Below are 258,588 nucleotides of genomic sequence, written 5' to 3'. Positions count from 1 at the left end.
TACCATCAATAAATTGTTTAAATTACTAGTTTTGTAGTTTTAAATTATGCATAAAATATAAATTTATAAATCATATAATATATAATATCCAATTGACATAAAATTTGATATGTGTATTAATTGAATTCATAAAATTTGATCATAAAATTTGAGTAGTGGTACACTCATGGTTGCTCTAAGGGCTTATAAGCCATGAGTGGGGCGCATCTCCAACCGATGTGGGACAAAGGTGTCAAGCCAAAATGGCTACAAGGCAAAGCCCTTGGCCTGAGGTGAAAATCCTGGACTTCCATACTCGGGGACGAGAAACAAAACCTTGCGGGCTTGGCTCCCCAAAGAGGACAATAAGCTTGCGGAGGAAAAATCCCCCACAATATTCATTCCCCAATTCTGGAAAATGTCGATGTTTTAATCTCAAGAAATATTCATTCCCCAATTCCAGAAAATGCCGATATCCCAAATCCGGAAAATAACCATATCTCTCAAACACAATTTCAAAAAGTTGATAGTTGATTAAGAAACAATGATTTTTTGGGTATTTGTTTTGGTTGATAATTTATTAATACTATATGGATGTGTATTTGAAAAATTTTTTCTTTGCTTATCTCCGACCCCTCTAGTTTGAAATCCTGGGTCCATCCCTGGTCATGAGTGACCTATATAATACTCATCACTATACCTTTTCATTAAAATATTTCCAACAACATATAATTTGGCCACTATAGTTTAGAAGACCAGTTCCTATTTGGCAAAGTGGGTGCTTAAGACCTCTCTTTGTAATTTAACTTCAAAACTTAGATCAAGAGTTCTAGATAGTGCATCCTTGTACTTAGGACCAAGACCTTGTAACTTTTGAAGTTAAATTACAAAGTGAGGTGTTAAGCACCCACTATGCCAATGATTCAATGAAGAATGTAATTTCAAATTCAATGAATCAAGGAAGCATGTATTATTTATAAAGGTTTTATTTTTTTTCCATAATTAAATAAGTAATGACTCTATTATGAATCCATGATTTAGGGGGAAATGTGTTTTCAAGTGGGCTTTCCATTTTAAGGGACACGATCACAAACTTACCCATTCACGTGGGTTTGGCCTGATTAGAACCAATTGGCAGGCCAAGATCACGAGGCTATGTAAATGATTAAGAGGAGTCTTGATTGTAACATGACGAATTGTTTTGGAATATAACACAAGTGTGGCAAACACTTTCCTCATGTCATGACATATTAATGGTAAAACCCCTCTCATAATCCATTTCTTCCAAATCCTTATTTATAGGAGCCAATTTTCAACTTTCATAGAATTTGGCTTCCCCTCAAAAGAGTTAGATTTCTATAAAGCCCTTTAGTAACAAAATAGGCCAAGTTATCAAACACTCACTTAAAAAACCATTAAACATATAACCATATTAATTTTAAACTTACTTATAAACAAATAAATCCTAACCATATTTATAATCATACCAATATCTACAATTATTTATTCAATTTTTTTTTCAACTCTTCCCATCCTAATGTTTACTATGTTATATGAAAAGGTTAATGTGAGCACTAAATACTGCTTAAGTGATAGTATTTGGGCCCTCAATTAATTTCTACGTGGGCTATATCATGATCCTACTAATAGGGCTCTAAACTTAGCCTGGTGTGTCTTCTCCAAGCCTTAATCCAAGACCCTCTTCCTGATTTCCCTCAGTTCGCCAGTGTTTCCCTGTGTTTCTCTCCTTGTATCTCACTTCACCGAAATTTTCCAACCCCCATGCCCTTACCATCTTCCTCCTTTTATAGGTTCTTGTGAGTGGGAGGATCATCATTATTTTCCCACTTCACACACATTCCTATGTTCATCAAAATCCCAAGGGGATCCTCACGACTTTAGAGGATTCTCTTGGAACTTATTCCAAACATCGGACAATGTTCGAGAGTGGTTCCCCAATGACACTATCAGACCCTGACCACCATCCACTGGGTGCGTGTTGCACCTCGACTGTCTCGTTACCGACCAATTAAGAGTCTCACGAGTCATCTTCCCCTCGATCACCATCGTGATCTCGGGGTTAGGCCTTTCATGACAAGGCCCAAGTCCGACTCTCTCCTAGTGTACCAAGCCCAATTCGTTTGGTGGGCCTCGGGCTTCAGGTTGGACTTTAACCAAAGGGACAAACATGGCCGCTCGGGCCCAACTCACCCACAGTTAATAAGTGAGATAATACCAATATTTTATATAATAGCCCTAAACACAATTATAGACGTATAAATCTTAGATATATTTATCTAAAAAATTGAACATATGTATAAACATATATAAACAATGAAAATTATTTTGGGTTAAGTTGAACAAACAAATTCTAGATTTGAAATAGAGCTCCCCCCAACACCCCCTCAGTAGACCTTCTTTCAATTACTATCTAAAACAAAACTCTAAAGAAATATGTAACTATTGAAACAAAATCTCTAAAAAAATCATTAAACTTATGCTCCGAAATCAACAGCAATTATAATGATGTCAAATCTACTCATGGACTAAAACCATTAAACTAATCTAAGTGTGTTTTTCTTACCACCCAAGCCATACTTGGTTGAACAACACTAAAAAATAGTTCGATAATTATAAATGTGATGATAAAATGTAAAAGACTAGGAATGATTGAATCAGTTTTTTAATAATACTAAAAATATTTAATATGTTTGTAAAAAAATATAAAGTTACATAAATTAGAAACAAAACACTATAGAAAAGTCCTAATTAACCTAATGTGGAATATATAAATTACAACGGAAACTTTTGAACCTATTCAAAATAAAAATGAGCTATAACCCTCAATTCAAAAGAAACAAAACCTCTTAAATTCCTCTACTTTCCTAAAAAGTCAAGGCTAAACATAATTTAAATAAGTAATTGAGTTGAAACGTTTATGGACTAAACTAACTAAATGACAACAACAAATTAAAAATACCTTTACCTATTCTTGCAAGATATGTCATATATCAAACACTTGCTTAAAAAAACCATTAGACATATAACCATGTTAATCATAAACATACTTATAAACAAATAAATCATAATTGTATTTATAAATAAACATATAAGCAACAATAATTATTTAATTCATCTAATGTTTACTATGTTATATGAAAAGGTTAATTGGTTATATAATATCAATATCAACTCAATATTATATATATATCTACACACACACACAGAATACCTCATTTAGGGGAAAAAAAAACATATAAATAAAATAAATTATATCTTAAATAAGAAAATGTTTTTAAAACACTCATCTTGAAACCTTTCATTTAGAAAATCAATTAATACGGATTGTTTCAAGTTCTTTGAGAATCCCTTGTCATACCTCCAAACCTTTATTTATTATTTTTTTGGAAAGTGATTGATGGAGTATAAAGTGAAACACAAACAAGTTATTCATAAGATTTTTATTATTTAACTCAAAACTTGTAACATATGACTAACAACAACAACATACATTATTTTTGGGTTGAGCTACACTTTGAAATAATATGGGACTGATGTAGTTATTCGAGTGGGCTGAACATCACCTCAAAACTATAAGTTTCTTATTTGTTCCCAAAGTTGTACTAATTATCTGCAAACCAATAACAACAACTATGCCATCCCCTTTAAACATTTGTATATGACATCTAAGCTAATCCATATCATGTGTTACACAATTCATAGTATGGAATTAAAGATGAAAAAAACGAATTTTCGATTTGAAATAAAACTATCTTTTCCCCTTTCAATGACTATCTAGATCAAAATCCTAAATATAAATATATATATATATATATATATATATATATACACCGAGAACAAAATTTGAAACAACTTTTATTTTAAACCTCTAATAAAACCATAAATTTAAAGTTCGAGATCAACATCTATAATAATGATGCCAAAAAGGTAGTGCTAAACATAATTCTAGCAAATAATTGAGTTACAATTTCACTAAAGGATTAAAAAGGATCATAGAGTTGAATTTTGGGGTCATTTATTTATTAATTTTTATCGCCTCTGTGTCTGAAGTTGTTAAGATAACTAGTATGGATTTTTTAGTGCTAAAGGGATGGTCACAAAGACAATCGAATTTCAATAGAATATGTAAATCTTCAACTAGGTCGTTGATTTGCTTCCTCCAACTTAGAATTTCACTATTAGTATGAGCATGACCCATGTGATAGAGGCCCCTGATACAACTGCTTTAAACCATAATTTGTTGTTAATGATTTTATCAGTAAAATACATGAAAACACTCCAAATATTAATTAAAAATATATAGAACACCAGTAAGCTATCAACTTACTTCAATTTTTGTTGCTTCTTTGATATTTGGTGCTAAGAAGATGGAAATGAATCTTGGGAACCACGCTAGAAACGGTAATAATAGGGTTTTTGAAGCATTTTCATATAGGGCACCTTCCGGCTGCATGAGAAAGGAGGTGCTTAAGTCGATGTAGCCAGTAAAAAGAATAGGTATTAAATGTGTGAATTTGAAGAAACAATTGAATTAAATAATTATTGTTGCTAATATGTTTATAAATATGGTTGAGATTCATTTCTTTATAAGGACTAGATATAGGCATGTGCGTTGCACAGTTTTATTTTTATTTTTATTTTTGTTGTTGTTGTTGTGTTGCATGAGAACTCTTTCAAGTAGAAGTAAGAAATTGTGAATAACTAAAACAATTAAAAATAAACAAATAGACATTAATAGTGAAACAATAATAATATTTAACTCTATTATTTGAGTGAATAAGGTTGTGTAAAAATCCATAGAACTCTCCTTATACATAATATAATAACATTATGTTTCAATATCTTGGAATAGTTTTGGTATGCAAATTTTGTGGACCCCATGGGTCTGGTTTTCTAGCTGTAGCTTGGTTAGGCCATGAAAAAATGTTTTATGGTTCTTTGGTGTTGGTGGAGCATGTCAAGGTAATAGTTTGTAGAAGGACGGTACAGCTCACCAAAAAAAAAAAAAAAAGTATAGGAAGTTATCTTTGAAAGGGATACAAAAATTATGATTAACAAATAAATCTTTTAATTATATTTATAAACATATCAACCATAATAATTATTTAATTCAAATGTTTCTTCAAATTCACCCATTCTAGTGTTTATTATGTTATATGAAAAAGGTTAAACGATTAGATAATACCAGTACAAACTTAGTATAAGAAGGTAACGATTGAATGAGATGAAAGGTAAAACAAAGTGAAAGTTGAAAAAAAAAGAAAAAAAAGAAAAAAAAAAGATTTATTGATTTAAGGGTTTTGGTTCTTACCTTTTGGGTTTAGTATCAAACTCTAACTAAACCCCAATGGAGCAAAAATAGTCTACCATGACCTTTGTAGCATTTCAAACAATTTTCAATGGCATTCGAGTCAGTAAAATCCACAAGTATGAGTTTTCTATGTGATGTTTACATGTTAAGACACATGACTTTGATGATGGAATCTTGAGAATAGAGACAGTCTTAATAAGAATGTGTCTCTCTTATTTTCTGAATGCACACTTAAACATAAATTTAGGTGTCTTTTATAGATCTGGGATTTTGTGCTCTCTTATATTTGTGCACACCAAAAAACCCTGTTGCAATGGGCTAGCCACATGGGCGCTTACGAGTCTAAATGATAACATCATCAAGAGCTTCGCAAAATTAATTGCGAAGCATTTGTTATTAATAAGTACACATATAGCTTCAGGGGCAAAGGGAGGGGGGCTAGGGGGCCATGGCGCCCCTCTACTTTTCAAAAGTCCTCAATCCCTCTTGTAGTTTTGGTAAAAAAAATAATTGTGTACATAATTTTGAATAATGGCCTCCTATATTTTTTTTTTCTAAAAATATCTAATGCATTTATATAGTTGACCAATTCATTTTTTTTCTCTCAAATTACTTTTATATCATACATAGCTCATTAAATTAAAGTGTAATTAATGTATACGGTACATAATTTAATTATATTATTTTTATTAAATTGACTTGTACATTTTTTGACACGTTAAAACTTACTTTTGTTGTTGCACTAATAATTTGAAGTAGAATTTAATCTTTTATGCCTAACCCTAAAAGCAAGAAGAAAAAAAATTCTACTTCAAATCCAATGTAGGGGTGAAAAGGAGGATATTGTGGCAAAATCAGGAATCTTTTAGGACCATTGTTGGTAAAATCTCCATGGACACTTGCTGATGGTTTCAATGTTGTGAGGGGTCCCAGGGAGAGGTTTGGAGGTAAAATGGTCTGGATTTGAAGTAGAATTTTTTTTTTCTTGTTTTTGCAATATCTTACTAGTTTTAAGTCTGATTTGGATTCATAAGCAGTCATTATGAAGGGAATTCAATTGACTATCTATCACTGGGCTAAAAAATATTTATCTCAATCAGCCGATTTTTTGGTCAAAAAAGAACATTTGGTCATTTTGACTCTTGATCCCTAATATTGTTTATTCCGACACTTTTTTTTTTTTGAAAAATTTTAATTCGACACTTAAGTTAATTTTTGACATTCTCTTGATCCCAAAAGTGGAGAACATGATTTTTATAAATTTTGAACTAGAATTTGGATTCTTGCGAACCCTCAGGTCCGGTGGCCTTGCCTGGCCTTTGGGCCAATCTTGGCCAATTGGGCTTGTGGCAATTTGTTGGGCCCAAATATATTAAGTTTATTTTGCTGTACTTATTTAACCGTTAACATCATGGCCCGTAGATGTAGGGAAAGAAAAAATTGTCATCAACAATAGTTATTATAGGGTTGAAAGAACACGAATGAATGGGAGTTATGTAAGAGAGAGTGAGCATTGTAAAAGTACTAATCTCAAATTAGTATAGTGGATTCAATCTATCTTTTCATGTAGAAATGTTTGTGTGTGTGTGTTTGTTAATCTATATGAATTTAATTTAATTTTGTAAAATAATAAGAAGCTACAATCATGCACACACATCACCCTCAAGTGTTACACACAAGTCACGCAGAAGATCCTTTCTTAGTCTAGTGTGTTGAAAACAAAGAACAGGGACATGAAACGCAGTAGTTTACGAGCTCATTAAAGCCAGACTCCAAAACGACAGCGTTTGATTTAAGTAAAGAACTAATGAGTTTTATACATGCGGCACCGTTTTGTAGTTGCTTTGCTGATTTTATTGATGCGGCGCCGTATCACTTAAGTTCTTCAACCCCCTGCTTAACGGTTCCCTGGTAACTAATTTTTCCATGTGTCTGTATTTCATTGGTAGTTAGTCCAACAAACTTTCCCGGTTATTTCAGATTTAGTTTAGTTAGTTTCTTTCTTTCTTCTTTGTAGATTGTATATATTAGTCTGGACTATTGTATTTATTTCTTAATTCTGAGATTTTTTTTCTTCATATCAATTAGTGACAACGGACATTCCCTTGTTGAGACGCTGACAGTTTGGTATTTCGCTTTGGATTTCCATTCATGGCATTATTTTTGAAATCCTCTTCACGTCTCATAACCTTCTTGACTGACTATATAATTTTCAAACTTCCTGCAATGATGTTATGTAAGATCCTTTCATTTAGGGCTTTCGGAATTTGCTCGGTTCCTTAGCCCTTAGCCACAATTGGGAGCAAGTAAAGCAAGATGACTCAATAAGTTTAGTGGCATACTAATCCATTATCATGTTCCTCTGCATTAAGTTTGCATACTCATGCTTTTTACGTTTATCTACAACATTAGGGATGATGCTGTCATAGAATACTTTCTTGAACATTTCTCATGTGATGCCCTCGATTGTGTGGATTTAATTATAAAAATGTGTTGTGTAATGTATTGAGTCCCACATTGTGCATTTGTCGAACAAAACTATATAAGCAATTTCGAGAAACCCTAATTATAACTTATCCAGTTAGTTTTGAGTATAATGCAGATTTAGCTAATACTTTTCTCGAGCTATGAGAAATAGTATCATAGCTTTCTTGATTAATGCTTTATGACTTAGGGCAATACATCACAATGCAAGTTCTAATGAGAATGTCAAGATTTTAAGTCGTGTGGATTGTAGTACCCAATGTTGTATGGACTTGACCGTATGAATGTGTATTGTGTAAACTACTTATTTTATAACCTATATTTAATCTCATCTAGAGACAAAATGGTCACTACCCCAAGGGCAAAATCATAATTTGAACCATTAGATATTAGATTACTTTTCACAAAATGAATCTAGAGAATTTAACAATTAAAATGACATGTCATAGGCCTCAATCCGACTATTCAATCACATGATATCGCAACATCAAATTTCGATTGCTAGTATACATTTGTATGATTAAGGCTGAATTATATATAATTATTAGCAATTAGTTTTAATTGGACCATCAAAATATTAATTTGAAATTAATTTCATGTCAAAATACTTTTGGATAAGGCTAGAAATAATTATGTGGATATATAGACAAAAAAAAATTTCTTATTTAAATATTAATAATCCTAAATGGTTGTTAATTAAAATAATGATTTGGAATTAATTAATTTTAAAAGTAATCATTTTTTTTGCTGGAAATTAACCAAATCCTGAAGATTTTAATGTGCAAAAATATGGAATCTAATCCATTAGCCATTAGAAGTTCAAAACTCTGGATCCAAGTGCCAATCCCATAATGAAATTTTATGCAAAAACCTTAAATCCCTTTTATATTTGAATTTAAAACTTGACAGCTATGAACCCGCACTGCTCAAGAGGCTCCACCCTCTTCTAAAGCCTTCTTTTCCCCTATAAATAGAGGGAGACAACCCCATTTAAGGCACCCATCTGGCCATCCCCTAGCATCTTAGAGGATATAGAAGCTATTTTTCATACTTTTTACAGCCAAGATTCTGAGTGTGTAAACAACCTTTTTTGCTTTCTCTCTAAGACCCTATAATAGTTCCTATAGAGTTCTAGAGGAAGCAACAAAGTTAGGCATACATGATCATCTTCCTATTTAATTATATGCAGGTAATTTCTTTCATAATTTTGTTGTAATGTTATAATGCTTGTGTGTGATTATGATGCTTATATTTTTATGATATTTAAGTTGTTGTAATTGCTATGGTGTTTGTGTTTTCATGTTCAAATTGCTTTGCCATGCTAATTAGGATCTAAATAGGAAACTTACACATTCTCTTTATAATCTTATGCTAGATCTCTGTTCTAAGGTAAAATCATATGAAACTTTGCTCGTTTTTTGCATTTTCTTTATTTTTTGTGATGTTAGATCTTAATTTATTAATAATTTCATATGAAATCACGTTTGTTCTTGCATGTTCTTTATTTGCCAAATGCTCATACATTGTTCATGCTTAATCCTAGTCACATGTAAAAATTTATTTTTCCTCTCAACATTTTTTTTATACTAAACTTAAAATTTTGTTTATTCTTACCATGTTTCAATCAATTTGTTATGTTGAATACAAAAGGTATATCAAAAATCTAGTCAAATTTGTTTTTCCTTTAACTCCCTCAAAATAAATTCGTGTTTTGTGCTGTTCATACTTCATATGTTCTTTTCAAAATCCAAATTTTATTTTTCAAATTTCAGAATTCATATTTCCATGTTCCAAATTCATATTTCAATTCATCCAAAATGATGGTATGATATGCTTTATGATTTTACATATTTGTCTGGTGGGACATGTGTTGGTGTGGGTGTGTTTTTGAAACACTTTTGTACGCTTTTAGACCCCTTAAAATACAATCAGATTAACCTAGTTAATTAGCAAAGTGATTACTTAGTCAAATTATTCAAATCTAGGTTAACACAAATATATCATATCATTGTAAAGTGCGGAAAATAAATAACACAATGATATGATAACCTAGGAAAACCAAACCGGTAAAAAATCTGGGAAGGATTTAACCTAGCTATCCTCAAGGTAAAATAGATTCACTATGAAAGAATTGAAGTTTACACAATAGCGACTTAGACCACTAACATCTTATTGCTACCTCAAGTAGGAAATTTACTATCACGACCACGTGACAGCTCCAAGTTCACAGATTACTTCTTTCTTGGATTCACAGCAACCATAAGTACTCCTACTTGTGTTTTCTTTAAGCTCTTTATGTAGCAACTGAAACGATCACTAAGCTCTCAACATCAATCTTGAGATTGGAAACTCTAAGTATGTATAAAGGTAAACACCTCTAGATCTCACTAGAGATTCACACACACAGCATAAACAACAACATTAAAATGTGGCTAGGGTTTTTCCTTTTATACTTAAAGCAAAACATAAAACCCTACACGTCAAACGGGCTTGGGTTGAGTTAGAAAATTTTGTAGAAAAACAATCTGTACGAGCTTCGATCGATCGAGTCTAATTCTCGATGAATCGAGCCAGGTAGATTTACACAATAAATCCTGTAGTACACTCAATTCCAACTTTACACATAAACATACTTTAAGCAAGTCTAAAACAAGACTAAACGTTTTAATCATGGTTTACCAACATTGCAAAATGAAGTTCTAATACATTTAAACCTAAAGTTTTAGAACCCAACAAACTCCCCCTTTAGCAATCCGTGACAAAACACAAAATAAAGAAAATGCTCAAAGTTTACAAAAACAGCCCATTACAATAACATTGTCAAACAAAAACAAATTCAACCTAACTACTATCTATCAGTTGCAAGTGTAGACAGCAGCACGACTGAATCAACCTGTATATTCCTGTAACACTTAACAAACACATAAACACATGTGTACGACACCGAGGTCCCAAGACCTAAATGGGCCCTGGGCTCCGGCCCAATGGCATGGCCCCATCACTTTAAATTCTGCTTGAAACTACCTTCACAAACTACGAGTTTTGAGCCTCGACCCCTAACCGATGCTCGGCATAAATTTCCCGAACAATCAATGAAACCTTGTCCAGACGTACCATAGGATGCTCGGTAGTTCAGGAAACATCACTATCGAGTGTATTAACTTGAGTTGGAACCAAGTTCCAAAGCCATAATCGCTGCATTCCACTCTCACCTAAACATCCACTTATAACAGATAATATTGGACCTTCAAATGCACTAACAATGGCAGTAATCATGATCTTCCCACTAACTCAGAGCTATAAATAGGAGAAGCTGGGGAAGAAATGGGGGTTCAGAAAAAAGGGAGGAAAAATAGTCATTCAAGAAGGGAGAGAGGATATTACTTTAAGTCTCTATGCCGAGAACGACCCAAAGTAAGAAATCCTAAAGCCCACTTTTAAATAAGTTGTGAGCCCAAGTGAGGTTAAGCCCAACAGTCTCATTTCTGGCGCGCACAATTGGCGCCCACCGTGGGGCTCTCCTACGAAGCTGTGGTTCGACTGAGACTCAAGTAAGGGAAATGTCCGAGGGGCGTTCGGGAGGGCGCGCCCAGAGCGATTCGATAGGATCTTCTCGGGGTTCCACATGGCGGGAAAGAAGATAGAAAGGGCGTGAGGGTAGGGAGCGTCTGCAAGGAGAAGAAGAATCTGGCCTAGGAGAAGGATCGGACCAGACCCACCGAACGATGTCGGGTGCCTCGGGACACGAGGAGCATGATGAGAGGGACCGAGAGTTGGAGCGGTTGCGCAGACTGGTAATGGATTTAGAGTTGGAAGCAAGGGGTCGACGCCAGGAAAGGGACTGAAACCACCGGCAAAGGAGAGATGATAGCATGGGAAATCGAGGCGAAGAGGGCTCTAGCCAATCTAGTACCCAACGATTCCAAAACCAATCACCCTCTCGAGAATCACGCCGGCGCAGGAATCAGTCACACTCCCGAGAGACACGTCATCGCCGGAACCGTTCACGTTCGCATGAATACGACGACCGAGGATCGGATTCACCAGTGGAACGGCGACCCCACAATGCTGCCATGGACGCCATGAGCCGAGCCTTACGAAGGGCTACCTGGTCACCATTCTCCGATGAAATTGAACGGGCCCCTATGCCGAGTCGATTTACACGACCACCATTCAATTCTTACGACGGGAAGACGGATCCTGTGGAGTATGTCAGTCATTATATCCACATGATGTCCTTGCATGCATACAATGATGCGTTGATGTGTAAGGTATTCCCCTCTAGTCTCGGCTCCATGGCCCTGAGATGGTTCAATGGGTTAGGAAAAGGTTCCATTCGCAGCTTCGCCGAGCTGATCCAAGAGTTCGGCAGTAGATTCGTGACATGCAGCCGAGTGCCGCAGCCGGTGGATGTGCTACTTTCCATAAAGATGAGGGTTGGTGAAACCCTTTGGAGTTACGCTAGTCGGTACTGGGAACTATACAACGAGATCGGGGGGGGGGGGGGAAATGAGAAGATAGCGGCAAGCACCTTCAGGATGGGGCTCCTAGAGGTTTCTGAACTACGGGAGTCGCTGACGAAAAGGCCTCCCGAGGATATGAGGCAACTTATGAGGCGCATTGAGCAGTATAAGCGCCTGGAAGATGATCGGCTGCAGAATAAGGGGAAGGCCCCGTTACTCGGCAGATCTGATGGGGCATTATTCCGGTAAGACTGAAAAAAGATTTCAGGATGCAGGAACCAGAGGTGCAAATTGAAGGAGTTATTGTGGTATTTAAAGAGCCTGTGCACAAAATTCTAGATCGGATTAAGAACAAATCGTTCTTTAGGTGGCCGAACAAGATGGGGGGTGACCCATCTCAGAGGAATCAAAACTTGTATTGCACATACCACAGGGATAAAGGGCACACCACCGAGCAGTGTCGGGTACTAAAAGATTATCTCGCGTAGCTAGTAAAAGTAGGGTATCTGAAAGAGTTCGTAGTGGACTCCGTAGACCGAGATGCCGGCCAGGGTGTTCAGCAGAAAAGGAATCCCCTCCTACCCCTGCTGGGAGTGATCGAAGTCATCCACGCTGCCCCGAGAGATGCGGCCGCAATTAAGGGAGTACTGACAGTGGCCTGAGCGGAGGAAGAATCACCCGAGAAAAGGATGAAAGTTGGTCGGCTGACAATCTCTTTTGACGAGGAAGACTTGGAGGAGACGATCCAACCTCATGATGATGCGTTGGTAGTAACAGCTTGGATAAGCGGGTTCTTGGTGAAAAGAGTGATGATAGATCAGGGATGCGGAGCTGACGTAGTGTACCCGGATTTGTTCGAAGGGCTTGGATTAAAGAGCCAGGACTTGGTGAAATATGATACACCACTGGTCTCGTTTGACGGAAGAGTCGTGATCCCTGAAGGTTAGATTTCTCTCTCGGTGGACATGGAAGGCAAGGAAGTAATGATGACCTTCATAGTAGTCCGATCATTCTCACCGTACACTGCAATCTTGGGAAGGCCGTGGATTCACGCAATGAAGGCTGTTCCGTCCACCCTACACGTGAAAGTTAAATTTCCCACCAAGTATGGAGTCGCCGTGGTACGAGGGAACCAACGAGTGGCTAGGCAATGTCTTGTCGCCGCGGTTAAATGGAAGGGTGAACAGATTGGACAAGCAGAGGCCACCGAAAAAGAAACTTTATAGCAATTACAGAAGCCCCGAAGGGGAACAGGGGCAGACGGTGTCGAGGAGGTTTTGAAGGTTAGAATCTTTCCAAACACTGACAGGTATTTCCAGATAGGCACGAGCATGAATGACCGAGAAAAGGTAGAGATGTTGTTATTCCTTTTGCAGAATGTGGATGTTTTTGCTTGGAATCTGTATGAAGTGCCCGGCGTAGATCCCGAGTTCATTGTCCACAAGCTTAACGTGGACCCATCATTCCCCCCGAAAAAACAAAAACTGAGAAGAGCATCGAAGGAGCATGTTGATGTAGTAAACTTGGAAGTCCAGAGGCTGAAGGAGTCAGGAGTGATAAGAGAAGTATTCTTCCCGAAATGGTTAGCAAATATGGTGGTAGTAAAGAAAAAGAACGGTAAATGGAGAGTTTGTGTGGATTTCACAGACTTAAATCGGGCATGTCCTAAAGATCCGTTCCCAATGCCCAAGATTGATCAATTAGTAGATGCCACGTATGGATACCCGAAGATGAGCTTCTTGGATGCTTTCCAGGGGTATCACCAGATCGCCTTGGCGCCCGAGGACCGAGAAAAGACAGCATTTATCTCCCTAAGTGCAAACTATCACTATGAAGTCATGCCGTTTGGGTTGAAGACGTCGGAGCCACGTACTAGCGGATGATGACGAGGATGTTCTGAGAGAAAATTGGGTGCACAGTAGAAGTATACATTGATGACATGGTGGTAAAGAGTAGAAAGGAGTCGCAACATACAGAAGACCTCCGGGGAGTATTCGAGATACTTCGGCAGCATAAGTTACGCCTGAACGCCGAGAAGTGTACTTTCGGTGTGGGGGCTGGCAAGTTTTTAGGTTATCTGATTTCTACTCGGGGGATAGAGGCCAACCCCGACCAGATAGAGGCCGTGAATCGTCTCAGACCGCCGAGCAATCCCAAGGAAGTACAAGTGCTAACCGGGATGTTAGCCGCCCTAAACCGATTCATCTCCAAATTCGCTGATCGCTGCAGACCATTTTATCAACTTCTAAAGAAGTGGAAGGGGTTTCAATGGGACGAGGAATGTGACAAGGCTTTTCGAGATCTGAAGGAATACTTGGCAAAAGCGCCCATGTTAACGACCCCGGAGTCTGGAGAGGATTTGTTTATATACCTCTCGGTGTCCAACCACGCCGTGAGTACTGTGTTGCTAAGAGACTGAGGAGTGCAGCAGCTAGTGTATTACATAAGCAAAACCTTAGTAGATGCCGAGACGAGATACTTGCCCCTGGAGAAGTTAGTGTTGGCATTGGTGCACGCCACGAGGAAGTTGCCGCATTACTTTCAGGCTCATATTGTGTTCGTCCTCACCGAGTATCCCCTGCAGTCATTGTTAAAAATATCAGACTTCACGGGTCGAATAGCCAAGTGGGGAACTCGGTTGGGTTCCTTCGACATAAGGTACCGGCCGCGGAGCTCGGTGAAGGGACAGGTTCTTGCTGATTTCATTGCGGAATTTACCCCTAAGAACGACGGGAAGATAATCTGCAATGCAGAAAGTCGTCCGTGGAAGGTGTTTGTAGACGGCGCTTCGAATGCTATGGGGGCCGAAGCCGATGTTGTCATAACCACCCCGGAGGGCATACGACTAGAACACTCCTTCAGATTAAGATTCAAAGCCTCAAACAACGAAGCCGAATACGAGGCCTTTCTAGCCGGATTGAGGGCCGTATTGCATCTGGGCGCGAAGGATGTGGAGATTTATTCAGACTCTCGGCTGGTTGTTTATCAAATCCTAGAAAGCTTTGAAGCTCGGGACTCTCGGATAAAAGCCTATCTGAGTACAGCTAAGCAAATCATTAACAAGTTTGGGACAGTGAAGGTGGCCCAAGTAGGTCGGGCACAAAACAAACACGTCGACTCGCTGGCCACGTTGGCCTCGTCTACTACCGAGGATATTCCTCAGCTCGTCAAAATAAAACTTATAAGGGAGCCAAGTATTGATATGAAAAATGATTATAACCCGGCCAGGGTTGAGGTGGCCATGGTGTCAGTGGCCAATTCGTGCTGGATGAACCCGATCATAGATTTCTTAGCCGAGGATAAAGTTCCGGACGATGAAAAGGAGGCTAAAAAGATTCGTCGAGTGGCTCCCCGGTATTGGCTGTCGGCAGATCGCAAATTGTACTGGAGGTCTTTCGCAAGCCCTTACCTTTTATGCCTACATCCCGAGAAAGTAAACGAACTTCTGATTGAGTTGCATGACGGAGTGTGTGGTGGCCATGTTGGGGGGTGGTCTTTAGCACACAAGGCGATGACCCAGGGGTTTTGGTGGCCACAGATGCAGAAGGATGCCGCGGAATATGTCTGGAGGTGTGAACAATGCCAAAAACACGCCCCTCTGATCCACCAGCCAGCAGGTCGTCTAAACCCCGTCAGCAGCCCATGGCCGTCTGTATAATGGGGGCTGGACATCCTCGGCCCTTTTTCCTGAGCAATTGGTAATCGTCGGTTTGTATTGGTGGTAGTTGATTATTTCACGAAGTGGGCAGAAGCCGAGGCCTTGGCCAATATCCGGGATATCGATGTGAAAAAGTTTGTATGGAAAAATATAGTCACAAGGTTTGGGGTGCCAGACTCACTGATATCAGACTATGGGCTACAGTTTGATAGCAAAGGTTTCCGGGCCTTCTGCAGCAATCTCGGCATTAAGAACAAGTATTCTACTCCGGCATACCCTCAAAGCAACGGCCAAGCTGAGGCAATGAACATGACGATTTTGAACGGGTTGAAAAGAAGGCTGGACGGGGCAAAGGGGAGGTGGGTTGAAGAGCTACCTAACGTTTTATGGGCTTACCGTACAACTCCCAGAAGATCCACGGGTAAGAACCCTTTCTCTTTGACGTATGGGGCAGAGGCCGTGATACCGACCGAAGTGAGCCTGTGCAGTGCACGGGTCGCAAGATTTGACCCCATCCAGAACGCCGATTTAATGATGAAGCGCTTGGACTGGTTAGAAGAATGCCGAGAGGCAGCAACCATACGGCTCGCGGAGTATCAGCAGAGACTTGCCCAAAGATACAACCAAGATATAAAGGGTAGGGAATTCAGTGCCAGGGAATTGGTGCTAAGAAAGGTCATGGGAAACATGCGGGACGTAGCTGTAGGGAAGCTTGCTCAAACGTGGGAAGGACCGTAAGAGTTACTGCCATCGCAGGCGCGGGGGCTTACTACCTAGAAGACCTTGACGAGAGGCTGCTCCCCCGGCCATGGAATGTCCACAACCTAAAGAAGTTTTATCCGTGACCATCCATACACTGAAATGTAAGTCGAAACCTTGTACTTTGCTAAAATCAAGTTAATGACGAAGTTACTTGTCTAAGCTGTTTTCGATTCCGTTATTGCACTTTAAGAAAATTACATGCTTTGTAAAAAAAAAGAAAAGAAAAAAAAAAACCTAAGGACAGAAGCCTCATCCTCGGTTCGATCAAAATCGCTGAGCAGGTGGAAACCTTATCGTTACAAAAAAAAAAAAAAAAAAATAAGGACAGAAGCCTCATCCTCGGTTCGGTCAAAATCGCCGAGCAGGTGGAAACCTTATCATTACAAAAAAAAAACTAAGGATAGAAGCCTCATCCTTGGTTCGATTAAAATCATCGAGTAGGTGGAAACCTTATCATTACAAAAAAAAAAAAAAAAAAAAAAAAAAAAAAAAAAAAAAAAAAAAAAACTAAGGAAAAAAACCTCATCCTCGGTTCGATCAAAATCGCCGAGCAGGTGGAAACCTTATCGTTACAAAAAAAAAAACTAAGGACAGAAGCCTCATCCTCGATTCGATCAAAATCGCCGAGCAGGTGGAAACCTTATCATTACCAAAAAAAAAAAAAAACTAAGAACAGAAGCCTCATCCTCGGTTCGATCAAAATCGCCGAGCAGGCGGAAACCTTAACACCCTTACAAATACTAAGGACTGCAATTTCATTCACAGATCATCCAAAATCGCCGAACAGGGGAAAACTGTGCACCAAGTTTTGAGGTGTCATGCCACTTACAGTCGGGGAAACTAACACCCGTTGTATGAATGCGATATATTGGGGCATGATTTAACCCACCGTGCAGGTAGCTCTTGGCCCAACTTGCTACAGAATAAATAATCACAAAAATAGATAAAGAAAGACGGCATAGAGGGTCAAAGTGAAGTGTTCGCAGACATAATCCAAGCAAACACACAATGAACAGAACGTCATCCAAAAAGTTAAAGGCAGAATTGAAAGTAGAATTAATGTCTCATCGCCAAAACTCGGAAACCGTTTACGGGTCACCCCCGCGAAACAAGGAAATTGTTCAGTCACCACAACCCGGTGACATAGGCAAATAAACCAATAAAAAAAAATGCAGTAAAAAGAAGTAAAAGAATAAAAAGAGCTGGACGGCAAGTAACTTAGTCAAGTGGAAGGCCTAGTCGGATCTGTTGCTTCAGGCTGCCGCTGGTCGGTCACGGGAAAATGCAGGTCCTCACTGAGCAGGTCCTGTACAGTCGGGATGCTGGTGGCTTCCATCTCATCTGGCTCTGCATGAGCATTAATCTGTTCCACCAACTCCCTCATGCTTGCTGTCTCTTCCTCTTCAACGGGCACTGTCGGCGCTTGCACGGCAGTATCGGGGCTCGGAAAGGGAATCTGGCCAGGGTCTCTCAGAGGGGAATCCTTGGGAACACCCAAAGCTTGCAGGGCGGCAAACCACCCAGCCTCAAAACCTAGCCTTCGAGCTTGGACCACCACCGGTTTTGCAGATTTCTCGGCATCCGCAAACCCTTCGTTATATCATTTTTGCTCACAGGCCTCCAAAGCTGCCCTCAGGTTGGTGAGTTCCTCGATTTGGGAGGTGTTTAGGCTAATTGCTTCAACTAGCTTGATGTCTGTTTCGTTCTGTTTAGCCAAGAGCTCCAAGCACCTCTTCTCTGCCAACGCTTTATTCTTCTCCACTGCAGCAGCCTTCTTCTTGGCAGAATCAGCTGCCTTCAATTTTTCCTTCACCGTTTTGGCAGCTGACTCCCGTGCCCCCCTCTCACGATTAACCTCCTCGGCAAGATCCTTTGCACGGCCAGTCAGGATATGAGCCAATTGAGCAGCCTGACAAACACAGAAATTAGTACAGAAATGAAAAGAAAGGAATGGTAAGTAATAGACAAATAAAGAGTTACCGTAATAGTATGCCACTCTAACCGGTGCCTCACGGACTCCTCTGACCCATCCTCAAAAGCATGCACGTCATCGGGAAGAAGAAGACCCTCGGCCAGGGTTTGAGCAATGCGACCCCCTCACCTTTCTCCCACATCCGCACACAGGCGATTGAAGGCAAAGGGCTTGTCGTCCAGTAAAAACTTAGGCTTCCACGCTGGTGCGGCTTGGGAGGAGGATGCAACGCCCGGCCCGACCTGGGTTTGCGGCTCGTGAATGACAATACCTCCTGTTGGCCAGGGAGGAGTCTGGATGGCTACGTCTCCCGGACCCGTAGGCGGTTGATCGGTAACCCTTTGCCTTTTCTAGGCTCGTCCAGCTTGAGAAGGGGGTGGAGGGGGAGGCACTTGGCTTCGACTCTGAGAAGATGGGGGCTGGGTGGCCTGCCATGCGCCGGGCACGAAACGATCGATGGTCATGACCCTCCTAGTCACCATGTCTTCGTCGAGACGAGTATCGGTAGCCGACAAGTTGGTTGCTTCAAGCGCAAGATGCTCGGCCTCCACAACAGGGTTCTCAGGTTCAACGGGGTTCTCGGGCTGAGCGGGCTCTTGAATAAGGGCTTCTTCTTGAATAGGCTCGTGAGCTAACTCTCGAAGACGCCGAGACACGCGCTCCGCAGACTCGTCCCGCAAAGGCGCTAGCTCGTCCGAGCTGGTGTAGCGCTTTTCGAACTCCCTTGCCTCTCCGATCGTAAGCTTCGGCGGCAGAAAATTCGAGTACCGAACGTCGATGTAGGACAAAAGTGGACTGTCAACTAACAGTGCCTGTTTAAAGGACTGCCAGGTGGAATAAATGGGCTCTACTCTGAGGATCAGGTGCGAGGCTTGGAGCTGTCTGTCCCAGTGCACGAATACCTCAAAACGAAGGATAAAATTTAAGTCTTTGACGTGGACTGTTCTAATGTCCAGAACGAACACTTTGCCGTCTGCAAAAGAATGAAATGCTATATCAACAGCCAGTAATGAAAAGCTACTTCAGTAAAGAGAAAATAAAAGAGGGGGGGGGGGGAACGGTTAAGTCAGAGATTGGTACGAACCCACTTCATGCCGTGAAAGAGGGCATGGGACCTCCCCGGAAAACCAGTTGCTGCGCACCCGGACAAACTCCCCGGCCGAGTTCCTATTCGAATCAGGTAGGCATGATATCAGTTGTACCCGATTATCTCTAGTTTTTAGGTAATAGTTGGAAGCTTTGTTCCCACAGAGACTATACATGTGGTTAATGTCATGGTAATCTAACTGTAAATCAAAGGTGTGGTTCAACCTACTAACGCAGCTAACTACCCGGTAAAAGTTGGGGGGAAGTTGGTCGGGACATAGCCCGTAGTACCTAAGTGTGTTAATCAAAAAAGGATCCACAGGGAACCTGACCCCACTCTCTAGAATTGCCATTAAAGGAAAAAAAGCTATACCACGCCCTCGGTGGAGAGCAATTTCGCTCTCGTGGCAGTAAGCCACTTCCACGTCATGGGGAACATTAAACTTCTGCCTAAAGGTGGCCAAAGCCGTCGGGGCCTCCAGGAGATAAGAGTAACCCATTTTTGAAACTTAATACTGTGAAAGGGAACTCGTAGAAAGAAGTTGAAAGAATAGGAAAGGGAAGAGAACTTACTTTGGGTTCTAAGGGAGAAAGGAACTCTAGGCTGGTGAGTAAGCGCACAAAGAAGTGATCGGCAGAGAGTATGCTCAAGAAATCAGAGGTGAAAAAGTAAAAGAATGTTCTAAAGAGAGCTATTTATAGGAGCAGAAGAGGGCATGGGAACGTTTAATCAGTAATAAATGGGCACGATTCACAAAAGACCCTACGAATGCCAAAGATAACTGACACGTGCGTCGCTTCGATTCACGAACCGTCAGGCAATAATGACAACTAAATCTGGCTCCCCGAAATAGCGCATCTTTTGAGAAGAGCATTAATGAGAAGCCATAACCGCATGAGTCCCTGGCCGTAGGGCTTTCAAAACCAAAAGGCTTGGTTGGTTCCTTGATTCTTCCCGGCAGCCGGGTATGAATCAAGGGGGGGCTAATGTACGGCACCGAGGTCCCAAGACCCAAATGGGCCCTGGGCTTCGACCCAATGGCATGACCCCATCACTTTAAATTCTGCTTGAAACTACCTTCACGAACTACGAGTTTTGAGCCTCGACCCCTAACCGATGCTCGACATAAATTTCCCGAACAATCAATGAAACCTTGTCCGGACGTACCATAGGATGCTCGACAGTTTAGGAAACATCACTACCGAGCGTATTAACCTGAGTTGGAACCAAGTTCCAAAGCCATAATCGCTGCATTCCACTCTCACCTAAACATTCACTTACAACAGATAATATTGGATCTTCAATTACACTAACAATGGCAGTAATCATGATCTCCCCACTAACTCAGAGCTATAAATAGGAGAAGTTGGGGAAGAAATGGGGACTTAGAAAAAAGGGAGGAAAAACAGTTATTCAGGAAGGGAGAGAGGATATTACTTTGAGTCTCTGTGCCGAGAACGACCCAAAGTAGGAAATCCTAAAGCCCAATTTATAAATAAGTTGTGAGCCCAAGTGAGATTAAGCCCAACAGTCTCATTTCCGACATGCACAACATGTGGAAAATACAAGTAAAAATAAATAAATTCTTGATTTCATATAATCATATACTACAAGACATATATCATGAATAACCTCATAAATATAAATCAATAATCAATGTAGCACAATGTGAAACAAGAAACAAATATAAATACATCATAGTATCTCCCCCTATCATATACAACTCAAATAAAACAGAAATACATCATGAGCCAAAAAATATAAATACAAGATGAAGCACCTAGATACAATCTAAAGCTCCAAAACAACAAAAATCTCCCCCTATCAACAAAATCTCCTATCCAAATGTACTCCCCCTTTTTGTGAAGAATTGCCAAAGGACAATCACTCATCATCAAAAGGAGGTGGTGAAGGTGACCGTCTAAAGCTCGCCAAATCTACTCTCAAGGCCAGAAGCTTGGAAAGCATGTCCACCAAAAGCTGACCATGAACCACCTGAATGGTCATGATAGTGTCCAACGTACAACGAATGCTAGAAACATTCGAAGTAGAAGGTGGAGGATCAACAACAACAATTGGATCAACGAACGCATCAGCAGCCAGATCACCTGAAGAAGAAGAAGCAAGAGGAGGAGGAGGAGGAGAAGGTGCACCAGAGGAAGACTCAACTCTAGGGCGTTTAGAGCTAGCTTACATCTGAGTAGCCCTCTACCTAAGAAAGGTGGCACCTATAGGAGTTATGATATGAACAGGCTCAGATGCCGGAAACTCCTCTAAACCTAAATGTAACAGAATCCAATGAATAAAAACGAGGAAAAATAGACCATGAGCAGTAGAACTACTCCTATGAACCTCAACCAAAGAACGAATGAAAAGATGAGGAAAACTCATAGAAGTGTCTGTGACAAGAGTGTACAAAAATGCACATCTCTCTAAAGAAATAGTATGCAAATGAGAGATGAGCCAGATCGAATGGCAAGAAATCTGAAAAAAGAGATAATGAATCTCGGTCAACTCGTGAGAGGTGATCTGAGGATTAGAACCGCACTGGATAGAAGTTCCAGTAAGATATGACATGATTTTATCAAGGGGAGGAGACTCATCGTAAGGATATACGGGATGTTGGACCTTAGACACCCTAAGAGTAGAGGCCACTACCATAGGAGTAATGGTGTACTCTTCACTCCATATCCAACTCTTCACATACTAAGTGTTGGAATCATTGGAGTGGACAGAGAGGTATGAGTAGAACTTTCTGATCAAGGTTGTCGGAGGAGGATGATCAACATCCAATAAAGGCAACTAGGCCCTATGCTCAAAGTTTCTCCAAATTTCCGGGTCAAGCTCATCTAAAACTACCTTCCGCTTAGCCCACACATTCCTAAGAATGTTCAACTTCTCATACGTCTCTTGGTTTTTCTCACCATGATGCTAAAGAGCAAAAAGGACAGACAGAAAAGAGACAAAACACAAAAACACAAGAGAAAGAAAAAAACAAGGGCAGACTACATCAGACACAGTTAGAGCAAAAAAAATATAGAAAATAACAATCTATATGATGCATGAACAGAATTAATGTATGATGCATGCTCTAATGCATTGAGAATAGTCCAATAACACTTTAGAAACACAAAATTGGCTTGAACATAGAGATTATACCAAAACCCTCAAATTTTGAAAACCCACTTTCAAAAATCACAACAAATTGACCAATTGATCATTACACAAGTTAGATAACAGAATATAATGACCAAATCAATCAATCAAACAAGCCAATTTAATCAATTAATGCTCAATTGAAAAAAAGCTCCAATTCGGGTAGTTTCAAGCCCTAGAAAATTCAAATTTTCCCAATTCAACAAATTGATCAAATTAAACCACAAAGATCAGTTTAATAACATCCTATAACAAAAACCCAATGATCAATTTTGAAAGAATTGATTAAAAACACCAAAAACCCCAATTTTCCAAGGGTTCGAAATTCTCCCCAAAATGCATGAAACATGAAAATAAATGAAAACGAAAGGGTAAAAGGGTCTTACTGGCTTTAGATGACAAAAACCCTTGAAATATTTTGAGGGAAAACGAAAAAAATCGTGCTTTGAATCTTGACCGATCAAAGAGAGAGAGAAAGAACTTTTGAAAAAGTTTGAATAGTGATAAAACATGTGAAAACTTATGATTTTTAAAAAAATTCTCTGACGATTTTCGATTGATTGAAAAACAGATTCAATTGATCAAAAATTACATTCGATTGATCCAGAACCAATCGAGCCAGGCAAATTCAAAACAGATTTTTAATCACAATTTTGATCGATCGAGAAACAGGTTTGATCGATCGAAATTTTTGAAAAAACAAATTTTTGAAAAAAATGAGCATTTTAATTCAGAAACTCCTCAAAGCACAATATAATATGAATAAAATGCTTGAGTATGAGGTGAAATGTTTTTCAAAAACACTTGTATTGAACCCAAATCTCCCAAAAATAAGATTTTCAATCAATATTTCCTTAAATCTCAAACTTCAAATACATTTTACATTAAAATTAAGAAATTTTCAATGTTGGATGGCCACAACAAAATCACACACAATAACATGTACAAAGTTTAGCAAAGAGTAACTTGTGTAGTGTGTATAATTAGCAAAAACTTGAGATACATGTGAGGTGATATGTGAATAGTAAGCAATCACAATTTCTACAAAATTCATCACATAAATTTGAAAAAGACTATCACCTAAAGAGTTACATCATATAACTCCCACATCTCGTAGAAAACAAGTTTACAATCATGTAAGTTTCTTGATTTGCCTCATAATGTACACACCAATTTTATTTGATCAGAAACTTATTAAAATAGTCAAGATAAGGTACATAACAATTTTATTTGATTGAATTAATCATAGTCCAATAATGTACATACCAATTTTAGCCATTAAATCGAGGTTATACCTTATGTTCTTTTTGTGCATGTGACACACTTTCTCGAGTACAAAATCTTATGATATGCACTAAGGTGTTCATGATTGGCTAGTAAACAGTGGTGAGATTGTGATTTATGCATTTCTCAATAAGTTCAAGTCCAACAATTAATAGCATGTGATAAAAAGATCAAGATCAAGTGATCAAAAACTATAAACATCTTCCCACACAACATGCACTACAAAGCTCAAACTAGTAAAGTGCAATAAATAAGCTCATCCAAGCTAAACAAGGTACATAGACAAGTTATGTAAAAATAATATGGCCAACCTTGATTACAAATCCAAGAAAAATAATGCAAAACAAATTTTGCTTCCCTTTTCCTCTTTTTTTATTTATTTTTTATTTATTTTATTTATTTTTTATTTATTTTTTATTTATTTTTTATTTTTTAAGTTTTGAAAAGAAATAACAAAAACAACCTAGAATGAAATGCATGAATGTTATGCAATGCAAATCCTAGAAAAAAACAAAGAAGGCAAAAACATAAAAAAGGAATGGTCACAAAGAAAAGAACGATGAAGCATAAGGACCATGTCAGAAAGACTCAATTAGATCGAACCTTTTGCATCCAAAAATTTTTAGATGCAACTCTTGCATTGGAGTTATTATTCACATTAAAATACTAAGCAACTCCAAAATTGAAATAAAGGTTTTAAACCTTTACCAATTCACCAATGAGTACTATAGGATCTTGTGCTTGAGGCACAGGTACTTTTAGCTTATTTGCTCACTTAGCAGCTTGCAACTTGAAATAATTTGGACGAATGTGCCCAGACTTTCCACAAAATTGATAAACCTATGCAGGTCTATCATGCATCTTGTCCTTAAAAGGGTTAGAAGTCTTAGGTTTAGACTCTTGAAGATCAACCTTAATCTTCCTAGAAAGTGTAACTTCTACAGGTTTGACAACCTCACTCACGGGGGGATCAGAAGAAAAAACAAAATTTGTGGAATGAGTTTCAGACACAGAGATGCTTTCTACAAAACCTAAACCAATTTTGTCTGAGGGAGACTTTTGAACACTCAGCATGTGATCAAGTTTGAAACTAACAGATGTATTTGTCTGTTCTCTAGAAACAGATAATTCGAATTCCAAATTCTTAACTTTATCAAGCAAAAGTATGTTCTCAGTCTTTACATTACTTAACAATTCATTAGCATCAAACAGTTTCAAAAGCAAAATTTTCTTGTCAAGTTCAAGAGATGCAATTTTCTTTAAGCCTAAATCAATACTCATAGCATCCTTTGTAGCAACTTTGCAAAGTTTATTGTAGGCTTTTTGCAAATCTGCATCCTCAAAGAGTTCCCTATCAGAAGGAATCTCCTCAACAGCAACACTTTCATTAACTTCAGTTAGAAGTCTTAGGTTTAGACTCTTGAAGATCAACCCTAATCTTCCTAGGAGGAGTAACTTCTACAGGTTTGACAATCTCACTCACGGGGGGATCAGAAGAAGAAACAAAATTTGTGAACTGAGCTTCAGGCACAGAGATACTTTCTACAAAACCTAAACCAGTTTTGTCTGAGGGAGACTTTTGAACACTTAGCATGTGATCAAGTTTAAAACTAGCAGACCTATTTGTTTGTTCTCTAGCAACAGATAATTCGAGTTCCAAATTCTTAACTTTATCAAGCAAAAACATGTTCTCAGTCTTCACATTATTTAACAATTCATTAGCATCAAACAGTTTCAAAAGCAAAATTTTCTTGTCAAGTTCAAGAGATGCAATTTTCTTTAAGCCTAAATCAACACTCATAGCATCCTTTGTAGCAACTTTGCAAAATTTATTGTAGGCTTTTTGCAAATCTGCATCCTCAGAAAGTTCCCCATCAAAAGGAATCTCTTCAACAGCAACACTTTCATTAACTTCAGTAGTAACTGTGAAAGTAATGAAGTTTCCATCCTCATCACTATTAGACTCATTGTTAGAAACTTCATCATCACTAAGGGTTACAACCATAGCCTTACCCTTAGACCTCAAGAATGTAAGACATTCTGATTTCACATGACCATACCTTTGACATCCAAAACATTGTTGACCCATAGAATTATTAGGGGTTTGACCTACTTTCTCTTTAGATTTTTTAGTATTATTCACCTTAGTGAGATCATTCCTCCTAAAATTTCTAGGTTCAGTATTGTTTTTACCTCTTACCTTTCTGTTATTGTACCTAAGAAAATTTCTAAAGTTCTTGGTAAGGTTAGCAATCTCTGTAGTAGAGAGCTCATCATCAAATTCATTCACATCAACATCATCAACAGACTTAATAGCCCTTAATTTGGATTTGCTTGTCTTAGGTAGGTCCAACTCATAGGACTGAAGAGATCCTACAAGTTCATCAACAGGGATGGAGTCCACATCCTTGCTTTCAGTGACGGTAGTTACTTTGGGTCTAAAGTCCTCAGTCAAGGATTTAAGAATCTTCCTAACAATTTTAGGTTGATCATAGATTTCACTCAGATTATAAGCAGAGTTACCAATATCATTCAATTTAGCATAGAATTCATCAAAACATTCATTGTTAGACATTCTAATACTTTTAAATCTAGAAGTTAGCTGCTGCAGTTTGTTAATTTTAACTGCCTTTCTGCCTTCATATACAGTTTGGAGAATATTCCAAGCAGTATGAGTAATCTTAACATTAGAGATTTTCTTGAATTCCTCCATAGAAACAGCATTAAAAATAGCATTCATGGCTTTGCTATTAAAAGCCGCTGCTTCTTTCTAAGAAGTTTGCTACTCACTAACTAGAGTAATGGGCTTCTCCCATCCATATTCAACGGAGTTTCAAATTCTCTCATCAATAGATTTCAAGAATATTTTCATCCTTACTTTCCAGCAAGTATAGTTATTCCCATAAAAGTGAGGTGGGATCACAAGAGAGTGATTGTGTTTCATGACAGTAGGGATCAAGGATCAACTCTTAGATCAAATGATCTAAATGCTAGAGCTACCCTGCTCTGATACCACTTGTACGTTTTTAGACTCCTTAAAACACAATCAGATTAACCTAGTTAATTAGTCAAGTGATTACTTAGTCAAATTATTCAAATCTGGGTTAACACAAATATATCATAGCATTGTAAAGTGCAGAAAATAAATAACACAACGATATGTTAACCCAGGAAAACCAAACTGATAAAAAACCTGAGGAGGATTTAACCTAGCTATCATTAAGGTAAAACAGATTCACTATGAAAGAATTGAAGTTTACATAATAGCGACTTAGACCACTAACATTCTATTGTTACCTCGAGTAGGAAACTTATTACCACGACCACGTGATAGCTCCGAGTCCACAGACTACTTCTTTCTTAGATTTACAGTAACCACAAGTACTCCCACTTGTGTTTTCTTTAAGCTCTTTATGCAGCAACTGAAACGATCACCAAGGTCTCAACATCAATCTTGAGATTGGAAACTCTAAGTATGTATGAAGGCAAACACATCTAGATCTCACAAGAGATTCATACACACAGCATAAACAACAACATTAAAACGTGGCTAGGGTTTTTCCTTTTATACTTAAGGCAAAACATAAAACCCTACACATCAAATAGGCTTGGGCAGAGTTGGAAAATTCTACAGAAAAACAATCTGCACGAGCTTCAATCGATCAAGTCTAATTCTCGATCGATCGAGCCAGGCAGATTTACACAGTAAATCTTATAGTACACTCGATTCTAACTTTACACATAAACATACTTTGAGTAAGTTTAAAACAAGACTAAACGTTTTGATCATAGTTTGCCAACATTACAAAATGAAGTTCTAATATATTTAAATCTAAAAGTCTTAGAACCCAACAACTTTTATTATTTTTTATTTTCTAGCCATTGGGAATTTATGTTGGGTAATAAAGGATAAAATAGTTGTTGGGCAATTATGAGAAAAATAGTCGTTTAACAATAATGGGTAATCTCGCCTTTGGGCTTTTATGAGTTTTAGCGGTGGTGCTATGGTTACTCCACAAGTATAAGTGCTTGTAGGGTGTGAGGGGCAAGGGTCGGGGTTTAAGTCTCCAGGAGGGAGCTTTACACATATATACCCTTAGATTATACTAGAGTAGAAATTCTATCTTATATTAAAAAAAAAAAGAAAAAAAAGAACTCTATGATATTATTGTCATGAATGGCTTATATAATTCTCATCGCTATACCATTTCCTATAAGTCATTTTTTACTCTATATTTCCATATACACAATTTCTATTCTCTTTCTATCCCATATATTTTTTTCTACAATTTTAACTGTTTTAAGGAAAAGCAATATTAGAAGGTTGTTCATGAACCTTCATGAGTGGAAGTGTGTCCATCAGAAAGGTTAACGCTATATTCTAATCTTCGTGGCTTGTTTGGTCAAGAAATTCAATCGCACCAAGTTTCACTCTGAGTGGCACAAATCAACATTTAAGGATATTGTTTTTGCGGCGTGATTCTATAGCATTGTGAGATTGTTCTAAACTTATTTTTATTTTATGTTCCAGCAAATTGTTAGAGTTATTATCTATTGTATAAAAACTTTTTTATTCACTAAAATATTCCCAATATCATGTAATTTGGCCACCTTGATCTAGAAGACCAGTTCCTATTTGACAAAATGGGTGCTTAACACGTTCTCACTTTGTAATTTTACTTCAAAAATTAGATCAATAGATAGTGCATACATGTAATTTTTACATTTAATAGAATGTAACTAGGATTAAAAAAAAAAAAAAAAAAAAAAAAAAAAAAAAAAAAAAACAGTGTACTAATTATCAAGGCTTTATAATTTTTTCAATAAGTTTACTAACCATAGTTAGTGTATAATTAGTTTAGGATTTAGCCTCTTATATATACATATGTTATGTAATTGTAACATAGGATTTGTACTACACTTTCATATATTAAAGATGGTTTTCTCTGTATACGTTGGTCATAAGGCTAAACCACACAACCCTCGTACACATGTTATTGTATTGCTTTATTTTATATTTTTTTTCTTTTGCATCTATTTTAACATATTTAATATGGTATGTAGGGATAAGGGCCCAAAATCACATATTAGGCCTTGGGCTTTGTCCGAGGACGTTGAATAATTTGAAGAGGGACAAATAGTTATGAGGGGTTCCAATTTAAAGTCTCATGAGTAAGGAACGAATGGAAGGTGGTTCGAGGAAGAACTCTTCATCGGATATGATGAATACAGCTCAAGTATGTATTCCAGCAATTAGAGTGACCCTCCAAGAAGCTCTAGTGATAGGGACGTGCCTCATGAACATACGAGAAAGAAGAAAATCCAAAAATATCTAAGGGAAAGCTGCTACCACCGCATTAAATGCACTGCAGCTACTTTTCTGCCCATATTTATGTGGAGAAGACCTCTAAACAGTGCTGCCTTGGCTACCACATCTCACAGAAAGCCAAAGAGGGTGTCTGATGGGATAGGTACTCAAATAAGGGCTCAGATGACCAACAAGTGTAGGATCAAAATGGTCCGAAGGGAGCTACATAATGTAAGAGACCCTCCATGAGGAAGGGATCAGAAATTCATTAGAGAGTACTGTAGCAATCAAAATTATATTTGTAACCAGTTTAATTGATTTATATGGAGATAGACCTCTTCAGACAATGAATTCATTCAGCTCTATGTTCTTTGTTCTTACTTGATCATCTTCTGAAACCATCCTAACCGTTGCAAATCCATTAGGGCCTAGTTCTTCGACCCACTCTCTACAAATTTATTATATTGGGCTCACTGGGCCAAGATCCCATACATCTTGAGCTTGGATTGCAAAACGTGTCCCTACATGGTATATCAATGCAAATATTTAAGATAGATTAGTAAATGAATTCATTCATTTTTTAAGTTAAGAACCCCACAACTTCACTAATCTCTAGAAATACACTATCTAGGATTTTGAAAATTTAGGAATTTGGCATTTTGGGATGTTCTATGCCAGTTGAGTATCTTCTACTTTTTTGATCTTGCACTCTTTCTTATCAAAGATCTCCCTTTGTCAAGACCAAAACTTACCAACCATCATCTCTCATTGCATTCAACCGTTTGACGATTTTTTTTTAATTGAAAACACTCATAATTTTTGAGTTTGTTTCTACTCGACTTTAAAAAAAATTGAAAATGTATATTAAAGAAACTTATTTTCTAAATTTTCTAACAAAAATATGAATATGTATGTTAAAGAAACTATAGCAAGAAGTTTCAATTACTCATTAATTTTATTTGTTTTTTATTTTTATATCTAATATTCTTTAGCCATTCATATTACATGAAAATGCTAAAATATTTATAATGTAAAAATTTACTATTTATATAAAAAAAAAAAATTAAATCTGTCAAAGTTATTTTTATATGGAATTTGTATAATATGTTTTTAGTGTTTAATTATTTTCTGTAATAAGATGTTATTGTCTTTTTAAAGCTCTTTTTAAATATTTTTGAATTACATGGCTTAAACAAAAACTGTATTCCTATGCAATCCATACATAATCTTACCATGATTATTTATTATTTGGTAAAATTTAAAATTCTAGTTATTATTCTTGTGGGGACCGGCCCAGAATAATAGGTTGGCTGGGCCCTGGGCCCGTCCGAGGACCAGTCCGTCCGAGGAGACATCGTGGCCTAGAATCCTTATTTAGGCCCACTGGGCAAAGAGAACATGTCCGAGGAGTAATTCCTCCTCGGACATTCCAAAATCCGGGTCAAAGGTGCGTCCCAGCTACTGTAGTCCTCCCTCAAAGTACGTAAAAAGAAAGGAAACCCAAAATATCTCATCAAATGCTGCCACCACCACATTAAATGCACCACAACTACTCTCCTGGCCGCATTAATGAAGAGAAGACCCCTGAATAGTGCTACCTTGACCACTGCAACTCACAAAGAACTGATAAGGGTGTCTGATGGGACAGGTGCTCAAGTAGGGGTTTGGATGATCAATAAGTGTAAAGCCCAGATGATAGGAGAGGGCCTATATAATATGTAAAAGTCCCCCAAGGGGGGGGGGGGGGGGACGAAGAAAGACGGAGAAAAAGGGAGAAAAGAACACTGTATAGAAATTTTATTGGCATGAATCTGTGCCCATTAATCAAGTTGGAGACCTGATCATTTGAGAAGGATCTCTCTTCACCGTTATCTCCTTTTGTTCTTGTTCCTGTATCCCCTGAGCCCATGCAACAAACCGTTTAGGCTAACTGAAACCAAGTTCTTTAGCCCATACTCTACAAAAAATTCATTGTGTGGGACTTTTTGGGGCCAAGACTTGACCAATAAGGGTCGAGTCAACTAAAATCGTGTCCCTACAATTGACGCCGTCTGTGGGAAAGAACTAAAGTGTCAGTAAGCACAACGGTTGAGCATGGCAGGACTAGGTCCACACCAGGAGAATCCCCATCAGGCTAACCCTCAACAGACAGAACCCATTGAGTCTCAGCGACAAAATGATCCTGCCAACCCAGGCAACAGAAGGAATCATGAGGGGAGCGTACATACTACCCAGACGAGCCAAAGTCACACTCAAATAGGTAGTCACGTATCCCAAAGGTGAAACAATCATCAGGCCATGCAGCGAGAGATAGATGACCTGAAAAGAAAGTTGCGACGTGCGCAGCGAAAGCGATCTCCCTTCAGCTCAGACGCATCCTCTAACGAGGAGGACGTGAGTTATTGACGGAGGTCGAGAACACCCCCAAGTGAGAACTTTTCTTACAAGAAGGAGTCTCACCCTGTGCGAAGGTATGAGAGCCCGTCCAGTAAGGGTTTGGGAAATGATGCTATGAACAAGGCATTAGATCAGATCTCCAGATCACCTTTCGCGCACAGAATCGAAGGGGCTAAATTACCTCGACGCTTTAATCAACCAACATTTGCCATCTACAACGGCTGAGTAGACCCGGTGGAGCACGTAAGCCAGTTTAACCAAAGAATGGCCATCCACTCCTAAAATGAGGCTCTGATGTGCAAATTCTTCCCGTCGAGCTTGGGGCCAATGACGATGAGATGGTTCAACAGCCTAGAGACAAATTCCATAGGCTCCTACAAGCAGCTCACTCAGGCTTTTTGTTCTCGCTTTATTACGAATAGCAGGGTCCCTCGACCCCTAAGTTCGTTATTGTCTTTATCCATGCGCGAAGGAGAGACCCTAAAGGCGTACTCGGATAGATATTGGGAGATGTATAACGAGCTAGATGAGAACCACGATAACGTCGCTATCAGCACGTTCAAAAGCGGTCTCCCCACCGAGCATGGCTTAAGAAAATCTCTCACTGGTAAACTCGTTACCAACATTCATCAGTTAATGGATAGGATTGACAAGTACAAAAGGGTGGAAGAAGATCAGCTACAAGGAAAGGGAAAGGAGAAGATCGTTCCCCCCAAAGGAAATGATTTCAGGTCGGAACGATATAACCATAACCAGCCGAGGAGAGATTTTTCGAGACAGGCTGGACAAAATAACATGCAAACGGTTAATGCCGTGTTCAGAGAGCCAGTACAACAAGTTTTAGAGAAAGTCAAGAACGAACCCTTCTTCAGATGGCCGGGAAAAATGGCTGAGGACCTTTCGAAACGTAACCAGAACCTATATTGGCACTATCATCGGAACCATGGACATACCACTGAGGATTGCAGGAATCTATGGAATCACCTAGATCAGTTGGTCCAAGAAGGAAAGTTACGTCACCTTTTACACCCCTCAAGCGGTCATCCGGGCCAGGCAATGCAAGAGCCTCGAAAAGATGTATCCTTAAGACCCCCCACAGGAACGATCTATGTCATCCTCGCCACTCTAGGGAGAACCGGGTCACTTCCTTCCAGGGTGCTGTCTGTGGCTCGGCTCTCTGCCGAGGACAGGGAAAGAGGATTTAAGAGGTCTTAAAAGGGAGGCTCTTTGATATTAGGATTCTTGGACGAGGATAAGAAGGGAACTATCCAACCTCACGATGATGCCTTAGTAGTTACGCTGAGAATCGGAGGCTTCGATGTGAGAAGGGTGCTGGTAGACCCGGATAGCGTAGTAGAGGTAATGTACCCTGATCTATACAAGGGGCTGAACCTGAGGCCAGATTTGACGGCTTATGACTCTCCCCTTATCAGCTTCGAAGGGAAGACTGTTACGCCAAAAGGGCAGATCAGACTACCCATACAAACTGGGTCAGTGGTGGTGGAGGTGAACTTTATCGTGGTCGATGCCTACTCGCCCTACACAGCGATAGTAGCCAGGCCATGGATCCATGCCCTAGAAGCTGTATCTTCCACGCTTCACCAAAAGGTAAAATACCCGTCCAGAGGCCAAATAGAAGAGATTCGTGGAGATCAGGCCATGGCCAAGCAGTGTATGGTGGCCGCCATCTCACGTCGGTCTAATGCCGAGTCCTCGGCCTCTAAGAACTTATAGCAACCAGCCGCCTCGGTAGGGCAAGTTAATGAGCCAACCGAGGAGATAAGGTGTGAAAGTTTAAAAAAGTTTATCGTTGACAATGACCCGGAGAGATTTTTCTAGGTCGGCTCCGAGTTGCCTCCTTAAGAAAAAGAGGAACTGGTCGAGTTTCTGAGAAGAAATGTCGATGTGTTTGCATGGGACGCATACGATGCCCCGGGGGTTGACCCTAGCCTTATTTGTCACCACTTGAATGTTAACCCATCTTCCATTCCAAAGAAGCAACCATCCCGACGTCCCTCAAGGGAACATGCCAGTGCCGTTAGAGACGAAGTGACAAAACTGAAAAAGGCAGGGGCTATCAAAGAAGTCTTTTATCCCGAATGGCTGACAAATACGATGGTTGTAAGAAAGAAAACGGGGAAGTGGCGAGTCTGCGTAGACTTCACAGATTTGAACAAGGCATGCCCGAAAGACCCGTTCCCGTTACCCTGAATAGTCCGACTGGTAGATGCGACTGTAGGCCACCCTAGAATGAGCTTCCTGGATGCCTTCCAGGGCTATCATCAGATACCTCTGGCATTAGAGGATCAAGAGAAAACGGCGTTCATGACACCCGTCGGAAACTACCACTATAAGGTGATGCCTTTCGGACTAAAGAACGCAGGGTCAACGTACCAAAGGATGATGACCAGAATGTTTGAACCACAACTAGGCAAAGTTATTGAAGTCTACATAGACGACATGGTGGTGAAAAGCAAGGTGGTGTCCGAGCACGTGAAAGACCTAGAGATCATTTTTGGCATCTTAAGGGAGCACAAGTTGCGGCTCAATGCTTCCAAGTGTTCATTTGGGGTCGGATCTAGGAAATTCCTAGGCTATATGGTAACCCACAGAGGGATAGCAGTAAGCCCAGATCAAATCAAAGCGATCAAGAGCCTACAGGCTCTTTGGAATCCGAAAGAAGTGCAGAAACTCACTGGCATGGTTGCGGCATTGAACCGGTTCATATCACGATCTGCAGACCGATGCCGACCTTTCTACCTATTAATGAATAAGTGGAAAGGGTTTGAGTGGTTGGAGGATTGTGTCCTAGCCTTCCAGTAACTCAAAGAATACTTGTCGCGACCACCCATTATGTCTAGCCCTGAGGCAGACGAGGTACTGTTTGCATACATAGCGGTAGCCTCTCATGCTGTAAGCCTGGTACTGTTACGGGATGATAATGGAGTTCAGCGACCAGTGTATTACGTTAGTAAATCGTTACATAAGGCTAAAGTGCGTTACTTACCACTGGAGAAGGCAATTCTAGCAGTGGTGCATGCCATGCGAAAACTCCCCCATTACTTTCAGGCACACACGGTCATCGTTCTAACCCAACTTTTGCTTCGATCGGTGCTTCGAAGCACCGACTACACAGGAAGGATCGCTATGTGGAGTGCACTTTTGGGGGCCTTTGATATCAAATATATGCCCAGGTCCTCTGTCAAGGGTCAAGTCCTCGCGGACTTAGTCGCAAAATTCGCTGAGCCCTCTGTAGAAACAATAACCGAGAAGGAAGACATGGATGGAAAATCGGTTGGCACAATCTCAACACGGGAGACCTTGCGTTGGAAAGTCTACGTGGATGGAGCAGCCAACCAAAGAAGATCTGGAATTGGGCTAGTTCTAATATCGCCTGAAGGGGCGGAAGGGCAATGGAAGCGTTCTCGGACTCCAAATTGGTCGTTGGCCAAGTGATGGGTGAGTTAGAAGCTAGAGATGCTAGAATGCAAGAGTATCTCGGACGAGTCAAACGCCTGCAGTCGGACTTTGAATCCTTCAATCTGACACATGTTTCCAGAAGTGGGGAACACACATGAAGATTTGCTGGCCATTCTTACCACGTCCTCGGCGCATGGTCTGCCGCGAATGATCCTTGTTGAGGATCTAGTCCAAGCGAGTTCAATTAGAAGAGACCCAGCTCAGGTCCATCAGGTTAGAAAGAGTCCCAGCTGGATGGATCCTATAATGAACTTCCTCAAATATGATACGTTACTAGAGGGAAAACAAGAGGCCGAGAAGATACGAAGGAATGCTCCTTGGTTTTGGTTGTTGGAAGACCACAAGCTATACCGGCGTTCCTATTCTGGGCCGTACCTATTGTACATACACCCAGAGGGGTCCAAGTCCTTGCTTGAAGAGCTACATGAGGGAATTTGTGAGAGTCACACAGGAGGAAGATCGCTAGCGCACAGGGCACTCACCCAGGGATACTGGTGGCCAAATATGTAGAGAAATGCCCAAGAATATACGAAGAAGTGTGATCAATGCCAGAGATTCGCCCTAAATATCCACCAACCTGGAGGAATCCTTAACCCCCTCTCCAGCCCTTGGCCGTTTGCTCAATGGGGTCTTGATATTGTCGGTCCTTTCCCTAAAGCAGCAGGGAATAAGCGATACATAATAGTCGGCACCGACTATTTCATCAAGTGGGTAGAGGCTGAACCTTTGGCCAACATCAGGGACGTGGATGCCAAGAAATTCATTTGGAAAAACATTATTACACGCTTCGGAACTCCTCACACCCTCATCTCGGACAACGGTCTTCAATTTGATAGTAAGAATTTTAGGGAATACTGCAACGAGTTTGGCATCACCAACCGATATTCCACTCCTGCCTATCTCCAAAGAAATGGGCAAGCTGAGGCCGTGAACAAAGTCATACTAAGCGGTCTGAAAAAGAGGTTGGATGATGCAAAGGGGAGATGGGTGGAAGAGCTTCCGCATGTTTTATGGACCTATCGAATGACACCGCGATGGTCAACAGGCGAAACTCCCTTTTTCAATGACTTATGGGGCCGAAGCTGTACTCCCAATCGAGAACAGCTTCCCCACATTGAGGTCTAGCACTTTTACCCCAGAAAACAATGACGAGTTACTGGAGAGAAGTCTAGACTTAGCTGAGGAAAAAAGGGAAAAAACGATGATCCATATGGCCTATTATCATCAGAAGCTAAAACGGGGATATGACGCCAATGTAAAGCTGCGACCTCTAAGTCTAGGCGACCTCGTAATGAGGAAAATTCTCGGCAGCGCTAAGAACCCTTCCTGGGGCAAGCTGGGACCCAACTGGGAGGGACCGTATTGCATCACATCTGTGGCCGGAATAGGTGCCTATTACCTAGAAGACTTAGATGAAAAAACTGTACCTCGCCCATGGAATGTAAATAATCTAAGAAGATATTATTACTAATGAAAACAGCTCTACCTATGTTTCGTTCCATGATCATCGCATTGGTCCATTTCCATCTATCCAAGTTTTAAACAGAACCTAAGTCCTGCATGGCTCCTCGGACCACAGGCTTAGGGGAAATTAATAACTTATGGCGTCTATCCAAGTTTTAAATAGAACCTAAGTCCTGCATGGCTCCTCGGACCACAGGCTTAGGGAAAATTAATAATTTATGGCATCTATCCAAGTTTTAAACAGAACCTAAGTCCTGCGTGGCTCCTCGGACCACAGGCTTAGGGGAAATTAATATCTTGAGACATCTATTCAAGTTTTAAACAGAACCTAAGTCCTGCATGGCTCCTCGGACCACAGACTTAGGGGAAATTAATAACTTAGAACTCTTGTGCAATTTCAAGGTACGTGCGTAGTTCAGCATAATTACAACTATCATTCTAAATTCGCCGCACGGAATTCCCTTTTTCTTATTTGTTTATATTGTTGCAAACGTTGAATGGAGGAACAGTATTAGTAAACATCAGAGAATAAAAAAAAAAGAAAAAAAAGAACATTCTATATTAATAAGCCGGGGACAATACAAAGAGAGGTCTTTACAAAAGAACAAAAATAAGACAACTCTTGTTCAAAAAAAAAAAAGTACAGGAATTAAAAACCTAGAAGCTAAGCCTCAGCAATAGGATTCTCTTTCTGCTCTGGCTGAGGAGCAAGAACCTCGGAAATGGACTCCTTGGCAGGATCTTTGGCTTTATCAAGCAGGGGGATGGCGTCAGGAATGGCCATGGCCTGCTCAGAAGCTTCAGGAGCACCGTCAGGAATCTCCCGGATCTTAGGGGGGAAGAAGACCTTTTCAGGCAACCTCAATGCCGAGTCTGTAGGGACCCCTGCAGCATCAAGGGCATGAGCCCATGAGATGCTATAGTAGTCCCTGCATACCTCTAGAATCTCCTCAGAGAGCCTGGCTTCAGCCTCCTCAGCCCCAAGCTGATAAGAGGCCTTTTTTTCAGCCTCGGCTGCTTCCCGAGGTAGTTGAACCTCTTCTTTAGCCAGCCGGACCTGCTCCTCGGCTTTTTGTAGCGCGGCCTTGAGATCCAGCACTGTTTGTTTTTCAGTGGCAAGGCTGGTCTCGGTCACGTACAATTTTTGGCGCTGGTCCTCTGCTTGGGTTTCAGCGTTCTTCAAGCTGGCCTCAGCACTCCGGCGTTTTTTCTCCGCCTCTTTGAACTTCTCCGCATGTTCAAGGTTCTCTTGCTTGAGGGACCCCGCGGTTTTCTCCACCTCTGTCTGAGATTGGGCCTCAGCTTCAACTAAGCTGCGGTTGCTGAGGCAGAACTCCTCAGCCACAAATACCTGCTGAGTGATCTGCCAACAAAACAAAATTGTCTTAGAATGCAACAATGTCTAATGATTTAACAAAAGGGTAGAAGAGTTACTTACCATTGTAAGGTCCCTCTTAAGGGATAGAAAGAGCTCGGGCTGAGAGAACCACCTGTAGGCCTCCATATCCCGAGGGAGGAGTACTGGTTGCTCCAAAACCTCAGCTATGTACCCTGCTCGGCCCCTATTGTATTCTCGAACTGAGGCAGTGTAAGGGATAGCAACCCCATCAATCTCCAACTTCGGGCTCCAAGTGCGTGGTTGAACACGCACTTCAGCTCGGTTCTCCTCCTCTCGGCTTTCTACGGAGGAAGCCCTTTTATTCTTTTGCCCCCAGGTGGTTTTTTGCTGCTTGCCCTGGCGGGGCACCACCTCGCCTTCCTCAGGGATTTCAGCCGGCCTTTTCTTTTTTAGGTCTGGGTTAACCTTGAGGCCGAGGTCAGAAGGAACCTGAGGAGCGACTGGAGGAAGGTCCTGGGTCTACGACTGAGCAGGCACCTTCGAAGATTGACCTTTTCCTCGGGAGGACATCAATTCTCGTAAGGTTTTTCCTTTGCCGGCCATATTGTCTACCTCCTCGTCTGAAGAGTCGTCCAAGCAGGCTATGATAACTGGAGCGCCGACTATGGAGTTTCGATCCTGCTCTCCTTCAGGGTCTGAAAGCTCAATCAAAAGGGCTTTATGAACCTCCTCTTCAAAATAGAACTCGTCTATCTCCTCCTCAAGAGAAAGTCGAGATGATTCGGTCTCTCCTTCAACTAGCACAGCAACTTCAAGGTTGTCTGGCGGAGGCAATTGCACGGCTGGTGGAGGATTCCGAACGCCAGGTAACACGAATGGTTTGAGATCTTGTCGGGCCAAAAACTTGGGCTTGGATACGTCAATCCTAGCCAATTGTGGACTACCAGCTCTTATCGCGTGGCTAATGGCTTGGAAAGAGCGGGTTAGTGGTCGGTAGCCCAAAGCCAAATGAGCCGCGCGTAGCTGCCCGTCCTCGGTAACGTAGATTTCTGACCTTAGAAGATAGTTCAAGGCCTAAACATTCACGTGGCTCAGCTTGGGAGCAACTAGAGCTCTATCTGCAAAATAGCCGAGAAGGAAATTAGAGTTAAGCTATAATATTTTTGATGCTTAAAGAAAAAAAGAGAATGAACCCGAAAAGCTAAGCCCCCTCCCTAAAGGATTGGCCCTAAAGGCGCCGCACTTGGAATTCCTGCCCCAGTTGGACAATGAAAACCATCGCTCCACTCTCCTGAGGCAATGAGGAAATCATCCTTCATAGTCTTATTGGATATGGGGAGGCAGGAGATTAGCGTAACCACCTCGGACCGAGATTTAAGGTAATACCCTCCCTTTTCGACGTAGTGGCACTCGTACAGGTGAACCACATCATGCCAGGTCAGGCCTAGACCCATCCGCTCGCTCAAGACATCTATATAGCCTAATACCGTGAACATGTTTGGAGCGCACTGATGCGGTGCCAACCTATGGTGGAACAAGTAGTCTTGGGTTATCCTGCGCATGGGGAGTGTCATTCCTCCTTCTATAAAGGCAATCATAGGAATGACAACTTCACCCACGTCTCTATCTGTCAATACTCCTTCTGGGGGACAATATCGTAAAACCACCCCCTGCGGGATGTGGTATTTTGCCCTAAAAGCCTCCATGGCAGCTAGAGTGTCTACTAGGTCCTTGAATCTACCCATCTAAGTTGAACTGAAGGGACATGAATAAAAACCGAGGAGAAAAGTGAAATCCGAGGAGAAATTCGAAGCAGCAAAACGAACGGAACTTACGAGTATCTTCACAAACGACTAATAAGATGCTTGAAAATCTCTTCTAGGAAGGACGCTTCGCAGAAACGGTTATGGAAATTTGAAGAACGGAAGTGTTCGTAGATCTCTGGGCGCTGGAGTTCTCTGGAGTTCTCTGGACTTCTGATATGCAGATAAAAAAGAAAAAATGAGCCTCTCTAATGCTTTATATAGCAAGAGGGAGAAAGAGAAAATCACTCTCGCTCAAGAATTCAAGGAAAAATGCTTGCCGTCAGATCTACGCCTCGCCGTTGGATAAAGGAGACATAAAACTACCTGGAGTAAATGGCCGCGCCTCGTAAATTGTAGCGCGTCAAAAGTGACTGCCCACACGCGCGAACCAAGATCTCATTAATTCCATCCTTTGTAATGTCAAAACCCTGCTTTTCTCCTCGGAAGGAGATCAAAAACCGGAGTTTTGAGGGGCTATTATGGGGACCGACCCAGAATAATAGGTTGGCTGGGCCCTGGGCCCGTCCAAGGACCAGTCCGTCTGAGGAGACATCGTGGTTCAGAATCCTTATTTAGGCCCACTGGGCAAAGAGAACATATCCAAGGAGTAATTCCTCCTCGAACATTCCAAATTCCGGGTCAAAGGTGCGTCCCAGCTACTGTAGTCCTCCCTCCAAGTACGTAAAAAGAAAGGAAACCCAAAATATCTCATCAAATGCTGCCACCACCACATTAAATGCACCACAACTACTCTTCTGGCCGCATTAATGAAGAGAAGACCCCTGAACAGTGCTACCTTGGCCATTGCAACTCACAAAGAACTGATAAAGATGTCTGATGGAACAGGTGCTCAAGTAGGGGTTTGGATGATCAACAAGTGTAAAGCCCAGATGATAGGAGAGGGCCTATATAATATGTAAAAGTCCCCCAAGGGGGGGGGGGGGGGGACGAAGAAAGACGGAGAAAAAGGGAGGAGAGAACACTATATAGAAATTTTATTGGCATGAATCTGTGCCTATTAATCAAGTTGGAGACCTGATCATTTGAGAAGGATCTCTCTTCACCGCTATCTCCTTTTGTTCTTGTTCCTGTATCCCCTGAGCCCATGCAACAAACTGTTTAAGCTAACTGAAACTAAGTTCTTTAGCCCATACTCTACAAAAAATTCATTGTGTGGGACTTTTTGGGACCAAGACTTGACTAACAAGGATTGAGTCAACTAAAATCGTGTCTCTACAATTTTATTGACTTTATTTCTTATTTTATATATGGATAAAATTTAGCTATAAAATTGGTTATAGTCTAAGGCTACAACTTTACTCAATATCTTTTTATTAGAGATGAATTTTTAAAAATCCACCATTTGATTGCATCTTCTTCTTATATCCTCATGTTTGCAAAATTTCTAGAAAATTAAAGATTAATAGCTATGTCATCAATAAAATATATTTAAATTGCAAGTTTGTAATTTAAAATTATGCAAAAAATATAAGCTTATAGATCATATAGTAAATAACATTTGTGAAAGTTCAAAAAACGTGTACAAAAACACTTTTGAACGTTTAGACCCCCAAAAATTAACTTAACCAACACAAGCAATATGTTAAACAACAAGTGTGCGGAAACTTAACATATACTATAATATGAAATTGATTAAACAACTATCTAAGCCACAACAAAATAAACCACAGCAGATAATGTAAAGGCAGAGATAGAGAGGAAGGAAGATGCAAACACAGCGATAACACCAGATATGTTATCGAAGAGGAAACCGAAGACCTCGGCGAAAAACCTCTCCGCCGCCCTCCAAGCGGTAATCAATCCACTAGAAAATACAGTTGGGATACAAGGACAGCAATAGACCCTCCAAGCCTAATCTACCCAATGCACCTAAGCCCTCCAAGCTTCTTGCTCCAACGAGGTTGCGCCGAACCTTTTTCTTTTCTAGCTTTCCGGATTCCGCTACTACACCGTAGCATCAACCAATGAATATTGGCTCCTTCCTAACTGCTTCCCAGAACTCCAAACGACTGTCTCACAGAGATGATAATGGTGAGAACCAGGTTTGGTATAAAGGCCTCTCAAGGATTTGACAATGGAGAGGAAGAGAGTGAGGGATTTTGATGAGACTCTAAGGTAGAGATTGTGGGTAAAACAATCTGGTTTTTCTTTAGGGTTTCTCTCTCAAAATTCTCTCTGGAAGCTCTCTTTCAATCGTGGGTTAAAAGGGTATTTATACTGAAGAGGAGTGGAATGCGAAACGTCAGGTTTTTCCAAAACAGGGGTGGCTCGCGGCTTGACCTCGCGGCTTGACTAAGTCGCGAGTTCCAGTCGCGAGTTAACCGTATGGCCAGTTGTCCTGTTTTGTCCTGTAGTGCTCCAGCTAGCATGACTGTTCATCTTCCAGCATGCTTGGCACGTGTGCAGATTCTGGCGGGTTGAAGCCGCGAGTCCAGTCGCGAGTCCCAGCCGCGACTCTCTGTTTTCTTGCACACTCTTGAGCAATCTTCACACTATCTCACTCACTACCCTTACAACAATCCCACCTAAATACAGGGTTACTAAATGCTGAATTACAAGCAAATTTGGCACGGAATAAAGCCAATTAGATGGTTGAATAAATTCAACCTTACAATTTGATTGACACAAAATTTGACATATGTATTAAGAGCATAAAGAACATGTAATTCAACGGTTAGATTTTCAAAATATGTAGTAATATTTATTTTATTGAGTAAAGTTGTAACTTAAGGTTTCAACCAATTTTGTAACTAAACTTTGTCATTTATACATTTATGTATTATTTCAAGTCTTTGTTCTTTTTTGTTTTTATTAGAAATAAGATCAAAATTAAAAAGAATATGTTTAAACTTTTTTTTAAATTTTTTTTAATTTTTGCAACAAACAAAAATACAGGTAAATCCGATTTGTGAAAGATCGAATATAAGTGTTATTAAAGCCCATTTAGGCTTAACTTGTTTTTGCTCTAAACCCCACTGGATCAAACCTAAACTTGGTTGATCCAAACCATTTACCAAGATTAAGTCTATCCATTTATTGCAGATGGGGTGGCCCCATCATTAATGTACCCTTTATATAGGTTACCCACTCGTCTAATAACTACTATGTGAACATCGTCAAAATTGTTTGGAAGCTTTGATTTCAACAAGTGGAAAAGTAATGACACAAGTTAGAGGTAGATGCTTGGAAAGAAAATCTCCCAATCCCATCCAAAATATTACTCCACTTTAATGGGAAATTATTTTGAACGCATCCTTATCCAAGTGAGGACAATGACCATTCATAAAAACAATAATCAGTAGTCACATATATAGTGTATGCATAAGAAATGGGCAATGGGATGACTGATTAAAGGCTAGTCTAGCCTTTGGTGGCCAGAGAAGAGAACAGCTATGATGAAAATAGTTTTCTTGGTGTTATTTGAGTGAAAAGATCTATGCATATAGAATGCAATGGACGAAAAAAAAAAGACACAATAATTTTACAATATTCCCAAATTAACATGCCACATAATTTAAATTAGAAATTATTGTAACTTTTTGTTATATCTATTGTATTACTCATATTGAAGTGAGAATCAACAACAAAAACAAACATTTCAAAAGATGAATACCATAATAAAATATGCGATAAAAGTTGAGGATTAAGCATGTGTTTAGGATCAATTTAGATTTTCAAAATACGTAGTTATGTTAATTTTTTTAATGGAAGATATAGCCTTAGGTTACAACCAAATTTGTAGCTAAATTTTGTTCCAGTTTATTTAGCTTTTTGCTATTTTTTTTTTACTTAATGTGTGCTAAAGTATGTTTGTATTTTGAAAAAAATTTATAAAAAGTGAAGAAAAATTTTTTTTTTTTTTTAATGGAAGTTATAGTCTTAGGCAATAACCAAGTTTGTAGCTAAATTTTTTTCCAGTTTATTTAACTCTTTGCTATTTTGTTTACTGAATGTGTGCTAAAGTATGTTTGTATTTTGAAAAAAAAGTTATAAAAAGTGAAGAAAAAGTGAGTTTTAAAAATTTGCACATTTTTTTTTATAGAGTATCAACTTATGACGTTTGTTTCTAATGAATCTGCTCTTTATCATCAGACCAAGACATTAATCGGTTTTGGTGTAGGCGGGGATTGATCCCCATATCTCTTATTCAACTATTAGATACTTTACCAATTGATCAAATTGGAACCCACTAAATATTTGTACATAAAATCTAAAAACTAGCTGAAAAGCTAGACCAAAACAGGCAATAAATGTATAATTAAACTTTAATTTTATTCTGATTCATCATTTTTAAATGTAATGTAAAGAGTTCTACTATTATAATAAAAAATCTCACATTATGTTTTCAACAAGTTGAGATGTTAATTTACCGAATGTTAATAAAATATAATAAAATTATACCCCAAACTCACAACCATTCAAAATAAGATTATTGTAAAGATATTGTGAGATTTTGTTGTGTTCATGAAATTTATCTAATAAAAAAACCTAGCTATTTATTTATTATATTATTGATCTAACATTAATCACATTTATTGATATTTTGATTTAGGCTCTGATCATTTCGTATTTAACAATATCCATACACTTTCACATTTGTGTTCATGACGGGTGATGTTTATTATACACACCCTAATATATATACTCAAGTTTACACACACTCATAAAATGCACTAAAATTGTAACTCACGATTTCAATGGATATTAGAGATGTGTATAATCTTGTGTGTGACAAAATGTGTGTAATAGTATTTATATTACCTAATATACAACTATCATGTGAAACATTTCACATCAAGAAACGGGATGGCCAGGGCTGTCCAAGCAAACCGACAAACCGACCCACCGCAGCCCAATTTGACGCCTCCGGCGGTTGGTGCCAGTTTTAAGCCTTTGAAATTGACTCCGACGAGTTGAGTGGCGGTTTCCTCTTCTAAAACCTAAGCCCACCCGACCCGACCAAGAAACCCATCAAACTAAGGTTGAATCCACCCAAATCTGGCAATGATAAGGCCTCCTCCGCTTAGATCTGGCCAAATTTGGCACAGATCTACTAAGATCCAGCCATGTTTGGTATAGATCCACTAAGATTCGGCCACGTTTGGCACAAATTTGGCTAGATTCAACCACGTCGATATCTTCTCAGCTCAAATTCGGTGATATCATTCTCTTCTCTGCTCAGTTTAGACAAAGTCTTGCTCTCCTCTACTTAGATCGCCACCACCACCACTTCTTAATCGGTTTCACCCAAATCAACCGATCGTCTACCTAAGCTCAATCCAACTCGACCTGTATTAATTGGTAGTCAGTTGTAGGTCCTGTCATCTTCCACTCAACTTGAGCTCGTTGGTTTCGGGTTGAGTTCAAAACTGACCCAAATCAACTTATGTATAGCCCTACGAGAAACAACTAGTATTTTTTAGTAAATAATAATATTTATTAGAACACACACAAAAAATAATAATAATAGTATTTTAAACTGAGTTTATAATAGAAAAAAAAAATTGATATTTAATAAAAAGATAATATCACGTACGCTTAGCACATACATTATTTTTCCCATGATAGATCTATGAATCTGTGACCGCACACCACATGTTGAGATAGATAGAAAAAGGCATCAGCCCATTGGAAAAGTATTGAGGCTTCTTCTTGGAACTAGTAGAGAGTACAAGTTATTATGCATAGTCCGTGATTGTGGATGTGGTCCAGGTTCTTGTCTCCTACAAAAGTCTCCAAGATTGTGGGTCCAGGTTCTTTGTCCCATTGAAAGTCTTTTTTTTTATTTTTTTTAGTCCCCTTGAAAAGTCTTGGCTCCTACCACACGAGTTTCTCATCCTTTCATTTTGTCTCGTGCTGGTCTTGACGCATTCAAATGTCTCATCTCTGAACCATGCCCCATTATTGTGGTCACGGTTTGGTTTTTTCTTGCAGAAAAGTCTCTGAATATATAAATAGATAGATAATTAGGTGCCTGTTTGGTTCAGTTTTGTAGTCCAAAAGGCACGTTAGCTAACTCAAAAAGTAAAATGGTGTGTTTGGTATTATATATATATATATATATATATATATTGGTAATTTACATATTAGCCGACACTTCTATAATTGCTAGTCAAATTTTCAAGTTTTTCAGAATTAAAGGTTCATACTGACTTCGTTATAGGAACCATAGCAAATATTAAACATAGAAGAAATTACTGTACATATTTGAATCATTTACTTAATTGTTGTTTTATAATTTATTTAATTAAAAATGTTAGCAAATAAATGTAGATGTCTTTTTTTTTCTTTTTCTTTTTCTTTTTTTTTTCTTTTTTTCACTAAAGGTCAATTAATTGTCCCCCAATCTTAATTTCAACTCATTTAGAGAAAAATCTTTGGTAATCTACTGTTACTGAAAAAGCAAAAGGAATTTTTTTTTTTGACTTCATATATATTATTTTATTTTTTCCATAACAATAAGTCAATTATCACACCATATCGTAGTTATTCACTATAGAAAGACACAATAATAATTACAAAGCTTAAGAACTACTGTTTTTAGTGCCTGAGGAGACATCTTCACTTGTGATACTAATAGTAACAGAATCAAGACTATGGTAACTTAATCCAGTATTGATCGTACTTAACTCAGTTCCACTATTCGACTCCAACACCTGTCCATGGTAAAAATTGTTGTACCAAGGAGCTCCATTAGCAGTGGCAACACAGAATGATACCACTTCTGAATTAGTATCTTTGGTCGCTTCTGCTTGCTCTTGGAGCTCTAATGCAAACTCTAGCTTTTCCATCACATCATTCATTGTGGGCCGTTGGATACCATGATCACATATACAACTTTCTGCAAGTTCCACGTACACCTTTAAACACTCTGGCACTATCTCGTTCGTCAGATACGGATCAATGATCTTGCTTATGGTCCCTCTATCAATGCATTTCTGAGCCCAACTAGCCAAATTTCTCTGCTCTTCTTGGAGTTTTGGATTTAGTGCCTTCCGGGCACACAACACTTCAAACATCACTACACCAAATGAGTACACATCGGATTTCTCTGTCAATTGCTGGCATCTTGCACAATCTGGATCCAAATACCCCCATGTCCCTTTTACTAGGGTACTAACAGCAGTGTTATCCAAACCCATTTTGGACAATCCAAAATCTGACACCTTGGATACCCATTTCTCGTCCAATAGAATATTTGTTGTTTTTACGTCACGGTGGATAATAGGATGCTTTGTACATGTGTGGAGGTGGTGCAAACGACGTGCTGCTCCAATGCATATTTGGAGCCTTTGTTTCCAAGTGAGGGGGTCGTTAGGTGTGTCATAGAGGTGGTGGCGTAGGGTACCATTTGTCATGTACTCATAAACAAGTATCATCTCACCCTCATCATCACAATATCCAATGAGAGACACAAGGTGCACATGACGAAGTTGAGAAAGCATTTTGATCTCTGTCATAAACTCAAGAGCACCTTGTCGAGACTCTTGTTTCATGCGCTTGATTGCCACCATCATATTACCTGGAGGATGAAATATTGTTTTATTGTGTTTTTAAAAACCCAATAAATGTGACAATAAATATGATTGATGGATTTTAATAACCTATAAGGACATATGGGTTTGTAAGTTTTATTTAATAAAACTTGCACTAACCCTAGCTAACACCACTCGGTCCACTCTTATATTATTGTGTGTAAACAAAAATATTTACGACTTATGTCTAATTTCTATATTATTTTGGAAACCATAAGATGCAAAGACTTGTCCTAAAATAGTATCAATAATCTTAATTATATGCAGTTAGAAATCCCGGTGTTACTGCAATTAGGAAAAGTTCAGGAAAAAACTAAAAATAAAAAGATAATCATGGTATTATACATTACCTTGCTCAATCATACCCTTATAAACATTTCCAAAGCCACCTACACCGATAATTAGATCTTCATTGAAGTTGTTGGTTGCTGTTTTGATTTCATCTAGTCTGAAGTAGTGGCATTGTTCTCCAGGCAGTGATGAAGCTGTTCTCCTTGAGAACTCTCTTCTGTAGGGGTCAGGCCTAGACCACCACCACCACTTTGCTAATGGATGGTAAGAACCATAGTGCTTGGTCTTCTTCAGTTTACAGAGAACCATGCAACAAACTAGAGTGAGCACGACTAAAAAGCCCAAAACACTTCCAATGGCAATGAATATTGTTGTATTCTTTGACTTGGACTCGTTGGATGCCCCAGAAGGTTGTTGATCAAGCAATGTGAAAGTTCAAAAACGTGTACAAAAACACTTTTGAACGTTTAGACCCCCAAAAACCAATTTAATCAACACACGCAATATGTTAAACAACTAGTGTGCGGAAACTTAACATATGCTATAACATGGAATTGATTAAACAACTATCTAAGCCACAACAAAATAAACCACAGCAGATTAATGTAAAGGCAGAGATAGAGAGGAAGGAAGATGCAAACACAGCGATAACACCAGATATGTTATCGAAGAGGAAACCGAAGACCTCGGCGAAAAACCTCTCCGCCGCCCTCCAAGCGGTAATCAATCCACTAGAAAATACAGTTGGGATACAAGGACAGCAATAGACCCTCCAAGCCTAATCTACCCAATGCACCTAAGCCCTCCAAGCTTCTTGCTCCAACGAGGTTGCGCCGAACCTTTTTCTTTTCTAGCTTTCCGGATTCCGCTACTTCACCGTAGCATCAACCAATAAAGATTGGCTCCTTCCTAACTGCTTCCCAGAACTCCAAACGACTGTCTCACAAAGATGATAATGGTGAGAACCAGGTTTGGTATAATGGCCTCTCAAGGATTTGACAATGGAGAGGAAGAGAGTGAGGGATTTTGATGAGACTCTAAGGTAGAGATTGTGGGTAAAACAATCTGGTTTTTCTTTAGGGTTTCTCTCTCAAAATTCTCTCTGGAAGCTCTCTTTCAATCGTGGGTTAAAAGGGTATTTATACTGAAGAGGAGTGGAATGCGAAACGTCAGGTTTTTCCAAAACAGGGGTGGCTCGCGGCTTGACCTCGCGGCTTGACTAAGTCGCGAGTTCCAGTCGCGAGTTAACCGTATGGCCAGTTGTCCTGTTTTGTCCTGTAGTGCTCCAGCTAGCATGACTGTTCATCTTCCAGCATGCTTGGCACGTGTGCAGATTCTGGCGGGTTGAAGCCGCGAGTCCAGTCGCGAGTCCCAGCCGCGACACTCTGTTTTCTTGCACACTCTTGAGCAATCTTCACACTATCTCACTCACTACCCTTACAACAATCCCACCTAAATACAGGGTTACTAAATGCTGAATTACAAGCAAATTTGGCACGGAATAAAGCCAATTAGATGGTTGAATAAATTCAACCTTACAATCTCCCCCTTTGGCTATTCCGTGACAAAACCCTAAAACAGACTCTAGACTTAACATGTGAGTTGGGAACAGTTGATCAAAACTCACTCACACCTAATTCTAGAAGCTGTGAAGCACTTGAATCATATGAACATAAACTCCTGAAACACAACAATACACCATGATCATTGTAAGCAGAAAATTATAAATGCATATGAAACAGGCAAAGAGAGATCAAGCATAAGATGGAGTTAATGAACAAACCATGGCTTGATCAACCAAGTGAACACCACAAAGTAGTGATCACAGTGTTCATTCACACTTGGAATGAACACAAAGACATACAAGTTAACAAGCACAAGGCAAGACACTTGTATGCTCAACACTCAACCAATGCATAGCACACATGGCATATGCATCTAGGAACAATCCTACAAGGGCACAAGAGTGACAGTACATAAACCACAATGTTGAACATTTAGATTTAAAATACTGATTTCACATAGCATAAAGGCTGCACTTAAGCATGGTACAAACCACAAGGCCTACAAACTATGCATAAAACATAAACCCTCAAAGCTTACAAAAGCATATGGGTACAAACTAACAAATACCTGAATAACATCATCAAACATATATAAAAGTTTATCCAAGAGTATATGAAAAGAGTTAGAAACAGTTATACACCAAAACCCAGTGTATTAAAAAACATAAAAAACCATAAAAACACTAATTACTCCCCCTCAACAAATAACTCCCCCTCAAGAGCTGCTTTTCTGCTTCAATTATTAATGAACTTTCTCCCCCTTTTTGACATGGAATGGCCAAAGGGTCACTGGTCATGCTGAGTTGTGAAGCTGTCAAGTGTAGCAGCCAAGACATCAATCTGGTCTTGCATGGCTCTCATTCTGTCAGAATGCTCAGTCTGGACTGCCCTGATCCCATCAAGCCTTTCCAGAATGATCTGGAAAGCATCTGGAGGTGCATCTGCAGAAGTTGAAGCTCTGGACCTCTTGCCACTCCTCCTTGGTGTTGAGGTGGATGCATGCCCTGCTGCCTCTACATCAGTCTCCATTGGGACTTCCTCTCCTTCATCACCTTCATCTTCTTCTCCTGGAAGCCTAACACTGATCCTTTTGCAGGTAAGTTTGTTGATTGCAGAGGGTGTGGACATGTGACTGATGTCTTGAGGAATTTGAACACCCTTCCTTCGAAATATCCTCATTAGGAGACTGGGAAAGATCAGTTTTGGTCTAGATGTTGTTCTTGTCTCATCCACAATGATGTCAAAGATGTGGGAACTTATATCTATGAAGTTCTTCTCTTTGAGATCCATCAGAAAAATTGCTCTAGCACAATTGATTGTGGTCAACTTCCTAATAGGATAAAGGTTAAACATCATGATTATGGTTAGAACCCTCATGTCCACTGGAAAGGCAGTGGTATTCAAACACTTCCCTTCTCTCTGCCCACCTATTCTCTGTTGAACTGTTTCAATAGAGACACTCCTATCCTTGAAATTGACAAACTCCTCATCATCCAAACCCTCAAGCCCTAGTACATCATCTATGACATGTGCATCCAAGATGAATTCTTTCCCTCTAACCCAGCAATTTAACTCATTCTCCTTTATCACAGCATTTGAATAAAATTCTCTAATCAGAGGTTCACACACCAAAGGGAAATCACTTAAAAGTTTGTCCCATCCTCTTCCTTCAAAACAACTGGGAATAAAAGTTTGCCTTAAATCATCCAAATCCACAAATCTCTCTTGAATGATTCCTGCATTCAAGAAGTTATCCTTGTATCTCTCAAAATGATGAACTGACCTAAACAATCTAGGATCCATCTTAAGTCTTTTGTCAGCCTTCTTCGCAGTAGATTTCTTCTTCTGAGGTGAAGGAGCCATCTGTGAACAATCAGAAAAGGCCACAACAACATATAACAATATATGCGCATAACTAGTCAGTACCATGTAGTTAACAGAGAGAGATATCAATCAAACAAGTGAACTTCAAACACTTAAACAGCAAGTAATTTAGTTCAAACATATGGATAAACCAAGCCTAGGATAGGAAACACATGAACAACATGGTGAAGCTATCCAGAAGGCAGATGAAGGACATTGAGGCAGATTTAAGAAAAAAAATGATATTACAAACAAACAATATATTGAACCTAACAGAGTCTTCCCACAGATTATCAAACTAAGACATGCGCATCTTGCAAAGGAAAAACTCACAACCTCAACAGAACCAATAGTAACATCTCAACAGCTCAAAGTTCAGATTGAAATGAAAGGAATACTTAGCTAAGCATAAGAGCAATATGACAATGACTATCATTAACACAACCTATAACAACAGAATCCACAAGCTAAGCAAGAACAAAGAGCAGAGACCGAACCACAAACCCATTTCAAAAACACAATCAAATGCGAAAAATCAAGGGTAAAAGCACAAAATCAAGTAGAAAAGAGTGAAAAACAGAAAACCCATACCTGGAACTCGACGATTTTGGGCTGTAAGGATGCAACACAAGAGATTGGAAAAGGGAGCACGGAGTGTTTGGGAGGGAGAGTGTTTAGAGAGAAGATGAACAGTCAAAAAAATTCGAGGGAAAAACTGAAAAAGTTTAAAAACTGCTCCTGTTTCTGCAAAACACGCGATTTTCGCGACTGGTTCAAGTCGCCACACAGTCGCCAGCTCAAGCCGCCAAAGCACTCAAGAGGAAAATTTTGAAAAATTTTTTCTAAGTGTTTTTCGCGACTGGAAGGTCTACCCGCGAGTGAGTCGCGAGCTGAGCCGCGAAAATCTCTGAGTGAATCTCGCGACTGGACCTTCCACTCGCGAACAAGTCGCCAAAACTGACCAGCGAAGATGCGACTGAGGCTCGCGACTTGACACACCCGCGACTGAGCCGCCAAAACAGGGCAAAACTGTATTTTTGAAATTTTTCAGATTTTTCAGCAAAACACTTTCCAAAAACACCTAAAACACTCAAAAATCTTTTTGTGCTTGAATTAACAAAGATTGAGCATGTGAAAACACATTTTATCAAGTACAATCACACAAATGAATACGGCATTTATCAAACATAAACTTGTGTGTTGTGTGTGGATATCAACAATGAAATAGTCCTTTGTCTAATGTGAAGCTTCAATGATCAATTCAACCAAGGCATACACAATTAGCACTAGATCATGTGACCAATCTCAATTATAGAAATATGAATATATGACTTCCCACACAACTTGATAACATAACTTGGAGCCTTTCATTTTACTCCACTTTCAGCCATAACATTTGATCTTTTGAGGCAATCATCTCTCATTGTGAGAGGGATATATAACATTTTTCTTTGAAGAATAGGCCTTTGGCCCTTTTTGAAAGAAATTTCACTTTTAATATAAAGTCGCTTACCCTTTTTCCTAGTCAAATACTAGAATGTGCGACAGGCTTTTGCAGCTCAATATCTCTTTTCATTTGGAGATTTACATTTAGTGAGCTCTTTTTAGCAAAAAAAAAAAAAAAGGTGGGAAGAGATATAGACACAAGTCTATGCAAGTTTCAAGATCAACATAACCATTCACTAATCATTCATGACAAGTTTGAAGATCTATTTACAACAATCACATAGATTTCAAGATTTTTCCCAAAGTGATATGAGTGCATGAAAACAAGCAATGCTCGAGAATGCACAAAGCCATTAGCACAAAGGTACACGGCAAAACGAGTTTTAAGACAAAACTCAACAAAGTCAATCAAGCTTTTTGATTTTCAAATGTTTATGTAATTTTTGGATTTTTGACTCAAGAAACAAAAAGATTGATAAAACACATTTAACACAATTAAGAGATATTCACAAGAAGACAGACAAGCAAACGAAATCAAAACCAACAAGCATACCAAACAAACATAGTCACAAAGCATAGGAAATATTAATGCATGGACATGTTGTAATGCTTATGCATGAGTACCCCTTTTCACCCATACGACACTTGCGTTTGGGGTGATTTCCTTAGAGGATTGGGTACGGGAGTTAGGGCTTTCAAACCTTCGTGAGAAGCTTTCCAAGCAGTTGGTGAATGCACCAATCATCTTCATCACGTCCATCATTCCGGGATCTCCATTTTGCTCTCTAGGTTAATCCCCTGCCCAAGTTCTCCTATCAGTTCTTGGTCCTCCTGACCTTTGAGGAGTAGCACTGTTCATTGCCCTCAGCTTTTGGCAATTTGGTCGAGTGTGCCCTTGAAGTCCGCAATAATGGCACACATACATTCCTCTAGGACCTCTTTGTGGTCGTGGACGTGACTTGGCACGAGACTCGGACCTGCCCATAGACTGATTCCGATGATTCAGCATCCGTTGGTCCACCACATTCTTCTTTTTCTCCACCTCGAGGTTCACACTCGTAGAGTCAGCTACAACTGGATCTTTGGACTTCACAAACTTCACTTCTTTGGTGACATTTCCAGTTGAGCTACTTCCTCCGGTATATCCCAGTCCGGATTTGTCTGAGAAGCTCTTTTGAGATGATATAACATCATCAAGCTTCTTGGTGGTGACCCTCTCTATTTTTGCATTTGCTTGAACAACCTCATTCTCAAGGAATCTCACTTTAGTGTAGGCTTCGGACAGCTCACCATTAAGGGTTTCAATCTCGCATTTGGCCTCCCTATACCGGATTAGGAGACTTTTGTAGTCCTCCTCAGCCTTCTTCATCTTTCTCACAGCAGCCTTGGCCACCCTTGTGTATTCGCCAGATTTCTCCAACAGTGAATTGTAATTTTCTTGAAGAGTAGCTGTGCTTTCTTCTTCTTCAGCTTCTGATTCTTCAACAATTCCTAGTGAGTCATCCTCACTATGTTCTCCAAGGTCTTGAACAAGCAAATTCAATTCATCCGAAGACTCAACATGAGCAATAGTCATGAAAGCTGAGTAGTTCCCTTCTCCATCACAGCTCTCCTCAGATTCTGAGTCGGACGAATCTGAATCACTCAAAGTCGTGGCGTACACCTTGCCTTTTGATTTCAAATAGTTAGGACATTCCCTCTTGAAGTGTCCATGCCCGTTGCATTCAAAACAAGTAACACCTTGTGTGGATTGGGATTCTTTTCCATCTTTCCTCTTGAAATCCCTCTTCTCCCTTCCAGAATTTTGGAAATTTCTCTTATCATCAAATTTTCCATTGTTTTTGAATTTCAAAAACTTCTTGAAATTTTTAACAAGATAGGCTACATCCTTGTCAACCATATCTTCTCCCGAAGAGCCTTGATCTTCCACCTTCTCATTAACAGTCTTTAGAGCAATGGATTTACCCTTCCGTTGATTTGGCAGCGACATTTCATAGGTTTGTAGAGAACCAACCAGCTCCTGAACCTTGATGTCGTCAAGATCCTTGCTCTCTTCAATGGCTGTCACTTTGGCACGGAAGCTTTCCGGCAATGATCGAAGGATCTTCCTTACAATCTTAGAATCCTCCATCTTCTCCCCCAAGTTAAACTTGCTGACAACCACTTCATTTAACTTCCCATAGAACGAGTCGAAAGACTCATCCTCACTCATCTTGAGCTCCTCAAACCGAGTGGTCAGCATTTGTAACTTGGTATCTTTCACCTTCTTCGTGCCTTCATAAGTTGTTTCCAGAATCTCCCATGCATCTTTGGCAATAATAATGTGAGAAATCCTGTGAAATTCATCTGGAGACACACCACAGAAAATAGCATTTAGTGCTTTACTGTTAGCATTAGATGCAGTAAGTGCTGCCTTATCCCATGTGGATTTGGCTGCTTCAGGTTTGGTCCAACCCATCTCAACAGCATCCCACACGGATTCATCAATAGAGCATAAAAAGGCTCTCATACGAACCTTCCAAAATGCATAGTTACTTCCATCAAAATATGGAGGTGCATTAAGGGATTGAGACCTATCCATCTCAAAAGAAAGGGAGTCAAGGATCACACAATGGTAATAAAACCAAACAGATGTGTACCCGCTCTGATACCAAATGAAAGTTCAAAAACGTGTACAAAAACACTTTTGAACGTTTAGACCCCCAAAAACCAATTTAATCAACACACGCAATATGTTAAACAACTAGTGTGCGGAAACTTAACATATGCTATAACATGGAATTGATTAAACAACTATCTAAGCCACAACAAAATAAACCACAGCAGATTAATGTAAAGGCAGAGATAGAGAGGAAGGAAGATGCAAACACAGCGATAACACCAGATATGTTATCGAAGAGGAAACCGAAGACCTCGGCGAAAAACCTCTCCGCCGCCCTCCAAGCGGTAATCAATCCACTAGAAAATACAGTTGGGATACAAGGACAGCAATAGACCCTCCAAGCCTAATCTACCCAATGCACCTAAGCCCTCCAAGCTTCTTGCTCCAACGAGGTTGCGCCGAACCTTTTTCTTTTCTAGCTTTCCGGATTCCGCTACTTCACCGTAGCATCAACCAATAAAGATTGGCTCCTTCCTAACTGCTTCCCAGAACTCCAAACGACTGTCTCACAAAGATGATAATGGTGAGAACCAGGTTTGGTATAATGGCCTCTCAAGGATTTGACAATGGAGAGGAAGAGAGTGAGGGATTTTGATGAGACTCTAAGGTAGAGATTGTGGGCAAAACAATCTGGTTTTTCTTTAGGGTTTCTCTCTCAAAATTCTCTCTGGAAGCTCTCTTTCAATCGTGGGTTAAAAGGGTATTTATACTGAAGAGGAGTGGAATGCGAAACGTCAGGTTTTTCCAAAACAGGGGTGGCTCGCGGCTTGACCTCGCGGCTTGACTAAGTCGCGAGTTCCAGTCGCGAGTTAACCGTATGGCCAGTTGTCCTGTTTTGTCCTGTAGTGCTCCAGCTAGCATGACTGTTCATCTTCCAGCATGCTTGGCACGTGTGCAGATTCTGGCGGGTTGAAGCCGCGAGTCCAGTCGCGAGTCCCAGCCGCGACACTCTGTTTTCTTGCACACTCTTGAGCAATCTTCACACTATCTCACTCACTACCCTTACAACAATCCCACCTAAATACAGGGTTACTAAATGCTGAATTACAAGCAAATTTGGCACGGAATAAAGCCAATTAGATGGTTGAATAAATTCAACCTTACACAATGGAGCTGCAATATTGGCTCCGGCAAGATTGTTGTCTGAGTCACTCAATTTGAATACTTCCACGCCGTTTAAAATGGCATCGATCAAATCAGCATCTAATCTAGAGTGTAGATCAATGGAAAGCAGATGTGTGTCATTACCCTTGTTTTTTATCATCACCACGAAGTCCTTGTAGTAAGGCGTATCGTTGTCGTCAGTCCACAATAGTACATCTGCTCTTTCTTCAGCCAGCTGATAGTCTATATAGATATAGAATTCCCTTGTCCCACTGGCATGTATCTCAGACTCTATTTCGCAGAAATGGAGCCTCACCAGATAATTGAATCCTGTATCAACAGGTAAGCCCCATGTCAAATTAGACTGCTTGTTCTTAGTTCTGTCTGGACCCATTGATATTGCAGACTGATAGACCGCATCAGGTGCAGTGTAATTTGGTATTTTTGTGTATTTTGGCTTCAAAGATGGATCGCGAGGCACAAAGCCTCCAGACAACAAATAATCTCCCTCTGACCATTTTCTGAACATGCCTGTGTCGTCCTTTGCTTGTATCGCGCTTCCACCCACGTTTAATCGATAAACCATTTCGAGAGCCATGCTGTAGTCTATGTAGATCGGATTAGGTTGGCCGACATAAACTGGGACGAATTCTTCACCTTTAATGACATCTTGTGGCTTGTAGTATAGGTCCATAGGCATGGAGACAATCTCAATTCCGTTGATGAAAGCATGGTAATTCATAGAAGTACTTGTAAAAGGGATGAAGGTTAAGTTCAATTTTTGATTCTCATCAACATTGATGCAGAACTCTTTATAAATATCCTTTCGGTCCAATGAATCAGTATAAATGGAAGCACTGAAGTTTCTAAGTAAGGTGAAGGAACCTGCTTTAACAGTGAAAAAGTCCTTAGAACTTTCAAAACCTGAGTAAACAGCGGAGTAGAAGTACAACCTGACGAATTTCGGTCCAGGAGTGACCGGAAACACGTATGTGAATTGCCTATAAGATAAACGGGCAGCCATGTAGGGGACAGTCTCGACGGAGACTTGGTGTTGGGCTTCAGAGGCTTTAGATTTGTGATCAGGTTCTTCTGTTGGAGCGAACTTGGAGCCTTTGTCTCCGATCCAGTCACGGTCATCATTCCCCTTCAAGCTGCCAGGGGAGCCACAGTTAACGACAATATTTTCAACAGGCTTGTAAAGAGGTGTAGAAGTAGCAATTGTTAAATAAGAAAGAAGGAAGAATAAGCAGCAGAGGAATAAGATAGGTGTGAGCATAGGGTGGCTTCATGAGTGCAAGAGGTCAGTGACTGTAACAAAGCAATTTGAGAAAAATTATTGAACTAGAGCAACAATGAGTGGGAGTGAGTGAAGACTGCCAAGTTGCTTTATGCTTGTGATGAGATCCATGTGAATATCAATACATAATAATATAACTATATTCAATCCTAACTACTATCCATCAGTTGCAAGTGTAGACAGTAGTTCAATTGAATCAACCTGTATATTTCCTAAAACACTAAACAAAATGCATAACCGCATGTGTGGAAAATACAAGTAAACAAAATAAATTCTTGAGTTCAACCAACTCAAAATAAAGACATATATCAATGAATAACTCATAAATATAAATCAATAAGCAGTTGAAACAAGAAACATATAAAGCAATAAAAGTATCTCCCCCTAACATGAATAGCCCAACAAAAAAATATGGCAAGAGCTAAAAAAGGTAAAATACACTGTGAAGCACCTAGATACAATCTAAACTCCACAAGCTCCAACCAACAAAAAAGCTCTCCCCCTGAAAACAAAAACTCTACAAGTGCTCAAAATGTAAATGTACTCCCCCTTTTTATGACGGAATGCCAAAGGGCAATAAAAATCCATCATCAAAAGGAGGTGGCGATGAGGAACGTTGAAACTGTGCCAACTCTGCACTCAAAGCACGGATCTCATCGAGCACGTCCACCAAAATCTGTCCATGAGCCACCTGAATGGTCAAGACATGATCCAACATACGTCGAATGTCTGAATCATCCGAAGTAGTCGGTGGAGGAACATCAGCATCAGCAGCAGCAGCACTAGACGCCTCAGCAGCATCAGTACCTGTAGAAGAGGGAGGAGGGGGAACAGCACCAGATGACGAACCTCTAGGACGCGTAGGACCAACTCTCAAGTGAGCAGCCCTCTGCCTAAGGAATGTGGCAACTATGGGAGCAACAACATGAACGGGCTCACCGGCAGGGGCAGGAAAATCAGCTAGACCAAGAAACAACAAAATCCTATGAATGAAAATAGGATGAATAAGAGCATGCACTACAACAGAACTCCTATGAACTTCGTTCAAAGAACGAAGAAACAGATGTGGAAAGCTGATAGACGCACCAGACATAAAAGCGTACAAAAGCACACATCGCTCAAGAGGGATGGTGTGGAGATGAGAAATAGGCCACAAAGAATGACACGCTATCCTAAAGAAGAGATAGGCAGTCTCAGTAAGCTCAGCATACGTGATTCGAGGATCAAAACCCCACTAGATAGAAGACCCAGTGATGTATGACATAACGTCATCTAAGGGTGGAGACTCCTCATAGGGATAGACAGGCGTGCTACGTCTGTCGGGTTGGTTCAGCCGTCATCTTTGTCTGACGGTTCGTAAACTGAGGCGACATGCGTGTGGCAAGTATGATAAGGATTCGTAGGGTTTCCCGCCCCTCAATTATTATAGGTCATTTATTTCCCCTTTTGACCTCTATAAATAGCCATTTCTAAGTCTTTTCTTCAGTTTTGCATTCTCTGTTTTCCAAGCTTTCACTCTGCCGAGCATACACTCTGTGCATTTGTCTTCTAGCCCAAAACATCCTTCTTCTTTAGAGCCTTCAGTAAGTCCCTTTTCCCTTTCCTTCTATTTATTTTATTTCTTTCTGTTCTATCGTAATCTTAGTTCTAGGAATCTTACCTTAGAAAATGGGCTATTCTCATCTCCTTTCCTCAGAAGCCCCCTTGGCTACCTTTAGGGCTGCCTATAACGTCATTGAGGATGTTGATATTGCCTACTGTCACGAGGGTGATATCGACATCCAAAGGCGTCATGGTATAAATACAGTTTTCTTTCCTTTAATGGCAATTATTGAGGGTGGGATTAGGTTCCCCGTTACCCCTTCGTCATAGGTACACTTAGGTTTTATGGTCTGTGTCCCGACCAATTCCCCCCTAACATTTACCGAGTGGTGAGTTGCGTTAGTAGGCTAAACCAATTGTTCAACTTGCACCTGGACTACCATGACATTAATTACATGTATAGATTGTGCGGCAATATCGATTCGAACTACTACTTGAAAGCCAGAGATATGAGGGTAAGACTTATTTCATGCCTGCCCGACTCGAATGGGAACTTAGCTGGAGAGTTTGTATGGGTGAGCAGCAACTGGTTTGCCAAGGAGCTCCCCTGCGCGTTCTCACCACATGATGTTGGTCGGTCCCGTACATATTTTCTTAATTTGATTTTATAAATCTATCAATTTTGAGTTGATCAGGCAATTACTAATCAATTCTTGTACTGTTTTCGTGTAGAGAGTAAAAGGTTCAAGAAGGATCTCAGAGTAGTGCACGTTTGGGACCTAAATTTTGTGCTTAGGTCAGAAATTTTTGTACATTGGGACGGACAACTCCGAGCATCTCATTTAATCCTCGGCGTTGATCCCGTGTACTCTACTTGGCAAGCGTTCAGCCAGGCTTTACTGGTTGACAGTCCCCTCCTTTCATACATCGACGTACGACATGCAAATTTCTTTCCCTTGAGGCTCACAGTAGGCGAAGCCCGTGATCTTGGTCCGCAGTACACATGTTTGGATGAACTTGCACCCATACGTGACGAGTCAGTTGAACGCGTGTCTCATTCCCGCCGTGAACAGGCACACGTTTCTGTGCAACTTGAAGCCCTCGTTCAACCCGAGGCCCCTATCGAACCCAAGGAACCCGTCAAACCTGAAGCACCCGTTCAGGAAGTCGAGGAAGAAGCAGCCGAACATATTGGCTCTGATACCGAATCCGATCGAGGTGAAGACATAGTGACGCGAAGGACAATGACAGTTAACCATTTTATGCTCGGTGCCTGGTCATCCGTGTAGCAATAGCCACCTCAAGGCCATGGTCAAACTTCCCCTCCTCCCCCTCCTCCTTCCGGATGAACCTGAAAGAGGCAAGGCACTACCAAGTAAACCCCCATCGGCTCGGTTGAAGCGCCCTCCGGGACTTCACCCCGGCCATCAGGATGCATCGTAATCTAGGAGCCACCGACTCAAATCGAGACAAATGTGGCATCCACCTCCCGAGCGGCGTCGGAGTGGCAACCCACATTTCAGCTGGACGACAAGCCCTTTTCTGCGACCGCGAGTGTGCCTGTGTGGGATAAAGGTAAAGGAGGCCGTGTCGCGCAAAGTTTAGTGCACAGCCTTCTTTTACCCAAGGATGTGAATGCTTTTGAAGAGGGCACAGATGAGTCCATGGGAAGGAGGTTGCAATGGCATACTATTGCAGTAATCTCTTGTTTTTCAATTTACCATTAACTTCTACGCGCATTCTTTTTGTTTTCGTACTTATCATTGTTGCATCATCAGGCCACTCAATTAGCTCATATACTTGACGGGCGGCTGAAGGATCTGGCTGAAGGATCTGGCCGAAGATGCCGGTCAGGAGAAGGCCCATAAAGATGAGGTCGTAGTGACTGCGAAAGATAAAGAGAAGGCTGCTGCAACCACGGAGAAGAAGGCTGCCGCGTCCGAGAAAGCCAGGGTGGTGGTAGAAAAAAGATCAATAGAGCTGGAGGTTAAGTTGGGGGTGGCCGAACAAAAACTAGCGGAGGCGGCGAGTTTGAATACTGCATGGGAAGGGGAGTTGGCTGACTTGAAAGTAGCTCTGGAGGCCTGTGAGAACACATAGTATAATGAGGGATATGCTGACGTTGAGAACTCTACTGAGCCTATCATCCTAGAAGCCCAGAAGCTTGGTTTCGAGGAGGGTTGGTTAGTTGCCTTACAGGCCTTGAAGGTCCCTGAGGACTCCCCTTTAAGGAATCCTGGTCAGATCCCTTTCCCGAGCACTGATGAAGAGGAGACGGCGAGCATGAGGGAGCTAGTGGAGGAAATTGACTCCCACGTGGAGCTGGTTGATGTGGAAGTCTTTAGTAACCCCCATGTTGGCGACTAGCCCGGTGAAGACCTCTAGTTTCAGTCCTTCATGACGAATCAGCAGCCACTCGAGACCGCCACCCAGACACAACCTGCAGACCCTTCAGCATAATCCTTGAACCAGACTATTTCTGCTTACCTTTATTTTCTCGTTATTTAAGTAATTTTTTTTCTTCGGTAAATTTTCCTATGTCACCGGGTTGTGATGATTGAACAATTATTTTTGTTGGGTTAAGTTTTCTGTAGTCACTGGGTTTTGGTGATGAGACATTAATTTAATTTTAACGTGTTGGCTATATTTGATTAAAGCTTAATTCCTTTGGTATATTCTTCTACTTTTCCTGAATGTGTATATGTTTATTATCTAAATGCTCAGGAAAGATGATTTTCGGGCATGCATGATGCTCGGGATGGGTCTGGAGAGGGGAATAAATTATTTCCTCGGCAATGGAAACCCTATTTAACACGCGTCACTATTCCTACCTTTTAGGGAAGAGTATAGGGCATGGACAATTGAGATGTTGGTCCCCGTTTCTAGATAGTTTTCAACCTTTAGGAAACATTCCTATGGGGTTCTCACCTGCTCGGTTGTTAGAATCGAACTGAGAAACAGACTTCTGTCCTAACTTTTTGTAAGGTTTCCACCTGCCCTATGGCAATGATCTAACCAAAAAGCAGGTTTTTATCCTTAGTTTTTAGTAAGGTTTCTACCTGCTCGATGACAATGGTCGAACCAAAAAGCAGGCTTCTGTCCGTAGTTTTTAGTAAGGTTTCCACTTGCTCGGTGATAATGGTCAAACCGAGAAGCAGGCTTCTGTCCTTAGTTTTTAGTAAGGTTTTCACCTGCTCGGTGACAATGGTCGAACCGAGAAGCAGGCTTCTATCCTTAGTTTTTAGTTAGGTTTCCACTTGTTCGGTGACAATGGTCTAACCGAGAAGCAGGCTTTTGTCCTTAGTTTCGAACAAATGGCCTAAGTCTTCTTAGCTTTCCTATTTTTGCTGGCTGGGGTTGATGGATTAACGGTAATGGAATTGAATGCACCTGTATGGATAAACATCACTTCATATTAGTTAAAGTATATGTAAAAGTTTACACTAACTCTACACTCCTGTGTACAACTGATTAGTGATAAAACTTCTTTAAATTATGGATGTTCCATGGCCAGGGAAGTGGCTTCTCATCTAGTTCCTCCAAGTAGTACGCACCCACGCCCGCGATAGCAGTAACTCTATAAGGCCCTTCCCAAGTAGGGGCCAGTTTCCCAACATTCGTATCTTGCATGTGCCCTACCGCTTTCGGTAGCACTAAGTCCGCAGCACCAAATACCCTCATCTTGACATCCCGGTTATAACGCTGAGCAAGCTCCTGCTAATACTCAACGAGCCTTATGGTTGGCGCTTCCCGGTATTCCTCCAACAGATCCAAATGCTCCACCATCATTCCTTCATTTTGGATGGGATTAAATCCTTTGACTCATGCACTGCATAGATTTACTTCGGCCAGTATCACAGCTTCTGCCCCGTACATTAAAGAAAATGGAGTTTCTCTTGTAGATCTCTTGGGCGTTGTTCGATATGCCCATAACACACTGGGCAGTTCCTTGGCCCACTTATCCTTCGCACTGTCCAACCTCTTCTTCAACCCATTCACAATTGTCTTGTTAATGGCTTCGGCTTGTCCATTGCTTTGAGGATATACCGGGGTAGAGTATCTGTTCTTGATGCCGAGATCACTGCAAAACTCGTGGAAGACCCTGCTGTCAAATTGCAACCCATTGTCGGTTATAAGGGAGTCCGGCACCCCAAATCTAGTGACTATATTCTTCCACATGAACATCTTAACATCCATGTCCCGAATGTTGGCTTCTCGTCTAGTTCTGGTTAATACTTGCACCTCCTTTGGATTGCTCGGTGACTTAAGATGCTTCATGGCTTCAATCTGGTTGGGATTGACTTCGATTCCCTGGCAAATGATCAAATACCCTAAAAACTTACCAACTCCTACCCTAAAAGTTCACTTCTCTGCATTAAGGCGCAACTTATGTTGCCAAAGTACTTCAAACACCCCCTGAAGATCCTCAATGTGTTGTACTTCTTGCTTGCTTTTTACCATCATGTCATCAATGTACACTTCAACTGTATGCCCAATTTTGTCCTAAAACATACTCGTCATCATCCACTGCTACGTTGCCCTGACATTCTTTAATCCGAAAGGCATCATGATGTCGTGGTAGTTGGCATCAGGAGAGATGAATGCCATCTTCTCCTAGTCCTCGACAGCTAGGGCGATTTGATGATAGCCCTGAAAGGCGTCTAAGAAACTCATCCTCAGGTGCCCGTAGGTAGCATCCACCAATTGATCGATCTTGGGCATAGGAACGGGTCCTTTGGGCATGCTCAATTCAAATCCATGATGTAAGGTTGAATTTATTCAACCATCTAATTGGCTTTATTCCGTGCCAAATTTGCTTGTAATTCAGCATTTAGTAACCCTGTATTTAGGTGGGATTGTTGTAAGGGTAGTGAGTGAGATAGTGTGAAGATTGCTCAAGAGTGTGCAAGAAAACAGAGTGTCGCGGCTGGGACTCGCGGCTGGACTCGCGGCTTCAACCCGCCAGAATCTGCACACGTGCCAAGCATGCTGGAAGGTGAACAGTCATGCTAGCTGGAGCACTACAGGACAAAACAGGACAACTGGCCATACGGTTATCTCGCGACTGGAACTCGCGACTTAGTCAAGCCGCGAGGTCAAGCCGCGAGCCACCCCTGTTTTGGAAAAACCTGACGTTTCGCATTCCACTCTTCTTCAGTATAAATACCCTTTTAACCCACGATTGAAAGAGAGCTTCCAGAGAGAATTTTGAGAGAGAAACCCTAAAGAAAAACCAGATTGTTTTACCCACAATCTCTACCTTAGAGTCTCATCAAAATCCCTCACTCTCTTCCTCTCCATTGTCAAAACCTTGAGAGGCATTATACCAAACCTGGTTCTCACCATTATCATCTCTGTGAGACAGTCGTTTGGAGTTCTGGGAAGCAGTTAGGAAGGAGCCAATCTTCATTGGTTGATGCTACGGTGTAGTAGCGGAATCCGGAAAGCTAGAAAAGAAAAAGGTTCGGCGCAACCTCGTTGGAGCAAGAAGCTTGGAGGGCTTAGGTGCACTGGGTAGATTAGGCTTGGAGGGTCTATTGCTGTCCTTGTATCCCAACTGTATTTTCTAGTGGATTGATTACCGCTTGGAGGGCGGCGGAGAGGTTTTTCGCCGAGGTCTTCGGTTTCCTCTTCGATAACACATCGGGTGTTATCTCTGTGTTTGCTTCTTCCTTCCTCTCTATCTCTGCCTTTACATTATCTGCTGTGGTTTATTTTGTTATGGCTTAGATAGTTGTTTAACCAATTTCATATTATAGCATATGTTAAGTTTCCGCACACTTGTTGTTTGACATATTGCTTGTGTTGGTTAAGTTGGTTTTTGGGGGTCTAAACGTTCAAAAGTGTTTTTGTACACATTTTTGAACTTTCACATGAAATCTACACAAACCCTCCATTTGCCATTCTTTTTCCTGACTACCACGGTATTCGCCAGCCACTCCAGGAAGAAGACTTCCTTTATCACCCTGGACTCCTTTAACCTATTAACCTCCATTTTAACTGCCTCGACGTGCTCCTTGGCTTCTGTTTCTTGGGAGGAAACGACGGGTCTACATTAAGCCTGTGGACTATGAATTCGAGATCCAACCTGGGCACCTCATACGGATTCCAGGCAAAGACATCTATATTTTGAATGAGAAACAACAACACCCCTACCCTCTCCTCATCTGCCATACTTGTCCCTATTTGAAAATATATGTCAACATCCGGTAATATTTTAACCCTAATCAGTTCCTCGGCACCAACAACCCCCCTTTCTCCTCGAGGCTCCTGTAATTACTATAAAGTCACTTCCCTGGTGGTTTCCTCCTGGTCGGCCCATTCATTCTTCTAATTAATTGCCGTGACTAGGCACTGTCTAGCCACTTGTTGGCTTCCTTTCACCACAGCAACACCCCGTTCGGTGTAGAACTTAACCTTAACACGCAGGGTTGATGGAACGGCCCCCATTGCATGAATCCACAGACTTCCCAAAATCGATGTATAAGGAGAAAAAAAGGCTACCAATATAAACGTTACAACTACCTCCTTACATTCCATATTCACGGGGAGGGAAATTTGCCCCTGGGGAATCACTACCCTGCCATCAAACTTGACCAGAGGCGTATCATACTTTAAGAGGTCCTCCTTTTTCAACCCAAGCCCCTTGAACAGGTCGGGGTACATCACGTCAGCTTCGCTCCCCTGATCTATCATCACCCTCTTTACTAGGAATCCACTTATTCGAGCCGTCACCACCAACACATCATCATGTGGCTGGATCGTTCCCTCTAGGTCATCATCGTCGAAAGTAAGGGGTTCCCAAGCAAATTTCATTTTCTTTTCTTGGGGTTGCTCATCCGAGTAATTTTTTACAGGTTCAATAGTCAATACCCCCTTTCTTGTCACCGTCGTACTCCTCGGCGCGGCATGGATGACTTCAATCACTCCCAGTGGGGGTGGGAGAGGAATTCCTCCTTGCTAGGCTCCCTTCTCGGTACCCTGGTTCTCGGAATCCACCACGAACTCCTTCAAATACCCTGCTTTCACCAACTGCCCTAGATGATCTTTCCACACCCGGCACTACTCGATGGTATGACCCTTATCTCTGTGATAGGTACAATACAAGTTCTGGTTCCTCCGGGATGGGTCTCCCCCCATCTTGTTCGACCATCTGAAGTAGGGCTCGTTCTTAATCTGGTCTACGATCTTGTGCACTGGCTCCTTGAATGCCACGTTCACCTCCCCCATTTGTACTTCCGGCTCTTGCATTCTCAAATCCTTTCGGGGTCTTGGTGGAAAAGCACCCTGCCAAGGACAATTTACCAACAGAGCCTTGCCTTTGCTCTGTAGCTGATCATCCTCGAGGTGTTTATACTCTTCAATGCACCTCATGAGTTGCCTCATATCCTTGGGAGCCTTTTCGTCAATGACTCCCGTAGTTCAAAATCCTCGGGCAGCCCCATTCTAAAAGTGTTTGCTACAATCTTCTCGTTACCCCTTCCAATCTCATTGTAAAGCTCCCAATACCGACTGTAATAACTGCGAAGTGTTTCATCGACCCTCATCTTCATAGATAGTAACACGTCCACCGGCTGTCGCACCCGGTTGCACGTTACAAACCGGGCACCGAATTCCTGAATCAGCTCGGCAAAGTTGTGAATGGAACCTTTTCGCAACCCATTAAACCATCTTAATGTCGTGGGCTCGAAGCTTAAGGGAAATGCCTTGCACATCAGCGCGTTGTTGCGTGTGTGTAGAGACATCATATGGATATAATGATTGACATGCTCTATCGGGTCCGTTTTCCCATTGTAGGAGTTAAATGGTGGCCGAGTGAATCTGCTCAGCATTGGGGCCCGTTAAATTTCATCCAAGAATGGCGACCGAGCGGTTTTGCGTAAGGCGCTGCTCATAGCATAGCGGTATTGTGGGACTGTCGCTCTTCTGGGAAGTCTGAACCCCAGTCGGTATACTCGCGTGAGCGTGAACGGTCCCTGTGTCTACGTGACTCTTAGGAATGGGAATGGTCTTTGTGTTGACGAGACTCTCGTGAACGTGAATGGTCCTGACGTCAACGGGAACTGGATTGATTGGACCCCGCCCCATATCAATTTCCCCCACTATCAACTCTCGTTTCTCGGTCATCTCGGTCCCTTCTTTGGTGCCTACCTCTCACCTCCAACTCCAAATCTCAAACCAGTCTGTGTAGCCACTCTAACTCCTCATCTCTTTCGTAGAATTGCCCGTGCCTCGAAGCACCTGATATTGTTCGGTGAGTTTGGTGTGACCCTTCTCCAAGGCTGGACCGTTCTTCCTCTGGTTCACGATCCCTATCTTCACATCTCTTGTGCCTTTGTTCCCGCCAGGTGGATCCCTGAGAAGACCCCACAGAACCACCTTCAGCGTTGCCTCTCGAAGGTTTTTTAGACATTTTCCCGAGTATGGGTCTCAGTCGAACCACAACTTTGTAGGAGATTCCCACAGACGGCGCCAATTGTGCGCGCCAAAAACGAAGTTAATAGGTTGGTTCTCAATTGGGCTAACAATCTATTTGAGATATGGGCTTTGGATTTCCTACTTTGGGTAGTTTCTAGCACAGAGACCCAACACAGTAACCTCCCTTAAGAATTCCTCTTCTCTCACTACAACGTCTTTTCTATTGCTCACTCTACTCCCTGTTTCTTCTCTCAACCATCCAACCCCTTTTCATCCTCAGCTTCTAATATTTATAGCCTAATAATTAGTGGAGAGACTATGATTACCTCCAACGTTAGTGCAATAGGAGGTCCAATGTCGTTAATTGTAAGTGGGTGTTTAGGTGGGAGTGGGGTGTAGTGAGAATGGCTTTGGAAATGGTTCCCACTTCAGTAGATATGCTCGGCAGAGATATTCAGCAAGGCACTTCTCGGTATACAAGAGATGGTGTCCTCGAGTGCCTTTCTACTTGCTCGGGAGGTTTGCCGAGCAATGCCTAGGTGGAGGAAGAGGGTGCGTGCTAATTGAAATTATCCACTCCTCAGGCTTTCGGGCAATGTGAGGCCTGGGGTAGTGACTTTTGTGGGCTCGGGCTGGGGCCTTAGGAAGAAAGAGTTTGATGCCATGGGCCACACTGTTGAGTCAGGATCCAAGGCCCAGCTGGGCCTGGGTATCACAGTGCTGTACATTTACATATTCACAATTTCTATTCTCTTTCTGTCCCATATATTTTTTCTACAATTTTAATTTTTTTAAGGAAAAGCAATATTAGAAGTTCAATCCCTCACCCACCCAACCCCAAATTATTTTGTTATAAATTTTGGGCAATGAGTCAAGCTAAAGGGTCGGGCTAATGGGCTGGGCTAACGGGCCGGCCCATCGGGCGCCCATGGGTAAAGAAACCAACCCATAGCCTGTTTCATTGGGCTACTGGGGTGCCCACGGGCTTCAATATTACCGGGCCGGGCTGCCCATTAGCCTGGTGGGCTAGCGGGCTACTGGGCCAGCCCATGGGTCATGGGCTATTTGATGACCGTTACCAACATCATGTAATTTGGCCACCTTAATCTAGAAGACCAGTTCCTATTTTCCAAAGTGGGTTCTTAACACGTTCTCACTTTGTAATTTAACTTCAAAACTTAGATCAATTGTTACATTTAATAGAATGCAATAACTAGGATAAATTTTTTTAAAAAGAAAACTATGTGCTTTTCATAAATTGTAGTTACGACCAAGGCTTTATAATTTTTTCAATAAACCTACTAACCATAGTTAGTGTATAATTAGTTTAGGATTTAGCCTCTTATATATACACATGTTATGTAATTGTAACATAGGATTTGTACTACACTCTCATATATTAAAGATGTAACCATTAAGGGTTTTTTCTCTGTGTACGTTGGCTGTAAGGCTGAACCACACAACCCTCATATACATGTTATTGTATTGCTCTATTTTATACTTTAGCTTTTGCATCTATTTTAACATATTTAATATGGTATATCAATGCAAATATTTAGGATAGAGTAGTAAATGAATTTATTCATTTTTTAAGTTAAGAACCCCACAACTTCACTAATCTCTAAAAATAAACTATCTAGGATTTTGAAAATTTAGGAATTTGGCATTTTGGGATGTTCTATGCCAGTTAAGTGTCTTCTACTTTTTGATCTTCCACTATTTCTTATCAAAGATCTCTCTTTGTCAAGACCAAAACTTACCAACCATCATCTCACATTGCATTCAACCGTTTGAGTCGTTTGTAGATTTTTTTTTAATTGAAAACACTCATAATTTTTGAGTTTGTTTCTACTCGAATTTAAAAAAAAAAAAAAATTGAAAATGTATATTAAAGAAAATAATTTTCTAAATTTTCTAACAAAAATATGAATATGTATGTTAAAGTAACTATAGCAAGAAGTTTCAATCACTCATTAATTTTATTTTTATTTTATTTTTATATCTAATATTTTTTACCCATTCATACTACAGGAAAATGCTAAAATATTTATAATGTAAAATTTTACTATTTATTAAAAAAAAAAAAATTGTCATAGTTATTTTTATATGGAATTTGTATAATATGTTTTTAGTGTTTAATTATTTTCCGTAATATGATGTTATTGTCTTGTTAAAACTCTTTTTAAATCTTTTTGAATTACATGGCTTAAACAAAAACTGTCCTATGCAATCCATACATAATCTTACCATGATTATTTATTATTTGGTAAAATTTAAAATTCTAGTTATTACTCAACTAACTTTATTTCTTATTTTATATATGGATAAAGTTTAGTTACAAATTGGTTGTAGTCTAAGACTACAACCTTACTAAATATCTTCTTTATTAGAGATGAATTTTGAAAAATCTACCATTGGATTACATCTTCTTCTAATACCCTTCATACTTGCAAAATTTCTATGTTAGGACATATGTGTTTCACTTGTTAGGAACATATGTCACTATTTTATGTAATTGGCTTATCCTTTGACAAAACGCACTTTACTTGTATTTGGGTAGATTTAGGATGTGTTTAAATTCTTCAAGAAACCATGTTTCAAGATAAAGTGTTGAAGCCTTCAAGTCTGTCCAAGAAAACAAGCTGAAAGTGCAAATTCATTAAAGCTCGAAAGCTGCATCTATGGAGCTTAAGAAAGCTGTTCAAGCCCCGTGTGCTTGACACCTGCTCGACACCTACTATCTATTGAGGTTTAAGAATTTCATAATTCTGATCTAATTTTCTTGGGATTTGTGAATATGTCTTTGGGCTTTCTTTTCTCCTAACCCTGGACATATAAAAGGATTGTTTTAAGGGCCGTCAAACAGTTCACAAGTTGCACAAGCATTGAGCAAACTTCGTTCAATCAAATTGTGACCGGAGATGAAGTTCTTGCCCTAGTTCATCTCTTTCTCTTGAAGAAGTTGCTGTGTATGTGCACCGTAGGGTTTTGTGACCAAGCATCTTCTTGATCTTCATCGTGTGGATGAACTTAAGAACTTTGCAACCAACAATCTTCTTAGTTGGTGATTGAAGTCACGTATTGGGCTCCGCGCAATTGGTTAGTCACGTACTTTGGAGTCGTGCATCAGAAAGGGGAACTGTCACTACAGACCAAGTCTAATTGGGTATTGGGGTAAGGGTTCAACTATAGGTTGGTAAGGTACTTGGGATTCCTTTACTTGTAACCGCTTGTTGTGATAATAGTGGAGTTTCGGGAGTGGTGACCTGAAAATCACCTGGTGGGGTTTTTGCCGTTAGGTTTTCCTTATTCGTAAACAAATCACCGTGTTAATTATTTTCCGCTGCATAATTAGTTTATTGGTGATTTGTTTGTGCTACCACACGTTTGCATGATAAATTGATTAATTAATAACTTGGCTAATTAATTAATTAATTTCTATCACAAGGGGTCATTCAGTTTGTGGCCTATCAAGTGGTATCAGAACAGGCACACTCTGATTAGGATTTAATCTTTACTGTGTTGATCCATTGACCCCTGTTTGTCATGGATAGAGGACAGTCATTAATCATACCTCCTTTATTTGATAACACTAACTATGCATACTGGAAAGTACGCATGAGAGCTTTCTTGTAGTCTTTAGATGAGAAAGTGTGGCAAGCTGTGGAGATAGGCTGGACTAAGCCTACAGAAACGCCAGCCGATTGGGATGATGCCAAGATTAAGGCAGCAAACTTCAACAGCAGAGTATTGAATGCGTTGTTCAGTGTAGTCACCAATGAGGAGTTCAAGAAGATATCCTCAACTGAAATTGCCAAGGAGGCTTGGACCATCCTCCAAACAACTTATGAGGGTACAAAGGCTATCAAAGATTCAAAACTTTAGAGGCTCACTACAAGCTTTGAAGAGATAAAAATGGAGGAGGATGAGTCATTCGATGAGTTCTATGCCAAGCTAAAGGACATAGTGAACTCAGCCTTCAATCTTGGGGAAACCATTCCTGAACCCAAGATTGTAAGGAAGTTGCTTAGATCTCTACCCGAGAGATTCCATGCCAAGATCACGGCAATAGAGGAATTAAAGGATATTGATAAGATTCCTTTGATTGAGCTGGTTGGAAACTTGCAGACCTACGAGTTAGGATTGACAAGGATTGGCAAGACGGGTAAAGGCAAGAGCATGGCACTGAAGGCCAAGAGCAGTGAGACAGATGAGTCTTCTGATGATGAAGATTCCAAGATGAAGTCCTACATCACCAGACAGTTTAAGAAGTATATGAAGAACGCAAATGGAAAGGGTTTCGACAAGGACCGCAGGCAATCCAGTTCTTCTCAATTTAAAGGCCAAGACAAAGGGAAGAAAGATGCAAAGGAAGGTGGTTAGTACACTGTTCCTGCAGGACCTAAGTGCTTTGGGTGTCAAGGCTTCGGTCACATGAAACATGAGTGTCCTACATATCTTAAGAGCATTAGGAAGAGCAAGGCACTTGCTGTTACCTTGAGTGACACCGAGCCTAAGGATGATTCCGACAATGAGGATGGCAGAATCTTAAATGCCTTCACAGCCACTGTTAATCCTATTGATGGGATTGTCGAAGTTGTGGTTGAAGAAGAGGAATTGGTGGAATCTAAGTTTGAAAAGATGGATGATCAAGATGACATTCTTACAGCCTATGAAAAACTGTACAAGCTTTTTGAGAAGCATGAGAAACTGTATAGGCTAACCACCAAGAGGCTCGGTGATGTGGAACTTGACCGTGAGGAGCTTTCCATAAAGTTTGATGAGGCTAATCAGAATATTGGAGTACTGAGGTTTGAAAACAATTTCTTGGCTGAGAAGACCAAGAAGCTTGAAGCAGAGCTGTTTCAAGTCAAAGCTCAATTGGAAAGGACTTCAAGCGTAAAGCTTGATGAGATGCTCAGCATTTAGAAATCTGCTTCAGATCGAACAAGCTTAGGGTATGGTCTTTCTTCCTCTAATATTGCTTCTTCTAGTACTACTGTTTTTGTTCCTCCTGCTAATAATGTTAAAATTGAGAACAATGAGATTAAAACTGAATTAGCTAGTGAGAACATAGACAAGGGTAAATCTATCTTAGGAGCACTCCTTAAGCTTGAGAAGAAAGATGTTAAAAACCCTAGGGCTAAGAAGGCTAACTCTTAAAAGCCTAACTCTTAAAAGCCTAAACAAAAGAAGCAGTATCTCTGTCATCATTGTGGAGCTGCCGGTCATACTCGACCAAATTGCTACAAGTGGCTTACCACTCAACAAAGCAACGGCATGATAGCATCTGGGAACTAGAATAAGCTTAAATCCTCTCTTGCTCCCCTTGGAGATCTTCTCAAAGCCCTCATGTTCTTCTCAAACTTGAACGGTTTTAATTCTTCCCCTTCACCGTCGATTCAAGGGTATAATCAAAGGAAAGGTTCTTCCAGGGTGTGGAAGGAAAAAGACTCCAAGTGATTCTATCACTTTTCTCTTTTACTCTCTCTCTTCTTGTTTTTGTGTGTGCATTGCTAATGTGTTTTGCTTTTAAGTTTTGAGTCAGTCTAGTTTTTATGCTTTGGTTGTTTAACATGTTTTTATTTGGTTATTTTTCAGTTATTTTTCAGTTTTGCTGTGTTTTTTTTTTCATATAAAAATAAAAAAAAAAAATTTTTTTTTTTTGAAAATCAGAAAAATGCAAAAACAATGTGTGTTATGTGTACATTGGTACTTGTGTACTTTGGATGGCCATTGAAACTAAGTCTTCTAAACTTTGTATCATTTGTACCTTAGATGAGAATCTCAATGCACAACTAAGCAAGTGAGTTTTGTGGCTCTTGTTAGTAATGAGTAAGATTAAGTTATCTCTTGTACTTAACACTCGTATCACTCTTTTTGACGGGAAATACTAAAAAATCCTAAGAGAAAGGCATTAATAACCATCTCACCACTGTTGCCCGCCAATCATAATATGACACCTGTATGCTTCGGTATAGCAAAAGTGCAGTGTCAATGACATTTGTGTGCTTCGACATAGCAAAATTGGAATGTCAAAAGCTTAACATAATTGGGTATTTCTTTTCTATCCCTTATATGCTCATGCATGATTTGCTTAAAAAGAAAAATATGCAAAGAAAATAAAAAGCAAAAAGATAAAAAATGCTTTAAAAATGATTGCAAGTGTGTATTCTAGGAGATGTGGGAGTTATAGGATGTACCTCGAAGGTGATAGTCTCCATCAAGCAGTTATGTTTGTGTGTGAGTTAAAGTGATTTTCTCATATCTCAAATCGTCATAAGATGTATACACTTATGCAATCTTGCGATGTTTTTCACACACAAAACATGCAATATTCTTTACTACTCTTGATACATGTGCAGGTACAATGTGATTTGACCATCACAAGGTTTTACATGTATTAATGTATGCTCACTAAGCTGTCTTGACTTGTTTTTGAAATATAAAATTGGTTAGACTTGTTTAGTGTGTGTGTGTGTGTGTGTGTGTTTTTGAAGATCCATGTGCTTAAAATTTTTTATTAAGAGATGATTTTGAGAGCTTAATATGTTGATTGGATCTTTGGTTTAGTTGCATGTTGGATTGCATTCATGTCTGTGTTTTCCACATCTCTAAAAACTACTTTTAAAAAGCTAGCTCGACACCTCCTCAATACCTCCTCGATACTTGTTGTCTGTCGAGCTTCTTCAGCTTTTTCTTATCGTAATCCTGACAGTTTCTCTATACCTGGTGGATCGATCGAGAATGTTTCTGCATCCTCGATAGCATCTCAACACCTGGTGGATTGATTGAGAATGTTTCTACCTCCTCAATAGCATCTCGACACCTGGTGGATCGATCGAGCTTCTGTTCTTGTATCTGATGATTTGTTCCTCGACACCTCCTCGATACCTGTATCTGTCAAAGAACATTTTTCTCGATACCTTCCTCGACAGATGTCTCGACACCTCTCGACACCTTCATCTATCGAGATTTATTGATGCACTATTTAATCTCCCTGTGCGATTCAAACCTCATTTTGTTCAATCTCTCTCTCTCGATACTTCTCTGTTTTCTCTCCCAAACTATCTCATCTCACTCCAATCTTTGTTCCTCAAGGTTTCTTCAAGCTTTTTCAAGATTTTCTTCACTTGGTAAGCTTCTAATCCTTTCATATTCATGCATTTCATGTTTTGAAACCTAGGTTTTGGGGTTTTTGAAAACTTTGGGGTTTTTCAAAATTGATGAGTTATTATTGAAATTTTGGGATGGGTTTTCACTTAAATGAGTTTAAAACCTCATACATTGCATCACATTAGCATTATAATAGTATTGTCATACATTTAAATGTGTGTTATCTGTTTGTGTGCTGATAGGGTTGGATTGGGCTAAACCTATGATGAAATTTCTTTTGCATGTCACTTGTTCATGCATTTCCCATGCATACGTACTCTCTTTTCAATATACTTGTTATATTTGAAATTGCTTGGGACTTTTTTTATTGTCTTTTTTTTTTTCCCTCTCTTTCTGTTTACGATTAGTCGTGTCTATGGCACCTCAGCGTAAATCTACTCCAGCTCGGAACCCTCTTCGTTCCGACGCTTCTTCATCCTCTGATCGTATTCTGTCTCATATTTGGTTCCGTGATGGTGAAGCCTTCAAGGCGTTCTCGGAGAACTTTTCTAGACGAGGCATTCATTCGGAACGCCAAGTCATTCTGTCAGGCTTTGCCGACACCGACCTTCCCACTGTCATTCAAAGTCAGGGATGGGAGTCACTGTGTGACGTCCCAATCACCTGTCCTCTTGTGCTTATCCAGGAGTTTTACTCCAACATGCACGGGATTGATCGTTCAATACCTTTTTTCTTCACTTGCATTTGAGGTACGCGCATTCCTATCACACCGTAACTTGTTACGGATGTGCTTCGGGTCCCTAGGATAGTGTTTCCTGACTATCCTAGTTGTGAGCGTTTGAGGACTGTGTCCAGGGATGAGCTCATGTCTGCTTTCTGTGAGTGCCCTTTTGTTTGGGGTGAGCGCCAGTTTACACCATGTAGACCTTTTGCTAAAAGTCCTAGATTCATGAACATGGTGATGACCTTTGTTTTGCATCCACTCTCTCACTATAATTCCATTACAGAGCCTCGTACTTGATTTTTGCTATCTCTTCTTGAGCATCTTACTATAGACTTCCCTTCTCATTTCATTCTTTCTATTATAGATATTCATCTAGATTCGGCGTCTCGTGATAAGCTCATCTTTCCTTTCGCTATCACGAGGATCTTACGCCACTTTTTTGTTCCTTTTCCCTCTTCTGACCATTTCACCATCATGTGTGCCATAGATTATGCTACCGTTAAACGTAATGAGGCCCAGTTTTGGTCGAGGCAATCGGATTCAGCAGCTCCTCCCTCCCATTCAGCTCCATCCCGTTCTACTCCATCCACATCCGCTCCTTCCTTTTCTTCGGTCGATGTGACTTTAGGAGACATCATGGCGCAGCTGCAGCGCATGGATGCTCGCCTAGATACACTCTCTACGGAGTTGTATCAAGTGAACGTTCATGTAGGTCGTATTGCATGGCGACAGGCGTCCATAGGTGGTTTTGCTTCTGAGGCTTCTCCTCCACCACCTCCTCCCGTGACTTTTGATTCTGAGGATGAGGATGATGATGATGGTGATGACGATGATGCTGATGGAGATGCTAGCTCTACTGATGAGATGTCTACTTGACACTCTTACCCTTTGTCACTCGTGACAAAAATGGAGAGTAGTTTTGGATACAAAAGTAGTCATTCTTAGGGGGAGAGTTAGTATAGGACCATTTTGTTAGGGGGAGTGTTGATATGTTTTGAGGGATGTAGTGAGGATAGTATGTATCTTTTCTTTTCTTTCTTTTTAGATACATTATTCTTGTACATGAGATCTTGTGACCATTTATAGACATACATTGTACTTTACTCCTATTATATTGATGTATGTTTTTCTTTCACCTACCCCTTCATGTGTTGTTTCTTTTCTCCCTTTATACAGATGCTTCTTATTACTTGTATGCAATCTATTATTTCTATTTCTCACAAAGATGCCGTGATGAGTTTTGTTTAAAGTGTTTCAGAAATACAGGTTGTCAAAGTCTACTTGCCACAAACTCTCTTCTTGCAAAGTTTTTCAAGAGTTTGTGTTAGGATAGATTTTATTGTATTCAACAAGTGAATATGAGTTGAGTGATTTATGACTTCTCTCATATGTTCATTTGTTTGTTGTGGTTTTGTCATGGATTGCCAAAGGGGGAGATTGTTAGGACATATGTGTTTCACTTGTTAGGAACATATATCACTATTTTATGTAATTGGCTTATCCTTTGACAAAACGCACTTTACTTGTATTTGGGCAGATTTAGGATGTGTTTAAATACTTCAAGAAACCATGTTTCAAGATCAAGTGTTGAAGCCTTCAAGTCTGTCCAAGAAAACAAGCTGATAGTGCAAATTCATTAAAGCTCAACAGCTGCATCTATCGAGCTTAAGAAAGCTATTCAAGCCCCGTGTGCTCGACAGCTGCTCAACACCTACTATCTGTCGAGATTTAAGAATTTCAGAATTCTGATATGATTTTCTTGGGATTTGTGAATATGTCTTTGGGCTTTCTTTTCTCCTAACCCTAGACATATAAAAGGATTGTTTTAAGGGCTGTCAAACAGTTCACAAGTTGCACAAGCATTAAGCAAACTTTGTTCAAGCAAATTGTGACCGGAGACGAAGTTCTTGCCCTAGTTCATCTCTTTCTCTTGAAGAAGTTGCTGTGTATGTGCACCGTAGGGTTTTGTGACCAAGCATCTTCTTGATCTTCATCGTGTGGATGAACTGAAGAACTTTGCAACCAACAATCTTCTTAGTTGGTGATTGAAGTCGCGTACTGGGATTCGCGCAATTGGTTAGTCATGTACTTTGGAGTCGTGCATCAAAAAGGGGAACTGTCACTACAGAATAAGTCCAATTGGGTATTGGGATAAGGGTTCAACTGTAGGTTGGTAAGGTACTTGGAATTCCTTTAACCACTTGTTGTGATAATAGTGGAGTTTCGAGAGTGGTGACCTGAAAATCACCCGGTGGGGTTTTTGCCGTTATGTTTTTCCCATTCGTAAACAAATCACCGTGTTATTTGTTTTCCGTGCATAATTAGTTTATTGGTGATTTGTTTGTACTACTACGCGTTTGCATGATAAATTGATTAATTAATAACTTGGCTAATTAATTAATTAATTTCTATCACAAGGGGTCATTCAGTTTGTGGCCTATCATTCTAGAAAATTAAAGATCAATAGCTATGTTATCAATAAAATGTTTAAATTGCAAGTTTTTGTAGTTTAAATTATGCGTAAAATATAAGTTTATAGATCATATGGTAAATAACACCTAATTGATACAAAATTTGACATATGTATTAAGAGCATAAACAACATGCAATTCAACGATTAGATTTTCAGAATATATAGTAATATTTATTTTATTGAGTAAGGTTGTAGCCTAAGGTTACAACTAATTTTATAGCTAAAATTTTGTCCTTTATATATTTATGTATTATTTCAAGTCTTTGTTCTCTTATTTTTATTAAAAGAAGATAAAAATTAAAAAAGAACATGTTTAAACTTTTTTTTTTAAATTTTAATTTTTGCAACAAACAAAACTATAGGTAAATCCAATTCGTGAAAGATCGAATATAAGTGTTATTAAAGCCCATTTAGGCTTAACTCATTTCTGCTCTAAACCCCACTGGATCAAACCTGAACCTAGTTTATCCAAACCATTTACCAGGTTTAAGTCTATCCATTGATTGTAGATAGGGCGGCCCCATCATTAATGCACCCTTTATACAGGTTACCCACCCGTCTAATAACTACTATGTGAACATCATCAAAATCGTTTGGAAGCTTTGATTTCAACAAGTGGGAAAGTAATGACACAAATTAGAGGTAGATGCTCGGAAAGAAAATCTCCCAATCCCATCCATAATATTACCCCACTTTAATGGGAAATTATTTTGAACCCATCCTCATCTCTTTTTTGTTTTTAAGCTCTGAAAGCCACTCCTGCCAAGTGAGGACAATGACCATTCATAAAAACAATAATCAATAATCACATATATAGTGTATGCGTAAGAAATGGGCCATGGGATGACTGATTAAAGACTAGTCTAGCCTTTGGTGGCCAGAGAAGAGAACAGCTATGATGAAAATAGTTTTCTTGGTGTTATTTGAGTGAAAAGATCTATGCATTTAGAATGCAATGGATGAAAAAAAACAAAAACCAAAAAAAAAAAAAAAAAAAAAACAAAAACAAAAACAAACAAACAAAACAAAACAAAACAGAAAAACAAAAAAACAAAAAAACAAAAAACAAAAAAACAAAAAACAAAAAAACAAAAACAAAAGTTACGATAATTTTACAATATTCCCAAATTAACATGCCACATAATTTAAATTAGAAATTATTGTAACTTTTTGTTATATCTATTGTATTACTCATATCAAAGTGAGAATCAACAACAAAAATGAAACATTTCAAAAGATGAATGCCACATTAAAATATGCAAAAAAGTTGAGGATTAAGTGTGCATTTGAGAACAGTTTAGATTTTCAAAATATGTAGTTATGTTAAATTTTTTAATGAAAGTTATAATCTTAGGTTACAACAAAGTTTATAGCTAAATTTTGTTCTAGTTTATTTAGCTTTTTGCTATTTTGTTTACTGAATGCATTCCAAAGTATGTTTGTATTTTGAAAAAAAGTTATAAAAAGTGAAGAAAAATTAATTTTTGTAAGGTTGAATTCACTCAATCATGCGTTGGCTTTATTTCGTGCCAAATTTGCTTGTAATTCAACAATTAGATACCCTATATTTAGGTGAGATCATGTAAGGTTTGTGTGTAAGAGAGTGTGACAAATTCGAGAGTGTGACAAATTCAAGTGTGTGTGCAATCAAGAGCATTACTCGCGAGTGACTCGTAACTGATGACTCGCCAAAGTGCCACACATGTGAAGCATGTAGGAAGTTGAAGAGTCATGACAGCTAGAGAACTACAAGACAAAAGTACAATCTGGACTTTTTAGTTATCTGGCGACTGGAACTCATGACTCATCCCAGTCGCGGGTCACTCGCCAGAACCCCCTGTTTTGTAGAAAAGTGACTTTTCACATTCTATCTCATACCCTACTATAAATACTCTTATACCCATGAAATGTAGAGAGATTCTAAAGAGAATTTTGAGAGATAAACCCTAGAGAAAAACAAGATTGACTCATCTATAATCTTAGACATTTGATTCTCCAAATTCATTACTCTCATCCTCTCCATTGTCATACTTTTGAGAGGATACTTAGCCAAATCCTTACCTAGCCATATCCATATCAGTGAGAATGTTATTTAGTGCTTGGGAAGCAGTTCAAAGAGGACCAATTCATTTTGGTTGATGCAATGGGCTTATTGCAGGATTCGGAAAACTAGAAAAGACACGGTTAGGCTTAACCTTGTCGGAGCAAGAAGCTTGGAGGACTTAGGTGCATCGGGTAGATTAGGCTTGGAGAGTCTATTGCTATTCATGTATCCCAACTTATTTTCTAGTGGATCATTTTACCGCTTAGAGGGTGTCAGAGAGTCTTTTTGCCAAGTTCTTCGGTTTCCTCTTTGATAACACTTGCCAGTGTTATCTTTGTGTTTGCATCTCTCTTCCTCACTCTTTTCCTTTTTAATTGTTGTTGTGGTTGTGATTAATTATGGTTTAGAGTGTTTTACCAATTTGGGTATCGCTTGTACTTATCATTCCGCACATATATTGTTTGAGTATAAGCTTGTGTTGGTAATTTTGAATTTGGGGGTCTAAACATTCACTTGTATTTTACACACCAAGTGAACTTTCAATTTTTTTAATAGAAGTTATATCCTTAGGCTACAACCAAGTTTGTAGCTAATTTTGTTCCAGTTTATTTAGCTTTTTGCTATTTTGTTTACTGAATGTGTGCCAAAGTATGTTTGTATTTTGAAAAAGAAGTTATAAAAAGTGAAGAAAAAGTGAGTTTTAAAAATTTGTACTTATATATATATATATATAGTTTCAACCTATGACGTCTGTTTCTAATGAATCTGCTTTTTATTATCAGACCAAGACATTAATCGGTTTTGGTGTAGGTGGGGATTGATCCCTATATCTCTTATTAAACCGTTAGAGACTTTACCAATTGATCAAATTGAAACCCACTAAATATTTGTACATAAATTTTAAAAAGTAGCTAAAAAGCTAGACCAAAATAGGCAATAATGTATAATTAAACCTAAATATTATTCTGATTCATCATTTTAAAACGTAATGTAAAGAGTTCTACTATTATAATAAAAAATCTCACAGTATGTTTTCAACAAGTTGAGATGTTAATTTACCGTATGTTAAAATATAATAAAATTATACCCCAAACTCGCAACAGTTCAAAATATGATTATTGTAAAGTGAGATTTTGTTGTGTTTATGAAATTTCTCTAATTAAAAAAAAAAAAAAAAAACTAGCTATTTATTTATTATATTATTGATTTGACATCAATCACATTTATAGATATTTTGATTTAGGCTCTGATCATTTCGTATTTAAAAATCTCCATACTCTTTCACATTTGTGTTCATGATGGGTGATGTTTATTATACACACCCTAATATACTTAAGTTTACACACACTCATAAAATGCACTAAAATTGTAACTCACGATTTCAATGGATATTAGAGGTGTGTATAATCATGTGTGTGACAAAATGTGTGTAATAGTATTTATACTACCTAATATACAAGTGTCATGTGAAAATTTCAAATTAAGAAATGAGAAGGCCAGGGCTATCCAAGCAAACCGGCAAACCAACCAAACCGACCCGCCATAGCCCAATCCAACGCCTCCGGTGGTCAGTGTTGGTCTCAACCCTTTGAAATCGACTCCAATGAGTTGTGTGGCGGTTTCCTCTTCTAATACCCAAGCTCACCCGACCCGACCTAGAAACCCATCAAACTAGGTTGAATCCACCCAGATCCGGCAAAGATAAGGCCTCCTCTGCTTAGATCCGGCCACATTTGACCCTCTTCCACTAAGATCCGGCCAAATTTGGCATAGATCCACTAAGATCCAGCCATGTTTAGTACAATTCCACTGAGATTTGGCCACATTTGGCACAAATTTTTCCAAATTCGACCATGTCAATCTCTTCTCAGCTCAGATCCAGTAATATTGTGCTCTTCTCTACTCATTCAGACAAAGTCGTGCTCTCCTCTGCTTAAATCGCCGCCACCACCACTTCTTACTCAGTTTCGCTCAAATCATCCAATTGTCTACCTAAGCCCAATCCAACTTGACCCATGTTAATTGGTAGTCAGTTGTAGGTCCTGTCATCTTCCACTCGACTTGAGCTCGTTGGTTTCAGGTTGAGTTCAAAACTGACCTGAATCGACTCATGTACAGCCCTATAAGAAACAAATAGTTGATACATAATAGAGAGATAATATCTCATGCGCCTAGGGCATACACTATTTTTCCCTTAATAGTTTAATGAATCTGTGACCGCACACCACATGTCAAGATGGATACAAAAAGGCTACGGCCCATTGGAAAAGTATTGAGAGCTTCTTCTTGGAACTAGTAGAGAGTACAAGTTATCATGCGTAGTCCATGATTGTGGATGTGGTCCAGGTTCTTGTCTCCTACAAAAGTCTCCAAGATTGTGGGTCCAAGTTCTTTGTCCCATTGAAAGTCTTTTTTTCTTTTTAGTCCCATTGAAAAGTCTTGGCTCTTGCCACTCATATGTTTCTCATCCTTTCATTTTTGTCTCACAATGGTCTTGATGCATTCAAATGTCTCATCTATGAACCATGCCCCATTATTGTGGTCACGGTTTGGTTTCTTCTTGCAGAAAAGTCTCTAAATATATAAATAGATAGATAATTATGTGCCTCTTTGGTTCAGTTTTGCAGCGCAAAAAGCACGTTAGCTAACTTAAAAAGTAAAACGGTGTGTTTGGTATTATATATATATATCTATATATATATATATATATATATATATATATATATATATATATTTATATATATATATATTAGTAATTTACATATTAAAAGACACTTTATAAGTGCTAGTCAAATTCTCAAGTTTTTCAGAATTAAAGATTCATACTACCTTCGTTATAGGAACCATAACAAATATTGAACATCCAAGAAATTACTATACATATTTGAATCATTTACTTAACTGTTGTTTTATAATTTATTTAATTAAAAATTTTAGTAAATTGATGTAGATGTCTTTTTTTTTTTTCTTTTTTCTTTTTTCTTTTTTTACTAAAGCCACAAGTCAATTAATTTTCCCCTAATCTTAATTTAAACTCATTTAGAGGAAAATCTTTGGTAATCTACGGTTACAAAAAATGTAAAAGGAAATTTTTTTTTTTGACTTCATATTATTTTATTTTTTCTAGAACAATAAGTTAATAATCACACCATATCGTAGTTATTCACTATAGAAAGACACAAAAATAATTACAAAACTTAAGAACTACTGTTTTTAGTGCCCGAGGAGACATCTTCACTTGTGATACTAATAGTAACAGAATCAAGACTAGGGTAACTTAATCCAGTATTGATCGTACTTAACTCAGTTCCACTATTCGACTCCAACACCTGTCCATGGTAAAAATTGTTGCACCAAGGAGCTCCATTGGCAGTGGCAACACGGAATGATACCACTTCTGAATCAGTATCTTTGATCGCTTCTGCTTGCTCTTGGAGCTCTAATGCAAACTCTAGCTTTTCCATCACATCATTCATTGTGGGCCGTTGGATTCCATGATCACATATACAACTTTCTGCAAGTTCCACATATACCTTTAAACATTTTGGCACTATCTTATTCGTCAGATACTTATCAATGATGTTGCTTATGGTCCCTTTATCAATGCATTTTTTAGCCCAACTAGCCAAATTTCGCTGCTCTTCTTCGAGTTTTGGATTCAGTGCCTTCCGGGCACACAACACTTCAAACATCACTACACCAAATGAGTATACATCGGATTTCTCAGTCAATTGCTGGCGTCTTGCATAATCTGGATCCAAATACCCCCATGTCCCTTTTACTAGAGTACTAACAGCAGTGTTATCCAAACCCATTTTGGACAATCCGAAATCCGACACCTTCGATACCCATTTCTCGTCCAGTAGAATATTTGTTGTCTTAACATCACGGTGGATAATAGGATGCTTTGTACATGTGTGGAGGTAGTGCAAACCACGTGCTGCTCCTATGCATATTAGGAGCCTTTGTTTCCAAGTGAGGGGATCATTACCTGTGTCATAGAGGTGGTGGCGTAGGGTACCATTTGTCATGTACTCATAAACAAGTATCATCTCACCCTCATCATCACAATATCCAATGAGAGACACGAGGTGCACATGACGAAGTTGAGAAAGCATTTTGATCTCTGTCATAAACTCAAGAGCACCTTGTCGAGACTCTTGTTTCATGCGCTTGATTGCCACCATCATATTACCTGGAGGAAGAAATAGTGTTTTATCATGTTTTTTAAAACCCAATAAATATAACAATGAATGTGATTGATGGATTTCAATAACCTATAAAGACATTGAATTTGTAAGTTATATTTAATAAAACTTGCACTAACCCTAGCTAACACCACTCTTTTATTATTATGTGTAAACAAAAATATTTACGACTTATGTCTAGTTTCTATAATATTTTGGAAATTATAAGATGCAAAGACTTGTCCTAAAATAGTTATAGTATCACTAATCTTAATTATATGCAGTTAGAAATCCCGGTATTACTGCAATTAGGAAAAATTCAGGAAAAAACTAAAAATAAAAAGATAATCATGGTATTATACATTACCTTGCTCAATCAGACCCTTATAAACATTTCCAAAGCCACCTACACCGATAATTAGATCTTCATTGAAGTTGTTGGTTGCTGTTTTGATTTCATCTAGTCTGAAGTAGCGGCATAGTTCTCCAGGCAGTGATGAAGCTGTTCTCCTTGAGAAGTCTCTTTTGTAGGAATCTGGCCTAGACCACCGCCACCACTTTGCTAGTGGATGGTAAGAACCATAGTGCTTGGTCTTCTTCAGTATACAGAGAACCATGCAACAAACTAGAGTGAGCACGACCAATAAGCCCAAAACACTTCCAATGGCAATGAATGTTGTTGTCTTCTTTGACTTGGACTCGTTGGCTGCCCCAGCAGATTGTTGTTGATCAAGCAATGGAGCAGCAATGGCAAGATTGTTGTCTGAGTCACTCAATTTGAATACTTCCACGCCGTTTAAAATGGCATCGATCAAATCAGCATCTAATCTAGATTGTAGATCAATGGAAAGCAGATGTGTGTCATTACCCTTGTTTTTTATCATCACCACGTAGTCCTTGTAGTAAGGCGTATCGTTGTCGTCAGTCCACAATAGTACATCTGCTCTTTCTTCAGCCAGCTGATAGTCTATATAGATATAGAATTCCCTTATCCCAGTGGCATGTATCTCAGACTCTATTTCGCAGAAATGGAGCCTCACTAGATAATTGAATCCTGTATCAACAGGTAAGCCCCATGTCAAATTAGACTGCTTGTTCTTGGTTCTGTCTGGACCCATCGATATTGCAGACTGATAGACCGCATCAGGTGCAGTGTAATTTGGTATTTTTGTGTATTTTGGCTTCAAAGATGGATCGCGAGGCACAAAGCCTCCAGACAACAAATAATCTCTATCCTCTGACCATTTTCTGAACATGCCTGTGTCTTCCTTTGCTTGTATCGCACTTCCACCCACGTTTAATCGATAAACCATTTCGAGAGCCATGCTGTAGTCTATGTAGATCGGATTAGGTTGGCCGACATAAACTGGGACGAATTCTTCACCTTTAATGACATCTTGTGGCTTGTAGTACAGGTCCATAGGCATGGAGACTATCTCAATTCCATTGATGAAAGCATGGTAATTCATAGAAGTACTTGTAAAAGGGATGAAGGTTAAGTTCAATTTTTTATTCTCATCAACATTGATGCAGAACTCTTTATAAATATCCTTTCGGTCCAATGAATGAGTATAAATGGAAGCACTGAAGTTTCTAAGTAAGGTGAACGAACCTGCTTTGACAGTGAAAAAGTCCTTAGAACTTTCAAAACCTGAGTAAACAGCGGAGTAGAAGTACAACCGGACGAATTTCGGGCCAGGAGTGACCGGAAACACGTATGTGAATTGCCAATAAGATAAACGGGCAGTCATGTAGGGGACAATCCCGACGGAGACTTGGCTTTGGGCTACAGAGGTATTAGATTTGTAATTAGGCTCTTCTGTGGGAGCGAACTTGGAACCTTTGTCTCCGATCCAGTAACGATCATCATCCCCCTTCAAGCTGCCAGGGTAGCCACAGTTAACGACAATATTTTCAACAGGATTGTAAAGAGGTGTTGAAGTAGCAATTGTTAAATAAGAAAGAAGGAAGAATAAGCAGCAGAGGAATAAGATAGGTGTGAGCATAGGGTGGCTCTTCATGAGTGCAAGAGGTCAGTGACTGTAACAAAGCAATTTGAGAAAAATTATTGAACTAGAGCAACAACGAGTGGAAGTGAGTGAAGACTGCCAAGTTGCTTTATGCTTGTGATGAGATCCATGTGAATATCAATACATATTAATAATACAACTATATTTGTCCTTGCTCGGGTCTAAGTAGGGGACCCATGGTTGCTTTTGGACTCGGTCAAATTCTAGAGAGAGTTTCTACTTCTTCAAGTGTTTCTGCGAAATGCCCAAACTCTAGCCACCCCTAAACTTGGATAAATATTTGCAGAAAGAATATATATATATCTATGTGTGTGTTTGTGTTTCATTAAACTGATTATTAATAATATTTACAGTAATCAAAATATATAGAATCAAGTGGAGTGAGATTAATTAAAGTTGAAAGAATTATTTTCTTGAGCTTTCGCCTTCCCATTGTGATATTGAATGAATCCGAACTTAAAAGGGATGCATTGTAAACCCTTTATAGTTTACACTTTCCAATACTGCCATGTCATCAAATTTTTACAAAATTCTTTCTCAATATCTCTATGTTTCAGAAAATCAACTCCGATCAAATTAAAACATAAATACCACTGCCTCCAACCATGCAAAGACGCCAGCGGAGATGATGCCATGAATTCCAAGAAAACAGATCAGAATTTCTGTTTCTTTCTTAAACCTCGATAGATAGGAGGTGTCGAGGGGAAAGAAATTTGCTCGATCGATCGACCTAGCTATCGAGAGGTGTTGAGATTGCGATAAGAAGCAACTGAAGAGCTCGACAGATAAGCCAGGTGTCGAGAGGTGTCGAGCAGCTATCGAGTTTTAAAATTCAGCACTTTCTCACTTGATTCTTAGATAGACTTGCATGGCTTTAACACTTGAACTTGAAACAAGATTTCTTGAAGTATTAAACACATCCTAGATCTATCCAAATACAAGTAAAGTGTGTTTTGTCAAAAAATTAGCCAATTACATAAAATAGGGACATGTTCCTAACAAGTGAAACACATATGTCCTAACATTAATAATACTAAAAACTATTTAATATGTTTGTAAAAAATATATAGTTACGTAAATTAGAAACAAAACACTATAGAAATGTCCTAATTAACCTAATGCGGAATACATAAATTACAACCGAAACTTTTAAACATATTCAAAATAAAAATGAGCTATAACCCTCAATTCGAAAGAAACAAAACCTCTTGAATTCCTCTACTTTCCTAAAAAATCAAGGCTAAACATAATTTAAATAAGTAATTGAGTTGTAACGTTTATGGACTAGACTAACTAAATGACGACAACAAATTAAAAATACCTTCACCTATTCCTGCAAGATAGGTCATATATCAAACACTTGCTTGAAAAAACCATTAGACATATAACCATGTTAATCATAAACATACTTATAAACAAATAAATCATAACTGTATTTATAAATAAACATATATGCAACAATAATGATTTAATTCAAACGTTTCTTCAACTTAACCGATACTAATAATCATCTAATGTTTATTATGTTATATGAAAAGGTTAATTGGTTAGATAATATCAATATCAACTCAATATTATATATATATATATATATATACACACACAAAATACCTTATTTAGAAAAAAAAAACATATAAATAAAATAAATTACATCTTAAATAAGAAAATGTTTTTAAAACACTCATCTTGAAACCTTTCATTCAGAAATCAATTAATATGGATTGTTTCAAGTTCTTTGAGAATCCCTTGTCATACCTCCAAACTTTTATTTATTATTTTTTTGGAAAGTGATTTGATGGAGTATAAAGTGAAACACAAACAAGTTATTCATAAGATTTTTATTATTTAACTCAAAACTTGTAAAATATGACTAACAACAACAACATACACTATTTTTGGGCTAAGCTACACTTTGAAATAATATGGGTCTGATGTAGTTATTCGAGTGGGCTGAACATCACCTCAAAACTATAAGTTTCTTATTTGTTCCCAAAGTTGTACTAATTATCTACAAACCAATAACAACCATGCCATCCCCTTTAAACATTTGTATATGACATCTAAGCTAAGCCATATCATGTGTTACACAATTCATAGTATGGAATTAAAGATGAAAAAATGAATTTTTGATTTGAAATAAAACTATCTTTTCCCCTTTCAGTGGCTATCTAGATCAAAATTCTAAACAGATATATATATATAAAACTATACCGAGAACAAAATTTGAAACAACTTTTATTTTAAACCTCTAAATAAAACCATAAATTTATAGTTCGAGATCAACGTCTATAATAATGATGCCAAAAAGGTAGTGCTAAACATAATTCTAGGAAATAATTGAGTTACAATTTCACTGAAGGATTAAAGAGGATCATAGAGTTGAATTTTGGGGTCATTTATTTATTAATTTTTATCGCCTCTGTGTCTAAAGTTGTTGTTAAGATAACTGGTATGGATTTTTTAGTGCTGAAAGGATGGTCACAAAGATAATCGAATTTCAATAGAATATGTAAATCTTCAACTTAGTTGTTGATTTGCTTCCTCCAACTTAGAATTTCACTATTAGTATGAGCATGACCCACGTGATAGAGGCCCTCGATACAGTTTTTTTAAACCATAATTTTGTTGTTAATGATTTTATCAGTAAAATACATGAAAAAAGTCCAAATAGTAATTAACAATATATAGAACACCGGTAAGCTATCAACTTACTTCAATTTTTGTCACTTCTCTGATATTTGGTGCTAAGAAGATGGAAATGAATCTTGGGAACCATGCTAGAAACAATAATAATAGGGTTTTTGAAGCATTTTCATATAGGGCACCTTCCGGTTGCATGAGAAAGGAGGTGCCTAAGTTGATGTAGCCAGTAAAAAGAGTAGGTGCAAAATGTGTGAATTTGAAGAAACAATTGAATTAAATAATTATTGTTGGGGATATGTTTATAAATATGGTTGAGATTCATTTGTTTATAAGTACTAGATATAGGCATGTGCATTGCACAGTTTTATTTATTTTTTATTTATTTTTGTTGTTGTTGTGTTGCATGAGAACTCTTTCAAGTAGAAGTAAGAAATTGTGAATAACTAAAAAAATTAAAAATGAATAAATAGACATTAATAGTGAAACAATAATAATATTTAACTCTATTATTTGAGTGAATGAGGTTTTGGTAAAAATCCATAGAACTCTTTTTATACATAATATAATAACATTATGTTTCAATATCTTGGAATAGTTTTGGTATGCAAATTTTGTGGACCTCATGGGTCTGGTTTCTAGCTGTAGCTTGGTAGGGCCATGAAAAAATGTTCTATGGTTTTTTGGTGTTGGTGGAGCATGTCAAGGTAATAGTTTGTAGAAGGATGGTGCAGCTCACCAAAAAAAAAAAGTATAGGAAGTTATCTGTGAAAGGGGTACAAAAATTATGATTAACAAATGAATCTTTTAATTATACTTATAAACATATCAACCATAATAATTATTTAATTCAAATGTTTCTTCAAATTCACCCATTCTAGTGTTTATATGTTATATGTAAAAGGTTAAACGATTAGATAATACCAATACAAACTTAGTATAAGAAGGTAACGATTGAATGAGATGAAAGGTAAAACAAAGTGAAAGTTCAAAAAACAAAAGAAAAAAAGAAAAAAAAAGAAAAAAAAAAGAAAAAAAGAAAAAAGAAAAAAGAAAAAGGAAAGGATGTTGATGACGTGGTGCATGAAGGAAAAACATACAAACATGTTCTCATGTTATAGATTCAAGGGTTTTGGTTCTTACCTTTTTGGGTTTAGTATCAAACTCTAACTAAAGCCCGATGGAGCGAAAACAGTCTACCATGACTCTTTCCATGACCTTTGTAGCATTTCAAAAAAATTTCAATGGCATTTGAGTCAGTAAAATCCACAAGTATGGGTATTCTATGTGATGTTTACATGTTAAGACACATGACTTTGAGAATGGAATCTTGAGACTAGGGATAGCCTTAATGAGAATGTGTCTCTCTTATTTTCTGAATGCACACTTAAACATAAATTTAGGTGTCTTTAATAGATTAGGGATTTTGTTCTCTTATATTTGTGCACACCAAAAAACCCTATTGCAATGGGCTAGCCACATGGGCGCCTAGGTGTCTAAATGACAACATCATCAAGAGCTTTGCAAAATTAATTGCGAAGCATTCGTTATTATATATAGTACACATATAGCTTCAGAGGCAAAGGGAGGGGGGCTAGGGGGCCACGGCTCCCCTCTACTTTTCAAAAATCCTCAATCCCTCTTGTAGTTTTGGTAATAAAAAAAAAAAAAATTGTGTACATAATTTTGAATAATGTTCCCCTATATTTTTTTCTAAAAACATCTAATGCATTTATATAGTTGACCAATTCATTTTTTGTTCTCTCAAGTTACTTTTATATCATACATACCTCATTAAATTAAAGTGTAATTAATGTATACCATACATAATTTAATTATATTATTTTTATTAAATTGACTTGTAAATTTTTAGACACGTCAAAACTTACTTTTGTTTTTTTGTTTTTTTTTTTTTACAAATATGAAAAGACTTAATTGATATAAATATTTTTTTTTTGTAAAAAAAATATATCATATGTTAAATCAAAATTACAAACATTTTTCATGTGCAAGCAATAACCATCATAGACTTTACCAGTTTGAGCTAACTGGAACCCACCATCCTCCTTATTATTGTAACTATTGAATTATAATTTAGGATAATAATTCTTTCTATTTGTTTTTAAAAATCGATAAATATCATTATGCCCAACACATTAACCTCCCTTAAGAATTCCTTTTCTCTCACTACAACCTCTTTTCTATTGCTCCCTCTACTCCTCGTTTCTTCTCTCAACCATCCAACCCCTTTTCATCCTCAGCTTCTCATATTTATATAATTAGTGGAGAGATTATGATTACCTCCAACGTTAGTGCAATAGGAGGTCCAATGTCATTAATTGTAAGTGGGTGTTTAGGTGGGAGTGGGGTGTGGTGAGAGTGGCTTTGGAAATGGTTCCCACTTCAGTAGATATGCTCGGCAGAGATATTCAGCAAGGCACTGCCCGACATACAAGAGATGGTGTCCTCGAGTGCCTTTCTACTTGCTTAAGATGTGGTTTGCCGAGCAATGCCCAGGCGGTGGAAGAAGGTGCGTGCTAATTGAAATTATCCACTCCTTAGGCTTTCGAGCAATGTGAGGCCTAGGGTAGTGACTTTTGTGGGCTCGGGCTGGGGCCTTAGGAAGAAAGAGGTTGATGCCATGGGCCACACTGTTGAGTCAGGATCCAAGGCCCAGTTGGGCCTAGGTATCATAGTGCCGTACATTAGCCCCCCTTGATTCGTGTCCGGCTCTCGGGAACGAATCAAGGAACCCAAGAGGCAATAGCCATCCGAGAAGCTCATCGGGTGGATATTGGGCGGTTGAAAAACTCATTAATGTGCCCTCAAAAGGCGCGCTACGTTTGTCGGGTTGGTTCAGCCGTCATCTTTGTCTGACGGTTCGTAAACTGAGGCGACATGCGTGTGGCAGGTATGATAAGGATTCGTAGGGTTTCCCGCCCCTCAATTATTATAGGTCATTTATTTCCCCTTTTGACCTCTATAAATAGCCATTTCTAAGTCTTTTCTTCAGTTTTGCATTCTCTGTTTTCCAAGCTTTCACTCTGCCGAGCATACACTCTGTGCATTTGTCTTCTAGCCCAAAACATCCTTCTTCTTTAGAGCCTTCAGTAAGTCCCTTTTCCCTTTCCTTCTATTTGTTTTATTTCTTTCTGTTCTATCGTAATCTTAGTTCTAGGAATCTTACCTTAGAAAATGGGCTATTCTCATCTCCTTTCCTTAGAAGCCTCCTTGGCTACCTTTACAACTGCCTATAATGTCGTTGAGGATGTTGATATTGCCTACTATCACGAGGGTGATATCGACATCCAAAGGCGTCATGGTATAAATACAATTTTCTTTCCTTTAATGGCAATTATTGAGGGTGGGATTAGGTTCCCCGTTACCCCTTCGTCATAGGTACACTTAGGTTTTATGGTCTGTGTCCCGACCAATTCCCCCCTAACTTTTACCGAGTGGTGAGTTGCGTCAGTAGGCTAAACCAATTGTTCAACTTGCACCTGGACTACCATGACATTAATTACATGTATAGATTGTGCGGCAATATCGATTCGAACTACTACTTGAAAACCAAAGACATGAGGGTAAGACTTATTTCATGCCTGCCCAACTCGAATGGGAACTTAGCTGGAGAGTTTGTATGGGTGAGCGGCAACTGGTTTGCCGAGGAGCTCCCCTGCGCGTTCTCACCACATGATGTTGGTCGGTCCCGTACATATTTTCTTAATTTGATTTTATAAATCTATCAATTTTGAGTTGATCAGGAAATTACTAATCAATTCTTATACTGTTTCCGTGTAGAGAGCAAAAGGTTCAAGAAGGATCTCAGAGTAGTGCACGTTTGGGACCTAAATTTTGTGCTTAGGTCAGAAATTTTTGTACATTGGGACGGACAACTCCGAGCATCTCATTTAATCATCGGCGTTGATCCCATGTACTCTACTTGGCAAGCGTTCAGCCAGGCTTTACTGGTTGACAGCCCCCTCCTTTTATACATCGACGTACGACATGCAAATTTCTTTCCCCCGAGGCTCACAGTAGGCGAAGCTCGTGATCTTGGTCCGCAGTACACATGTTCGGATGAACTTGCACCCATACGTGACGAGTTAGCTGAACGCGTGTCTCAATGCCACCGTGAACAGGCACACGTGTCTGTGCAACCTGAAGCCCTCGTTCAACCTGAGGCCCTTATCGAACCCAAGGAACCCGTCGAACCTGAAGCACCCGTTCAGGAAGCCGAGGAAGAAGCAGCTGAACATATTGGCTCTGATACCGAATTTGATCGAGGTGAAGACATAGTGACGCGAAAGACAATGACAGTTAACCATTTTATGCCCAGCGCCTGGTCATCCGTGTAGCAATAACCACCTCAAGGCTGTGGTCAAACTTCCCCTCCTCCTCCTCCTCCTTCCGGATGAACCTGAAAGAGGCAACGCACTACTAAGTAAACCCCCATCGGCTCGGTTGAAGCACCTTCCGGGACTTCACCCCGGCCATCAGGATGCATCGTAATCTAGGAGCCACCGACTCAAATCGAGACAAATGTGGCATCCACCTCCCGAGCGACGTCGGAGTGGCAACCTACATTTCAGCTGGACGACAAGCCCCTTTCTGCGACCGCGAGTGTGCCTGTGTAGGATAAAGGTGAAAGAGGCCGTGTCGTGCAAAGTTTAGTGCATGGCCTCCTTTTACCCAAGGATGTGAATGCTTTTGAAGAGGGCACAGATGAGTCCATGGGAAGGAGGTTGCAATGGCATACTATTGCAGTAATCTCTTGTTTTTCAATTTACCATTAACTTCTACGCACATTCTTTTTGTTTTCGTACTTATCATTGTTGCATCATCAGGCCACTCAATTAGCTCATATACTTGACGGGCGGCTGAAGGATCTGGCCGAAGATGCCGGTTAGGAGAAGGCCCATAAAGATGAGGTCGTAGTGACTGCGAAAGATAAAGAGAAGGCTGCTGCAACCACGGAGAAGAAGGCTGCCGCGTCCGAGAAAGCCAGGGTGATGGCAGAAAAAAGATGGGGGTGGCCGAACAAAAACTAGCGGAGGCGGTGAGTTTGAATACTGCACGGGAAGGGGAGTTGGCTGACTTGAAAGTAGCTCTGGAGGCCTGTGAGAACACATAGTATAATGAGGGATATGCTGACGTTGAGAACTCTGCCGAGCCTATCATCCTAGAAGCCCAGAAGCTTGGTTTCGAGGAGGGTTGGTTAGTTGCCTTACAGGCCTTGGAGATCCCTGAGGACTCCCCTTTAAGGAATCCTGGTCAGATCCCCTTCCCGAGCACTACCCAAGCCGTGCAGAATCCCCCCGGGTAAACTGATGAAGAGGAGACGGCGAGCATGAGGGAGCTAGTGGAGCAAATTGACTCCCACGTGGAGCTGGTTGATGTGGAAGCGACTAGCCCGGTGAAGACCTCCAGCTTCAATCCTCCATGACGAATCAGCAGCCACTTGAGACCGCCACCCAGACACAACCTGCAGACCCTTCAGCATAATCCTTGAACCAGACTATTTCTGCTTACCTTTATTTTCTCATTATTTAAGTAATTTTTTTTCTTCTGTAAATTTTCCTATGTCACCGGGTTGTGGTGATTGAACAATTATTTTTGCTGGGTTAAGTTTTCTGTAGTCACTGGGTTTTGGTGATAAGACATTAATTTAATTTTAACGTGTTGGCTATATTTGATTAAAGCTTAATTCCTTTGGTATATTCTTCTACTTTTCCTAAATGTGTATATGTTTATTATCTAAATGCTCAGGAAAGATGATTTCCGGGCATGCATGATGCTCGGGATGGGTCTGGAGAGGGGACTAAATTATTTCCTCGGCAATGGAAACCCTATTTAACACGCGTCACTATTCCTACCTTTTAGGGAAGAGTATAGGGCATGGACAATTGAGATGTTGGTCCCCGTTTCTAGATAGTTTTCAACCCTTAGGAAACATTCCTATGGGGTTCTCACCTGCTCGGTTGTTAGAATCGAACTGAGAAACAGACTTCTGTCCTAACTTTTTGTAAGGTTTCCACCTGCCCTGTGGCAATGATCTAACCAAAAAGCAGGTTTCTATCCTTAGTTTTTAGTAAGGTTTCTACCTGCTCGATGACAATGGTCGAACCGAAAAGCAGGCTTCTGTCCGTAGTTTTTAGTAAGGTTTCCACTTGCTCGGTGATAATGGTCAAACCGAGAAGCAGGTTTCTGTCCTTAGTTTTTAGTAAGGTTTTCACCTGCTCGGTGACAATGGTCGAATCGAGAAGTAGGCTTCTGTCCTTAGTTTTTAGTTAGGTTTCCACTTGTTCGGTGACAATGGTCTAACCGAGAAGCAAGCTTCTGTCCTTAGTTTCGAACAAATGGCCTAAGTCTTCTAAGCTTTCCTATTTTTGCTGGCTGGGGTTGATGGATTAACAGTAATGGAATTGAATGCACCTGTATGGATAAGCATCACTTCATATTAGTTAAAGTATATGTACAAGTTTACACTAACTCTACACTCCTGTGTACAACTGATTAGTGATAAAACTTCTTTAAATTATGGATGTTCCATGGCCGGGGAAGTGGCTTCTCATCTAGTTCCTCCAAGTAGTACGCACCCACGCCCGCGATAGCAGTAACTCTATAAGGCCTTCCCAAGTACGGGCCAGTTTCCCAACATTTGTATCTTGCATGTGCCCTACCGCTTTCGGTAGCACTAAGTCCCCAGCACCAAATACCCTCATCTTGACATCCCGGTTATAACGCCGAGCAAGCTCCTGCTAATACTCGACGAGCCTTATGGTTGCCACTTCCCGGTATTCCTCCAATAGATCCAAACGCTCCACCATCATTCCTTCATTTTGGATGGGATTAAATCCTTTGACTCATGCACTGCATAGATTTACTTCGGCCAGTATCACAGCTTCTGCCCCGTACATTAAAGAAAATGGAGTTTCTCCTGTAGATCTCTTGGGCGTTGTTCGATATGCCCATAACACACTGGGCAGTTCCTTGGCCCACTTATCCTTCGCACCGTCCAACCTCTTCTTCAACCCATTCACAATTGTCTTGTTAATGGCTTCGGCTTGTCCATTGCTTTGAGGATATGCCAGGGTAGAGTACGTGTTCTTGATGCTGAGATCACTGCAAAACTCGCGGAAGACCCTGCTGTCAAACTGCAACCCATTGTCGGTTATAAGGGAGTCCGGCACCCCAAATCTAGTGACTATATTCTTCCACATGAACTTCTTAACATCCACGTCCCGAATGTTGGCTTCTCGTCTAGTTCCGGTTAATACTTGCACCTCCTTTGGATTGCTCGGTGACTTAAGATGCTTCATGGCTTCAATCTGGTCGGGATTGACTTCGATTCCCTAGCAAGTGATCAAATACCCTAAAAACTTACCAACTCCTACCCCAAAAGCGCACTTCTCTGCATTAAGGTGCAACTTATGTTGCCAAAGTACTTCAAACACCCCCTGAAGATCCTCAATGTGTTGTACTTCTTGCTTGCTTTTTACTATCATGTCATCAATGTACACTTCAACTGTATGCCCAATTTTGTCCCAAAACATACTCGTCATCATCCACTGATACGTTGCCCCGGCATTCTTTAATCCGAAAGGCATCATGATGTAGTGGTAGTTGGCATCAGGAGAGATGAATGCCATCTTCTCCTAGTCCTCAGCAGCTAGGGCGATTTGATGATAGCCCTGAAAGGCATCTAAGAAACTCATCCTCAGGTGCCCGTAGGTAGCATCCACCAATTGATCGATCTTGGGCATAGGGAACGGGTCCTTTGGGCATGCTCAATTCAAATCCATGAAATCTACACAAACCCTCCATTTGCCATTCTTTTTCCTGACTACCACGGTATTCGCCAGCCACTCCGGGAAGAAGACTTCCTTTATCACCCCGGACTCCTTTAACCTATTAACCTCCACTTTAACTGCCTCGACGTGCTCCTTGGCTTCTGTTTCTTGGGAGGAAATGACGGGTCTACATTAAGCCTGTGGACTATGAATTCGAGATCCAACCTGGGCACCTCATACGGATTCCAGGCAAAGACATCTATATTTTGAATGAGAAACAACAACACCCCTACCCTTTCCTCATCTGCCATACTTGTCCCTATTTGAAAATATCTGTCAACATCCGGTAATATTTTAACCCTAATCAATTCCTCGGCACCAACAACCCCCCTTTCTCCTCGATACTCCTGTAATTACTATAAAGTCACTTCCCTGGTGGTTTCCTCCTGGTCGGCCCATCTATTCTTCCGATTAATTGCCGCGACTAGGCACTGTCTAGCCACTTGCTGGCTTCCTCTCACCACAGCAACACCCCGTTCGGTGTAGAACTTAACCTTAACATGCAGGGTTGATGGAACGGCCCCCATTGCATGAATCCACGGCCTTCCTAAAATCGATGTATAAGGAGAAAAAAAGGCTGCCAATATAAACGTTACAACTACCTCCTTACCTTCCATATTCACGGGGAGGGAAATTTGCCCCTGGGGAATCACTACCCTGCCATCAAACTTGACCAGAGGCGTATCATACTTTAAGAGGTCCTCCTTTTTCAACCCAAGCCCCTTGAACAGGTCGGGTACATCACGTTAGCTCCGCTCCCCTGATCTATCATCACCCTCTTTACTAGGAATCCACTTATTCGAGCCGTCACCACCAACACATCATCATGTGGCTGGATCGTTCCCTCTAGGTCATCATCGTCGAAAGTAAGGGGTTCCCGAGCAAATTTCATTTTCTTTTCTTGGGGTTGCTCATCCGAGTAATTTTCTATAGGTTCAATAGTCAATACCCCCTTTCTTGTCACCGTCGTACTCCTCGGCGCGGCATGGACGACTTCAATCACTCCCAGTGGGGGTGGGAGGGGAATTCCTCCTTGCTGGGCTCCCTGCTCGGTACCCTGGTTCCCGGAATCCACCACGAACTCCTTCAAATACCCTGCTTTCACCAACTGCCCTAGATAATCTTTCAACATCCGGCACTACTCGATGGTATGACCCTTATCTCTGTGGTAGGTACAGTACAAGTTCTGGTTCCTCCGGGATGGGTCTCCCCCCATCTTGTTCGGCCATCTGAAGTAGGGCTCGTTGTTAATCTGGTCTACGATCTTGTGCACTGGCTCCTTGAATGCCACATTCACCTCCCCCATTTGTACTTCCGGCTTTTGCATTCTCAAATCCTTTCGGGGTCTTGGTGGAAAAGCACCCTGCCAAGGACAATTTACCAAAAGAGCCTTGCCTTTGCTCTGTAGCTGATCATCCTCGAGGTGTTTATACTCTTCAACGCACCTCATGAGTTGCCTCATATCCTTGGGAGCCTCTTCGTCAATGACTCCCGTAGTTCGAAATCCTCAGGCAGCCCCATTCTAAAAGTGTTTGCTACAATCTTCTCGTTATCCCTTCCAATCTCATTGTAAAGCTCCCAATACCGACTGTCATAACTGCGAAGGGTTTCATCGACCCTCATCTTCATAGATAGTAGTACGTCCACCGGCTGTCGCACCCGGTTGCACGTTACAAATCGGGCACCGAATTCCTGAATCAGCTCGGCAAAGTTTTGAATGGAACCTTTTCGCAACCTATTAAACCATCTTAATGCCGTGGGCTCGAGGCTTGAGGGAAATTCCTTGCACATCAGCGCGTTGTTGCGTGTGTGTAGAGACATCATACGGATATAATGATTGACATGCTCTACCGGGTCAGTTTTCCCATTGTAGGAGTTAAATGATGGCCGCGTGAATTTGTTCAGCATTGGGGCCCGTTAAATTTCATCCAAGAACGGCGACCGAGCGGCTTTGCGTAAGGCGCTGCTCATAGCATAGCGGCATTGTGGGACTGTCGCTCTTCTGGGAAGTCTGAACCTCGGTCGGTATACTCGCGTGAGCGTGAACGGTCCCTGTGTCTACTCGACTCTTAGGAATGGGAATGGTCTTTGTGTTGACGAGACTCTCGTGAACATGAATGGTCCTGACGTCAACGGGAACTGGATTGATTGGACCCCGCCCCATATCGATTTCCCCCACTATTAACTCTCCTTTCTCGGTCATCTCGGTCCCTTCTTTGGTGCCTACCTCTCACCTCCAACTCCAAATCTCAAACCAGTCTGCGTAGCCACTCTAACTCCTCATCTCTTTCGTCGAATTGCCCGTGCCTCGAAGCACCTGATATTGTTCGGTGAGTTTGGTGTGACCCTTCTCCAAGGCTGGACCGTTCTTCCTCTGGTTCACGATCCCTATCTTCACATCTCTTGTGCATTTGTTCCCGCCAGGTGGATCCCTGAGAAGACCCCACAGAACCACCTTCAGCGTTGCCTCTCGAAGGTTTTTTAGACATTTTCCCGAGTATGGGTCTTAGTCGAACCACAGCTTTGTAAGAGATTCCCACAGACGATGCCAATTGTGCGCGCCAAAAACGAGGTTAATAGGTCCTCAATTGGGCTAACAATCTATTTGAGATATGGGCTTTGGATTTCCTACTTTGGGTAGTTTCTAGCACAGAGACCCAACACAGTAACCTCCCTTAAGAATTCCTCTTCTCTCACTACAACCTCTTTTCTATTGCTCACTCTACTCCCTGTTTCTTCTCTCAACCATCCAACCCCTTTTCATCCTCAGCTTCTAATATTTATAGCCTAATAATTAGTGGAGAGACTATGATTACCTCCAACGTTAGTGCAATAGGAGGTCCAATGTCGTTAATTGTAAGTGGGTGTTTAGGTGGGAGTGGGGTGTAGTGAGAATGGCTTTGGAAATGGTTCCCACTTTAGTAGATATGCTCGGCAGAGATATTCAGCAAGGCACTTCTCGGTATACAAGAGATGGTGTCCCCGAGTGCCTTTCTACTTGCTCGGGAGGTTTACCGAGCAATGCCTAGGTGGAGGAAGAGGGTGCGTGCTAATTGAAATTATCCACTCCTCAGGCTTTCGGGCAATGTGAGGCCTGGGGTAGTGACTTTTGTGGGCTCGGGCTGGGGCCTTAGGAAGAAAGAGTTTGATGCCATGGGCCACACTGTTGAGTCAGGATCCAAGGCCCAGCTGGGCCTGGGTATCACAGTGCTGTACATTTACATATTCACAATTTCTATTCTCTTTCTGTCCCATATATTTTTTCTACAATTTTAATTTTTTTAAGGAAAAGCAATATTAGAAGGTTGTTCATGAACCTTCATGAGTGGAAGTGCATCCATCACGAAGGTTAACGCTATAGTCTAATCCTTGTGGGTTGTTTGGTTAGGAAAATCAGTCGCACCAAGTTTCACTCTGAGTGGCACGAATCAACATTTAAGGACAATACTTTCGTAGGGTGATTCTATAGCATTGTGAGATTGTTCTAAACTTTTTTTTTTTTTTTTTTTTTTTTTTATGTTCTTGCAAATTGTTAGAGTTATTATCTATTTTATAAAAACTTATTTATTCACTAAAATATTCCCAACATCTAGGCCTCGTCAATGGGCTGGGCCCGTTTTTACTTGGCCCATGGGTCTAATGGGCTGGGCTTAACGGGCTGTTGACTAGTCAATGGGCTGGGTCGGGCTGGGTCGGGCTGGGTTGGATGGAAAAACCCTAGCCCATGGCCCTACCCATGGGCAATGCACATTTGGGCTTTAGCGAGCTAGGCTAGTAAGGTGGGTTTAATGGGTTACCCATGGGCATTTTAACAAGTCATCAATGGGGTTATAAAAATTTAACCAAAAAAATTATAATTATATATTATTACAAACTATCAAATTGAACAATTAAATCTTCTAAAAAGATTCTATTAAAAAATACTAAGACATACCTCTTAAAAAGGTACTAAAATAAGATTAATTAACTTATATTGATAAGAATAAATAAGTACATTGAATTAAATATCAACTCTTAAAGGAAATATTTGAAGAATAAAATATCAATTCTTAAAGGAAATATATGAAGAATCAAATATCAACTCATTAAGGAAAGAATTTCTTCCAACCAACGGTAAGCTTTTTTTTTTTTTTTTTTTTTTTTCCTTAAAAGGAATTTCTTCTATAATTGTAACTTGTAAGGAAAGAATTGGAATTTATCAAAGGAAAGAATGACTTTCTTTCCAAAGGCACAGAGGTAGGGCAACAATCGTCTTAGTAACTTTGTTTTAAAAATCAAAGCTACTAGACTAATACCAAAATATATATTTATTATGCATATTGTATCACAATCATTCCAAGTATTTAGTGGTTAGGTGTGTGGTCTTAAAGTTTTTATAATGTCTAAAGTTCAATCCCTCACCCACCCAACCCCAAATTATTTTGTTATAAATTTTGGGCAATGAGTCAAGCTAAAGGGTCGGGCTAATGGGCTGGGCTAACGGGCCGGCCCATCGGGCGCCCATGGGTAAAGAAACCAACCCATAGCCTATTTCATTGGGCTACTGGGGTGCCCACGGGCTTCAATATTACCGGGCCGAGCTGCCCATTAGCCTGGTGGGCTAGCGGGCTACTGGGCCAGCCCATGGGTCATGGGCTATTTGATGACCGTTACCAACATCATGTAATTTGGCCACCTTAATCTAGAAGACCAGTTCCTATTTGCCAAAGTGGGTTCTTAACACGTTCTCACTTTGTAATTTAACTTCAAAACTTAGATCAATTGTTACATTTAATAGAATGCAATAACTAGGATAAATTTTTTTAAAAAGAAAACTATGTGCTTTTCATAAATTGTAGTTACGACCAAGGCTTTATAATTTTTTCAATAAACCTACTAACCATAGTTAGTGTATAATTAGTTTAGGATTTAGCCTCTTATATATACACATGTTATGTAATTGTAACATAGGATTTGTACTACACTCTCATATATTAAAGATGTAACCATTAAGGGTTTTTTCTCTGTGTACGTTGGCTGTAAGGCTGAACCACACAACCCTCATATACATGTTATTATATTGCTCTATTTTATACTTTAGCTTCTGCATCTATTTTAACATATTTAATATGGTATATCAATGCAAATATTTAGGATAGAGTAGTAAATGAATTTATTCATTTTTTAAGTTAAGAACCCCACAACTTCACTAATCTCTAAAAATAAACTATCTAGGATTTTGAAAATTTAGGAATTTGGCATTTTGGGATGTTCTATGCCAGTTAAGTGTCTTCTACTTTTTGATCTTCCACTATTTCTTATCAAAGATCTCTCTTTGTCAAGACCAAAACTTACCAACCATCATCTCTCATTGCATTCAACCGTTTGAGTCGTTTGTAGATTTTTTTTTAATTGAAAACACTCATAATTTTTGAGTTTGTTTCTACTCGAATTTAAAAAAAAAAATTTGAAAATGTATATTAAAGAAAATAATTTTCTAAATTTTGTAACAAAAATATGAATATGTATGTTAAAGTAACTATAGCAAGAAGTTTCAATCACTCATTAATTTTATTTTTATTTTATTTTTATATCTAATATTTTTTACCCATTCATATTACAGGAAAATGCTAAAATATTTATAATGTAAAATTTTACTATTTATTAAAAAAAATAAAATTGTCATAGTTATTTTTATATGGAATTTGTATAATATGTTTTTAGTGTTTAATTATTTTCTGTAATATGATGTTATTGTCTTGTTAAAACTCTTTTTAAATCTTTTTGAATTACATGGCTTAAACAAAAACTGTCCTATGCAATCCATACATAATCTTACCATGATTATTTATTATTTGGTAAAATTTAAAATTCTAGTTATTACTCAACTAACTTTATTTCTTATTTTATATATGGATAAAGTTTAGTTACAAATTGGTTGTAGTCTAAGACTACAACCTTACTAAATATCTTCTTTATTAGAGATGAATTTTGAAAAATCTACCATTAGATTACATCTTCTTCTAATATCCTTCATACTTGCAAAATTTCTATGTTAGGACATATGTGTTTCACTTGTTAGGAATATATGTCACTATTTTATGTAATTGGTTTATCCTTTGACAAAACGCACTTTACTTGTATTTGGGTAGATTTAGGATGTGTTTAAATACTTCAAGAAACCATGTTTCAAGATCAAGTGTTGAAGCCTTCAAGTTTGTCCAAGAAAACAAGCTGATAGTGCAAATTCATTAAAGCTCGAAAGCTGCATCTATGGAGCTTAAGAAAGCTGTTCAAGCCTCGTGTGCTTGACACCTGCTCGACACCTACTATCTATTGAGATTTAAGAATTTCAGAATTCTGATCTAATTTTCTTGGGATCTGTGAATATGTCTTTGGGCTTTCTTTTCTCCTAACCCTGGACATATAAAAGGATTGTTTTAAGGGTCGTCAAACAGTTCACAAGTTGCACAAGCATTGAGCAAACTTTGTTCAAGCAAATTGTGACTGGAGACGAAGTTTTTGCCCTAGTTCAACTCTTTCTCTTGAAGAAGTTACTGTGTATGTGCACCGTAGGGTTTTGTGACCAAGCATCTTCTTGATCTTCATCGTGTGGATGAACTTAAGAACTTTGCAACCAACAATCTTCTTAGTTGGTGATTGAAGTCACGTACTGGGATCCGCGCAATTGGTTAGTCACGTACTTTGGAGTCGTGCATCAGAAAGGGGAACTGTCACTACAGACCAAGTCTAATTGGGTATTGGGGTAAGGGTTCAACTGTAAGTTGGTAAGGTACTTGGAATTCCTTTACTTGTAACCGCTTGTTGTGATAATAGTGGAGTTTTGGGAGTGGTGACCTGAAAATCACCTGGTGGGGTTTTTGCCGTTAGGTTTTCCTTATTCGTAAACAAATCACTGTGTTATTTATTTTCCGCTGCATAATTAGTTTATTGGTGATTTGTTTGTGCTACCACACGTTTGCATGATAAATTGATTAATTAATAACTTGGCTAATTAATTAATTAATTTCTATCACAAGGGGTCATTCAGTTTGTGGCCTATCAACTGGTATCAGAATAGACACACTCTGATTAGGGTTTAATCTTTACTGTGTTGATCCATTGACCCCTGTTTGTCATGGATAGAGGACAGTCATTAATCATACCTCCTTTATTTAATGACACTAACTATGCATACTGGAAAGTACACATGAGAGCTTTTTTGTAGTCTTTAGATGAGAAAGTGTGACAAGCTATGGAGATAGGCTGGACTAAGCCTACAGAAGCGCCAGCCGATTGGGATGATGCCAAGATTAAGGCAGCAAACTTCAACAGCAGAGTATTGAATGCGTTGTTCAGTGTAGTCACCAATGAGGAGTTCAAGAAGATATCCTCAACTGAAATTGCCAAGGAGGCTTGGACCATCCTCCAGACAACCTATGAGGGTACAAAGGCTGTCAAAGATTCAAAACTTCAGAGGCTCACTACAAGCTTTGAAGAGATAAAAATGGAGGAGGATGAGTCATTCGATGAGTTCTATGCCAAGCTAAAGGACATAGTGAACTCAGCCTTCAATCTTGGGGAAACCATTCCTGAACCCAAGATTGTAAGGAAGTTGCTTAGATCTCTACCCGAGAGATTCCATGCCAAGATCACGGCAATAGAGGAATTAAAGGATATTGATAAGATTCCTTTGATTGAGCTGGTCGGAAACTTGCAGACCTACGAGTTAGGATTGACAAGGATTGGCAAGACGGGTAAAGGCAAGAACATGGCACTGAAGGCCAAGAGCAGTGAGACAGATGAGTCTTCTGATGATGAAGATTCCAAGATGAAGTCCTACATCACCAGACAGTTTAAGAAGTATATGAAGAACGCAAATGGAAAGGGTTTCGACAAGGACCGCAGGCAATCCAGTTCTTCTCAATTTAAAGGCCAAGACAAAGGGAAGAAAGATGCTAAGGAATCTTAAATGCCTTCACAGCCACTGTTAATCCTACTGATGGGATTGTCGAAGATGTGGTTGAAGAAGAGGAATTGGTGGAATCTAAGTTTGAAAAGATGGATGATCAAGATGACATTCTTACAGCCTATGAAAAACTATACAAGCTTTTTGAGAAGCATGAGAAACTGTATAGGCTAACCACCAAGAGGCTCGGTGATGTGGAACTTGACCGTGAGGAGCTTTCCATAAAGTTTGATGAGGCTAATCAGACTATTGGAGTACTGAGGTTTGAAAACAATTTCTTGGCTGAGAAGACCAAGAAGCTTGAAGCAGAGCTGTTTCAAGTCAAAGCTCAATTGGAAAGGACTTCAAGCGTAAAGCTTGATGAGATGCTCAGCATTTAGAAATCTGCTTCAGATTGAACAAGCTTAGGGTATGGTCTTTCTTCCTCTAATATTGCTTCTTCTAGTACTACTGTTTTTGTTCCTCCTGCTAATAATGTTAAAATTGAGAACAATGAGATTAAAACTGAATTAGCTAGTGAGAACATAGACAAGGGTAAATCTATCTTAGGAGCACTCCTTAAGCTTGAGAAGAAAGATGTTAAAAACCCTAGGGCTAAGAAGGCTAACTCTTAAAAGCCTAAACAAAAGAAGTAGCATCTCTGTCATCATTGTGGAGCTGTCGGTCATACTCGACCAAATTACTACAAGTGGCTTACCACTCAACAAAGCAATGGCATGATAGCATCTGGGAACCAGAATAAGCTTAAATCCTCTCTTGCTCCCCTTGGAGATCTACTGAAAGCCCTCATGTTCTTCTCAAACTTGAACGGTTTTAATTCTTCCCCTTTACCGTCGATTCAAGGGTATAATCAAAGGAAAGGTTCTTCCAGGGTGTGGAAGGAAAAGGACTCCAAGTGATTCTATCACTTTTCTCTTTTACTCTCTCTCTTCTTGTTTTTGTGTGTGCATTGCTAATGTGTTTTGCTTTTAAGTTTTGAGTTTGTCTAGTTTTTATGCTTTGGTTGTTTAACATGTTTTTATTTGGTTATTTTTCAGTTTTACTTTGTTTTTCTTTTTCATATAAAATAAATAAATTTTTTTTTTTGAAAAATCAGAAAAATGCAAAAACAGTGTGTGTTATGTGTACATTGGTACTTGTGTACTTTGGATGGCCATTGAAACAAATTCTTCTAAAATTTGTATCATTTGTACCTTAGATGAGCATCTCAATGCACAACTAAGCAAGTGAGTTTTGTGGCTCTTGTTAGTAATGAGTAAGATTAAGTTATCTCTTGTACTTAACACTCGTATCACTCTTTTTGACGGGAAATACTAAAAAATCCTAAGAGAAAGGCATTAATAACCATCTCACCACTATTGCCCGCCAATCATAATATGACACCTGTATGCTTCGGCATAGCAAAAGTGCAGTGTCAATGACATTTGTGTGCTTCGACATAGCAAAATTGGAATGTCAAAAGCTTAACATAATTGGGTATTTCTTTTCTATCCCTTATATGCCCATGCATGATTTGCTTAAAAAGAAAAATATGCAAAGAAAATAAAAAGCAAAAAGATCAAAAATGCTTTAAAAATGATTGCAAGCGTGTATTCTAGGAAATGTGGAAGTTATAGGATGTACCTCGAAGGTGATAGTCTCCATCAAGTAGTTATGTTTGTGTGTGAGTTAAAGTGATTTTCTCATATCTCAAATCGTCATAAGATGTATACACTTATGCAATCTTGCGATGTTTTTCACACACAAAACATGCAATATTCTTTGCTACTCTTGATACATGTGCAGGTACAATGTGATTTGGCCATCACAAGGTTTTACATGTATTAATGTATGCTCACTAAACTGTCTTGACTTGTTTTTGAAATATAAAATTGGTTAGACTTGTTTAGTGTGTGTGTGTGTGTTTTTGAATATCCATGTGCTTAAAATTTTTTATTAAGAGATGATTTTGAGAGCTTAATATGTTGATTGGATCTTTGGTTTAGTTGCATGTTGGATTGCATTCATGTCTGTGTTTTCCACATCTCGAAAAACTGCTTTTAAAAAGCTAGCTCGACACCTCCTCAATACCTCTTCGATACTTGTTGTCTGTCGAGCTTCTTCAGCCTTTTCTTATCGTAATCCTGACAGCTTCTCTATATCTGGTGGATCGATCAAGAATGTTTCTGCATCCTCGATAGCATTTGACACCTGGTGGATTGATCGAGAATGTTTCTACCTCCTCAATAGCATCTCGACACCTGGTGGATCGATCGAGCTTCTGTTCTTGTATCTGATGATTTGTTCCTCGACACCTCCTCGATACCTGTATCTGTCAAAGAACAATTTTCTCGATACCCTCCTCGACAGATGTCTCGACACCTCTCGACACCTTCATCTATCGAGATTTATTGATGCACTATTTAATCTCCCTGTGCGATTCGAACCTCATTTTGTTCAATCTCTCTCTCGATACTTCTCTGTTTTCTCTCCCAAACTATCTCATCTCACTCCAATCTTTGTTCCTCAAGGTTTCTTCAAGCTTTTTCAAGATTTTCTTCACTTGGTAAGCTTCTAATCCTTTCATATTCATGCATTTCATGTTTTGAAACCTAGGTTTTGGGGTTTTTGAAAAATTTTGGGGTTTTTCAAAATTGATGAGTTATTATTGAAATTTTGGGATAGGTTTTCACTTAAATGAGTTTAAAACCTCATACATTGCATCACATTAGCATTATAATAGTATTGTCATGCATTTAAATGTGTGCTACCTGTTTGTGTGCTGATAGGGTTGGATTGGGCTAAACCTATGATGAAATTTCTTTTGCATGTCACATGTTCATGCATTTCCCATGCATACGTACTCACTTTTCAATATACTTGTTATATTTGAAATTGCTTGGGACTATTCTGATTGTCTTTTTTTTTCCCTCTCTTTTTGTTTACGATTAGTCGTGTCTATGGCACCTCAGCGTAAATCTACTCCAGCTCGGAACCCTCTTCGTTCCGGCGCTTCTTCATCCTCTGATCCTATTCTGTCTCATATTCAGTTCCGTGATGATGAAGCCTTCAAGGCGTTCTCGGAGAACTTTTCTAGACGAGGCATTCATTCGGAACGCCAAGTCATTCTGTCGGGCTTTGCCGACACCGACCTTCCCACTGTCATTCACAGTCAGGGATGGGAGTCACTGTGTGACGTCCCAGTCACCTGTCCTCTCGTGCTTATCCAGGAGTTTTACTCCAACATGCACGGGATTGATCGTTCAGTACCTTTTTTCTTCACTTGCATTCGAGGTACGCGCATTCCTATCACACCATAACTTGTTACGGATGTGCTTCAGGTCCCTAGGATAGTGTTTCCTGACTATCCTAGTTGTGAGCGTTTGAGGACTGTGTCCAGGGATGAGCTCATGTCTGCTTTCTGTGAGTGCCCTTTTGTTTGGGGTGAGCGCCAGTTTACACCATGTAGACCTTTTGCTAAAGGTCCTAGATTCATGACCTTGGTGATGACCTTTGTTTTGCATCCACTCTCTCACTACAACTCCATTACAGAGCCTCGTGCTTGATTTTTGCTATCTCTTCTTGAGCATCTTACTATAGACTTCCCTTCTCATTTTATTCTTTCTATTATAGATATTCAACTAGATTCGGCGTCCCGTGATAAGCTCATCTTTCCTTCCGCTATCACAAGGATCTTACGCCACTTTTCTGTTCCTTTTCCCTCTTCTGACCATTTCACCATCATGTGTGCCATAAATTATGCTACCGTTAAACGTAATGAGGCCCAGTTTCGGTCGAGGCAATCGGATTCAGCAGCTCCTCCCTCCCATTCAGCTCCATCCCGTTCTACTCCATCCACATCCGCTCCTTCCTCTTCTTCGGGCGATGTGACTTTAGGAGACATCATGGCGCAGCTGCAGCGCATGGATGCTCGCCTAGATACACTCTCTACGGAGTTGTATCAGGTGAACGTTCATGTAGGTCGTATTGCATGGCGACAGGCGTCCATAGGTGGTTTTGCTTCTGAGGCTTCTCCTTCACCACCTCCTCCCGTGACTTTTGATTCTGAGAATGAGGATGATGATGATGGTGATGACGATGATGCTGATGGAGATGCTAGCTCTACTGATGAGATGTCTACTTGACACTTTTACCCTTTGTCACTCGTGACAAAAATGGGGAGTAGTTTTGGATACAAGAGTAGTCATTCTTAGGGGGAGAGTTAGTATAGGACCATTTTGTTAGGGGGAGTGTTGATATGTTTTGAGGGATGTAGTGAGGATAGTATGTATCTTTTCTTTTCTTTCTTTTTAGATACATTATTCTTGTACATGAGATCTTGTGACCATTTATAGACATACATTGTACTTTACTCCTATTTATATTGATGTATGTTTTTCTTTCACCTACCCCTTCATGTGTTGTTTCTTTTCTCCCTTTATACAGATGCTTCTTATTACTTGTATGCAATCAATTATTTCTGTTTCACACAAAGATGCTGTGATGAGTTTTGTTTAAAGTGTTTCAGAAATACAGGTTGTCAAAGTCTACTTGCCATAAACTCTCTTCTTGCAAAGTTTTTCAAGAGTTTGTGTTAGGATAGATTTTATTGTATTCAACAAGTGAATATGAGTTGAGTGATTTATGACTTCTCTCATATGTTCATTTGTTTGTTGTGGTTTTGTCATGGATTGCCAAAGGGGGAGATTGTTAGGACATATGTGTTTCACTTGTTAGGAACATATATCACTATTTTATGTAATTGGCTTATCCTTTGACAAAACGCACTTTACTTGTATTTGGGTAGATTTAGGATGTGTTTAAATACTTCAAGAAACCATGTTTCAAGATCAAGTGTTGAAGCCTTCAAGTCTGTCCAAGAAAACAAGCTGATAGTGCAAATTCATTAAAGCTCGACAGCTGCATCTATCGAGCTTAAGAAAGCTATTCAAGCCCCGTGTGCTTGACAGCTGCTCGACACCTACTATCTGTCGAGGTTTAAGAATTTCAGAATTCTGATATGATTTTCTTGGGATCTGTGAATATGTCTTTGGGCTTTCTTTTCTCCTAACCCTAGACATATAAAAGGATTGTTTTAAGGGCTGTCAAACAGTTCACAAGTTGCACAAGCATTAAGAAAACTTTGTTCAAACAAATTGTGACCGGAGACAAAGTTCTTGCCCTAGTTCATCTCTTTCTCTTGAAGAAGTTGTTGTGTATGTGCACCGTAGGGTTTTGTGACCAAGCATCTTCTTGATCTTCATCATGTGGATGAACTGAAGAACTTTACAACCAACAATCTTCTTAGTTGGTGATTGAAGTCGCGTACTGGGATCCGCGCAATTGATTAGTCACGTACTTTGGAGTCGTGCATCAAAAAGGGGAACTGTCACTACAGAATAAGTCCAATTGGGTATTGGGATAAGGGTTCAACTGTAGGTTGGTAAGGTACTTGGGATTCCTTTACTTGTAACCACTTGTTGTGATAATAGTGGAGTTTCGAGAGTGGTGACCTGAAAATCACCCGGTGGGGTTTTTGCCGTTATGTTTTTCCCATTCGTAAACAAATCACCGTGTTATTTGTTTTCCGTGCATAATTAGTTTATTGGTGATTTGTTTGTACTACTACGCGTTTGCATGATAAATTGATTAATTAATAACTTGGCTAATTAATTAATTAATTTCTATCATAAGGGGTCATTCAATTTGTGGCCTATCATTCTAGAAAATTAAAGATCAATAGCTATGTTATCAATAAAATGTTTAAATTGCAAGTTTTTGTAGTTTAAAATTATGCATAAAATATAAGTTTATAGATCATATGATAAATAACACCTAATTGATACAAAATTTGACATATGTATTAAGAGCATAAACAACATGCAATTCAACGATTAGATTTTCAAAATATATAGTAATATTTATTTTATTGAGTAAGGTTGTAGCCTAAGGTTACAACTAATTTTATAGCTAAAATTTTGTCCTTTATATATTTATGTATTATTTCAAGTCTTTGTTCTCTTATTTTTATTAAAAAGAAGATAAAAATTAAAAAAGAACATGTTTAAACTTTTTTAAAAAAATTTTTAATTTTTGCAACAAACAAAACTATAGGTAAATCCAATTCGTGAAAGATCGAATATAAGTGTTATTAAAGCCCATTTAGGCTTAACTCATTTCTGCTCTAAACCCCACTGGATCAAACCTGAACCTAGTTTATCCAAACCATTTACCAGGTTTAAGTCTATCCATTGATTGTAGATAGGGTGGCCCCATCATTAATGCACCCTTTATACAGGTTACCCACCCGTCTAATAACTACTATGTGAACATCATCAAAATCGTTTGGAAGCTTTGATTTCAACAAGTGGGAAAGTAATGACACAAATTAGAGGTAGATGCTCGGAAAGAAAATCTCCCAATCCCATCCATAATATTACCCCACTTTAATGGGAATTTATTTTGAACCCATCCTCATCTCTTTTTTGTTTTTAAGCTCTGAAAGCCACTCCTGCCAAGTGAGGACAATGACCATTCATAAAAACAATAATCAGTAATCACATATATAGTGTATGCGTAAGAAATGGGCCATGGGATGACTGATTAAAAACTAGTCTAGCCTTTGGTGGCCAGAGAAGAGAACAGCTATGATGAAAATAGTTTTCTTGGTGTTATTTGAGTGAAAAGATCTATGCATTTAGAATGCAATGGACGAAAAAAAAAAAAAAAAAAAAAAAAAAAAAAAAAAAAAAACAAAAACAAAAACAAAAACAAAAACAAAAACAAAAACAAAAACAAAAACAAACAAACAAAACAAAACAAAACAGAAAAACAAAAAAACAAAAAACAAAAAAACGAAAACAAAAGTTACAATAATTTTACAATATTCCCAAATTAACATGCCACATAATTTAAATTAGAAATTATTGTAACTTTTTGTTATATCTATTGTATTACTCATATCAAAGTGAGAATCAATAACAAAAATGAAACATTTCAAAAGATGAATGCCATATTAAAATATGCGAAAAAGTTGAGGATTAAGTGTGCATTTGAGAACAGTTTATATTTTCAAAATATGTAGTTATGTTAAATTTTTTAATGAAAGTTATAATCTTAGGTTACAACAAAGTTTGTAGCTAAATTTTGTTCCAGTTTATTTAGCTTTTTGCTATTTTGTTTACTGAATGCATTCTAAAGTATGTTTGTATTTTGAAAAAAAGTTATAAAAAGTGAAGAAAAATTAATTTTTGTAAGGTTGAATTCATTCAATCATGTGTTGGCTTTATTTCGTGCCAAATTTGCTTGTAATTCAACAATTAGATACCCTATATTTAGGTGAGATCATGTAAGGGTTGTGTGTAAGAGAGTGTGACAAATTCAAGTGTGTGTGCAATCAAGAGCATTACTCGCGAGTGACTCGTAACTGATGACTCACCAAAGTGCCACACATGTGAAGCATGTAGGAAGTTGAAGAGTCATGACAGCTAGAGAACTACAAGACAAAAGTACAATCTAGACTTTTTAGTTATCTAGCGACTGGAACTCACGACTCATCCTAGTCGCGAGTCACTCGCCAGAACCCCCTGTTTTGTAGAAAAGTGACTTTTCACATTCTATCTCATACCCTACTATAAATACCCTTATACCCATGAAATGTAGAGAGATTCTAAAGAGAATTTTGAAAGATAAACCCTAGAGAAAAACAAGATTGACTCATCTACAATCTTAGAAATTTGATTCTCCAAATTCATTACTCTCATCCCCTCCATTGTCATACTTTTGAGAGGATACTTAGCCAAATCCTTACCTAACCATATCCATATCAGTGAGAATGTTATTTAGTGCTTGGGAAGCAGTTCAAAGAGGACCAATTCATTTTGGTTAATGCAATGGGCTTATTGCAAGATTCGGAAAACTAGAAAAGACACGGTTAGGCTTAACCTTGTCGGAGCAAGAAGCTTGGAGGACTTAGGTGCATCGGGTAGATTAGGCTTGGAGAGTCTATTGCTATTCATGTATCCCAACTTATTTTCTAGTGGATCATTTTACTGCTTAGAGGGTGTCAGAGAGTCTTTTTGCCAAGTTCTTTGGTTTCCTCTTTGATAACACTTGCCAGTGTTATCTTTGTGTTTGCATCTCTCTTCCTCACTCTTTTCCCTTTTAATTGTTGTTGTGGTTGTGATTAATTATGGTTTAGAGTGTTTTACCAATTTGGGTATCGCTTGTACTTATCATTCCGCACATATATTGTTTGAGTATAAGCTTGTGTTGGTAATTTTGAATTTGGGGGTCTAAACATTCACTAGTGTTTTACACACCAAGTGAACTTTCAATTTTTTTAATAGAAGTTATACCCTTAGGCTACAACCAAGTTTGTAACTAATTTTATTCCAGTTTATTTAGCTTTTTGCTATTTTGTTTACTGAATGTGTGCCAAAGTATGTTTGTATTTTGAAAAAGAAGTTATAAAAAGTGAAGAAAAAGTGAGTTTTAAAAATTTGTCATATATATATATATATAGTTTCAACCTATGACGTCTGTTTCTAATGAATCTGCTCTTTATTATCAGACCAAGACATTAATCGGTTTTGGTGTAGGTGGGGATTGATCCCTATATCTCTTATTAAACCGTTAGAGACTTTACCAATTGATCAAATTGAAACCCACTAAATATTTGTACATAAATTTTAAAAAGTAGCTAAAAAGCTAGACCAAAATAGGCAATAAATGTATAATTAAACCTAAATTTTATTATGATTCATCATTTTAAAACGTAATGTAAAGAGTTCTACTATTATAATAAAAAATCTCACAATATGTTTTCAACAAGTTGAGATGTTAATTTACCGTATGTTAAAATATAATAAAATTATACCCCAAACTCGCAACAGTTCAAAATATGATTATTGTAAAGTGATATTTTGTTGTGTTTATGAAATTTCTCTAATTAAAAAAAAAAAAAAAAAAAAAAAAAAAAAAAAAAAAACTTGCTATTTATTTATTATATTATTGATTTGACATCAATCACATTTATAGATATTTTGATTTAGGCTCTGATCAATTCGTATTTAAAAATCTCCATACTCTTTCACATTTGTGTTCATGATGGGTGATGTTTATTATACACACCCTAATATACTTAAGTTTACACACACTCATAAAATGCACTAAAATTGTAACTCACGATTTCAATGGATATTAGAGGTGTGTATAATCATGTGTGTGACAAAATGTGTGTAATAGTATTTATACTACCTAATATACAAGTGTCATGTGAAACATTTCACATTAAGAAATGAGAAGGCCAGGGCTATCCAAGCAAACCGGCAAACCAACCAAACCGACCCGCCATAGCCCAATCCAACGCCTCCGGTGGTCAGTGCTGGTCTCAACCCTTTGAAATCGACTCCAATGAGTTGTGTGGCGGTTTCCTCTTCTAATACCCAAGCCCACCCGACCCGACCTAGAAACCCATCAAACTAGGTTGAATCCACCCAGATCCGGCAAAGATAAGGCCTCCTCTGCTTAGATCCAGCCACATTTGACCCTCTTCCACTAAGATCCGGCCAAATTTGGCATAGATCCGCTAAGATCCAGCCATGTTTAGTACAATTCCACTGAGATTTGGCCACATTTGGCACAAATTTTTCCAAATTCGACCACGTCAATCTCTTCTTAGCTCAGATCCAGTAATATTGTGCTCTTCTCTACTCATTCAGACAAAGTTGTGCTCTCCTCTGCTTAGATCGCCACCACCACCAGTTCTTACTCAGTTTCGCTCAAATCATCCAATCGTCTACCTAAGCCCAATCCAACTTGACCCATGTTAATTGGTAGTCAGTTGTAGGTCCTGTCATCTTCCACTCGACTTGAGCTCGTTGGTTTCAGGTTGAGTTCAAAACTAACCTGAATTGACTCATGTACAGCCCTATAAGAAACAAATAGTTGATACATAATAGAGAGATAATATCTCATGCGCGTAGGGCATACACTATTTTTCCCTTAATAGTTCAATGAATCTGTGACCGCACACCACATGTCAAGATGGATACAAAAAGGCTACGGCCCATTGGAAAAGTATTGAGAGCTTCTTCTTGGAACTAGTAGAGAGTACAAGTTATCATGCATAGTCCATGATTGTGGATGTGGTCCAGGTTCTTGTCTCCTACAAAAGTCTCCAAGATTGTGGGTCCAAGTTCTTTGTCCCATTGAAAGTCTTTTTTTTCTTTTTAGTCCCATTGAAAAGTCTTGGTTCTTGCCACTCATATGTTTCTCATCCTTTCATTTTTGTCTCACAGTGGTCTTGATGCATTCAAATGTCTCATCTATGAACCATGCCCCATTATTGTGGTCACGGTTTGGTTTCTTCTTGCAGAAAAGTCTCTAAATATATAAATAGATAGATAATTATGTGCCTCTTTGGTTCAGTTTTGCAGCGCAAAAAGCACGTTAGCTAACTTAAAAAGTAAAAAGGTGTGTTTGGTATTATATATATATATATATATATTTATATATATATTAGTAATTTACATATTAAAAGACACTTTATACGTGCTAGTCAAATTCTCAAGTTTTTCAGAATTAAAGATTCATACTACCTTCGTTATAGGAACCATAACAAATATTGAACATCCAAGAAATTACTATACATATTTGAATCATTTACTTAACTGTTGTTTTATAATTTATTTAATTAAAAATGTTAGTAAATTGATGTAGATGTCTTTTTTTCTTTTCTTTTTTCTTTTTTTACTAAAGCCACAAGTCAATTAATTTTCCCCTAATCTTACTTTAAACTCATTTAGAGGAAAATCTTTGGTAATCTACGGTTACAAAAAATGTAAAAGGAAATTTTTTTTTTTGACTTCGTATTATTTTATTTTTTCTAGAACAATAAGTTAATAATCACACCATATCGTAGTTATTCACTATAGAAAGACACAAAAATAATTACAAAACTTAAGAACTACTGTTTTTAGTGCCCGAGGAGACATCTTCACTTGTGATACTAATAGTAACAGAATCAAGACTAGGGTAACTTAATCCAGTATTGATCGTACTTAACTCAGTTCCACTATTCAACTCCAACACCTGTCCACGGTAAAAATTGTTGTACCAAGGAGCTCCATTGGTAGTGGCAACACGGAATGATACCACTTTTGAATCAGTATCTTTGATCGCTTCTGCTTGCTCTTGGAGCTCTAATGCAAACTGTAGCTTTTCCATCACATCATTCATTGTGGGCCGTTGGATTCCATGATCACATATACAACTTTCTGCAAGTTCCACATATACCTTTAAACACTTTGGCACTATCTTATTCGTCAGATACTTATCAATGATGTTGCTTATGGTCCCTTTATCAATGCATTTTTTAGCCCAACTAGCCAAATTTCGCTGCTCTTCTTCGAGTTTTAGATTCAGTGCCTTCCGGGCACACAACACTTCAAACATCACTACACCAAATGAGTATACATCGGATTTCTCAGTCAATTGCTGGCGTCTTGCATAATCTGGATCCAAATACCCCCATGTCCCTTTTACTAGAGTACTAACAGCAGTGTTATCCAAACCCATTTTGGACAATCCGAAATCCGACACCTTGGATACCCATTTCTCGTCCAGTAGAATATTTGTTGTCTTAACATCACGGTGGATAATAGGATGCTTTGTACATGTGTGGAGGTAGTGCAAACCACGTGCTGCTCCTATGCATATTTGGAGCCTTTGTTTCCAAGTGAGGGGATCATTAGGTGTGTCATAGAGGTGGTGGCGTAGGGTACCATTTGTCATGTACTCATAAACAAGTATCATCTCACCCTCATCATCACAATATCCAATGAGAGACACGAGGTGCACATGACGAAGTTGAGAAAGCATTTTGATCTCTGTCATAAACTCAAGAGCACCTTGTCGAGACTCTTGTTTCATGCGCTTGATTGCCACCATCATATTACCTGGAGGAAGAAATATTGTTTTATCATGTTTTTTAAAACCCAATAAATATAACAATGAATGTGATTGATGGATTTCAATAACCTATAAAGACATATGAATTTGTAAGTTATTTTTAATAAAACTTGCACTAACCCTAGCTAACACCGCTCTTTTATTATTGTGTGTAAACAAAAATATTTACGACTTATGTCTAGTTTCTATAATATTTTGGAAATTATAAGATGCAAAGACTTGTCCTAAAAGAGTTATAGTATCACTAATCTTAATTATATGCAGTTAGAAATCCCGGTATTACTGCAATTAGGAAAAATTCAGGAAAAAACTAAAAATAAAAAGATAATCATGGTATTATACATTACCTTGCTCAATCAGACCCTTATAAACATTTCCAAAGCCACCTACACCGATAATTAGATCTTCATTGAAGTTGTTGGTTGTTGTTTTGATTTCATCTATTCTGAAGTAGCGGCATAGTTCTCCAGGCAGTGATGAAGCTGTTCTCCTTGAGAAGTCTCTTTTGTAGGAATCTGGCCTAGACCACCGCCACCACTTTGCTAGTGGATGGTAAGAACCATAGTGCTTGGTCTTCTTCAGTATACAGAGAACCATGCAACAAACTAGAGTGAGCACGACCAATAAGCCCAAAACACTTCCAATGGCAATGAATGTTGTTGTCTTCTTTGACTTGGACTCGTTGGCTACCCCAGCAGATTGTTGTTGATCAAGCAATGGAGCAGCAATGGCAAGATTGTTGTCTGAGTCACTCAATTTGAATACTTCCACGCCGTTTAAAATGGCATCGATCAAATCAGCATCTAATCTAGATTGTAGATCAATGGAAAGCAGATGTGTGTCATTACCCTTGTTTTTTATCATCACCACGTAGTCCTTGTAGTAAGGCGTATCGTTGTCGTCAGTCCACAATAGTACATCTGCTCTTTCTTCAGCCAGCTGATAGTCTATATAGATATAGAATTCCCTTATCCCAGTGGCATGTATCTCAGACTCTATTTCGCAGAAATGGAGCCTTACCAGATAATTGAATCCTGTATCAACAGGTAAGCCCCATGTCAAATTAGACTGCTTGTTCTTGGTTCTGTCTGGACCCATCGATATTGCAGACTGATAGACCGCATCAGGTGCAGTGTAATTTGGTATTTTTGTGTATTTTGGCTTCAAAGATGGATCGCGAGGCACAAAGCCTCCAGACAACAAATAATCTCTATCCTCTGACCATTTTCTGAACATGCCTGTGTCTTCCTTTGCTTGTATCGCGCTTCCACCCACGTTTAATCGATAAACCATTTCGAGAGCCCTGCTGTAGTCTATGTAGATCGGATTAGGTTGGCCGACATAAACTGTAGGAATGGCAATTTCGGCCCGACCCGCGGGTACCCGGTCCGGCCCGACCCTAATGGGCCGGGTTTTACCCGGTCCGATTAAGGATAGGGTCGGGTATGGATTTTTAAAAAAAAAACCCGAAACGGGTCCGGGTCGGGTCCGGGTTTTATTGAAAAAACCCGAAACCCGGCCCGAAACCCGCCCCGTTTAAAACCCGGTATCCTAAATTACTAAAATGCCCTTTATATATATAAACCTATAATTCTAACCTAAATCCCTAACCCAGTAATCCCCAAATCTGAAATCACTCAGCCTCCAGCCCTTCCTCACGCAGCTCTCCCTCACTCCCTCACGCTGTCACGCAGCTCTCCCTCACTCCCTCACGCAGCTCTCCCTCACTCCCTCACGCAGCTCTCCCTCACTCCCTCACGCAGCAGCAGCACATAGCACGCAGCTCTCCCTCACTCCCTCACTCCGACTGGCTCTCTTTTACTCCGTCGCCCATCTCCAGTCACACAGCTCTCCCTCACTCCCTCACGCAGCTCACGCAGCCCTCCCTCACTCCCTCACGCAGCACGCAGCACGCAGCTCTCCCTCACTCCCTCACTTCGCAGCTCATCTCCAGGTTTGTGTCACCGGTTCTTTTTTTTTTTTTTTGGTTGTTGTAATGTGGCTGACCATCGACCCACAGGTCCGGCTCTCCCTCACTCGGCAGCTCATCTCCAGTCACCGGCTCTCCCTCACTCCGCAGCTCATCTCCAGGTTTGTGTCACCGGTTCTTTTTTTTTTTTTGTTGTAATGTTGTTGAGCTTCATTGTTTTTGTATTTTTAATTTTAAGTTTATGGGAGTTCAAAATAAATAATAATATGAACTGGGTTTTATTATTATTTTTTTTAATCAGCTTGGAGTTCAATAGGGTTTGGATTTTTTAAAAATGGGTTTTATGTTGGCTAACGTTTCTTGTCTCTGTTGTTTTCTCTGTACAGATTTGTGTTGGTTAGTGTGGACTGAGGCTGCTTGTGGTTTTGGGATTCCAATTAAATCCATTCTTTCTTCACATAAGGTAAGGAAGCTGAATCAAAATTTTGTTTTATTTTGTTCTTTCTGTTTCATTTATCAATTTTAGATGTACTATTTTTTTGTGAGGAGGAAAACTCTCTCATACAACTATTTGGTTAAAAAATAATTCTGTCTTTTGACCATCATTTTGCCTCACATATTGTCTGTGTATATGTTGGTTCTGTTTATTTCACTTTTTGCTTCTTTGCTTGCGTTGGTTATATTGGTTCTGTCTTTACCTGGATGCAAATTTCTACTTAGTATGAACCGGATTTACGAAACACAAAAGATTGAATCTTGTCGGATTTATATTGGTTATATTGATTAGCATTAAATGATTGATGGGCAATCTGGTTTTTATCAAAATAGTAGAAGAGACCATTTTAACTTTTAATGGTTGTTGGATCCCAAATTTATTTTCCAAGGAAACTGAGGTTACTACCTTTTGCTTTGCTGGTATTAAGTTTCGATTTGCTTCTCAAATGTGTTGCAATTGTTGCTTATTACTATGATCTCGATTGTTTATGTCATTGGGAGTAGGAGATAATCATAATGCATAAGACAACATAATATGACTTGTTGGCTAGATTATCAGTGGCTTTTAAGGTAATTCTTTGATGCTTTGATTTCTAGCTCTTCAGGCAAAGGTTTCAGACTTACTCTGTCACATAGGGTGTGTTGTGTAGTTAATGAAAAGGCTGATAAAATTTTGTGAGTAGGGGATTGGGATTGGGTTTGGATTGGGTTTGGTTGCTTTTTGGTGTTATTTACTTTTGGAGCTAAAATTTAGTAATTTACATGAATTGTTGTTGCTTTGAGGAGCAAGAAAGTGTTTCAAAGGGTCAATGCCATAGGGATTTGTGACTTTGTTTCATGTGATAACTTTGGTGTTTTCTTCATTTCTGCATAGTTTGTTTAATGGAAGAAATTGTTTGTTTTTTGTGTTTGTTGGGAATGCAGATCCTAAAATATAGATGGAAGACACAAACAAATCTGGTTCTTCCTCGCCAAGTGGTTCTCCCTTGAGAACCGGACGTTGTCCCTTGCCGACTTTGCGGTCTCCTTCGCCATTTTCACGGTCACCCTCACCATTGTCACCTGGCAGTTCACCCTCAGGATCACCATTAAATGAGTAAGTGTTTGAATTTGTAGTTAATCAATGAGTATGTGTAATAATAAATTTGTGATAATTTGTTTTGATTCTAACTCCCAAACTTTTGAACCAATTAGGAATCCGAAATCTCCGACGGTGGACTTAGTAGGAGAAGACTTAGAGGTAGAGGAACAAGAAGGGACAGAGGGAGAGCAAGAGCCTACAAATGAGGACTTGGATACAAGTAGAAAAATAAAGACTACCTCAGATGTTTGGTCTCACTTTACAAGGAAGAAAGTTGACGGAAAAGTTAAAGCCCAATGTCATCATTGTAACAAACTTTACTTGGGTGAGTCTAGCCAAGGTACAACTCATTTACGTAATCATTTAGCAAGATGTCCACGAATGAAATTTAAAGATATAAGGGATATGAGACAACAAGTTTTGATCAAACAACAAAATAAGGTGGATGGAACCATGAGTTTAAGTACTTATCAATTTGATCAAGTTAGAGTGAGGAATAAGCTTGCCCGTATGGTCATCCTACATGAATATCCTCTTTCAATGGTTGACCATATTGGGTTTAAAGAATTTGTGGCCGATCTTCAACCTATGTTTAAACTTGTCACAAGAAATACTTTGAAGAGTGACATTTTTAAGATCTATGATAATGAGAGGGAGAAAGCTTTGAAGATGACGGACAAGAATGGAAGTAAGATGGCCATTACAACCGATATGTAGACTTCAAGTAACAAAAAGAGAGGGTTTATGGTCATTACCGCTCATTTCATTGATCATACTTGGATGTTGCAAAGCCGGGTTCTAAGGTAATTTTTTTATCTATAAATTGAATGTTAAAGACTTTACATTTAGAATGATTTTTGAATTATGTTATAATTATTCATATTATTTTTCTAGGTTTGTTTATGTTCCTTCTCCACACACAAAAGAAGTTCTTGCTGAAGTCCTTGTTGATTGTTTTTTAGAGTGGAACATTGATAGGAAGTTGTCTACAATTACTGTTGATAATTGTAGTACTAATGATGCCATGATTAGACTTCTTTTGAATAAGCTTGATACTAGTTCTCTTATGTTGGGTGGGTCTATGTTGCATATGAGGTGTGCTGCACATATTTTGAATTTGATTGTTCAAGATAGGTTGTCTCTTATTGGTGATGGTATTGAGAGGATTCGTGATAGTGTGATTTATTGGACTGGATCACCAAAAAGAAGGCAAAAATTTGAAGAAAATGCACGTCAATTGCGTGTTCAATGCACCAAAGAGTTAGTCTTAGATTGTAAAACTCGTTGGAATTTAACTTACTTAATGCTTTCTACTGCGTTGATTTATAAAGATGTTTTCTCACGTTTGGCTAAACGTGAAATATCTTATACTTGTTTACCATATGATTATGATTGGGAGTTAGCCAAAGATATTTGTGGGAGGTTGGAGTTGTTTCATAGTGCGACTGAGTTTTTCTCTGGTCGTAAGTACCCCACAACTAATATGTATTTTAATGTGGTGTGTGAGTTGAAAATTGCATTGAATGAATGGAGTGTGTATTCAAATGAGATGATAAGTACGATGGCGGAAAGTATGCTTGCTAAGTTTAATTCTTACTGGGCTAATGTTAGTGTTGTTATGGCTATTGCTGCTATCTTAGATCCAAGATATAAGATGAAGTTATTAGAATTTTATTATCCTAAAATTTATGGTGATAATTCTAATTTGGAGATTGAAAAAATTAAGAATCTTTGTTATGATTTACTTGATGAGTATGGAGATATAAATGAGTCCTCTATAGATAATGAAGGAAGTTCCCATGTTCCTGCTAGTACTTCAAGCCCTGTGGCACAAATGAAATTTAGGTTGAGTGGGGCAATGTCATCTTTTGATGAGTTTGTGAATAATAGTTCAAGTAGTTCAAAGAAACATGGGAGTGCTAGAATGGAATTTGATCATTTCATTGATGAGGGAGTGTTGAAGAGGAGTGAAGATTTTGATATTTTGGGATGGTGGAAAAGTAATGGTTTAAAGTATCCTACTTTACAAAGGATTGCAAGAGATATTTTAGCCATTCCTATTACAACTGTTGCTTCAGAATCGGCCTTTAGCACTAGTGGGAGACTTTTAAGTCCACACCGTAGTAGGCTACATCCCAAGACTATAGAGGCAATGATGTGTGCTCAGAATTGGTTATGGAGTGAAATCAACGGTTAGTAATTGTCTAATTTCTATTTATAAAATTAAAATTGTAGTTTTATATTTGCTAGTTACAATTTGGTATTTCATTCTTTAATTCATTGTTATTGTAGGTTCTTCAACTATGTCCGGAGATTGTACCGTTCAAACAATTCTTGATGATGGGGAGCCTAATGAAGAGGATGGGAGTTGTGTCACAATTATGGATGATTAGACATTTTGTAATAATTTAGTAGCCTTTTTAATTTCTTAAACTTGTTGGATTAATTTGTTGGTTTGTAATTATTTTAAGCCTTTTTAGCATTTTGTAATTTTTTAGCCTTTTTAATTTGTTGGTTTGTGGAGGATAAGACATTTTGTAATTTCTTACACTTGTAGGATTTGTTTTGTAACTTTTTATTTTTGAATTTCTTGAACTTGTTGGACTTTTGATACTTAGTTCTTGGACTTATTGGATTTATTTTATTTTTATGTTTAGTTGGTGATTTTAGTTATTGATTTATAGATGTATTGATGTTTGGTGATTTATTGATTTATAGTTATGATTTATTGGCTGCCCAATGAATGGGCTTGAATTGGCTACCTTATTGATGTTTGGTGATTTATTGATTTATAGTTATGATTTATTGGCTGCCCAATGAATGGGCTTGAATTGGCTGCCTAATAATGCCTTGAATGGGCTTAAATTGGCTGCCCAATGAATGGGCTTGAATGGGCTGCCTAATAATGCCTTGAATGGGCTTGAATTGGCTGCCTAATAATGCCTTGAATGGGCTTAAATTGGCTGCCCAATGAATGGGCTTCAATCTGGCAAAAAAAAACTCAATGGGCTTTAAAAAAAAAAAAAAATTAGTTGGGCCAGATTTGGGCCCAACAGGTTAAACGGGGCCCGCGGGGCCCGGCGGGGCGGGTCTGGGCCCCGGAAAAAAAACCCGATTATTATTCGGGCCGGGTCTGGGTTTAGGGTCTTGGCCCACGGGTCGGGTCCGGGTATGCAAAAACCCGGCCCGAACCCGACCCGTTGCCATCCCTAATAAACTGGGACGAATTCTTCACCTTTAATGACCTCTTGTGGCTTGTAGTACAGGTCCATAGGCATGGAGACTATCTCAATTCCATTGATGAAAGCATGGTAATTCATAGAATTACTTGTAAAAGGGATGAAGGTTAAGTTCAATTTTTGATTCTCATCAACATTGATGCAGAACTCTTTATAAATATCCTTTCGGTCCAATGAATGAGTATAAATGGAAGCACTGAAGTTTCTAAGTAAGGTGAACGAACCTGCCTTAACAGTGAAAAAGTCCTTAGAACTTTCAAAACCTGAGTAAACAGCGGAGTAGAAGTACAACCGGACGAATTTCGGGCCAGGAGTGATCGGAAACACGTATGTGAATTGCCAATAAGATAAACGGGCAGTCATGTAGGGGACAATCCCGACGGAGACTTGGCTTTGGGCTACAGAGGTATTAGATTTGTAATTAGGCTCTTCTGTGGGAGCGAACTTGGAACCTTTGTCTCCGATCCAGTAACGATCATCATCCCCCTTCAAGCTGCCAGGGTAGCCACAGTTAACGACAATATTTTCAACAGGATTGTAAAGAGGTGTTGAAGTAGCAATTGTTAAATAAGAAAGAAGGAAGAATAAGCAGCAGAGGAATAAGATAGGTGTGAGCATAGGGTGGCTCTTCATGAGTGCAAGAGGTCAGTGACTGTAACAAAGCAATTTGAGAAAAATTATTGAACTAGAGCAACAACGAGTGGGAGTGAGTGAAGACTGCCAAGTTGCTTTATGCTTGTGATGAGATCCATGTGAATATCAATACATATTAATAATACAACTATATTTGTCCTTGCTCGGGTCTAAGTGGGGGACCCATGGTTGCTTTTGGACTCGGTCAAATTCTAGAGAGAGTTTCTATTTCTTTAAGGTGTTTCTGCGAAATGCCCAAACTCTAGCCACCCCTAAACTTGGATAAATATTTGCAGAAAGAATATATATATATCTATGTGTGTGTTTGTGTTTCATTAAACTGATTATTAATAATATTTACAGTAATCAAAATATATAGAATCAAGAGAAGTGAGATTAATTAAAGTTGAATGAATTATTTTCTTGAGCTTTCGCCTTCCCATTGTGATATTGAATGAATCCGAACTTAATAGGGATGCATTGTAAACCCTTTATAGTTTACACTTTCCAATACTGCCATGTCATCAAATTTTTACAAAATTCTTTCTCAATATCTCTATGTTTCAGAAAATCAACTCCGATCAAATTAAAACATAAATACCACTGCCTCCAACCATGCAAAGACGCCAGCGGAGATGATGCTGCAGCAGCCTTCACGTGGTGGTTATGACCATCAAACTCACCCCTTCTGTTAATAATAAGGGGTATCAAAACCCCTATTTTTCAAACAAATCAAACCATCGAGCCTCCAACCAGCCATAAACGTCACCAGTCACCTAGGAAGATACTTGGGAATCTGGAAAATACTTGGGAGCCGCCGTTTGTGTTGTGGTCACTACCGGCAAACCATCGATATAAAACCCAAAATCCAAAACGAAAGATAGAAAAATAAAATAAATAAATAAATAACCAAAAGAAGAAATCAAATGAGAAAGATGATTACCCTTCTATTGTTGGGATAGAAATCATTGCTAGATGGCTTATTGGTGGTAGGAAAATACCATTTTCCCATCTATCTCGCATTGCTTCTAATATGTGTGGATTTATACATTAATTGTTACCCAAAAAGTAATCTTTCTACAATTCTGCTTTTTTCTGTGGCCTTTAACACCTTATGTGAATAAAAAAAAAACATAAGAATAGATAGAGAGAGATGAGAGGACAGGCCGTCGTATGAGGTTTACAACTGACTTCCTGCTCAAGCTGAAGTTACTATGACGATGAAAATTAGGAATTGTTTGTTTACCAACAAAAAATACATTAATTCTCTAATACATGCATATACAGTACGTAAAACACAGATTCAGATATTTGTTTACCCTTTACAACAAGAAGGGAATCGTTATTGAATAATAATTCTAATATGAGAATGGATATAATAGAACAAGTGGACAGCCCAAAGGAAACACACTGGAACGATTCAAGATTTCTAGCAGCGGTAGAAACTATTGCGTTTACAACCATTGTCGTAGCATTTTTTATAAGGATCTCCTGGTTTGCCGCAAGTAAAGACTTGACTGGTAGCAATATTGGTTTTGTCTACGTTACCACTAGCAAGCATGCGTCTTACGTACGGGTCCCATTCATCCTCAATGATCAGGCATTCGCCAAGGCCGTCATTGCACGTCAAAGTGGTGCTGCCTTTAACTTGGACAGCAGAAGCATGACAATAGTATGCGTTGAGAATCAGCATCACTAAGAATGCCAGAAGATATACACCTCTCTTCATATTATAATCTTCCATTTCAGTGTTGCCACTCCCAAATGATCTCCCTCTCTCCTCCACTACTCATTCACATACATTGTCCACCTTGAGCGATATACTTATAGTAAATAAAAATAAAGAGGTGAGTGTGTAACAGAAAGAAAAGAGGATAAGCTCAAAAAAGTGAGTGATCTCCGTCCACAAACAGAATCACATGCATGATTCTAAAAAAAAAAAAACAGAATCACATGCATTGTGCTGAGCTGTCCTACTCCTGCTTATTGTTAACATGTGGACCTCCCGTTCAAACAAATTGCATTGCATTAGTGTCTGGTAGGGGTATTTTAATGACTGTTTTTATTGTCTAAATAATACAATATATATTTCTACAATATTTTCTCACTCACATGTATATTTAAAAAACTTAAACAATATTACTAGAACAATATTATCAAATGAGCCATTTTCACTAAAGTTATTTTTCCCAGTCCTATTATCCAAAAGGCCTATTGGATATATATATATATATATATATATTTCTCCTCTCTCAGAGTTAGTGGGTTTCACTCTTTAGAGGGACACACTGGTTATGTGAAAAAGAGGAAACAAATACTAGCTTTAGAGCATGTTTTTCACCTATTACATTGTCGTTCAAACAAAGGGTCTCCCTTAAAAAATTATTAAGTATTCCGAGAATATATTCTTTCCTTATCACATTGAGATGAGTCTCACGCAATGTTCTGGATTGGCAGGCTCATAACCCATTGTTTACTTAGAAGCCTAAAGAGTTTTTATATTTTAGAATTATTCTTATAACAAGTGGTGGAAGGAGAATTTGAACCTTAGTTTTTATTTTTTTATTTTTTATTTTTTTTTAAGAATACTAAGTATTTTAACGCGCACACATGAGGAGAAGGGAGAATGTTTTAAAGAAATTGACAGTGATGTATATTTAAAAGCACATTAGTTCTTTTAATAAAAGAAACCAATTAATGTCACTGAGTCAAATAGTTTTTATTATTTTTCCATAGATATAAATATATATTAACAACTTTAAAACCATTAATTCCTTGCAATATAATTAAAACTAACTATGAAAATGTTGTGTTGTATCTTCCACTTATTTCTAAATTTATTTATTATTATAGGATTTCAGATTAATAAGGTTAATATAATTTAAGTGAAAATCATTGTGCCTAGAAGTGCGGAAATGTATGATCCATGTCTAGTTGGCTACATTGTTAACCATATTGTTGAGTATTCAAACTAGGCACCTACCAACTTAAATTTTAATGCTCCAAGCTATACCACATCATTCACCTAATGTGAAATCTTCATACATTTTTTTCAATTATACATTAATGGGGAAAGTTTGGCTATAAACTTGGTTGTAGCTAATGTCTACAACTTCTATTGAAAAAATTAATATGATTACATATTTTGAAAATTTAACTATTGGAATGCATGTTCTTTATATATCTAGCAAGCGTGTCAGATTTTGTACCAATCTAATATTATTTACTATTTGATCTATAATTTTTTTTTTTTATGTATAATTTTAAACTATGAAAACTTGAAGTTTAATCATTAGATTGATAACATAATTATTGATTTTTTATCTTCTGGAAATTTTGCAAGCATTGAGGATATCAAAAGCGAATGTTATCCAATGGTAGATTTATCAAAATTCACATCCAATAAAAAAGATATTGAGTGAAGTTGTAGTCATTAGCTACAACCAATTAAATCAAAACTCTAGTCAAATTTGTTTTTCCTTAACTCCCTTAAATTAAATTCATGTTTTCTGCTATTCATATGTTTCTCAAAAAAAAAAAAAAAAATGTTCTTTTCAAAAATCATATTTCATGTTTCAAATTTCATAATTCAAATTTCCATGTTCCAAATTTCATAATTCAAATTTCCCTGTTCCAAATTCATAATTCAATTCATCCAATATGATTGTATGATATGCTTTATGGTTTTACATGTTTGTGTGATGGGACATGTGTTGGTGTGAGTGTATGTCCCAAACACTTTTATTATTCTTTATTTTCTAGCCGTTGGGAATTTATGTTTGGAAATAAAGGATAAAATAGTTGTTGGGCAATTATGAGAAAAATAGTTATTGGACAATAATGGGTAATCTAGTCGTTAGGCTTTTATCAAGAGGTTTTAGTAACCAACAACTATAGGCTATTATTGTTGTGAGTGACCTGCATAATACTCATCACTATACCTTTTCACTAAAATATTTCCAGCAACATATAATTTGGCCACAATATTTTAGAAGACTAGTTCCTATTTGGCAAAATGGGTGCTTAACACTTCACTTTGTAATTTAACTTCAAAACTTAGATCAAGAGTTCTAGATAGTGCACCCTTGTACTTAGGACCAAGGCCCTGTAATTTGTTGAAGTTCAATTACAAAGTGAGGTGTTAAGCACCCACTTTGCGAATGATTCAATGAAGCATGTAATTTCAAATTCAATGATTCAAGGAAACATGTATTATTTATAAATGTTTTTTTTTTTTTTCCTTAATTAAATAAGTAATGACTCTATTATGAACCCATGATTTAAGGGGAAATGTGTTTTCAAGTGGGATTTCCATTTTAAGGGAAATGATCACAAACTTACCCATTCACGTGGGTTTGGCCTGATTAGAACCAATTGGCAGGCCAAGATCACGAGGCTATGTAAATGATTACGAGGAGTCTTGATTGTAACATGAGGAATTGTTTTGAAATATAACACAAGTGTGGCAAACACTTTTCTCATGTCATGATATATTAATGGTAAAACCCCTCTCATAATCCATTTCTTCCAAATCCTTATTTATAGGAGCCAATTTTCAACTTTCATAGAATTTGGCTTCCCCTCAAAAGAATGAGATTTCTATAAAGCCCTTTAGATGAGATTTCTACCTCATCTAACACAACAAAACGCTCAGCCCAAATCTTACGCTTACAGTTCAGTTTCTCAAAGACCTCTCTGTTTTTGTCATTCTTAAACACCTCACTCCTAGAGGGAGACTCAGAAGAAGTGAAGGGGGTCCTATGGGCTCTAGTCTTCCTAGGCATGGTGCTAGGATAAGGACCAAGACACAAAGCAAAAGAAAAAAAAAAAAAAAAAAAAAAAAAAAAAAAAAAAAACCAAGGGCAGACTGCAAGTTAGCACAAAAAAATATAGAATAAAAATCTATATGATGCATGAACAAATTAAATGTCATGATGCATGTCCTAATGCAGTGCAATTAAGTTCAAATTAAGTTCAAATTCACAAATTTGGCTTGAACATAGAGTTTCTAACAAAAACCCCAAAATTTGAAAAACCACTTGTTCAATTTGTAATAAATTGACGAATTGATCATTACACAGGAGAGAAAATAGATAAAAGTGATCAATTACATCAAAACAAGAAGCCAATTTCGTTAATTAAATCTAATTTGAACAAAATTCCCAATTCAGGTTCAATACAAGCCCTAGAAATTTTAATTTTTCACAAAACCCCAAATTGATCAAATTAACCATTATAGATCAAGAATATATCATTATAGCAACAAAACCCATTGATCAATTTCACAAAACAAGGCTTGATTAATCAAAAACCCCAAATTATGCATAGTCCGAAAATTTGCCCTTAAAACATGAAAAAATGCATGAAAACATGAAAAACAATGCAAAAGGAAGGGTAAAATGGACATACCGGCTTATGGAGAGAGTAACCTTGCAAGAAAATAGGAGGAAAACAACAAAAAATTCGTTGTGGAGCCTTGCCGAGTCACAGAGAGAGAAAAAGTTTTGAAAAAGTGGTTTGAACAAGTTAAATATGAGTTTTTAAAAAACTTTATTCCCGAAATTCGATTGATCGAAACAGACAGAGACTCCTTAATAATTTTAAATGCAATTTCGATTGATCGAAAAACAGATTGGATCAATCGAATCAGGCAGAGACTCATACACAAAAAGAGTTTTGAAAAAAATTTTAGAAACAACTCAAAGCATTGAAATTGATGAACAACATGCATGAGTATGTGATGATATGTTTTTTTTTTTTCAAAAACAACAGTTTTAAGCCCAGTTTTCCCAAATTCAAAATTTCTTACATTCTCCATAAGTTTTCAAACATCAAATCTGTTTTGCATAAAAACTCAAAGTAATTGCAAACTTGGTTGGCCAGACCAAAGACACACACAGTAGCACGTACAATGTTTAGCAAAGAGTAACTCGTGTAGTGTGTGCAGTTAGTAAAAGCTTGAGATACATGTGAGGTGATATGTGTATAACAATTAAACACAAAGTCTACAAAATTCATCACATAGAATTTGAAAGAGACTATTACCAAAAGAGTTACACCATATAACTCCCACATCTCCTAGATCATAAGCTTGCAATCATGTAAGTTTCTTGATTTTGCATCATATTGTACACACAAATTTTAATTGTTCAGAAACTTATTAGAATAATCGGGATAATGTACATACCAATTTTATTTGATTTAAACCGAGGCTACACCTTATGATCTTTTTGTGCATATGCTACACTTTCTCGAGTACGAAATCTTACGATATGCACTAAGGTGTTCATGATTGGTTAGTGATCAGTGGTGAGATGGTTATTTATGCCTTTCTCTAAAGATTCAAGTTCGACAGTCAAAGACATGTGACTTCAAGATCAAGACAAAGTGATCAAAACCATAAACATCTTTTCCACACAACATGCACTACAAAGCTTCAACTAGTAAAGTGCACTAAGCTCATCAAAGGTAAACAAGGTACAAAAGACATGTTATGTGAAAATAATTGATCAACCTTGTTTTCAAAAACCAAGAAAATAGTGCAAAACACAATTAGCTTCCTTTTTTTTTTTTAATTTTAATTTGAAAATGATAAACTAAAAAACCTAGAATGAAATGCATGAATGTTATGCAATGCAAATCCTAGAAACAGAGAAAACAAAAACCGAAGAACAATGGTCACAAAGAATAGCAATGAAGCACAAGGACCATGTCAGAAAGACTCAATTAGATTGAGCCTTTTGCATATAAAACTTTTTAAATGCACCACGAGCATTGGAGTTCTTATTCACATGGGAATGATTACCAACTCAGGGATTGGAATAAAGGTTTAAAGCCTTTACCAATTCACCAATGGGTACCATAGAATCTTGTGCTTGAGGCACATGTACTTTTGGTTTGTTTGCTTTCTTAGCAACTTGCAGCTTGTAACAATTTGGACGAATGTGTCCAGACTTTCCACAAAAATGACAAACCCATGCAGGCTTATCATGTGACTTGTCCTTAGATAGGGTAGGCTGCTTAGGTTTAGACTCATTCAGATCAACCTTAATCTTCCTAGGAGGTGTAACTTCTAAGGGTTTAACAGCCTCACTCACAACCTCACTCACAGGGGGGTTTAGAAGAAGATGAAGGTACAAAGATAGTGGAATTGGGTACAGACACATTGATGCTTTCTACAAAACCTAACCCAGTTTTTTCTGAAGGAGACTTTTGAACACTCAGCATATGATCAAGTTTGGAACAAACAGACCTATTAGATTGTTCTCTAGCAACAGAAAGCTCATGTTCCAAATTCTTAACTTTATCAAGTAAAAGCATGTTCTCAGTCTTCATATTATTCAAAAGTTTAGTAGCATCAAATAGTTTAACAAGCAAATTTTTCTTATCAAGCTCAAGAGATGCAATTTTCTTTAAGCCTAATTCAACATTCATAGCATCCTTTGCAGCAACTTTGCAAAGTTTATTGTAGGCTTCTTGAAGATCTGCGTCCTCAGAAAGTTCCCCATCAGAAGGGTTCTCTTCAGCAGATACACTTTCATTGACTACAGCAGTAGCAATGACAACAATGAAGTTTCCATCCTTGTCACAACCAGATTCATCATCAGAAACTTCACCATCACTAAGGGTTACGGCCATAGCCTTACCCTTAGAATTCAAGTAAAGTAGGACATTTAGATTTCATGTGACCATACCCTTGACATCTAAAACACTGAGGACCCATAGAATTATTTGAAGATTGATCTACTTTTTCTCTAGGTTTATCAGTGTTGTTAACCGTAGTGGGATCATTCTTCCTAAAGTTTCTAGGTTCAGCAGTGTTCTTATCTCTTGCCCTTATGTTGTTGTTTCTAAGGAAATTCCTAAAGTTCTTGGCAAGGTAAGCAATATCTGTAGCAGAGAGCTCATAATCAAATCCACCAACATCAACATCATCAACAAACTTAAGAGCCATTGATTTGGATTTGCTAGTCTTGGGTGGGTCCAACTCATAGGATTGAAGAGATCCTACAAGTTCATCAACAGGGATGGAGTCCACATCCTTAGTCTCAGTGATGGCAGTCACCTTGAGTCTAAAATCTTCAGTCAAAAATCTAAGAATCTTCCTAACAATTTTAGGTTGATCATAGATTTCACCCAAGTTATAAGCAGAATTAATAGTGTCATTAAGTTTAGCATATAATTCATCAAAAGATTCATCATCAGACATCCTAATGCTTTCAAATTTAGAAGTTAACTACTGCAATTTGTTGATTTTGACAGCCTTTGTGCCTTCATGCATAGTCTGGAGGATATTCCAAGCAGTATGAGCAACCTCAACATTTGAGATTCTCTTAAATTCCTCCATAGAAATAACGTTAAAGATAGCATTCATAACTTTGCTATTGAACGCATCTGCTTCTTTTTGAGAAGTTTGCCACTCACTAACTGGAGTAGTAGGCTTCTCTCATCCGTATTCGACAGAGTTCTAGAATCTCTCATCAATTGATTTCTGGAAAGCTTTCATCCTTACTTTCCAATAAGCATAGTTATTCCCATCAAAGTGAGGAGGAATAACAACAGAATGTCCGTGTTTCATGATAATACGGGTCAAGGATCAGCTCAGTGATCAAGAGATCAACAACAAGAGAGCAACTCGCTCTGATACCACTTGATAGTTTTTAGGCCCCTTAAAACACAACAAAATTAACCTAGTTAATTAGCTAAGTGATTATTTAGTCCAAATTCCAAATCTAGGTTATCACAATCAAACAATCATATCATGCAAAGTAACGGAGAGATAAATAACACAATGATATGATCACCCAGGAAACCAAACCGATAAAAACCTGGGGAGGATTTCACCTAGCTATCCTCAAGGTAAACCTGAATCCACTATAAAAGAATCAAAGTTGTTCAACAGGACTTAGACCGCTAACATCTTATTGCTACCCACTAGTAGAAACTTACTGACACGACCACGTGCAAGCTCCGAAACCACGGACTCCTTCTTTCTTGGATTCTCCAGCAAGTACAAGTACACCCGCTTGTGTTTTCTTTAAGTTCTTATGGCAGCAACTGAATGATCATCAAGTTCTTGAACGAATCTCCTTCTTGATAATCCTAAGCTTGTGTAAAGAAAAGCTCCTCAAGATCTCACAAGAGATTTACACAAACAGCAATATGAGCAACACTAAAACGTGGCTAAGGTTTGCCTTATATACCAAGGGCAAAACATAAAACCCTAAACGTTTTAAAACAAACTAGGGCTGAGTTGGAATTCTATAGAAAACGCATCTGACCTGATTTTCGATTGATCGAGCCTAAGCTTCGATCGATCGAACCAGGCCGAAATGCATTATCAATCCTACATCAACTTCATTCCAACTTTACATAAATGAATCAACTTTGAGCAAGACTAAACACGACTAAACATATTGTTTTGATCATGGACATCTTGTTTTGATCATGGTTTGCCAACAATACACATTAGAGTTCTAAATACATAAAATCCTAAGTCTTTAGAACCTAACAATATTAATCTTAAACTTAATTATAAACAAATAAATCTTAACCATATTTATAATCATACCAATATCTACAATTATTTATTCAAAAAAATTTTTGACTCCGTCCATCCTAATGTTTACTATGTTATATAAAAAAGTTAATGTGAGCACCGAATACTACTTAAGTGATAGTATTTGGGCCCTCAATTAATTTCTACGTGGGCTATATCATGATCCTACTAACAAGGCTCTAAACTTAGCCTGGTGTGTCTTCTCCAAGCCTTAATCCAAGACCCTCTTCCTGATTTCCCTCAGTTTGCCATTGTTTCCCTGTGTTTCTCTCCCTGTATCTCATTTCACCAAAATTTTCCAACCCTTATGCCCTTACCATTTTCCTCCTTTTATAGGCTCTTGTGAGTGGGAGGATCATCATTATTTTCCCACTTCACACACATTCCTACGTTCATCAGAATCGCAAGGGGATCCTCATGACTTTAGAGGATTCCCTTGACACTTGTTCCAGATGTCGAACAATGTTCGAGAGTGGTTCCACAATGGCACTATCAAACCTTGACCACCATACCGCTGGGTGCGTGTTGCACCCCGACTGTCTTGTTACCAACCACTTAAGAGTCTCACGGGTCATCTTCCCCTTGGTCACCATCTTGGTCTCGGGATTGGGCCTTTCGTGACAAGGCCCAAGTCCAACTCTCTCCTAGTGTACCAAACCCAATTCGTTTGATGGGCCTCGGGCTGAGGGTTGGGTTTAACCAAAGGGGCAAACATGGCCGCCCAGGCCTAACTCACCCACAGTTAATAAGTGAGATAATACCAATATTTTACATAATAACCCTAAACACAATTATAGACGTATAAATCTTAGAAATATTTATCTAAAAAATTGAACATATGTATAAATATATAAAAATATATTAACAATGAAAATTATTTTGGATCAAGTTCAACAAACAAATTCTAGATTCGAAATAGAGCTCCCCCCCCCCCTCTCCCGGTAGATCTTCTTTCAATTACTATGTAAAACAAAACTCTAAAGAAATATGTAACTATAATAAGTGAAAACATTGAAACAAAATCTCTAAAAAAGTCATTAAACTTATGCTCCAAAATCAACATCAATTATAATGATGTCAAATCTACTCATGGACTAAAAACCATTAAACTAATCTAAGTGCATTTTTCTTACCACCCAAGCCATACTTTTCTGAACAACACTAAAAAATAGTTCGATAATTATAAATGTGATGCTAAAATGTAAAAGACTAGGAATGATTGAATGAGTTTTTTAATTGTTGGGAAATTTAGACCCCGGTTGGTAGAATTAACAAGTTTTAAACCCAAGTTGTTAATTAGATTTATTATGAATAAAACTTGTTAAAACAAACAAACATCAATATCATGTCAAAATCATGTAGTGAAAAAATAAATAAGACAAGATATGATGACCCAGGAAAACCAATGAAACAAACTAGTTTCACAGTAAAAAACCTAGGGGGAAACCTTCCCGAAAAGCAATCCACTATAGTAAAGAGAAGTTTCAAATCTAGTACAAAACCTTTGTCCCTAGACTCTACATTCCTCGTAGATGAACTCACAGCAGAAACCTTCTACCGCTTCAGAACCTCTGAACTTTTCAATATATGAGCGCCACCCTTTTTGATGCACGGATCCCAGTACGTGACTAACCAATGATGCACGAATCCCAGTACGTGACTCACTCACCAACTAGAAGAAGATGTTGGCTACAAAGTTCTTCACTTCATCAACAATGAAGATCAAGAAGCACTTGGTTACAAAATTCTAAGGCGCAAAGACGCAGTAGCTTCTTTCAAAGAGAATAAGGCATCGGTCACCTTTTGCATATGTTCTCCTTGTATTCTCATATGTGATGTCCTCTAAAATAAGCCTTATATAGGTCTAGGGTTGTGAGAAAAGAAATCCCAAAGACACATTCATGAATTCCAAAAAAACAGATCAGAATTTCTGTTTCTTTCTTAAACCTCGATAGATAGGAGGTGTCGAGGGGAAAGAAATTTGCTCGATCGATCGACCTAGCTATCGAGAGGTGTCGAGATTGCGATAAGAAGCAACTGAAGAGCTCGACAGATAAGCCAGGTGTCGAGAGGTGTCGAGCAGCTATCGAGTTTTAAAATTCAGCACTTTCTCACTTGATTCTTAGACAGACTTGCATGGCTTTAACACTTGAACTTGAAACAAGATTTCTTGAAGTATTAAACACATCCTAGATCTACCCAAATACAAGTAAAGTGTGTTTTGTCAAAAGATTAGCCAATTACATAAAATAGGGACATGTTTCTAACAAGTGAAACACATATGTCCTAACATTAATAATACTAAAAAATATTTAATATGTTTGTAAAAAATATATAGTTACGTAAATTAGAAACAAAACATTATAGAAATGTCCTAATTAACCTAATGCGGAATACATAAATTACAACCGAAACTTTTAAACATATTCAAAATAAAAATGAGCTATAACCCTCAATTCGAAAGAAACAAAACCTCTTGAATTCCTCTACTTTCCTAAAAAATCAAGGCTAAACATAATTTAAATAAGTAATTGAGTTGTAACGTTTATGGACTAGACTAACTAAATGACGACAACAAATTAAAAATACCTTCACCTATTCCTGCAAGATAGGTCATATATCAAACACTTGCTTGAAAAAACCATTAGACATATAACCATGTTAATCATAAACATACTTATAAACAAATAAATCATAACTGTATTTATAAATAAACATATATGCAACAATAATTATTTAATTCAAACGTTTCTTCAACTTAACCGATACTAATAATCATCTAATGTTTATTATGTTATATGAAAAGGTTAATTGGTTAGATAATATCAATATCAACTCAATATTATATATATATATATATATATATATAGACACACACACAAAATACCTTATTTAGAAAAAAAAAAACATATAAATAAAATAAATTACATCTTAAATAAGAAAATGTTTTTAAAACACTCATCTTGAAACCTTTCATTCAGAAATCAATTAATATGGATTGTTTCAAGTTCTTTGAGAATCCCTTGTCATACCTCCAAACTTTTATTTATTATTTTTTTGGAAAGTGATTTGATGGTGTATAAAGTGAAACACAAACAAGTTATTCATAAGATTTTTATTATTTAACTCAAAACTTGTAAAATATGACTAACAACAACAACATACACTATTTTTGGGCTAAGCTACGCTTTGAAATAATATGGGTCTGATGTAGTTATTCGAGTGGGCTGAACATCACCTCAAAACTATAAGTTTCTTATTTGTTCCCAACGTTGTACTAATTATCTACAAACCAATAACAACAACCATGCCATCCCCTTTAAACATTTGTATTTGACATCTAAGCTAAGCCATATCATGTGTTACACAATTCATAGTATGGAATTAAAGATGAAAAAATGAATTTTTGATTTGAAATAAAACTATCTTTTCCCCTTTCAGTGGCTATCTAGATCAAAATTCTAAACATATATATATATATATATATATATATAAAACTATACCGAGAACAAAATTTGAAACAACTTTTATTTTAAACCTCTAAATAAAACCATAAATTTATAGTTCGAGATCAACGTCTATAATAATGATGCCAAAAAGGTAGTGCTAAACATAATTCTAGCAAATAATTGAGTTACAATTTCACTGAAGGATTAAAGAGGATCATAGAGTTGAATTTTGGGGTCATTTATTTATTAATTTTTATCGCCTCTGTGTCTGAAGTTGTTGTTAAGATAATTGGTATGGATTTTTTAGTGCTGAAAGGATGGTCACAAAGATAATCGAATTTCAATAGAATATGTAAATCTTCAACTTAGTTGTTGATTTGCTTCCTCCAACTTAGAATTTCACTATTAGTATGAGCATGACCCACGTGATAGAGGCCCTCGATACAGTTTTTTTAAACCATAATTTTGTTGTTAATGATTTTATCAGTAAAATACATGAAAAAAGTCCAAATAGTAATTAACAATATATAGAACACCGATAAGCTATCAACTTACTTCAATTTTTGTCACTTCTCTGATATTTGGTGCTAAGAAGATGGAAATGAATCTTGGGAACCATGCTAGAAACAATAATAATAGGGTTTTTGAAGCATTTTCATATAGGGCACCTTCCGGTTGCATGAGAAAGGAGGTGCCTAAGTTGATGTAGCCAGTAAAAAGAATAGGTGCAAAATGTGTGAATTTGAAGAAACAATTGAATTAAATAATTATTGTTGGGGATATGTTTATAAATATGGTTGAGATTCATTTGTTTATAAGTACTAGATATAGGCATGTGCATTGCACAGTTTTTTTTTTTTTTTTTTTTTTTTTTTTTTTTTTTTTTGTTGTTGTTGTGTTGCATGAGAACTCTTTCAAGTTTTAGTAAGAAATTGTGAATAACTAAAAAAAATTAAAAATGAATAAATAGACATTAATAGTGAAACAATAATAATATTTAACTCTATTATTTGAGTGAATGAGGTTTTGTAAAAATCCATAGAACTCTTTTTATACATAATATAATAACATTATGTTTCAATATCTTGGAATAGTTTTGGTATGCAAATTTTGTGGACCTCATGGGTCTGGTTTCTAGCTGTAGCTTGGTAGGGCCATGAAAAAATGTTCTATGGTTTTTTGGTGTTGGTGGAGCATGTCAAGGTAATAGTTTGTAGAAGGATGGTGCAGCTCACCAAAAAAAAAAAAGTATAGGAAGTTATTTGTGAAAGGGGTACAAAAATTATGATTAACAAATGAATCTTTTAATTATACTTATAAACATATCAACCATAATAATTATTTAATTCAAATGTTTCTTCAAATTCACCCATTCTAGTGTTTATATGTTATATGTAAAAGGTTAAACGATTAGATAATACCAATACAAACTTAGTATAAGAAGGTAACGATTGAATGAGATGAATGGTAAAACAAAGTGAAAGTTCAAAAAACAAAAGAAAAATAGAAAAAAAAAAGAAAAAAAAAGAAAAAAAGAAAAAAGAAAAAGGAAAGGATGTTGATGACGTGGTGCATGAAGGAAAAACATACAAACATGTTCTCATGTTATAGATTCAAGGGTTTTGGTTCTTACCTTTTTGGGTTTAGTATCAAACTCTAACTAAAGCCCGATGGAGCGAAAACAGTCTACCATGACTCTTTCCATGACCTTTGTAGCATTTCAAAAAAATTTCAATGGCATTTGAGTCAGTAAAATCCACAAGTATGGGTATTCTATGTGATGTTTACATGTTAAGGCACATGACTTTGAGAATGGAATCTTGAGACTAGGGATAGCCTTAATGAGAATGTGTCTCTCTTATCTTCTGAATGCACACTTAAACATAAATTTAGGTGTCTTTAATAGATTAGGGATTTTGTTCTCTTATATTTGTGCACACCAAAAAACCCTATTGCAATGGGCTAGCCACACGGGCGCCTAGGAGTCTAAATGACAACATCATCAAGAGCTTTGCAAAATTAATTGCGAAGCATCCCTTATTATATATAGTACACATATAGCTTCAGAGGCAAAGGGAGGGGGGCTAGGGGGCCACGGCTCCCCTCTACTTTTCAAAAATCCTCAATCCCTCTTGTAGTTTTGGTAATAAAAAAAAAAAAAAAAATTGTGTACATAATTTTGAATAATGTTCCCCTATATTTTTTTCTAAAAACATCAAATGCATTTATATAGTTGACCAATTCATTTTTTGTTCTCTCAAGTTACTTTTATATCATACATACCTCATTAAATTAAAGTGTAATTAATGTATACCATACATAATTTAATTATATTATTTTTATTAAATTGACTTGTAAATTTTTAGACACGTCAAAACTTACTTTTGTTTTTTTTTTTTTTTTTTTTTTACAAATATGAAAAGACTTAATTGATATAAATATTTTTGTTTTGTAAAAAAAATATATCATATGTTAAATCAAAATTACAAACATTTTTCATGTGCAAGCAATAACCATCATAGACTTCACCAGTTTGAGCTAACTGGAACCCACCATCCTCCTTATTATTATAACTATTGAATTATAATTTAGGATAATAATTCTTTCTATTTGTTTTTAAAAACCGATAAATATCATTATGCCCAACACATTAACCTCCCTTAAGAATTCCTTTTCTCTCACTACAACCTCTTTTCTATTGCTCCCTCTACTCCTCGTTTCTTCTCTCAACCATCCAACCCCTTTTCATCCTCAGCTTCTCATATTTATATAATTAGTGGAGAGATTATGATTACCTCCAACGTTAGTGCAATAGGAGGTCCAATGTCGTTAATTGTAAGTGGGTGTTTAGGTGGGAGTGGGGTGTGGTGAGAGTGGCTTTGGAAATGGTTCCCACTTCAGTAGATATGCTCGGCAGAGATATTCAGCAAGGCACTGCCCGACATACAAGAGATGGTGTCCTCGAGCGCCTTTCTACTTGCTCAAGATGTGGTTTGCCGAGCAATGCCCAGGCGGTGGAAGAAGGTGCGTGCTAATTGAAATTATCCACTCGTTAGGCTTTCGAGCAATGTGAGGCCTAGGGTAGTGACTTTTGTGGGCTCGGGCTGGGGCCTTAGGAAGAAAGAGGTTGATGCCATGGCCCACAAATCTAGTGACTATATTCTTCCACATGAACTTCTTAACATCCACGTCCCGAATGTTGGCTTCTCGTCTAGTTCCGGTTAATACTTGCACCTCCTTTGGATTGCTCGGCGACTTAAGATGCTTCATGGCTTCAATCTGGTCGGGATTGACTTCGATTCCCCGGCAAGTGATCAAATACCCTAAAAACTTACCAACTCCTACCCCAAAAGTGCACTTCTCTGCATTAAGGCGCAACTTATGTTGCCAAAGTACTTCAAACACCCCCTGAAGATCCTCAATGTGTTGTACTTCTTGCTTGCTTTTTACTATCATGTCATCAATGTACACTTCAACTGTATGCCCAATTTTGTCCCAAAACATACTCGTCATCATCCACTGATACGTTGCCCCGGCATTCTTTAATCCGAAAGGCATCATGATGTAGTGGTAGTTGGCATCAGTAGAGATGAATGCCATCTTCTCCTAGTCCTCGGCAGCTATGGCGATTTGATGATAGCCCTGAAAGGCGTCTAAGAAACTCATCCTCAGGTGCCCGTAGGTAGCATCCACCAATTGATCGATCTTGGGCATAGGGAACGGGTCCTTTGGGCATGCTCAATTCAAATCCATGAAATCTACACAAACCCTCCATTTGCCATTCTTTTTCCTAACTACCACGGTATTCGCCAGCCACTCTGGGAAGAAGACTTCCTTTATCACCCCGGACTCCTTTAACCTATTAACCTCCATTTTAACTGCCTCGACGTGCTCCTTGGCTTCTATTTCTTGGGAGGAAACGACGGGTCTACATTAAGCCTGTGGACTATGAATTCGAGATCCAACCTGGGCACCTCATACGGATTCTAGGCAAAGACATCTATATTTTGAATGAGAAACAACAACGCCCCTACCCTCTCCTCATCTGCCATATTTATCCCTATTTGAAAATATCTATCAACATCCGGTAATATTTTAACCCTAATCAGTTCCTCGGTACCAACAACCCCCCTTTCTCCTCAAGGCTCCTGTAATTACTATAAAGTCACGACTAGGCACTGTCTAGCCACTTGCTGGCTTCCTCTCACCACAGCAACACCCCGTTCGGTGCAGAACTTAACCTTAACACGCAGGGTTGATGGAACGGCCCCCATTGCATGAATCCATGACCTTCCCAAAATCGATGTATAAGGAGAAAAAAAGGCTACTAATATAAACGTTACAACTACCTCCTTACCTTCCATATTCACGGGGAGGGAAATTTGCCCCTGGGGAATCACTACCCTGCCATCAAACTTAACCAGAGGCGTATCATACTTTAAGAGGTCCTCCTTTTTCAACCCAAGCCCCTTGAACAGGTCGGGGTACATCACGTCAATTCCGCTCCCCTGATCTATCATCACCCTATTTACTAGGAATCCACTTATTCGAGTCGTCACCACCAACACATCATCATGTGGCTGGATCGTTCCCTCTAGGTCATCATCGTCAAAAGTAAGGGGTTCCCGAGCAAATTTCATTTTCTTTTCTTGGGGTTGCTCATCCGAGTAATTTTCTATCGGTTCAATAGTCAATACCCCCTTTCTTGTCACCATCGTACTCCTCGACGCGACATGGATGACTTCAATCACTCCCAGTGGGGGTGGGAGAGGAATTCCTCCTTGCTGGGCTCCCTGCTCGGTACCCTGGTTCCCGGAATCCACCACGATCTCCTTTAAATACCCTGCTTTCACCAACTGCCCTAGATGATCTTTCAACACCCGGCACTACTCAATGGTATGACCCTTATCTCTGTGGTAGGTACAGTACAAGTTCTGGTTCCTCCGGGATGGGTCTCCCCCCATCTTGTTCGGCCATCTGAAGTAGGGCTTGTTCTTAATTTGGTCTACGATCTTGTGCACTGGCTCTTTGAATGCCACGTTCACCTCCCCCATTTGTACTTCCGGCTCTTGCATTCTCAAATCCTTTCGGGGTCTTGGTGGAAAAGCACCCTGCCAAGGACAATTTACCAACAGAGCCTTGCCTTTGCTCTGTAGCTAATCATCCTCGAGGTGTTTATACTCTTCAACGCACCTCATGAGTTGCCTCATATCCTTGGGAGCCTCTTCGTTAATGACTCTCGTAGTTCGAAATCCTCGGGCAGCCCCATTCTAAAAGTGTTTGCTACAATCTTCTCGTTACCCCTTCCAATCTCATTGTAAAGCTCTCAATACCGACTGTCATAACTGAGAAGGGTTTCATCGACCCTCATCTTCATAGATAGTAGCACGTCCACCGGCTGTCGCACCCAGTTGCACGTTACAAACCGGGCACCGAATTCCTGAATTAGCTCGACAAAGTTGTGAATGAAACCTTTTCGCAACCCATTAAACCATCTTAATGCCGTGGGATCGAGGCTTGAGGGAAATGCCTTGCATATCAGTACGTTGTTGCTTGTGTGTAGAGACATCATATGGATATAATGACTGACATGCTCTACCGGGTCAGTTTTCCCATTGTAGGAGTTAAATGGTGGCCGCGTGAATTTGCTCAGCATTGGGGCGACCGAGTGGCTTTGCGTAAGGCGCTGCTCATAGCATAGCGGCATTGTGGGACTGTCGCTCTTCTGGGAAGTCTGAACCCCGGTCGATATACTCGCGTGAGCGTGAACGGTCCCTGTGTCTACGCGACTCTTAGGAATGGGAATGGTCTTTGTGTTGACGAGACTCTCGTGAATGTGAATGGTCCTGACGTCAACGAGAACTGGATTGATTGGACCCAACCCATATCGATTTCCCCCACTATCAACTCTCCTTTCTCGGTCATCTCGGTCCCTTCTTTGGTGCCTACCTCTCACCTCCAACTCCAAATCTCAAACCAGTCTACGTAGCCACTCTAACACCTCATCTCTTTCGTCGAATTGCCCGTGCCTCAAAGCACCTGATATTGTTCGGTCAGTTTGGTGTGACCCTTCTCCAAGGCTGGACCGTTCTTGCTCTAGTTCACGATCCCTATCTTCACATCTCTTGTGCCTTTGTTCCCGCCAGGTGGATCCCTGAGAAGACCCCACAGAACCACCTTCAGCGTTGCCTCTCGAAGGTTTTTTAGACATTTTCCCGAGTATGGGTCTCAGTCGAACCACAGCTTTGTAGGAGATTCCCACAGACGGCGCCAATTGTGCGCGCCAAAAACGAGGTTAATAGGTTGGTCTTCAATTGGGCTAACAATCTATTTGAGATATGGGCTTTGGATTTCCTACTTTAGGTAGTTTCTAGCACAGAGACCCAACACAGTAACCTCCCTTAAGAATTCCTCTTCTCTCACTACAACCTCTTTTCTATTGCTCACTCTACTCCCTGTTTCTTCTCTCAACCATCCAACCCCTTTTCATCCTCAGCTTCTAATATTTATAGCCTAATAATTAGTGGAGAGACTATGATTACCTCCAACGTTAGTGCAATAGGAGGTCCAATGTCGTTAATTGTAAGTGGGTGTTTAGGTGGGAGTGGGGTGTAGTGAGAATGGCTTTGGAAATGGTTCCCACTTTAGTAGATATGCTCGGCAGAGATATTCAGCAAGGTACTTCTCGGTATACAAGAGATGGTGTCCCCGAGTGCCTTTCTACTTGCTCGGGAAGTTTACCGAGCAATGCCTAGGTGGAGGAAGAGGGTGCGTGCTAATTGAAATTATCCACTCCTCAGGCTTTCGGGCAATGTGAGGCTTGGGGTAGTGACTTTTGTGGGCTCGGGCTCGGGCCTTAGGAAGAAAGAGTTTGATGCCATGGGCCACACTGTTGAGTCAGGATCCAAGCCCAGCTGGGCCTGGGTATCACAGTGCTGTACATTTACATATTCACAATTTCTATTCTCTTTCTGTCCCATATATTTTTTCTACAATTTTAATTTTTTTAAGGAAAAGCAATATTAGAAGGTTGTTCATGAACCTTCATGAGTGGAAGTGCATCCATCACGAAGGTTAACGCTATAGTCTAATCCTTGTGGGTTGTTTGGTTAAGAAAATCAGTCGCACCAAGTTTCACTCTGAGTGGCACGAATCAACATTTAAGGATAATACTTTCGTAGGGTGATTCTATAGCATTGTGAGATTGTTCTAAACTTTTTTTTTTTTTTTTTTAATGTTCTTGCAAATTGTTAGAGTTATTATCTATTTTATAAAAACTTATTTATTCACTAAAATATTCCCAACATCTAGGCCTCGTCAATGGGCTGGGCCCGTTTTTACTTGGCCCATGGGTCTAATGGGCTGGGCTTAACGGGCTGTTGACTAGTCAATGGGCTGGGTCGGGCCGGGCTGGATGGAAAAACCCTAGCCCATGGCCCTACCCATGGGCAATGCCCATTTGGGCTTTAGCGAGCTAGGCTAGTAGGGTGGGTTTACTGGGTTCCCACGGGCATTTTTAACAAGTCATCAATGGGGTTATAAAAATTTAACCAAAAAAATTATAATTATATATTATTACAAACTATCAAATTGAACAATTAAATCTTCTAAAAAGATTCTATTAAAAAAATACTAAGACATACCTCTTAAAAAGGTACTAAAATAAGATTAATTAACTTGTATTGATAAGAATAAATAAGTACATTGAATTAAATATCAACTCTTAAAGGAAATATTTGAAGAATAAAATATCAATTCTTAAAGGAAATATATGAAGAATCAAATATCAACTCATTAAGGAAAGAATTTCTTCCAACCAACAGTAAGCTTTTTTTTTTTTTTTTTTTTTTCCTTAAAAGGAATTTCTTCTATAATTGTAACTTGTAAGGAAAGAATTGGAATTTATCAAAGGAAAGAATGACTTTCTTTCCAAAGGCACAGAGGTAGGGCAACAATCGTCTTAGTAACTTTGTTTTAAAAATCAAAGCTACTAGACTAATACCAAAATATATATTTATTATGCATATTGTATCACAATCACTCCAAGTATTTAGTGGTTAGGTGTGTGGTCTTAAAGTTTTTATAATGTCTAAAGTTCAATCCCTCACCCACCCAACCCCAAATTATTTTGTTATAAATTTTGGGCAATGAGTCAAGCTAAAGGGTTGGGCTAATGGGCTGGGCTAACGGGCCGGCCCATCGGGCGCCCATGGGTAAAGAAACCAACTCATAGCCTGTTTCATTGGGCTACTGGGCTGCCCACGGGCTTCAATATTACCGGGCCGGGCTGCCTATTAGCTTGGTGGGCTAGCGGGCTACTGGGCCAGCCCATGGGTCATGGGCTATTTGATGACCGTTACCAACATCATGTAATTTGGCCACCTTAATCTAGAAGACCAGTTCCTATTTGCCAAAGTGGGTTCTTAACACGTTCTCACTTTGTAATTTAACTTCAAAACTTAGATCAATTGTTACATTTAATAGAATGCAATAACTAGGATAAATTTTTTTTAAAAGAAAACTATGTGCTTTTCATAAATTGTAGTTACGACCAAGGCTTTATAATTTTTTCAATAAACCTACTAACCATAGTTAGTGTATAATTAGTTTAGGATTTAGCCTCTTATATATACACATGTTATGTAATTGTAACATAGGATTTGTACTACACTCTCATATATTAAAGATGTAACCATTAAGGGTTTTTTCTCTGTGTACGTTGGCTGTAAGGCTGAACCACACAACCCTCATATACATGTTATTGTATTGCTCTATTTTATACTTTAGCTTCTGCATCTATTTTAACATATTTAATATGGTATATCAATGCAAATATTTAGGATAGAGTAGTAAATGAATTTATTCATTTTTTAAGTTAAGAACCCCACAACTTCACTAATCTCTAAAAATAAACTATCTAGGATTTTGAAAATTTAGGAATTTGGCATTTTGGGATGTTCTATGCCAGTTAAGTGTCTCCTACTTTTTCATCTTCCACTATTTCTTATCAAAGATCTCTCTTTGTCAAGACCAAAACTTACCAACCATCATCTCTCATTGCATTCAACCGTTTGAGTCGTTTGTAGATTTTTTTTTTAATTGAAAACACTCATAATTTTTGAGTTTGTTTCTACTCGAATTTTAAAAAAAAAAATTGAAAATGTATATTAAAGAAAATAATTTTCTAAATTTTGTAACAAAAATATGAATATGTATGTTAAAGTAACTATAGCAAGAAGTTTCAATCACTCATTAATTTTATTTTTATTTTATTTTTATATCTAATATTTTTTACCCATTCATATTACAGGAAAATGCTAAAATATTTATAATGTAAAATTTTACTATTTATTAAAAAAAATAAAATTGTCATAGTTATTTTTATATGGAATTTGTATAATATGTTTTTAGTGTTTAATTATTTTCTGTAATATGATGTTATTGTCTTGTTAAAACTCTTTTTAAATCTTTTTGAATTACACGGCTTAAACAAAAACTGTCCTATGCAATCCATACATAATCTTACCATGATTATTTATTATTTGGTAAAATTTAAAATTCTAGTTATTACTCAACTAACTTTATTTCTTATTTTATATATGGATAAAGTTTAGTTACAAATTGGTTGTAGTCTAAGACTACAACCTTACTCAATATCTTCATTATTAGAGATGAATTTTGAAAAATCTACCATTGGATTACATCTTCTTCTAATATCCTTCATACTTGCAAAATTTCTATGTTAGGACATATGTGTTTCACTTGTTAGGAACATATGTCACTATTTTATGTAATTGGCTTATCCTTTGACAAAACGCACTTTACTTGTATTTGAGTAGATTTAGGATGTGTTTAAATACTTCAAGAAACCATGTTTCAAGATCAAGTGTTGAAGCCTTCAAGTCTGTCCAAGAAAACAAGCTGATAGTGCAAATTCATTAAAGCTCGAAAGCTGCATCTATGGAGCTTAAGAAAGCTGTTCAAGCCCTGTGTGCTTGACACCTGCTCGACACCTACTATCTATTGAGGTTTAAGAATTTCAGAATTCTGATCTAATTTTCTTGGGATCTATGAATATGTCTTTGGGCTTTCTTTTCTCCTAACCCTGGACATATAAAAGGATTGTTTTAAGGGCCGTCAAACAGTTCACAAGTTGCACAAGCATTGAGCAAACTTTGTTCAAGCAAATTGTGACTGGAGACGAAGTTCTTGCCCTAGTTCATCTCCTTCTCTTGAAGAAGTTGCTGTGTATGTGCACCGTAGGGTTTTGTGACCAAGCATCTTCTTGATCTTCATCGTGTGGATGAACTTAAGAACTTTGCAACCAACAATCTTCTTAGTTGGTGATTGAAGTCACGTACTAGGATCCGCGCAATTGGTTAGTCACGTACTTTGGAGTCGTGCATCAGAAAGGGGAACTGTCACTACAGACCAAGTTTAATTGGGTATTGGGGTAAGGGTTCAACTGTAGGTTGGTAAGGTACTTTGGATTCCTTTACTTGTAACCGCTTGTTGTGATAATAGTGGAGTTTCGGGAGTGGTGACCTGAAAATCACCTGGTGGGGTTTTTGCCGTTAGGTTTTCCTTATTCGTAAACAAATCACCGTGTTATTTATTTTCCGCTGCATAATTAGTTTATTGGTGATTTGTTTGTACTACCACACGTTTGCATGATAAATTGATTAATTAATAACTTGGCTAATTAATTAATTAATTCCTATCACAAGGGGCCATTCAGTTTGTGGCCTATCAAGTGGTATCAGAACAGGCACACTCTGATTAGGGTTTAATCTTTACTGTGTTGATCCATTGACCCCTGTTTGTCATGGATAGAGGACAGTCATTAATCATACCTCCTTTATTTGATGACACTAACTATGCATACTGGAAAGTACACATGAGAGCTTTCTTGTAGTCTTTAGATGAGAAAGTGTGGCAAGCTGTGGAGATAGGCTGGACTAAGCCTACAGAGGCACCAGCCGATTGGGATGATGCCCAGATTAAGGCAGCAAACTTCAACAGCAGAGTATTGAATGTGTTGTTCAGTGTAGTCACCAATGAGGAGTTCAAGAAGATATCCTCAACTGAAATTGCCAAGGAGGCTTGGACCATCCTCCACACAACCTATGAGGGTACAAAGGCTGTCAAAGATTCAAAACTTCAGAGGCTCACTACAAGCTTTGAAGAGATAAAAATGGAGGAGGATGAGTCATTCGATGAGTTCTATGCCAAGCTAAAGGACATAGTGAACTCAGCCTTCAATCTTGGGGAAACCATTCCTGAACCCAAGATTGTAAGGAAGTTGCTTAGATCTCTACCCGAGAGATTCCATGCCAAGATCACGGCAATAGAGGAATTAAAGGATATTGATAAGATTCCTTTGATTGAGCTAGTCGGAAACTTGCAGACCTACGAGTTAGGATTGACAAGGATTGGCAAGACGGGTAAAGGCAAGAGCATGGCACTGAAGGCCAAGAGCAGTGAGACAGATGAGTCTTCTGATGATGAAGATTCCAAGATGAAGTCCTACATCACCAGACAGTTTAAGAAGTATATGAAGAACGTAAATGGAAAGGGTTTCGACAAGTACCGCAGGCAATCCAGTTCTTCTCAATTCAAAGGCCAAGACAAAGGGAAGAAAGATGCTAAGGAAGGTGGTCAGTACATTGTTCCTGCAGGACCTAAGTGCTTTGGGTGTCAAGGCTTCGGTCACATGAAACATGAGTGTCCTACATATCTTAAGAGCATTGGGAAGAGCAAGGCACTTGCTGTTACCTTGAGTGACACCGAGCCTAAGGATGATTCCGACAATGAGGATGACGGAATCTTAAATGCCTTCACAGCCACTGTTAATCCTACTGATGGGATTGTCGAAGATGTGGTTGAAGAAGAGGAATTGGTGGAATCTAAGTTTGAAAAGATGGATGATCAAGATGACATTCTTACAGCCTATGAAAAACTGTACAAGCTTTCTGAGAAGCATGAGAAACTGTATAGGCTAACCACCAAGAGGCTCAGTGATGTGGAACTTGACCGTGAGGAGCTTTCCATAAAGTTTGATGAGGCTAATCAGACTATCGGAGTACTGAGGTTTGAAAACAATTTCTTGGCTGAGAAGACCAAGAAGCTTGAAGCAGAGCTGTTTCAAGTCAAAACTCAATTGGAAAGGACTTCAAGCGTAAAGCTTGATGAGATGCTCAGCATTTAGAAATCTGCTTCAGATCGAACAAGCTTAGGGTATGGTCTTTCTTCCTCTAATATTGCTTCTTCTAGTACTACTGTTTTTGTTCCTCCTGCTAATAATGTTAAAATTGAGAACAATGAGATTAAAACTGAATTAGCTAGTGAGAACATAGACAAGGGTAAATCTATCTTAGGAGCACTCCTTAAGCTTGAGAAGAAAGATGTTAAAAACCCTAGGGCTAAGAAGGCTAACTCTTAAAAGCCTAAACAAAAGAAGCAGCATCTCTGTCATCATTGCGGAGCTACCGGTCATACTCGACCAAATTGCTACAAGTGGCTTACCACTCAACAAAGCAACGGCATGATAGCATCTAGGAACCAGAATAAGCTTAAATCCTCTCTTGCTCCCCTTGGAGATCTTCTCAAAGCCCTCATGTTCTTCTCAAACTTGAATGGTTTTAATTTTTCCCCTTCACCGTCGATTCAAGGGTATAATCAAAGGAAATGTTCTTCCAGGGTGTGGAAGGAAAAGGACTCCAAGTGATTCTATCACTTTTCTCTTTTACTCTCTCTCTTCTTGTTTTTGTGTGTGCATTGCTAATGTGTTTTGCTTTTAAGTTTTGAGTCAGTCTAGTTTTTATGCTTTGGTTGTTTAACATGTTTTTATTTGGTTATTTTTCAGTTATTTTTCAGTTTTGCTTTGTTTTTTTTTTTTTCATATAAAAATAAAATAAAATTTTTTTTTTGAAAAATCAGAAAAATGCAAAAACAGTGTGTGTTATGTGTACATTGGTACTTGTGTACTTTGGATGGCCATTGAAACAAAGTCTTCTAAACTTTGTATCATTTGTACCTTAGATGAGCATCTCAATGCACAACTAAGCAAGTGAGTTTTGTGGCTCTTGTTAGTAATGAGTAAGATTAAGTTATCTCTTGTACTTAACACTCGTATCACTCTTTTTGACGGGAAATACTAAAAAATCCTAAGAGAAAGGCATTAATAACCATCTCACCGCTGTTGCCCGCCAATCATAATGTGACACTTGTATGCTTCGGCATAGCAAAAGTGCAGTGTCAATGACATTTGTGTGCTTCGACATAGCAAAATTGGAATGTCAAAAGCTTAACATAATTGGGTATTTCTTTTCTATCCCTTATATGCCCATGCATGATTTGCTTAAAAAGAAAAATATGCAAAGAAAATAAAAAGCAAAAAGATCAAAAATGCTTTAAAAATGATTGCAAGCGTGTATTCTAGGAGATGTGGGAGTTATAGGATGTACCTCGAAGGTGATAGTCTCCATCAAGCAGTTATGTTTGTGTGTGAGTTAAAGTGATTTTCTCATATTTCAAATCGTCATAAGATGTATACACTTATGCAATCTTGCGATGTTTTTCACACACAAAACATGCAATATTCTTTGCTACTCTTGATACATGTGCGGGTACAATGTGATTTGGCCATCACAAGGTTTTACATGTATTAATGTATGCTCACTAAACTGTCTTGACTTGTTTTTGAAATATAAAATTGGTTAGACTTGTTTAGTGTGTGTGTGTGTGTGTTTTTGAAGATCCATGTGCTTAAAATTTTTTATTAAGAGATGATTTTGAGAGCTTAATATGTTGATTGGATCTTTGGTTTAGTTGCATGTTGGATTGCATTCATGTCTGTGTTTTCCACATCTCGAAAAACTGCTTTTAAAAAGCTAGCTCGACACCTCCTCAATACCTCCTCGATACTTGTTGTCTGTCGAGCTTCGTCAGCTTTTTCTTATTGTAATCCTGACAGCTTCTCTATACCTGGTGGATCGATCGAGAATGTTTCTGCATCCTCGATAGCATCTCGACACCTGGTGGATTGATCGAGAATGTTTCTACCTCCTCAATAGCATCTCGACACCTGGTGGATCGATCGAGCTTCTGTTCTTGTATCTGATGATTTGTTCCTCGACACCTCCTCAATACCTGTATCTGTCAAAGAACATTTTTCTCGATACCTTCCTCAACACCTCTCGACACCTTCATCTATCGAGATTTATTGATGCACTATTTAATCTCCCTGTGCGATTCGAACCTCATTTTGTTCAATCTCTCTCTTGATACTTCTCTGTTTTCTCTCCCAAACTATCTCATCTCACTCCAATCTTTGTTCCTCAAGGTTTCTTCAAGCTTTTTCAAGATTTTCTTCACTTGGTAAGCTTCTAATCCTTTCATATTCATGCATTTCATGTTTTGAAACCTAGGTTTTGGGGTTTTTGAAAAATTTTGGGGTTTTTCAAAATTGATGAGTTATTATTGAAATTTTGGGATGGGTTTTCACTTAAATGAGTTTAAAACCTCATACATTGCATCACATTAGCATTATAATAGTATTGTCATGCATTTAAATGTGTGCTATCTGTTTGTGTGCTGATAGGGTTGGATTGGGCTAAACCTATGATGAAATTTCTTTTGCATGTCACATGTTCATGCATTTCCCATGCATACGTACTCTCTTTTCAATATACTTGTTATATTTGAAATTGCTTGGGACTTTTCTGATTGTCTTTTTTTTTTTGCCTCTCTTTCTGTTTACGATTAGTCGTGTCTATGGCACCTCAGCGTAAATCTACTCCAGCTCGGAACCCTCTTCGTTCCGGCGCTTCTTCATCCTCTGATCCTATTCTGTCTCATATTCGGTTCCGTGATGATGAAGCCTTCAAGGCATTCTCGGAGAACTTTTCTAGACGAGGCATTCATTCGGAACGCCAAGTCATTCTGTCGGGCTTTGCCGACATCGACCTTCCCACTGTCATTCATAGTCAGGGATGGGAGTCATTGTGTGACGTCCCAGTCACCTGTCCTCTCGTGCTTATCCAGGAGTTTTACTCCAACATGCACGGGATTGATCGTTCAGTACCTTTTTTCTTCACTTGCATTCGAGGTACACGCATTCCTATCACACCGTAACTTGTTACGGATGTGCTTCGGGTCCCTAGGATAGTGTTTCCTGACTATCCTAGTTGTGAGCGTTTGAGGACTGTGTCCAGGGATGAGCTCATGTCTGCTTTCTGTGAGTGCCCTTTTGTTTGGGGTGAGCGCCAGTTTACACCATGTAGACCTTTTGCTAAAGGTCCTAGATTCATGAACATGGTGATGACCTTTGTTTTGCATCCACTCTCTCACTACAACTCCATTCCAGAGCCTCGTGCTTGATTTTTGCTATCTCTTCTTGAGCATCTTACTATAGACTTCCCTTCTCATTTCATTCTTTCTATTATAGATATTCATCTAGATTCGGCATCCCATGATAAGCTCATCTTTCCTTCCGCTATCACGAGGATCTTACGCCACTTTTCTGTTCCTTTTCCCTCTTCTGACCATTTCACCATCATGTGTGCCATAGATTATGCTACCGTTAAACGTAATGAGGCCCAGTTTCGGTCGAGGCAATCGGATTCAGCAGCTTCTCCCTCCCATTCAGCTCCATCCCGTTCTACTCCATCCACATCCGCTCCTTCCTCTTCTTCGGGCAATGTGACTTTAGGAGACATCATCGCGCAGCTGCAGCGCATGGATGCTCGCCTAGATACACTCTTTACAGAATTGTATCAGGTGAACGTTCATGTAGGTCGTATTGCATGGCGACAGGCGTCCATAGGTGGTTTTACTTCTGAGGCTTCTCCTCCACCACCTCCTCCCGTGACTTTTGATTCTGAGGATGAGGATGATGATGATGGTGATGACGATGATGCTGATGGAGATGCTAGCTCTACTGATGAGATGTCTACTTGACACTCTTACCCTTTGTCACTCGTGACAAAAATGGGGAGTAGTTTTGGATACAAGAGTAGTCATTCTTAGGGGGAGAGTTAGTATAGGACCATTTTGTTAGAGGGAGTGTTGATATGTTTTGAGGGATGTAGTGAGGATAGTATGTATCTTTTCTTTTCTTTCTTTTTAGATACATTATTCTTGTACATGAGATCTTGTGACCATTTATAGACATACATTGTACTTTACTCCTATTTATATTGATGTATGTTTTTCTTTCATCTACCCCTTCATGTGTTGTTTCTTTTCTCCCTTTATACAGATGCTTCTTATTACTTGTATGCAATCTATTATTTCTGTTTCACACAAAGATGCCGTGATGAGTTTTGTTTAAAGTGTTTCGGAAATACAGGTTGTCAAAGTCTACTTGCCATAAACTCTCTTCTTGCAAAGTTTTTCAAGAGTTTGTGTTAGGATAGATTTTATTGTATTCAACAAGTGAGTATGAGTTGAGTGATTTATGACTTCTCTCATATGTTCATTTGTTTGTTGTGGTTTTGTCATGGATTGCCAAAGGGGGAGATTGTTAGGACATATGTGTTTCACTTGTTAGGAACATATATCACTATTTTATGTAATTGGCTTATCCTTTGACAAAACGCACTTTACTTGTATTTGGGTAGATTTAGGATGTGTTTAAATACTTCAAGAAACCATGTTTCAAGATCAAGTGTTGAAGCCTTCAAGTCTGTCCAAGAAAACAAGCTGATAGTGCAAATTCATTAAAGCTTGACAGCTGCATCTATCGAGCTTAAGAAAGCTATTCAAGCCCCGTGTGCTCGACAGCTGCTCGACACCTACTATCTGTCGAGGTTTAAGAATTTCAGAATTCTGATATAATTTTCTTGGGATCTGTGAATATGTCTTTGGGCTTTCTTTTCTCCTAACCCTAGACATATAAAAGGATTGTTTTAAGGGCTGCCAAACAGTTCACAAGTTGCACAAGCATTAAGCAAACTTTGTTCAAGCAAATTGTGACCGGAGACGAAATTCTTGCCCTAGTTCATCTCTTTCTCTTGAAGAAGTTGCTGTGTATGTGCACCGTAGGGTTTTGTGACCAAGCATCTTCTTGATCTTCATCGTGTGGATAAACATAAGAACTTTGCAAACAACAATCTTCTTAGTTGGTGATTGAAGTCGCGTACTGGGATCCGCGCAATTGGTTAGTCACAAACTTTGGAGTCGTGCATCAAAAAGGGGAACTGTCACTACAGAATAAGTCCAATTGGGTATTGGGATAAGGGTTCAACTGTAGGTTGGTAAGGTACTTGGGATTCCTTTACTTATAACCACTTGCTGTGATAATAGTGGAGTTTCGAGAGTGGTGACCTGAAAATCACCCGGTGGGGTTTTTGCCGTTATGTTTTTCCCATTCGTAAACAAATCACCGTGTTATTTGTTTTCCGTGCATAATTAGTTTATTGGTGATTTGTTTGTACTACTACGCGTTTGCATGATAAATTGATTAATTAATAACTTGGCTAATTAATTAATTAATTTCTATCACAAGGGGTCATTCAGTTTGTGGCCTATCATTCTAGAAAATTAAAGATCAATAGCTATGTTATCAATAAAATGTTTAAATTGCAAGTTCTTGTAGTTTAAAATTATGCATAAAATATAAGTTTATAGATCATATGGTAAATAACACCTAATTGATACAAAATTTGACATATGTATTAAGAGCATAAACAACATGCAATTCAACGATTAGATTTTCAAAATATATAGTAATATTTATTTTATTGAGTAAGGTTGTAGCCTAAGGTTACAACTAATTTTATAGCTAAAATTTTGTCCTTTATATATTTATGTATTATTTCAAGTCTTTGTTCTCTTATTTTTGTTAAAAAGAAGATAAAAATTAAAAAAGAACATGTTTAAACTTTTTAAAAAAAAATTTTAATTTTTGCAACAAACAAAACTATAGGTAAATCCAATTCGTGAAAGATCGAATATATGTGTTATTAAAGCCCATTTAGGCTTAACTCATTTCTGCTCTAAACCCCACTGGATCAAACCTGAACCTAGTTTATCCAAACCATTTACCAGGTTTAAGTCTATCCATTGATTGTAGATAGGGTGGCCCCATCATTAATGCACCCTTTATACAGGTTACCCACCCGTCTAATAACTACTATGTGAACATCATCAAAATCGTTTGGAAGCTTTGATTTCAACAAGTGGGAAAGTAATGACACAAATTAGAGGTAGATGCTCGGAAAGAAAATCTCCCAATCCCATCCATAATATTACCCCACTTTAATGGGAAATTATTTTGAACCCATCCTCATCTCTTTTTTGTTTTTAAGCTTTGAAAGCCACTCCTGCCAAGTGAGGACAATGACCATTCATAAAAACAATAATCAGTAATCACATATATAGTGTATGCGTAAGAAATGGGCCATGGGATGACTGATTAAAGACTAGTCTAGCCTTTGGTGGCCAGAGAAGAGAACAGCTATGATGAAAATAGTTTTCTTGGTGTTATTTGAGTGAAAAGATCTATGCATTTAGAATGCAATGGACGAAAAAAAAAACAAAAAAAAAAAAAAAAAAAAAAAACAAACAAAACAAAAAAAACAAACAAAACAAAACAAAAAAACAAAAAAACAAAAACAAAAGTTACAATAATTTTACAATATTCCCAAATTAACATGCCACATAATTTAAATTAGAAATTATTGTAACTTTTTGTTATATCTATTGTATTACTCATATCAAAGTGAGAATCAACAACAAAAATGAAACATTTCAAAAGATGAATGCCATATTAAAATATGCGAAAAAGTTGAGGATTAAGTGTGCATTTGAGAACAGTTTATATTTTCAAAATATGTAGTTATGTTAAATTTTTATAATCTTAGGTTACAACAAAGTTTGTAGCTAAATTTTGTTCCAGTTTATTTAGCTTTTTGCTATTTTGTTTACTGAATGCATTCCAAAGTATGTTTGTATTTTGAAAAAAAGTTATAAAAAGTGAAGAAAACTTAATTTTTGTAAGGTTGAATTCATTCAATCATGTGTTGGCTTTATTTCGTGCCAAATTTGCTTGTAATTCAACAATTAGATACCCTATATTTAGGTGAGATCATGTAAGGGTTGTGTGTAAGAAAGTGCGACAAATTCAAGTGTGTGTGCAATCAAGAGCTTTACTCGCGAGTGACTCGTAACTGAGGACTCGCCAAAGTGCCACACATGTGAAGCATGTAGGAAGTTGAAGAGTCATGACAGCTAGAGAACTACAAGACAAAAGTACAATCTGGACTTTTTAGTTATCTGGCGACTGGAACTCACGACTCATCCCAGTCGCGAGTCACTCGCCAGAACCCCCTGTTTTGTAGAAAAGTGACTTTTCACATTCTATCTCATACCCTACTATAAATACCCTTATACCCATGAAATGTAGAGAGATTCTAAAGAGAATTTTGAGAGATAAACCCTAGAGAAAAACAAGATTGACTCATCTACAATCTTAGACATTTGATTCTCCAAATTCATTACTCTCATCCTCTCCATTGTCATACTTTTGAGAGGATACTTAGCCAAATCCTTACCTAACCATATCCATATCAGTGAGAATGTTATTTAGTGCTTGGGAAGCAGTTCAAAGAGGACCAATTCATTTTGGTTGATGCAATGGGCTTATTGCAGGATTCAGAAAACTAGAAAAGACACGGTTAGGCTTAACCTTGTCGGAGCAAGAAGCTTGGAGGACTTAGGTGCATCGGGTAGATTAGACTTGGAGAGTCTATTGCTATTCATGTATCCCAATTTATTTTCTAGTGGATCATTTTACCGCTTAGAGGGTGTCAGAGAGTCTTTTTGCCAAGTTCTTCGGTTTCCTCTTTGATAACACTTGTCAGTGTTATCTTTGTGTTTGCATCTCTCTTCCTCACTCTTTTCCTTTTTAATTGTTGTTGTGGTTGTGATTAATTATGGTTTAGAGTGTTTTACCAATTTGGGTATCGCTTGTACTTATCATTCCGCACATATATTGTTTGAGTATAAGCTTGTGTTGGTAATTTTGAATTTGGGGGTCTAAAAATTCACTAGTGTTTTACACACCAAGTGAACTTTCAATTTTTTTAATAAAAGTTATACCCTTAGGCTACAACCAAGTTTGTAGCTAATTTTGTTCCAGTTTATTTAGCTTTTTGCTATTTTGTCTACTGAATGTGTGCCAAAGTATGTTTGTATTTTGAAAAAGAAGTTATAAAAAGTGAAGAAAAAGTGAGTTTTAAAAATTTGTACATATATATATATATATATATAGTTTCAACCTATGATGTCTGTTTCTAATGAATCTACTCTTTATTATCAGACCAAGACATTAATCAGTTTTGGTGTAGGTGGGGATTGATCCCTATATCTCTTATTAAACCATTAGAGACTTTACCAATTGATCAAATTGAAACCCACTAAATATTTGTACATAAATTTTAAAAAGTAGCTAAAAAGCTAGACCAAAATAGGCAATAAATGTATAATTAAACCTAAATTTTATTCTTATTCATCATTTTAAAACGTAATGTAAAGAGTTCTACTATTATAATAAAAAATCTCACAATATGTTTTCAACAAGTTGAGATGTTAATTTACCGTATGTTAAAATATAATAAAATTATACCCCAAACTCGCAACAGTTCAAAATATGATTATTGTAAAGTGAGATTTTGTTGTGTTTATGAAATTTCTCTAATTAAAAAAAAAAAAAAAAAAAAAAAAAAAAAAAAAAAAAAACTAGCTATTTATTTATTATATTATTGATTTGACATCAATCACATTTATAGATATTTTGATTTAGGCTCTGATCATTTCATATTTAAAAATCTCCATACTCTTTCACATTTGTGTTCATGATGGGTGATGTTTATTATACACACCCTAATATACTTAAGTTTACACACACTCATAAAATGCACTAAAATTGTAACTCACGATTTCAATGGATATTAGAGGTGTGTATAATCATGTGTGTGACAAAATGTGTGTAATAGTATTTATACTACCTAATATACAAGTGTCATGTGAAACATTTCACATTAAGAAATGAGAAGGCCAGGGCTATCCAAGCAAACCGGCAAACCAACCAAACCGACCCGCCATAGCCCAATCCAACGCCTCCGGTGGTCAGTGCTGGTCTCAACCCTTTGAAATCGACTCAATGAGTTGTGTGGCGGTTTCCTCTTCTAATACCCAAGCCCACCCGACCCGACCTAGAAACCCATCAAACTAGGTTGAATCCACCCAGATCCGGCAAAGATAAGGCCTCCTCTGCTTAGATCCGGCCACATTTGACCCTCTTCCACTAAGATCCGGCCAAATTTGGCATAGATCCGCTAAGATCCAGCCATGTTTAGTACAATTCCACTGAGATTTGGCCACATTTGGCACAAATTTTTCCAAATTCGACCACGTCAATCTCTTCTCAGCTCAGATCCAGTAATATTGTGCTCTTCTCTACTCATTCAGACAAAGTCGTGCTCTCCTCTGCTTAAATCGCCGCCACCACCACTTCTTACTCAGTTTCGCTCAAATCATCCAATTGTCTACCTAAGCCCAATCCAACTTGACCCATGTTAATTGGTAGTCAGTTGTAGGTCCTATCATCTTCCACTCGACTTGAGCTCGTTGGTTTCAGGTTGAGTTCAAAACTAACCTGAATCGACTCATGTACAGCCCTATAAGAAACAAATAGTTGATACATAATAGAGAGATAATATCTCATGCGCCTAGGGCATACACTATTTTTCCCTTAATAGTTCAATGAATCTGTGACTGCACACCACATGTCAAGATGGATACAAAAAGGCTACGGCCCATTGGAAAAGTATTGAGAGCTTCTTCTTGGAACTAGTAGAGAGTACAAGTTATCATGCGTAGTCCATGATTGTGGATGTGGTCCAGGTTCTTGTCTCCTATAAAAGTCTCCAAGATTGTGGGTCCAAGTTCTTTGTCCCATTGAAAGTCTTTTTTTCTTTTTAGTCCCATTGAAAAGTCTTGGCTCTTGCCACTCATATGTTTCTCATCCTTTCATTTTTGTCTCACAATGGTCTTGATGCATTCAAATGTCTCATCTATGAACCATGCCCCATTATTGTGGTCACAGTTTGGTTTCTTCTTGCAGAAAAGTCTCTAAATATATAAATAGATAGATAATTATGTGCCTCTTTGGTTCAGTTTTGCAGCGCAAAAAGCACGTTAGCTAACTTAAAAAGTAAAACGGTGTGTTTGGTATTATATATATATATATATATATATATATTAGTAATTTACATATTAAAAGACACTTTATAAGTGCTAGTCAAATTCTCAAGTTTTTCAGAATTAAAGATTCATACTACCTTCGTTATAGGAACCATAACAAATATTGAACATCCAAGAAATTACTATACATATTTGAATCATTTACTTAACTGTTGTTTTATAATTTATTTAATTAAAAATGTTAGTAAATTGATGTAGATGTCTTTTTTTTTTGTTTTCTTTTCTCTTTTTACTTTTTTCTTTTTTTACTAAAGCCACAAGTCAATTAATTTTCCCCTAATCTTAATTTAAACTCATTTAGAGGAAAATCTTTGGTAATCTACGGTTACAAAAAATGTAAAAGGAAATTTTTTTTTTGACTTCATATTATTTTATTTTTTCTAGAACAATAAGTTAATAATCACACCATATCGTAGTTATTCACTATAGAAAGACACAAAAATAATTACAAAACTTAAGAACTACTGTTTTTAGTGCCCAAGGAGACATCTTCACTTGTGATACTAATAGTAACAGAATCAAGACTAGGGTAACTTAATCCAGTATTGATCGTACTTAACTCAGTTCCACTATTCGACTCCAACACCTGTCCATGGTAAAAATTGTTGTACAAAGGAGCTCCATTGGCAGTGGCAACACGGAATGATACCACTTCTGAATCAGTATCTTTGATCGCTTCTGCTTGCTCTTGGAGCTCTAATGCAAACTCTAGCTTTTCCATCACATCATTCATTGTGGGCCGTTGGATTCCATGATCACATATACAACTTTCTGCAAGTTCCACATATACCTTTAAACACTTTGGCACTATCTTATTCGTCAGATACTTATCAATGATGTTGCTTATGGTCCCTTTATCAATGCATTTTTTAGCCCAACTAGCCAAATTTCGCTGCTCTTCTTCGAGTTTTAGATTCAGTGCCTTCCGGGCACACAACACTTCAAACATCACTACACCAAATGAGTATACATCGGATTTCTCAGTCAATTGCTGGCGTCTTGCATAATCTGGATCCAAATACCCCCATGTCCCTTTTACTAGAGTACTAACAGCAGTGTTATCCAAACCCATTTTGGACAATCCGAAATCCGACACCTTGGATATCCATTTCTCGTCCAGTAGAATATTTGTTGTCTTAACATCACGGTGGATAATAGGATGCTTTGTACATGTGTGGAGGTAGTGCAAACCACGTGCTGCTCCTATGCATATTTGGAGCCTTTGTTTCCAAGTGAGGGGATCATTAGGTGTGTCATAGAGGTGGTGGCGTAGGGTACCATTTGTCATGTACTCATAAACAAGTATCATCTCACCCTCATCATCACAATATCCAATGAGAGACACGAGGTGCACATGACGAAGTTGAGAAAGCATTTTGATCTCTGTCATAAACTCAAGAGCACCTTGTCGAGACTCTTGTTTCATGCGCTTGATTGCCACCATCATATTACCTGGAGGAAGAAATACTGTTTTATCATGTTTTTTAAAACCCAATAAATATAACAATGAATGTGATTGATGGATTTCAATAACCTATAAAGACATATGAATTTGTAAGTTATTTTTAATAAAACTTGCACTAACCCTAGCTAACACCGCTCTTTTATTATTGTGTGTAAACAAAAATATTTACGACTTATGTCTAGTTTCTATAATATTTTGGAAATTATAAGATGCAAAGACTTGTCCTAAAAGAGTTATAGTATCACTAATCTTAATTATATGCAGTTAGAAATCCCGGTATTACTGCAATTAGGAAAAATTCAGGAAAAAACTAAAAATAAAAAGATAATCATGGTATTATACATTACCTTGCTCAATCAGACCCTTATAAACATTTCCAAAGCCACCTACACCGATAATTAGATCTTCATTGAAGTTGTTGGTTGCTGTTTTGATTTCATCTATTCTGAAGTAGCGGCATAGTTCTCCAGGCAGTGATGAAGCTGTTCTCCTTGAGAAGTCTCTTTTGTAGGAATCTGGCCTAGACCACCGCCACCACTTTGCTAGTGGATGGTAAGAACCATAGTGCTTGGTCTTCTTCAGTATACAGAGAACCACGCAACAAACTAGAGTGAGCACGACCAATAAGCCCAAAACACTTCCAATGGCAATGAATGTTGTTGTCTTCTTTGACTTGGACTCGTTGGCTACCCCAGCAGATTGTTGTTGATCAAGCAATGGAGCAGCAATGGCAAGATTGTTGTCTGAGTCACTCAATTTGAATACTTCCACGCCGTTTAAAATGGCATCGATCAAATCAGCATCTAATCTAGATTGTAGATCAATGGAAAGCAGATGTGTGTCATTACCCTTGTTTTTTATCATCACCACGTAGTCCTTGTAGTAAGGCGTATCGTTGTCGTCAGTCCACAATAGTACATCTGCTCTTTCTTCAGCCAGCTGATAGTCTATATAGATATAGAATTCCCTTATCCCACTGGCATGTATCTCAGACTCTATTTCGCAGAAATGGAGCCTTACCAGATAATTGAATCCTGTATCAACAGGTAAGCCCCATGTCAAATTAGACTGCTTGTTCTTGGTTCTGTCTGGACCCATCGATATTGCAGACTGATAGACCGCATCAGGTGCAGTGTAATTTGGTATTTTTGTGTATTTTGGCTTCAAAGATGGATCGCGAGGCACAAAGCCTCCAGACAACAAATAATCTCTATCCTCTGACCATTTTCTGAACATGCCTGTGTCTTCCTTTGCTTGTATCGCGCTTCCACCCACGTTTAATCGATAAACCATTTCGAGAGCCCTGCTGTAGTCTATGTAGATCGGATTAGGTTGGCCGACATAAACTGGGACGAATTCTTCACCTTTAATGACATCTTGTGGCTTGTAGTACAGGTCCATAGGCATGGAGACTATCTCAATTCCATTGATGAAAGCATGGTAATTCATAGAATTACTTGTAAAAGGGATGAAGGTTAAGTTCAATTTTTGATTCTCATCAACATTGATGCAGAACTCTTTATAAATATCCTTTCGGTCCAATGAATGAGTATAAATGGAAGCACTGAAGTTTCTAAGTAAGGTGAACGAACCTGCCTTAACAGTGAAAAAGTCCTTAGAACTTTCAAAACCTGAGTAAACAGCGGAGTAGAAATACAACCGGACGAATTTCGGGCCAGGAGTGACCGGAAACACGTATGTGAATTGCCAATAAGATAAACGGGCAGTCATGTAGGGGACAATCCCGACGGAGACTTGGCTTTGGGCTACAGAGGTATTAGATTTGTAATTAGGCTCTTCTGTGGGAGCGAACTTGGAACCTTTGTCTCCGATCCAGTAACGATCATCATCCCCCTTCAAGCTGCCAGGGTAGCCACAGTTAACGACAATATTTTCAACAGGATTGTAAAGAGGTGTTGAAGTAGCAATTGTTAAATAAGAAAGAAGGAAGAATAAGCAGCAGAGGAATAAGATAGGTGTGAGCATAGGGTGGCTCTTCATGAGTGCAAGAGGTCAGTGACTGTAACAAAGCAATTTGAGAAAAATTATTGAACTAGAGCAACAACGAGTGGGAGTGAGTGAAGACTGCCAAGTTGCTTTATGCTTGTGATGAGATCCATGTGAATATCAATACATATTAATAATACAACTATATTTGTCCTTGCTCGGGTCTAAGTGGGGGACCCATGGTGCTTTTGGACTCGGTCAAATTCTAGAGAGAGTTTCTATTTCTTTAAGGTGTTTCTGCGAAATGCCCAAACTCTAGCCACCCCTAAACTTGGATAAATATTTGCAGAAAGAATATATATATATCTGTGTGTTTGTGTTTCATTAAACTGATTATTAATAATATTTACAGTAATCAAAATATATAGAATCAAGAGAAGTGAGATTAATTAAAGTTGAATGAATTATTTTCTTGAGCTTTCGCCTTCCCATTGTGATATTGAATGAATCCGAACTTAATAGGGATGCATTGTAAACCCTTTATAGTTTACACTTTCCAATACTGCCATGTCATCAAATTTTTACAAAATTCTTTCTCAATATCTCTATGTTTCAGAAAATCAACTCCGATCAAATTAAAACATAAATACCACTGCCTCCAACCATGCAAAGACGCCAGCGGAGATGATGCTGCAGCAGCCTTCACGTGGTGGTTATGACCATCAAACTCACCCCTTCTGTTAATAATAAGGGGTATCAAAACCCCTATTTTTCAAACAAATCAAACCATCGAGCCTCCAACCAGCCATAAACGTCACCAGTCACCTAGGAAGATACTTGGGAATCTGGAAAATACTTGGGAGCCGCCGTTTGTGTTGTGGTCACTACCGGCAAACCATCGATATAAAACCCAAAATCCAAAACGAAAGATAGAAAAATAAAATAAATAAATAAATAACCAAAAGAAGAAATCAAATGAGAAAGATGATTACCCTTCTATTGTTGGTATAGAAATCATTGCTAGATGGCTTATTGGTGGTAGGAAAATACCATTTTCCCATCTATCTCGCATTGCTTCTAATATGTGTGGATTTATACATTAATTGTTACCCAAAAAGTAATCTTTCTACAATTCTGCTTTTTTCTGTGGCCTTTAACACCTTATGTGAATAAAAAAAAACATAAGAATAGATAGAGAGAGATGAGAGGACAGGCCGTCGTATGAGGTTTACAACTGACTTCCTGCTCAAGCTGAAGTTACTATGACGATGAAAATTAGGAATTGTTTGTTTACCAACAAAAAATACATTAATTCTCTAATACATGCATATACAGTACGTAAAACACAGATTCAGATATTTGTTTACCCTTTACAACAAGAAGGGAATCGTTATTGAATAATAATTCTAATATGAGAATGGATATAATAGAACCAGTGGACAGCCCAAAGGAAACACACTGGAACGATTCAAGATTTCTAGCAGCGGTATAAATTACTGCGTTTACAAACATTGTCGTAGCATTTTTTATAAGGATCTCCTGGTTTGCCGCAAGTAAAGACTTGACTGGTAGCAATATTGGTTTTGTCTACGTTACCACTAGCAAGCATGCGTCTTACGTACGGGTCCCATTCATCCTCAATGATCAGGCATTCGCCAAGGCCGTCATTGCACGTCAAAGTGGTGCTGCCTTTAACTTGGACAGCAGAAGCATGACAATAGTATGCGTTGAGAATCAGCATCACTAAGAATGCCAGAAGATATACACCTCTCTTCATATTATAATCTTCCATTTCAGTGTTGCCACTCCCAAATGATCTCCCTCTCTCCTCCACTACTCATTCACATACATTGTCCACCTTGAGCGATATACTTATAGTAAATAAAAATAAAAAGGTGAGTGTGTAACAGAAAGAAAAGAGGATAAGCTCAAAAAAGTGAGTGATCTCCGTCCACAAACAGAACCACATGCATGATTCTCTAAAAAAAAAACAAAAACAAAAAAAAAAAACAAAACAAAACAGAATCACATACATTGTACTGGGCTGTCCTACTGCTTATTGTTAACATGTGGACCTCCCGTTCAAACAAATTGCATTGCATTGCTTCAAGATATTAGCGCTGTTTGGTAAGAAATTTCTATTTAGGTTGTTTAAGTTTTGTGAAAATATATGTGGGTAAAAAAGTGTGTAGAAATATGTAATGTGTTTTGATGAATCCATAAAAATTATTAAAGTCGTCCATCTTAATGAACGGTCATTGAGTCATTAGTAGGCCATCAAAAATAGATGAGTAACCACCCAACACATTCAATAACGACCATCAAAGTCCTTAAACTCTCTCATCAAGACAAAGAACATTACAATTAAGGTAATAATCACCCTCATTTATGTCCAACAGCTACCTAAGTCACCTATAAAAAGGACAATCTGTCCATTTGCTAAGGACAATCTGTGGGAAGGTGATTAGCCATCTAGCTCTTCTTGCAACAAAGGGTTCACTCAGTTCAATGGAGAATCATCAACACCAGATCTAGAGTACCCCATGGATGATACTCAATGATCATCTCTTTACTCTGCACATATCCATTTCTTCAATGAAGTTATCTAAATTTAAATTGGTGCTGCAATGAGAAAGATAGAGGTATTACCAAGACACCATCATCATCAAAGCATGACTTGTCAACTATTCAAATGGACGATGATCCAAGGTCTCAAATATGTTGTCCTCTAATTTGAGGATTTGGTTGCAAGACGCCTCCTATAATCTAGATATTAAATAAATAGAAAGATCACTAAGATGCTGTCAACAATGAAAGTACGACTCCCAGCAGCAACACATGATTGGATTGGTCGTCGATGACGTAAGAACTTCACAACATGTGACCTTCAACTTGGGCAGACCTCAAAGGAATGGTCCAGCTCCTGGGTCTTAAGGTAAGATGAGTTTTTTCTCATCCTGTTAAATGGTTTTAATTACCACATCTTGTTAAAAGATCTAGAAGACTAGAAGTCTAAAAACATAATAAACTCGTCTAAAACTTTAGAAACATAACAGAGGAGTTTACTCTATTAAGTATCCTTTTGTTAAAAGAAAAAAAGAAGTGATTGAAGGTGGTCATATAATTTTCAGCCACCCAAGTCAAATATGATGAAATTACCATAGGAGAACTTTCCTTTCTTAGTTTCACCGATTCCCTATTGTTTTTAGTTTGCATGAAAGGTGGAACTAGACTTCAATAGAACATTATTACCTTACCAAAATCGTTTTTGCCATGAGATAAGTTTTCCTGATCTTCACAACTATGATTCCGACCAAGCTGATCCTTGATAGTTTTGTTGAATGGTTGAGAGAAAAGCGAAAGTAATTTTAGCACCTTTGGCCATCAGAAATCAATTCAGATAAATGGACTTTGCAAACTTTGAAGTAGGGATCATATCTAACAAACTATTTATACTGACAACATTGTTGAAGTTCGTTTCTCATTCAAACTGCAATTTTGTGATCTGGAGGTGCTTCAGGCATTCTTATTTTATTCTTGAGCATTGCTGTACTGTTTTTGTAACATCAATATTTTTACTTAGGTTTTCCCTTGCCCCGTTGACTGGTCAATAATAATTTTTTTAATTAGACCTTACCGAAATTGTAATCTTAAATATAGGCATTAAAAATAAATAAATAAATAAAAGGTAGTGAATACCTTTTTTTTTGAGGTAGTGAATACCTTAATTGTTATAAACTGCATCAGTCAAACCGGTCTCTTTGAGATCCTTGTCATTAAAGTCAAATATAATTATACATTATAGCCTAATTGATATCCTAATTATAGCCAAAAAAGGGTTTTACACCTTTATTACATTTCCTATTATAACACGAGGAGATCATTTTGTCTCTTTATAGCATTAAATAATTTGTATATTGATAGCATCTTGGTTGATATTCATATATTATACCATTAATTATGGCTTTTTATTTCACTACTTTTTCCTAATGCATCTTGCTAAGATTAAAAAAAAAAAGTGAAATATTATTGCACTGCCAAAGATAATAAATCTTAATTTTTGACGTTAGAGAAAGTTGAAGCCAAAATTTTGTCTTACCGAAATTATATCATAATTTTAGAATTTAGACACTAAAGAGGCTAAAGTCATATTCTACTATCTTACCAAATTTAGAAACACTAAATTTGGAAATAAGAGAAAATCCAATAAGCCTAGCTGGGCCAACCTAATCAGTATTAGGTAGGTGGAAGCCAATGATAATGAATATTCTATTTTTTCTGCTACAACTGCACCTTGTGAAAATTGTCATGATTTATGCATGATTTACGTATGTTAGGCAAAAAAATTATATATACATGTCCAAGAAAACTAATCTTGTAGTGGTCATCTATGAGATTGAAAACATTCACAAAAGAGATGTATAAAAAATAAAGTTGACTGTAAAACCACATATGGTGACAATGTGCGGTCTAGAGACGATGAACAGTTGTTAAAGAGAACTTGTCAAGAACCTACCAAAGAGGAGATCAAAGACGGAAACATTCTCTTCAAACCGGTATATTGCCCGAAATCCGTCAATTATATGGTCAGCTAAGGTTATGAATTTATGGTGCTTAAGTATTGCAATTAAGGACCATTTAAGGTAAAGGCTCTCAACCTCCATTATTTTTATCAAATTTAAATATTTTAATTTTCGTTATTAAGGAAAGTAAAGTCAACTTTAATTGCTTTGCCAAATATCAAAATCTCAATTTGGACATTTAAAAGCATGGAACCATATTTTATTGGGCTTGAATTCCATTTAACAAGAGATGTCTAATTATTTCTCTGAATTTAAGGAGAAATCTTACAAGCATATAAATTTACACATAATGTACATGACCCACTATTTTAAATTTTCCCAATCATACATGCTACTTTGACTTTGAGAAAGAACACGTTTTTGAATGTTACATATTATCATACAATCTACTTTCATAATAGTATCAAGGTATGTGCAAATGAGTTCATTAAACAACAAAGACATAGCATGTTATACCAAAATGGTTTGGCAATGTTATGCGTTGGGGTTTTGATTTTTCCTCCCGTATACTAGTCCAACATACTTTTACAATTGATGCATAAATCCCAACCACATGGTTTCATGAAATCTTTAGTGGTCTTTGTATGTTAAAGCATCATGCTTTCATCGAGCCACTACACTCCAGTGCTCGATCTAAACTAAATTACACTTCATTTATATAAAAATCAATATTAACCCCCAACGAATTTTATGCATTTGTGATTAATATTATTTGTGAATTTCTTACTTGAAAAATGTTGCTCCAAGTCTAACACTTTGCATAGTAAAAGTACTAAACTATTCACTAGTGTAACTAGAATAGCTTGATATGCACTTATTTCTTTCATTCTACTCATTTATTTTAAAGAGTAGTAGTGTCTTTTTGGGACCACTCTATAATCTCATACATAATTTGCTGTCATGAACAATTTACCTCATCGCTATCCATACATTGGTCTATAAGTTTCTAAATTTTGTTCTAATAAATTAGACATGAAATTTTATGAAGATTTCCATTTGGAACTAAGATTAAGCCCAGTTCTTGGTCCTTAAGGTCAGATTTAAACATTTCTTTTCCCTTTTAATTCTCCAAGTATTTGAACAACGATTGAAGTCATGTTAGGCGTAATGACAAATATCATTATTTCCAAATAAAAAACTTAGCTGTTTAAGAAATTTAAAATTGTTTACCATGATAAATATAATGACTGTTTATCATAATGGCAAATATCATTAAACACACCGAATTCCAACACTCTTGAAACACTTTACCAAGTGTTATTTAGTTGCACGAGAATAGGGTAATAGTTATGAAAATGATTGTTGGAAAGGCAAATTGCTAAATTACAAGATTAGTACAAACATGCACAATTGACACAAGAGGCTAGATAATTTCTTGCTAAAGTTAAAAGGCTTGACTAGTAATATCTGCTCTAGCTAGTGTGTCCTATTTTAGACTTTTGATCTCTAGCCGATCAAATGATCTTAAGTTCGTCCATTTCTTTTGCTATCTACTATTGCCAAAACAAAGAAAAAGGTGGAAACGGTTAAATTACCTATAGAGCATGCGCTTCATACATAAAAAGAAATTCCAAATTTTCTAAAGGGATGTCATAATTTGATGAAGAAAAACTCTCAAAAAGAAAATAGAGATATAGCTAAAAGTTGTGAAAATTCCATCTACATCACAAATGCCGAGTTTAACTCCTGTAAATTATGGGTTGTACAAATCCAACAAAGAAGAGCTCTATAAGTAAGAGTTCAATGACGAAGAGTTTGTCAAGAAGACTACAACAATGAAAAGACCGAGGTATGTACAAAATAGTATTGAGATTTAAGGTCTTCTATTGAGGTAACTCATTTCTTTCTTTATTTTTTATCCATGAGATCATTTTATTGAAACTAAATAAATATTAAGCTTGCATGATTATTACAAATGTGTATGTAGAACATGTTGAAAATATTGCTATAAAATTGTTACAGTTATCACAATCAATATGACTATATTATTAGTAGCACATGTTTCATTGTCATGAATCTAAGAAGTTCTATTAAGTTTCCTACACTTAAAATGCTTGATGATCGTGTTCACAATATGCTCATGAATTTAAGTCTCAATAAATTTCCGCTATCTCCATCAACTCACCAAAATCTTCTTAAATTGCTTTAAAAATCATATACGGTGCAAGCACCTAACAAAAACCAGTTTAAAGAAGCATATAGTCAAATAGCTTCAATTTCTATACTTCACTATGATTCATGTAGAATGCATTTTGTCTTGTATAGCATGCAATTGCATATTTGTACATTGTCATGTAGCTAGCACTATTGAAGTGACTTAAGCGTACAATAAAAGAAGGAAGAGGAAATTGCTATTACAAATGGCAATGACCATAGTCATCAAAGCGCGCCAAAAAAAAAAAAGGTTTCAATCGTGATAGACCATTCCTTTAGTCGTCAACAAACAAGAATTGTACTTTTCACGTATGAATGGAGGCAAAAATGTGGCCTAGTTTCTATGCCTTCAAAAAATTGAAGCAAAAGAGATCTAGACCTTAGACATGAAGTATCATGTTGAGCTAAAAATAAAAAAAAAATTTTAAAAATCTTGAAAAGAGAAGAGCTCATCATCTTAAAAAGGGAAGAGCTTGTCAAGAAGATCCCGTCAATAAAAAAATCAAGGTATGTGACAAAATTATATCGTCATTTAAGGTAACACATTTATCTCTGTCTCTTTTATATTCTTCTATAAAAATTTACACCTAGTAAGGTGTCATGCAAAAATGTATGCATTACTAGACAAATCACAAAAGAGGTAAAACTCTAGGATTACAAGAAAATAAGAAAAAAAGTCCACCTAGGCTATTGGTAACTTATTATTTATATATGAATTATTCTAAAATTATTGTTTATCAAGTCATGGCAAGTGCATGTGCTACTTAATGCAGATATCAACATGGCCTCAAGAAGGTCCAAAACGGCATAGCGTCAAGGAATCTTTCCAGCAACAAGTGACAAGATTCCTTAAATGGATGTAAGTCACCAAAAAATGGCTAAGTGACAAGATTCCGCCAAGACGGATGCAAATCACTAACGATGCCTAAGTGACAAGATTCCTTAAATGGATGTAAGTCACCAAAGAATAGCTAAGTGATAAGATTCCGCTAAGACGGATGTAAATCACTGACGAAGCCTAAGTGACAAGATTCCTTAAATGGATTTAAGTCACCAAGAAATGGCTAAGTGATAAGATTCCACCAAGACAAATGTAAATTGCTGACGAAGCCTAAGTTACAACATTCCTTAAATGAATGTAAGTCACCCAAAAAAAAAAAGGACAAGATTCCACTAGACCAATGTAAATCGCTGACGAAGTCTAAATGACGAAGCTCCGTAACTGGATGTAAGTCACCCAAAAGTGGCTAAGTGACTAAATACTCTTAGACGAGTGTAAGCACAAACGCAAGTCACACATAAATCAAGAATATCAAACATGACAACTAGAAAATGAATAAAAGAAGAAGCATCGAAGTTATCAAAAATGGTCGTCCAAAGAAATCACCTCGCTCTTCAACAGTGATAAAAAATGGTCGTCCAAAGAAATCACCTTACCCTTCAGCAGTGATAAAAAATGGTCGTCCAAAGAAATTAGCTTGCTCTTTAGGAGTGATAAAAAATGGTCGTCCAAAGAAATTAGCTTGCTCTTCAGCAGTGATAAAAAATTATCATCCAAAGAAATTAGCTCACTTTCAAGATCAAGCTATGATCTCTCGAACATCCGAAAAAACCTTCAAAAGGCAGATACTAAGAAGTCGTCACAAAAATACTACCATTCTTGAAGAAGAAAGTAGTTGAAGATAAAGAAGTCTGAATCTAAACAAATCAAGAATATTCCCAAAGCCTTACTAGCACAAAGCAAAATCAGACTTGGGAATGTGGGGCAACTGATGATTCCATTAAATTATTAAGGTCGTCCATCTTAATGAATGGTCATTGCGTCATTACTAGGCCATCAAAGATAGATGAGTAACCACCCAACACATTCAATAACGACCATCAAAGGCCTTAAACTCTCTCATCAAGACAAAGAACATTACAATTAGGGTAATAATCACCCTCATTTATGTCCAACAGCTACCTAAGTCACCTATAAAAAAGACAATCTATCCATTTGCTAAGGTATGTCAAAAAACTATTACAAAATGCTATCTACATACGAAATATATGGGCTAATAATAACTTGAGCATCGGAGGCTCCCCCACCGGTCAGAACCTGGTGATCTCTTCGATCAGTCCCTCCTTTATTTTGCAGGTCCTACAAGATTGTCAAGAGCTCCGGATTAGACGAGTGACCCAACTGACGATTTTGGCATCATCATGTTTAAACAACAGTTTTTGTTGTTTAAACACCTTTACCAAACTGGGCCTAGACCTTTCAGTAAAGTTATTTGTCCCGGTCCTATTATTCCAAAAGGCATACTCATATATGTTTCTCCTCTGTCACAGTTAGTGGGTCTCACTCTTTGGTGGTATGTGAGAGAGAGGAAATAAATACCTGATACAGGGCATGTTTTTCTCCTATTACCTTGTCATTCAAACAAAAGGTCTCCATTGAAAAGTTATTAGATATTCTGAGAATATATTCATTCCTTATCACATAAGGATGGGTCTCACGCAATGTTTTAGATTGGCGGGCTCACGGCCCATACTGAGAAGCCTAAAGAGCTTTTATATTTTGGAATAATTGTTACAACAAGTGGTAGAAGGAGAATTTGAACCTTAGTTCTTTTAATAAAAGAAATCAATCAATGTCATTGAGTTACAAGCTCTTGGTCCAAATAGTTTTATTATTTTTCCATAGATATAAATATATATTAACAACTTTACAACCATTAATTCCTTGCAATATAATTAAAACTAAAGATCAAAATGTTATGGTGTATCTTCGTCTGATTTCTAAATTTATTTATTATTATAGGATTTCAGATTAATAAGCTTAATATAATTTTAGTGAAAATCATTGTGCCTAGATGTGTGGAAATGTATGATCCATGTCTAGTTGGCTACATTGTTAACCATATTGTTGAGTATTCAAACTAGGCACCTACCAACTTAAATTTTAATGCTCCAAGCTATACCACATCATTCACGTAATGTGAAATCTTGATACATTTTTTTCAATTATACTTTAATGGGGAAAGTTTGGCTATAAACTTGGTTGTAGTCAATGTCTACAACTTCTATTGAAAAAATTAATATGATTATATATTTTGAAAATTTAACTATTGGAATGCATGTTCTTTATATTCCTAACAGATATGGTAGATTTATCAAAATTCGCATCCAATAAAAAAGATATTGAGTAAAGTTGTAGCTATTAGTTACAACCAAGTTATATCAAAACTCTAGTCAAATTTTTTTTTCTTAACTCCCTCAAAATAAATTCATGTTTTGTGCTATTCATATGTTCTTTTCAAAAATCATATTTCATGTTTCAAATTTCATAATTCAAATTTCCATGTTCCAAATTCATATTTCAATTCATCCAATATGATTGTATGATATGCTTTAAGATTTTACATGTCTGTGTGATAGGACATGTGTTGGTGTGAGTGTGTGTTCCAAACACTTTTATTATTCTTCATTTTCTAGCTATTTGGGAATTTATGTTTGGCAATAAAGGATAAAATAGTTGTTGGGCAATTATGAGAAAAATAGTTGTTGGACAATAATGGGTAATCTAGTCGTTGGGTTTTTATCATAAGGTTTTAGTAACCAATAACTATAGGCTATTATTGCCATGAGTGACCTATATAATACTCATCACTACACATTTTCACTAAAATATTTCCAACAACATATAATTTGGCCACTATAGTTTAGAAGACTAGTTCCTATTTGGCAAAGTGGGTGCTTAACACCTTACTTTGTAATTTAACTTCAAAACTTAGATCAAGAGTTCTAGATAGTGCACCCTTGTACTTAGGATCAAGGCCACGTAATTTTTGAAGCTATATTACAAAGTGAGGTGTTAACCACCCACTTTGCCAATGATTCAATGAAGCATGTAATTTCAAATTCAATGATTCAATGAAGCGTGTATTATTTATAAAGGTTTTATTATTATTTTTTTCCTTAATTAAATAAGTAATTACTATATTATGAACCCATGATTTAGGGGGAAATGTGTTTTCAAGTGGGCTTTCCATTTTAAGGGACACGATCACAAACTTACCCATTCACGTGGGTTTGGCTGATTAGAATCAATTGGTAGGCCAAGATCATGATCTCTCATAGTGTTGAGTCCCACATTAACTAGGTTGAACGAGGCTATGTAATTGATTACGAGGAATCTTCATTGTAACATGAAGAATCATTTTGGAATATAGCACAAGTGTGGCAAACACTTTCCTCATGTCATGACATATTAATGGTAAAACCCCTCTCATGATCCATTTCTTCCAAATCCTTATTTATAGGAGCCAATTTTCAATTTTCATAGAATTTGGCTTCCCCTCAAAAGAATGAGATTTCTATAAAGCCCTTTAGTAGCAAAAATAGGTCAGGTTATCAAACACTCACTTAAAAAACCATTAAACATATAACCATGTTAATCTTAAACTTAATTATAAACAAATAAATCTTAACCATATTTATAATCATACAAATATCTAAAATTATTTATTAAAAAGTTTTTTCGACTCCGCCCATCCTAATGTTTTCTATGTTATATGAAGAGGTTAATAAGTGATACCAATATTTTATATAATAACCCTAAACACAATTATAGACATATAAATCTTAGATATATTTATCTAAAAAAATTGAACATATGTATAAACATATAAAAATATATAAACAATGAAAATTATTTTGGGTCAAGTTTGAACAAACAAATTCTAGATTTGAAATAGAGCGCCCCAACCACCTAACCCTCCCCCCCCCCCCCCCCACGCCCTTCTTTCAATTACCATCTAAAACAAAACTCTAAACAAATATGTAACTACAATAAGTGCAAACATTGAAACAAAATCTCTAAAAAAATCATTAAACTTATACTCTGAAATCAACATCAATTATAATGATGTCAAATCTACTCGTGGACTAAAAACCATTAAACTAATCTAAATGTGTTTTTCTCACAACCCAAGCCATACTTGGTTGAACGACACTAAAAAATAGTTCAATAATTATAAATGTGATGCTAAAATGTAGAAGACTAGGAATGATTTAATGATTTTTTTAATAATACTAAAAAATATTTAATATGTTTGTAAAAAATATATAGTTACGTAAATTAGAAACAAAACACTATAGAAAAGTCCTAATTAACATAATGAGGAATACATAAATTACAACGGAAACTTTTGAACCTGTTCAAAATAAAAATGAGCTATAACCCTCAATTCGGAAGAAACAAAACCTCTTAAATTCCTCTACTTTCCTAGAAAGTCATGGCTAAACATAATTTAAATAAGTAATTGAGTTGTAACGTTTATGGACTAAACTAACTAAATGACGACAACAAATTAAAAATACCTTAACCTATTCTTGCAAGATAGGTCATATATTAAAAACTTGCTTAAAAAAACCATTAGCATATAACCATGTTAATCATAAACATACTTATAAATAAATAAATCATAATTGTATCTATAAATAAACATATAAGTAACAATAATTATTTAATTCAAACATTTCTTCAGCTTAACCGATTCTAATAATCATCTAATGTTTACTATGTTATATGAAAATGTTAATTGGTTAGATAATATCAATATCAACTCAATATTATATATATACACATACAAAATACTTCATTTAGAAAAAAATATATATAAATAAAATAAATTATATCTTAAATAAGAAAATGTTTTTAAAACACTCATCTTGAAACCTTTCATTCGGAAATCAGTTAATACAGATTGTTTCAAGTTCTTTGAGAATCCCTTGTCATACCTCCAAACCTTTATTTATTATTTTTTTGGAAAGTGATTAATGGAGTATAAAGTGAAACACAAACAAGTTATTCATAAGAATTTTATTATTTAACTCAAAACTTGTAACATATGACTAACAACAGCAACATACATTATTTTTGGGCTGAGCTATGCTTTGAAATAATATGGGTCTGATGTAGCTATTCGAGTGGGTTGAACATCACCTCAAAACTTTAAATTTCTTATTTGTTTCCAAAGTTGTAATAATTATTTGCAAACCAACAACAACAACCATGCCATCCCCTTTAAACATTTGTATATGACATCTAAGCTAAGCCATATCATGTGTTACACAACTCAAGTCTACGTTCAAACATATGTATAAACATATATATAATTATATTTATTTTTAGTTAGTGTTAATTCAAATTTTTGTTTCTTCAACTTTATTACTTCTAATTTATTGTGGATTCTACATTATAGTATGGAATTAAAGAAGAAAAAACGAATTCTTGATTTGAAATAAAACTATCTTTTCCCCCTTTCAATGACTATCTAGATCAAAATTCTAAACATATATATATATATATATATATATATATATATATATATATATAACGAGAACAAAATTTGAAACAACTTTTATTTTAAACCTCTAATAAAACCATAAATTTATAGTTCGAGATTAACGTTTATAATAATGATGCCAAAAAGGTAGTGCTAAACATAATTCTAGCAAATAATTGAGTTACAATTTCACCGAAGGATTAGAGAGGATCATAGAGTTGAATTTTAGGGTCATTTATTTGTTAAGTTTTATCGCCTCTGTGTTTGAAGTTGTTAAGATAACCGGTATGGATTTTTTAGTGCTGAAGGGATGGTCACAAAGACAATCGAATTTCAATAGAATATGTAATCTTCAACTTAATCTTTGATTTGCTTCCTCCAACTTAAAATTTCACTATTAGTTTGAGCATATCCCACATGATAGAGGCCCCAGATACAGCTGTTTTAAACGATAATTTTGTTGTTAATGGTTTTATCATTAAAATACATGAAAACACTCCAAATATTAATTAAAAATATATAGAACACCGGTAAGCCATCAACTTACTTCAATTTTTGTCACTTCTCTGATATTTGGTGCTAAGAAGATGGAAATGAATCTTGGGAACCATGCTAAAAACGGTAATAATAGGGTTTTTGTAGCATTTTCATATAGGGCACCGTCTAGTTGCGTGAGAGAGGAGGTGCTTAAGTTGATGCAGCCAATAAAAAGAATAGGTATAAAATGTGTGAATTTGAATAAACAACTTAATTAAATAATAATTGTTGCTAATATGTTTATAAACATGGTTGAGATTCATTTGTTTATAAGTACTAGATATAGGCCTGTGCAATGCATAGTTTTATTTTTGTTTTTGTTTTTGTTTTTGTTGTTGTTATGTTGTATGAGAACTCTTTCAAGTAGAAGTAAGAAATTGTGAATAACTAAAACAATTAAAAAAGAATAAATAGACATTAATAGGGAAACAATAATAATATTTAACTCTATTATTTGAGTGAATAAGGTTGTGTAAAAATTCATAGAACTCTCCTTATACATAATATAATAACATTATGTTTCAATATCTTGGAATAGTTTTGGTATGCAAATTTTGTGGACCTCATGGGTCTAGTTTTCTAGCTGTAGCTTGGTAGGGCCATAAAAAAATGTTCTATGGTTCTTTGGTGTTGGTGGAGCATGTCAAGGTACTAATTTGTAGAAGACAGTACAGCTCACAACAACAACAACAAAAAGTAGGAAGTTCTCCTTGAAAGGGATACAAAAATTATGATTAACAAATGAATCTTTTAATTATATTTATAAACATATCAACAATAATAATTATTTAATTCAAATGTTTCTTCAAATTCACCCATTATAGTGTTTATTATGTTATATGAAAAAGGTTAAACGATTGGATAATACCAATACAAACTTACTATAAGAAGGTAACGATTGAATGAGATGAAAGGTAAAACAAAGTGAAAGTTGAAAAAAACAAAAGGAAAAAGAAAAATAAAGGAAAGGATGTTGATGACGTGGTGCATGAAGAAAAAACATCAAACACGTTCTCATGCTATAGATTTAAGGGTTTTGGTTCTTACCTTTTGGGTTTAGTATCAAACTCTAACTAAACCTCAATGGAGCAAAAATAGTCTACCATGACTCTTTCCATGACCTTTGTAGCATTTCAAATGATTTTCAATGGCTTAAGCTTTCGAGTCAATAAAATCCACAAGTATGGGTTTTCTATGTGATGTTTACATGCTAAGACACATGACTTTGATGATGGAATCTTGAGACTAGAGAGAGCCTTTACGAGAATGTGTCTCTCTTATTTTCTGAATGCACACTTAAACATAAATTTAGGTGTCTTTAATAGATCAGGGATTTTATGCTCTCTTATATTTGTGCACACCAAAAAACCTTATTGCAATGGGCTAGCCACATGGGCACCTACGAGTCTAAATGACAACATCATCAAGAGCTTTGCAAAATTTATTGCAAAGCATCCGTTATTATATATAGTACACATATAGATTCAAGGGTAGAAGGAGGGGGGCTAGGGGTCCATGGCTCCCCTTTACTTTTCAAAAATCCTTAATCCCTTTTGTAGTTTTGGTAAAAAAATAATTGTGTACATAATTGTGAATAATGGTCCCCTTTTTCTAAAAACATCTAATGCATTTATATAGTTTACCAATTCATTTTTTGTTCTCCCAAATTACTTTTATATCATTCTCAAAAAAAAAAATTACTTTTATATCATACATAGCTCATTAAATTAAAGTGTAATTAATGTATACTATACATAATTTAATTATATTATTTTTATTAAATTGACTTGTACATTTTTAGACATGTCAAAACTTACTTTTTTTTTTTTTTGGCAAATATGTAAAGACTTAATTGATATAAATATTTTTGTTTTTGTAAAAAAAAAAAATCATATGTTAAATCAAAATTACAAACATTTTTCATGTGCAAGTAATAACCATCAGAGACTTTACCAATTTGAGCTAACTGGAACCCACCATCCTCATTATTATAACTATTGAATTATAATTTAGGATAATAATTTTCTCTATTTGTTTTTAAAAACCAATAAATATCATTATGCATTTCAAATTTAAATTTTGTAAAATTTAAAATATATATATGCTAATATGTTTACTAAACTTGATTAATATTTAGTTATTATCAACTTATCATCTCTTATTTGGTATGAGGAAATTTTGATTAATATGGTTCATCTAATACTTTAAATTTATTTTTATCAAAAAAAAAAAAAGCCGAAAATGCACTTTTAGTCCCTATATTTTGGGTTATTTCTCAATTTGGTCCCTAAATTGATTTTGCTCCTAAGTCAGTCCTTGACTTTTTAAAATCGTTTTTAAAATGGTCCTTACCGTCAACCCAGTTACGGAAAAAACTGAGGTGGCAAACGACGTGTCCTACTTGCTGACGTGGCAAACGGCATGTCCTACTTGCTAACATGGCGCTGACGTAGATATTAAAATATTATTAAAAAAAACTTATTTGGCATTTTTGAAATGCCACGTCAAATTTAAATTAATAAAAAATTAAAACAAAATCCAGGTTGGAAATTTTAAAATAAATAAATAAATAAACATTAATTTAATAAATACATTAAAACAAAATAAATTAATTGAATGTCTTTTTTTTTTTAATTCCTTTCTGTATTTTTTCTAAACATGTTCTTGTTCTTTGTGTTCTTCCCCATAATCAATCTCCAGAGTAAAGAACCAAACCTCAAACCCAAATCTCAACCAAACCCCAAATCCATATCTCCAGCACAACACAGCACACTCGCCACCCAAATCGACTCACCACCCTAACCGACTCCACTGCCTCCATTGAGAGAGCTATTTTTGGATTCTCTAGGAAACCCAAAAACTCAGTGGCTCCAAACCCAAAAGCTTGACTGCTTCAAGAAACCCAGAAACTCAAAAACTCCAAAAAACCCAAAAACTCGGTTTCTCCAGGATTCGGATTCTCTAGGGAAGCCAAAAATTCGACGGCTCCAAACATTAATTTAATTAAATTAAAAAAAAAAAAAAAAAAAAGCTTTTTCAGTTTAAATCTGGGTTTCGTTTGGATCCGTGATTGACCGAAGCTCCAGCAGTGTTGGTGTTTTGTTTGGGTCATCTTGCTTCAACGAATCATCAATCGATTAGATTGTGGTGGTGGCATGGCCATGGGTCTTTGTGGCATATGGGTTGCGGGTTGTGGGTTAGGTGTGTTATGGGTTCTGTGGCTGAGGTTTCTGCTAGGTTGTGGCGCGTTGGTGGCCCGATGGTTGTGGCGTGATGGTGGGTCGTGGTAGCATGGAGGCTGTAAGCTATGGGTTTTGATGTAGATCGGCAGTTGTGGCAGAGGATTTGGGTGGAGGTGGTTTGCTTCGATGTGTTTGTGTGGGTAAGGATGAGTTTATTGTTTTCTCCATTGGGTTTGTGTGGGTAAGAATGGGTTTGTTATTTTGGATTGGTGGGTGATTTGGATTTGTGGCAGATTCCGATGGATTTGTGGCTGTTACTTTTCCCAATTAACCCAAAAATTAGATTTAAGATTATATAATAAAAAAAAATAGATTTTTTTTTTTTTTTTTGGATAGGAACTCAATTTTTTAAACTGAAAAAGCTTTTTTTTTCTTAATTTAATTAAATTAATGTTTACTTATTTATTTATTTTTGATAGTTCCTTGGAAATCAGTAGGTTGAAGGTCTCGGGCGCTGATGATTTTAGGGCTTGATCCTGAAAACAAATACTAAGTCAAAGGGGATCGGCCAAAAGTCCTCCGATGATCAAGTCAGTGGATTTTTAATTCACTATAAAAAGGAAGTAATTTCTGAGAAAAAGTGTCTGAATGAATTACCTCTTCATAAGGGAATGCTTATATAGTGTACATGAAATGGTTACTTGTTTTAATAACCGTTCCTATCATCGAGAAGCCCAGAAGGTTCGGAGGTAAGTTCCATAACTGTTATGGAAGTTACCTCATTTGGACCTTCCATAACGGTTAGTGGAGGCCTTGGGTTGTCATGGTATAATTCACCCCTTACGTCTTGGTGAGAATCACGCTCGTCAAAAGCTCAATATGATCAGGGCCAATGGTCTCGTCCGTCTGTTATTAAGGACGGACGAGGTTACATCTGTCCTTTATTAAACACGGACGAGGTTATTAGAAACGAGCATGTTTCATGCGTCCCATCTCTCCAATCTTTTCTCATGGACGACCCATGTGGATGAAATAGGACTTGTGCATTTTCAATACACCATCAGTTGCCCCCTTGTCCATGGGTCGTCCAGGGAAATGTATGGCTTGACCTTTCTCTAGACATGTATATTGTTAATGGATTGGTATGATACGTGTCATGATTTCATTGATTGTAAATCACATCGATTCAATTGACCAAGGAGCGTGCCACACATCTTGTGGATTTGTTGTGTCGTTTCAGGTGTCAGGCTTTATTGTATATAAATAGTAGAATTCCCCCATTACCCTTCTCATTTCTAAAATTTCCTTCCTCGTCTTTCCTCGTCCTAGATCTTCATCTAGAAGTTTCCTGCGTCTATAGCCTTCCCTCGTTCTAGATCCAGGTATTTTCTTTATCCTCGTCTTTAGTTTTTTAAGCTTTCTTAAAAATGTCTGAGATTGTGTTGTCCTCATCTAGCGATAGTATGGATAAGGCTATAGACGAATACAGCGACCCTAGCAGTTTTAGTGGTTCAAGCGATAGCAATGTTAGTGATAGTGATAGTAGTGGCGAGGGGAATACTACAGACGAGTATGAGTCTGACGTCCCTGGGGTTCCTTTGGAAGTTATTCAGAGGGGCTCAGGACGAGATCTGAATTTGGCTCTAAGGCTGGTACGAGTGCTCCCTCGTCCACTGTCCAAGACGAGGTTGAGGTGGTTTACAGTTGTGCCATAGGAGTAGCCTCAAAGATGGACGATAGGAGGTTAGGTTTACTTAGGAAATGGTATCAAATCCCCGACGAGCTTAACCCTAGGTTAGCCGTCCATGGAGAATGGTGTTGTCAACCTCGTTTTAGAATAGGTATTTATGAGGCCTATCTTCTTGGGGGGCTTAGGTTACCTCTAAACTCTTTTGCTAGAGAATTATTGACTAGGCTAGGTTTAGGAATTTGTCAGTTTAATCCCAACACATGGAGATTAGTCATCTCCATGCAAGTTTTGTGGAGGGAGGTGTTTAAGGGGGACGGTCCTCTTACCGTGGACGAGTTCCTTTATTGTTATAAACCCTCCGAAATTAACCAATCCCTTAACTTTTATCAGTTCACAGCCAGAGGGAAAGATTATAGATTAATAAAATCTTTAGTCACCTCAGATAGGAACTAGAAGACGGAGTTCTTCTTCGTCTCAGGTTTTTGGGCTGGACGCCCTATTGAGGTTAACAGGGACTCATTTCCTCCTTACACAGGGGAGTTAGGGAACCTTCGTCCTAAAGGTATTGTCGTTCTGACTTTACCATTTATTGTCTTCATTCTCATTTGTAGTTGTTTAAAAATTCTAACTCTTCTTCTTTCGTCTCTCTTTTTGTTATAGGTGTTAGACGACCTTATTTGAGTAGATTTCATATTGAACATGTTCAAAAAGCTCGTCTATACACTGACAAGACCTTTCATTCTTTAGTTAGTCTTCGGCGCCTTGCCACCTGGGGTTTAGGCCCTGACCCTTCTGTTGAAGCTCTTGCACATGAGATTATCGTCCGTAGACGTAAGTTTTCTCTTTCTCTCCTCCCTTTTATTCGTCTATTACTATAATTGACGTCCTTCCTTTTAGGAATGGCGACGATGAAGGGAAACAAAGATAAGGAGGAGGTGGACGAGGTAGTTAAGCAGGGGGTGCAATCCCAGTCTCGTCCACCAGCAGGCGAAAAACGAAAAAATATATCATCAAGGGTTGACTTGGGTGATCTCCCAAGTAGGCGTGGTAGGGAGAAAAAACACAAGTCGTCCAAGTCTCAAGACGTCCAATCCATTCCTCTCGTCCCTGAACAAGAGTCCCCAATACAGATACTTGACTCGGAGCCCAAGGATCCTTCGTCTAAGAAGATCCCGTCCACAGTCCACGCACCCACCTCGTCTCAGCCTTCTAAAGAAGTTCCTCAACACCTTCTTGGGAACGAGGACCTGGCCTGGGAGAGGTTCACAGCGGCGGTGACGAACGCGGATGTGACAGCTTGTTACAACATGTCCTTGAAAGATTTTGAGCACTCTGGTGTTCATGATCTCTTCAAGGTAAGTTAAAAAAAATTTATATATGTCTCGTCTTTGTCAACGATGCAGAAATATGTATTTGTTTGGTTTTAACCAAATCTTGATCCTTGTAGGAAATGTCCAAGTTCATTGCTGCGTCCAGGCAGGCAACTGATCTAGACAAGACAAGGATCCTGCTGGAGAAGAGGATCAAGGAGGTGAAGGACGAGAGCAAGAAGTGGGCTGAAGTGGCTGCTAAGGCTAAAGACAAGGTAAAGGAGCTACGGAACCTTAATGAAGAGCTAAGGATCGACGCCCTCGAGAAGGACACTCGTCTTGACCATTTCCAGAAGAGGAACAACAAGATAAGCGCCCTTCTTGAAAAGGCCAAGGGAGACACAGTTGCAGAGTTTCAAGTGTCTGAGCAATTCACTGATCTGCTAGACAAGAACTATGCAGCTGGGTTTGAAGACTTCAGGCTAGATGCCATTGAGAACTTCCCTAGCCTTGACTTCAACTCTATAAAGCTCAACCTTGGTGCTGCTACAAGTTCCCTCATCCAGACGAGCTCAGAGGACGTTAATATTGAAGACGATGCTAGCACCCTTCCTCCTCAGGACGAACCTAAGGATAATGCCCCTTCTGCCTAAAGACAAAATTTAAGCGTTGAAGTTTCTCGTACTTTACAACTTTTTTTTTTTTACAAATGTAATTCAAGTACATTAAGCTCGTCCATGGTTTTAAGACGAGCTACTGAACAATTATTTTTGTAAAGGTGTTTGGACGTTGGTTGTCCGCCCTTAAACAATTGCTTTATTTTCTTTTTTACTATTGCATGGACGAGAGCTCTTTTTGATTTTAGCTTCAAATTTTTACTCATCCATAGAAGTAATTCCTTGTTGTACATACATTTTCTTGTCATACTTTTAATTTCACAAGTATAACTCATCTTTGTGAAATGGTGATTATCAGCATTACTCGTCCTTAAACTTAGCTGATTTTCACCTTTAATGAAGATTAGACGCAACTTTTCACTCGTCCATAGATTGGATTGTTCTAGTAGGCGTCTTAATCACATATGCTTATGCATTTCCTCGTCCATGGGTTGGACATGCATTATGCTTTGCCTCGTCCGTTATATAAAAAATCCTCTGAACTTGCTGTTTTGTTCAGGGAAGCTAAGGCTTTTACCTCGTCCTTTACTTGGACAAACTTGCTTTTGCTTTACCCTTAGGAAAGCTTATTGAGATTACATCTCCGCGTCCAGAGAATTTTCTCGTCTTGGGCTTTTCAGCCTTCTTATGGGTTAAATCGAACAAAAGTAGTATGAAAATCAGGAATTCACACAACATTATGTACATAGCATAAATATTGTTCATAGACGAGGCATGCGCTACAGAAGCTAATGCCTTATAAGGAAATAAATACAAGCCAAACCATAACTTCGTCCATAACTTCAACATAATAATAACAAAGCAATACTAAAAATATGTATATAAACAAGCTCCTTATGTAGATAGACAAGTAGATAAATGGTCTCCAAGCTTTTTCGGAATTATGCTCATCCAGGCTGGCATTTTATTGGTAATACCTCCTCAGGTACTCAACATTCCAAGGATGCTCCAATTTCCTCCCGTCTAGGGCCTCCAAGTAGTAGGATCCTTGTCTTTTACAATTGATAACTCTATAGGGGCCTTCCCAATTTGGTCCTAGTTTCCCATGAGCCGGGTTCTTGGTTGCTAAGGAAACCCTCTTTAAGATGAGATCTCCTATGTTGAACCGCCTTGGTTTTACCATTGCGTCATATTGCCTAGCCATGAGGTTTTTGTACTTTGTTGTCTTGTACTCTACGTCTGTCCTTTCCTCGTCTATTAGATCAAGGTTCAAACGAAGTTGCTCCTCATTATCCTTATCTTGATACATCATCACCCTGTGATTGGCCATATGCATTTCTGCAGGTATGACTGCTTCGCTTCCATAGGCTAGCTTGAAAGGAGTTTCCCCCGTAGGGGTTCTCACTGTCGTCCTGTACGCCAATAGAACACCTGGTAACTCATCTGGCCATACTCTCTTTGCCCCCTTAAGCTGAGTCTTGATGATTTTCAACAAGGATTGGTTTGCAACTTCAGCCTGACCGTTGGCTTGGAGATGGGCGGGAGAGGAATAATGATTTTGAATTCCGAAGTGTGCACAAAAGTCCCTGAAAAGTGCATTGTCAAATTGTCGTCCGTTGTCAGACACCAATACTCTGGGCACTCCAAACCAACACACAATGTTCTTCCACACGAAATTTTTAACATTCTGTTGTGTGATATTTGTTAACGGTTAGGCTTCCACCCACTTGGTGAAATAATCAATGCCCACCACTAGGAACTTCATCTGCCTTCTGCCCAATGGGAAGGGACCCAAAATGTCTAGTCTCCATTGTGTAAAGGGCCACGGTGCCATCATCGGGGTGAGGTACTCTGATGGTTGCCTGGGGACGTTGCTAAACCGTTGGCATTGGTCGCAGACCTTGACAAATGCTTTAGCATCAGCTTGCATATTTGGCCAATAATATCCCACACAGATGACCTTGTGGACGAGTGACTTGGCTCCTGAGTGATTGCCACACGCTCCTTCATGAACATCTCTCAACACGTAGTTCGCCTCGTCCGGAGCCAAGCATCTAAGATAAGGCTGAGAAAAACCTCTTCTATATAGAACTTCGTCCATAAGAACGTACCTGGTTGATCTTACTTTCAACTTTCTAGCCTCATCTTTCTCTTCTGGAAGTCGTCCGTCTTTCAGGTATGATACAATCGGGCTTATCCAATTTCCTCTGCTCTCTACCTGTTGTACTTCTGGGATATCTATACTTGGCATGTACTGAACCTCATCAACTTCATCCATGGACTCATTTGCTGAGGCTTCCTTCACTAAAGTATCTACTTCCATGTTCTCCTCCCTTGGGATTTGAACGAAGTTAGCTTCCTTGAATTTCTTCACAAGCCGTAACACTTTTTCTAAGTATTTTTTCATTCGTCCTTCCTTTGCCTCATATGTCCCATTTATTTGGCCCATGACTAGCTAAGAATCTCCCAGGACGAGTATTGACTTCACTTCCACAGACTTAGCCAGTTCCAACCCTTTAAGGAGGGCTTCATACTCAACTTCATTATTGGTTGCTTGGTATTGCAGACAGATCTTATGCTTCAACTTATCTCCTTTAGGGGATTGTAAAACCACTCCTATTCCTCTTGCATGTTGCGTGGACGAGCCATCCACATTGACGACCCATTTTTTACTGTCTTCTATTCCTTCTACGTCATCGCAGCTTGGTGTGAACTTTGCAATAAAGTTTGCCAAGGTCTGAGCCTTTATAGCATGCCTTGGTTGGTATCGGATGTCAAACTCACTGAGTTCAACAGCCCACTGGATCAATCGTCCAACGGCTTCCAACTTGTTCATGGCTTTCTTAAGTGAGTGGTCTGTCATAACATTGATTACATGGGCTTGAAAGTAGTGCCTCAGCTTCCTGGAAGCCGTGATAAATGCAAAAGCTAGCTTTTCTATTAGCGGATATCGTCCTTCCGCTCCCCTCAATGCCCTGCTAGTATAGTACACTGGCTTTTGTACTTTTCCTTCCTCTCTTATCAATGCTGAGCTCACGGCATGCGGGGTCACTCCAGGTATAAAAACAGCTCTTCCCCCATCACGAACGGACTCAGCAATGGAGCCGTAACGAGGTACGTCTTCAAGTTTAGAAAGGCTCTTTGGCACTCGTCTGTCCACTCAAATGCTTTCTTTAGAACCTTGAAAAATGGTAAAAACTTGTCAGTAGCTTTAGAAACAAACCTGTTGAGGGCAGCAACTCGCCCAGTAAGAGACTGGACTTCTTTGATACTTTGCGGAGGCTTCATATCTAGAATTGCTTTAATCTTTTCCGAGTTTGCCTCGATCCCTCTGTGTGAAACCATGAATCCAAGAAATTTTCCTGACGCTACTCTAAAAGCGCACTTGTTGGGATTCAACTTCATACTGTACCGCCTGAGTGTATTAAAGGTCTCTTGCAAGTCGTCCAGATGTTTTCCCTCGTCCAGGCTTTTCACCAACATGTCATCCACATAGACTTCTACATTTCGTCCAATCTGAGGACGGAACATGTGGTTGACCAGTCGTTGGTATATTGCTCCAGCGTTTTTCAAGCCAAAGGGCATTGCTTCATAATAGAATAAGCCTTGACTAGTAACAAAGGATGTCTTCTCCTGGTCGGCCTCGTCCATCCTTATTTGGTTGTATCCTGAGAAAGCATCCATAAAACTAAGTAATTTGTGGCCTGCGGTAGAATCCACCAGTTGATCAATGCGTGGCAATGGATAGCTATCCTTAGGGCAAGCCTTGTTTAGATCAGTAAAATCTACACACATCCTCCACTTGCCGTTCGCCTTTTTGACCATTACTACATTGGCCAACCAATCTGGATAGTACACTTCTCGTATAAACTTCGCCGCCATCAACTTCTGAACTTCGTGTTTAATAGCATTATCTCTCTCAGGGGCAAACACCCTTTTCTGTTGTCGCACTAGCTTGAAGGAAGGACATACATTTAGATGGTGGGTGATGACACTAGGATCTATACCCGACATGTCCTCATGACTCCAAGCAAACACATCAATATTTTTCTTCAAAAACTGGACGAGGTCCTTCTTAATCTTCTCTTCTAAATTTGCTCCAATCCTGGTACACCTCTCAGGGTTATTTTCATCCAAGGAAATATCTTCCAATACCTTGGTGGGCTCTGCCACAACTCTCTTTTCTTCAATATTCATGGTCTAAGCTTGTTAGTCCATAGCCAACATGGCCAGGTAACATTCTCTTGCTGCTAGTTGGTCTCCTTGTACTTGTCCTACTCCGTGTTCTGTCGAAAACTTGACTGATAGGTGGTAGGTAGATGTAACAGCCTTCCAACTATTTAAAGTTGGCCTTCCAATTATGGCATTGTAGGATGATGAACAATCTACCACAAGGAAGTTCACATCCTTGGTGATTTGTCGCGGGTACGCTCCCACTACCACTGATAATGAAATAGTACCCACAGTCTGTACCTTCATTCCACCAAAACCTACCAGGGGGGAGTTCACTGGACGGAGCTGGTCTCGTCTTAATCTCATCTGCTGAAAAGCTGGATAATATAAAATGTCTGCAGAGCTTCCGTTGTCCACTAGCACTCTTCTAGTTGTGTAGTCGACAATAAGCAAGGTGATGACGATGGCATCATCGTGAGGGTGGTGAATTCTCTCAGCGTCTTCGTCCGTGAAAGTGATCACCTGCTCGTCCGTGGACCTTGCCCTTGGTGATCGTCCAGAAAGTTGGACGCTCTGCACTACCTTCAAGTAGGCTTTCTTTGACTTGGACGACTGGCCTGTCGAATTTCCCCTTATGATGACTCTTATTTCTTCGAGCGATTGCTGCAATGATTCTTCCATCTTCCCTTTCAATTTCTTGTCCTTGTGGTCTCGTCCAAGGAAATTCCTCAACTTCCCTTGCCTTATGAGATTCTCAATCTGCTGCTTTAAATCAAAACACTCGTCTGTATCATGCCCATGATCCCTATGGAAGCGACAATACTTATTCCTATTGTGCTTATTGGGATCTCTCTTCATTTTCTCCAGCCACTTCAAGGAAGGATCATCCTTGATTTGCATAAGGACTTGTTCAAGTGGCGTGTTCAAGGGGGTATACTGTTGATTCCATGCTGAAGAGCTAGGCTGCTTCTTATTATCTCGGTCTTTCCTTTCTTCCATCCATCCCTTCTTTGGACGTGAGCCTTGCTCAGAATGATGATTGGGGTTTACTTCTATTCTCTCAGATCTCTTCCTCTTCTTAGCAATGATCGCATCTTCTGTGTTCATAAAATTTTGGGCCGAATGGACAAGTTCGACCATGGATTGAGGCTCTTTTTCATAGAGTTTATGTATGAATAAGTCCGAATTCACCCCATTATGGAAGGCCGCAACAAAAGCTTGTCATCTACCTCGTCCACGTTTAGGGCTTCTCTGTTGAAACGAGTGATGAATGACCACAGGCTCTCATTCTCTCCTTGTTCTATGGTTAGCAAGCTGGATGAGGAATGCTTGTGTCTTTATCCCCTAATGAAATTATTAACAAACAACTCGCTCAACTCTTCAAAAGAACTTACTGAATTCAGGGGTATTTTGCTGAACCAGACTCGTGTCGAACCTTTAAGGGTGGTAGGGAAGGCTTTACGCATGATTTCATCAGGGGCCCCTTGAAGGTGCATTGTTGTCTTGAAAGTAGCAATACGATCAAAAGGGTCACGCGTTCCATCATACGAATCCAAAGAAGGCAACTTGAACTTTGATGGTAAAGGGTGACCATTGATGGAAGCCGTGAAGGGGGGAATCAGTTCTGTGGACCAAATCTTCTATAGGATTCGCCCTTCTCATGTTCTCTTTCATTTCTTCCATGACTTTCTTCATTTGGTCCATCTCTTCTTTCAAGTGTGGTACCGTTCTTGAAGTGGTGCCTCTTAACTGACTTCCAATTTCAGTATTTTCTCTATCATCATGACTCTGTGTTTGTCCTCCTCCTTCATTTTCCTCACGTGTCTGCCTTCTCAGATTAATCTCCATTCTCAACTCTTGGTTTTGGCGAGTTAACTCCACCATTGCAGCCACCATAGATTGCACATGTTGGACAGATGAAGTCTGTATGACCGGTGCAGATTGACGATCGCGATGGGGGTTGCTTGAAGCGTCTCTGCTTCCCTGATGGCCTAGGCTAGTAGCCCTCAATATAGTCCGAACCATCCAACCTTTTGTCACTGAAAAGAAAACTGCAAAACAATCTCCTTTCCCACAGACAGCGCCAACTGATAGTTCCTTGGAAATATCAGTTGGTTGAAGGTCTCGGGCGTTGATGATTTTAGGGCTTGATCCTGAAAACAAATACTAAGTCAGAGGGGACCGGCCAAAAGTCCTTCGATGATCAAGTCAGTAGATTTGTAATTCACTGTAAAAAGGAAGTAATTTCTGAGAAAAAGTGTCTGAATGGATTACCTCTTCGTAAGGGAATGCTTATATAGTGTACATGAAATGGTTACTTGTTTTAATAACCGTTCCTATCATCGAGGAGTCCAGAAGGTTCGGAGGTAAGTTCCATAACTATTATGGAAGTTACCTCATTTGGACCTTCCATAACGGTTAGTGGAGGCCTTGGGTTGTCATGGTATAATTCGCCCCTTACGTCTTGGTGAGAATCACGCTCGTCAAAAGCTCAATATGATCAGGGCCCAATGGTCTCATCCGTCTGTTATTAAGGACGGACGAGGTTACGTCTGTCCCTTATTAAACACAGACGAGGTTATTAGGGACGAGCATGTTTCACGCGTCCCATCTCTCCAATATTTTCTCACGGACGACCCATGTGGATGAAATAGAACTTGTGCATTTTCAGTACACCATCAATTTTAAAATTTATGACCTGGATTTTTGTTTTAATTTTTTATTAATTTAAATCTATGTGGCATTTCAAAAATGCCAAATAAGTTTTTTTTAATAATATTTTAATATCCACGTTAGTGTCATGTCAGCAAGTAGGACACGCTGTTTGCTACCTCAGCTTTTTCCGTAACTGGGTTGACAGTAAGGTCTATTTTAAAAACGATTCTAAAAAATCAGGGACTGATTTAGGAGCAAAATCAATTTAGAGACCACATTAAAAAATGATAAAAAATATAGAGACCAAAAATTCATTTTCGTCAAAAAAAAATACTTTAAATTTATTAAAAGTTAAAACTACATTTTATGAACCCAAAATAAAGCCCATCTAGCCGCTAAGCTTAATGCCCACTCTTTTAAACGAAGAAATGAATGAATCAGTATATTACGCCCAGCCCAGCCCAGCTCAGACCTTTACGTCGGTTAGAGTGAGCATTTTTCACTCTATAAGTACAGCTTACACAGCACAAAAAATTACACTTTTTTCTCGTCCATTTTTATTTCGCGCTCTCTCTGTCTCTCTCTAATCAGTATCGCTCTCTGAAATTTCAATCCTCAATGGCTTCCTCCACCGAGAAACGCAAAATTCTCGAACAAGATGAAAACGAAGCAGCGAAGAAGACAAAGGTTCTCGTAGAAGATGATCACGAAGCAGCGAAGGAATCAAAGCCTACAGAGCGCGTGGTGCTCAACCCTGCTGACTGCAACTTAGGTATTTTCTTTTCTTTCTTGTAACTCTGTTTTGTTCGATAGGGTTTGAGTTTTCTTAAATATTTGCTAAATTTGCTTAATTTTGCTATATATTACCAATTTTCTTCTAGTATGTATATATAACAACAACAAACAAAGCCTTAGTCAGTGATAGAAACAAAGATTTACTCTTTTTGTTGTTGCTCTAATAATTTGAAGTAGAATTTAAGTCCTTTATGCCTAACCCTAGTAACTCTACTTTCAAATCCAATGATGGGGGGTGAAAAGGAGGATATTGTAGCAAAATTTGGAATCTTTTGAGAACATTGTTGGTAAATTCTTTGTGGATGCTTGCTGGTGGTTTCGATGTTGTGAGGAGTCCCGGGGAGAAGTTTGGAGGAAATATGGTTACTGGATTTGAAGTGGAATTTCACCAATGTGGAAATTGAGGATCATCTTGTTGTTTGGTGTTTTTTTTTTTCACATGGACTAACCGAAGGGAAGATAAGGGTTTTATTTGCAAAGAAGTTGGATAGGGTGATGATAAATAAGGAGTGGTTGTGTGTGTAGGTTTGAGCAATTTGTTGTTAAATAAGGAGTGGTTGTTGAACCCTAGGACGTTTTCGTTAAAAACACGTGCTAGTTGAGGTGCAAGGCTCTTGGTACAACAAGAAGAATTTTGGCCCTAAACCCTTCGAGTTATTTTAATTTCTTGTGTGAGCATTGGGATTTTATTGATTGGGTAATGGAAGCTTGGGTTATGGGGGAAAGGGGTACCCCTATGTTCATATTTTATAGGAAGCTGAAGTCTATCAAGGCAAAGCTTAAGGGTGTTTATAAGGATATTAATTGTGGGATTTTTCAATGAGTGGAATTGGCTAGAGCTAACCTTGAAGCTTGTGAAGCTAAATTGATGCAATGCTCATATTTGGTCAGGGTATCCAATATTGTGCAGCAATATCTTCATGAGTTTCTCACAATTAGCAACGCTGAATAGGTTTTCCTTAAACAGAATTCAAGGAATGGATAGCTTAACCTTGGGGTCAAAACAATTCTTTCTTTTATAATTTGGTGAAAGCACGGTAAGCAAGGAATGTTGTTAGAATAAGGGTAGATGAACCATCTAAAATCAAGCAGATGATGGTTGAGTACCACCAAGATCTGCTTGGCTCTCCTACTGAAATCAATGTAGATCTGATGGTTAATAAAGTCTCCACTCTATTCCAAGATCAATTGCCTGATGATATGAAGGCAAGGATGCAACAGGATGTGACTGATCATGAAATATAGCTGCCTTTACTTTACCTGGGCAATGAAAAGGCACCTGGTCTTGATTGCTTCACTGCCTTACTCCTTAAGAAGTCTTGGCATATTGCGAAGGATGATGTTATTGTTGCCATCAAATCTTTCTTCATGACTGGTAAAGCTGTTGAAAGAGGTGAATTCCACTATCCTTTCATTGATCCCTGAGGTCCCTAATCCTACCACAGCAACAAAATTTATATTCATTGCATATTGCAATGTGATATATAAAAGGTTGAGGGACTATCTTGAGATGTTGAAAAAAGCAAACCAAACAGCTTTTATTAAAGGAAGGAGCATTGCAGTAAATTTTCTACTAGCTCATGAATTAGTGAAGAATTATCAAAGGAGTAAAGGGCCTAGAAGATGTGCAATCAAGGCTGACTTTAGGAAAGCATTTGACTTAGTGGATTGGAATTTATATTGATGTGCCTATGTGCATCTGGGTTTCCTCCTAGATTTTTTAAAAGGGTAAGAAAATGCATTAGTAATTCAAGGTTCCCAATTGTCTTGATGGGGCACTTTAAAGGTGGCAAAGGGCTTAGGTAAGGGAATCCAATCTCTCCTTATCTTTTGTAATAGCTATGGAATCATTCACTAGGCTGATGAAAAACAAGGTACATGAGTTGTATTTTCTATAGGCTAAGCAGTGTCCATTAATTACCAATCTGCTCCAGGTTGTCTCATATAGGCTTTTGTTGTATTTTCTAGCCTAAGCAGTGTCCAGTAATTGTTCTTCCTACTTCTAGTCTAGGTTGCTTTTCTAGATTTGAATTATTCCATGGAATTGAGGTGCTTGAAGCCTCTCCTTTTCCAAATGTGTTATCATAGGTGTCTGTTGAGATTTATTGTGGTAAAGCATAGGTATTTTCAGTGTCATAAACCTAAGAAGTAGGTTGGGTATTTAAGCACCACTTAGAAATGACCATTTCTTTTGAATGCTTGTGGTTGTATATGTATGTATTTGTATGGATAAACCTAAGATCAAAACAAATGCATTTTAGAATTGTATGATTGCTGACTTGAATTTTTACCCTGTCTCTAGATTTCAATATTGAAGGCAATGGTCTCCAAGGATCTGCACTTTATGAGCAGGGGTTTTCTTATTGCTGGTCTGGTGTTCTTGCGAATGTTGGAATAACTCGAGGGAGATACTGTTTTGGTTGCAAAATTATTTCAGTGCAGCCAGTTGATATGGAGGACATTGCCCCTGACCAGCATCACGTTTGCCGTGTAGGCAGTTCTAGAGGGGATGATAATGTGGGGAACCTTGGGGAAACTGAACACAGCTTCGGGTTTGGGGGCTTAGGAAAATTTTCTAGTGCAAGGAAATTTATAGATTATGGTGAAAAGTTTGGGATTAGAGATACGATTGTGTGTGCTGTTAATCTTGAAGACAAACCATTGGCTTGCATTGGTTTCTCCAAGAATGGGAAATGGTTGGGCATTGCAAGGCAATTTAATGCTGGTCCAAAGGGTCTAGGAGTGGTGGACTCTCCAACGAGAAAGTTACAGTGGGAATCAGCACCTTTTCCCCATATTTTGTTGAAAAATGTTGTAGTAGAGTTGCAATTTAGTGTTGAAGAGGGACTCATTCCTGAAGAAGGTTACAAACCTTGGGCTTCTGCTCTTGAGGATGGCAATGCAATGATGGGCCCTACTTTCTCTAAGCCAAGTGATTGTGAACTGATTATGATGGTTGGTTTACCAGCTTCAGGCAAGACTACATGGGCAGAAAAATGGGTGAAGGAGCACCCCGAGAAGCGTTATGTTTTGCTCAGGACAAACCTTATTTTGGATCAAATGAAGGTTATTTAATTCATTCTTTTTTCTTTTTCTTTTTTTCAATGCCTTTGGCTAGATGTTCTAATGGCGCCATTCATTTTTTCTGCTCAATATTCTCATATCTTGAAGCCTTTTGCAGGTGCTAGGGTTACACGTAAGCAAAATTATGGGGAACGGTTTGATCGCCTAATGGATCGAGCTACTGCTATTTTTATTACCCTTTTACCTCGAGCAGCCAAAACACCTCACAAATGCATAATTGATCAAACAAATGTCTACAAGAATGCACGTAAATGTAAACTGAAACCATTTGCATACTTTCAGAAGGTAACTACAAAACCATGATATATTTATATGTTGGAAAATTGAAGGATTGCTTTCTTGGGGTATGCTCTCTGCCTGGATGTTTTCTACACACTTCTCCTCTCTTCCAAACACAAAAAACACATCAAAGTTTCTTGATTCTTCTCTCTTCACCAAAAATACAAGGTATTGTTCTTATATGCAATCTTCTTCTCCTTGGTTCTACATCTTGAATTTGGGGTTTAGGGGTGTGGATGTAACTTTCTAGCTACCGTTCACACCCCTAACCTTCTAAATCTTTTTCTAGCATTTATCTTGCTATTTTTGCTTGAATAACATGATTTATTATTTTCTTTAGCATGTTGCTTGCTTTATTTGTGTTTCTAGCCCAAATCTCCATGCTTTTTGTGCTTTTTGCCATGTTTCATGCTTAGATCTACATCCTTACATGCTTATATGTTTAAATCTATATGTTTTATACCTTATGCCATGTTTTCCTATGCTTTGTGCCCCTTTTTGCTCTATGTTGATGTTAGGGTTACATGTTCACATGTTTGATATCATGTCTATGGTTATGCCTTGCTTGGGTCTATGTGTCTATGTGTTTATTTCCATGCTATATGGTTAGATCCTCGTCTTCACATGCTTATATGCTTGGATTCATGTTCTTCCATGTTTATGTGCTAAGTTTCTACATGTTTACATGCATGTCTCTATGCCTATATGTCTAGATCTATGTTTTCACATGCCTATGTGCTTGGATCTATGTTCTCTACATGCTTTATGCTATCTTCCATACGCTTGTGCGCTCCATGCCATGTTTGTGTGCCTAGACCTAAGCTATGATTGTCATGCCATGTGCTATTGTAGCCCTTTTGTCGCTTTGTCTTTCTTTCTTGTGTTTTGGCCTAATGGTTAGGACCCGATCTAGACTCTATGGTCTTTGTCATCGTCCATACACCAAGGCCCACATAAAGGGGTTTGGATCATTCCTATTTGCATGTCTATGCTTGCTAGTTGTGAGCCAAGTTGCGAGATGCTCAGTCTTAACAGTTCTTCACCAATTTCACACACTGAACCTATTACATTAAATCCCACAAAAATATAAGGAAATGATTGAAGAATTACAATCAAATTTGACACGGAATTAATGCCAATGAACGTAATTGAAAATCACAACTTTACAAATACAAACAAAAGTTTAAGATTCTTAAAAAAGTGTTCAAAATGAATAAATAACTACAACATGATTATGTGAATAATACATGCCAACTATCGACCTTGAACCATTGTAACAGTAACATTGTTAACAGAGCATTTTGTTTGGAAGCATTTAGAGGGATTTGTATCTAATGCAATCAACTTTTCAATGAATGCTGGTTTCGTCGGAGGAGGCAGATTACCAATCTCACTTTTAAGCATGGAAACAACAATAGATACAGTTGGCCTATCTTGAGCAAATTCTTGCACACACAACAACCCAACTTGTATGCATCTCAAAATCTCTATTTCAAAGCAGGGCTCATATATCATTGGGTTTATTAATGCTATAGCGTTGTCTGCATTCCACAATTTCCATGCCTGGAAAAGTGAAAACATGACTGAAATTATCACCACCAATATCAGAAATTATTAAAGAACAAAAAGCAATGGACATTTAAAAAAAACAATGAGGCAGTGAAATAACTTACAAGTCCTAAAAGGCTTTGGGACTGCTCATCATTATAAAAGCTAGTGTTTCTTCTTCCATTAACTATCTCTAGTAACAACACTCCAAAGCTGAAGACATTCGATTTCTCTGAAAATCGGCGATCCATTGCATATTCAGGAGACATATAGTCACTAAATTTTAAAAAAAATACATCCAAAACTTGTCACCAACAATATTAGTATCAGTATCTAATTGAAATGGTCAAATGAAAAGTTACTAAGTTCCAACGACCCTATTAGTATTGGCTTGGTCTTCATTATTTCCAGAAATCCTGGCCATACCAAAATCTGATATTTTTGGATTTAGCTCTTTATCCAACAGGATGTTACTTACCTTTAGATCTCTGTGAATAATCCATAATCTAGAATCCCTATGAAGGTAGAGTAGACCTTGACCAATTCCTTCAATAATGTTAAAGCGTTTTTTCCAATCTAGTAGTCTTTCTTTGTGTGGATCTAATGAATTTAAACAAAAGAAAAAACAGAGAAAGAAAGTGCTGATTAAATCTACAAGGTGAATGAACATGAACTTTGCAAAATTTCTTTTGGTGGAAGTCATCAGAAAACTATTTCAAGTGAAGTACGTCCATAAAATTAAAAGAAGTAAAATATTTTTGTAATAAAAAATGGCATCAAAATTAACTAACCGAAGAGAAATGCATCAAGACTTTTGTTTGGCATGTATTCATATAACAACATCCTTTCTTCTCCTTCAACATAGCAGCCAAGGAGCCTAACAAGATTCCGATGTTGGAGTTTAGAAATTACTACCACCTCATTCATAAATTCTTTTAACGCTTGGGTGGAGGTTCTGGAAAGTCTTTTCACTACAATTTCTTGTCCATTTGACAGTTCTCCCTACAAAAAAACCCAAATCATTAACTATATATTCATAGTATTTGAAAATAAAACTTTAGAAGAGCAACCATTACCTTGTATACGGGACCAGATCCACCTTGACCAAGCTTGTTAGATAGATGGAAGTCGTTTGTTGCGCTCACCAGCATCTCAAAATTGAATAGTGGGAGCTCCTGGACTTGGTTCAGGTTGTCACTAGGAAAAAGTGTATGTGATTCCTCATTTCCTATTACTCTCCTTGCTCTCCTTGAGAACTCTCTTTTGTAGGGATTTGGCCTAGACCACCACCACCACTTTGCTAGTGGATGGTAAGAACCATAGTGCTTGGTCTTCTTTAGTATACAGAGAACCATGCAACAAACTAGAGTGAGCACGACCAATAGGCCTAAAACACTTCCAATGGCAATTAATGTTGTTGTCTTCTTTGACTTGGACTCGTTGGCTGCCCCAACAGGTTGTTGTTGATCAAGCAATGGAGCAGCAATGGCAAGATTGTTGTCTGAGTCACTCAATTTGAATACTTCCACACCTTTTAAAATGGCATCGATCAAATCAACATCTAATCTAGAGTGTAGATCAATGGAAAGCAGATGTGCGTCATTACCCTTTTTTTTTTCATCACCACATAGTCCTTCTTGTAGTAAGGCGTATCGTTGTCGTCAGTCCACAATAGTATAGATATAGAATTCCCTTGTCCCACTGGCATGTATCTCAGACTCCATTTTGCAGAAATAGAGCCTCACCAGAAAATTGAATCCTGTATCAACAAGTAAGCCCCATGTCAAATTAGACTGCATGTTCTTGGTTATGTCTGGACCTATTGATATTGCAGACTGATAGACAGCATCAGGTGCAGTGTAATTTGGTAATTTTGTGTATTTTGGCTTCAAAGATGGATCACGAGGCACAAAGCCTCCAGACAACAAATATTCTCCATCCCCTGACCATTCTCTGAACATGCCTGTGTCTTCCTTTGCTTGTATCGCACCTCCACCCACGTTTAATTGATAAACCATTTCGAGAGCCATGCTGTTGTCTATGTAGATCGGAGTAGGTTGGCCAACGTAAACTGGGACAAATTCTTCACCTTTAATGACACCTTGTGGCTTGTAGTACAGGTCCATAGGCATGGAGACTATCCCAATTCCATTGATGAAAGCAAGGTAATTCATAGAAGTACTTGTGAAAGGGATGAAGGTTAAGTTCAATTCTCAATTCTTATCAACACTGATGCAGAACTCTTTATAAACCTTCTTTTGGTCCGATAAATTAGTATAAGTGGAAGCACTGAAGTTTCTAAGTAAGGTGAACGAATCTGCTTTGACAGTGAAAAAGTCCTTAGAACTTTCAAAACCTGAGTAAACCTCGGATTAGAAGAACAACCGGACAAATTTCGAGCCAAGAGTGGCCGGAAACACGTATGTGAATTGCCAATAAGATAAACGGGTAGTCATGTAGGGGACAGTCTTGACAGAGACTTGGCTTTGGGCTTCAGAGGTTTTAGATTTGTGATTAGGCTCTTCTGTTGGAGCGAACTTGGAGCCTTTGTCTCCGATCCAGTCACGGTCATCATTCCCCTTCAAGCTGCCAGTGGAGCCACAATTAACGACAATATTTTCAACAGGGTTGTAAATAGGTGTAGAAGTAGCAATTGTTAAATAGGAAAGAAGGAAGAATAAGATGAATAAAATAGGTGTGAGTATAGGGTGGCTCTTCATGAGTGCAAGAGGTAAGTGTCTGTAACAAATTAGAGAGGAGGAAAGGGTACTTTCTGTTCCAGATATACCAAAGTATTTTGAGAAAAATTATTGAATGACTTGGATCATGCTAATCTACCCGAGTGTTTTGTTGGTTTGTAAGGGACGTACAGAAATGGTGCTTCCACATTTTCCTTGCTCAGTTCTTAGGCTGTGTTTGGTTCAATGGAAATGCTTTTCCGGGCATAAAATCATTTCAGGGGAAATTGTTTTCCCGTAAAGGAAAATGTATTCAAGCTGTTTGGCTGTCTCGGAAATCGTTTTACGGAAAATTAATTCCCATGTTTGGTTCGTTCAAACATTTTACGGAAAATAGAAGTCGTTTTACGGAAAATCATTTCCCATGTTTGGTTCATTCAAACATTTTACGGAAAATGAAATTAGTTTTACGGAAAATCAATTCCCATGTTTGGTTTGTGGATCATTTTACGAAAAATACAAAATGCCAATTCAGAACCTATGCATTGCCTAGACAAACCTGTAATAGTACAAAAATAATCATCCACTTCAACATTGAAATAATCATCCACTTCAACATCAAGAATAATCATCCGAATATACCCATAATATTTATATCAAAACAACCACATCAATCTTTCACCATTGACATTACATCTCCATGGTGTACAAAAATGATACCTACACGTAATATCTGAACAGTACAAATACATAATTTGGGCAATTGTATCGTCCCAATAATACAAAAGTCTACATATATAATACAATGGTAGGTGAATACTAGTACTACAACAAAAGTTAATCCCTAAAGCTACCGTCACATGTTATCATTAAACAGACAAGTCAGAGCTGTGTGAACAAAAAACTATCCATCCACAGCTTTCTCAGCTTAGCATTCTTGGCTAGGAATCCCCGTGCTGCCTTTTTATTTTCACAAAGATGGTCAAAGGCTCCAGCGAGCATATCTTCGCTATACCCATCTACCACCATAGCCATGACCTCAGAGTAAAGACCTGTGTAATCAACAGGCTCCCGGTTGATTTCTTTCAAAGCCACATCAATTTCCTTCAGCTGATCAGACAGATCAGTCAGCACACTATCATCAGAGGGAGGTGCACGCCCTCTTTTGCGGGACTTTGAAATTCTCGACCCAGTGGTGGATGACTCTACCGCATTCTTCCCTTTGTCCACCACACCTTCCTCCCCATTGTCCGTCACAAACTCAATACTGTCCCCATTGTCTGGCTCATTCTCAATATCCACATACGACTTAGAAAAGCTACCCGTGGCTGTATCCTTCCCCACTACAATAGCCAATTCATCATACATCTCAATCTTTTTGTTCAAAAAGTCCACATGCTTATGATGCGCCTGTAAGGGAGAAAAGAACGTATAATAACAATGCAATAATCACTTCACTCATAAATTCAATATTCAATTCAATATAGATGCCATTAGATGATTTAGGTCAATGATAAACAAAAAAATCTGTTAGAGAACAGGAGACATAACCCATGATTTTGAAGATAAGTACAACAGAAAATACAAATCCCATAATATTTAAGACCAGATTTTATAATAGATCCGCACATGAAAGTTATGTTTGAAAATTTGTAAAAGCAACGGAATCCTAAAAAGAATGACACTATAAATTTCATATAAATAGGGTACTTGAGCAGTTTTGTCTTGTTCTCAATTCATAGATTATAAATGCAAAAAACATGTATTATCATTTATATTAAGAAAATATAGTTGGAAGCCATACCATGACTTCTTCTTGATATGTCTTGGCATCGCATGTTATCATTTTTAGGTTATCGTCCCAACCGAAACCACTCTTCTTCCTAATGGTTTGAATAGTGGTCCACATAGTCCTCAAAGTCCGTAACTGATTCTCTACATAAGAGGGGTGACACTCGACCCCAAATTGCGCAGATATTTCCTTCGCTACAAAAGCAAAGGAGCCAGCCTTGAAGGTGCTAGAAGGCTTGTTGCCCTTTGCAGCCTTCTCGGCAAGTAGCTTAAGCAGAGTCGTGTGCATAGGGGGCAGCCACCTAAACTGCTTAGTGCCGCTGGTTTTCTCTTTTCCCTTCGACATTACTACATATGAAAATTGTATAGTGAGAGTAGCATTTAAAAATGAGAGTAGCATTTAGTAATTACGCTCGGAATATGAACAACAAATCAAACACACATACAACCACGCTTATAGATGTGCACAACAGAATAAAACATGCTAACACTGGAAATAACAATGTAATGCTGGAAATAACAAAGACATGCTGAAAATTCTTTTTCCTTACACCACCAGAAGTCAATAGTAAATACATTATCCTTACAGAAAAAAAAATACAGCACATATTACAATCATAGAAATCTAAATAAAGTACTACTCTCCACTCCTGGTATAATCAGACCACATAACTTGGCATATCTGATCTCTCTTAGCATTCCACACTCTACTGTCTTCAATGGAATCCCGACGTGACTGTGTTTCTTGTTGGGGGCCACTAGACTCTACTTGGTTCATTGCAGCCGCCATAAGATGGTCATTTGGTTCAACCCCCATAATGTGATTATGAATCACACAACATGCTAACACTACTTTCACTTGGGTTTCAAAAGATCAAAATGGTTCTGCATCCAACACTCGAAAACGTTTCTTCAACACTCCAAACCCTCGCTTAATGGTAGTTCTCAATGAAGAGTGTTGGAGGTTGTACAATTCTTGCTCATTCTCAGGATGACGATCACTAAACTCTTTCAAGTGATATCGCACACTCTGATAAGGTGACAAAATTCCATTTTTATTACCATACCCAGCATCACCAAAATAATATTTACCTACATATATTCAAAAATAAAACCAAATCACTACTATGCTTAGGAAAACACTCAATATTTATTAAACTAACAAACCAAAAAGGTGAAGTAATCCCATAATACCTTCGGGAATTGAAAATCCCCCTGGCCTAGCAAAATCATCATTTAACACATGTGAATCATGTGTACTGCCTTCCCATCCAGTCAATACATAAGTGAACTTTAAGTCAAAACTAATGGCAGCTAACACATTTTGCGTGGTTCCATCTTTGCAACCACGAAACCTTCCTTGTATTTCAGGTGGCACAGATGCACGAATATGTGTACCATCAATTGCTCTAACACAGTCCTAATTTTCGACAGACATAATGGTTTAAAATTACACAAATCTTCACAATTTACAAAAATACACAAGTCGCAATATTTACCTTAAAATATGGGTAGAACCTTTTACTATTCCTTATCTCTGGGGGTGTATCTTCGCTAGGCAGTCTTATTAGAGCTCTATATAATTTTAGGACCCCCCCTAAGGACGACCTTGAAGTATCTATGAACAGTCTCAGTCGATCTATGGAACCGACTACCAATTACACGAAATCTCACATTATGACCAATAATGTGACAGAAAATTAGCACTTGCTCCGTAACAGACATGTGAACAGTTGGGCATACGTGCTCCCCCTCAGTGAGGATGTGACATAAGTGGTGGAAAGCTATAGGTTTCATCCTAATTTGATTCACACAATGTCTCTCACTTCCATGCAAAACACTATTTATGTAATGCTCTCTTTCGGCTGCATGATTAACATAAGGCGCCCTAGGCAGTCGTCTACGTCGCAATTTCCTTAACAATGCAACCCCCACAAGGAGGACAGATGCAACTGAGGCAAGAATTGCGGCTTTGATTTTTTTCTTCATCTAAAAATTAACAAACTCAGTACTGTGGTTTAAAAGGTACGTAAACAAGCATGCTATTGATTACACAATATATAAAAACAGCCACAAACAAAAAACAGCAGAGCACAATCATATACCAACACAACAACCATGATCTCTAACACAATCAGTATATACAGTCATAAATGTTATAACAAGCCCAGTTCAAGATCAAGGGAAAAGACAACCACTGTGGCAATGTGTCCACAGTATTCACAAGGTGCCAAATACATTCAACCAACACAACACAAAATTTATATCAACACAGCATTCACATTGATATCAACCAACACAACACAAAATTTATATCAACACAGCAACCAACAGAACACAAAATTTATATCAACACAGAATTCACATTGATATCAACCAACACAACACAAAATTTATATCAACATTTATGCACATATATTTCTGTATAATTGTAACACCAACAAAAGTTACTTTCTTAAATCAATAATTAATAAATAAAAAATGGATAATTATAAAAAAATAAAAAAATATGTATTTAAAAAAAATAATAAATAAATATGGATTTAAATAAATAAATAAATAAATATATATATATATATATATATATATATATATATATATATATATATCGGACCCGAGATATCAATGGAGGGTGGATCGGATGAAATGGAGGGTGGATCGGACGGAAATGGTGAGTGTTGAAGGTTGATTTGTTCAAATAGTGTTCAGAAACTCACCGTGGGTAGATCGGTGGACTGTGGGTCGTTAGACTGGAGGACTGGATCGTCGGACTGGATCGTCAGACTGGAGGACTGGATCATTGGACTGTGGGTGCGTGTGAGAAGCAAAGTGTGTGAGTGTAGTGCGTGTGAGAAGCAGAAATTGATTTGAGGGTGTGTAGTGCGTTCAGTGCTGTCTTGCTCTGTGGAGCTTGTGAACTGAGCTTGGGAGTGTAGTGCTTGTGAGAAGCAGAGTGTGTGAGGGGTGTAATTGCTTTTACGGTAAAATAAAACCTGCATTGGTTTTACAGGCCTAGAGGGGTATTTTATGGTCAACGCGGAAATTGATTTCCGTTTGACCGAATTTTCAGTGCTTACCAAACAGCCTAGAGGGGTGTAAAATCATTTCCTGAAACCGTTTTCAGCCAAAACAAACACAGCCATAATTAGCGGGACCCATGCTTGCTTTTGGACTCAGTCAAATTCTAGAGGGAGTGTCTACTTCATTTTGTTTCTGCGAAATTGGTAAATTCAGGATATATATGTCGTTTTTTAGGCTAATAATGTATATACTCAATGCCCAAACTCTAGCCACCCTTAGATAAATATTTGCAAAAAGAAAAGAATATACATACATATATATATATATATATATATATATATATATATATATATATATATGTACAAGCAGAAGGGGCCCAATCATTTAAGAGCATTTAGTGAGTTGGTAATGGATGGTGGGGGCCGACCGGCCTTGCAATAACTATGGACCCATACAATCAAGATCAAATTCAATAATGTATTGAAGTTTACTGCTCCCCTAAAAATAAAAAGAATAAGAAGAAGAAGAAGGAAAGAAAAGAAAAAAGTGTTTGTCATTGCAGTGGATGATGGTGATTATTCATTATTTGTTTCTTTGATTGTTTCATCATTATAGGTTCTAATACTACTTGATAGCATGAATTGTTAAAATTCTGAATCATAGCATAGGATCTTCATAAAGCTGTTAAGCAATCTAGATGGTGTTGAGGGCCATCTGTGGAAGCCCAGCAGACAGGAGAGCCCAATGATGAGGGACACAAAGAATTGACAAGATAAGTAGCAAAAAAGCCCATTAGGCCCAAGCGGCAGGAATAATGGGTCACTGGCCCAACAAATATATAAATGGGTCTTGAAAAGGCAAGCGGACTCAAAGAAGCCAGGAAAGAAAGAAATAGCATCCCATGGGCAGAGTATGAGTTAGAAAAGTGAGAAAGGGTCGCCGCAGGCCCAAGGCAGTGTAAACTAAGAGAGTAAGGGGTTTATGGCAGGCTCATAAACCCCAAAGATAAGGATAAGGTTATTGGGCCGGGGAAGCCCAATGAAGTTAGTAAAAAGCCCATGGGAGTGTGGAATTAGCAAACAGGCCGAGGAAGCCCAAAGAAAGCAATTGGGCCATGGATGCCCAAAGGAAAAGTCCAAAGGGACATAGGAGCCCATGAGTAAAAGCGAAATAGTGCCTGTGATAGGCCACTGAGGAAAGGGATAAACGGCTTGCCCAAAAAAGAGGTCGAGCAGGATTAAGTTATTACGGCAGGAATAATGATTCAACATGGCAGGCAGTAATGAAAACCAAAAGTGGGCCTAAGAAATGTAAAGCCCATTATCATACGAGGCCCAACTCCTGAATAGAGCGAAAAAACCAAAGGAAAACCTACATGAAAGGCCAGGAAACGCAGACGGAGAGTCTCCAGGTCGCGGTAGACACATGAGCAGCAGGCAGACTCTTGGACAAATTTGAAAAGGAAGCATGCGCAAGGCTCAGGCACCACCAGCCTGTACCCAGCCAATATAGGACATGGTGGGGCCATGAGCTAGAGGTAAGAGGTAAAGGGGGTGTGGTTTGGTGGTGGGGAGAGGGGAAAAGATCTATTCACGGCTCCTGCCCAAGCCTCTTTTGGGAGGTACGTCTTGTTGGGATGATAGACCACCCAAAAGAGGCAATTTGAGAGGGAACCGTTGGGTGCATGCTTTGAGAGTGGAGAGAGAAAGCATTAAATACCGTGGCAGGAAGAAATGTCGCAGTATACAGAGGAACAAAACAAACCCGCCTCTGTCTGGCGAGGGTGGATGTCACACAATCCTGGTGGTCGGCAAGTACATCCAGACCAGACAAAGGTGGTTAAGGGGCAGGACGGTAAAACACTAGCCACAGGAGGCGCTATAAAAGGACCCTTGCCGTGCCCTGTAGAGAGGGATCGAAAACAGAGTACACTTTCGGAGTGAAAGGAAGAAACAGAGCAAGAGAGAAAAGAAAAAAGTTAAGAAAGAAAATAGGAAGAAAAGAAAGGAAAACTAAAAAAAAAGGGAGCTATTTCAAAGAGGGTATGCACCCATAGATCAGTTTCTCTCTCTCCCCCTTCAAATCTTATCTTCTTCAGAAAACGTAAACAATGACCATCTTTCTTTTGGAATAGCAACCATTCAGGTCCGACTCCCTCAAAGCCATAATCCCCACGGCAGGATCCTTTTCCTGGGAGGGTTATTTGCGTTAAGAAGAGGCGTTCTTTCCTCTTTGGCTTTGCTGCGGCAGACAGTTTTAAAAAACTTAATTTATGCCCATTTAAATTAGCCAGTATTATTCTCTTCATTTTTTCTCTGTGATTGATATCATTGTGATTGTAATCATGCTTTAGTAGCAGGGAACACATAACCGTTTATTTAAATAAGTCAAAGTGCTCTGTTTTAGTTATTATTATATCTGCCTGCCATAACTTGTCTGCGATAGTTCAGCCTGCCATAACTCGTTTGCAACAGTTCAGCCTGCCATAACTCGTCTGCTACAGTTCTGCTTGCCGTAAATTTGCTCCTGGCAGACACGGCATAAGTTTGTGCACAAACCGGCCCAAGTTGAGTTACAATTAGACCGGCCCCAGCTCCCTTACTCAGAAATACTATGGCCTATCACCGCAGGAGGCAGCCCAGCTCATTACCGCAGGAGGCAGCCCAATCCTGCCAAAAAGGCCCCTACAGATGGCACTAGAATCTTTAATTAGTATGATTGTGATAGGATATATATAAATTTAAATTATAGCTTTGGTCCCAAAAGATCTTAAATTTTGACATATTTATAGTGTTTGATTGGACATTTGAGTTCAATTAAAAAAAAATTATAAGACATTTTGTAACAAATTCACCATTTATCCAATATAAATACTTAGCCCCTCAATATTAGTATATATCAATAGTGGCTAGTGGAGAAAGGGCGAACTGCGAAGAAACTGAAAAAGAACTAATGAAAAATGTATTTCGCAATGAACTTGGTTTACAATTTGTTGTAAAAAAAAAAAAAAAAAAAAAAAAAAAGGAGTTTAGTAATTGTATAAGTGGAAAACGTGGTTGGCAAATTAAAAGCAATTTTTTAGGGGCGAAATGGTAAATCTAATCGGTTAAAAAAAGGGAAAAAATGATTTTGTTAATTAATAAAGTTGAAAACGTTCAATCATTAAAAAAATAAAAAGGAAGGAAAACTAACGTGAAAGAGAAATCTAGAGATAGGAGAAAAAATTGCTTTTTTATTTTTTTATTTAGTTAAAAATTAGGAGTTTTTCATTTAATTGATTATTAATAAAATTTACAGTTTTCAAATTATATTGGACCAAGCGGAGTGAGACTAATTAAAATTGAATGAATTATTTTCTTGAGTTTTGACCTTCCCATTGTGATATTGAATGAGTCCAAATTTGATAAAATTATCATGTCTTTGAGTTTTACAAAATTTCACAAAGTAACGTATAGAGTCCAGCACCATATACTTTCTCAATGTCTCTCTGTTTCAAAAAATCAACTCCGATAAAATTAAAACATAAATACCACTACCTCCAACCATGCAAAGATGCCATCGAAGATGATGCCGCAGCAGCTTTCATGTGGTGGTTACTGGTTATGACCATCAAACTCAGTTCTTTTGTTAATACAAGTATCAAAACCCCTTTTTTTCAAACAAACCAAACCAATCGAGCCTCCAACCTACCATAGACGCCACCTAGGAAGATGTCGGAGCCGCTGCAAGAATCTGGAAAATACTTGGGAGCCACCGTTTGTGTTGTGGTCACTAGCTACCCAAACCCATCGAAATAAAACCCAAAATCCAAAACAACCAAAAAAAAAAAAAAAAAAAAAAAAAAAAAAAAATCCCAAAAGAAGAAATCAAATGAGAAAGATGATTGCCCTTCGATTGTTGGGATAGAAATCATTGCTAGATGCGACTTATTGGTGGGGAAAACACCATTTTCCCATCTATCTCGCATTGCTTCTAATATGTGTGGATTATACATTAATTGTTACCCAAAAAGTAATCTTTCTACAACTCTGCTTCTTCTGTGGCCTTTAACACCTTATGTTAATAATAAAAAATAAAAAAAGAATAGAGAGAGAGATGAGAGGACAGGCCGTCGTATGAGGTTTACAACTGACTTCCTGCTCAAGTTGAAGTTACTATGACGATGAAAATTAGGAATTGTTTGTTTTCCAACAAAAAATACATTAATTCTCTAATACATGCATATACAGTACGTATATAAAACACAGATTCAGATATTTGTTTACCCTTTACAACAAGGAGGGAATCGTTATTGAATAATAATTCTAATATGAGAATGGATATAATAGAACAAGTGGACAGCCCCAAGGGGACACACTGGAACGATTCAAGATTTCTAGTGGCCGCAGTGGCGGTCGTAAGGACTGAGTTTAATACAACCTTTGTAGCAATAACCATTATGATCATTTTTTCTGCCGCAATTAAAGACTAGACTGGTAGCAATATTGCTTTTCTCTACGTTACCACTAGCAACCATGCGTCTTCCGTACGGGTACCATTCATCCTCAATATTGCACGTCAAAGTGGTGTTGCCTCTAACTTGGACAGCGGAAGCATGACAATAGTATGCGTTGAGAATCAGCATCACTGAGAATGCCAGAAGATATACAGCTCTCTTCCTATTACAATCTTCCATTTCAGTGTTGCCACTACCAAATGATCTCCCTCCCTCCTCCACTACTCATTCACATACATTGTCCACCATTTTTTTTTTTACATTGTCCACCTTGAGCGATATACTTACAGTTAAAAAATAATAATAATAAAAAGGTGAGTGCATAACAGGAAGAAAGGAGTATAAGCTCAAAAAAAAAAAAAAAAAAAAAAAAAGACTAGGGAACATTTATAAGATATTCTGAAAGTATATTATCTTCCTATCACATAGGCATAAGTCCCATGCAATGGTTCTTTCTCTCTCATTATGTTATTATAATTTTTAAAAGATATGTACGAAGTATTTAAATTGTCATGGTTTATAAAATAGAAGTTTTAAAATAAATAAAAAATTATTAAAAAATATAGATTGAATTCATCACTAATAGCAAACTAAGAGGTTATTATTATTATTTTCCTAAACTTATAAAAACAACATGAGGACAATAAAAAATGCATAGTTAATCCATAAATGTAGGCGTCAAGTAGGGCTATAAACAAACCAAGCCAATCATGAATAACTTGGGCTTGACTCGATAAAAAACTTATTCATGTTTGTTTATAAATAAGCTAAGCTTGAGCTATAGTTTTCGGCTTTTTTGATAAACAAGCCAAGTCCAAGGAAAAAAGTTTGTTCATGAACAAGCTCGTGAACAATAGCGTTCGATACAAAACAAGTCAAGCTTAAGCTCGTGCGTAGCTTGAAAAAATGCTTGATATATATTTACTAAATAAACTGATTATCATGACATTACACATATTTTAATAATGAAATGCCCCACACAAAAACCACTTACCATTATTCATTATCTTAATTTTTTTTTCTTCCCTCTAATTGTTTTTAACCTTCACTCTAAACTGACTAGGGGACATTATTAGCCAAAAAAAAAAAGACTAGGGAACATTTCTAGACTTAAGTTACATATATTTTTTAATCCAAGTGGCCCACGAATGGCTTTTCCCCCACCCAAAAATTTATAAAATACTATATGTTAGGAGTACTTAATAACTAGTAAGCCTTTCCCATTCAGTTACAAATATATAAGGGCCTAATTGGTAGGAGGGTTTTTGCTTTTGTTTTCAAAACAATATTAAAAAAAAAAAAATCCAAAAAATTGAACTTGAAAATAGTTTTCAGATAATAATTTTTATATTATATGTGTTTGGCTCTCACTTTTAAAAAAAAAAAAAAAAAAATCTAAATTCTAAAAACAAAAAATAATTGTTTGGGAAACCATTTCTATTTTTGAGATTTCTTTTTTAAAAAGAATATTTATAAAAAGTAATATGTAGAATCTGTAGATTACTTTTTTGTGGATAATGATAAGGGAATAGAGTTCATCATGAACTTTTTTTTTAATGATAAGTTTCAAATTTAAAGTGTGAGAATTCATTTTGTAATAAAAATAAGCTCCTTAATTTAAAAGATAAACGAATTTGGACAAATATGTGAGGTCCACTGTTTTCAATTTATTTACAACTATGTCGTCATTAAAAAGATTTTTTGTATCCTAAAAGCACCCTTTTAGCCGTTTTCAAAATCCTGTTCTAAACTAGGGAAATAAGATACAGTTTTTTAAAAACTATATTTAAAAAATATTAGTCAAACAATAAATTCAAATGTGGGATTCACCATTTTATGGATTACAAAACAAAAAATTATATTTAAATGCTTTTACCAAATAAGCCCTAAGTCTTTCTAGGCTTGAGACTTCGTAATTCACAAATACAAATTTAATAAGCATTTTTCTAGACTTTTCATTTCTAGTACTTCACACTTTTTCTAGACTTTTCAGTTTTCACTTCTAGTACAGTAGTACTTCACGCATAGCTTGGACACATGGACTTCACTATCTTAGGTGTCCTTCTATAGTCTTTTCCTATTCCTTTTCGTGTTACAATGTTAGTCATTTACTAAGTATCATTTCCCATCTAATTTTCTAAATAGACTATAACTTCACATGCAATTCTCTAGTTCCTTAATTTAGTTTCTTCTCTTTGCCCAAACTTCACAATTTAGTTCTATTATTCAACAAAACAAAAAACAATTCAGTTCTATTCAAATTGAGATTCTCACTTTTGGCTGTCACACAATGTCTATCTTCTGCAACCTAAAACTCTTAGGCTCTCTTGGAAAGACCGAAACTTCTTTGAGAAGCCTCAATCTTTCTCTCTTTTACCATCAGTATCACACCCCAAACCCGATATCCGGATTTGTGACCATGACCGACATGCATGCTAATATCAAGCCTAAACTTGGTATTAATAAGAACCAACTAAAACTTTTAACAAAAACTTCCCTCTTTCTTTTCATTCTTGTTTCTTTACTTTTTTATATAACTTTTTTTTTTCTTTTTACTTGATATTTAGAGCATCTACACTGTACTCAAGAATAACATAATCCACCAATTATTCAATATCAACACTTTCACATAATACATCTCTTAATACTTTAAGGTACACCACTTTCATTAGATCCTAAAATACACCATTCTACAAATCTAAACATCAAATTGCTAATTTAGGATCTATACACATAAAACTAAAACCAGCTCTTTCCAAAACTCGACTAAAGCTCCCCCTGCTCCAAAATAAAACCTGTTGACTGAAAGAGTGGAAGGGGTGAGCTACACAGCTCAATAAAGGTAAGATACATGAGAATTTAATAAGGATGCATGTAAATCAAATCATTTCATTCTATGAATATTTGAATAGGAGAACATCTTTTCATCCATAGTGTTTTATACTATTCATAATATTAACTTATACGCTTTTCATAGGAAAATAATTGTTCTCCCTTTCCTTATCAGAATAATATTACCAAAACCTTTCGGATTTAATTTCTTTCATTTCTTACAAAGTCACCAAATATAATATCAATTGTTTAAAATCAATATATATATGCATTCTCATTACAAAATAATCATTTTAACTTAAATTAGATAATTGGTAACTTTGTCTTAAACTAGAAACATCTTGCCGAATAAGAAAACTTTCTTTATAAACTTCTTTTCGTAAAATATTATAACTTTCATAGTCATAAAACTTAACGTTTCATAAAGAACAGATATCTTATAACTTTTTAACATAAACTTGTACTTTCAACAGAAGTTTTATCTTTTAAGCGTAACAAAACTTCAGAAACTCTTATCTTTAAAGAATAGCTTTTCTTTTCATCATAAACTTCTTTTCATGAGAGCTTTTAACTTTTCATAATGCATTTAAATAAAATCATTCTCTCATTATTAATAACATAATATAACTGTTCATTAATAATTTATTGATTAGTCCATATCTGATAAGTCTGTACAGAGAAGGCCTCATCACATTTGGGTGCCCTCATGTGCATGATATTATCCTTTTTGGGAGGCCTGATGGCACATCCCTCAAGGTTTTGTCCCTCCCTGCCATCCGTACACATTGGGGAGAAGGCTTTGTTCAGATTAGAGTTACGGGCAACCTCATTTCCTCTACTTTAAATGGCCAAATAGATAACATTTTCCATGGAAAGCCAGTAATTAACCCTTACTGGCTGAGTTCAAAACATAATAATAGAATAACCCGAAAGCTATATTTTTCTAATAACTATGCTTTTACATAATTATTTTATAATAGTAGCATATCCACTTCATTATTAAATATTATGTTCGTGATATTAGTAATAGCATCAATATACTTAAATCATATACATAAGCTTTCGAAAGTTCACGAACATATCTTTGTCTAAAATATGATTACATGTCATATCTCTAATAAAAAACCTTTTAATGCATAATACACTTTAAAATAACCTCATGACTTACCAAATGCTCATATAACTTATCACTTACCTGAAAGCAGAGGAACCAAGAGCCTATAGTCGAAGGAGCTTAGACCTAGAGAACTGGTAACACCTAAACCAAATATCAAAACTTATTACTTACTATCAATTATTCATTATCATAAACTTACACATTCATCTCAAAGCCTATCTCTTAAAATCAAGAAAGTCCTAATCCCACCTCAATGAGGTTCCCACAAACACAAAATACATTCATTAGACAACATGATGTACTAAACCATAGAGAAACCAACATTCTCACACTAATCTCATATTTCTAGAAGAGCTAACTTTATTTCAAAAGGTGCTTTGAGGTTAGAGCAATAATGCATGCATAAATATAAAATCCTTTAAGCATGGTCATGTAACTATATGCATTCATATGGTAATATACAACACGTCGGACAAAATAGCTTCATAAATACAACCGTTGCATGGTTTAGAACCCCTCCTTTGAGTACTAAACCTCAAACCAAGTTATACAAAATTAATCTATGATCTAGACATACCAAAAGATAAGCATATTAAATTATAGCTCAAAACATTCACCCTAATTTTAGAATTAAATCCACAAAGTCAGAGTTAGCATTTACTGTGTACTACTCATTTCAACAGCATATGCCTCATTTGTAAAATACAAATGGGCTATCTAAACACATCCAATTTTCATGCAATTTTACAGAGCAACTCCTCTGGATATCTAGTAAATACCATATCAGATCGGAGTCAAATCATCATAACGTGCTCAAATCTGTCCTGACAGAATTTCATGCAACTTAGAAATTAAACCATTATTTTTATATTAATCCAAATGCTGTGAGACCACTTTCATTACAACCATATGTGTCTTAGACTTCATAGGAAATATCCCTAGCATCCAAATTCACTGTATACAATTTAATATATAATTTATCATGCCTAAACACAGAATCTGTTACAGAGGCAGCTCTGAAACATTTTCTTGTAAATGATTGCAAATAGTCTTATTATCATATGAGAATTTTTATAGACTCATTAGACATGTTAGAAAACACTTACATACAATCATTTAACCATTTATAGCAAAATTACATACAACAAAAATCCCAACAGTAACATCAAAAGTACTCATCCTAACTTTTTCTTACTTCCTTAATAATATAAAATCATTAATTAGTAAAAACTCTAATCAACCTTCAACAAATCACCAACACAATTTCAAAGCTTCTTAAAACAGCATATATATATAAATTTACAAGTTCATAATTTCCTAATTTTATGAACCACAAATACCATTACTAAAATTTCTTTAGGAAATCATGGATTCTAAGATGAGAGTAGTTAAAACCCTAACCAAGTTTATGGTTCTTGAGGGGAAAATAGGAATAAAATCTCTCTTGCATGAAAGGATTTTCCTTTTTTAGTGGCTAGACCCAAAAGTATGAGAGGTAGAGAGCTTGAGAGAGTTTCCTTTCTTTTTTTAGTGTTGGACCCGTAGGCATGAGAGAGAGGGAGTTTCTTGATTGTTCTAGTTTCTTTGAGAAAATGTGAATAAGAAATGAGATGAGTCTTGTCTTTCTTTTAATGTGTGGACCCTTGGGTTTGACAAAGAGGACTTAAGAGAGCTTCCTAGCTCTTTCCTTAAGAAAAAAGAAAGTAAAGTTAGAGGTGAGAATTCAGATTTTGCATGGACCCATGGGAAATGGAGAGGTAAGGAGCTTCTTGGATGCTCTAGTTGCTTGAGAAAGTCAAAGAAGAGGTGAGGTGAAACTTGTTCATTGCATGGCCAAGTCTTGGTCTTTGGGGCTTATCAACATGCATGGTTCTTTGGCTTTACATGTGTTGGATTTCAATTAGTTGCATGTGGGTGGAATTTCCACTATAACATCTCATGCATCATGCTTAATTAAAACACCAACTATGTATCTAATAACTCAAACCACTTAATATAATTTTGTACATACTTAGTATATATTTAAAATGCCGATAGCCATTCAATTATTTATAATTTTTACAATTCTTATTCAAAGGTATTATAAAATAATATGCTTATTAAATACTCTTCTATTAATTATAAAAAGGAAAATAGCTTAAAATAATAATTAACCATTCAAACACATAGTTTAATTATAAAGTTGGGTCGGGGTGTTACAATCAGTTTCTTTCTTTCCCCAATTTTTCACAAAGAACTGAAAGAAGTAGGAACTAATCATCTCTCTCTCTCTCTCTCTCTCTCTCTCTCTCTCTCTCTCTCGTGAGGTCAATAAATTCCACCAAATCTGCCTTATATCTCTTTACAGCAAATGAATAAGTCCTAGATTTGGATGAGTTTGATCCTAGCAAAGAGGATTTAGAGTCCGGTGTTCACCGAATCACCATGTAATCTAAGGGTTCTAGTGGGTATGCGAAGAGCTCCAACAATAGCTCTAGATCTAGCGCAGTATTTGGCTTCACTACCATCTTCGCTCTGTACTTCCAAGACATTCACAGCCTTCTCTTAACTTAGGTAAATTTCCATGTTTAAAAATAGTTTTTTTGCATTGTAGTTTGTTTGATATTGCAAAATCATATTTAATTTGAGCAATTGCTAATCACAGGTGGAATTAGAAGCATGAAATGAGTATATTATTTTCCTATTTTTGTTTACTTGGAGATTTGAGTAGATGTAAGCACTTGATAATGCAATTTTGTTAGATCCCAAGCAAAAAAGCTTGACTTGAGCTCGAGTTTGAGCTTGATATTAAGCTCGAGCTTGGCTTGATTAATTTATCAAGCCAAGCCAAGCTGAGCTTAAGCTTTTTGGTTTTCCCATGAGCTCAAGTTCAAACATTGTATTTAGGCTTGTCTTGAGCCAAACTTGAGCATTTGATTTTTACTGATGAGCCAAGCCTAAACAAGCACTACTTGGCAAAGCTCGACTCGTTTACAGCCCGCCGTCAAGAGTTCGTAGTTTAGTGACATTGCATACTCTCTTTTACGAGGAGAACCAAAATTCAAGTCTTTCATCCCCTTATTATTATAACTATCAAATTAGAATTTAGGATAATAATTCTCTCAATTTTTTAAAAAATAAATATATATCATTATGCATTGTAGATTTAAATTTTGTAAAATTTAAAATATATGTGATAACATGTTTATAAAACTTACAATTTAGTTACATCTCTTATTTTTGGTGTGAGGAAATTTTGAATAATATGGCACTAATCCAACTAATAGTTTAAATTTTTTATAGGGTAAACTACACCCCTAAAGTTTGGAGGTTTTTGTATTTTACACTATTGTTGATGTCGTATTTTGTCTGCCCTCGATTTGCATGCTAGACCTCGAAATATCCAAAAATATTATTTTCTCTCCATGGGGCTGCGAGAACATCCAGAATGACGTGGCATAACCTGTTCCGACACAGAAGCACCTAAAGTGCATTTTTCAGCTAAAATGACTAAAATGCCCCTAATCACCCTAGGGTTAACCAAATGTCAAACAATGTCAAAATCCACACAAAATAATACTTTTCATAGTTTTACATCAAACCTAAGCTTCTCGGAGATTTTTGGCCACTTTGGCTAAGTTTGACCAAGTTTAACCGTAAGTTGACTCTAGGTGGTCCCGTAAACCCTAATTTTGATCCGGCCGTCAGAACGGGTTGGAACCAACGCCATTGAGAAGATTATCAAATTTTCATTCCGATAACTATTCATGGGTTGAAATTGGAGTTAAAACAAACGAGATATCATGAAAACTGAGATAACACACTAATTGATGCACCACTAACTTTCGAGAGCCATAACTTTTGATCCGACCGTTGGATTTTCAAGTGCCATACCTTTTTAGAAATTGGAAGTCGAGATATTTTCAGAGGTTTCAAGATCAAACCCATCCGAGGAAGTTTGAAGGTGGTAGCCCTTGCCTCGAAAAGCGTGTCGAGGCTATAAAAGGCCCCAAGCACCCTTGAGACCAAAAATAAAAAGAGACTCCTTGGCCTTCTACTCTCTGCCTGGACGTTTTCTACACACTTCTCCTCTCTTCCAAATACAAAAAACACATTAAAGTTTCTTGATTCTTCTTTCTTTACCAAAAATGCAAGGTATTGTTCTTATACCCAATCTTCTTCTCCTTGGTTCTACATCTTGGATTTGGGGTTTTGGGGTGTGGATGTAACTTTCTAGCTACCATCCACACTCCTAACCTTCTAATTTTTTTTCTAGCATTTATCTTGCTATTTTTGGTTGAATAACATGATTTATTGTTTTCTTTAGCATGTTGCTTGCTCTATTTGTGTTTCTAGCCTAAATCTCCTTGATTTTTGTGCTTTTTGCCATGTTTCATGCTTAGATCTACATCCTTACATGCTCATATGTTTAGATCTACATGCTTTATACCTTATGCCATGTTTTCCTATGCTTTGTGCCCCTTTTTGCTCTATGTTGATATTAGGGTTACATGCTCACATGTTTGATGTCATGTCTATTGTTATGCCTTGCTTGGGTCTATGCGTCTATGTGTTTATTTCCATGCTATATGGTTAGATCCTTGTCTTCACATGCTTATATGCTTGGATTCATGTTCTTCCATGTTTATGTGCTAAGTTTCTACATGTTACATGCATGTTTCTATGCCTATATGTCTAGATCTATGTTTTCACATGCCAATGTGCTTGGATCTATGTTCTCTACATGCTTTATGCTATCTTCCATCCACTTGTGCACTCCATGCCATGTTTGTGTGCCTAGACCTAGGCTATGATTGTCATGCCATGTGCTATTGTAGCCGTTTTGTCGCTTTGTCTTTCTTTCTTGTATTTTGGCCTAATGGTTAGGACCCAATCTAGACCCTATGGTCTTTGTCATCGTCCATACACCAAGGCCCACATAAAAAGGTTTGGATCATTCCTGTTTGCATGTCTATGCTTGCTAGTTGTGAGCCAAGTTGCGAGATGCTCAGTCTTCACAGTTCTTCACCAATTTCACACACTGAACCCATTACATTGAATCCCACAAAAATATAGGAAAATGATTGAAGAATTACAATCAAATTTGACACGAAATTAATGCCAATAAACGTAATTGAAAATCACAACTTTACAAATACAAACAAAAGTTTAAGATTCTTTAAAAAGTGTTCAAAATGAATAAATAACTACAACATGATTATGTGAATAATACATGCTAGCTATCGACCTTGAACCATTGTAACAGTAACATTGTTAACAGAGCATTTTGTTTGGAAGCATTTAGAGGGATCTATATCTAATGCAATCAACTTTTCAGTGAATGCTGGTTTCATTGGAGGAGGTAGATTACCAATCTCACTTTTAAGCATAGAAATAACAACAGATACAGTTGGCCTATCTTGAGCAAATTCTTGCACACACAACAACCCAACTTGTATGCATCTCAAAATCTCTATTTCAAAGCAGGGCTCATATATCATTGGGTTTATTAATGCAATAGCGTTGTCTGCATTCCACAATTTCCATGCCTAAAAAAGTGAAAACATGACTGAAATTATCACCACCAATACCAAAATTTATTAAAGAACAAAAAGCAATGGACATTTAAAAAAAAAAAACAATGAGGTAGTGAAATGACTTACAAGTCCTAAAAGGTTTCGGGACTGCTCATCATTATAAAAGCTAGTGTTTTTTCTTCCATTAACTATCTCTAGTAACAACACTCCAAAGCTGAAGACATCCGATTTCTCTGAAAATCGGCCTTCCATTGCATATTCAGGAGACATATAGCCACTAAATTTTAACAAAAAATACATCCAAAACTTGTCATCAACAATATTAGTATCAGTATCTAATTGAAATGGTCAAATCAAAAGTTACTTACTAAGTTCCAACGACCCTATTAGTATTGGCCTGATCTTCATTACTTCCAAAAATCCTGGCCATACCAAAATCTGATATTTTTGGATTTAGCTCTTTATCCAACAGGATGTTACTTGCCTTTAGATCTCTATGAATAATTCGTAATCTAGAATCCCTATGAAGGTAGAGTAGACCTCGACCAATTCCTTCAATAATGTTAAAGCGTTTTTTCCAATCTAGTAGTCTTTGTGTGGATCTAATGAATTTAAACAAAAGAAAAAATAGAGAAAAAAAGTACTGATTAAATCTACAAGGTGAATGAACATGAACTTTGCAAAATTTCTTTTGGTGGAAGCCATCAGAAAACTATTTCAAGTGAAGTACGTCCACAAAATTAAAAGAAGTAAAATATTTTTGTAATAAAAAATGGTATCAAAATTAACTAACCGAAGAGAAATGCATCAAGACTTTTGTTTGGCATGTATTCATATAACAACATCCTTTCTTCTCCTTCAACACAGCAGCCAAGGAGCCTAACAAGATTCCGATGTTGGAGTTTAGAAATTATTACCACCTCATTCATAAATTCTTTTAACCCTTGGGCAGAGGTTCTAGAAAGTCTTTTCACTGCAATTTCTTGTCCATCTGATAGTTTTCCCTACAAAAAAAACCCAAATCATTAACTATATATTCATAGTATTTGAAAATAAAACTTTAGAAGAGCAGCCATTACCTTGTATACGGGACCAAATCCACCTTGACCAAGCTTGTTAGATAGATGGAAGTCGTTTGTTGCGCTCACCAGCATCTCAAAATTGAATAGTGGGAGCTCCTGGACTTGGTTCAGGTTGTCACTAGGAAAAGGTGTATGTGATTCCTCATTTCCTAATAATCTCCTTGCTCTCCTTGAGAACTCTCTTTTGTAGGGATCTGGCCTAGACCACCACCACCGCTTTGCTAGTGGATGGCAAGAACCATAGTGCTTGGTCTTCTTCAGTTTACAGAGAACCATGCAACAAACTAGAGTGAGCACGACTAATAAGCCCAAAACACTTCCAATGGCAATGAATATTGTTGTCTTCTTTGACTTGGACTCGTTGGCTGCCCCAGCAGGTTGTTGATCAAGCAATGAAGCTGCAATATTGGCTCGGGCAAGATTGTTGTCTGAGTCACTCAATTTGAATACTTCCACGCCGTTTAAAATGGCATCGATCAATTGAGCATCTAATCTAGAGTGTAGATCAATGGAAAGCAGATGTGTGTCATTACCCTTGTTTTTTATCATCACCACGTAGTCCTTGTAGTAAGGCGTATCGTTGTCGTCAGTCCACAATAGTACATCTGCTCTTTCTTCAGCCAGCTGATCGTCTATATAGATACAGAATTCCCTTGTCCCACTGGCATGTATCTCTGACTCTATTTCGCAGAAATGGAGCCTCACCAGAAAATTGAATCCTGTATCAACAGGTAAGCCCCATGTCAAATTAGACTTCCTGTTCTTGTTACTGTCTGGACCCATTGATATTGCAGACTGATAGACAGCATCAGGTGCAGTGTAATTTGGTATTTTTGTGTATTTTGGCTTCAAAGATGGATCGTGAGGCCCAAAGCGTCCAGACAACAAATAATCTCTCTCCTCTGACCATTTTCTGAACATGCCTGTGTCTTCCTCTGCTTGTATCGCGCCTCCACCCACGTTTAATCGATAAACCATTTCGAGAGCCCTGCTGTAGTCTATGTAGATCGAATAAGTTTGGCCGACAACTGGAACGAATGGCTTGTAGTACAGGTCCAAAGGCATGGAGACTATCTCAATTCCATTGATGAAAGCATGGTAATTCGTAGAAGCACTTGTAAAAGGGATAAAGGTTAAGTACAATTTTTTATTCTCATCAACACTGATGCAGAACTCTTTGTAAATATCCTTTCGGTCCAATGAATCAGTATAAATGGAAGCACTGAAGTTTCTAAGTAAGGTGAACGAACCTGCTTTGACAGTGAAAATGTCCTTAGAACTTTCAAAACCTGAGTAAACCGCAGAGTAGAAGTACAACCGGACGAATTTCGGGCCAGGAGTGACCGGAAACACGTATGTGAATTGCCAATAAGATAAACGGGCAGTCATGTAGGGGACAGTCTCGACCGAGACTAGGCTTTGGGCTTCAGAGGTTTTAGATTTGTGATTAGGCTCTTCTATTGGAGCGAACTTGGAACCTTTGTCTCCGATCCAGTAACGATCATCATCCCCCTTCAAGCTGCCAGCGGAGCCACAGTTAACGACAATATTTTCAACAGGATTGTAAAGAGGTGTAGAAGTAGCAATTGTTAAATAAGAAAGAAGGAAGAATAAGCAGCAGAGGTATAAGATAGGTGTGAGCATAGGGTGGCTCTTCATGAGTGCAAGAGGTAAGTGACTGTAACAAAGTAATTTGAGAAAAATTATTGAACTAGAGCAACAACGTGTGGGAGTGAGTGAAGAAGACTGCCAAGTTGCTTTATGTTGTGATGAGAATATCAATACATCTTAATAACACAACTATATATGTCCTTGTACGGTTCTAAGTGGGGGACCCATGCTTGCTTTTGGACTCGGTCAAATTCTAGAGAGACTTTCTACGTCTTCAAGGTGTTTCTGCGAAATGCCCAAACTCTAGCCACCCCTAAACTTGGATAAATATTTGCAGAAAGAATATATATATGTTTCATTAAATTGATTATTAATAATATTTACAGTTTTCAAAATATATAGAATCAAGCAGAGTGAGATTAATTAAAGTTGAATGAATTATTTTCTTGAGCTTTCACTTTCCCATTGTGAATGAATCTGAACTTGATAGGGATACAGTGTAAAGTAATACCCTTTATAGTTTACACTTTCCAATACTACCATGTCGTCAAATTTTTACAAAATTTTACAAAGCAATGAATAGAGTCTAGCACACCAAATTCTTTCTCTATATCTCTATGTTTCAGAAAATCAACTCCGATCAAATTAAAACATAAATACTACTGCCTCCAACCATGCAAAGACGCCAACGGAGATGATGCCGCAGCAGCCTTCACGTGGTGGTTATGACCATTAAACTCACCCCTTCTGTTAATAATAAGGGGTATCAAAACCCCTATTTTTCAAATAAATCAAACCATCGAGCCTCCAACCAGCCATAAACGTCACCTAGGAAGATACTAGGGAATCTGGAAAATACTTGGGAGCCGCCGTTTGTGTTGTGGACACTATCCGCAAACCCATCGATATAATTTCAAGCACCCACTGTGCCAATGATTCAATGAAGCATGTAATTTCAAATTCAATGATTCAAGGAAGCATGTATTATTTATAAAGGTTTTATTTATTTTTTTCCCTTACTTAAATAAGTAATGACCCTATTATGAACCCATGATTTAGGGGGAAATGTGTTTTCAAGTGGGATTTCCATTTTAAGGGACACGATCACAAACTTACCCATTCACGTGGGTTTGGCCGGATTAGAACCAATTGGCACGCCAAGATCACGATCTCTCATAGTTTTGAGTTCCACATTAACTAGGTTGAACTAGGCTATGTAAATGATTACGAGGAGTCTTGATTGTAACATGACGAATTGTTTTGGAATATAGCACAAGTGTGGCAAACACTTTCCTCATGTTATGACATATTAATGGTAAAACCCCTCTCATAATCCATTTCTTCCAAATCCTTATTTATAGGAGCCAATTTTCAACTTTCATAGAATTTGGCTTCCCCTCAAAAGAATGAGATTTCTATAAAGCCCTTTAGTAACAAAATAGGTCAGGTTATCAAACACTCACTTAAAAAACCATTAAACATATTACCATATTAATTTTAAACTTACTTATAAACAAATAAATCTTAACCATATTTTTAATCATACCAATATCTACAATTATTTATTCAAAAGTTTTTTCGACTCCACCTATCCTAATGTTTACTATGTTATATTAAAAGGTTAATAAGTGAGATAATACCAATATTTTACATAATAACCCTAAACACAATTATAGACGTATAAATCTTAGATATATTTATCTAAAAAATTGAACATATGTATAAACATAAAAATTATTTTGGGTCAAGTTGAACAAACAAATTCTAGATTTGAAATAGAGCTCCATAAACCACCCCCCCCCCCCCCCGGCGGGCGCATCCCTTCTTTCAATTACTACCTAAAACAAATATGTAACTATAATAAGTGCAAACATTGAAACAAAATCTCTAAAAAAATCATTAAACTTATACTCCGAAACCAACATCAATTATAATGATGTCAAATCTACTCGTGGACTAAAAACCATTAAACTAATCTAAATGTGTTTTTCTTACCACCCAAGCCATACTTGGCTGAACAACACTAGAAAATAGTTTGATAATTATAAATGTGATTCTAAAATGTAGAAGACTATGAATGATTGAATGACTTTTTTAATAATACTAAAAAATATTTAATATGTTTGTAATATATATATATAGTTATGTAAATTAGAAACAAAACGCTATAGAAATGTCCTAATTAACCTAATGCAGAATACATAAATTACAATGGAAACTTTTGAACCTATTCAAAATAAAAATGAGTTATAACTCTCAATTCAGAGGAAACAAAGCCTCTTAAATTCCTCTACTTTCCTAAAAAGTCAGGGCTAAACATAATTTAAATAAGTAATTGAGTTGTAACGTTTATGGACTAAACTAACTAAATGACGACAACAAATTAAAAATACATTTACTTATTCTTGCAAGATAGGCCATATATCAAACACTTGCTTAAAAAAACCATTAGACATATAACCATGTTAATCATAAACATACTTATAAACAAATAAATCATAACTGTATTTATAAATAAACATATAAGTAATAATAACTATTTAATTCAAACGTTTCTTCAACTTAACCGATTCTAATAATCATCTAATGTTTAATATGTTATATGAAAAGGTTAATTAGTTAGATAATATCAATATCAACTTAATATTATATACACACACACACACAATACCTCATTTAGAAAAAAAAAAAACATACAAATAAAATAAATTATAAGAAAATGTTTTTAAAACGCTCATCTTGAAATCTTTCATTTAGAAATCAGTTAATACGGATTGTTTCAAGTTCTTTGAGAATCCATTGTCATACCTCCAAACTTTTTTTTTTTTTGGAAAGTAATTGATGGAGTATAAAGTGAAACACAAACAACTTATTCATAAGATTTTTATTATTTAACTTAAAACTTGTAACATATGACTAACAATAGCAACATACATTATTTTTGGGCTGAGCTACGCTTTGAAATAATGTGTCTAATGTAGTTATTCAAGTGTGTTGAACATCACCTCAAAACTTTAAATTTCTTATTTGTTCCCAAAGTTGTACTAATTATCTGCAAACCAATTACAACAACCTTGCCATCCCCTTTAAACATTTGTATATGACATCTAAGCTAAGCCATATCATGTGTTACTCAATTCATTGTATGGAATTAAAGATGAAAAAATGAATTTTCAATTTGAAATAAAAATATATTTTCCCCTTTCAATGACTATCTAGATCAAAATTCTAAACATATATATAACTATACCGAGAACAAAATTTGAAACAACTTTTATTTTAAACCTCTAATAAAACCATAAATTTATAATTTGAGATCAACATCTATAATAATGATGCCAAAAAGGTAGTGCTAAACATAATTCTAGCAAATAATTGAGTTACAATTTCACTGAAGGATTAAAGAGGATCATAGAGTTGAATTTTGGGGTCATTTATTTATTAAATTTTATCATCTCTGTGTTTAAAGTTGTTGTTAAGATAACTGGTATGGATTTTTTAGTGCTGAAGGGATGGTCACAAAGACAATCGAATTTCAATAGAATATGTAAATCTTCAACTTAGTCGTTGATCCGCTTCCTCCAACTTAGAATTTCACCATTAGTATGAGCATGACACACATGATAGAGGCCCTCGATATAGCTGTTTTAAATGATAATTTTGTTGTTAATGATTTTATCAATAAAATATATGAAAACACTCCAAAACATCATCAAAATTGTTTGGAAGCTTTGACTTCAACAAGTGAAAAAGTAATGACACAAGTTAGAGGTAGATGCTAAGAAAGAAAATCTCCCAATCCCATCCATAATATTACCCCACTTTAATGGGAAATTATTTTGAACCCATTCTCATCTCTTTTTCATTTTTAAGCTCTAAAAGCCACTCCTGCCAAGTGAGGACAATGACCATTCATAAAAACAATAATCAGTAATCACATAAATAGTGTATGCATAAGAAATGGGTCATGGGATGACTTATTAAAGGCTAGTCTAGCCTTTGGTGGCCAAAGAAAAGAGCAACTATGATGAAAATAGTTTTCTTGGTGTTATTTGAGTGAAAATATCTATGCATATAGAATGCAATGGACAAAAAAAAAAAAAAAAAAAAAAACAATATTCCCAAATTAACATGCCACATAATTTAAATTAGAAATTATTGTAACTTTTTGTTATATCTATTGTATTACTCATATCGAAGTGAGAATCAACAACAAAAACAAACATTTCAGAAGATGAATACCATAATAAAATATGTGATAAAAGTTGAGGATTAAGCGTGCATTTAGGATCAATTTAGTTTTTCAAAATATGTAGTTATGTTAATTTTTTTAATAGAAGATATAGCCTTAGGCTACAACCAAGTTTGTAGCTAAATTTTGTTTCAGTTTATTTAGCTTTTCGCTATTTTGTTTACTAAATGTGTGCCAAAGTATGTTTGTATTTTGAAAAAAGTTAAGTTATAAAAAGTGAAGAAAAATTAATTTTTTTAATGGAAGTTATAGCCTTAAGCTACAACCAAGTTTGTAGCTAATTTTGTTTCAGTTTATTTAGCTTTTTGCTATTTTGTTTACTAAATGTGTGCCAAAGTATGTTTGAATTTTGAAAAAAAAGTTATAAAAAGTGGAGAAAAAGTGAGTTTTAAAAATTTGTACTTTTTTTATTTTTATTTTTTATATAGAGTTTCAACCTATAACGTCTGTTTCTTATGAATCTGCTCTTTATCATCAGATCAAGACATTAATCGGTTTTAATGTAGGCGGGGATTGATCCCCATATCTCTTATTAAACTATTAGAGACTTTACCATTTGATCAAATAGGAACCCACTAAATATTTGTACATAAAATCTAAAAAATGCTGAAAAGTTGGACCAAAACAAGCAATAAATGTATAATTAAACCTAAATTTTATTCTAATTCATCATTTTTAAACGTAATGTAAAGAGTTCTACTTTTATAATAAAAAAAAAATCTCACATTATGTTTTCAACAAATTGAGATGTTAATTTATCGTATGTTAAAATATAATAAAATTATACCCCAAACTCACAACAGTTCAAAATAAGCTCATTGTAAAGATATTGTGAATTTTATTGTGTTCGTGAAATTTCTCTAATAAAAAAAACTAGCTATTTATTTATTATATATATATTATTGATTTGACATTAATGACATTTAATAATATTTTGATTTAGGCTCTAATCATTTCGTATTTAACAATCTCCATACTCTTTCACATTTGTATTCATGATGGGTGATGTTTATTATACACACCCTAATATACTTAAGTTTACACACACTCATAAAATGCACAAAAATTGTAACTCACGATTTCAATGGATATTAGAGGCGTGTATAATCATGTGTGTGACAAAATGTGTGTAATAGTATTTATATTACCTAATATACAAGTGTCATGTGAAACATTTCACATCAAGAAACGAGAAGGCCAGGGCTATCCAAGCAAACTGGCAAAACGACCAAATTGACCTGCCATAGCCCAATCTGACGCCTCCGGCAGTCAGTGCCAGTCTCAACCCTCTGAAACCGACTCCGGCGAGTTGAGTGGCAGTTTCCTCTATTAATACCAGAGCACACTCGACCCGACCAAGAAACCCATCAAACTAAGGTTGAATCCACCCAAATCTGGCAAAGATGAGGCCTCCTCCACTTAGATCCAGCAATGTTTGACCCTCTTCCACTAAGATTTGGCCAAATTTGGCATAGATTCACTAAGATCCAGCCATGTCTAGTATAGATCCACTAAGATTCGGCCACGTTTGGCACAAATTTCGCCAGATTCGACCACGTTAATCTCTTCTCAGCTTAGATCCGATGATATTATGCTCTTCTCTGCTTAGTTCAAACAAAGTCTTGCTCTCCTCTGCTCAGATCGCCACCACCACCACTTCTTAATCGATTTCACCTGAATCAATCAATCATCTGCCTAAGCCCAATCCAACTCGACCCATGTTAATTGGTAGTCAGTTGCAAGTCCTGTCATCTTCCACTTGACTTGAGCTCGACGGTTTTGGGTTGAGTTCAAAACTGACCCAAATCGACTCATATACAGCCCTACGAGAAACAAATAGTTGATACTTAATAGAGAGATGATATCTCATGCGCCTAGGGCATACACTATTTTTCCCTTGATAGATCTATGAATCTGTGACTGCACACCATATGTCAAGATGGATACAAAAAGGCTACGGCCCATTGGAAAAGTATTAAGAGCTTCTTCTTAGAACTAGTAAAGAGTACAAGTTATTATGCATAGTCCATGATTGTGGATGTGGTCCAGGTTCTTGTCTCCTACAAAAGTCTCCAAGATTGTTGGTCCAGGTTCTTTGTCCCATTGAAGGTCTTTTTTTTTTTTTTTTTTTTTAGTCCCATTGAAAAGTCTTGGCTCTTGCCACTCATATGTTTCTCATCCTTTCCTTTTGTCTCATGATGGTCTTGACGCATTCAAATGTCTCATCTATGAACCATGCCCTGTGATTGAGGTCACGGTTTGGCTTTTCCTTGCAGAAAAGTCTCTGAATATATAAATAGATAGATAATTATGTGCCTGTTTGGTTCAGTTTTGTAGCCAAAAAGCACGTTAGCTAACTCAAAAAGTAAAATGGTGTGTTTGGCATTTTATATATACTAGTTAGGGCAGCACGTGCAAGGCACGTGCTTGTCGTGGAAAAAAAGTACTGTAGTAATTAAGATCAATTCTAGATTTTATTTGTATTATAAAACAAAAATATGAATCATTTGATTTTTAAAGTATATAGAGATTTACATTAATTAAAAGAGATATTAATTTTAAAATTTTTGATAATTATGTCAAAAAAAGTTAACCTTATTCGTTTAAGAATTTTGATCAACCACAAAGTTAGGGTAGCTATTTAACATATAAATATTTATTTAACTATAATAGTTTTTTAGTACCTACTTGCTAAAAACAATATATCTATTCTCTAAAAACTTCTAAGAATGATAACGAATATCATCATCTTCCAACAATAAACAATTAAGTTTTGCTAAGAAATTAAAAAAAAATAAAAAAAATAAAATAAAAAATAAAAAATAAGATAACAAAAGGCTTGTGTCATTGAATATCATCATTCTAACTTTCTAAGAATTTTTATCATTTAAAACTCAAAATACGTAAAGAAAATTTTTAGGATGTTAAAATTTAGCAGGAGTAATTTAGACATTACACAATAAAATATTTTAAGAATCATAAGTTTTCATTAGGGTTTAACTGAGAGAATAACAATATGACATATTTGCTCTTTTCCAAAATATTAAGGGAAAAATTGCATGATTTTAAAGTTTGAGGAAGAATTGTAAACTACCCCAAACATAAAGGATGAAAAATGTTTTTTTCCTAAGTTTTTTTTTTTTTTTTTTTTTTTTTTTTTTTTTTTTTTTTTTTTTTTTTTTTTTTTTTTTCGTGCAAAACTATGTGTTTTTACTTAAAATAGTGTGTAAAGAAAAAAATATATACAAAAAGTCAACTCAAAAAAAATTGTATGTGGAATAGTGAATTTTGGCTCAACAAAGTTAATTAAACCAACAAAAAATTTCTAAAAACACAACAGAATGACGCAACATTTTCATAATACCTTTATAATTTGTTATATTTTATTTTAACTTGTAAAGAATTGACAGTTTAGCAGTTTTGAAAATATTGTGACAATATCAAGATGTCTTAACATTTTTCACACAAAAAAATGTTATGTCCATGACATTTTCACAACTAATCATAAGTAGTAAGTTACTACAAATTGTTATTGGTGGGCAAAAAAGTAGTTTCATTGGTAAGTTTAAATTAGAACCAATAACAATTTACCATATTTGATTTATTATGAAAGTGTTATGAAAATTATTGTGAAAAAACCAAAAATAATATAGCAAATATACTAAAACTTTATGCATTCACACACACACACACACACACACACACAAAGGCTAGAAAGTTAAACAAACCATAACTACTGTGGCAAAATTACTGTAACTTTTCCCATTTACTCTTTTTATATAATATATATATATATATATATATATATATATATATATATATATATATATATATATACATTGCACTTACAATGTAAATTTATATTGTAAACACATAAAAGTTGGTAAATCCTGTACACATTTGCAAAATTTGTACAATTTTTTTTTTTTTTTTGCAAATGTATATAATATTTGCTACTTTTTGTGTGTATACAATGTAACCTTACATTACAAGTAGAAAGTAAACATATAAAGATCCTTAAAAAAAAAAAAAAAAAAAAAAAAATTAAAAAAAAAAAAATCTCAAACCAAGTTGGTGAACTTGAAGGAAAAAAAAGGAGGAAAAAGGCAAGTCACTAAACCAAAAATACTGTTCATAACACTATTCATGAGCTTATTCACTCTTTTTATATATAGAAAAAAAGAGCACAAATCGATGACTGGGAAAAAAAATTAAAAAAAAAAAAAGATGAACAGTACATATTGAACAAACCAAAAGTACTGTAACTTTTACACGTTCACCCAACAAGCGTCACAACATTTTCACAAAACATTTATTTTTAGTTGTAGTTGGTCACAATTTCATATTTTATTATTTTATTTTGATTTATAAGAAATTGACACCTCAATAATTGTGAAAATATTGTGAAATTTGTTGTGTCAGTATAACAATATATATGCGGGTTCTTATAAATATTTAAAAGGAAAAAAAAGTACAAACGGAAGACTGAAGAAAAAAAAAACGCTGTAGCTATAGTGCCACTTGAACAAACCAAAATGGCACTATAGCAACTATTCAAAACTTGGGGGAAAAAAATGGCTCACTACACCAAAAGGGGCACTGTAGAGGCATTGCCTTTTCTTATATAGTTAGTAGAAAAAAGAGCACAAATCGATGATTGGAAAAAAAAAAAAAAAATACATATTGAACAAACCAAAAGTACTGTAGTTTTTACACATTCACCTAACAAGTGTCACAACATTTTCACAAAATATTTATTTTCAGTTGTGGTTGGTCACAGTTTATTATTTTATTATTTTATTTTGACTTATAATAAATTGATACCACAACAATTGTGAAAATATTGTGAAATTTGTTGTGTTAGTACAACAATATATATAAAAGAAAAAAAATACAAACAGAAGACTGAAAAAAAAAATTAAAAAAAAAAAAAATGTAGCTACTGTAGCTACAGTGCCGCTTGGTGCTGTAGCTACAATTCAAAACTTAAAAAAAAAAAAAAAAAAAAAAAAAAAAAAAAAAGAAAAAGAAAAAAAAGAAAAAGAAAAGAAAAGATAGTGGTTAACCAAAATGGAACTATAGATGAACAGTGAAAAATGCTGTATGAACAGTGCAAAAATATTGTAGAAAAAAGAGCACAAATCGATGACCGGGAAAAAAAAAAAAAAAAAAAAAAAGCAATGAACAGTACATATTGAAAAAACCAAAAGTATTGTAACTTTTACACATTCACCCAACAAGTGTCACAACATTTTCATAAAACATTTATTTTCAGTTGTAGTTAGTCACAGTTTCATATTTTATTATTTTATTTTGACTTATAAGAAATTAACACCTCAATAATTGTGAAAATATTATGAAATTTTTGTGTCAATATAACAATATATATGCGGGTTCTTATAAATATTTAAAAGAAAAAAAAGTACAAACGGAAGACTGAAAAAAAAAAAAAAAAAAAAAAAAAAAAAAAAAAAAAAAAAAAAAAAAACACTGTAGTTACTGTAGCTACAGTGCCCCTTGAACAAACCAAAAGTACTATAGCTTTTATACTTTCACCTAACAAATGTCACAATATTTTCACAAAACATTTATTTTTAGTTGTAGTTGATCACAGTTTCATATTTTATTATTTTATTTTGACTTATAAGAAATTGACACTTCAATAATTGTGAAAATATTGTGAAATTTGTTGTGTCAGTATAACAATATATATAAAAGAAAAAAAAAGTACAAACGAAAAAAAAAAAAAAAAAAAAAAAGACAAAGTGCCTCACCAAAATGGCACTGTAGATGAACAGTGAAAAACGCTGTATGAACAGTGTGAAAACACTATAAAGGCATTGGCGCTTTTAGATATAAGAAAAAAAAAACTGTAGCTACTGTAGATACGGTGCCACTTGGTACTGTAGCTATTGTTCAAAACTTAAAAAAAAAAAAAATAAAAAAAAAAAAGACAAAGTGCCTCACCAAAATGGCACTGTAGATGAACAGTGAAAAACGCTATATGAACAATGCAAAAAAACTATAGAGGCATTGGCACTTTTAGATATAAGACTAGTTAGGGAAGTACGTGCAAGGCACGTGCTAATCATGGGAAAAAAAAAAGTAGCGATTAGGATCAATTTTAGATTTTATTTGTATCACAAAATAAAAATAAAAATAAAAATCATTTGATTTTTAAAATACATAAAGATTTACATTAATTAAAAGAGGCATTAATTTTAAGAATTTTGATAATTATATCATAAAAAGTTAATCTCATTCGTATAAGACCATGGCAGATCCAGTCCTATATTTTTTTATTTTATTTTTACCTATAACTTACACCTCAATAGTTGCAAATATATTGTAATAACAACAAAATATCACGACATTTTTAGTTGTGCTAGATCTCGATATAATATTTTATTATTTTATTTTGACCCATAAGGAATTAACACATGCGTCACAAAATTTTCATAATATCTCTATGTATACATTATACTTAATTACAATGTAAATTTATATTGTAGACACAAAAAAAATTGGCAAATTTTGTACACATTTACAAAATTTGTACAATATTTACCATTTTTTGTGCAAATGTGTATAATATTAACCACTTTTGTGTATTTACAATGTAAACTTGCATTGCAATTACAAAGTAAACATATAAAGATCTTAAAAAAAAAAAAAACAAAACAAAAAACAAAAACAAAAACAAAGCTCAAACCAACTGGCATACATGAAGAGGAAAAAAGAAAAAAAAAAAAAGTGCACCTCACTAATTGAATAAACCAAAAAAATACTATTCATGAGCTTTGGCTCTTTTTATATAGTTAATAGATATGCCAGCTTACATAAATATTTAAAAAAAAAAAAAAAAACTTTAGGCACTGTAGAAATTAATGTTAAAATGTTGTGGACTTAGCATTTTTTTATTTAATCTATAAGAAACTGAGATCTCAACAATTGTGAAAATATTGTGATAACAATAAGTGTTGTAACATTTTCTCAAAATATTTATTTTTAGTTGTGGTTGGTCAGAGTCTCATATTTTATTATTTTATTTCGACTTGTAAGAAATTGACACGTCAATAATTGTGAAAATATTGTAAAATTTGTTGTGTCGGTATAACAATATATATACCAGCTTACGTAAATATTTTAAAAAAAAAAAAAAAAAAAAAAAAAAAAAAAAAAAAACTTTAGGCACTGTATCTACTGTGCCAGTTGAATAAACCAAAAACACTACACAATAAATGTTGTAACATTTTCTCAAAACATTTATTTTTAGTTGCGGTTGGTCACAGTCTCATATTTTATTATTTTATTTCGGCTTGTAAGAAATTGACACATCAATAATTGTGAAAATATTGTGAAATTTGTTGTGTCAGTATAACAATATATATACCGGCTTACATAAATATTTAAAAGAAGAAAAAAAAAAAAAACACAAACTGATTACTGAAAAAAAATAAAAAATAAAAAAACTTTTGGCACTGTAACTACCGTGCCAGTTGAATAAACCAAAACTGCACAATAAGTGTTGTAACATTTTCTCAAAACATTTATTTTTAGTTGTGGTTGGTCACAGTCTCATATTTTATTATTTTATTTCAACTTGTAAGCAATTGACACATCAATAATTATAAAAATATTGTGAAATTTATTGTGTCAGTATAACAATAGATATACCAGCTTACATAAATATTTAAAAGGAAAAAAAAAAAATGTAGCTACAGTGCCAAGTCTATTCAAAACTTGGAAAAAAAAAATGGCTCACCAAACCAAAGCACTATAGCTACAGTATTTTAGTGCATTCATGCTTTTATATATATATATATATAGTTTACATATTGAAGTGCTAGTCAAATTCTCAGGTTTTGAAGAATTAAAGGTTCATGCTACCTCCGTTATAGGAACTATAACAAATATTGAACATCAAAGAAATTATTGAACTACTTGGATCATGCTAATCTACCCCAGTGTTTTGAAAGTTTGTACTTTGTAAAGAGTCGTAAATGCTAGAGCAACAAACGGCTGGGAGTGAAGACAACTGCCAAGTTGCTTCATGCTTGTAGGAATATTCTTAGGTACCTAAGAATATTTCACATTAATTTCACGTTCAAGATGTATCTTATTATACCATAAATAAAAGAAGAAAGAGCATCATTTTCTGTACCAAATACACTTAAAAATTACTTGTGAATATATATTAATACAACTTTATAGATGTCCTTGCTCAGTTCTTAGTAGGGACCCGTGCTTGCTTTTGGACACAGTCAAATTCTAGAGAGTTTCTACTTCTTCAAGGTGTTTCTGCAAAATTGGTAAATTCTGGATATTTTTGGGTTTCCTCCTTAATCGTTTTGGAGGCTAATAATGTATATACTCAATGCCCAAACTCTAGCTACTCTTAAACATGGATAAATATTTGCAGAAAGAAAAGAATATATATATATATATATATATATATATATATATGTGTGTGTGTTTCATTAAATTGATTATTAATAAAATTTACAGTTTTCAAAATATATAGGACCAAGCGGAGTGAAATTAAGAGTGTGTTTGGATACCGCTTATTTTGCTGAAACTGAAAAATTATTGATGAAAGTATTATAGATAAAGTAAAAGTTAGTTGAAATAGTACAGTGGGGTCTATGAATAGTACCAAAAAGTGTAGTAAAGCCCATAAATATTAGCAAAAATAAGCTGAATAGTGAAATAATTTGTAATTTTCATCTGTATCCAAACAGAGACTAATTAAGATTGAATGAATTATTTTTCTTGAGTTTTGACCTTCCCATTGTGATATTGAATGAGTCTAAATTTGATAAAGATGCAAGGTAAGTTTACACCATCCAATTCCAATATCACTATGGGGATGTTTGGATACCGCTTATTTTGCTGAAAATGAAAAATTATTGCTAAAAATATTGTAGATAAAGGTAAAAGTTAATTGAAATAATACAGTGGGGCTCATAAATAATGCCGAAAAGTGCAGTGAGGCCCATGAATAATAGCAAAAATAAGTTGAATAGTGAAATAATTTTAATTTTTAATCCTAACCCAAATGCACACTATTTGCACATTTGGATTGCACTGAAAAGGAAAGCAAACGCACATCTGCGTTTTTTGAATGGGTCTCGTGCACTGTTCACAAGACCTGCAAGTACTTTTTCAGCAAAAACAACTTTAAAATTGGGTCTCACGGCACTATTCACACATTTAAAAATTATTTTACTACAGTATTTTCAGTTTTTAATAATAAGCGGTATCCAAATAGACCCTATGCCTCAAGTTTTACAAAATTTCACAAAGTAACATATAGAGTCTAGTACACAAAATTCTTTCTCAATATCTCTCTGTTTCAAAAAATCAACTCCAATAAAATTAAAACATAAATACCACTACCTCCAACCATGCAAAGATGCCAACGAAAATGATGTCGCAACAGCCTTCACGGTGTGATTACTGGTTATGACTTATGACCATCAAACTCAGCCCTTCTGTTAATACAAGTATCAAAACCCCTTTTTTTCAAACAAACCAAACCAATCGAGTTTCCAACCTACCAACCTACCATAGACGTCACCTCGGAAGATGTCAGAGCCGCTGCAGGAATTTGGAAAATACTTGGGAGCCACCGTTTGGGTTGTGGTCACCACCCAAATCCATCGAAATGAAACCCAAAATCCAAAACAAAAGACAGATAAAAAAAATAATAAAATAAATAAAAAAAATAAAAAAGGAAAAAGAAGAAGAAATCAAATGAGAAAGATGATTACCCTTAGATTGTTGGGATAGAAATCATTGCTAGATGCAGCTTATTGGTGGGGAAAACACCATTTTCCCGTGTATCTCACATTGCTTCTAATATGTGTGGATTATACATTAATTGTTACCCAAAAAAACAAAAAAGTGAGAGAGATGAGAGGACAGGCCGTCGTATGAGGTTTACAACTGAATTCCTGCACAAGTTGAAGTTAATTGAAGTTCTTATACAGCTGTAGGGACTCAATTTGTGGTCCAAGCCCAAGATGTATGGAAGCTTGGCCCAATAGACCCAATGCAATGAATTTGTAGAGAGTGGGTAGAAAAACTGGGCTTTAATGAATGTAGCAACAATTGAAAATGATTTAAAGAATAAATAAGTAAAACAAATATGGACTTGAGCAAGTAGTTCGATCCTCGGCACTAGTCCAAGGAGCTCCAACTTATTATTTCTTGAATGATAGTGACAATGGTTACAAAGTTCAGATTGCTACAGCGTTTTCTCTCCGTTTTTCCTCCCTTTTCTCATGGGGGTTCTTCCACATTATATAGCTCCTTTCTGATCATCTTGACCCTACACTTATTGATCATCTAAGTCCATACTTGAGTGCCCATCCCATCAAACACCCCTTTCAACTATCTGTGAGTTGTGGTAGCCAAGGCAGCACTATTCAAAGGTCCTCTCCACATTAATGCGGCCAGAAAAGTAGCTGCAGTACATTTAATGCGGTGGTATCAGCTTTTCCTTGGATATTTTGAGTTTCCTTCCCTCCCACATGTTCATAGGGCACATTTCTATTCCTAGAGTACATACTTGGGCTAAAATGGCCGTATCCTAGGAATTCCTCCTCGGATATTCTTCCCTTTGACTCCCGCTTATGAAACTTTTACTGGGACTTATTTAATAGTTATTTGCTCTTTCTCGGACTGGTTAGTGTCCTTGGACAAGGCCCAATACATTATTTTGGGACCTAGTCCCTACAATACCCCCTCAAAACTCCGATTTTTCCCTCCCATCCAAGGAGAAAAAGTGGGGTTTTAACTCTCAAGAGATAAGATCAACTGATTTTTGATTCACACATGTGAGAGCGCGGTTTTATATGTCTCATGATTGTTTCTAATGCTTCGTAGTCTACGAGGCGCTATTAATTACTCCAGGCAGCTTTGTGTCCCCCGCATCCAACGACAAAACGCAGATCCAATGGTTGAGGTTTCTCCTAGTATTTTGAGCGGGAGTACTCCCTTCCGTCTTCACCTTCTATATAAAGCCTTGAAGGAACCTGTAACATCCCAACCCAACTTTATAATTAAATCATGTGTTTAAGTGGTTAATTACTATTTTAAACCACTTTATTTTTATAATTAATAAAAGAGTATTTAATAAGCATATTATTTTATAATGCCATGGATGTAACACCCCAACCCAACTTTATAATTAAATCATGTGTTTAAGTGGTTAATTACTATTTTAAACCACTTTATTTTTATAATTAATAAAAGAGTATTTAATAAGCATATTATTTTATAATGCCATGGAATGAGAATTGTAAAAATTATACATAACTAAATTGCAATCGGTATTTTAAATATATACTAAGTATTTACAAAATTATATTAAGTAGTTTAAGTTATTAGATATATAATTGTTGGTGTTTAATTAAATGTATAATGGTAAGGATATATATTATATATATATATATATGTGTGTGTATATACAAAGTGATATTATTTTGTAGAAAAGTGAGTGTGAATGCAAGAAAGTTGAAAAAGTAAGTTATCCTTCCTTTCCTAGCAATAAACGTGAATCACCCAAGATATTTTGCTGGACTTCTTGGCTGCACCAGAAATTCCCTTGGTCATTCTTGCTTTACTTCTTTGTCTTCTTCCTTCTTTCTTCTTATTGGTTGCACCTTTATCTCTTCTTTGACTTTCTCAAAGAAAGAAGACTCAAGAAGCTCCCCCTCTCTTTTCCCACGGGTCCAATTAAATCAGAAAATTCTCACTTCACTTTTCTCTCTTTTGTCTTAAGGAAAGTGCTTGGAAGCTCTCTTGAGTCTTCCCTCAAGTCCACGGGTTCACACACCAAAAGAAAACTCAATTCTTCTTCATATTCTCTCTAAGGAACCAGAAAACTCTCTCAAGCTCTCTACCATTCTTTCATGAGTGGTTCTATGTCTATTTTTCCCCTCAAGAAACATAAACTTGGTAAGGGCTCTAACTACCCTCCTCTTAGAATCCATGTTTTCCTTTAAATAATTTTAGTAATGGTATTTGTAAGTCTATATATATATGCTGTTTTAAGAAGCTTTGAAGTTGTGTTGGTGATTTGTTGAAGGTAGGTTAGGGTTTTTACTAATTAATGATTTTATAGGAGTAAGGAAGTAAGAAAAAGTTAGGATGAGTATTTTGATGCTGCTGCTGGGATTTTTGGTTGTGTTTATTTTGCTCTAAATGGTTAAATGACCATATGTAAGTGTTATATAACATGTCTTATGAGTGTATGAAAATACCCAAATGAAATTAAGGCCTATTGCTATTTGTTGATGATTTTGTAAGAATATGTACTGAAGCTGTCACTGTGACAGATTCTGTGTTCATGCATGTTAAATTATGTATTAAATTTTATATAGTGAATTTGGATGCTAGGGATAATTTCTATGAAACCTAAGACACCTGTGGTTGTTATTGAATTGGTCTCACAGCATTTGGATTAATATAAAAATAATGGTTTAATTTATAAGTTGCATGAATTTCTGACAGGACAGATTTGAGTATGCTGTCTTGTGTGATTTTTAGTAAATCATGGGTTTATTCTTTGACTCCAAAATTTTTATGGTATATACTGGACATACAGAGAAGTAGTTATGTAAAATTTCATGACAATTGGATGTGTTTGAGCAGCCCGTTTGTATTTTACAAATGGAGCCTATGCTGCTGGAATAGAACAGTGAATAGTAAGGGACATGCCTAACTTTGTGGATTTAATTATCAAGTTAGGGTGAATGTTTTGAGCTATAATTTAATATGCTTATCTTTTGGTATGTTTCGATCATAGATTAATTTTGTGTAACTTGTTTTGAGGTTTAGTACCCAAAGGAAGGGGTTCTAAACCATGAGATGGTTGTATGTATGAAGCTGTTTTGCCTGACGTGTTGTATGTTATCATATGAATCTATATAGTTACATGATCATGCTTAAAATATTTTATATTTATGCATGCATTATTGCCCTAACCTTAAAGCACCTTTTGAAATAAAGTTAGCTCTTTTAGAGATATGGGATTAATATAAGAATGTTGGTTTCTCTAGGATTTTGTACTTGTTGTTGATGAATGTATTTTTGTTTGTGGGAACCTCGTTGAGGTGGGATTAGGATTTCCTTAATTCTAAGAAATAGGCTTCGAGTTGATTGTGTAAGTCTATGACAAGGAAATTATGGATAGTAATAAGCTTCGATTTATGGTTTAGGTGTTACCAGTATCCAAGTCTAAGCTCCTTCAACTTTAGGCTCTCGGTTCCTCTGCTCTTAGGTAAGGGATAAGTTATATGGGCATTTGGTAAGTCATGAGGTTATTTTAAAGTATATTATGCATTAAAATGTTTTTGATTAGAGATATGACATATATTCATTATTCTAACAAAGATATGTTCGTGAACTTTCGAAAACTTATGTATAGGATTTAAGCATATTGATGCTATTATTGATTCCACGAACATGATGTTTAAAGAAAAGAATGGAAATGCTATTATGATGAAATGTTATGCAAGATAAGAAATTTCAGTATGATGTAAAGTATGAAATGTTTTCGGGTTATGTCCTCTGGTGATCTGAACTCTGCTAGTAGGGGTTAATTACTAACTTTCCATGGAAAATGTTATATGATTGGCCATTAAGTGGGACTGGCTCTGCTGTACCCGCCCCTTGTTGGTTACGGCCAACTTGTGGGGGAAGCCAACCTACCCCCATGGTTGGAAGATATGTATTATGATGTAATCCCGGGAATACCTGGCATTGTGGGGAATGCTGGATGCCTAGCACCGTGGTGCTAGAAGCCTCCCAAATAAGTACAGACTTATCAGATATGGGCTAACCAATAAGTTATTTATGAACAACTATGTTATGTTATTAATCATAAGAGAATTATTTTGTTTAAATGCATTGTGAAAAGTGAAAACTCTCATGGCAAGAAGAAGTTTCTAATGAAAAGAAAAGTTGTTCATTAAAGATAAAAGTTTCTGAAGTTCTGTTATGCTATAAAGGTAAAGTTTCTGATGAAAGTACAAGTTATGTTTAAAAGTTATCATATACCTGTTCTTTATGAAATGTTAAGTTTTATGACTATGAAAGTTATAATATTTTGGAAAGAGATTTATGAAGAAAAGTTTTCTTATTAGTCAAGATGTTTCTAGCTTAATACAAAGTTGCCAATTATTTGATTTAAGTTAAAATAATTATCTTGTAATGAGAATATATGTATGGCGACTTTGTAGGAAGTGAAAGAAGTTTAATCCGAAAGGTTTTAGTAATATTAAACCGATAAGAAAAAGGAGAACAATTATTTTCTATGATGAGCGTATAAGCTATTATTATGAATAGTATAAAATACTATGCATGAAAAGATGTTCTCCTGTTCGAATATTCATAGAATGAAATGATTTGGTTACATGCATCCTTATTGAATTCTCATATATCTTACCTTTACTGAGCTGTATAGCTCACCCCTTCCACTCTTTCAGTTAACAGGTTTTATTTTGGAGCAGAGGGAGCCTTAGTCGAGTTTTGGAAGGAGCTAGTTTAGTTTTATTTGTATAGATCCTAAATTAGCAATATGATGTTTAGATTTGTAGCATTGTTTATTTTAGGATCTAATGAAAGTGTATACCTTAAAGTATTAAGAGATGTATTATGTGAAATTTCGAATTTGAACAATTGGTGAATTATGTTATTCTTTGGAGTACACTATAGATGCTCTGAATGTCAAGTGAAAGGTTATATCATTTAAGTATAGAAAAAGGAAAATTATTCTAAAATAAAAAAGAGAAGCTTTTGGAAAAGTTTTGTAAAAGTTAAGTTGGTTCTTGTTAATATCAAGTTTAGGCTTGATATTAGCATGCCGGTCATGGTCACAAATCCGGGTACCGGGTTTGGGGCGTGACAGAACCCCTTTTTCTCTTTCTTCTACGAATCTCCAAGAACTTTAGAGAACTCCAGCGTCCAGTGTTCATAAAACGCACCAAACCCTTAAGTCTTCGTAGTCATTTCCTGTGAGAAGTTTTCTTTTGAAAAGATCTCTGAAAGTTTCAGAGATCGTCATACGAGTACTCGTAAGTTTTCATCTCTCTATATTACCCTTTTTCCTCTCGGCCTTTCTCCTCGGCTTCTCAATTTATCTAGATGGGTAGATTCAAGCATTTAGTAGACACACCGGCCGATATGAAGGGCTTTAGGGTGAAATACCGTATTCCACAAGGGGTGCTTTTAGAATATTGCCCCCCGGACCGAGTACTGACTGATAGGGATGTGGGTCAAGTCGTTATTCCCATGATTGCTTTCATAGAAGAAGGAATGACGCTTCCCATGGGTAGGATAACCAGAGACTACTTGCTTAACCATAGATTGACCCCCTATCATTGCGCTCCCAACCTATTTAGGGTCTTGGGCTGCGTAGATGTCATGAATGAGCAGATAGGCTTAAGGCTCACGTGGCACGATGTGGTTCACATGTACGAGTGCCACAAGCTTGCCAATGCAAGTTACTACCTCAAATCCCAATCCGAGGTCGTCAGGCTAATATCCTGTTTCCCCAAGTCCAATAAGGGTATGAAGGATGACTACCTGATTGCGTCAGGAGAATGGAGCGACGGTCTTCATTGTCCAACTCAGGCAGGAGATCCAGGTGTGGTACCTTTAGGATCAGTCCCTTGGGAAGGGGACTTAGCCTTTTAGTTTTACTCTTTTTACTTGACACTTCATCTTCTTTTGGTAGAAAATATTCTTTTTTAGCGATCTGACCATGATTTCCTTCTCGAATGTTTTGTAGATAAGGCTCACGTTGCTCCGCGGCTCAGTCATACCAACGTCCAGGCTCTTAATTATCTTCTGAGGTCGAAGATTTTTGTGAGCGAGGACGGACAGTTGCAAGCCGCTCACCTGATCTTGGATTATGAGCCTCTGTCTCGCACCTTCCAGGACATAGGCCAAGCGATAAGGGCCGGGAGTTCAAGGTTAGCTCGGATCGACGTCTCTAAGCCAGGATTTTTGGCTCGCAGGGATTTTCCCCCAGTTGCCTTGCTAATTCCCTGAATCCTTCCACCAGCTGCACAACCACCTCCACAAAACCTTCCTGAAGCAGCAGCATTTCCTGAAGAGGAGATTGCCTCATCTCGCCTTTCATTAGAGGAGCAGATAGACAAATTTCGTTTCGAAGAAGACAATCCAGGAGATCCTTTAATTAATCTCTCGGACGCCGAGGGTGAGTCAGACAGGAATTCTGGCGTTCACACCCCCATTCTTGTGATCGCCTGCCTAGATAATTCCTCTGACGAAGAGGAAGACAGCATGACCCTGAACAAAGGCAATAAGAGCCTAAGGGAACTCATGGCTGCCAGGGATAAGGGGTTAACCTCGAAGGCACCCTTTAAATCTCAAGCTACCTCCAATCTTCCTCCTCCCCCTCCACAAGTTCCTACTGACCTCGGCCTAAAGCCTAACCCCGACCTGAGGAAGAAAAGACCAGCTGAGTTGCTCGAGGAAGGCGAGGTGGGTCCTCGGCAGGGGACAAAGCATCAAAAGGTGGTCCAGGAGCCTCAGGACAAGAGGTCCCAGTCCGTGGATAGTCGTGAGGAGCAGGACAGGGCTGAACTACGCGTAGCCCAGCGTACTTAGAGCCCTCAGCTCGAGGTGGATGGGGCACCAATTCCTTGGAACGCCTCTGTCCGGGAATATCAGAGGGGCCGAGTAGGATACATAGCTGAAGCCCTGAAGCAGCCCATACTCCTTCCCAAGGACATGGACGCTTACAGGCGTTTCTCGCAAAATGACCTCTTTTTGTCCCTGAAAAGGGACCTTGCGATGGTAAGGTAGCTTATCCCTTTACAAAGATAAATGCTGAATCGTACTTTGTTTTAACTCATGCTATTTTGTGACCTTTGGGCAGATTACTCAGCAAGTTTTTGTGGCCAAGGAATGGCACCGTGACGCTTGCAAGTGGGCCGATGCTGAAACCCTCTCTCGCGCCGAGATTGAGAAAACACTAGGGGCTATTAAGCAAGAGCAATACGAGCTAACTGAGAAGCTGAAGGAGACACAATCAGCTAGTTCGAGTGCCAAGGCCGGCTTGAAAACCGTGGAGAAGCAGATTGAAGACCAGCGCTAAAAGTTGCATGTGACTGAGATCAATCTAGCCACTGAGAAACAGATGGTCTTAGATCTCAAAGCCGCACTGCAGAAGGCCAAGGAGAAAGCCCAGCTTGCCAAGGAAGTAGCCGAGGTTGAGAAGAGAGTGGCATACCAACTTGGCGTGGAGGAAACGCAAGTAAGGCTTACCGAGGAGCTATCAGAGGTGTGCAGGGACTACTGCAGCATGACATGGGACAAGGCCCTCAACGTTGCAAGCATCCCTATAGACTCTGTTTTGAGGTTGCCTAGAAGCGTCTTCTATCCCTGAGAGATTAGGGAAGTCCTTGCTGATGCCCCAGAATCTTCTGAGCAGCCTATGGCAATCCCAGATGCTATCCCTTTAACTGAAACTACGATGGGGTCTAGCCAAGCTGACGACCAAGGCCAGGGAGTCGAAGGGGAGAAGGGCAAAGGCAAGGGCAAAGGGAAAAAGCTTTCTGCCAAGCCAAAGGATGTCGCCAAGGAGAAGCCAACAGAGGCCGAGAATCAGGGAGCTGACTCCCAGGCCAAGGATGTTCCTTCTTCTCAGCCAAGCCAAAATGAAGACCCTCCTGCTGAAGTTTAGCCCCTAGGGTTTCTTTTTGTAATACCATTTGTAGTAGAAGTGTATACTTCTCTTTTTAAAGACATCATGTCCGTGTGTGATGTACTATCTTTTGTTACTCAATGAGAATGCTCTTCCTTTCATATTTTGTTCTTTTGCCTGTCGTGATTTGAATTTTACTGCATAGCTCTAAGTTGATGTAATTGCGCCTTCAATTAGAGTTTACAATAATATTTTGTTTGCTAATCTAACTACGTGTTAAGAGTAAAGTTATGAATTGAATCTTAGGTAATGAAGACCGACATGCATAGATTTATATCGTGCAAAAAAGAAAAAAGAAAAGCGGGTAGACAGTATTGAAAGTTCAAAAACGTGTACAAAAACACTTTTGAACGTTTAGACCCCCAAAAACCAACTTAACCAACACAAGCAATATGTCAAACAACTAGTGTGCGGAAACTTAACATATGCTATAATCTGGAATTGGTTAAACAACTATCTAAGCCATAACAAAATAAACCACAGCAGATAATGTAAAGGCAGAGATAGAGAGGAAGGAAGATGCAAACACAAAGATAACACCAGATATGTTATCGAAGAGGAAACCGAAGACCTCGGCGAAAAACCTCTCCACCGCCCTCCAAGCGGTAATCAATCCACTAGAAAATACAGTTGGGATACAAGGACAGCAATAGACCCTCCAAGCCTAATCTACCCAATGCACCTAAGCCCTCCAAGCTTCTTGCTCCAACGAGGTTGCGCCGAACCTTTTTCTTTTCTAGCTTTCCGGATTCCGCTACTACACCGTAGCATCAACCAATGAAGATTGGCTCCTTCCTAACTGCTTCCCAGAACTCCAAACGACTGTCTCACAGAGATGATGATGGTGAGAACCAGGTTTGGTATAATGCCTCTCAAGGATTTGACAATGGAGAGGAAGAGAGTGAGGGAATTTGATGAGACTCTAAGGTAGAGATTGTGGGTGAAACAATCTGGTTTTTCTTTAGGGTTTCTCTCTCAAAATTCTCTCTGGAAGCTCTCTTTCAATCGTGGGTTAAAAGGGTATTTATACTGGAGTGAAGAGGAATGCGAAACGTCAGGTTTTTCCAAAACAGGGGTGGCTCGCGGCTTGACCTCGCGTCTTGACCAAGTCGCGAGATCCAGTCGCGAGTTAACCGTATGGCCAGTTGTCCTGTTTTGTCCTGTAGTGCTCCAGCTAGCATGACTGTTCATCTTCCAGCATGCTTGGCATGTGTGCATCTTCTGGCGGGTTGAAGCCGCGAGTCCACCCGCGAGTCCCAGCCGCGACACTCTGTTTTCTTGCACACTCTTGAGCAAACTTCACTTTATCTCACTCACTACCCTTACAACAATCCCACCTAAATACAGGGTTTCTAAATGCTGAATTACAAGCAAATTTGGCACGGAATAAAGCCAATTAGATGGTTGAATAATTTCAACCTTACAAGTATGTATATTGCACATAAGTTTAAATTTGCCTTGGGTCTGTTTCGGCTTTAAGTTCTGTTCAGTACTTGAATAAATGCCATAAGTCATTAGTTTCCCCAAGGTTTGTGGTCCGAGGAGACATGCAAGACCTTGGTTCTGTCTAATACTTAGATAGTTGCCACAAGTCATTAGTTTCCCCAAGGTTTGTGGTCCGAGGAGCCATGCAAGACCTTGGTTCTGTCTAATACTTAGATAGTTGCCACAAGTCATTAGTTTCCCCAAGGTTTGTGGTTCGAGGAGCTATGCAAGACCTTGGTTCTATCTTTGGGTCCGAGGAGCCATGCAAGACCTTGGTTCTGTCTAATACAAGTCATTAGTTTCCCCAAGGTTTGTGGTCCAAGGAGCCATGCAAGACCTTGGTTCTGTCTAATACTTAGATAGTTGCCATAAGTCATTAGTTTCCCCAAGGTTTGTGGTCCGAGGAGCCATGCAAGACCTTGGTTCTATCTAATACTTAGATAGTTGCCACAAGTCATTAGTTTCCCTAAGGTTTATGGTCTGAGGAGCCATGCAAGACCTTGGTTCTGTCTAATACAAGTCATTAGTTTCCCCAAGATTTGTGGTCCGAGGAGCCATGCAAGACCTTCGTTCTGTCTAATACTTAAATAGTTGCCACAAGTCATTAGTTTCTCCAAGGTTTGTGGTCCGAGGAGCCATGCAAGACCTTGGTTCTATCTAATACTTAGATAGTTGCCACAAGTCATTAGTTTCCCTAAGGTTTATGGTCCGAGGAGCCATGCAAGACCTTGGTTCTGTCTAATACTTAGATAGTTGCCATAAGTCATTAGTTTCCCCAAGGTTTGTGGTCCGAGGAGCCATGCAAGACCTTGGTTCTATCTAATACAAGTCATTAGTTTCCCCAAGGTTTGTAGTCCGAGGAGCCATGCAAGACCTTGGTTCTGTCTAATACTTAGATAGTTGCCACAAGTCATTAGTTTCCCCAAGGTTTGTGGTCCAAGGAGCCATACAAGACCTTGGCTCTGTCTAATACTTAGATAGTTGCCATAAGTCATTAGTTTCCCCAAGGTTTATGGTCTGAGGATCCATGCAAGACCTTGGTTCTGTCTAATACTTAGATAGTTGCCACAAGTCATTAGTTTCCCCAAGGTTTGTGATCCGAGGAGCCATGCAAGACTTTGGTTCTGTCTAATACTTAGATAGTAGTGAACCGCATGACACGCAATTACAATAAATCAGAGTGCAAACAAAACTGCTTTCATTAATAATAATACCTTCTTAGGTTATTTACATTCCATGAGCGGGGTACAGCTTTCTCATCTAGGTCCTCTAAATAATATGCACCTATTCCTGCTACTAAAGTGATACGATATGGTCCTTCCCAGTTGGGCCCCAGCTTTCCCCAGGCCAGGTTCTTAGCACTACCCAAAACTTTTCTCAGCACCAAGTCTCCTGGTGCTAGTGGTCGTAGCTTCACGTTGGCATCATACCTTTGCTTAAGCTTCTGTTGGTAATAGGCTAGTTGGATCATTGCCTTTTCCCTTCTTTCTTCAATTAAATCCAAACTCTTTCCTAGCAGTTCATCGTTGTTACTTGAAGTGAAGGTACTCGTTCTCAGCGTCGGGAAGCTAGTCTTTAGGGGGATGACGGCCTCTGCCCCATAAGTCATGGAAAATGGAGTCTCTCCTACTGACCGACGTGGTGTAGTCCGATATGTCCATAGGACGTGTGGCAATTCTTCCACCCATCTTCCCTTCGCATCATCCAACCTCTTTTTCAGCCCATTGACTATGACCTTATTAACAGCTTTGGCCTGTCCATTTCCTTGGGAGTAGGCCGGAGTGGAATACCTGTTTGTAATTCCTAGGTCACCATAGTATTTCCTGAAGGCCTTGCTATCAAATTGAAGGCCGTTATCTGAGATGAGGGTATGAGGGACCCCAAATCGAGTAACGATGTTCTTCTAGACAAACTTCTTAGCATCCACATCCCTGATATTAGCCAGGGGCTCGGCTTCGACCCATTTGGTGAAATAGTCTGTGCCGACTAATAGATATCTCTTATTTCTTGCCACTTTAGGGAAAGGGCCTACAATATCTAGGCCCCACTGAGCAAATGGCCAAGGACTGGAGAGAGGATTGAGGACCCCTCCCGGTTGGTGGATGTTTGGGGCAAACCTTTGGCATTGATCACACTTTTTGACATATTCCTGGGCTTCCTTTTGTATACCTGGCCACCAATATCCTTAAGTGATGGCTCTGTGAGACAGAGATCTTCCTCCTGTGTGACTCCCACAAATTCCTTCATGCAAATCCTCGAGCAGTAACTCTAATGCTTCGGGATGTATACATAGCAAATAAGGCCCAGAATAGAAGCATTTGTACAACTTGTGATCATTGGACAGCCAGAACCGGGGGGCTTTTCTTCGTATCTTCCTAGCTTCTGATTTCTCTTCAGGTAGTGTATCATCTTTAAGAAAGCTCACTATAGGATCCATCCAACTCGGACCCACTCTGACTTGATGGACCTGAACCATGTCCTTCTTGACTCCATCTGCTCTACACAAGTCCTCAACAAGGATGACTCGAGGTAAACCCTACGCCGAGGAGGTGGCGAGAGTGGCCAATGAGTCTGCGTGCGTGTCTCCACTCCTAGAGACGTGTGACAAGTCGAAGAATTCAAAATCCGATTGCAAGCGCCTGACCTGACTTAAGTACTCCTACATTCTCACATCTCTGGCCTCTAGCTCCCCCTTCACTTGGCCCACAACCAATCTCGAGTCTGAGAACGCTTCCACTGCCTTCCACCCCATTTTTTGTACCATGGCCATTCCTTGCAATAAAGCCTCATATTTGGCTTCATTGTTTATGGTCGAGAACCCTAGTCTTAATGATTTCTCTATGGTAATCTTCTCAGGAGATATTAGAACTAGCCCCACCCCGGACCCCCTTTGGTTTGCTGAGCCATCAACATATACTTTCCAACGTGAGGGTCCTTGCACCGAGATTGTGCCAACCGATTTCCCATCCATGTTTTGCTCCTCTGCTACTATTTCTATCAGGGGTTCGGCAAATTCGGCTATTAAATCAGCGAGGACCTGGCCCTTGACAGAGGTCCGAGGCATGTATTTGATATCGAAAGCCCCTAGAATTGTGCTCCACTTGGCAATTCTTCCTGTGTAATCGGCACTTCAGAGTACAGACTTAAGTGGAAGCTGAGTTAGGACAACAATTGTGTGCATTTGGAAGTAATGAGGGAGTTTTCGCGTGGCCTGCACTATTGCCAAAATTGCCTTCTCCAATGGTAAATAACACACCTCGGCCTCATGTAATGATTTACTCACATAATATATTGGCCGTTGTATGCCACCATCAATTCGTATCAACACCAAGCTTACAGCATGAGGGGCCACCGCAATGTAGGCGAACAAAACCTCATCGGCCTCAGGGCTGGACATGATGGGTGGCTGGGATAGGTATTCCTTAAGTTGCTGGAAGGCTAAGGCGCAATCCTCGAACTACTCAAATCCTTTCCATTTTTTCATCAATAGGTAAAAATGTTGGCACCTATCCGCAGATCTGGAAATAAACTGATTCAAGGCTGCGATCATTCCAGTGAGTTTCTGGACTTCTTTGGGGTTCCGAGGAGGTTGCAAATTGTGAATTGCTTTGATCTAATCTGGGCTCACCTCGATTCCCCTATGAGTTACCATATAGCCCAAAAATTTACCGGATCCGACATTGAATGAGCACGTAGAGGCATTGAGACGTAGTTTGTGTTTCCTTGAGATGTCAAAAATGACTCCGAGGTCTCCCACGTGCGCGGACACCATTTTACTCTTAACCACCATGTCGTCTATGTAAACTTCAATACTCCTGCCCAACTGTGGCTCAAACATTCTAGTCATCATCCTTTGGTAGGTAGACCCCGCATTCTTCAAACCAAAGGGCATCACTTTGTAGTGGTAATTTCCAATAGGAGTCACGAATGCTGTTTTTTCTTGATCACCCAGGGCTAGCGGTATTTGATAATAGCCTTAAAAAGTATCTAAGAAGCTCATCCGAGGATGGCCTACAGTTGCATCCACTGACTGGTCTATCCGAGGCATGGGGAACAGGTCTTTTGGAAACGCCTTGTTTAAATCCGTGAAGTCCACACAAACTCGCCACTTCCCACTCTTCTTCTTTACAACCACAGTGTTAGCCAACCATTCAGGGTAGAACACCTCCTTGATAGCCCCTGCCTGCTTGAGCTTTCTCACCTCGTCCCTAACAGCATCAGCGTGCTCTCTGGAAGGGCGCCGAGGTGGTTATTTTTTGGGAGTGACTAATGGATTTACATTTAAGTGGTGGCATATGAAGTTCAGATCAATTCCTAGGGCGTCATAAGCGTCCCATGCGAACACATCAACATTTTTTCTGAGGAACCCTATTAACCCCCTCCTTTTCCTGAGGGGGCCGTTGGGATCCCACCTAGAAGAACCTCTCCGGATCATCGCCAATGATCACCTTTTCTGAACCCTCACATTTTGCTTCCTCGGTTGGTGCATCAATAGGCGATGCCAGGGTCTTTGGTTGCTATAAGCTTTCTTCAACGCGGGCTAAGGACTCTGTTCTAGGCCGATGTGAGATGGCGGCCACCAGGCACTCTCTTGCCGTAGCCTGGCAACCTCGAATTTCCAGGACCCGGCCCTCGGAAGGGAACTTCATCTTTTGATGCAGGGTGGAGGCAATGGCTCCTAGGGTGTGAAGCCAAGGTCTGTCCACGATGGCAATGTAAGGGGAGTAAGTATCCACCATGATGAAGCTAACCTCTACTATCTCCGGGCCGGTTTGCACAGGTAGTTTAATCTGGCCCTTTGGCATGACCATCTTCCCGTCAAAACTCATCAAGGGGGAGCTGTAGGGCGTCAAATCTTCTGGTCCCAACTTCAGCCCCTTTATAAAGGTCATGGTACATGATCTCGGCTGCACTACCACCATCTACCATTACCATTTTTACGTCGTAACCCCCAATCCGAAGAGTGATTACCAACGCATCGTCGTGGGGTTGGATGGTTCCAATTTTGTCTTCCTCGGAGAAGCCCAAGACCGGATGAGGATACAATTTGGGTCTTTTCAGCTCTGGGCCAGAGTCATCGGTGGGTAGTCGAGCTACCGACATCACCCTAGAAGGGCATGAACCCGTCCTCCCCGGGGCAGCAAAGATTACGTTGATCGTTCTTATGGGTGGTTGCAAGGAAGTGTCTCTCCGGGGCTCCTGGTCTGCTTGGCCTTGATGACCATTGGAGGGATGCAAAAGGTGCCTCAGTTTCCCTTCTCGGACCAGCTGATCCAGGTGGTTCCAAAGGTTCCTGCAGTCTTTTGTGGTATATCCGTGGTCCTGGTGATACTGACAATATAGACTCTGATTGCGCTTCATAGAGTCTCCAGCCATCTTATTCGGCCACTTGAACAATGGCTCATTCTTTATTTTCTCTAAAACCTGATGTACCGGTTCTTTGAATACGACGTTAACAGTTTGCATGTTGGCTGATCCGGATTGCCCTGCAAAATCTTTCCTCGGACGATTATTGTTGTAGCGGTTCGACTCGAAATCCCTTCTCTCTTGGGGGATAACCTTCTCCTTTCCTTTCCCTTGCAGTTGATCCTCCTCCACCCTTTTGTATTTGTCAATCCGGTCCATAAGTTAACGTACACTAGTGACAGACTTGCCAGTCAAAGATTTCCTCAAGCCGTGCTCGGTTGGGAGACCGCTTTTAAAAGTGCTAATGGCGACGTCATCAAAGTTGTCATCCATCTCATTATACATTTCCCAATATCTGTTTAAGTATGCTTTTAGAGTTTCTCCCTCACGCATGGATAATGACAACAACGAACTCAGAGGCCGAGGAACCCTGTTGTTCGTAATAAAGCGAGAGCCAAAGGCTTGGGTGAGCTGCTTATAGGAATCTATGGAGTTCACCTTTAAGCCATTGAACCATCTCATTGCTACAGGTCCTAGGCTGGACAAGAAAACCTTACACATCAAAGCTTCGTTCTTGGAGTGGACGGCCATTCTTTGGTTAAACTGGCTCACATGCTCTACAGGGTCCGTTCGACCATTATAAACGATGAATGTAAGCTGATGGAAACGTCGTGGTAGCCTAGCCCCTTCTATCCTGCGCGTGAAGGGTGACTTAGAGATCTTATCCAGAGCCTTACTCATGGCATCATTACCCAGGCCCCTACTAGAGGGGCCCTTGTGTTTTCGTCTATGATGGTGCTCGTCTTCATAAGAGAAGGTCTCGCTTGGAGGAGTTCTTGATCTCTGCCTGTAATTGCCATCGTGTTCATCATTGGAGGATGATGTGTAATGAAAATCCATGTAAGTCTTGTCTCGTCCATAGGAGTCGTCCAAAGAAAAGAGAGGAAGAAGGAAGATTCTCGCCCGAGTTCAACCTCATCCATCCGTAAAGGACGGACGAGGTTACTCCATGAACATGTTTAGCCTTGGACGAACATATCTCCACCAGGTGTGAGAGAAATCGAACCGTTGCTAGTCAAGTCCAACCATTGTGGAATGCAGACTCAAATAATGTAACTTCCATAGCAGTTATGGAAGTTACCTCCGAGCCTTTTGGACTCCTCAACAATAGGAACGGTTACCAAACAAGTAACCGCTCCCCGCATGCTATATAAACGCTCGCCAACGAAAGAGTAAGGATTCTGAGGCTTCCAATTTACTACGAATCACAAAAATACTAACTTTACCATCGGAGGGTTCTTGGCCGGCTTCCACCGGTCTCTTCTGATTTTCTGTTTGTTTTCTTAGGACTCAATCATAAAATCATCAACGCCCAAGACTTTCAACCCACTGATATAACAGGATTCATCAGAGGATATGTCAGAACTGGAAGGAGACCGCCTCCGCTGTGCATGGCGCAGTTTCTTTTTCAAGTCATCTATCTTTTGCTGCATGGCTTGGTTGTTGTTTTGTCTTTAGGATATGTGACTGCCCACCTGGGAATGGCTTTTGCTTGTCTGGGTGGTATGCACACTCCCTTCTCGATTTCTTTCCTTCTCCTGATTTTGTTCATGTTCGGGGCTAGGTAAATTACCCTGTTGTTGGGATCCTACGGGTTCTGTCTGTTGGGGACCTGCTTGGCATGGGTTTTCTTGGTGTAGACCTGATCCTACCATGTCTGACTATTACACTCACTAACACACAAGCTCTTCCCACAGATGGCGCTAATTGTAGGGACTCAATTTGTGGTCCAAGCCCAAGATGTATGGAAGCTTGGCCCAATAGACCCAATGCAATGAATTTGTAGAGAGTGGGTAGAAGAACTGGGCTTTAATGAATGTAGCAACAGTTGAAGATGATTTAAAGAATAAATAAGTAAAACAAATATGGACTTGAGCAAGCAGTTCGATCCTCGGTACTAATCCGAGGAGCTCCAACTTATTATTTCTTGAATGATAGTGACAATGGTTATAAAGTTCAGATTGCTACAGCGTTTTCTCTTCGTTTTTCCTCCTTTTTCTCATGGGAGTTCTTCCACATTATATAGCTCCTTTCTGATCATCTTGACTCTACACTTGTTGATCATCTGAGTCCCTACTTGAGTGCCCATCCCATCAGACACCCCTTTCAGCTTTCTATGAGTTGTGGTAGTCAAGACAGCACTGTTCAGAGGTCCTCTCCACATTAATGCGGCCAGAAAAGTAGCTGCAGTACATTTAATGCGGTGGTATTAGCTTTTCTTTGGATATTTTGAGTTTCCTTCCCTCCCACATGTTCATGGGGCGCATTTCTATTCCTAGAGTACATACTTGGGCTAAAATGGCCGTATCCGAGGAGGAATTCCCTTTGACTCCCGCTTATGAAACTTTTACTAGGACTTATTTAATAGTTATTTGCTCTTTCTAGACTGGTTAGTGTCCTCGGACAAGGCCCAATACATTATTTTGGGCCCTAGTCCCTACAACAGCAATATACGTTTGCTATGACAATGAAAATTAGGAATTGTTTGTTTGATTTCCAACCAAGAATACATTAATTCTCTAATACATGCATATACAGTACGTAATACACAAATTCAGATATTTGTTTACCCTTTACAACAAGAAGGGAATCGTTATTGAATAATAATTCTAATATAAGAATGGATATAATAGAACGAGTGGACAGCCCAAAGGAAACACACTGGAACAATTCAAGATTTCTAGAGGCGGCAGCGGTCGTAAGTACTGCGTTTAAGACAATCAGCTCTGATGCAACGACTATAAGAGTCTAATTTTGTGCTGCAAGGAACGGCTAGTTTGCGAGGATTCTAGCTTTGGACTTTAAAATTATAAACCATACGTCTTTCGTACGGGTTCCATTCATCCTCGATGATCAGGCATTCACCAAGGCCATCATTGCACGGGAAAGTGGTGTTGCCTTTAACTTGGAAAGCAGAAGCATGACAATAGCATGCATTGAGAATTAGCATCACTAAGAATGCCAGAAGATATATACCTCTCTTCTTGGTATATTCTTCCATTTCAGTGTTGCCGTTACCAAATGATCTCCCTCCCTCCTCCACTACTCATTCACATACATTGTCCACCTTGAGCGATATAGTTAATAAAAATAAAAAGGTGAGTGTGTAACAGAGAGAAAGGAGGATAAGCTCAAAAACAGTGAGTGATCTCCGTCCCAAACAGAATCACAAGTGTTGTACTGGACTGGAAAAGTATATTTATTAAGTAGGTGTAGGACAGCCAATAGTATATTTATTACGTAGTAGGATATATACTGTTGGTTGTCCTACTCCTACATTTTTTTTTTTTTAAGATGGAAAAGCTTGCAAATTTCATTTAAATGTGAGTAGTACCCATAAGAAGTACATCAGAGAGAATCTGTGATACAATAACAAGGGCAATGTCCTCCACCCATATCGTACAATCAATTACATCCTTGGCATGCTTTGCCATTAGGTGAGCTACTACGTTGTTGTCATGTCGAGTGAATCTTGTTTCTCATGAAGCGAAAGTTGGCAGCCACATTTTTGCGCCCATGATGACCTATTGGATGGAGATTGGGGCAGTGTTTAAGGAGACTGGACAATGTGGAATTGGGGTCGTTGTTCTCAATGACAGAGGTGAGATCATGGGTCACTCTCAAAGAAGCTGTACTTTCCACTAGGTGCACTTGAGGAGTTGAGGCTGAGGCAAAGTACTCCTACTTATTGTTAACATGTGGACCTCGCATTCAAACAAATTACATTGCATTGCATCAGGGATATTACTTATTTGTCCTGGTCCTATTGTCCAAAAGGCATACCGGATATATATATATATATATATATTTCTCCAATCTCACAAAATCTTGCCAAAATACAAAAAGCAGATCATTTTATATATTTTGACCCCAAAAAACACCCATATCAATGGGTGTAAAATTGTGCATGAATGTAAAAGTGCAACAATAACCATGCATATATGCACAGTTTTTGTAGCTTTCTATTTGATTTTTTATTGTTTTTTCTCTCTCATCTGATTCTCTCTCTCTCCCTCTACTCTTTTTCTCCTCTATCTTCTTGAATCCAACAAAATAAATTATACAAATCTTCAAATTCTTCAAAGTTATTCTAAATCTAGATCCCAAATTCATCAAACCCTTTCCTCCAAAAAAAAAAAAATTATCAAACCCATATAACTAATCAAACCCAAAATGCAGAAGTGTAGAAGAAGAAAATGTCGAAGAGGAAGAAAAAGAAGCAACAGCAGGAGTGAAGAAATTCACCTGAGGATGGGTGGGGGAGGAGTAGTGGTTCTTGATCCCCAATTATGAGCAAAAGTCCCTGAAAGAGTCGTTGTCAAACTGCTTCTCGTTATCTGAGACCAAGACTCTAGGGATCCCTTATCTGCAGATGATGTTCCTCCAGATGAAGCTTTGCACGTTCTTCTCTAGGATGATGGCCAGGGCTTCAGCTTCTACCCATTTGGTGAAGTAGTCTATACCGACTATTAGGAATTCCAGTTGTCTGATTGCTATTAAGAATGGGCCCATGATGCCATGGGGCTGTCATTGGGGTGAGCTCTTATGTTGGCTGTTTGAAGACGTTGCTGAATCTTTGACATTTGTCGTGGGCTTGACATAAGCTTGGGCATCCTTCTGCATAGTAAGCCAGTAGTATCCAGCTCGAATTAGCTTGTGCACCAAAGACCACGACCCTGAGTGGTTCCCGCAGATCCCTTCATTGACTTTTTTCATGACATAGTCTGCTTTTTCGGGGCTCAAGTACCTTAGGTACGGGCGAGAGAAGCCTTTCTTGTACAAGACGTCCTTTATCAAAACGAATCATACGGCTTAGACCTTCAGCTTTCTTGCGGCTTCCTTACTGTTGGGTAGTGTGCCGTTTTTCGAATAGGAAACTATCGATGTAGTCCAATTGCTTCTCAAGTCTATTTCCTGCATGCCAACGTCATCTATCAAAGGTGAGACCTAAACAAAAGAAAGTAGCTTGTGGGGATAAGCATGTGTTCCGCTGAGGCAGTTTTGGCAAGACGATTAGCCTTCTTGTTTTCTTCTTTGGGAACTTGGACGAACTTGGCCTGCAGCTTGCCTACTCGTCTCCTCACCTGCTCCAGATACTTCTTCATTCGTTCACCTGACTGATGACCACTTGGGAGTCGCAATACACAATCACACTAGTTGCCCCCCGTGACTTTAGCGAGATCCAGTCCTGTTACTAAAGTTTCGTATTCTGCTTCATTGTTTGTTGTAGGGAAGTTGGGACGAACCATGCATTCGATCTCGTCCCCTGTTGGGGAATGGATCACTACACCAGCTTCGCCAGCTTGCCTATTAGACAACCCGTCTATGTGGATGATCCACTGAGGATGTTCTTCTGCCCCCTAGCCTTCCATATTGGTGAACTCTGCAATAAAGTTGGCAACCACTTGTCCCTTTATAGCAGTATGGGGGCGGTATTGCATGTCAAATTCACTCAATTCTATTGCCTATAATGCCATTCGTCCGGCGGCTTCAGGATTACTCATTACTTGCTGTAGAGGCTTATCAGTTAGGACGACCACAGTGTGGGTCTGGAAGTAGGGCTTGAGCTTACGGGCTGCGGTAACTAAAGCAAATGCGAGCTTCTCCATCGGTGGGTACCTTTCCTCCGCTCCACAAAGTGCTTGGCTAGTGTAGTAAACGGGCTTCTACACCTTGTCTTCTTACCTAATTAAGGCAACACTGATGGTAGCCGGAGATACAGCCAAGTAGAGGAATAATTCTTCCCCCAGTTTGGAGGGACTTAGCAATGGTGGGGAAGAGAGGTACACTTTCAGATCCTCAAATGCTTGTTGACACTCAACCATCCACTCAAAAGACTTCTTTAGCATGGGAAGAAAGGCAGACACTTGTCTGTTACCCTTGATACGAACCTATTCAGTGCGGCTACCTTACCGTTGAGGTTTTGTACTTCTTTCACGTTCCTTAGTAGTGCCATATCTATTATGGCTCGGATCTTGTCTAGGTTGACTTCGATACCTCTCTGGGACACCATGAACCCCAAGACCTTTCCAACCGTCACCCCGAACGCACACTTGCTCGGATTGAGTTTCATTTTGTAAGAGCGGAGGGTGTCGAAGGTCTCCTTAAGATCGTCCAGATGGTCATCCTCCCTTCAGCTTTTCACTAGCATGTCATCAACATAGACTTGGACATTTCTTCCAATCTGATGTGCAAACATCTTGTTCATAAGCCTCTGATATGTTGCGCCCGCATTCTTGAGACCGAATGGCATTACTTTGTAGCAAAAGAGGCTTTGGCTGGTGACGAATGAAGTCTTCTCCTGATCAGTTTCGTCCAGTTTTATCTAGTTGTAGCCAAAAAAAGTATCCATAAAACTCAGCAATTAATGTCAAGCTATAGAGTCTACTAGGACATCAACCCCGCAAGAGAGGGTAGCTATCCTTAGGGCACGCCTTATTCAGGTTCGTAAAGTCTACACACATCCTCCACTTCCCATTGGCTTTCTTGACCATCACCACGTTGGCCAGCCAATCGGGGTAGTAAACTTCTCTAATGAAGTCTGCATCTTGCAACTTGCAGACTTCTTTCACTATGGCTCAATCTCGTTCTTAGTCAAACATTCACTTCTTCTGACGGATAGGGGGGAAAAGTGTGCGACACATTCAACTTGTGCACCATGACTGAAGGGTCGATCCCGGGCATGTCTTCATGGCTCCAAGCAAAGACATCCTGGTTTTCTTTTTGAAATGTGGTGAGCACCTGACGGATTGACGGACTAGCGAGAGTGCCAATTCTAGTCATTCGCTCAGGTCTTGAATTATCAAGGAGTATCTCTTCCAACCCCTCGACGGGTTCTGCAACCGTTCGCTGTTCTTCTATGCTCATAGTCTGTAAATGGTCGTCCATTTCTAGCATCGCTATGTAGCACTCGTGTGTTGCTACTTAGTCCTCGCATATCTCTCCTACTCTGTACTCAGTGGAAAATTTGATCATCAGATGGTAGGTCGAAGTCACGGCCTTCCACAAGTTAAGAGTAGGTCACCCTAGAATGGTATTGTAAGCAGATAAGCAGTCAACAACAAGGAATGTAGCATCCTTAGTGATCTGTTGAGGGTAATCACCAATCGTTACAGGCAATGTGACCGTGCCGAGGGGGTATACTTTTGTTCCTCTAAACCCAACGAGCAGGGCATTGGTCGGAACCAGCCGTTCTCTCTCAATTCTCTTCTGCTAGAACGTTGGGTAGTAGAGGATATCAGCAGAGCTCCCATTGTCAACTAAGACTCAATGAGTGTTGTAGTCCCCTACCCGTATGCTAACAACGAGCGCATCGTCATGTGGGTGGTAGAGATGTCAAGCATCTTCCTCCAAGAATCTAATTATGGGGTTATCGACCCGCACCATTTTTGGGATGAAGCCCGTCAATTGGATGTTCTGAACCATCCTGAGGTAAGTTTTACGGGCTTTTTTAGATGAGCTAGAAGCTATAGTGCCTCCAACAATCATTCTTATGTCCCCTAAGGGTGGCCTGGGGCGCTCATTATCCCTTCTAGCAACCTGCTCCTACAGTGGATCCGCTCTTTCTTTGCTGATGAATCTCTGTAGTTTCCCTTGTCTAATAAAGGCTTCAATCTGCTGCTTTATGTCATAGCATTCGGACGTACCGTGACTATGGTCCCAATGAAAGCGGCAGTATTTGTCCCTGGACCTTTTGCTAGGATTTCCCTTTAACTTGCCAGGCCATGTCAAGGCCGTGTCGTCCTTTATCTGCATCAACACCTGATCAACCGAGGTAGTCAGTGGGATGAAGTTGGTGAACCTTCCAGTGGGGGGTTTAGAGCATCTATTCTCCCGTCAGTCTTCGGTTCTAGCTATCATCCGTCCCATTTCCTGTTGGGTATCTTCTTGCCTTTCCCTCTTCTTGAGCTTCTCTTCTCGGGCTAGCAGTACGTCTTCTGCGTTCATGTACTTGGTAGCCTTATAAAGTATGTCTAACATGGTTTTTGGGTCGTTTTTGTATAAGGAAAACAAAAACTTCCCCTTCCGTAACCCATTGGTAAACACATCCACGAGTATCTTATCGTCAGTTTCATTGATCGAGAGGGCGTCCTTGTTAAAGTGGGTAGTGTAATACCTCAGCATCTCATCCTCCCATTACTTGATTTTCATTAGGCATGCAATGGACTTCTTATACATGTGCCCCCCGATAAAGTGCAAGGTAAACTGTGCGCTCAACTTTTTAAAGGTACTGATGGAGTTTGGCGTCAACCTGCTGAACCATATCCTTGCAAGACCCTTCAACGTAGTTGGAAAGGCCCGGCACATGATCTCATCCGCCATGCCTTGCAAGTGCATTAGGGTTTTGAAAGACTTTAGCTGATCTAAGGGAACCTTAGATCTGTCGTAGGCCTTTACCTACGGCATGCAGAACTTCGGTGGAAGGGGGAACGAAGTGACGGATGCAGTGAATCGTGAATCCGTTCAATGGACCAACTTGTCAAGGTCGCTCGACACCTGTCCTCTAAGGGCATTCATCATGAAGTTCATCCGCTCCTTCATCATCTGCATCTTTGCTACCATGTATGGTGGAGCCGTCTCTGCAGTGGATGAAGGACTTGTATCCTGACGCTCCAGTCTGCTTGGGGCGTTGCTGCCTTCTGGCCCTTCTTGGTCCCTTCTCTCGGCACTAGTGCCCTCTTGCTCCTCCCCATGACTGTTAGGCCAAGCATCCCTTTGGCGCAGTTGTTTCTCTAGGTCATGGTTCTACTTGGTAAGGCGTCCTACAGCTGCAGCGAGAGTTTGAACCTGTCTCTCGAGGGTGGTGGTATGTGGTTCGTCTCCTTGATTATTGTTGGTGGTCGCCATTGAGCGAGTAAGTACCATGCAACTCTTTGTTTGGGAAGCGGTAGTATGGCTTTACAAGTTGTTTCCCACAGATAGTGCCAACTGATGATGCCAAAAATCGTCAGTGAGTCACACGATCCTCACATGCTCTAGACAGAACCTGCGAAATAGAAACAAAGAAGACATTGCAGAGAGTACCAGTGTAGTACCAACCAAATACCCTCCAAAGGTTAAGTTAGAGAACTTTCACAACTCTAGAGTGTCAAAACTGGGATAAATTATGCGTACATTTGTGAGGGCTTTAAGGGTTTTTATAGTAGTGTAGAGTTGACATCCGTTTCTTGGCAGAGAGGGTCTTTCCTTGTAAGAAAGATCCTCATTAATACGCGTATCTTGTGGGATCCTTTCCTTGTAGGGATCCTCTTTATCAAGGTTAATCAGGGTTGAGCTACACTTTGAAATAATAGCGTCTGATGTAGTTATTCAAGTGTGCTGACCATCACCTCAAAACTTTAAATTTCTTATTTGTTCTCAAAGTTGTACTAATTATCTGCAAACCAATAACAACAACCTTGCCATCCCCTTTAAACTTTTGTATATAACATCTAAGCTAAGCCATATCATGCGTTACACAATTCATAGTATGGAATTAAAGATGAAAAAACGAATTTAAGATTTGAAATAAAACTATCTTTTCCCCTTTCAATGACTATTTAGATCAAAATTCTAAACATAGGGAAGGGGACGCACTGTTGAAGAGAAGGAGACGGAAGCACAGTAATATTGTAAATGGAAATAATGTAAAGAACTTGAAAGTAAATAGCTTGAAAGTAAGTAACTTGAATGTAAGAACAATAATAAGGCGGTAGAACCAGCCAAGCAATATATATCAAAATAATTCAAAGTAAATAAGAACAATAGTTCAAAATAAATGAAAGCAATTTAGAACCATCCGGTATGGCAGTAATCCGTCCAAGGTGGTG

The 258,588-nt window shown here is 37.9% G+C and overlaps 8 protein-coding genes and 3 long non-coding RNA genes across 14 annotated transcripts; 4 read left to right on the top strand and 7 right to left on the bottom strand.

Annotated features, from left to right (window-relative positions):
• Positions 1-46,450: 46,450 nt before the first annotated feature.
• On the bottom strand, positions 46,451-124,176 carry LOC126727410 (receptor-like protein kinase FERONIA). Of its 2 annotated transcripts, XM_050433081.1 has the most exons (3): positions 123,536-124,176; positions 84,629-85,755; positions 46,451-47,513 (listed from the first exon to the last, which is right to left on the bottom strand). In XM_050433081.1, exons 1-3 carry the CDS (start codon positions 124,060-124,062, stop codon positions 46,516-46,518), a joined length of 2,652 nt encoding a protein of 883 aa, XP_050289038.1. In that variant the 5' UTR covers positions 124,063-124,176; the 3' UTR covers positions 46,451-46,515. The 2 variants fall into 2 exon arrangements, with proteins under 2 accessions (XP_050289038.1, XP_050289037.1); XM_050433080.1 differs by lacking the exons at positions 46,451-47,513; positions 123,536-124,176 and adding an exon at positions 83,207-84,269 and having other exon boundaries at positions 84,629-86,359.
• On the top strand, positions 56,491-162,399 carry LOC126727415 (uncharacterized). Of its 2 annotated transcripts, none has more exons than XR_007656240.1 (3): positions 56,491-56,880; positions 85,409-85,755; positions 162,279-162,399. It is a non-coding gene; the product is annotated as an uncharacterized LOC126727415 (long non-coding RNA). The 2 variants fall into 2 exon arrangements; XR_007656239.1 differs by lacking the exon at positions 162,279-162,399 and adding an exon at positions 123,536-123,656.
• On the top strand, positions 118,684-122,859 carry LOC126727416 (uncharacterized). 2 transcript variants are annotated; one of them, XR_007656241.1, is made up of 4 exons: positions 118,684-118,775; positions 119,001-119,077; positions 119,614-119,679; positions 122,483-122,859. It is a non-coding gene; the product is annotated as an uncharacterized LOC126727416 (long non-coding RNA). The 2 variants fall into 2 exon arrangements; XR_007656242.1 differs by lacking the exon at positions 119,614-119,679.
• LOC126727411 (receptor-like protein kinase FERONIA) lies at positions 159,729-162,929 on the bottom strand. Its single transcript, XM_050433082.1, has 2 exons — positions 161,152-162,929; positions 159,729-160,791 (listed from the first exon to the last, which is right to left on the bottom strand). The coding sequence occupies exons 1-2, from the start codon at positions 162,803-162,805 to the stop codon at positions 159,794-159,796; spliced, it is 2,652 nt and encodes an 883-aa protein (XP_050289039.1). The 5' UTR covers positions 162,806-162,929; the 3' UTR covers positions 159,729-159,793.
• Positions 162,930-187,365: 24,436 nt separating this feature from the next.
• On the bottom strand, positions 187,366-188,469 carry LOC126728838 (uncharacterized). The gene has a single exon (XM_050434600.1). The coding sequence runs from the start codon at positions 188,467-188,469 to the stop codon at positions 187,366-187,368; it is 1,104 nt and encodes a 367-aa protein (XP_050290557.1).
• Positions 188,470-190,495: 2,026 nt separating this feature from the next.
• LOC126727413 (uncharacterized) lies at positions 190,496-194,205 on the top strand. The gene is made up of 3 exons (XM_050433085.1): positions 190,496-190,756; positions 193,082-193,845; positions 193,961-194,205. The coding sequence occupies exons 1-3, from the start codon at positions 190,603-190,605 to the stop codon at positions 194,009-194,011; spliced, it is 969 nt and encodes a 322-aa protein (XP_050289042.1). The 5' UTR covers positions 190,496-190,602; the 3' UTR covers positions 194,012-194,205.
• A 1,105-nt stretch (positions 194,206-195,310) lies between these two features.
• Positions 195,311-219,881, bottom strand: LOC126728837 (receptor-like protein kinase FERONIA). Its single transcript, XM_050434599.1, has 3 exons — positions 218,220-219,881; positions 217,934-218,144; positions 195,311-195,705 (listed from the first exon to the last, which is right to left on the bottom strand). Exons 1-3 carry the CDS (start codon positions 219,879-219,881, stop codon positions 195,647-195,649), a joined length of 1,932 nt encoding a protein of 643 aa, XP_050290556.1. The 3' UTR covers positions 195,311-195,646.
• Positions 219,882-235,588: 15,707 nt separating this feature from the next.
• LOC126727414 (uncharacterized) lies at positions 235,589-238,795 on the top strand. The gene is made up of 2 exons (XR_007656238.1): positions 235,589-236,049; positions 237,312-238,795. It is a non-coding gene; the product is annotated as an uncharacterized LOC126727414 (long non-coding RNA).
• Positions 238,796-248,131: 9,336 nt separating this feature from the next.
• LOC126728836 (uncharacterized) lies at positions 248,132-248,938 on the bottom strand. Its single transcript, XM_050434598.1, has one exon. It carries the CDS (start codon positions 248,936-248,938, stop codon positions 248,132-248,134), a length of 807 nt encoding a protein of 268 aa, XP_050290555.1.
• A 3-nt stretch (positions 248,939-248,941) lies between these two features.
• Positions 248,942-249,619, bottom strand: LOC126728835 (uncharacterized). Its single transcript, XM_050434597.1, has one exon. It carries the CDS (start codon positions 249,617-249,619, stop codon positions 248,942-248,944), a length of 678 nt encoding a protein of 225 aa, XP_050290554.1.
• Positions 249,620-254,912: 5,293 nt separating this feature from the next.
• On the bottom strand, positions 254,913-255,667 carry LOC126728834 (uncharacterized). Its single transcript, XM_050434596.1, has 2 exons — positions 255,437-255,667; positions 254,913-255,104 (listed from the first exon to the last, which is right to left on the bottom strand). Exons 1-2 carry the CDS (start codon positions 255,665-255,667, stop codon positions 254,913-254,915), a joined length of 423 nt encoding a protein of 140 aa, XP_050290553.1.
• Between the last annotated feature and the right edge of the window lie 2,921 nt (positions 255,668-258,588).

This window comes from Quercus robur, chromosome 5 (assembly GCF_932294415.1).
Source record: "Quercus robur chromosome 5, dhQueRobu3.1, whole genome shotgun sequence".
Lineage (NCBI taxonomy): Eukaryota > Viridiplantae > Streptophyta > Magnoliopsida > Fagales > Fagaceae > Quercus > Quercus robur.
The sequence above is the reverse complement of the archived record's forward strand: the minus strand, read 5'-3'. Positions and strand labels throughout refer to the sequence as shown.

What these genes read in the sequence shown, in the direction of transcription:
- LOC126727413 (XM_050433085.1), top strand. Translation starts at nt 190,603, where the DNA reads ATGGCTTCCTCCACCGAGAAACGCAAAATTCTCGAACAAGATGAAAAC. An exon ending in CCCTGCTGACTGCAACTTAG is followed by an intron (nt 190,757 to 193,081) that starts GTATTTTCTTTT and finishes CCCTGTCTCTAG; the next exon opens with ATTTCAATATTGAAGGCAAT. An exon ending in TTATTTTGGATCAAATGAAG is followed by an intron (nt 193,846 to 193,960) that starts GTTATTTAATTC and finishes AGCCTTTTGCAG; the next exon opens with GTGCTAGGGTTACACGTAAG.
- LOC126727410 (XM_050433081.1), bottom strand. Translation starts at nt 124,062, where the DNA reads ATGAAGAGCCACCCTATGCTCACACCTATCTTATTCCTCTGCTGCTTA. An exon ending in AATCAAAAATTGAACTTAAC is followed by an intron (nt 85,756 to 123,535) that starts CTTCATCCCTTT and finishes ATTGAACTTAAC; the next exon opens with CTTCATCCCTTTTACAAGTA. An exon ending in TAAGGGTCTGATTGAGCAAG is followed by an intron (nt 47,514 to 84,628) that starts GTAATGTATAAT and finishes TTCATCCTCCAG; the next exon opens with GTAATATGATGGTGGCAATC.
- LOC126727411 (XM_050433082.1), bottom strand. Translation starts at nt 162,805, where the DNA reads ATGAAGAGCCACCCTATGCTCACACCTATCTTATTCCTCTGCTGCTTA. An exon ending in TAAGGGTCTGATTGAGCAAG is followed by an intron (nt 160,792 to 161,151) that starts GTAATGTATAAT and finishes TTCTTCCTCCAG; the next exon opens with GTAATATGATGGTGGCAATC.
- LOC126728838 (XM_050434600.1), bottom strand. Translation starts at nt 188,469, where the DNA reads ATGGTCGAACTTGTCCATTCGGCCCAAAATTTTATGAACACAGAAGAT.
- LOC126728837 (XM_050434599.1), bottom strand. Translation starts at nt 219,881, where the DNA reads ATGAAGAGCCACCCTATGCTCACACCTATCTTATACCTCTGCTGCTTA. An exon ending in GATTTGGTCCCGTATACAAG is followed by an intron (nt 218,145 to 218,219) that starts GTAATGGCTGCT and finishes TTTTTTTTGTAG; the next exon opens with GGAAAACTATCAGATGGACA. An exon ending in TCTTGATGCATTTCTCTTCG is followed by an intron (nt 195,706 to 217,933) that starts GTTAGTTAATTT and finishes TCACTTTTCCAG; the next exon opens with GCATGGAAATTGTGGAATGC.
- LOC126728834 (XM_050434596.1), bottom strand. Translation starts at nt 255,667, where the DNA reads ATGGACGACCATTTACAGACTATGAGCATAGAAGAACAGCGAACGGTT. An exon ending in GGATCGACCCTTCAGTCATG is followed by an intron (nt 255,105 to 255,436) that starts GTGCACAAGTTG and finishes GGCTACAACTAG; the next exon opens with ATAAAACTGGACGAAACTGA.
- LOC126728835 (XM_050434597.1), bottom strand. Translation starts at nt 249,619, where the DNA reads ATGGATTTTCATTACACATCATCCTCCAATGATGAACACGATGGCAAT.
- LOC126728836 (XM_050434598.1), bottom strand. Translation starts at nt 248,938, where the DNA reads ATGGACCGGATTGACAAATACAAAAGGGTGGAGGAGGATCAACTGCAA.